We start from the raw sequence: 277,157 nt of genomic DNA, 5'->3' as shown, positions 1-277,157 counted from the left end.
ACCTAAAGTTTCTAACCAAAATAAAAACAAAATTAAAATAAAAATTAATTAAGTAGAATCATTTATGCAAATTACCGCTTGACACAACTGCGCGTTCGCCACGCCAATTATGTGAAACATGAATTGAAATGCGAATAAATAAATATACTTATAAAATTAAATAGTTTTTTCATACAGTATGGCATGCGTGCCACACATGCCACATGTTGTGCGAGTGCTTGACTTGTTATTACTTAAAATGTTGTGAGTGTGCGAAAAGGAATAACTTTTGACATTCACAAATATTTTTCCGAACATTTTTTTTTTTTGCAATTAATTTTTTATTTGTTTTGCCAGCTAATTACAAATTACCAGCATTACTAAGTGTAGATAATATTTTAAATTTAATAAAAAGTAAACAAAATTTACTAAATGGCTATAAATGAGGAAATTGTATGCTTTGAATAGAATAAAATAATGTAGATACTACCATGTATTGTACGTATATTTGTATCTATATGTGTATGCATGAGTGTGCATATGTGTAAATAATAATTTGTAATATTCTACGTCCACTGAGTCATAAGTGAAGTTTCTAAATAGCAAGCTGACTTAGTTAAGTTTTTCAAATTAAGCTCTTATTCCTCTATATGCATTTGTGTTGGTGTATTTTTTAACAATTGTATTCATGTGGGGTATTATACATTGATGCAACCGAAGTTAAAGTTTTTTCTTGTTTTTATTAATTTTTTTAATACATTTTTTTTTTGTTGTAAAATTATTTTTTATTAAAATTATGTACTAAGTAAAAAGAATAATCGGATAAGTTGTTGACTAACACTAGTTAATCGAAAAAAATAAAGAGTATTTTTATTCCAAAATAGAGTAAATTTTTTATTATTTTAATAAAACTTTTTTTATACACTTTTTTTATACTGTTTTCCATACTTTTTTTCATAAAATTATTGTTATTAATTTAGTTTTGTTTAATGTTTTTTTTTATAAAATAACTTATTAGTTATTGTTTTCCTTTCCATAGATATTGATTTGAGAAAATAATGAGAAACATACTGTTCAAAATAGTATTGGCAGTAGTACATCGGGATTTACGAATATGCATTACAATTTCCAGAATTTTAGTTGAATTTCTTTGGTAGAACAGAACAAAAAATATTTTCCTCTACTTGAGATGAATATTCAAAAATTTTAAAAAATTTTCTTGAAAACTTGACAAGAAACCAAATATTTTTGTATATATATATTTTTGTTTTTTGTTGAGACGAAGTTTTTGTGAAGCAAATATGGTGTGGAATGAAAAGTTTTAGAATAAAGAAATTCTTGGTTGTTTAAAAACACTTCAAAAACTCATCTATTTGCTTTTTTAAAAATTCAATATTAACAAGTAGGAAAGTGCTAAATTTAGACGCAACTGAAAATCTGCTAGATTCTTTCATTGACACTATTGTTGTAGGGGCAGACAACATTTTCAAAATCTTTTTAAGATATGCTCGGACCGATATCAATCCACAACAGCTCGAACACAGCTTCGAAGCAGGTTTTTTTGTACTAAATTCCCATATTAGTGACATCACTTTGTTGTGATCGCACAATTCCCAAAATCACATGCAATTTTGTTCGGTTAATGCTTTACTTACCCGAATACTGTAAATTAAGTATTTGTTGTAGCCAAAAACAACAACCAATAAATGAAAACAACAGAAATGACTGTGAAATTAACACATTTACTACATTATAAATGTTATTTACAGTAGTTATTTATTGTTGTTGCTTTTATACACATACACGCCACGCCAATACCTATGCATATTTACATTTTTATTGTCGCTGCCGCATGAAATAAAGTAATTGTTTTCAAATTACCACAACCTTACGACTTCGGCAGGTGAGCTCGAGGCTAGGCTTAAGTAAGTACATACAAATTACAAGTGAAAACAAAACAACAACAGCAACAAAATATATAAAATTTTTTTAAACAAGGAAAAACGGTAATACCCTTCGCAGTTGCATTTCTTCTAGCATAAAAGGGTATAAAACGAACTTCGTTTAGATTTTAATCGGTCAGTTTGTATGGCATGTGTATGTTTTAGTAGTCCAATCTGATAAATTTCTTCAGAGCTTGTAGCGTTGCTTTGGATAATAATACATAACAAATTTCGTTTTCCATACAAGGACATGTATGGTATTTGATCGTACAGTTTGTAAACTATATGCTATAGTGATCCGATCTGAACAATTTTTTCGGAGATTAGACCATTGTCTTGAACAATAGCCCATGCCATGTATTTGATCGTTTTGTATGTATGACAGTTAGGAGCTAGAGTGTTCCCATATTGGCGATTTGGCAAACGAGCAGCTTCTTGAATACAGAAAAGGACGTGTGCAAAATTCCAGATCGATATATGTATACAGAGAGACGGATAGACGGCATGGCAAATCGACTCAGCTCATCATGCTGATCATTTATATACATATGTATATATGCTATAGGGTCTCCGACATTTCTTTCTAGGTGTTACAATTTTAATATACCCTGTTTAGGGTATAAAAAGCAGACATAACAACAACTTTAAAAAGTTACAACTCAAATGAGCATATGTGAAAAGTATCCAAACTGAAAAATTCTGTGGTAATTTTGAAGGCATCTGAGAGCTTTGAATTACTATGACAAAAAATAACATATCAAACCTGATAAGCACACAAATATTGTAAGGAAAAATTAACATTTTGAATGCAGCGACAAAAATATACACACAAATTGTTTGAAGCCGAATTCACATACGCTTAACCTGACAAGAGTTAGCATTGAATTAGGAAGGATTTCCTAACAGGAATGAATATTTAATATTTTGGATTATTTTATGTTACTACAAATAACAACAACACTGTACGCAGTGTTAAATATACATATACATATTCTATTTGTGACAGCAAAAACCGATGTACTTCCATAATATATTGTACTTTTATTTTTTCTAAAATACTTAGTAATATATCTTAAAGAACCTTAAATACAAGTATCAATATTTTAACATCAAAAATCTTAACTTTATCGTCTTTTTTAAAACTATTCCGATGTACTTACTTCATATAATAATTTTTCATTTCGAAGATAATTTAGTAAACAATTTCTCATGGAGAGAGGGGTATTAGATGTGTGGGATTCGTTAGGCATGGAAAGAGGTGAATAGAGTTATGCGGTAACTCATTGCAGCCAGGACATATATTTGGTATATAAGAAATCGATTCTGGAATGAAAGGTGTTTAACCTGCTACAATATCCAGCACGAAGTTGCTATATCCCAGCAGAAATTGCTAGGAGAGGAGGGCATTGTGTTCTTTAATCGGAAGCATGCAGGCCCTGCTATGCAGGTGTTCAACGGAAGACATCAGTAGGCATTCTTTCATCGTACGGAGCTGCCAAGTAGAATTGTGGATAGTAGAAATTTTAATATCGACTGTGATACTAGGATCCAGTCTGTACTCTTTTGTCCAGTACCTCAATATGGTCGCTGTGGATTTAAAGGTAGAGAGTGTTAAGCTCCTTGCAGATTGTATCGTACAATTGTCTGCGGTATGAGGTGATGGAAATTCCCTTTGGGGGCTGAGGGAGTTTCGAGATATAGATATTAAACAGTAGCGAAGAAAGGATGCCAGACTGCGGAACCTCCTGTTTAATTCTTCTTAACTTAAAATTTTAACCTCGAAATAGTACGGAGGATTGTCGACGGCTCAGATAGTTCATGGTTAACCTCTTAGCCCTGGAAGGAGCTAAAATTGTCCCAAGTTTTCTTGAAAAATATATAGTATTATGTTCTTCAATAAAGCAAAGCAAACCAACTCGAATTTAAAATATGTCAATGAAAAATGCTTTAAAATTCCGCACTAGACTCGCACTGAGCCAATTCGGCCATGGCACGTTCTCTTATCGCTTCGGATATTATGAGCTGTATTTTAGCTTTTGTTTTCTTGACTAATTTCGTGTCATCAAGATTTTCAAGACTAAACGCTACATATTCGCCAAATTTTACATGTAATGTTTTAGGCGTTTCTATGCATTCGCCAAATTTGTCTGTCGTTCTTTTAAAAGGCGTTTCATTTTCACTTAAATTTTCTGTTGTTCTCTTGAAGGGCGTTACATATTCGACAAACTTTAAACGCGGTTCTTTGTCATGACTAAATTGTGTCTGTGAACTATTACAATCGTCGGACAGTGGATCTGTAGTTATAGCTGTATCTTGCGTATCTGTTTTGTAATCGCGCAATTTTCGTCGCTTTGGTGGCTTTGATGTCGTTGACGAGGCAGAAGATGTCGATGACGCTACACACGTATCCGCCATATAGAATAGTGCATTATAAAACTCCCACTTTGGCACATACGTTGCTCTGCTACCGGCCGACAATTTCTTTTTATGCACTTGCATGAAATTTATGCGTAGATTTCGAAATTTTTCACGTACGTTGGTGCTCGGCACATTTAGTATTTCGCCGATTTCATCAAATGCTATTGCTTTCATGGTTTTATTTGAATAATCACCATCTTCACGATTCCAAATGCATGGACGACGCTCGACTTCCTGTATGAGTTTCATTGTCAACTGTTGCGTCCACGTGAACTAAAAAAAAAACCATCACTTTATTTGCAAATATTTAAATGGATATAATTGAAAATTACCTTTTCCTCAGAACTATCCATAATTGTAGAATTAATATCAGAGATAATGCACACTGGCACACAGCGATCAATTAAACGTAAACAAAGTTTATTTGACAGCTGTTTTCAAATTAGCATATGATGGTAGTGCTGCCATCATGTTTCATATCAAAAGCTCTCAGCAAAATAGCAGAGCACACAACATAATTAACATTTACTTTCTTTATTTTATTTGCATATATATCTGATATATACATATACATATATATACAAATATATTTTTTTAGACTATATGTATTTATTAATATAAAATTGCATCAACTTTAAACAAAGTGTAACGCAACTCTAAAGAGGAAAAAATATCATGCTTGTGCATGCCTGATAAAAGTTTTTTCCCAGTCATAGTTTTTAAAAATTATCGGTGTGAACATATTCATTAACTTACAACTTTGTATGTATCTATATGTTTTTATGTGTGTATTGCTTTATAGCACATACAGTAGGGCAACTGCCTAGTACCATTAGATAGATCTAAATGCGTCGCATTCAACTAAACACTTTGACGAACTAAAATTTTGTTTATATTGTCACTGTTTCGTTAAATATTGGATTTATTTTATGCATTTTATTGTATTGCTGTTAGTAACTGTTAATTAGTTGTGTCAACTCGTTGATCCGTAGTATGTATGTCGTCACATTTTAGTTTAAGGTCACACTGCGCATTCGCATTGAGGTCAACCGAACGTGGTAAATTTTTTGGATGGGTAAATACGCAAATATGTGTGTATTTTACGTAATAAATTAACAAGTAAGCTGAAGATGTCGTTAAAAATTTTATCGCATGCGACTTTTTTTTTTACTAATTTTGAAAATTTATGTAATTCTTTCTTTGGTATGGTCAGACGAATTTTTTATCGCATTTTTTTGTATTTGATAATTATTATTGAATAAATAAGTCATTTTTAACTATGCTTTGTTACCGGAAAAATTTGCAGATTTGTAACCGGAAATTTTTAGCGCATGCGATTTTCTCTTGTTTATTTAATACTGATTTTGTAAAAAAATATACGTAAATATATAATTTGTTATGGGTCAAATTTTAAATTTTTAAATAATCAAACAAATTTTCATTTTGAAAAAAATACTCATCTTTTTTATTAACAAAATGTTTTTTCATGCTTATCTCGGTTCATTGTACATACATATGTATCTAAATAGTTACGCCCCACTTTTAAGGTTATGTAGATATATTACACTAAAATATAATATTATAACAATTTAATATATATATACAACTTATAAACTTTTTCATTTGCATAATTATTAAATGATATAAGAATTGTTCATTTTGGTTTAAATTAAAAAAATTACAATTGAATCCACTACTTTTAACAAAACTTATTGGTGAAATTAAAGGCGGTTGAAAAAAATAGTTCCTTGTTTGTAGTCGTTATAACATTGAGGTGTACAAAATATATATGTAAATTAAGTACAATAAGAGTTATATAAATCTTTTTTAAAATGTTTTAGAAATTCAAATTTTTAACACAATTTTTTTTATATTTTGACTAACTTTTATTTTCAATATCCACTTAAAAAACACAATAAATTAAGTTCTAGGCTTTTGCTTTTAGAAATTTTAAACAATTATTTGGAAATTTTCTGTTTAAAAATTTAAAAATTACAAAATTGTGTTTGAAATATTTTTTTTTTGTTTAAATATTCTGCATTGAAAATATTACTGCTTTGACTGTCAAATCCAGGTATGTATTTTTTATTAAATTTTTTTTTGTAATTAATTAAGTTCAAAGCACCATTTTCTATATAAATACACATTTCTATATACAAGTATGTATGTACACCTGTAGTATTTAGACACCTCATATGGCTGGCTTTTATGGAGGCACTTGTTAATCGTATAGTCTCATTTAACTAGGTTACTTATATAAATATATGCTTATATAATATTTTACTTCAAATACTATTGCACAACGCGTTTACTCATGCACAAATTACATCACATATTTGTAGAAAGTTTGTACGCAATATTATTGAGAACTTATAGGTTTAATTATTATGATTTTTCACAAGCTTTTAGATTAAAAAAACAACAATGAAGATTTTTAAATTTTAATAGAAAATATTTTGTATGTTTTAAACTTTTTTCTTTCAAATTTCATTTCCATTTTTTTATAGTTATCGCTTTAAAGTAAAGTCTTCAACTCGCGCATAGGCTTACGTTCCACAATTTTTTTTATATTTTATATCAAAATTTCGTATAATTTTTTATGTTGTTCATATGCAGTAGTAATTAATTGGTACCCAACCTTTTTAATGACAATTAATATAAATATTTTTTTGGATGAACCCAGATTTTTTAAATATTTAAAAATTTGTAAGATTTTTGATATTCAATATAATAAAAAATTTCATTGATAATTACATATTGACTTACAAAAATTCATCCTAATAACAGAGCTGTATCACAAATTGAATTTTATCTTTATAATGGGAAAATATGCGAAAACAAAAATTAGGTTAAATTAAGAAAAATATATAAATTTTGGATTTTATGTATCATATATATATTTTTTGGTCATAACCTTACATTCCACAATTTTTTTTTATATTTCATATTACAATTTCGTATTATTTTTTATTTGTTTTATGTAATTGTATAGCTTTCAAAGAAAGTTGTCAACTAATACACAAGCCTACGTTCCACAAATGTTCCACGAAAAAAAAATATATTTCGAAATTTCGTAAAATATTTTTTTTGTTATACACGGTAGTACAGTTTTATTGATTCACATCTTTAAAAAAAGCAAATATATAGTATGTATATATATATTTTTATATAAGCCCAATCTTTCTTAATTACTATTTAAAATTAAGTTATGACTTTTTTTGTTCAACAGTTAAATTTTCTGTATTATTTTTTTTTTTTATAAATTTACATATGTACATACTTATTGTATGTGTTGCTAAGTACATATTTTACAATAATTGCATGTATTTATTTATAATTTACATAACACATATCTGTGTCAACAAGGTAAAACAGAAGAAGTCGGTTTTCATAAATTTTAAAACTAAAGCACTTCTAGAAAAGTTTGTGTGTTAAAATTATATTTTAATATAAATTAATATTTAATTATTAAATAAAAAATTTGTAATAATTCGTTGGGGTCGCCGTTTGATTTTCATATTGTATGTTTCGTTTAAACTTTGTGGACACAGATAGATGCTGTTAATAAATAAAATTGTATATGTTTTTATATACATACATATGTATGTAAAAAGTAACATTATTTATTTATAATTTCTAACTTGTTTTTAACTTATATTATTACAATATATATTTTTTTTAATTCTGTAGATATTTTGTATTTATACATACAAAAATATTTTTTTTTTTGTAGTTAACGTCGTTGTAACTTCTTTTACATATTTTATATTAGGTGGTTGCAATTTCAATTTCAACTCAAAAGAAAAATATTCAACATTTCAAATCAAATAAATTTTACCTATTACTAACAAATTTGTTTAACAATATGCTATAAGCACGCTTGTTAAGTTTTATTTGTCTAAATTTTATTATTATTTCTTTATGGTTTTTATGTTTGTCAACACTCACTTAAGGTACAAGCTCTCTAAAATATATATAAAATTCCTAGATTGCCCTACGCAACTGTATTTATTAGTTATTAGCGAAGATAGCATCCCCAAGTTTCCTTCACAGCTATTTTTATTTACAGTGTACATAATGCTTTAGGCATTATAATTTATATATCTTACACGCCCATTTGCAAGTCTGTACATTAAGTCTCATGCCAGACGGCAAGCTTTGGCATATTCCACAGCATCATGCAGTGTGGGGAAAGTTTCAAATGGTCCCTCACCCAACGCCATGCTATGCACTAATGTATCGTAAACACGATCCGATGGACTTGCAATGAACAGACGCACACCCAGCGATTGGAGTTCCTTCATTATATCGGTTATAGCTTTGCAACCCGCAACATCAACGTGGCCCAACATTGAGAAATCCAATATTAGAAAATTGAATGTATTCAATTGCGACACTTCACCATTTTCGATGTTTTTGCCGTTCTGTTGTATGGCTGTCTTATTGCGTTGCAGCTTCTTCATATCCAAACCGATAATGTCGTAGAGTGAACGTCGGAAATACATGTTCGTTGCAAAATTTAGTGAGCCCACGTAACGGAATATTTTCATTTCGGGCACTTCAACTGCGTTGCGATGGTGATTGAGATCCACATAGACGGCGGAAGCTTCGGGTACGGTGCCCAGTAGACAGGAATATGGTTTCAGACCCTTTATGTAGAGCGCCAATAATGAAATTAAAATTCCGATAAGGAGGCTGTAAATTGAGAAGAGAACGAGAATTAGTATGAACAATTAATTTGCTTGAGCGTCGTTAAAGCTGGAAATATATATATATATTAAAAACAAAAAAAACGTTACCTTGGGTTGCACCGCAACTACAAGTATAATACTCTACAGAAATAAAAAAGTTGTCAGTACTTGATTTGATTGGTCAGTTTGTATGGCAGCTATATGCTATAGTTAACAGATCTGTAAAATTTCTTTGCAGACTCCCGTTGCCTTTTGCATTTTGCCCAATTAAAAATGTTTCCGTACAAAACCTTGTTTTTGATCTCTCTGTTTGTATAACAGCTATAAGCTATAGTAATCCGATATTGAAGATGCCGACAAATGCGCAGCTTTTTGTAGCGAAAAAAACGTGTGCAAAATTTCAGATCGATATCTCATAAACCGCGGGACTATTTCGCTTATATATGACGCTTATTATATAGTCGGACATGGCTAAATCAACTAAGCTCGTCATGCTGATCATTTATATATATTTTTTATAGGGTCTCTGATGTTTCCTTCAAGGTGTTACAAACTTAAATCGTTGACAGATTCATTACTAAACGTTGGACTGTTTAGCTCTACTAAAGATGTTACCTCAGGCAACTATTGCAAGAGCTACATATAAAGGCAACAGACGTGAAAACAGTATTCTAGGTGCACGTATCTTCAGTCGGTGTGCTAAGAAAGCTCCAGAGAGTCAATAGTTTTTTACTCTCTTATATTATACAAAGCTCAAAATAGAAAACACTAGACCTCTGAGAAATAAAGTAAGTAATAGAAAGACCTATTCTTCTACATGGGATCCGTGCCATTAAAAGGAAGGAAGTAAATTTTTTAAGAAATAGAGCCTTCTATATACTAGAACGACATACCACTTTCTATATGGATCGATATCAGGTTATATATTTGTCTTTTGACTCATCCGAATTAGGTCTGGGACTGTCTCCTGAGCTGGACTTTATATACAATAGAAATGTGTAGAAAACTCACCCATAATCAATATCAATCAATACCACCAGTATAAAGGTCGCAAGCCATGTGAGCAGCTCCAACTTGCCTTGTTTCGAATATTTCTTAAGCTCTTTGGCCTGCAAGAACATTGGCTTCAAGGCGACAATAATAACGCCCGCCAGCACGCACTACAACACAAGGAAGAATTCTGTTAATACAATGTACACATCAGATGCGGAAACCAGCCAAGTCTTACCCGTGGCAGTGTGCTGAAAAACGGACCCATCCACAGCAATGTCATTATAATCAATGTGGCCGATACGAGTGATGCTAACTGTGTCACACCGCCGGTTTGCTCTTGTATAACGGAACGCGACAGCGAACATGCCAGTGGATAGCAAGAGAAACAACTGGATATACAATTGGCCATGCCCAACGCGAAGAGCTCCTGATTAGCACGCACCTCGTATGAATGCTTTCGTGCAAATGTCAGACCCATAGACATGACAATTGAAAAGCTGACAATCGCTATAGCAATGGAATCCACCGCCACCACTGGAACTAAATCCATTCGCGGCAGTTCAGGCATTGGTAAACCCTTTGGAATATCACCTACCAATGTCACAGCATAGTTGCCATGCAGATCGAGTAGACGTGAGATCAGGGTACCGCCTATAACGGATATCAACTCGCCGGGGAAAGGCAAGCGACAACGTTTCTTAAGGCAAGGCTTAATCCATTCATTACAGATCGTCATGAAGACCATAATGCAAAGGCAAATGGTAAGCGCAATGATATTCGTTTTTGGTATAGACTTAAAGAGATCAATGACGGTGAAGACGATTTTAAAGGCCCCCTTATAACGTGGCACTTGCACGCCGAGCACATCCTTCAACTGGCTAACGGTGACATGTACGGCGGCGCCAGTAGTAAAGCCATTAACCAGCGGTTCGCTAAGTAGTGCTGATAATGTGCCCAGCCGAAAGAAACCCATCGCGAGCTGTAAGATAGAGAAACAGAAGTAATATGAGCATGGCTATAACAAAAATACAGTATTCAATTTTGTTAAAAAAAAATATAAAAAAATTTAAAATAAAATTATAATAATTTTCGCAATATGTTCCACATTATTATTTCCTTTATGAACTTTTTTTTATAAAATTTTGGATTTTTAGCATAGTTTTGACTTTTAAAAACATATTAATTTGTTATGTACTTTTTGCTGCCACATCAGCATGTGATTCCCTAACACTACGTAAATTATTCTTATATTAATGTTAAAATCGGTTCAAAAGTTATTTTGCATCAATTTCATCATATGATATACGATCCGCATATGTTCCACATCCGGCCCACATATATTCCACGCATTTTTACGTTTACTGTCATTGTACTGTAATATTTTCGCATGCTTATTAAGCGCGCACTACAAATTTTCATGTGGAACGTAAGTTAATTAGTCGTATAATGACCCAAATATTACTTTTTTAAATTAATTTAACCAAATCTAACGGCCACTGCTTTTCAAAAAACTACAACTTTCAACGTTCCACTCAAGTTCTGTTCACTGCAATCCTTACTTACATGTAGCAATCCCGTGCAAAACGCCAACGCTGTTACCACTTCGACGGGCGTTATTATCTCAGCCATCTTTACAGCTTCCGCTGCATCACCCAACGTGCTATTTATCGCTACCGTCGGTACTAAGAGCACATGGTCTTCAGTCGCATACGTTTGTACCACCTTCAATGTCATCATAGATATCACAGCAAAAGTTCCAATCGATATATGCTTCGATGTACCCAATATCATGTAGACTATCACGGGGAAAATAGCGAGCGAGAGCCCACAACCCGGTGTCACACCCGCCAATATGCCGTACGCCATACCATGGGGTATATTCATAATCGCCACCGTTATACCAGCTACAATATCACCCATAGCATCACGGCGCAGCGAATAGCGTGGCAACCATTGTACAATCGGTATTATGCCGACAAATAGCGACAGAAAGGACCAATGCGCCCAAGAGCGACGTACACCCGATGGTATACTTTTGTCGCGCGCACCATAGCCAGTCTGTTTGATAACCACCTCGTGGGATAAGACATCGCGATGCACGTCATATTTCGGTTGTATTTTTGGCTTCTCCGTTAGGTACGCCTGTGTGAGAGGTTTAGTTCTGTGGTGATTGAGAGAAAGGTAGGAGAGAGTAAAAGAATGAATTTGAGCATTAGGGAAATTGAGTAATTGTTTTTAAAGAACTATTATTTGATTTTTAATAAATATATTTTCTTTAGTTAGTTTTACTCACTCATTATCACCATTCTGTTGTGCCATCTTTCTCAATTCGCTTGCAGCCACATCCACATCAGTATACGGATGATTTTGTAACCGTTGTTTATATTGCTTGTGACGTAAGCTTGTGCGTGGTGTGATCGATGTGGATATTGTTGTTGGTGTCGCTCGTAAACGTTTCGGAAGTTTCGGCTTAGTTCCGGTCGGCTTTGAAACTTTTACTACACTCGCTAATTCGAGTGCGTCCACTGATGACAATCGTGTAAACTTGATGCTACCAGCGCTCAATGATAGTGAAGACGAAGTGCCTGCTTCGTTGCCGTTGCCAACATAAACTCGATTCGCTACCCCTACGCTGCCAGCTGCCAATGGAGTAGGTTGTCTTGTTGCGTTGCCGTGTGGTGCGCGTCTGCGTTTGAAATGTTCGAGTGCAAATTTACGAACGCTTTTCAAATTGATTGGTTTCTGGTGTTTGATAAGAAGAAAAGAAAGAAAAAAATATTCAGATTAGAATTTTGTTGTGTTATACACAAATATAAAAAAAAAATATCTGCAGATAGCAAACTAATCCGATGGTTTGTTCTACGCGTATGTGTTTACAGTTACATGAATATTTGTAGTGGTGTACACATAAATATCTACAATTAATTGCTGGTTAGAAGACGTGAATATAAACATTCTGATTAATTGGCAGTTGACAGGATCATAAAATATATGGCCCTTGTTATCTTTATTTGCAGTTCGACATTGGATCAGTGTGACAGAGTACTGATAAAATATATAACACTAGATACAAGTGACTTTATTTATGTACAAGCGTAATTGTTGTAGCAGTACTATGCTATAAAATGTGTTGCATTGAAGTCTTGTCATGAAATTCTTACTCCGCCAAGTTAAGATACCGTGATAGCTACATACATATGTAAAGCGGTAGTAAAAATTATTTGTTGACATAGATAAAAACTGATTGTAAATTAATATAAGTTACGTCTTCAAAAAAATATTAATTTAGCAACTACATAGATATTTATAAAGCCCTTTACATAACACTGCTGTCAAAAACGTGAAAAATTAATACTAAAGACAAATAAAATTACTACAATTACATAACAACACTCTGTGACACGAGTAAAATAAAGTTGCAAATATGTTCCACATACATACGTTCCACATAGTGAAACATAGTTAATTAAAATGCAACTGCTAAAAGCTCGTATTTCCCAAATGGCGTATTTTAAATATGTTCCACATAGGTACCACAACAATTTTATTTTATATATCGGTAAAAATAAAAATTGTTAGTATTTTTAACGCTTATAGCACAATCTAAAATTTATTCTATAAAAAGTGCTATTTTTCAATAACAATTTAGCCGTTTGAACACCAATAACTTGCTGTAACATATAACATTGACATTTTTATCACATCTAATCAATATTTTATATATAGCTTGTGGGAAACTTGGCTTATAAGTTCCACAACCAATGTAGCAATATTTAAACAAGCAAGATTATAATTAATTTTTATTCTTAAAATTTCTAAAAGCAAGGTTTCTTTAAGCAGAAATAAAAAAAAAATTTTCTATACACTTTTGTCACACACGCTCTACTTTTTCGTGCAATAGTTCAAATTTTTTTTAAATTTGCTTTTTAACAGTTAACGACATTTTAGCACTTTGATTCCACTTCATTTATTTCATATAGCAAGCGTCAATTTAATTCTCTCAAGCGTTTATAAGCAAAACTCCATTTTTTGAGTAACACATAACAAATACAAATCAATTTTAAATACAATCCACATACGTTCCACATTTTTTATTATGAAAATATGTTTAACAGAAATTTCTAACTGCAGCAATTCTACTTTTCTACGTGATCACATAGTGCCTTTTTGCTAACTTTTTTCAATACCATTCCCAATTGACAAAACCCTTACACTTTAGTAGTAGGAACAGTAAATCTTGACTTTTTTCTTTCGACTGACTACCTTCAATTTCAAGAAATATTTGCATTTTTATTAAGAATTTTATAAATAAATTTTGAAAAGGATTTTATTCACAATCCGAAAATTATCCAATTAGCATTTAATATTTAATTTCTTTTTACCAATTATTAATACACCGACAGCACAGTTACAAATGTACGCATGTTCACAGAAGCTTACGTTTTGGCGAACTGCGTTTTATAGCTTGTAAACGTGGCCTTTTAAAGCTGTCCAGCTAGAGTCACATATTGGCGGAACACAAAAAATCAATGCAGCAGCTCCTCCTACTTCCAAAGTATTTTTTAAATAATATTTCTTGTTGTTTTTGTTAATTTAAGTAATCAACAAGAATATCTTACAAACTGTCACAGCAAATATTTGTAGGTGTGTATAGCGACCGGGTGTGTGTGTACTCTTAAATCTACATACGAGCACCAGTGTGGACTCGCACTTATCATAAATAATGTTGTCGACGACAAAGCATAGGTCAGTAACATGGATGAGTGATGTAAAAAATCTGCATAACGTTCATGTGCGAACTAAATATGCATCAGTTTTTGATCAGTTGATCAAGTTGAATTTCTGTAATTTGTATCAGCTGATTTGGCGACATCAGCTGTGCAAGGCTTTTATGCTTGATCATAACAAACAACTAGAAAACAGTGCAAAATGAAATAAACTACACAATTAATACTGAAATACGATACTGATCCCGACGATCCCGCAGACACATGCACATCACTGTGCGACACTAAAGTAACAGGCGAACTTAAATGGTAAATAGGTGAGACAACACCACGGTTTTAGACAAGAAATCGGCGTCAACACACATAGCCAATCAGTTGTGGGTGATAAGTGAATACGAATTTTGGGAGGCGCAACTAATACCAGAATTACCCAAGCTGCTTGTGTGACGTATAGCGACAAATTTACACTCACTTGAGTACTTAATATTTATATAGAGTTATTTGTTTGTGCTGATATGTCAAATGTCCAGTTCTGCGATAAATTCTGATTTTGGCGACAAATACTACGTTTTAAAGGCAAAAACAATGAGTGCTAAAATTTCTAGTGTCTTGCTACTTATCATGGAATGTAGCTTTTAATGATGAAATTGCTGAATTGATTCGAAATTTTCTAGCAGTAAGGTATTGGTAGAGTAAATGTTGGAAATTTTCTAGCGAAATGTAGCAATATTCCAGCAGGAAATCATTTAGTTATTTTTTATTGAAATTTCGAACTTTTTAAGTATTTCTTCATACCCAAATTGCAATTTCCAAGTTTTTGTCCATATTCAGCATTCGTTGATATTTATGTAACCTGTTCCTTAGTTGTAATATTAGTAAAATTTTCTATTTAAAAGAAGACTAATTTAATTTTGTCAGCTAATATAATTTTAGATGATGATTAAATTTTTAGTGGTTTTGTCAATATAAGTACATGCATACGCTTAATATGAGCAATGTGCAATTAGTTTTTACAATTATAGTACCTCCATATGCAACTCACAAAAAAAAAATTTTGGTAATTTTGGAAATTTTTTTATCACACAAAAAAAAAATTTTGTAATTTTGGTAATTTTTTTTTTGTTGAAGAGAAATACTAATAAGATATAATAAGTAAATAAATAAATAAAAATAATCTACATTAACATAATTTATTGCACTTAAATAAGAAGCGATTCATTTTGCGGTCCTAGCCGATCTCTAGGAGGACCTTCGAAAAACGGTGCCTGGTGGTGAGAAAGATTTTTCTGCTTAAAATTATCTCAATCGCATACCAAAACAATTTATTACAACAATAGATAAATACAGGTAATAATCGAAGGGCTAATCAAAATGTTGTGTTTTTTTTTTAATAAAATTATGCTTTCCAAATAAAGCAGTTTTTTGTGAAAAAAATTTGCACTTCAGATTGACTTAAAAAATCGAAATCATTTCAAATAACTATTTCTTCGATCACTAACTAACAAATACATCTAAAAAGGTCATATAAAATGTTAAAAAACGACGGGTCCAGTAGAAATTTTCTTCACCGACTCTAAAAACAGCCTTTCGAGAAAAACGCCTTTAAAGTTTTGGGAGCCGATTACACTAAGTTAAAAAATTCTTTATACGCTCATATCTCCGAAACTATATGTCGGATCATCTTAAAATTGTTGGAGAATATTCTGAAATATATGTATATCCGAGGTATAATCGATCTTTTGATATTTGCAAGTGTATATAACCCTTGAAGTCCCAAATGGACTGACAATATCTTACCAGTTGCTTTTTAGTACCTTATCCCCAAGCTCTATTTTAGCTCATATCGGAATCGATTGTTGCTACCCATCGATAGTGCGTTTTTGTCTACTACTATCTACTTTATTAGTTTTATACAACCGTACAAACTGAACGATCGGAGTCAAGTGCTTTCATGGAAAACTTTTTCATTTGACGAGATATCTTCAAGAAATTCGAAAGAAATTCGGTATATAGTGCAATCGCTGAAGATATTGTTTGGATTGGATCACTGTAGCATATAGTATAGTATCAAATGAAGTTCTTGTAAGGAGTCTTTATTATTTGTGAAAGGTAATATAGCTTCGATGCAATTCATGTTTTTTCTTGTTTTTTTTTTTGGTTTAAAAATATAGTTTCATAAAATATTTTAAATTTTTGTGACTTTGTGAATTTTTGGGTTGTGAAATATCTGATAATCTACGTCTGAGTTAGTATAAGTACTTTAATATTTACAAAATACCCTAACTTATCATACAGTGCTTGAAAATATAATTAATTACTTCGTTTGACTCAATTTACTTCACAGTAATTGGCACGAAAAACCATCGAACCTTGAGCTATACAGGAAATTAGTTAAATTTAAATGGAACATTGATTATGCATTTATCCGTCTACATTAATTTTATTATTTTTATTTTATTTTCTATATTAATAATATTTAGTAATGATATTATCAGTAATGAGTAATCAGAGTTATCAGTAGTAAGTATCACCTCTAGCAATCGCAGCACAATCGATCATCTGCGTAAACCTCTAATAAGAATCTATTAAATCTGCCGTCTGGCATTTAGCTAATGAATATGTGTCATTGTCGAACTCAAATAATATTTTTGTGCATAAGTATTTATGTAAATAAATATATTTATGAAATTATGGTACGAATACTTATTTATACTCATAAGCATTGCTATCTACAGATAAGAGTAGAAGTCACGCACATTTGAGACGCTAATTACAAATTTTGGGGTATTTAAGACGAACTTGTTAGGTTTAGCAAACAAAGTTCAAATAATAACACATATTTTTAGTAAGAAAAAGTTTTCGCGGTTGTGAAATACCTATATATGTACAAGTAGAGTAATGTTGAGTAATTTCTAAAAAAGGTAATTCAAGGTACTTTTTGGAAATGTAAATTTGGCAAATTAACGAGGTAAATGGAGGAGTACCCACATATATATGGAACGTATGTGGTTCGTAAAAATATTTCTGCATTGATTTTCATTTTTAATTTCGAAAAAAATGCGTATATATACATATGTACAGCATTCAATTCATGCGTATCCTATAAAATCTAATGCGGAATGCATTCATTCGTTACCTAACAATAACCTCCAATTATCTCGCGTGAAATTTCAGTTTTCTTTTGGCACATCATTTTATTATTCAACAATTGTCATTTATATTTTAGTCGTTGTTTGCTTTTTTTTTTTTGATTCACATATATTTCTGGCAAATAAATAAATGAGTGAAATTAATATATTTTTTCATTTTTTTCTCTTCGCATAAGCCAACTTACAAGTAAACATTGAACTTGACATTGTGACTTGCATTGTTTGTTTGTATTTGAGTGAGTCACAAGTTAATAAGAAGAAATAATTTCCAGCCAAAAATTTAAGTGTTTATGCATACAAAATTAATCTCGCTGTTGACAAGGCCTATTTTTGCGCTCTTAAAAAAACGAATTTACTCACAATGTAACTTGACAAGCCCATAAAACAGTAGGGGCTTGAAAAAAGTTAAATAATTGACAAGCCCATAAAACAGTAGGGGCTTGAAAAAAGTTTAAATAAGGAGCCAATGTGGAACTTGTTTAATTTTATTGTATTCTAAGCGCAAGTGGTCGGGAATGTGTGAACAATTTTGTATTGTAGAACATATTTGGATATGCGGAACACATGGCGATCATTTATATATATATATATATTTATTATTTTATATATATATACAAATACATTTGCATTGAATTCGAAATTATAATTTGGAATGTATTCTCATGTTTGAATTTATGTGTGTGTTAAATTTATTTTAAATTTTTTTGTAAAAATTAAATGTGTGTAAATGAGAACATTAATTGAAGAAAGTTTATATTCGAAATAAATATAACCAAATACAATTCTTTCCATCTGCTACCTTTACCCGTCCTTATACTAAACACTGTTGGAACACCAGCGCGTATAAGTAACATTATTTTCTTTGAAATAAAAAAATTCCTGCCAAGCACGAATTTCTCTAATTTTCTTCAAAAATAAATAAATAAACAAAGGAACCGAATAACTAACAAAAAAACAATACATACAAGTTTTATTTATCTAATCAAAATACATTGTTTGCACAATCTAACAAAGACGACTGTTGCAGACTGTCATAAAGGCCAAAGAGGTCATTAATTTCAACTTAAGAGATAAGCTCAATTCAGTATATAGATTAACAAGATTAGAAATATTAATATTTTGGCAATATAACACCTGCAGATTTGCAGCTAAAAACTTATGATTTTGAAATGCTTCAAAAATTTTATAGAAAGTTATTGAAAAGTTAATCAAAATATATCTGCATTTCGGTATCGGTGCATCATTGCTTCAGGCAATAAATTTTGAAAACAATCGACGTTTTTTTAGGCTGTCACGAGAGTTATGCCCCTTAAGCGTCTGGACTATTTGAGTACATCATAAAAAGGAGAAACCTTAAGCAGTTGAAAGTTAATAAATTATTCTTAGCGCATCCCCTAAGGCAAAAGTGAGAAAACAATTCACGTGACTGCTGCTATAAATTTTTTTATGTCAATGTGTAAACTGCTTAATAAAATATTAAAATGTATGATACTTTGAACATAGGTTCCACACAAGTTTCATGTCGACTACCTGCTTAAATGGAAAATTTTAATATGTACGATGTTTATTTAATATTCAAATTAAGTTCTATATATGTTCCACATTTGAATTTCAGAATGTAGTACATAGTTAAATGAAATTTAAGAAATTATTAAATAAAATTTGGAAATGTAAATACTATATAAAACATGCAACTTGCTCTAATAACCCACAAGACCCAAAATAAACAAATTGCGATGCTTATAATATTCCGCTATAAATTTTATTAAGTACACACTTAAGTACACATATGTATTTGTAGGTATAGTATACACATATGTAGGTAAGTAAATAAAGATTTTAAGTGTCAATGTGATCAATCTGAGTACGAAGTCCAACAAGTAAGTGATCTTTACCAGATTTAGTCAGTACTAGTAATCAAAGTAAATCAAAAACAAAGAAGTTGATAGAAGTAATGAAATAAAAAATGTAATCGCTAGTTGGCGAAAGCAAAAGAATATTGTGGAATACGCTTTAAGATACGGTTATATAAAATTTTGTTTTAAAAAGTTATAAGTAATCTTGGTCTCGAAATGTCAAATAATTTTTACTTCCATATAACGAATTTATTGCCGGAAATCAAAGCTAAAAGCACTTACCAAATAAAATTTGCAACACTTATTATCATGTTATTTTAAAATATTTAAATTTTTAACTTTTTTTTTTTAAATTAATTAATTAATATGTAACGCGCATAATTATAAAACCGGTATTTAAATTTTAGATGTTTTCCGAGTTTTAAATAGTTATACGAAAAAATCTTTAGAGACTACTTTCATAGGGTTCAACTAACATTTAGACTAGTGCCATACAAGTCCTGATAGTTTTAGAGCAAATATTACGTCTGTAAATAAGAGTAGTCTTAAGATTATTCGGTCAATAATATACGTGCTTAGATAAAGAAAAATTAGAAGAGAAAGAACGGTAACTGTAGCTGCACCTATGCTCTAATACACTCTCAAAAACACGTCTTACACCATAAAAGAGTATAAAAAGATCGTTATCTTGATATTAATCGATCAGTTGGTATGACTACTATGTACATACTACACAGGTACAGGGACCGCTTTGGTTAGATTATGAGGACTATTTTTAGCCAAGTCAACAACCTCTGTTTACTTTTACCTAATCTACCAACCCTTGGTTGCGATTGACGTCACTGACTTCTTTGTTTACATTATGAGGTCAATGACCATATTGTTTACATTTTGCCGAGGCCAATAACCCCTTTGTTTACATTTTATGAGGTCAATGACCCTTTTGTTTACATTTAGCTAAGTCCACAACCTTTTTTATATTTAGCCGAGACAACAACCTTTGTTTACATAATGCGGTCAATAGCCCTTTTGTTTATATTTTATGGGGTCAATGAACCCATTGTTTACATTATAAGGTTAATGACCCTATTGTTTACATTTTTCCGAGGCCAATAACCTCTTTGTTTACATTTTATGAGGTTAATGACCCTTTTGTTTACATTTAGCCAAGTCCACAACCTTTGTTTATATTTAGCCGAGACAACAACCTTTGTTTACATAATGCGGTCAATAACCCTTTTGTTTACATTTTATGGGGTCAATGAACCCATTGTTTACATTATAAGGTTAATGACCCTATTGTTTACATTTTTCCGAGGCCAATAACCCCTTTGTTTACATTTTATGAGGTTAATGACCCTTTTGTTTACATTTAGCCAAGTCCAGAACCTTTTTTTATATTTAGCCGAGACAACAACCTTTGTTTACATAATGCGGTCAATAACCCTTTTGTTTATATTTTATGGGGTCAGTGAACCCTTTGTTTACATTATAAGGTTAATGACCCTATTGTTTACATTTTTCCGAGGCCAATAACCCCTTTGTTTACATTTTATGAGGTTAATGACCCTTTTGTTTACATTTAGCCAAGTCCACAACCTTTTTATATTTAGCCGAGACAACAACCTTTGTTTACATAATGCGGTCAATAACCCTTTTGTTTATATTTTATGGGGTCAATGAACCCATTGTTTACATTATAAGGGTAATGACCCTATTGTTTACATTTTTCCGAGGCCAATAACCTCTTTGTTTACATTTTATGAGGTTAATGACCCTTTTGTTTACATTTAGCCAAGTCCACAACCTTTGTTTATATTTAGCCGAGACAACAACCTTTGTTTACATAATGCGGTCAATAGCCCTTTTGTTTACATTTTATGGGGTCAATGAACCCATTGTTTACATTATAAGGTTAATGACCCTATTGTTTACATTTTTCCGAGGCCAATAACCCATTTGTTTACATTTTATGAGGTTAATGACCCTTTTTTTTACATTTAGCCAAGTCCACAACCTTTTTTATATTTAGCCGAGACAACAACCTTTGTTTACATAATGCGGTCAATAACCCTTTTGTTTATATTTTATGGGGTCAATGAACCCTTTGTTTACATTATAAGGTTAATGACCCTATTGTTTACATTTTTCCGAGGCCAATAACCCCTTTGTTTACATTTTATGAGGTTAATGACCCTTTTGTTTACATTTAGCCAAGTCCAGAACCTTTTTTTATATTTAGCCGAGACAACAACCTTTGTTTACATAATGCGGTCAATAACCCTTTTGTTTATATTTTATGGGGTCAATGAACCCTTTGTTTACAGTATAAGGTTAATGACCCTATTGTTTACATTTTTCCGAGGCCAATAACCTCTTTGTTTACATTTTATGAGGTTAATGACCCTTTTGTTTACATTTAGCCAAGTCCACAACCTTTGTTTATATTTAGCCGAGACAACAACCTTTGTTTACATAATGCGGTCAATAACCCTTTTGTTTACATTTTATGGGGTCAATGAACCCATTGTTTACATTATAAGGTTAATGACCCTATTGTTTACATTTTTCCGAGGCCAATAACCCCTTTGTTTACATTTTATGAGGTTAATGACCCTTTTGTTTACATTTAGCCAAGTCCACAACCTTTGTTTATATTTAGCCGAGACAACAACCTTTGTTTACATAATGCGGTCAATAACCCTTTTGTTTACATTTTATGGGGTCAATGAACCCATTGTTTACATTATAAGGTTAATGACCCTATTGTTTACATTTTTCCGAGGCCAATAACCCCTTTGTTTACATTTTATGAGGTTAATGACCCTTTTGTTTACATTTAGCCAAGTCCAGAACCTTTTTTTATATTTAGCCGAGACAACAACCTTTGTTTACATAATGCGGTCAATAACCCTTTTGTTTATATTTTGGGGGGTCAATGAACCCTTTGTTTACATTATAAGGTTAATGACCCTATTGTTTACATTTTTCCGAGGCCAATAACCCCTTTGTTGACATTTTATGAGGTTAATGACCCTTTTGTTTACATTTAGCCAAGTCCAGAACCTTTTTTATATTTAGCCGAGACAACAACCTTTGTTTACATAATGCGGTCAATAACCCTTTTGTTTACATTTTATGGGGTCAATGAACCCATTGTTTACATTATAAGGTTAATGACCCTATTGTTTACATTTTTCCGAGGCCAATAACCCCTTTGTTTACATTTTATGAGGTTAATGACCCTTTTGTTTACATTTAGCCAAGTCCACAACCTTTTTTATATTTAGCCGAGACAACAACCTTTGTTTACATAATGCGGTCAATAACCCTTTTGTTTATATTTTATGGGGTCAATGAACCCTTTGTTTACATTATAAGGTTAATGACCCTATTGTTTACATTTTTCCGAGGCCAATAACCCTTTTGTTTACATTTTATGAGGTTAATGACCCTTTTGTTTACATTTAGCCAAGTCCACAACCTTTTTTATATTTAGCCGAGACAACAACCTTTGTTTACATAATGCGGTCAATAACCCTTTTGTTTATATTTTATGGGGTCAATGAACCCTTTGTTTACATTATAAGGTTAATGACCCTATTGTTTACATTTTTCCGAGGCCAATAACCCCTTTGTTTACATTTTATGAGGTTAATGACCCTTTTGTTTACATTTAGCCAAGTCCAGAACCTTTTTTATATTTAGCCGAGACAACAACCTTTGTTTACAAAATGTGGTAAATAACCCCTTTGTTTACATTTTATGAGGTCAATGACCCTTATGTTGACATTTGAAATAGTTCAATTATCTATACTGTTTTATATACTAGTATGTATGTATTTATAGTTGTAATTGTGTAAGTTTGTAGTTCTTTTATTGTGTTTTTTAAATAGGGCAGCGCTTGAAGTCCAATATTTGATGTATGCACATATATATAAGAAATATCTAGCGTTTGCAAACAGTGATGTTAAAATACATACATATTATATATATATATGTATATTATATTATATGTGTACATGAAACAAATACAAAATATGAAGTTGCGAGTTATTTTGAACCTACAGTGTGGCCTTTACTTAAATAGAATAAAAATGGAAACTTTTGATATCGGAATAATTTATTTCAAATAAAATTCAACATCATCCGCTTAGAGTCCACATACAATGCACATGATTTTAACAAAATAAATGATATGGCTACTTTTGATATCGTAAAAGTTCACTTTCGATCAAATGCAACACCTTACCACTTCCACTTAGAATCCACATACAATCCACACGAATTTAACAAAATAAAATAACATTGGTAAATAATAAACACTATTACTATTAAATTAAGTCTTTTTATTCATATTTTTATATTTACATTAAAACATTTCAGTTTTCACGAAAAATTAAAACAATTATACTAGTTAGTACTGAATTTTGCATTCCTTTAGCCGTTTGTTCTGCGGAAATTGCTGAATTAATACCAAAACACATATTTGCTTATGTAAAATAAAGGAGTTATATGATTTACTAAATACATACATACATATGTATGTAACACCCTAACAAACTGACATGTTAATGGGCAAACAAAAGATGACAGTAAATAAAAAGTGTTGTTGATAAGATTAACTAACAATTTAGAAATAATAAAGCAGAATTTCACGTAATTGTAAATCTTTGATGTGTACGTGCATATAGTACGTAAATATGTACAATTCGTATATGACATGTTTTACAAGCTGTATGTGGTCGGAAGCACTGCTGTGCACACGCGACAGACACTACGCACGGTGGCTAGAGAGCGTTTTAAACATCACTTCACATTTAATAAGTAAAATACGTAGAAACACAAGCTCATATTTTAAGAATATATATATTTAAATATATAGATGTATGTAAAGAATGACAGACGTCTGAAATTGATTGGATTCACATAAGTACCTATGTAATTAATAATCACGTGTAGTGTGAAAATAGGCAATGAAATAAAAGTTAGGCATGCAGCGAGTGTGTGTACCCGTACATTGCATAACTACACATGTATGTATGTACATATGTATAATTACTTTGTAAGCCAATGTGCCACAAATCTTACGAATCGTTAAATCCTACAGCTGTTTTGGCGAGCGTTAACAAGTGGTTTGATATATGTTGGTACTCCTATTAATTTGCCAATTATTGATATGCATGTGCGTCATAGAAGTTATTGAAATTTTAGTTAAGTGCTAAGCTATTCCAACATTATTTGCAACTAATGCCACCGAGTGTGAAATGAAATGTGCTTAGAATTCGAAGAACAAACAATCAGTCTCTCATATGAACCATTACAAAGTAATTGATAACATTTAATTGAAATGTCAACTCAAAAATATTTTTATGAACTTTAAAAAAAAAACTTACGTTCCACATGGTAATTTCTATTTTTATGGCATTTTCCTCACGAAATAACGCATATTAAATTAAATATAATGCTTTTTACATGGATTCCACACAAGTTCCACAATTTTTTGGCGGTTGTTCATATAACAAAAAATACCACATTATACAAGAAATACTCGGCAGCATTTGTATAAAGATTTCTATGCACTAAATTTTACGAAAAACTAATTTAAACGATTAATTAAAAACTATATCGCCAAAAACCTAAACTTCAATCGAAACCAGATTTGGTATTTACAAAACAAAAAAACATACTTGTAGAACGAAGTTTCTTAATACATTATGGAGTGTTTGTTTTTCATAAGTTCCACTTAATATCCACATATGTATGTTCCATAAAACATTCTTAAAATATTAAGGAAATTTGTACCATAATTACTTTATACACATAAAACATAAGTTCCACTTAATATCCACATATGTTCCATAATATTTTTTGTATTGAAATATAAAATTTGTATTGAAATATACAAATATGCTTCTTTACGTACATCCAACATGTTGGTTGTTTTGAAAATCTATGTAAACTGGTATATAGTCACAGCGTCAATGATAATCCAAAGCTAATTTACTGTTTTACTTTTTTGCTTGCTGTCTTTTAACGTCACAATGTTTCCGAAAATGCGAAAATCTAGCGAAAAACTTAATTTAACGACAAGAACTAAAAATATATTTGCACCGTTAACATTCCTTCGCGTGGGAAAACTAAATGCTTATAAAGTTATCTGCCTAAAGCTATGCAGGCTCCAAAAATATCAGCGACTACAAGTAGCGCCAAAGTAAATATGTAGCTTTGTTCATGTAACAAAGTATTTCAGAGTAGACAATATGGATTATAACTATGATTTGTGGTTTCAACGTATGTGGCAGTATCATTAATTTTTTTCTATACCTAATAGCAAAATGTAATAGAATAAAATCTTCTTAGTGGAGCTAAGCACACAATAACGTATTTGGCTACTTGGAGTCTGGGTAAATTTTGCATGAAATGTAGAGTGGAAGCGGCCAGGTCACTGCGAAATAAAGCATAATTACATGTGTGTATTGAAACAGAATTCTTAATTATTTCTTGACATAACGAAAAAGAGCAAGCCTGACAAATATTATATATAAATTTTAGATATGGCGAGAAGTAAGTGAAACGTAGAGCACAACAACAGGTATAAAAAAAGTAATTTTAAAGACAATAAATTGCTAAATTTATCTGGAATTTAATTTAACTGATTGATCTTTTAATGAACAGCAATTGAATCAATTAACATGTAAAGAAAATCGTATGTGCAGTTCAGATATATTTATAGTAATGTATGAATATTTTTTACAAAAAATCTTGGTTCCTACGAAGCGTATCGCCAATGTGACGTCACTAAAAACTGCGTTGGTTGAGACATAATAGATACGCATAACTAAGTATGTCGATTCGAAGAAAATAACTGTTATAAGTCATGTAGACTGGCATAATTTAATACTGATAGAATAGTGAGACGCTATACAACTTTAATGAGAATGGAAATTCGAATAAACTGATATAAAATATATGGACTGACATAGTCAACAAATAATTGGTATAAAATTTAAAAATTTACATAATTTAATATAGTTAAGTGGTTATGCCATACAACTGGTACACAGATATGGAATGGTATAAAAAAGAATATTTGAAAAAACAACTGGTATAAATAATATAGACTGATATAATTGAGTACAGATATATTAACAAATGGCTATACCACATTAAAGAGTGGTTATAAAAACAAACAACTGGTATAAACTTTAATCAACTTATCAACCGTCGTAATTGTATACAGAGGAAATAGCAAGCGGTTATACCACTTCAAGTTTAGGGACCGGTATAAAACATATAGATTGGTATATTTACGTAGATTCGAACAAAAAAACTGGTATAAATCACACTTATTGTCATAATTTAATATAGATAGAAAAGTAAGTGGTCATAACATTTGAACTAGAGTGGCAATAAGAAAAAAAAATGGTATAAAACGCTGGCAAGTAAACGGTAACAAATATAAATAACCTCTTTCAATTAATTCAACCGAATAACCTCTTTGGTTATTTTTGTTTTTTCAAATGCTTAGAACAGAGCTGTAGCGATTCGAAAATAGCTACAAAAATCTCCTTCCGATCACCCTGTTTAGCGAATCGAGCGCTTTATCCTACTCTGCGATTCACAAACAAACTGAAAATGTTGATTTGCTTTCATTTATCATAAGAAAGTTGTACAAATATTTGCCTTATCGCACTCACTATGAAACACAAGCCGCGGTAAACATTTATCATATAACAAATGTGTCATAATTCGTTCCAGCGGAAATTCTAGCATATAAACACCTGCTGTTATAATTAATATACTTACACATAGTATATATACTTTTTCCGGTATGTAAAAATTAAGGACAAAAAGTTTATTTTTAAAAATCTCAAACAGATAAATTACCTTCACATATGTATGTATTTCCTTAAAACAATATAACTATTGTGTAATAAAGTGAATAGATAAGTACATAGAAATTTTCACATGCATCTGTATGTAAGTACATATATGCCATGAAGTAATTATTGCAAATGAGTGCGAACACATTTTTTACACTACCGGATTATTTGGCACTTATGTATTTATGTGTTTGCACATATTTAGATATATGCAACATTGAACCGATTGCAGTTAAATAAAAATTAACAGATTATGTATGTATGTATGTATCTTATCGCCATCAACTTTGGCACATAACGCGCTTGAATAGTTAACAACTTGTTGATCGAGCGTGTGTGTGTGAAGGTGAGTCGTGTCAAATACATCTTTCATTATGTACTTATATACATACATACATGTTTAAACTATCAAACTATGATCTGAGCTGACGAGCTGAGTCGTGTTCGTATATACGCGATATATAGTCCCTCAGTTTTTGGGATATCAATATTGAAATTTTACATACGCTTTTTCCTCCCAAAAAAACTGCTCATTTGTCCGAACGTCCGATATCGTACCACTATCACATATATACAACTACCATGAACAATGAAATTCTTGTAGGGAAAACTAATTTATTCGAGGAGATATCTTCACAACATTTGGCATAGATCAATGTTCAAATCAAGGCTACAATCTTCGAAGAAATTTTTCAGATTGCATATAGCGTCCATACAAACTTACCGATCAAAATCAGGTTCTGGTATGGAATCTTTTGTATTTGTAAAGCGTATTATAGTTTCGAAATTCATAATATATACATTAAACCTATAAGGGGGGTGGAGCCACGCTCAATTTCAAAAAAGTTTCAAACCACCAAAATTATGACACACAACCAAATGTAATCTCGATTTCTCAGAATTTTTCTATATATTTAGCTTTACACCTTTGCTTGACTACTTTTAGAAATATGAAAGTGCTAAATTAATATGACTGAAGCACAATGTTAACAAACTTCACACTTTTCAATAAAATATCTACACAACATGCAAGCATGTGTAAATAACTAAATGGTAACAAGAAAAACGGTTGCCCAAAATTGTTGGGTATTCAGCAATTTAATTGATGTGAATTAAATTCAATGGAAGTGTTAATGTGTGTCGACAATTGCTTATGAAAACACCATTAAAAGCAGCGCTTTTGATTTACCATTATTATTATTATGACTATTAAGCATTCGTTATGGTTATTATTATTATTTATATTGCAATTTTGTGGTTTTTATTGAACGCCACTTAATGCTGGATATAGCCAATGCCTTAATCAAATATGCAAAGCACAACACACTATAGTACCGTAAGCAGATATGTATATGTATGTATATAGAGGAAATAGGCGCCTACGGTAAAAATTTCATTATGAGCATAGATGCAACGAAAAAAATCAGTCAACAGCAATTGTTTATCGTGAAGTCTTTAAAAGGTTATAAAAAATGCATTATCAACAATCTAAATATGGCTACATATTCTAAGCTTCGAAAAAGTTCCCAAACATTTGCGGTATAAACATCCTCTCTAACCAGTCCACAAAACTTGTTTTCCCATATCTTAATTCCATAATTTGACCGTAATAGCCGCAATTAAAACCCAAATTGCTTGTCAATTTAAGTTGATTGATGGTCTCACTGCGCGTTCCAGGTAGATTGAATGCACTGCGAACTATGGTCTATTGTGCTCTCGCGTTCTAGGTAACAACAGCGGTGATGTCAGAACATTTGAGGTAAAGAAAATATAATTAATAGCAAAGTAAACGACTTCAAAAAGTATCAAACTCTCTCATATCTATTCGACTTGGAAAGGCTTTTTATAAAAATGCCAAGCTCTCAAAACCAAACTTGTGGTATTTCATTGTTTATCGAACATACAAAAGTGATTTAAATCCAACATTATGCATCTTTAGCTCTTATGCCCAATTTTACGTAATAATTCAACTTCATAAACCACCAAACCAAAGTAAGCAAAGATTAAGGAGTTACAACCGAAGGTTTGCAGGGCACATCGCACCTAATACCAATATTCAGACATCACAGTGATACTCAGGCGAAACAAATTTCTTAATCAGAGCTTATCATATATCTGAAATCCACTTTCCGTCGTCTAACGCAATTACAATACATATCCCGAAAAGTCAGCTGGATATCTTAACGAAACGAAGTAAACGGAGATAAAATTCTACACCTTAAATCCTCCACAAATACATACTTACTCAAATAAAACCGACCTCATGATTGATTGAACTCGCTAAGATTTTAGGTTTGAAGTCGCAGAGTAAATGAAAAGTCCGTGGTGTCCATTGGATATGTATATACACACATATATATTTATAGTTGAACAGCGAGAAGGCAGCATTTGCGGTAGCAAACACTATTCAATCTATACCAAGCAATTGGCCCCCTCCAGGGATATAACTACCTTGATTAGCCAGTTGAATACGGCAGAAGTGGGCGTAGATTTTTGCGGTGAGAGCATTGGCCACGTGATACTAATAAAATTCTCAACTCAATGTTGGCAGTGTTTACCTACGCGGTAGGGATGTGGGCAAACTGTGAATACTGAGTTGACGGAAGTGTGTGATGGAACAATTTAGCACAAAATATATAAAAGGTAAATGAGGAAAGTTTGCTGAAGTGCGACTAGTAATTGTTATAACATGGACAACACATACCTTTACATTTACAAGGGTAAAAATTTTTCACGCTTGGAATAACGTTCGGATAAATGGAAATCATACAAAAAGTAGAGAATATTAAAAAGAACTGCAGAGTCTTTTATTCAAAATCAGAGGCCAAAGAAATTTAATTTATTTTTATACACAAAAAGTTAATATTTTATTTACTATGGATTTAAATCTCAATAGTTTTATTTTAATAAATACAAAAAAAAAAATAATAATGAGCACCTAACCTTAATTTGATTTACAAAAGTTATTGTAGCTTGACGATTTTTGTGAACGCTTGCAAAAACAAAACAGCTGGAATGTTGCTTAGTGGAAAATTATAACTGACTCATGCTTACCTAATCTAGTGCTAATTACGATAATCTATCCAATTTGTTCTATAACCATTTTTTCCCCTTTTATTCACAAAATTAAACCATGAAATAACTAATCGATTAAAAATCACATATATATATGATATTGGCGAATACTACATTATTTTTTGATTACTAATCACATATTTTTGTGAATTTTGCGCATGTTGGCTGGAAGTAACATTTCTGTGTATCGATATTTATCGAAAAAATATTTCGATATTTGTAATCGATATATTTTGTAACAGCATATCAAGTTTTTATTTATTGTTTACGAATTGGATATATAAAGAAATTTCAAATAATAACTAATTTTGTATATCGATATTTATCGAAAAATATCTGATATTTGCAATTATCGATAAAATCTTGATATTTTAAATTGATAACTTTAGTAACAGCATATAGACTTCAAAATTTTGTATTAACGAATTTGTAACAAAGGTTTGATACAACAAAATATTCCGTATATCAATATTTATCGAAAAAGGTTTGATATTTGTAATCGATAACTTTAGATGGAACAAATGTATTAAATATACATATGTATATTTTTGAACAAAACTCTGACTCGCTACTGTATTCTATTGAAATTTTGTATCCAAATTACCGTTTTATTTTAGCCACTATTTTTCCCGGTAGTAGTTTTGCAGAAGTAAATAAGTAATCTTTGTAAAAAAATACATATTATTTTTAATTTTACAAGATGCAGTATTTTGGTAAAAAAAATAACTATAATTATTACTACTGTTACAAACTATCGATAACACAAATATCGGTATTTTTCAAACCGATAACCTCTATACATAGGTAGTAATATACACTGAACACATATTTCTGCCTACAAAAACATCATTCACTTGCCGTACATAAAATTTCTGACCCTTCATCCAACCAGGAGGTGAGGTACGTTAAGTTGCCACTAAGAATCGACCTTTTTATAACTATTTTATTTTTGAGTATATCATTGATATCAATTAAAAATATTTATGTTAGATAGTCTATCTTTAAAAAACCTCCACATAAAACCGTTATCCACAACATTGTTTCAAATGTCATACAGACGCAAAATGTGCACCCCACTTTATACTGCCTATGGTATAAGCAAGACTGCGCAAGATATAGCGTCAGTTTATGAATATACAGTTTTATTTCTCAAATAATAAAGCTGCTACATAGAATTCGATGACGGCCATTGATTGCGCTTAGCAACTGTTATGACGTCGACTATTTGAGATGTCATTATCAATTAAAACCAAAACTGTGTACCCAAATAGAAAAAATAATAATTATAAATAAAGAAGAGTAGGTTAAATAGTGAAAAAAATTGTAGAAAGAGCTAGCGAAATCTATATACAATCTTTAAATTTGACAACTACTGCTGTCATGCGATAGTAGCATGACAAAAAAGCGCATAAAACAGAAACGAGGTCAACCGACACGCTGTTATGGTATATATGGGCATTCTCAAATTAAAGCCACACTCTGAATATTCAAAAAAAAAGTATATACATATGTAAATAATTATGCACTTAAGAGGGAAAAACGCACTTGAAACGTTATTGAAAATCAAAGCAGGCGTTTACCGATTGTCACATGCGCAATATATAATATGTATTTCGGCGGTCAGCTGAGTGACTGCGGCTTAAGCAACATTAGCAAGTGTCTAGCACCTTGACGGGAGAATTAATGTGTACTTGTCAAACACGTGCTTGACGTAAATGTCAATAAATGTTACAGAATGCAGCCGATAGTGAAAGCTGTGCTCTTATACTATGCAGTAAAGTTATCACTTTTGAACGGCGAATTACAAATAATTAAGAATGAAATAAGAGGAAGGAGAAACGTTAACTTCGGCAAACGTTAACTTAACCAGACATCAAAAAACACAATTGCGCATGGCAAACACCCAAAAGCTGATTTAAAATATTTGTAACCTTTTTATCACACAAAATTATCTCGATTTTTATGTACACACTGACCATGCGTTATAACTCATCACAGAAATTCTATAGAGCTTTAATTTAAGCATGCATATTAGAATTTTAATCAACAGGTAGTCACATAAGTATACAGATATTTATTGTATGTAGATTGCTTTCAGCTGGTATCTTATTTTCTTTTAGAGCAAACTTAATTTGGTTCTTATCTTAAAATGTTTCGCGTTGACTTAAGTTAAGTTAAGTTAAGAACTTAAGTTCTTTGTAATTTTTTCGCTACATCATTTATATTTCGCGTGGTTAGGAAATTCATAGTTCTTAAAAAATCTTGAATACTTTGTACTGTGCTACAGCAAACGAAAATTATTATCAATTAATAGCCCTTGATTACGATAACATTATCGAAAACAGTAATTAAAGTATCACTACGTCGCAGAGGCTACTCGTGATGGCTTTTTCCCTGCTTACATACCGACGAGGGATATGTGGATGGAGAGGAGTCGCTAGAGAAGAGGGTCTGTCTTAACTAGAAATAACAGCAAGCTAGTTCAACATCAGACTTGTTTGAATGCCTGGTCATAGCGGAATTGCTGGCAACTGCAAAGCCGACGAGCTAGCCAAAGGAGACACCCTTGCACCGCTCACATTGGGATGGGACCGATTTAAATCTCCATTGGCATCTAGCGTTCTAGCACTGGATCATTAGACCTCAGCAAGCACTGGTCGAAGACCCGCTCCTGTACGACTGCAAAATCCTTTTGAACTACTTGCCCTTAGCAAAGTTCAACCGTAGACACTGTCCAATAAAAATCTTGATGGAAACAAATTGTCAAAGTTGTATGCATGAGAGCGAGGTGGAAACATCTAAGCACTTTCTTCTCCATTGTCCAGCATTTGCAAGGCAAAGCCGGAAGCATCTCGGCAATCTTACTCTCGGCGAACCAGAAAACATAACAGAAATTGGCATAAGCCGTCTCAACTAATTTGCTGAGGGACTTCACGTATATACATTTATGTTTTTAATTTTACAGCTCTACAATGCCTTCTTCACGGAATCACACAAAATAAACTGTACTTAGGAAGAATGAGAAATTTTTAAAAGCAAGGGGTAAATTCGTCCCAAGCCGAATATCGAATACCCATATATTTGATATTACTAGGAAGGGATTAAATCTGGAGCAAAAGTGTACCGGACCAACTACATGTTTTAAAAAGCGTGTTGAAGCAATTACTTTTCTCGATGGAATGCATTGGATCTCCTCGCAGAATTCTGCTCCACTACACAAGGCAAAAACCACCCAAAAAAAACACACTGGAGCAAAAAAGGGCCTATTTTCAAAAATTAAAAATTTTATTCAAACTATTTATTAGGTATTCCATAGACACATATTTTCGAAAATTTTGTGAATATATCTTTTTTTCTTGTCTCTTCCAGTTTTTAATTCAAAAAATGGAAAATATTTTTCGAATGGATAATCAACTTCAAAGATGTTTATGAAAATACACTTAAAACTTATTTTATGCTCTTTTGTATGGGAGATATATGTTATACAAAGCTGTCCGATTTTCTTTATTATCCCTGTCATTGTTAAGTATATGTATATGAGAGGACTATTCTCCAAAATTACGAGCTCTTAGCTTAATTGAAGGCAGGATATCGAAAAAAAAACTGTAAAAGCGATTCCGACAAATGATCAATAGAATATCAAAATGCAGCTATGTATTAAATTTCATTCGGAGATCTCAAAAACTGATGAAGAAATTTTTAAAATTCCTAAAAGATAAACTTTGACTTAAAAATCGCTGGCTCGAAATTTGGTTTAGACCCATATTCACTAGGCAAAGGTGTTCAGAATGAACCGAATATCTTAGCTTATTCAGTTAGTCGCAGTTGAACTTGCTCTGCTGCGAGTGTTGAAATAAATGAGAATTGAAAAATAGTCGACAACTTACGACTATCCGGATGGTGCAAACCGAATATCATTATTCGAATAATGCCCTCTCCGGTTAATCCGTTTAGTCGATTAGTCGAATACCAAGAGTTCTAGTATATATACTGACTAGGTTCAAATTCATATAATTATTAGATGAAAAACTGAATATACCCTGTGCAAAAAGTGCTACGCCAGTATAAAAAAATATGCTGGCATTGGATAAAAAGTTTTAGTATGCCAGTGTGCATATGTATGTAACGTTCAGTAAGTCGTCTGGTAGCTTTAAAGGCACATACAAACATACAAACTGTACATAGATATATACATGCATATATACAAAGATACGCCAGCAAAAAGACACGCGACTGATCGCATTGTGCGATGAGGAGTGTAGTCGTAGCAAGTTTATCTATTGGTTAAATATGTGCATGTCAGTTAGGGAATTCCCGTTTTTTTTGCACGCGTGATTTATTATTTTTTATACCCTAAACAAGTGTGCAAACAAGATATATTAAGTTTACCACGGAGGTTGTGACACCTTGAAGGAAACGGCGGAGATTCTCGAGAATTCGCTCCTTAGTTTTTGAGATATCGACCTAAAATTTTATACAATATATCATATAGTTGTCATGCAAACTGACCAATCAAAATCAAGATACAGATTTTTTTTATACCATTTCATGCCATAAGAAATGTACCTGTGAAGGGTATTATAACTTCGGTGCCGTCGAAATTAATGTACATAATAATTTTTTTTTTGTATTCGCAATATACATACCTAGATTTAAATTTTTATTTCAAATACTTTTTGTTTTTTGATTTTTTAGCGTTATTAGGCACTATTTTACTTATTTAAAATGTTAATGATATATAGATACATATGTATGTATATGTATGTATGTATTTCATTTCTTCGGTATTATTTGTTGGCACTGTAACTATGCCTACACACTACATACATACAATACATATGTAATGTATTTAAATATACATATATATCCATCTGCATACATATGTATACATATTTACACACATACCTTTGTTAAATGTTGTTATGACATCACATCAATTCTTCTGTTACTTATTTCGTATTTTCGAAATACAATTTTTTTGTTGTTGCTGTTATCAGGCAAGCTGTCAGCTATTAATTACTTTCTTTCGTAAGAATCTAGGAGGTGAATAACACAAGAATACGTTACAAGTGAAATGCTGACTCAAGCACAGGTATTGCTTAAACTAGTGATCACAATATTATGAATATACATATGCATTTTAACTTTCCACACTTTCGCCGTCGCACACACAACACTTTAAGATAGTTCTCTTATTTGCATGAGGTATGTACAATGAATGGTTTTATTTTAGTTTTATTTCACACGCTAACACTGGCGTTTTATAATTGTGTTTCTTTAATTTTTAAATTTTTATTAAATTTTCTTTTTAATTTCTTTTTTGCCACACTATTTATTAGCTTAGAATGAATATTTGTATTTTTCTTTGAACAAAATTAATATATTTGGGAACACCACACAAATCAACGCTTGTGTTATTGCACTTTTTTACATAATTTCGCGCTCGTCGATATTCCTCCAATAATCAAAACAGCAACAACACAGCAGGTAGTAGCGACGGCCGATAAGTGCAAGCAGATAGAGCGGGAATATTTATTGCCAAACGCTTTACTAGGCACCAGAGCTAGCGTTAGCCACTTAAATGCAAATGTTCTTAAGTTCATGTATATATATACATACATACATACATACAAATAAACGCCCAATATGTCAAAATAACTGATGGCAGATTGGACTTCGTTTTCTGTTTGGTCAACAAATGTATTAACACAACAATTTCAATTGAAAATATAGCATAGCAATCATTTAATAATTACGTGTATAACTTTTTTAAAAACGTTGAATCTTGTCATAAAGAAATAAAGTTTTTCACTGCGAAGGTAACGTCGATATATTTACCTAACGTTTCGATTTTTTTCTGGCACAGCGCGACGCAATCAGCTGTTGGGTAAAGCAAATTATTATTTTGTGGAAATTGCGTTAGAAATGTTGGTCACGGCATAATAAATACGATTAAATATATGTAGATATTTATGTACATATATACTCATGCGTTTAGTAACAAATCAACCAATCAACCAACTCACAAAAACTCAGACGACCGACTGCTGCATTTGACGACCCAACCATTGTTTGCTGTTGTCACTTTTGTTCGCTAACATTTGCTTTGCGCCGACTGGTCTGCCGTTGGCTTGTGCTCTGGAAACTTTTGCAACTTTATTTTGTATTGGGCAATATTTATGTATTAATGGGGGTACTTATATAAAAGAATTGTTAAAAATGTTTGCTCGTATTATTTGGTTTACTCTTTTAATGCACAATTGACTCTCTTTATGTTCTAAAGAGCTTAGGCATCAGCTGATGCTGACACATATGTCAGTTTATATACGTAGAAACTATAAGTGAATGAACGGAGTAAAACATTTACTTAAGAGCGTCATATTGACTGATTTAAGTTTTAAATTTGCTATATAATAAACATACACATATTATGTATGGGTCTATGATACAATAACTTTTATTCTCGATAATTAAATTTTAAAATTTTTTTCACAAATTATAATAAAAGCACAAAACAGAGCTAAAAATTTCAATCAATTTTGCTTCTAAGATATATCTTGGAAGTTCATATAAAGGTTAAGGCAGCTTTATACCAACATATCTGCTTTTGTAAACAGCTGTTTGTCTTCTCTTATCATATTTCGTAAACAAAATAACCGACAACAATAACCTCAAAAGCAGAAGGAGAAAACACCATAGTAACCGTGGCGAAATAAATAAATGCAGTAGTTTTATTGAACAAACAATTTTAAAAGACAAACATATAAACTACGTAACATAAACCAGAAAACTCAATGAAATGGACAAACCGCAAATGATCGAGCACATACATCAGAATGTGGACTATACAATTTACGATGTGAAATGGATACCATGCTCTGCAAAATTTGTGGTACTCGGGTCGAAGCCCAATAGCAATGGTATTTTACAAATATATGAGCTAAATGAAGCAAAAGCTGAGAAAATTAAGCAAGTTGTCAAAAAGACGGCTTTCAAATGTGGCACTTTTGGCGCATCCAGTCTGCGTAATCGTCATATGGCAATTGGTGATTTTGAGGGACGTATGCAAGTACTGTGAGTCCATGTAAATATTTTTATTTACAATAATTGTACTGAATTACGCTTTATACTTGCAGAGATTTGGAGCGACCAGATTTGCCGGTGTACAATGTCGAGGCGCACAAGAGTATTATAAATGCGATTGATGCCATTGGCGGCAAGCAGTTGGATTGTGGTGCACCAGAGATTGTCACGGGTAGTCGTGATGGCGCCGTCAAAGTGTGGGATATGCGTCAAGGCTCTGCGCCGGTAGTCGATATTAGCCCGGAGACAATAAAGGGCGATGGCATAAATCGCAATGAACGACGTGACTGTTGGGCTGTCGCTTTTGGCGATAGCTACAATAATGCCGAACGCTGTGTGGCCGCTGGTTACGACAATGGCGATCTTAAGCTATTTGATTTGCGTCAACTGGCCGTGCGCTGGGAAACAACACTTAAAAATGGCATATGTGGCATTGAGTTCGATCGCGCCGATATACCAATGAACAAAATGGGCGTCACTACACTCGAAGGTGGACTGATGATATATGATATGCGTACGCAGCATCCAACGAAAGGATTTAGTTGTGTGGAAGAACGAAATGCCGGACGTAGTGTTGGTTCGAATGGTGTTATAACGGGACCGAAATCAACGGTTTGGGCTATAAGACATTTGCCACAAAACCGAGATGTATTTGTTTCTTGCGGCGGCACAGGCTCTGTACGTTTATGGCAATACGAGTATCCAGAAAAACGACGCAAAACCGATGCGGATGAAAACGAAATTGGCGTAGCTGGCACATTGCATATGTTGCATGCCTCAACTGTATCGTCGCAACCGGTACATTGCTTCGATTGGCATCCCGACAAGTTGGGTTTGGCTGTGTGCGGTTCGTTCGATCAGTGTGTGCGTGTTTTAGTGACCACGAAATTAAATTTACTTTAAATAAATATGAGCTGTTGGTATTTAGAATAGAATTTTTCTTTATTATAAAATATTACAATAGTTTGCGTTTGTGCTATACTTAAAAACAAGATTAAACTAAGATATTATCAGCTTGCATTCATGCGCTCCTTAACCGTCGTCGTCAGCGACTCGAGTTGCGCTTTCAATACCGTTAAAGCTTCCTCATTTTCCGGCCACTTCTCATTAACTTTCGCCGTGGCACGTAGCACTGCCTGTGCTGCAAGACGCGCAGAATTCAGTTGCGATGTAATCATTACGTCAGTTTCTTCTGGCGCATGCTCCTTGGTTGCTTCCAATGACAATTCGCATGCTTGCTGACACACTTGTATCACTTTGAGCGCATACGGTTGCTTCGACGCCCACTCCAGCTCCTTGGTAGTGTACGCATTCACAGCTTTAACCAACTTTTGTGCCCTGTTCAGCGATGTGGGGGCAAGTAGTGCTGCCAAATCCCATACTTTCGGTTCGTTGCCATGCTTAATGCATTGTTGTGCCATTAAAGTGATAGCTTTCTTACGCAAACGCTCCTGCGTTTGACCTTTGGCGTCAGGTTTGCCTTCCACAATGGCACCGATTGTAACGCATAGCACTTCCAAGTCTAGATAGCGATCCTTCAACTCACTGAGACGATTATAGGCATTCAGGGCGTCTTCTAAATTACACGTATCCACGGAGACAATCATAAAGTTTTCCCAAACCTTTAAAAGAAAAATTAATATAGTAAATAGATAGTAGAATAAGCAGCTTCTTGGGGAGAAAGGAACGTGGGCTAAATTTAAGTTCGATATCTCAAAAATACAGACGGACGAGACGAACAGGCAAACATAGCTAAATCGACTCAGCTCATCAAACTAATCATTTATTCTTCTGCATGTTACAAATTTATACCCTGTTCAGGATATATGTAAAAAGGATTAAGCAAACAAAAATAAATATTATTACCTTCCAGTTGTTGTAGTTACATTTCAGCGATTCGCTTAAAACTTTGTGTGCGCGAATTTTTTCGCCCAATTTTACTAGCGCTTTTGCTAGGTTATTCCACGATTCAAAACCCAATGGCTCGATATGTGTATATGTTATATACGCGTGAACGGCGAGCTCCCAACGCTCCAGTTGTATGGCAGCGAAGCCCAAGCGCAGCCATACTTTTTCTTGTAAGGAATTTATCTCTACGGACTTTTCTAAATGTGGTATGGCCTCAGCATATTCTGCTTTACGGAAATAATATGTGCCCCAGTGTGCTTGTGCTCTACCGCTGGTATGTTTGGAGAACTCCCACGCTGTAGCGTAACAGTTGTGATCATCAATGGCATCGCCGAGCAGGCAATGCAACAACACAGTGGGTTTCTTTTCCAACTCTTGTCTTATTATTTCGGCGGCCTTATGTCGCAGTTCCAACTTGGTATAGCATTGTATAACTTCGGCCCATGCTTGTATTTGCAGATAAATATCTAATGCCGTTTTAGTCATACCCAATGACAACAATAACTGGCATAGCTGCATTTGTACTTGCCATTTAGGTTGTAGGAACCCAGCAAATGCGTAGGAGAGTCGCTCTGGTAATGTAAATATGGGTCCGTCAAGTAATTTAACGGCACCTTCACACTGCTTCCAACTACGCTCCACTGTGCGCCGCTGGTTCGACTCTTGCACACAATTAAACAGCAAGGCGGATTGGCGTACTTGGAGTGGTCCATGTTCCTGATATAAAAGCGTTTTTATATATGGCTCTAGTTCTTCGTCGGCAAGTCGATCTTTTGGCTGCGAACGTTTGAGCTGTTTACTATAAAATATATATATGACATAATACCAGAATGGATACAAAAGTATAACAGTAATATTTACACTTTTGCTAACACCAAAGCCTGCAATACGCTGGGCAGTGTCATGACTTCGTTATCTTTCGGTTCAATAAAACGTATACGCTCGAGCCTTGTATCGTCATCTAAAAGCAGTAACTTTGGTATATTCGTTTTGCCGTGGGTGGCCTCCGCCGATGGCCAATCCCTGTTGGTATGTTGCACTTTTAAACAGAGTTGTGGCAACGGTTTCTGCTGAAACTTCGTGCGCACACCAAGTAATCCTATTTAGAAAACAGTTAAATTTACGTGTAACAAAATATATTACTAAGCAAATACCTTCCACATTTAACACTATACCAAAACGTTGGCATAACTGTTCAAGCACATCGTCTGCTTTTTGTGAACGATGAAAAAGTAAATAACAATTTCCCAACTCTAAGTAAAGTAAGGCTTGCAGTTCCTTGTCCTGCAGTTTGTCAACATTTTTCAATAAACTTTCAGCTACTAATTTAAGCTGTTCATATAAATTGCCGGTGAGTTCATCGATTACACTCTGCTGTATGTAAATTAAACGCATATGCCACCATTGCAGATACTAAAAATGTAAACGAAAAAATTTGCTTACTATAATTAAGTAATATTACAATATTAAATAACTACTTACCAATGAATTCGGCCAAAACTGGCGCAATAAATCTAAAATTTCTTTTGCTAACACTAACAACTCGCCCAGTTTGACATTTGGGTTTATTTCTTCGCCATTTTCCATAAGCCGCTTAAAAGAATCGTACTCTTCCAACGACTTTTTTTGTAGAAAATTACTGAACTCTTCCAGTTGTTTGAATGGTCCTGTAAAATTGTTTTGCACGAACACGAGTGTCAGCTCAACGGCTTGGCTAAGTAATGTATTCGCTGCTTCTGAACTTGGCTTCTTTGCTTTATTAACCCTCCAATTATCTAAAATACTTTGTAAACGCGTCGTTGTCCATTTACAAGACCAAAGCTGACGCAAAGCTTCTGTAGGCAAATCTGTTAGCAAGAAATAATGCTATATTAAGTGTCTTACATGTATAGCAATTTGCTGAGAAAAATTACCTTCTAATTTAATAATTTCATTGAAATTGCACAAATGATACTCATTGAATGGTTCGGCACTCATTATTTATTTTAATTTTATCTGTTTTTAAATACGCGCAAATTACAAAGCTTGGAATGTCACACGTGCGTTTTTAAACGTTTGTTTTCGTTTGTTTTTTTTTTTTCTGCCAAATGCATTCAGATCAGCTGATAAGTTGGGGAACGTAATGACAACAGAAATCGAAAACTGTCTATTTTAAGCTTTATTAAATAAATTGATAGCTTCTATTGGTTAAAAAGCTAATTTTTTTTACAAAAACTGAAGGCCAAATTAATGAGATCTTTTATTTTCGTATAACATTTAAAAACTAACAAACTTAAGCCGATAATTGTTAACTTTTACTTATATAATAGATACATATGTACCTATGTATATAACGATGGTTTGAAAAATTACTTAAAAACACGTTGCTAATGACATCAGTAAAATTTTAAATAAATTAATGAAAACTAAAACAATAATGATTTCTAACTTTTTGGCCTATACGGATTTCTAAAAATTACTAAATAAAGTTATGTGTTATTCATGTTAAAACCAAACTAGATATACTACTTTGAAAAATTTACTATTAATATTCTGCTAAAGCAATGTCGGTTTAAATTACTCTCGGAAGCTACTTGTTCCATTATTTAGCTAAATTTAAATAAATTAAATGATTTTTAAAGTTAACATAGTTGACAAACAATTTAAAACGTATTATGTGCAAATTTACGTTTTGTGAATTCTTATCATTGCCCTAAATATTTTTTTCACTATAATACACCAACTGATGTACGACGGACTATTCAAATCGAAATGCACTAATTATTTCCATAATAAGATTACGGTGTCTACTATCTTCTATTCCTAATAACTGCAAATCCAGATATTTCAACTCCAAGAACTGTTCTAATTCAATATTATGCTCAGCAAACAAATCCATATACATTTCCAAATTAACACTTGCTAGTAGGGCACATACACTGAGTGTTTCATTTAGGAAGCTACTGCCGAAATTAGACTCTGAGGCATCAAGATTTATTTGTCCTAAGGCATGTTTTAAAAAGTCCACATCATTTGGCTGCTGTAACTGTATCACTTCACTGTGATAACTCCCGCGACGTGTAATCTGAAATAAAAAGGTAAAACATCCGTGTGATATTTACAAGTATCACCTATTATTATTTGCACCACTCACCTGCGACGTGTTCATCAATGTTGAATTGTTTGCCATTGTATTTACTTGTAATGCTTTGCCGTGAACTTAAAATGTTTAACGAACAAGTTGATATATTAAATGGATTTAAAGTATATAAAATCAGGTAACATGACAACAAAAACAAAAAATAAAGGTTACCACAGTTATTGACTATTTCTTCGCCGGTAAAAGAAAGCTAGTAGTAGTTTGCACAGCAGACTTTCTACTGTATGCATTTTGAAGACTTCTACTTTATAAATAGCAATTTTCATTTTAATTATAATAATTTAATTAGGATAAAGTTCTTTTTAATATAACTATTTTAGTATTTTTTATGTACTATATGGCAGCATACTGCACGCGTTTCCGAATACCATTTTCAAGTTAGAGCCGCTATACCAAAAGCCGTTATATGAATCTATATTTCTATTGTACAATATTATTGTGACACAATAATTTTATTGTACAATAAATTTCAGTACTTATAAATTATGACACCGTTTTCTTACATGTATTGAATTGAAATATGCTTATATATCCGCTTATTAAAATTGCGTCGACTTTTACAAATTTGTAAAATTACATGCCTAAAAAATAATGTACAATAACAAAATGCGTCATAATAAAATTTTTCTTTAACACAGCATATATATAGTATATTCTATTTATCTACCGCGAAAGCCGCAACAACTTCAACTACATAAATATGAAACAGCATAATATGCTACGATGTATACCTAGAGCAACGCTGAGAGCAAGAGAAAGCAGTAAGTACATTATTTTAAATAAATACCATTTAGGAGACAACTGCTCAGATATTTTATAACGAGTCGTGTACACTGCATATAAGAGTGAACGAAAAAGTACGCCAAGTAATGATATAGCGTGAACGAATAGTGCGTAGTTATCAGGTATGGATTTGGAAGCAACGAACGGTGCGTTTCAACGCTGTGGCCGCCATTTATTGAATTCTCTGTGTGAAGTTCAGCCGTGAGTAGACTTGAAAAACTTGTACACATTTTCCAAGTGGGAAAATTGTGGTAAAATCTTCCAAAAATATCATAAAAAGTTGTAAAAAAATAAGTGTTAAGTGCGCGCTTTACGAAATGACAAAAATAATGTAGAAATACGTGCTTTAAACACGTAATTTCGAGGTTAAAAAAATTTTCGATGCGGAACTCGCTATTAAAGCCAGTCGCGCTTTATTCACCATTACAAATAATTTAGTGAAAAACAAATTTAAAATCCAAATAAGAGACGGTGTGTGCTAACCCTAATTAAACAAACTAGTTTTTAAAAGTTTGAAATTTTTAAAGTTAAAAAAGCAAATATAATTTTTTTTTAAGTTTTCTTTGCATATAGAAAGGGAAGTAAGAGAGTAAAGTAACTAATAGGGAAACTGAACGAATAACCGAACCACAACGAGTGAATTGTGTTGTGTTTTTGCTTATTGAAGTGAGTGCGGAAACGGGGGTACTTAGAATTAGGGACAGAGAAAATACAGGCTATAAAATAAATACATATGTATATCAAGAGCTGTAATGTACTCGTTTTAAAAACTACTTTAGTTTTCATTTCTAATTAAAACTTACTCAATATGGTTAAATTAAATTATGCCAATTATCGTCAACTTTTTTGAGGTATCATAAAATCACTCAATTTATAGTTTTTAACATGTTTTATATATTCTGTATGTATATATACATATAGGTATATATTTTGATATATATATATATATATATAATAAAAATACCAAAATTAGAAAACGAGGAAATCTAACATACTACAAACGTTTGCTTGAAACAGAAATCCAATTGGTATTTTCATTTGTGTATAGGCGCACGTCGCAACGGATGTACGTACATCCATGCACACTTAGGTGTGCATCCGCAAATATATGATTTTTCTGTGAGTGTACGAGACAACTGGATGTCTTATATATATGAACATTTTTACAAACGTATATACGCATATAGTATTTGGACTGAGGGATATACAGGGCTCACGTAGAATACTTTGAACATTTAAAATTGCATGTTTGCCTCTGTGTAGCAGTATAGGGTGCTATTATAATGAAGGAAAAAAGTACAAACGTCAGAAAGAGAAAAATCTCAAAATATGTTAATGCTTTTGTTCCATCGTGGTGTTCGGTATTCGGTGAACATTACAATATATTAACGTGAATTGATTGCGAACACCTCGCCACTATTGTATTGACGTTGCACCAACTACAAATTTCTCCCTTTTACATATATTTGCACTGGCGAAATAAGTTGAATATTAAATTTTAGTTTTTAATTTAATTTTAATTATAAATATGAATGCTAATAGTCGTGCATAGGTATCCGTTTGTAAGAAATGGCTTGCTTATATTGAATAATGATAATTTTGTTTATAAAAATAGGAAGTTTAAGTCAGTTTACAAGTGGTGTGCGGAAATTTGAAAATATTAACTGAACTACTGAATTGTGAATTAAATAATGAATTATGTAAAAGTTCATATACATAGAATGTGACTAGATTTTATTTGAAAATATTTTTAAAAGTGAACTGAAATTTGAACGCAGTTTGAAAATGCATATTAAGGTAAGTTAATTAGTAAATATTGTAATATGTACAAAATAAAATGCATACTATTTGCTGTTTATTTCCTTAACTGTAATTAATAAGTATCACAGTTCTTTATGAAAAAATTATTTACAATTATGTTGTTCCAATTTCGAAGATCATGGTATACCACAATTTTACTGCCATACGTACAGAAACAAATTTATGTATTCTGCTGACTGCATTCGTCCATCGGCATATAACGATGCCGATTTGAACTTCAATGCATTTTCTAAATCTATGAGACAATTTGTGTATGATTTTTTTTGCTTCCCCAATTTAAATTGAAAATGAAATTTTATTGCATATATAGCTATCGATATTTTTGTTTTGTAAAAATTGCGCGCTCTCGCCTGAAAACGTTCCAAATTTTGAGTAGTTTTTTTTTATGGGTAGCCATTTTTAATTTGTATTCGTTTCTATACGTTTCTCCCATCTTTCTTAGGTGTTTATAGCTATCTCTCTCTGTTAAGATTTAAAAAAATGGCGTCGGATTTTGTTTCTATCACACAAATTGTCTAAAGCTTTTACTTTTATTATGTTAATAAACTCATCTCGTTTTAACAATGGCGAAGGATGTGATTTATTTTATAAATATATAACTTCGTTCTTATTACACATGTGTAAAAATACCAACTAGATATCTACTTCTAAGGTTTTCGGTGTATACTCTTTTGTAGCTGGTTAAGTTGGCTGTGAACGCAATTGTCAAAAGCAAAAGATGAAGAAAAATTTCAGCAGAGCACTGCAAACGAAATAAGCAAGCTCAAGCTGCCATATTAAGGCAAGATTTTTGGAAAAGTGTGATTTAATATTAATTAAAAGAGTATTAGTTTGCAAGATGTTTTGTCGTTAGTGTAAACATTGCGTGTAATTTTAAAAAATGTGAGTATATTCTTCAGCAACAATAACAATCTTACCTGCATAAAAATGTGCTATTTCCGTGCAGTTAATAAGATTGATAGGTGTACACACATGTATATACACATTAATATGTTACATACTAAAATATAAAACTTTCGTGGTTTACTAAATTTAATTTGATTTGTGGCAGCGCTTTAAAATTGATAATTGATATTGGGGAAAACGTTGTTAGTGCGTATACATTTGCGCGAGTGACCCACTGCTAATATGAATAAAGTGCGAGCGATTGGAGCTAATGTCGATGTGATTTTATTTTACATACGTTTAATATTTTGCAGTTAATTGTTACGTTTATTTAGTTTAGACAAAACTAAATCCCAAGAAATTTCTGGCAAATTTCGTGCATTGAAAGCTAAAAATATTAAATTTTCTATGTTTGGATTAGATATGGCTATACGAAACCCTCCCACTATTTCTGTCCCATCTTGTTATTTCTAGAACGTGTAGATAAATTTAAATTATTTGTGTATTGGTTTATTAACCTATCATCAATATATTAGTAAACAATGCGTTAGTTTAATAATTATGTTACATCATCAATTTTTTTAAGCTAGATTGTCTTTTTTTTTTTTTTAAATAGACAAAGTCTATTTCCTACGACGTAGAATTTCAGTGTTTTCATTCTTAGTTCACCCGCTCGTTTCGTTCGTTCATTTTACTCGTTATTGTACGCCATATTGAAATTTGCGACAGCTATATGTTCGCTCATTTGTGTATGAGCGAATAAACAATATACTACAAATCTTTTAATATGGCTGTGTTTTGACTATATTTGCTTTGCACACATTCGTATGACCAATTTGCCTTTGTTTTGCTTTTCTTCGTCGTTTGAGCGTATTTGTATTGCATACCATATTCGCTTTCGGCCGTGTACCTCTTAAAGTTGGTTGTAGTTATTATTTAGAACTCGTATCTATATTTATCTCGTCTTTTAGCGAAATTTGTGTATTAGTGATCCTTGTCATCCATTTTAATATTTATTATTTTCCTTTATACATATTTTATTTTTCTGCTGTTTTCTTCTTCTGCTTGGTTCTTGATGGAGTATCGAAAGCAAAAGTTGAAAAACGAGTTCTGTATGCCATAGGTAGTATATTCGTAGAAAATATAATAAATAAATATTGCCAAATTTTAGCAATACATATACGCGCCAAAGAAATTTTGAAATAATTGCACATTTTTATTTATTGGGAATGGGTTAAAAAAAATGCAATAAATTGATAAATGTAATATAGTATGTATATGTAAAAATTGTAAAAAAAAAATACATATATTTATTATAAAAGTTTTATGGTATGTCAATTCGTTCTCGTTGTTCCTTAAACATTTTCAGTAAAACATAATGTATATGGGCCTAGTCGGAAAATCATTAATTGTTTTATTCCCTTTAACGAAATTAGCTACAGTGTAAACGTGGCATAACATTTACGTATTTGCAGAAAGGGAATTACATTTTGACTTTGTTTTCAATTAATTTTAACAATTGTTTTAGTTGAATTTTAGGTTATTCCTACATTACACATATTGCATTGTGGATTATTAATTGTCGCGACTGATTTAAACAATTTATTTTTCCATCAGATCATACATGTACATGTACATACAAATGTATATAAAAAGGTGCTACAAGGCTGTCAAGAGGCTAAAGAAATAAAAGACCTACAAGAAAATGTAATTAACATAACAAATAACCAATCATATGTGCATATGTAGGGGTTATAGGTACGTTTTACATACGCCATACCAGCTTTATAGGAGTCGACTTTATGTACATTTAATATTCTAACATAGTTAACATATCATACGTGCTGTGCTGCGAATCATAGATATCTGTCACCCTATTTCCGGTCTAAATCGAGTAGCAACAAATCTAACTACATATGTATGTAATGTATACTTATGCTGCATACTCGCATCTAATTGAATAAACAATTGAGACGTAATTTTTAGTTTGAAATCACATTTTACTTCAAAGCTGACTAGCAAATGCTCTGCAGTTTGTTATTTTTTCATTTACATATGTCTGTCTAAACTTTGAGCACCCTTTTTTACTCGTCAGTCATAAATCATTCAGATCTGCTTCGCATCAATTCAAATTATACACAACCTTTAGATTGGTATAAATAAATACGTGCATATATGGAAATCTGTGTACACATCTAAACTTCACAGTTTTCGATTTTACGGATAGTCAAATTCAAAAACTGAATTAAAATTAGAATAAATTATACACAGTCGTACATTATGGTTATTTGATGATTCTGAGGCAAGGTTATTTATATATAATACATTTTTGTGTTTTCATAGTAGCGTGGTGGTGGGCGCTTAATTACGATATTTGCTAATTTACATTCAGTTTTACTTAGTTATGCGCTATGTCTGGCGGCACACAAATAGCTGCAATACAACGAATGAATTCTAATATCTTTTAAGCACAGATCGTTTGTAAATATTTTGGAGATAACAAACGATTTTCACCATTAAAAAGGCAACACAAATTATTGGGCCTGCAGATAAAACCTAATTATGATTACTCATTTGGTATAAGCATGCTTTCTATAGGTGCTTCCTATGTTTTGCTTCTACATATTTTCGCACTAACAATGTTTAAACTATTTGTGTATATAAATAAACTTATCGCCTTGGTACTCATAAAATAATTGGGAGCACATATTTCAAAGTTAACTAAGAATAGCATGGGAGAAGTACATGGCGTAATACAGGTTACACTAGATCAAGGTTAGTTGCAAACTTTGGTAAAATATATGCAAATAAATATGGGTGTATGTACGTACTTCGTTTAAATAACTTAAATATACCCAGTATATATCAATACTGCTAAATACATATTTTGTTTGCGTTGTCTGAATAGTGCATCCAAAATTTTGAATTATTTTAAATTAGAAGCTGATAGAAGTATCTAATATATTATTTCCCCTTAAAAATAAGCATTTCTCACAAAACCCATTAAATTACACTAAAATTCATTAGAGGCAAGCCATTCGTTCTGTTATAGCTGTGTCTAATTTGATATTTTTAGGCATTGAAATTTGTCGTATCACTTTTGGTGTATTTATTTTTTTATATGCAACGCAAGTTTAAAAATAAACTTTTATTGCTGCACCAATAAAAAAAAAATTACTTTCGCAACAATTGATTACACCAAGATGAAGAGAGGACACTATCAAGCAACGACATAAGAAAATTTTGTTTTTGCAAAAAGCAAAACTCGCTACAAGTATATTGGCGGGGAAACTAACGATCTACCGGCCATCATTGAAGAATATAATGTGTAATTGTAGTATGTGAATAGAATTGCACATAAATGAAAAAATAATCTGTGTGACTGCAAACATTTGACACAAGAAAGAGAAGAATGGGAAATAACAGCGTAAAGAAAAATGTCTGCATTTGATGCACACACATAAATATTCACAAGCATTTCAATGCAGTTCTGCTGGCTTTTAGTCATTGGCAACTATGCGCTAACATACGGCGGAGGTGAATGGTGTTGAGGGAGTGGGCCAAAGAGGTGAACGAACAACATTGCATCGATGGATCGAAATGAGAAGACGGCAGCCTCTATGACGATGTTGTGCTGCAATCGCTTGCACTTTGCTATTCGCAAAGTAAACAAAATAAAAGAATAGCATTGTTGGCAAGTGCGACAAACTGACTGGGCCTGTGGCTGGGCAAACTAGCTAGCAAGTTGTGAAGGCTAGCTCGCTGTTTGTATTGCTTATTTGTTGTTTAGTTGTTGATTGCCTTTAGAAAAAAATATCTTATGTATTATTTTGCACATCTTCTTTTTGATCTTGGTTGCTAATCAATTTTGTAGACTTCGTTTTACATATAACTTGTTTATTTTTCTTCGCTTTTACTCTACGGACGCACTTACATATGTGTATGTACGCTTGAATAGGGCTAAACAGATGATAAAAGGGTTTGAACGTTCGTTCTGACATACAAGATATATTTTTAATATTCAATATTTTGGTATGTAACGTTTCCCTTTTTGTAGCCATAGTTGTCTTGGAATTTTTGTTGATATTGCTGGGGCATGCGCCAACCCTCTACCCATTAGAATATTTTCTTGCGAAGGCTTGTCTTATCGAGCGCATATGAGGTGAAAAGGTGTGTTCTTACGTTTATATACCATACAAAAAAATCAGAAATTAAATAAAGTAAAAAAGAAGGGCTGAATATATTTATTTTATATGGCTTTATAGATATTTTGCAGCATCATACATTATGTTTTTAGTGCGTTTTTATTTGAACTACCTTTTATGTATATTCTTTTATGGTAGATGGTTTTAATTTTTTTTTTTCGAATAATATCTCAACAATGTATCTAAATGTACACCTGTTTTATGAACGCCAGATTTCAAAACTTTAACGCGCTCCCCCCCACAACTCACGGTTTTAAACTCGGTGTTCTTCACAACTACTGCACCGATCGTTTTGAACACTATTTCTATACATAATTTAAGAAGTAACGTTGGAAATTTTATTTTTTTCAAATTTGTTACTATTTTTAATATTACACATATTGGTTAAATATTCTCATTCGTCCATTTTTTTTTTTAATTTTACCAAAATATTAGCTTCTTACAGCTCAATATATGTGCATAGGTGCGTACATTCTTCCCCTCCCAAAAAATTCTTCTATTTGCTTTGCTTGCCAGTGAATGGTGCAATTCGGTTAGTTGTCTATCCGTCTAAAGGTGTTATGTAACAGGCGCACAAGTTGTGATAAATATCTGTTTATAAGTGCATAAAAGGTGCAGCTAAATGAGGTATACAACGCAATAAATCTTAATAAGCGGTCAATAATATCAAGTTTTTTATACGTATTATAATTCTGCATTTTATTCTCCACCAAACATTTATACCTGAAATCTTATCATATATGCTTACTTTATGTTATATTTACTATGTTTGCAATTCCTTTGGTTATATTTTCTCATTTATCTTTATACCAATTGCGGTGCACACTATCTGCCTCATTCTCAACTATACGTTTTCCAGCGCCACATCGCTATCGCAGCCATATCTTAATGGAATCAATAAAATTGTGTGTATTTTGTTTTGCTTGTTACTTCTTTACTTGCAGTGTTTTCACCCAATATTCGTGGCATTTCACTGTTGTTTTTCACGCTTTCTTGACACTTGGCTTTCTGCGTTATTTATTATTATTGTCTACTATGTTTCGGCCAATTTATTTTGTTGCTTTTAGCTACCATTTCGTTTCTACTATATCAAAATCTCATGCATATATACCAACCCTACCTACTTGTATATGTAGTTACATTTGTACATATTTGAGTTGGTACAAATCTTCTTTCTATCTACATTTCTGCCTAGTTTTTTAGTGAAGTTCCTTCGTTTACATATAATATTTTGTGTAGGTTTTTTCAAAAAAAAAAAAAAAATTAAAATAAATATGTAGACAGTTTAGTTTTAGTTTCTAGTGGGTTCCCTTCATTTTCAACGTTGTTTTATCATGCCAATAATGTTGCCCTCTCAACTCCTTATCGTTTCGTTTATTGTGTATACCATATTTTTAACGTTAACGTGCGTGGTGGCGTATCTTTTTAATTAAAAAATATAAATAAAAATATCTCGTATTATTCAAATTTTTTAATTTATTGTAAATGGTAATAGTAGTAATTTGTTCTTCATATTCTTTCTTTACAGTTTATCTGCAACATAATAAACATACAACGAGCAAAACCGAAACTATTCCTAAAACGATATAAGTGAACTAACTTTACTAGTCTAGAAGGCAAATTAAGTGAACTGCATAGTTTGGTACTGAAAATAACGACAGTGGAATCGCCAAAATTAAAACGACGCTTCAACCGCAAACCAAGGAAGCGTAAACGGAATCGAAATTCTTTACGCGAACGCAAACACAACATAAATAACGCAGGTTACGTTCGAAAGGAATTGGCTGTGTGACGTTTTCTATTTAAATACTAAATTCCATGGAAAATTAAAATCACTCGCGACAAATCGAAATTTACTAAAATCTAGTAACAATTGTCGCATTTACTTGGTAGTTACATACCTAAATTGATTATTAAATAATTTGCAGTGTTAGAGCAGAACGCTAGGTGTAAAAGTGCACTGTGTATTTAATTGAGCGCAATCAGCAGTTTAGTGATGTCCCCTGATGTAATGGCTTACAATGTAATGTGCAGAAAAATTAGATATTCCCGCAAATACGAAGTCAAAAACGTTTGTCTAACCACAACAACCGTATCAGCACATCTAGCAGCAGCAGCAGCAGCAAAAAAAGCTATTTCACACACCTTCTATAAAGCTTTTCAACTAATTGCAACAAAAACCAGTCATTACAAGGATTACATCAATAGTAAACACCTAACACTTTGTTGCGCATTAAGCCCCCATGTGGGTGGGGGACCGCCTCCAACAGAAGCGATAGGATTAGCGGCTAACTTAAATAATGATAATAGTTAAGTGAGCGAATTTCGAAAGCGCAGAAGTCTAAATTCGAATACATGCTCCATTAGCATAATCAATTATTTTGAAGAAGGATTTAAGGTGTTTTTAACACAAACAAAGATCGTTTACAATATATATTATTGCCTTGAGTTGCGCATTAAAAATAAACATTACTCCTCTTTTGATAATATTTTTTTTCGAAGTTTCAAATATTTGTTGCAAGTTCTGATGACAGAAGCCCTTTTAAAACCAAAATAATAGTTGTTAAATTGCTTAGCGAATAATGCCATTGCAATCGTCTGGTATAATTGTCGTAGAGAAGCCAACAACAGCAGTGACAACACAATCAGGCAGTGGAGCAACAAGTGGCGGGGTAGCGGCGACAACAAATTTAACGACGCAACAGTCGCAGCCACAATTTTATCAAACAAAACAGACTACTACAACAGCAAAGGCAGCAACAACAACCATTGGAAAATATTTCGAATATTATGGTGCGAATGATGTGCGACAGGCGCAACAACAACAACAGCAGCAGCAACAGAAACAGCTACAACAACTCAATGTTGCAGGCAGCAACAGCAACAGTAGTAGTAGAAGCCAAACACAGTTGCCATTGATGCGACGTGCAGTGCAGCGCAATAGCAGCAACAGCAATCATACTATTAATAAAGGTAACAACAATACTATAACGACAACAGCAACAGCGGGAGGAGCAACGAATACGAAAATCAAACAAATTATTGTAAAGCAGCAGCTACAGCAGCAGCAGCAGCAACAATCGCAATCAATACAGATGAATCAACAACAACACCAACTTGTACAGCATACCACAATCCAGCAGCAGCAGCAGCAACAACAAATCCATCAACAGCAGTCACAACAGCTGACCACACAGCTGCAGTCTAGCCAGCCTAAGCAGCAACAGCAACATGTGCAAAAGCAGCATCAGCTGTCACAACAAATGCATACACAACAGCAAAAATCACAGCAGCAAACGCAACCACAGCAGCAGCAGCAGGTGATACAAGTAAGCGAAGAGTTTATTGAACAAGCGGCTGCTTCGGGCGCCACCAACATGATGATATCCTCAACAACCGGTGAGGTGCTAAACCCACAAATCTTCAAAATCCTTACCACAGACGGCACCACAGGCAACATGATAATTGATGGAAGCAGCGCATCAGCCGTCGGTGGCGGTCAACCGAAAGTATTGCTTAGCAATTTAACCGTGTTGGCCAAGCCGACAACCAACACACCGGGCACAACGGCAACCTCGGCGGTGAGTGTTGGAGCAGCTGGTAGCTTACCCACGCAACAACAACAACAACAGACTATAAGTGTCAGTAGCGGCGGTCAAGCACAACAGGCACAAACCATAAATTATATGAGCAATAAAAACTTATCATATTTGACCACAGCAGCAGCTGCGGCTACACCTATTACCACAGGCGGTGGTAAGACACAAAAATATACCGTTACAGGCACATATAAAACAGGTGTAAAGCAACAGCCGCAACAGTTGACCTCCACAACATATATACAACAGCCACAGCAGTCGACGGGCCAAAACGCTGCACAGGGTGCGCAGCAGACGCAGCAATTGTATCAAAAGCTGTCTGTGCCGCGTCACGTACAGATGGTGACACGTGTTGTGCAACAGCCAACGGCGGCTGGTACGTCGATGACAACAAACACAGGCCAACAACAACAATCACAGCAGCAGATGTTGGTGCAACCTGTTGTGGGTGGACAAAAGTATTTAAGCAGTAGTGCAACAACGAAAAGTGTCAGCGTTGCCGGCAGCGGTGGCAACATGTTGAAGAAGACGAATAGTTTGAAGGTGGCGCATGGTAATAGCAAAATTTTGAACAGTCTGCAAATGCAGCAGACACCGGGTGTCAAGACTACCTATATAACACAGCAGCAGCAGCAGCAGCAACAACAGTACCAATTGCACCAGCCGCAATACCAAAGTGGCGCTAAAGTGAAAACGTCCAAGTTGCTCAAACAATACAACAATGTCATAAACAATAACAGCAGTGCCAGTAGCGGCGTTAATATGTTGCAGCAGCAATCACTGGGCACATACACCATTAGCAACAGCGGTGGCGGCCACAAATTGCAACCGACCACAACAAAAGTGACTAAAATGACCGGCGGCAAATATGCTGCGCACCAAACGCAGCTGCAACATGTCACAACTTTGCCACAAGGCACACATCTGCATCACAAAACCTTGCCACAACAACAGCAGCAGCATCAATTCTCGACCGGTAACAATAATGTGGTTACACTCGCAACGGGCGCCGGAAATAGCGGCACTGGAAATGTTGCTAGCAACACTGGTAATACAATAAAATTTGTAAATTCCACACATGCCACCGTCATACAGCAGCATCAGACGCAAACATTGCCCATGCAGCAGCAACAGCAACAGACTAAAGTGACACTGCGTCAGCATGCGCAACAACAGCAATTGCAATTTGTTGATGCACCAACAACAACAAATATTGTTAAGGACAACAACGCCAGCAGCAATACTATTTACCAGCAGCAACAGCAAGCTGGCAATAATAACAGCAATAACAGTGCACAATCGTTGTTAAACGATGATATAATGTTCGTCAATGGCACACCAATGACAGACGAGGTGTCCGCACGCATACTGCAAAGCATGGCACAAAAATCATTCAGCAATCAGCAACGCTATCAGCAGCAGCAACATCAAACAAAGGTCGTCGCCATGCCACCACCGCCGCAACAGCAGCAGCAACAACAACAACAACAACAACAAATTGTGATACAACATACTTCCCCAACATCAGTGTTGCTTTCGCCCAAAGAATACCCGCTATATAGCGGTAACCAATTGTCCGCGCAACAGCAAAACCAACACGGCAACGCAGCGCAGCAACAACAATTGGCAGCATCACCAAACATTAGCACACAATACACAAATGCAGTGCATCAAACGCCTGTCTCAGCAGCCACCGCTTACTTGCCAGTCTCAAACGCCAATGGTGGTGCCGTTTATGCAACAATCCCCACATCAGTCGCCGCCAATATCGGACGTCAAGCGCATAGCGCACCCAGCAGTCGTACACACTCTTTGGAGCGCAACAAGTCATATGAGGCCAGCACAACAATCACACGCAAATCCGTCACCGATTACTACAAATCAAATAGCAATAGTAGTAGCGGAAGCGGCGCACGTAGTCATCATCACGCTGGCACACATGGTACACATGCGCTATCGGCCAGCACATCGAATATACCGCTTGATACACAGCAACAACAGCAACACTCATCAGCGCAGATAATACATTTGCAAACGTTGAAAACATCGCTAGCGGGCACCAATGCAACACTGGCGAATAGTAGCTACACAATTGCCACAAATAGTGCAGCCTCCGCTGTCAACACCAATGCAATACCTGATGACGAAGATATCATCGGTGAAGAGGTGCGTCCGACACCGGTGAATACGCAAGATTTGCGTTTGCGCATTTTGCACGCCGTGCAGCAGGATCACACCTACGCCAATGCCATGCCCACGCATCTCTCGAGTGCAGAGTCCGCAAAGAGCGGTGTTGGCGCGCAAGCTGTTAGCAGCGGTACACACATGCAAATGGGCAAAGCAGCCGCCACAGCGAATAGTACAATGTTAGCAGGTGCTTCGGTGCAGTCGCATCTGCAATCGGCACTGGCGGCCAATTCGTCTGGCGGGAGTCAGCACTGGTCACTGGGCGGCATTGGTGCTACTGTGGCGGCGGCGGGACAAACAGGCCTGGGCAATATGTTGCCCACGCCGCCATCAAGCGGTCAATCGACATATACTTTGCACGGACAACAAAGTGAGTAGCCAGTGGACTTGACTAAACCTGTTATTATTAGTTGTAAATTATTTTCTTAAAGACTTTTGCTTCAATTTATTTTACATTGACGATTAAAATTGATTACCATATTCTCTTTACCTCGCAGTACCCCGCATGCAACAGGATGACGATGCACATTCGGCTATCAGTAATGGTTCGCGCGTTGCTATCGGTGATATTGATCCTGGTGAAGAGACCGAAACTGCACCCGAAGCCGAAGCTGAAGATGATTCGGTGACGCGTTGTATCTGTGATTTGACGCATGACGATGGCTACATGATATGTTGTGATAAATGCTCGTAAGTACAGTAAAATATTGTGTTATTTATGTAAAACAGTAATTTCAAATTAATTTTTTTTTTTTTAATTTTAAGCAAAATGAAAACCCTAATATTAAATACATTATTTTTCTTTTATACTATTTTTTTTTGTAAATATTAAAATTTGTATAAATTCGTTTACAAATTTTAGAGATATTTTTTGTATTCATGTATTAAAAATTTTTTAAGCTAAAGTTTTTAAGTAAATTTTTTAAATACATATAAATACATATATTTTTCTTTCCAAATAATTTTTTTTTTTTTTTTTATTAATTTTCCAATATTTTTGAAAATTTTATGGTTTTATTGTTTATTTTTATATCTCAAAATTTGCATACCATTTAATAAAATACAGTTTTTTTTTTGTTTTTAAGAATTTTTAAATATTTGATTCTTAATGAATAATTTTTAATATTTTTAATTTTTATAAAATTTAATAAAACTTAGATTCTTTTGTAGGTTAGAATTAAAAAATTTGTGTCATTTTTTTCTTATTTTATAATTTTCAAAATTAAATTTGAATTTTTTCTATTAAATTTATTTTTTAAATATAATGTTAGTTTTTATATATAAATTTATTTTTATTAATGCCTCTTAATTTTTATACCATTTAATAAAATTTTGATTTACAAAATCATTTTCTATTAGTTTATATTATAAAAAAAATACTAAAATAAATATTTGACAATTTCAGCGTTTGGCAGCATGTCGACTGTATGGGCATCGATCGTCAGAATATACCCGATGAATACCAGTGTGAAGTCTGTCAGCCACGACCGGTGGATAAAGCGCGAGCACGAGCGCTGCAACTAATGAAACGCAAAGAGCAAACTCAGCTTTTACTTTCGGCACAGTCAGCACATGCAACCGGTTCTACTGGCGCGTACTTAGGTGCCGCAAGCGGAGCTGGCAATCTGAGTGGCAATTATCAGTTGCCAGATGGACAACAACGGCATCTAGGTGGCAGCAACTCAAATGCATTAATGTTGGGTAGCGGAGCTGATGGCAACATGCATGGTCTCCCAAATAACATAACGCTCGGCACAACCAAGAAGGGTAAGGTTTTGAAGAAAACCGCCAAAGACGCGGCTAGTGGTAAAAAATCCAAGAAAGCCGAAAAACTTGCCGCTTTAGGTGGCAAACCGCCGCGTAAGGACTCAGGCGCCACCAAGAAGACAACGAAACGCAAGTCGAAGAGCGGCGATGGACTGAGCGCCAGTGCAACAGCTGCTGAAAAACATGCAGCCAATTTGCGGCAATGGATTGAGAATTACGAATTGGCCGTAACCAATCACTATTCGCCCGAGTTGCGTGCGCGCCTACATGCCATTACCAAGCAACCGAGTCTGCTACAAAGCATACTAAATACGGAGAATCGCGCACTGAAGGAATGCTGCAACAATGGTTTGGAGAATCGTGCCACTACTGTGCCACATGCGGGCGGTAAAATACTTATTAGCAACATGGATATTGCGCCGAGTTGCCCCATCTTCGAATTGCGCGGCAAATACATGCTTAGTCCGCAGTATAAAACACAAAACGCGTCGGTGAATATGAATTCGCCGCCACCCAGTAATTTTCTAGCAGCTACGCTGAAAGCGCATAAAACACCGGGACCATTCATTTTCTTCTATCAGTTACCGGACGCAGAGGCGCCCATGCAAACTATGAATCAAGATGGCTCCTATCCGCCGCTGCCGCCACAACCGGCTTATCTCAAGGGTCCGGAGATATGCGTCGATACACGTACCTACGGCAATGAAGCGCGCTTCGTGCGTCGCTCCTGTCGACCGAATGCCGAAATACAGCATCTCTTCGAGAAGGGCACCATACACCTATTCATTGTGGCAACAACACGCATACGCGCCAGCACCGAGATCACTATCAAGCATGAGCCACACGACTTACTTGCGATTGAGAACAAAAAGGCGACCGCCAGCAATTGCATAGTGCAGCCAACGAGCACAGCATGTGCCTGCGGTCTACTCAAGGATTGCCTCTTCGGGCCACCGCCAACGCAACAGTCTTTGGGCGCAGGCGGCGCAACGAAAACCAGCAGTCGCAAGTCAACGCTTTCCACCACCTTAAATGGAGGCGTACAGCTCAACAGCAGCGCGGCGGCCATGCAATTAACCATGGGTGGGTTGCCAGCCGGCAGCAATAAGAAGAAAGGCACCGCGCAAAACCTCAATCGCAATCGCTCGACATCGTCCAGTGGTGATAGCAGCATCGGCGCAACCGTAGCGCCTGGCATGAATAGTCCGAGCGTTGCTTTGCCCACAGCGCCGCTGAATATGAACGTTAACCTGACCTGCAATAGCTCGTACAAAAGTAATGGTGGTCTCAACATTTTGTCGACGCATGCGCTAGCCGCGTCTGCCGCGGTGCCCAATAGCAATGGCAACATGAGCGCCACCTCCTCTGTTTCTAGCGTAATGCATGATTCGGGCATTTGTACCTCGTCATCGTCGCCATCCGTTTCGATACCATCACCCACAGCCATACACATGCACTCACCTACGCCACAGGCGCAGTCGCAACCACAACAGCAAGCGCAGCAGACGCAACCAGTACCAACCGTAGCGAGCGTACAACGCGGTAGCAGCGGCGCGCTTTTCGTGCAACACAGTCCACAGCAACAGCAACAACACCAACAGATTTTAGGCGCTTTGCCAACGCCGTTGCTTTTGTCGCCGTCACAGCAATTGGTGCAACTACCAACGCAACCGCAACAACTACAACTACCAGCAATAACTAGCAACGCAAGCGGCGCATCATTGCTGCAAGAGGTGAACAGCACTGAAACAATGACGCCTGCTGCATTGGCCACAGCGAGTGACCCAACGCAGCCGCAAACGAATTTACTCATTCAACAGACGCAAGAGCAACAATTGCACCACAGCGAACTCGCTGGTCCGACCATAAGTGATGCCTCATTGGCTGCGGCGGCAGCGCTGCAATCGCTTAACACTGCTGTAACGCTAACCAGCAGTTGTGCAACGTTAGCGCCAAGCGCTGTAATAAGCAATAATAATAGTGTTGTTGTTGTCACCCCTGAAATTAGAACGCCTGGCGAAGTTGAAGCGAATGAGACCGAAAAGCAGCAGCAACAGACACAATACTTTGTTGCTACGCCCACGCCGCCAGCTCAGCAAGATTTCGTAGATGGTAGCATGCAAGCGACAGCACATCAGCAGCAGCAACAACAACAACAACAACAACCGCCACAAACGTTAACCACAGTGGATCTACCACCACCGACACAGAGCCACGCTTCAATTGGCGCCGCTTCGCCCAACGCTGCCCCGAAATCACCACAGAAGCACAGCAACAATGCAGCGCACGCCGCGTATGTACCACCGAATAGCGCGCGTAGCCACAAAACGCCTGCCGCTAAGTCATCGAGCTCACGTTCTACCAGTTTCTCGGAGGACGATCACCAACAGCAACAACACAACACAAGCAGCGGTAGCGTCAATGATGACACATCGGTGGTGACACCAAATTCAAAAGATAAGCCAAAGCTTTCACGCGAAGATCGTAAAATGGAAGCCATACTGCGCGCGATTGAGAAAATGGAACGCAATCAGCAACGAAAAAATCAAACCAAATCTGGTGGCAGCGCGTCCGCCGGCGCCACCAAAAGACGCAATAGCAACAGTAATTCGCCAACCACGCCCACCAAACGTATTATGGGCGATTTGAGCAGCAGTAGCGGACGCGTATCGGTGGCTAATGCGCGCAAGAAAAAACGCAAAGCGCACAAATCGTACAGTGGTCATAGCGCACAGGCGCGCAAGCGTCGCAAAAGTCGCATGAACAGCAGCAATGAATCCGTAGATGGCGCAGTCAACAGCGCTGGCAACGTCAATGTACATTCGGAGGCAGAATCAACATCGCTGCTATCGCCCGCAGCGCCACTAGCAACTACAGCACCCAATTATCAGCATACGCATGCGGAGCAGAGCGATACTGCCGCGACCACTAATGAAGATCAGGCAGCTGGTCTGCTACTCGCTTTTGCAAATCCCAATCTGAAAATGTCGCCGACGCCACAACAATCACCGCAAACAGTGGCATCACCAACAGCACAACAGCAGCAGTACGCGGCACACTACGCGCTGGATCAATTGAAATCACCTCAACACCGAACGGCAACCAGCGGTGGTAATGGCGCCTCACCGCCCGCCACGCCAGTCAGTTCCGCCTGCCTGCTAATCGAAGCGGCAGTTGGACCGCTGCAAGAGCACATGGACGGCGCTAGCCCAAGTGGTGAGTTCAAATACCCCAATAAAACCAAAACGAAGAAAGTGCTCATGTCCAATTGGCTGCTAAATCAAGTAGATGCCGACACCAGTGGCAGTGACTCACCACCGCCGACTACGCCAACACCACCACCAGCAACGAATAGTAGTGGCGCTGATGCGTTAGTGCCACAACCAACACCCTTGCCCACTGGCGCAATGCTCGGCTTAGACTCATTGGTACAAGCGGCTACAATGTGTGATTATAGGAAACAGCACAACGAGGCGGATGCCAGCTATATGCCCAACGATACACACTGTGGCGCGCCCATGAGCGTCGATGAACCAGAAAATCTTAGCATGGCAGCGCAGAAAGTCGAAGAATTCATACAGCAAACAGAGCGCGGTAACAGCGGCGTCTACAATCCGGCCGCACTCGCTGGTGCTAGCGGTACACCACGCAGTCTACTTCATTTGCCGCTTCAGGTGAGCACTTGCAGCAACAATTCCTCTGTCAAGAAACGTTGGTTACGCCAAGCGATTAGCGAAGAAACCACCACAGATGAATCGATGACGCCAACACCTACAACAGCAGCCATGTCTGCGTGCTTGCAACATGCCTCACCCACAACCGCGGCGGCGGCCGCGCACTTGAACGCTGTGCTGAATGTGCCCAATGGCTTTACGACGCCGCTGAAGAAGCGTCGACTTATTATCAGTGGCGACGTGAAGGAGGAAGAGGATGTGGGCGGCAGCAGTGTAGCTTCACCCGCAGCTGGTGTTAACAACGTCTTCGAGTCGCCAGTAATTGGACTAGTCAAGACAGAAGCAACAGCAGCGGCACCTAGCGCCGAACATGGCATGACAGCCAAAAATATGCTGGCAACGGCGGCAGGTAGGCTTGCCGAGGTGGATGTGATGAATGTGAACGCTGGCGAGATGTCAAGAGCATGTATAAAGAATGAGGCAGAGACGAGTGATGAGGAGGAAGTGGATGAAGAGGAGGATGATGCGGAGGAGGAGCGCGATGATGTGGATGTCGTAGGTGGCGTTGGCCTGCATGAGCTGCAAACAAGTGCAACCACAACAACAATATCACATATGACAGATAAATGTTTTAAGCAGGAAACTACAAAGGAAGAGCACTTGCTGGAAGCGCCGCAACAGCTGAAGACGACAGCGGATGAGCTGAAGCCCGACGCTATGCTTATGGATCAGGATGACGATGTGGATATCTTGCGTTCGCCTAGTCCAGGGCATCAGCAAATGCTCGCCGCCGAAGATAATCTGGTCAAAATTGAACCGGAGGACACAAGTGGCGGCGATGACGTTAAAATCGATGTGGAGCGCGAAGAAAGCATGGCGGGTGATAAGTTCGAGGAGATGGTATTAATGCAAGTGAAGAAAGAAGAAGCTGCAAATGAAATTGCTGAACGCTTAGTTGCGACGGATGCAGCCGACGGCGCTAAACTCAATGTCGCGGAGGTTGAAAAGTCCATAAAATCCGCTCCAACTGAAGAAAATGCTATTGCAGCGGATGAAAAACCCTACAAGCAGTTGTTTGAAGCTGCTGGAAAGGTGGAGCAACCAAAAAAGGAAGAGCAAACACAAACATTTTCAGCAAGTAAACCTAAGTTGGAATCTCCGCAAGCTTCCGTGTCTACATACAACACTGCGGTGACGCCCGTCAAAGCTCAGGAGCGCATATCCAACACACCAACCAAAGCATCCCCATTAAAATTGCTCACACTCGATGGCAGCAGCATAATGTCGTCTGATGAGCCGCTCAAGAAGCGTTTTAAACTAGAGATTTCAACAGTAGAGACTTCAGCTTCAACGACGGAAGTGCAACAAACTTCGTTGCTAAAACCGTTATCTGCGCGCATGGCCGAAATGTCAAAACCAAGTGACAATACTGATATTGTGCCAACAACATCAGCTACAACTGCTGCACCCGCCACATTACCCAAACCCTCAGCGACGCTTAAAGTTGAGACTTGCGCGAACAACACGTCTGCAATCGCGGCCACACAACTAAACTGTATGACCTTTTTAGCTGCAGCCGCAGCAGCCGCTATTGAACGCAAGCCACCACCACCACCGCCGATTCCAACGGCAACTGCAGCCGCACAGGCGCCAATTACTACACAGTCTACAACAATAACCGCCACAGCGGCTGTCAACGCAACGAACTCGGAAGCTGGTACTGTTAATGTCAATAATGTGGCAACGCCATTGCCTAATAGCGGTAGCGTTTCCACAGCGCTCGCGCCACGCAAACAGAATGCCGCTAACAACAACAACAGCAATGAACGCAAAGTACCGCTAACCGATGATGACATACAAGCCTGTCTGCATTCCTTCCACAAGGAGAATATACTTATCTTACAGTCACGCAACAACAAAAAGTCAAAACCAAATGCCACCACAGCAACAGCAATTGGCGGTAGCGCCAACGAGTTGGTGGGTAAAAGTGCCAAGTTAACGGAAAACAAATCCTCATCCACCACAAATTTTTCGTCGCATCACAGTCATCATCATGCGCATAACGACACCGTGAAAAGTGTTGGAAGTAGCAGCAAACACAGTAGCGCTTCCAAGTCGTTAACCAATTCGAGCAGCAGTAGCTCGTCTTCGACTAAAAAATTGCACAAGAAGGAGCGCAAGGGCAAGGAATATAGCAGCAGTAGCAGTCGTTCCTCTTCGGCGCACAGTGGCAAGTTGTCCAGTTCCAGTTCGAAAAAGGCGTCTTCATCATCACACAAAAAGGATTATGTCAGCGGTAAAAGTAGCGGCAGCTCCATATCGTTGCCGAGCGCCAAACAACAAACACATAGTAGTGCATCGAGCTACAACAACTCGAATAATAGCAACAGTGCGTCTGTTGGCGGCGATGGCAAAGATCGCGCCGATGAACGCCGCGAACGCGACAATAATCGTGAGCAGCGCGGCTTCGATAAAGAGCGTCATCATCGTCATCGCACCACATCGGCATCATCGAATGCCAACAATGCAGTGCCTCAAACTCAAACACCCGCAGCTGCCAACTCAACAACACCTACGCCGCCACCGCCGCCTATCAGCAAGAAGCGTCAGCTGAACTTTGAGCAGGAACTCACGAAAGATTTGCCATTGGTGAATGCCGTCACCAGCAACAGCAGTCGGCATCGCAAAGACAGCGGCAGCCGCGACAGTCGCGACGATATGTTGAGCTCATCCTGCTCAAGTAGCAGCAACAGCAGTCTGGCGGCGCGTAAGCGACGCGAGTCTTCCTCCTCTTCGGGTGGCGGTAGTCGGCATCGGCATAACAGTGGTAGCAGTTGTGGCGGTGCGGAGAAAGACACTTTAGCCGCACACAAATCTGCGGTCGCTGAACATAACGGTATATTAGCTGGCGCACACGTGTCGCCGCTTCCGCCACCCACCTATGTGCGTGAACATGTCGCCATACCGCACTTCAATAATGTCGTCGTCAGCGGTCCACCACCACCGCTCATGGCCGCTTACTTCAGTGGCATTGGCGCGGTGCCTGGCAGCAATGTGGATGCCTCCATGGGTACACCCATCGCCACCTATGTGCCAACGCCAGCTATGCCGCCCGCTACAGGCGCAGCGCCGCAACCAACGCACAATCATAGTCTCTTAAAGACACTTCCCATGCAGCCAGTGCTTAGCCATTTGAGTGCAGCAGTGCATATGCAGCCAGCACTGCCAACGTTGTCTTCGTCCAACGGTTGCAATATAGCGGTGTTGCCGCCATCCTCGGCTACAGTGGCGCCACCCGCATTACACTCTCCCGGCGCCTCTGGTGGCTTGCTACCTTGTAACAGCGGCGGCGTCAATTCTGCAACGTCGACCTATAACAGTATTTATGGTAAATTGCGTGATAATCCATCCGCCATAGTGCCACCGACACTGAGCGCTGTAACATCCGCGTTAGCAGGTCCGTCAGTAACACCGAGCGTTGGCGTTGGCAAAACAGCCGTAACCGCGGCAGTAGGTGTTTCAGCGAACATCAGCCTATCTGAGTATTTGGACACCAAAGTGAAGAGCTACAGTACCACGTTGGGCGGCTATGCAACACCAGCACATACCTATGTTGGTGGCAGTGGGGTTGCCAGCGCGTCCAGCAAAGCAACCAACAACAACATATCAAGCAATAGTGTGACTACTGCTGAAAGTATATCTGCTGTGGCTACACCACTAGAGTCTCCAGTTGCTAGCAAATTGCCAACCCCATTAAAATTGCCGCTTACAAGAACCGCTAGTCACGATCCGCGTCTCAATCCGCAGCTAAATGCACCCGAACCGCCGCCGGCGCCGAAACGTAAACTCTCCATCAATGAGTATCGTAAGCGTATGCAATTATCAACGGACAGTACAACGCCGTCAACACCCGAACCACCGGCGGCGAGTAGCACGGCCACGACGCCCACGGCACACATGACGCCCACTTCGTTGAACAACAGCTTCGTGCAAGCTTACAATAGTATTGTGAATGCTTCGCCCGAGGAGATGGCGCGACAGTTGTCAGCATCGCCAACAACACTAACGCTCAACAAGTACACGCTCAATTCGCCGGAGCGCAAGCGTCGGCATAGCGGCTCCGACAAAGAGCAGCCACATCTGCGTCATAGCGCGCCTTATGATGAGGTGTCGGGACTGTTGAACAGTAGCACCGGCAGCAGCAGCAGTTGTGGCAATGCAAGTGACACCTCGTTGACGAATTTGAACCACGAAGACGATGGCAGAAAAGGTAAGTGGAGAATTATTGTAAATAATGAAAAATAGAATAAAAAAACAATAAACAAAATAAAAAAGTAATAGAAAATAAAAAAAAAATTATAGAAAAAAATCTATGAAAAAAAAAATTAAAAATTAAACGTTAAAATATATAAATAAAAAATTAAAAAATATAATAATTTGAATATATAATACAGCTTAAAGTATAATAAATTGATATAATTAACATTAATATTACAAACAAAAAAAAATAGAAAAAAAGTTTAATATAAAAAAAATATTAGAAAAAAATAAAAAGTAATAGAAAATTGAATAAAACATAAAAGAATAAAAATTAGAGAATAAAATAAAATTTAAATAAAATCAACAGCAAAATAAAGTATAAGAACTAATAAACAAGAATAAAAAATTTTATAAAACAAATAAAATTGAATTCAAAAAATAAATAAAGTTCAATTCAAAAAATAAATAAAAGATATTACTAACAAAATAATAGATAAAAAACATAATGAAAAAATATTTATAAATAAAAAATAAAAAGAAATAAAAATAAAAATTAAAAAATTTAAAAGTAATAGAAAATTTAAAAAATAATAAGAAAATTAAAAAGTTTCGAAAAAAGAAAAATTTAAGTATACAAATTATTCATCAACTTTTTGTAATATGGCTACCCAATACGTTGTATATTTACATTATTTATCGTAAAAAAACAGAAAGTTATAGCATACAATTTTTTTCTTTGCTAGGACAATTTAGCGCAGCACCGACATTACTTGAGAAACAGCAAGAGAAGCTTTGTGAACGTTTAAAATTATTGCGCAATATGAAAAAGAGTGTGGCAACGCTAAGCAGCGCCGCAAGTGAGTTTGCTAACCTCAAAAAAGGTGAGTGAACATTTCCAAACCATTCTATTTTCATGCATTGCAAAAATAATATGCATACAATTGATATTACCGACATTATATAACTAGTATAAATAAACCAAAACATAAATCAAAAAGTGCTTTCCGTTCAATTTACACAATTACGGGTTTTTTTACACTATAAAAATTACTCACCTCATTCCAACAACCGTTACAGACTGTGATCTCTATGTGAATCGTACGAACAGCATCTCGTCCACGGACAATTTGGACAATTGTCTAGAGGAAATCTCCTCTTCCTCCTCCTCGTCATCGTCCACATCGCGCGCCTCTTCGCGTGAAGCAAGTCCCGAACGTAGTGGTGTTGTCAGTAGCAGCAGCAGCAGTGCAAGCGTCTGTAAACGTGCCACCAGCACTACTAGCTCTAATCATAAGTGGCTGCATGAGACGGAAACAACAACAACAGCGGCAAAAAATATAAACGCCAATGCAACGCGTGGTGACACACCGACACGCGATGATGTGTTGGTAGCGGCGAGATGTGGCAGTGAGTCGGCGACGTGAGGAAGCCAAGGCGTTACAGGCATAAACGACGACATGTACGATGTTAATGTGGTGAAAAAGTATGTCGCGGCGGCAGCAGCTAGTGTGTTGCAGTAAGGCACAGTACAGCGTAGACGTGTTGGTAAGGTTGCTAATAAGTCAAGCAAGAACGACAACTACAGTTCTTCTGCTAAATTAGAAGTACCGAAGGCGCATGAGCAACCAAATGCAATATTCAATTGATTTCGCTTCAATGCATAACGGTTCTGTTTTTCCTAGCCTTCAACTTTTCTGTGACTATTGTGAATTGTTTTTGTAAAATTCGTTTGCTGTTGCATTTTTCATAAATGCATACACACATGTACATATTATATATATGTATATATGTATGTATATGTATATATTATATACTGGCTTATTGCACAGACAAAATTGAAAGAGTACCAAAACAAAAAAAAAAAAAAAGTAAAACAAGTAAACTTAACGAATCGAAAAGCAATAATAACAAATTCTGTTGATGAAACGTTTTATATAGTATATCTATATGTATCAGCTATGTTGTTGTATAACAGTGCGCAACAAAAAACACATTAATATTAAATCAATCAATTTCCTAATACGCCCCACTACACCCTAGTAGCTACGTATACACACACACCCACATGCTCACACAAACACACACACTGAATCCTCGAATTAGCGTAAGTGTTTAGTTTAACGGTAACTAATATTAATAATGAAATTTAATGCTAATGTAAATAATACCTAATTAATGTTATTAATGTTAGTTAATTACAGCTTGTGTGCGTGTAAATAATTAATATAAATCGATATATTAGTTAATTACAAGAAAGCTTAAAGCATTACTTTTGCAATCAACAATAAATAAAAACAGCCTTTGCAGTGTTCGTAGCAAATAATGCCAAAACAAGTTGAGCCAGCCAGCAGTGACGTGAGAAAATGGTTTATACATTTTGCCGCAAGAGTAAATATAACTGTTATTAATTTTAATTTTTTTTTTGTAGTATTAAATAACTGCGAAATGTCTTATAAATAGTGAATTTCTTAGAAAATATGTTTTACTTTTTAAACATTTCATTGCACTTTCTTATATATTATATATTGTGGTTAGTAGAAAATTTGTAACACAACGTTTGAAAACCGGTTCTATAAAGTCGATGTGCTGCCAGATTTTATATCTGGAACTATTCGTGGCGTGTTTTACTTTGCTACAACAAAAACAATCACGTTAAAAATGATTTTAAACAAAGTTTTGTAGCATCATTTTTGGTTTAGCTTTTTAATTTTTATTTTGCCATGCAAAAGTTAAATTTCTTTGAACATTTTTAAATTAGCATTCTATTCAAATTCGTAGAATTCAGAATAAAATTTTGTTTTTTGAGAGTTAAATTTTTTATATTAAAAAGTTAAAAGATTTTACATCAAAACTTTTCAATTTCTTCCATTTTATTTTAATTATTAAAATTTTAATTTTTCGTGCAAGAATCAAAAAATGTTCGTACGAAAAAAGGGCAAAATTGAAGTATAAAAGTTCGAAAAAGCACAAAAATTTGTTTCTTTAAAGATACAAATTTTTGTTTTTGCAAAAAAATAAAAACTTTTTTTTGTATATTAAACTTTTTCCACTCTGTACCAATAATTAAAATTTTAATTTTTTTTCTGCAAGAAATAAAAATTTTTCCTTTAAAATTTAAAAATTTTATTTTTAAAAAACTAAAATTTTTCTTTCAAAAATTTATTATAAATATTCCAAAAGCTCAAAAAATATGCTACAAAAATTGCTAAGACCAATGCTAAAATAACCGGTTTTCAATTTTCTACCTTTGCTGACACTGTCAGAAAGTTTGTCACTGAAATTCAATATTCTATTCAGCAAGCAATTAAATTTTTAAACCTATAAAAATGTTGCCACATTTAGAAAGGTGTGAGTTGCTGTGTAGAAAGATATTACTAAAAAAAATTCTCTCAAAAAAACAAATACAAAATTTTCTAATAACTTTACCTACAATTGGCATACTACAGACATGTAGATACATACATACAATGTAATACTTTCCTAACAAAAAAAGCAAAAACTCTTACAACACACCGTTACATCCGTGTTATAATTTACTCTTTGCAAACACTTTTCTGTTTTACTTTCTCTTTTAACATTCGTTTCTTAATTCTCTGTTGATAAGCCATTATTTAAATATAACATATATAATACCGAATCAAACTTGCTAATTTTTTAAAATTAATTTTCTGCTGTTTTTGTATTATATAGCAATTAAAAATAAACAATAAAAGCTAATGTCAATAGCAACAAGTCAATGTAATTAATAATTTTTTAATATAAATACAAATAATTATTTGTTTTTAGTTACTGACTGCAGTGCGTAGGTGTGAAAATAATTAAATATCTTCTATTTTTATATGGTGTGGTGTGTATGCACTGGCGGGTGGGGTATAGGAAATAAAAACTTAATGTGGTTACAGAATTTTAAATCAAAAGTGAAAAATTAATAGAACTAATGAAAAAAATCAAAGAATTAATTTAAAAAAAAATATATATATATATATTTTTCATAAATAAAAATTAAACTTTTCAAAAAAAAAATTATAAATTTCTTAAAAAAATATATAATTTTTCGAAAAAAAAAAATATAATTTAAAAAAATATATAATTTAAAAATAATAATTTTTCCAAAAAAAAGTAATAAAAAATTCCAAAAATTTATAATTTTGTGTAGTTATTTAAAATATCGCCGGAAAGAAAAAATGTGTACTCAACTCGTTTAATCTCTGTTTGACCTTTTGCGCTTTCCTACGGATTTGTCCAACTTGAAAAATGTGCCAAGCCGCTTAGTGAGCTTGTAGCCAGCACTATCTAATATTACCTGATTTTATTATTACCTTTTAGTTATAATAACATAACAGCGCGACGCTAAGCTGTCTTTAGAAATTAGTTTTGTTTCCTTTGCTACTTATTTACTTTAAATTTTATTCTATTGTATTAGACGCTAATTACACTTTAATGTAGCGTAAAGTGCTGAATGCCAGCGCTGGCTTGTGGAAAATGGTGAAATATTTTTTTTTTTTAATGTATTTTTTCACTAGCGGTTATTTTTCAGCAGCAAATTGCATATAAAAAACTAAATCATTTATTGAATTAATGTTTTTAAGCGAACTTATTTTTAACCCAGTTTCTACATTTTTTTTTTTTTACTTTTCAAATATTTTTCTGTACATCTAACATTGCTACATACTCACATATTTTATTAACTCCCTCTACTTTTAACTTATTTGCGTTATTATTTGCGGTTTGTGTGCAAATTAAGTGCGTTACAACAAACAAAAAAGATAGCAGAAAGCAAAAATGAAAATCAACAACATTTAACTACTTATAAAACTATTGCTAATCGTAAATATTTAACGTTTCTTTAAACGAAACTCAAACGAAATTATTTCAAAAATAATACAACTAGCCTAGTTAAGTTACTAAGTGAGCGCAGCAGCAAAATTGAAATTTAAAGATGAAGTTATGAAGAAAACTACAGAAAAAGAAATAAAATAAAAAACAATAAAAGTTGTAAAATTTCTAAAAAAATCAGTACAAAATAATAATAATTTAATAAAAAGTAAATGTGTAAAAACGAAATTTAAATTAAAAAACTGTTATATATGCCTATCTTTTTCATTTTCAAAAGCGTATTGAAATTAAAATTAAATTTAAAAGTTTAACAAAATGTAGTTTTAAAACAATTAGTTTATAAATATTGTTATACACAATCAAACTAAACAAACACAAAAAAAAATATACATATACATATATAAAACAAAAAACAACTAAATATTGAAATTATAAAATTACTTCGCTATATTTAAAAAAATGTACATTAAAATAAAAACTTAACATAATTATAATTAAATTTAGTACTTTAATAACACTACATGTAGATAATATATAATTACTAATTAAATATAGTTAAAAAAATCAAATATGTAAATATGTCAAGAAAGCAGTTAGTAATGAGCGCGTGCATGTTGTGGCAGCGTCGTAGTTGTAGCGTTAACGAGTAAGCGTGTAGCGGTGTTGGTGTCCCCAAGGCGCACGTGCAGGCGTTTTTTTGTTGTATTGGCACGAAAAATATTTTTTCTATAAAACCTACATATTTTTAAATTTTGTTGCACGCGTTTTCTATGCAGGCATAGAAATCGTTAATTGGTGTAAGCGAAACAAAAAAAAAAATGAATATGCAAAAATTAAAAAAAAAATGAAATTAGCAAAAATATAAAAATATAACAAAATATGCAAAAATATGAAAAATAAAAATGAAAAAATAAAATTTGTTTTGAATAGTATGAAAGTTACAAAAGTGTTAAGAGAAAAAACATGCAATGATATAAAAAATATTATTAAACTGTGCAAAAATAAAAAACTTAAACAAAAATAAACAACACAATATTTTTTTTATTGTAATGAAAATTACAAAAATTTATTCAAAAATAATAATATAAATTACGAAAAAAATTCTTTAAAATAATGAAAATTACAATTTTTTTTTTAAATATTTATTAAAAATAATTTTTATGCAGTAAAGATAATTACAAAGATTTCTTTAAAAAATAATAACGAAAATTACAATTTTTTTTAATGTCAATTAGTCATGAGAATTACAATTATTAAGAAATAACTGTAATAAATACAATTTTTTTTTTAATAATAATGAAAATTACAAATTTTTTTTTTAAAAATGTCAAAAGTTAAAAATTAAAAAATTAATAGTAATAAATATTTAAAAAATTTAATACAGTTCAGAATAATTACAGTAACTATGAAAAACAACAAAAAATGCAGAAATGAAAGAATAAATTTATAACTTTTACACAAAACTCTTTCTCGCCACTGTTAGTTGCTGCTGCTACTGTGGCTGTTTGAAAATGAAATAAATATTCTGTGCCTCGCAGCATTTGACACCTGCACAGCCGCCCGAACACGCCTAGATTTTGTAAATATGTAGTCTATACGATTTTTATTGTTAGTACAGTAAGTTTCAAAGCAAAATAATGCATACAAAACTATATATATAGTACATATATAAATATAGCTATGAAGAAACCCAATGAAATTTAAAAAAAATTAAAAAAAAAGATGCATAAACACCCACACACACACACTTGTAATTAAAGCTATAATTAATGAATGAGCGCGATGCACACGCATTCATATTGTATATATTCAATATACATACAAATACATACATACACTTGTTGCTGCTATGTTTCTTGTTGGAAGCTGTTCGCTGAGACGCAAGTGCTGGTGTGTGGTGTGCGTTTTGTTATAAAATATTGTACTTTTAACACTTGTAAATATGCCTATAAATATATTTTATTATTATATACATACATAGTAAATGGAAATGAAGAGGGAAAAACAAAAACAAAACTTTGAAATAAGCAACGCGTTGTGCAACTGCGCTCAGCTAAATTTTAATTTAAATTAAATACTTATATATAATATATATATATATATATATATATATATATATATTTGCAACAACTATGTATAGTAACCTGTAAAAAAACACGTAGATAAGTATACTTAAAATTATTTTTCATCATTAATACATTTTATTTGATTTTTATTACATTTACTTTAATTGTTTACTTTTAATTTATCGCTAATGAGAGAATTTAATTGGCCTGTGACCCTAAAATATAAAAACACGCAAACACATACACTTACACAACCGTACACACACACAACCCAAACCAATGTGAAAATAAAAAATTTTTATACTTGAAAAAAAAACTGATAATTTGTGTTTTTGCATTTTTTGAAATAAGTTGTTTCTAAATATTTCTACATATTTTTAGTTTATTCGTCCTGCATGGGCGTATGCGGAATCTTACTTTTTTTGTATTTTTTTTTTTTATTTGTTTTTAAAACATTAGGTTGCATACTTTTTTGTGACATTTTTGAGTACTTTGGTAAATTTTTGTATAAATATTCTTATAACGGAACTATGCTATATGTATGTATATATTGGCAATAATAATGGAAAAAAATTAAGTTTTTAGAGTATTCAGGCTGCACCGTTAATTTAGTCGATTGCTTATACTAATACGAATATGTATGTAAATTGCTAATTTACTCAATTAAGCGGCTGTCTGGAACGAATTTTTACATAATCTGTCATTTACAAAACTTCAAGAGACATCTGAATGCCAAAAAATAATACTTCTTGAACTCATAAGAAATCAACTAATAAAATTTTATAATAAACTTAACAGAGTATATTACGTTTGCAACGAAGTTTGAAACACCCAAAAGGAGACGTCAGAGACCCTAAAGAGTATATATATAAATGATCAGCGTGACAAGCTGAGTGGATTTAGCTATGTCCGTCTGTCCGTCCGTCTGTAAAGATGCGAATTAATCCCTCAGTTTTTGAGATATCGATCTGAAATTTTACACACGTGCTTTAAAAGCATATAACTGCCATACAAACTGAACGATCGGTATTAAGTTTTAGTATAGAAAACTTTTATTCGACGACTTATCTTCACGAAATTTGGCATGCATCACTATACGAAGCAACGGTATAATCTTCGAATAAATTCTTCAAATCGGACCATTATAGTACATATATAGCTGCCATACAAACTGACCGAACTTATATGGAACATTTTTTATTTGTGAAGATTATTATAGCTTCGGTGCAGTTAACGTTTTTTCTTGTTTTTCTTTTTCAATTACAATATATTGTACTTATCATTAAAAGTTTTATGGAATTTACCATATTATCTTAGTTAACATTGCCTTGAAGATAAATTATTTATATACATAAAATATATTGCTTCGAAAAAAATTTTGGTGCGTCAAATATTGAACACCTACATACATAATATCTAAGATTTCAAAATTAAAAAAGAAATTGATTTTATGTTTTTTTTAAATAAATATTAAAAAACAATTATTTTAAACAATTTTTTTAAAACTTTAAAAAATTAATAAATAAATTTTAAAACTAAAACAATATATATTTTTTGCAAATATATAATTTTTAAAACCAAATATTAACAAAAATATTTTTAAGAAAAAAATTAACAAAAAAGACCAAGTCAAATTCAAAAAAATCTGTTTTTTACTTCTAAATTATTAATTAATAAAAATTATATATTGAAGGTCTATTTTTGAAGCTTAAAAACAATTACAATGAAAAATTAATTGATAAGATTAAAAAACTTACTATCGTTTCATTTCTTATTGTATGTAATACAATATGTTGAGAAAATAAACAACAAATTAATTAATATTTTATTAAATTCATATTATTTATTATTTACCATATCTTTTATTATTTATTATTATTCTAATATTTTTCATTACCATAGAAATTAAAATTTTTTTTAATTCTTAATATTTTTTAAATTTAGTTTAATTTCTGTAAAACTTTTAAATTTTCTGTAAACTTATTTTTTTATAAAAAAAAATTTATTTTTTTTAACTATTTTTAAAATATTTTTTAAATTTTTTTGTTGTAGTATTATTTTTCATTTATTTGTTTTTCAATTTTGTTTAATTTCTGTAAAACCTAAATTTTTTTATATTAAAAAGTTTCATTTTTCTTTTATTTTTAAATATTTTTTGTTTTAGTATTATTTTTAAAACGTCCATTTATAATTTCCTCCACTCTTATCTAAATGTATTACCATGTTGTATAATTATATGTTTTTAAATCCCTTGAAATTCATAAAAAAATACAATTCCAGCCAAAAATATGTACATTTTAGAGGTTACAATAAAACTTAAAATATTTTTAAATAATTCCTTTTCATTCAAAACACCAAAATTAAATTTTTTAGGTAATTAAATATTTTATTTTTTCCACTTTCGACATTGTATGCGTAAATTGTTGTAAAAATAATCAAATTTTTATTGAAAAATACAAATTTAACAAACAAATATCTTGAAACAAAATTATGAAAACCAAATTATTAAAAAACGATGAAAAAGACACAAGAAATTAACAAAAACGTGAAAATAACTTAGTCAGTCCTTGCAACAAAATCAAACCAAGTTTTAATGTTTAAAAGAAATGAATTACGAAATCGAAATAAACGAAAACATAAAAATAATTTTATTATGCAGAAAAAATTGTGTGTAAGTTAAAATTTTATTAAAAATAAGAACAACAACCAAAACCATTGGCAGCAAAAACCAATCGCAAAAAGTCAACAATTTTCATAAAAACATTTAGCATACAAAAAACAAATTATATTAAAATAATAAAAAATATTTGCCACAGCAAAAGTTTTTTAAAGTTCATTTAATTATAAATCTAAAAACTAAGCTGATTACATAAGTTCACTTGAAAAGCAGAATTGATTACCTTGATAAGTGCAGACATAACCTAAAAATTGTAGTCCTAGCCGTCGTATGTAGCTGACATTAACACACACACACACACACAAACACATGCAATCGATTGCTGTCTGTTGATTTATAATCTAAGTTGTATAATACATTATAGTACATACATATTTAAATCATTGAAAAGTATTGTAAGTTATTATAAGCATAATTCTTACTAATGAGAAAAAAATCGAAGAAAAATCCTAAAAAAAAATACTAAAATAAATGAAAAAGAACATTTTAAACAGAAATATTTGTATTTGTTATTTGTTATTTTTTTTCAAACTGGAGATGGCGAGTTTGTCATTTGTCAGAATCAAAAAAATCGAAATTATTATGAAAAAACTTATTCCTTTGATCAATACCTGACACATATATCAAAAAAGGTTGTGTTCCAACTGTTCGGAGAAATTTTCCTGACCGACTCTGAAAACAGCGTTGCAAAAAAGCAATAAAAAATTCTTAGCAATACGCTTATATCTCCGAAACTATTTGCCGGATCAACTTAAAATATTTAGAGAATATTCTCAAATATATACGTATTTACAATCGATATACAATAGTACATGTAAATAAAAAATCGATTTTTTGAGGTTCACAATTTGATATAACCCCTTGAAAGATTTACTTCATCTCTGCGAAGAATACATCTACCCTAAAATTGCTTATGGCGAATTTTTCGCCCTTGTAAAGCTTTTAGTGACAATACCATTATATTTTGAACTAATTCTAAATTTCTCAACAACCAGAACGAAATAGGGAGTAGACACATGAACGAACGTGAATTTAGTCGTTCTTGCTGCTTTTGGGGTTTTTATGTTCTTTTTTCGCCATTTTTGAGTTATGTATCTTTCTTCGAAAATTGCAATATTGCCTTGGATAATAATCTATGACTAACTTCGTTAAGATATCTGGTCATATGAAAAAGATTTCCATACAAGGATTTGATCGATCAGTTCGTAAGGTAGCAAGATTCTATTTTAGCCCGATATCGGCGGTGACCACAAATAAGCAGCTTTTTGTAGGAGAAAAAACGTGTACAAAATTTCAGGTCTATATTTCAAAAACTGAGGGAGTAGTTGACGTAAATACAGACAGACAAAAAGACTCAGCTCATAACGCTGATAATTTATATATGTATATATATGTACTTCAGAAGTGTCTCCGACGTTTTCTTCTGGGTGTTAACAACTTCGTGGCAAGCTTAAGATAACCTGTTCAGGGTATTACAATTACTATTTTCATAAATAACGTTAATTTTTGTCCCACTTTTGGTCAGCAAATATCAACACTGTTCCAAACGAAAAGCTTTTTTTGCACCGCAAGCACTTTTTAACACTTCAAAAGCTTCACAAATTTTTCGCATTCGGCATAAACGCACTCACACATACACACAAGCACAGGCAATCGACGGAAGACGCCACTGAACGCGCCACACGAATGAAAGCCGGAACTAATAATGGAGCGACGAGCCTGCCGAAATTAACATCCACCACCAACAATAACAACACATATAATAAGCGCACGTTTGCTACAAATACCGCCAAGTCAAATAACACGTACATTTGCAATGGGCGCGAATGGCACTACTCGCATACAGCTTACACCTAAACGTATAATAACAGCGCACAATAACATTAAAATACAACAACAAGAAAGTGTAGCAAGAACATACTGCATGAGAGCAGTTAGTTGCAGGGAGTACTTGACTTGATTCCTCGCCATCGCCATCGCCATCGCCGACTCGTCAATCGCAATGTGGCAGTCGTGTGAAGTGAACGCGTAAAACGCAACGCTTGTGAAAATGTTAACTTTGCGTTGCAATAGTATACTTTAAAAGTTGTGTGTTTTTCTGCTTTTTTGTGACATTAACAATGTGTTGCGACCAATTACGGTGTCTTATTGAAGTGAAGTGGCGCAAAAGTCGAGCGTAAACGAAGTGAAAATGATTAAGCAATATTGATTAAGAAAATGCAAAATTATGTAAATCAATTTGGTCAAAGCGCAAAGCAAATTAGGAAAAAGAAGTAATCACATACATATGTAAATGTGTGTGTGTGTGTGTGTATGTGTGCCAGTTACTTATGCGCTTAAAGTACATTTTACGGTGAAATGAGTTGAGTTTAGCAAAAAGTTCGTTGTGAAAAATTCGCCACAAACACGCAGCGTGTGCTAGTATGTAAGTAAGTGTAAAATAAAATAAAGCAAAACAAAAATTGAAAATTTTTTAAGTGCTTGCAATACGATATTGTGTAAAATGTGGAAACAAGGGCAGTAGTGGCTATCGAGAAAAGTTTTTTTCCCTCATTTTACTTCCCATTTTCAACTCGCTGCAGTAAAACGCACCCACCACCACCTTTGGGGCAAGCAGCGCTTTCGCTTCGTTTCGTCTCGCCTCGCCAATACGTACTTGTCACACGAAACGCAAACACACCCACACCACACGACGGCTTGAAATTGGTTTTTTTTTCCCGCACCCTCTTATTCTGCTGCCGCTGCTGCTTCTTCTACTTCTCCGCTTGTCCTTTGCGAACTGCTGCCAAGCGTGGACGATGTTACGTTGGTTATTCAATTATGTGAAGAGTGCAATAATATATGGAAAGTAAATTATTTATTATAGAAAAAAAATATATTAAATAAATTATTGCAAGCAATTCGTTTAAATAAATAATACTCGTATATAACATAAGGCTGCAATAGTGACGCGCTGTGCAAAAATATAACCGCAAAATGCATGCAATATAACTACAGTTATTGGCAAAATGTGCCGAAAATTACTATGTACCGTTTGATTGATGTGCTGCATTGCTGAGCATGAATTCGCATGATTGATGATAAGCGAAGAATTGATTTACTTACATTGTGATGTGTAAGTGCTGGCAGAAATATTAGAAATAGTACAAATAAAAGTAATTTTGGTATGAAACAAATGCTTTAATATTTCGCATGCATATGTGTGTATATATAGTACAATATAACCTATTTCATGTTTACTTGCACATATAGATTTTGTATTCAGTCGTGCGTAATTGAAAAAAAATCAGGATATACAGTCGCTATGTACATTTGTATGTAATTGAATTTCTTGCGGCCTATATACATTAGGATGCCCGTTATTTCCCAAATTAATGCTGTAAACACAGTAGCACCTTTTTCCAGAGTTCTGCTGGAAATGAAGTCGCAATGGCCGAGTTTTGAATATTTTGCTTCGAAAATTGCACAAAATCTTTATCAAATATGTATCTTCGGAATACTAAAAAGTTTGAATAAAATATTTCATTTTTTATATGAAAAAAAAAATTATTAAAAATAGGGCGTTTTTTGCTCGACGAAACCCATGTAACCCCTTAAGCAATTAAAACTACTACTATATTCTTATACAAAACTTAACGCGCAACAAAAATGGTCCTAGTTATTTTTTCATAGAAACATTGCTTCAAAAGTTATACGCAGTTAAAGTTATATATCAAACATACAGAGCCTTCATACAAATGCCTTATAAATTCTGTGTTGCTCATACGCCATGGTGCACTGCATGCATACATTAATGCTGGCAAATGTGTTTTATACGTAATGACAATAAAAGCTATTTTTATTGCCAATTTACTGTTAGTAACTTTAATAAAGTACTGTTTGCACGTGCGATCCGCCGAAAAGTTGACTCAATTGCGGCTTTCAACATTTTTTTGCAATCAATTTTGGAATAAAAAATGCTGTATTTGCAATAAATTTTGGAATAAAAAATGCTGTATAAAGTGAGATTTAGTTACAGCAGGTTATGATGCATGAAATTAATAAAATGAAGTTAAATTTAGTTAACAAAAATTCATTTCGTACTAGGTGTGTTACTTTTTGAACATGCCTATTAATTTTCATTGAAAAGTAATTTTTTATTCATCAAAAATTTTCGTCTCCACAGAAGTAATTCGCCACAGATCTAATATACTTATGCCACTGCTTTTTCTCAAATCCTCAAATCCACTATAAACTTTTTGTAACACTTTTCGATTGAAAACAATGTAAAAGCAAAATATCTAGCGTATATCCGTCGTTTGTGCGCTTCAATCAGAACGGATGGGTTACGGTTTTGATGTTACGTATAACTATATTCCTAGGAGAGATGTTTTCGAAGAAATCAGTATTAATATTAACATTATTCCACAGAGATGTTCATGCAATGGTTCTTTTGATTGGATAAATACTTCGGTAAAAACTTTTCTGACAGACGTATCTTGTCTCAAACATTTGGAAAAAATTTATGTCACATATCAACTGACATGTTTACGTTATTGGCAAAATCTTTAATAAAGTTTTGACGAGTCTTCAACAACATCTCCTTCAATTTTTGGAAATTTGTTTCACTCATTATTATGATCAGTTAAAATTGAGTCTGCGATATTTTCTAGATTTTCTGGACTTGTTTGAAGAAACATCGCGAAAAAGTAAAAGTTACTTACTTTTTTTCGAAATTAATGCAGAAAAGTAAACGTAGTGTGTGCACAATTTGTGAAAGATTTTTTTTCAAGATTTTCATCAGCTATTTGAATTTACGTAATTTACTTGACTTTATGAACAAACCTCGTAAAAAAATTAAAAATAACTTTCGAAAGTTAGTTTGCTTTTCGAAATTAATTTTTAAAAGTAAATGTAATGCGAAGACAATTTTTGGAAGTAGCGTTTTAATGCTGTAATACTTTAACCAATATATTTATTTATATAAATAAGATTTCAATATATTTTCATCTACATATATAATTCGGCTATAAATATTTACCGGATATTTTGATTGAAAATATGATGAAAAGTCATTCTATTGTGACGAGTATACACATGGGCGGCTTAATAAGTTTTAAGTTGCTCAGAAAATGCTAATAAATCCATCTGATCTGATGATGATCTAATGGTTGAAATGGTTCTTGAAAAGAAGCAAATAACACTTTTTACATTATTACAGTTAAATCTATGGTTCTATTGTATGGCGAAAATAATACCGTTTGATGATAATGTTCGCCATTATAATTTCTTATATAAGGTAGAGCAAGTGTTGGCTGTTTACGAGCCGGCATTGGCTTGGAAATATCTTCCAACCCATACCAGATGTTTGGAGCATATTTTTTCAACTTGTTCGGAAGCAACCTACATTGTTTTATTCGTTATTCACATTACCAATATTAAAACACTTCCTAATTTACTAGACATTGAAAAAACTGAAGAAATTTATGAATTTCGAAAAATATGATTTAAAAAACTTTTCCACTACGCCATTAGTGGCATATACAAGTGCTTGAACTTGAACAGAGAAAACTTAACTTCGGCTGCACCGAAGCTGTAATACAGGTCATTTCACAGGTGTACTCTTGCTATAACTAAAGTTGAAGACGCAACCGGCCAACGTTTTGAATTGACGGAAAATCATAAACTAGTTCTTTCTAGGCGCGTTGTTTTTATACCTAAACCACCTTCAAGTCGAGTTAAGGATACTTAATAAGAAAATACGATATGTTTTGGAGATATTTATCTTGATTTTGATTGCGCAGTTTGTATGACAGCTACTTGCTATAGTTGTCCGATCTGAACAATTTGTTCGGAGATTGCAGCGCTGTTTGGGAGAATAATCCATGTCGAATTTCGCGAAGAAGCTCGTCACACTGATCATTTATAAATATATTTTATAGGAGCGTCGACGTTTCCTTTTGAGTGTTACAAACTTCGTTGCAAACGCAATACTCTCTATGACAACAAATCTTGAATAAACAATAGTTACTTTGACAACATTTTTTTAGTGATCGGACAATGTTGTGAAAGCGCTTTCAGACGTTTAGGATTTAAATTGATTTTTAGAAAGTGCTTTCCTTGTCAACTCTGATCACACCATAACTTTATATATATACTATATATATATATATTAATTGTCTTGTAGTCGACACACATACATCAATATTTACATGCATGTGCGTAAGCTACATAAATATGACTACATTGTCAAGAATTTACTTATTGTTAGACGGACAAGCAATAAATTGAAAATGAATCCAAACTCACACTCATCCACCCACAATGACTTACAAACATACGTACATAGTTGTAGATGAACAAAAATGCACACAATAGTACGCATACCGACACGAGCGCAGATGAACAAAATAAAAGGAAGGACATCCCTACATTTATGTATATGTAACTATGTGCATTTCTACAGCTATGGATATGCTCACACCAAACCGAGAGTTATCCAACGTTGCCGAACATCCGGACAAGCAAACCATGCCCCCATCCACCCGGCAAAGAAACACGCTTACTTAGCGCACCAGCACATTGCCGCCACTTGCTGAATCGAAATGTTCGCATTCTAGTACGAGTACGTCCAACAATGTGCCACTCATACAGCGGCGACAACACAAAGTAGCTCATGCCATCTGCATCTGCGATATGGGCAAATCTAAACATTGGATATTTTATTGCTTTGTTGCAATCTCGCATCAGCCCACTGAATCGCTCATGCGCCATCCACCCACCGTCAGTGAACTACAACCGACGTACCTTCTTTACATTTTCCATTTTCAGCGGTTCCTTAAGACTTTACCTTAGTCGAAATTGTTGCTTTCTTCGGGTTTCGCTATCAGCTTTGGCAGCCGTTGCTGCATAGACTTTGCTTAAGCTCATTTACTCTGAAAATCCCTTAGTTGTGGTTAACATAAAAAAGTATGGAGATGCTTAGGCGGATTTTAGGTTGTCTCCGAACGTTGAATGGATTTGATGCAGTAACGATTTCTAGCCTGAAATGTGCTTGATGGCGTGAAAATGTCTATTGGAAAGCGATAAAGAAAAATGTTCAAATGTTTTTTGTTTGAGACGTGGTCGGGTTTTGAACCGAAGGTCTTTTGAGTGATGGCCACAGATGCAACTAGCTCATTTGCGGAAGTCAGGTAGTCTTATGGAATACAGTGATTTAATAAAATAATCTTCAATAACAAGTACGAGTTAATGAAATGGATTTCTCAAGAAGATTTGAGGTTTACAAAGATTCGAAAGAACCCGATCTTTTTTAACGAAGCCATCTTCCTTGGTAGTTACAGGCAAGTACTGCGTACCAGTATATTTCTGATACGAAAAACTTCGTTCGTACTTTTGAAGGTGTTATAGAACCCCTCTTTTGTTCGATAATATCGTTGTCTGACGATCTTTATCCTGAAAATGGCAACGAGTTTTGTTGAAAGTTTGGGATTCCCATCGAATCACGGTTACGGAATAGTTGAAAATGTTACAGAAGTGTTTTGGAAAGTTTACTTCATAACGAACATAAGTATTTGAGTGGCACCAAGCTTTCAATGAAGGTCGTGCAGTCATCGAAAACTTGACTACTCATGTGAGTCATCCACCCACCTCTGTTAATGACGATAATTTCGGAAAAGTTAAAGAGACAGTGTTTAAAAATCATCGTGTTGGCAGCAGAGAGATAGTAGAGGATCTCAATATCTTTTATGGATATACTTAACAAATTTTGGTTAATGTTTTGGGTATAAAGTGCGTCAATGCTGGACTCGTACCAATAAATTTGAATCATTTGCAAAACGACGATGAGTAGAGGGCGCTAAATAGATGCTTGACAACGTAGCTGAGGAGCTTACATTCATCAAACGCATCAATTATAATGACACTACTCAACAAAACTGAAGGAACAATTTGCGACTGATGTGCTAAGAGGTCTGTGGGGGTATTTGAGGTGTCCTGATTACGAATTTGATTTCAAAAATTCTCCATCATGTACAGCTAATTTTATCATTTTAGTAAATGGTGATGGTTCGACCTTTAATAGCATATTTTTACTATCATTTTCGGTTTTATCAACTCAAAATTAGCAAGTAACAGTCTCTAACATCACAGTCGCAAAATGACTGTAAACAAGTGTGCTTTAGCAGAGGTCTCTATTTCGCTATTCTACAATTTTCTCGCATGCATCATAAACCACTTAATGCCTAGTTAAATATCGCTTATTTCGTTGCATTGTCACAAATACTGCGGCACGAAATTCTAAGCCTAAGCACTTGAACAAACGAATTTTGTTTGGCATTTTGTGGCACTCTTTTAATTAGTGCTTTTGAAAAATTCGATAACCACACAAGCGCATCTACTAACGTAAATGTATGTATGTAGGTGTGCATGTGTATGTGTGTCGTATGTCCAAGCTGAACATTAATAGCCAATCGAGGCATTTACGGGCGAGTACAGTATGAGCCAGCATTTGGTGTTAAGTACTTTGACATTTGGCCGAAACTGAGCATACAATTTTCCAAGGACGTCCGTTTAGTGTTTGGTTGAGCCTTGTGGACCATTTTCATCCCGCACACATACACATGCATATACACAAATAAAAACGTTTTTAAAAACTCAGCTTATATTAGTAGCTGTAAAATTTTTATGGGTAATTTTGATTTGTTGGCAGCGCGTTGGTGGCGGGTGAAGCGTGATTTTATACTGACACAGTTATTTGTTGAAAACATGCTGTGCTTGAAATAAATACATACATATTTACATGCGTATATTTGTGCACTTCTAATCGATTCTGTGCCATATGACGAGCTTGAGCACTTTTTTCTGCGATTTTGGCATACTTTTCAAGTGTGAAAATTGCTGCATAATTGGAAGCGTATTATCCGCATATTATACGTGTGTGTTTATATATACATATCTATATACATACATGTGCACAGCTACCCATAAGCGCCACGTGATTATTGGATGATGACACCGCTTAGCTTCGTCACTTGCGGACAAAAACATCACCTATACCAGTACGAGATGTTCCCAGAATTAGTTGGCGCAGTATGCGTTGTGTAAAGTAATTATTATGCGAGCATAACGGAAATAATTCTCGGAGCTTTACTAACCGACAATTAAGTAGAGATTTTAAAATGCATCCCATTAATCCGGTGAGAGTTCCGCATACAATAAATAAAGCCGTTGGCTTGCTGCTGTTATTTGTTGTAGTAATATACATATATATGAATATATATTATATTTATCGCATATTAGGGTGTTCGTTATCTTCGAAAGTGATTTTTTTTGCAAACGTCCCCGAAGTTTCAGGTTTTGCGCTAAAAATAAGGATCCAACGCAAACAAGCTCTTTATTTTCATTTTTATTTCTCTTCCCATATATATGACATGGAATTTTTTGATATATTTTGAAAATAACGCACACCTTAAGATATACGCCATATATGTGTACCACATATACCATAAGCAATAATATAAATAGTAAGCGCTTGCATCTTATTGCACCTAAGAAGACAAGAAAAATATATTTTTAAACAATTGCAATCTAAATAAGCAGAAAATTTATGAGCTCAGCAGCAGAAGTAGTGCTGCAGGTGGCGCTGAGGTTATACGGTATTGCGCGTTCGCTTGAAAGCCTGGCATCTGGCAATGGATAGTAAATAAATTGGCAAGGTAAATATGTGTGCGATAAAATTGGCATTGAAAATCATGAATGGAGTTAGCTATAATACACTTTTCAGCTGAACAACGTGTAACAATACAAAATGACCCAGAACTACTCCAATTTCGTGAAACCGTCTGAAAAATGCATGTGCTGGAAGTTTGCAAAGTAGGCCTTTATAGCCTCCTTATTTCACTGAAATTTCTGACAGGCGAGTGGCTTTTTCAAGTTCAAAAACAAAAAGAGGTCACACGGGGTCAATACGGTGGTTGGAGTAGTAGTTCATACCCTAATTCGTTAAATTTGCCTGTGGTGACGTCAGAGCTGTGAGTCGGTTTGTTGTAATGGTGCAAAAACACTTTTTCTTCGCCAAATAGAGCAGTTATGTCTGCATTTCGATCACAAATCGGACCAATACTTCGACATATCAGAGTCCCTTGACCATGTTGGCCTTCACGATGGTCATCCCTTTTTCGGCTAATAAAATAGTCTTCACCTTCTTTAGGATAGGTTCATCGGGGGAAGTCAGCTGTTTCGACTTTTCTTTGGTCTCTGGTGTGTACCAGTGGATCCATGGTTCACTGCTGTGAGGTGGTTTCATGGTGGCGCTTGTAGTCCGGAGTGAGGGCACGCGACATCCTACCGATCTTCAATCGACAGACCGTCAATATCGTTTTCGAAGCGCTTTGGCTTGTTTTATCAAAAAACGTCTTGTGACCACGTTGAAAGTCGTAAACCAATTTTTCACGGTTGTCAGTGAAGTAGAAAAGTCATCTCCTCTTTTACTAACCAAGGAGGAGGCATCCCCTCTTTAACCAATCGATATTGCACTTTTTCAATTTTTCGAAAATACAGAGACCAGACCACTTCGATATGCGGTCGAAGCCAAATTACGTGTCCGATTCAGCTGAAAATTTGAAAGTAATCGTCTTTGAGAAATTATATACTAAATTTCTCCTAAGCAAATGTGGCGTCATTGGACCGCCCTCGTATATTTAAGGAAATAGTCAATCCTGGGTTGTGCTAGTTGCTCATAAAACCCATTACCTCTTAGTTAAAGCTTAAGAACTCCATTAAAGATAACTACAATATATAAATATGAAAGGAAGCTCAGAGCAGCTTTAGCAATGACGTAAGTACTTTAGGAGCGTCACAATTGACTAAATTCTAATTATTTATTAAAACTTGAGCTTAAATCCTTAAAATCCTTTGTCGCCAAAGTTCAACTTGAACTAAAACCTACACTATAGCCTCTTTATATCTGCTGTAGGCGAAAAAACAATGAAATTTGCATACAATCATACTTAACAATAAAGATTTGCATACCGAAACGACTTTGCTGCACAGAAATTGAATTTTAAAAAGTGTCATTCAATGCAAACGAGTCAGTAATAACATCATATATGTCCAACCACAAGCAAAGCATAGACCTCAACTCTGCTGTCGGTGGTGCTAAGTGTGTATTTGAGGATTAATACAGGAAGTCCTCGTTTTTGCGTTAAACCAAATCTGAGCGGTTCGAGACTACGTGTTTCGCATATGCATTCGGAAAATCACAGATAATCCCGGGTGTGCAGGTCTCTCGCTTTTACAACAATCCATCTTGTTTTTTTTTTTTTTTGGTTTTTGGTAGGATGTCGTTACACGATGATAAATGTTAACCGTTTTATGTATGCCACACATATGTACATACATCGTCGGTAGATATTTCGATAAAAAAAAATGAAAACAAAAACAAAAGTAAAACATTGGCATCGTTTGTTTGTTTGTTTGCTTCACACTTTGCCTTGACAGCAGCAGAAAACAAAACAATTCATCAATAAATAAAAGCAACCGCCGGTGACAATGTTCATGATACAATGGCTCGAAGTGCTTGCAACAAAGAGAAAATTAAAGGTATGCACATAAATAAAAGTAAAGCAAGAAAAGCAGAAGCCACACATACACAGTGCACAGAAAAGTTGCCGTTAGCGTTGTTGTAACGGTATAACTGGACGATGTTGGCTAGTTGGACCATACCTGTTATGTCCACCTTATCCACATCTATTGTTACACTTTTCACTTTTTGTTTACGGTTCCGAGTGAGCAGTTTGATGGTATCGATTCGTAAATATTGTTTTGCCATAAACGAATGTAGTTCAATGATAAAACTTATACTCATACATCCATCTAACTGCGATTCTCAGCATCCTTTTCAAATATATTTTCAATTACGTATCCAAATTAGAGCATAGTTCCACCAAACGCAGCATATCCACTCGTTTTTATATATGTAAGTGTATGTCTGATCCTGTCAAACATTTGTATTAAGCTCATATTCTTAGATGAATTATATCTCAAATCTCACATTTCTATCGAAATAGTACTTGAATTCGAACAAAGTCGCTAAACGATCCTCTACTAGTACCACCCTCCCAAAGCAAGTTTATCAGTCTAATTGTTCAATGTGCTCTGGTCAATATTTTACGCTCACAACATTTAAGTTGTAGTTAATCCACTATTTTTACATTAAATTGAAGGTTAGGGTATGTATTGGTTGATCTGGCCGCTTCTGAGCGTTTGCTTCATTCAGACGATCTATTTGTTGATAGTACAGATCCGAGTAAAAATTTTAACAGTATGTGAGCAGTTCATAGTAGAAGATGCTCTGCCAATCCCAACAAACATATAGTACTACACTTGCTGACCGTCAGCCCTGTCTTGGTCACCGTTTGCGGCGGCTCGCCCCGATTCGATCGCGACCACTTTCGCTTGACGTTGTCGTAAATGACCCTTTTTTCAATACCAGTACCCATCCGCTTGAGAAATCAATCGATTTTGTTTCAGATGGAAATTCGGTCTATGAGGTTTCTGCGTTAAACTTCTGTGACGCTCATACACAGAGCTTCTTTTTATATCCAGCATTATTTAATTGGTACCAAACCGTTTTTTCTGTCACGCCTAGCTTCTGTGCAATCGAAACAGGGAATATACGACGATCGGGCTCCACGATTTCTATTATTTTTTATCTATATTTTCGACATTTGATCTTCGAGAACGTGGCGCGGCTTTGACATCAAAATTACCGAAATGGAATCGACGTAACTAAAATTGCTCATGTTTGACTTATACAGTATCAGGATCATAAGCACTAGTCACATTTTCAGTCGATTGGCTTGCGTTTTTGACTTCATCGAAGAAAAACTGTGTAACACATATTTTCTCTGGAGATGTGAATGTAGATAACGGAAGCATTTTTTAAAATTTCTTAATGGTGTTCTGAGGTATTTACATATATATTTTTCATTTTATACATATCATATTACAAATAGTTGTAGTATAATAACTGCAATATCTTCTTATCTCATACGCTCTTCCAGTTAACTTTTTTAAATTAAATGTCAACTCAGGTTCATGAGCTTGCAGTGAAAAGTCAAAATGAAATCAACAAAAAGGATAAAATGACGCCTCAGTTAACCGCAATTTGCCGACACTAATGAGATTATATAATAGAATCGATTAAATATTTAAGTGAAACAAGTAAATAACTACATACTACCTCATACATACATATACACCTATACACCCAAACACATCTCTATATTATCTACACGTTAAGCGCATTACTTTAAATAAACCACTATCACGAGGCAGTCAGTGACACGCATGCACACAGCCTGTCACAAACTGCAACGCGACAAATATCACTACACTATAAATCCTCAAGGCAAATGCGCAGCTATATGGAATGAAAACTACACGATGTAAATGGGCGCTGCCGGAAAAATTTAAGGACGCGACAGCCCTTTCGAATTTCTTTACTAGCTGAAGAGCAACAAATTGAAGCAAGTTTACTAAGAGCTTGTGAAAATAGTTTAGGGGCACACCTGGTGTGAAATTTAAAATAAAAATCATTTACTTTTAATATTTTGATAGGTTATATCTTTAAAAATAAGATGCTAACATTTTAAGTCGATATCTCATGTAATTTTTGAGTTACAGTCTTCTAAAGTAAATAACCTCTACAAGGGAATAAGCTATGGATATATGAATTGGAGCAATGAATTTTATAAGCATATATATGTATATGTACATACGTATGTATGTCCGATGTAAACTCGAGACCTTCTAATATGCGCTTATAAATTTATAGGCAATTATTGAATGAAATCCAATCTCTCCACGGGAGGTATGAAATCATCTATGTGCTGTGCGCAAATTTCTCTGTAGGGATGTTAGTATATGACATCATATATGGCTATTGATGCAATAGACACTTTCTAAAAGAACTGCATACCAACATGTACAAATATGAAGCATACTTTTGCGAGCTGTCAACAGCAAGTGTTTTTCCGCATATTATTATCGCTTTGTTTATTTTTTTTCTTCTCTGCTTAATAATGTGCATAATAGACATAAGCAATTTATAAAGACCAACTGATTCAGCAACGCCCGTATTCACCTCCCGGCGACTTGTTCTCATACGCTTATATGCACAGCTTGCTTACTGAGTTAACTATTATCACGTTTAGTTGTGATGAAGTGGTTATTATGTTCGAGGATGCTTCCGCGGCAGCTATTAATGATGAAATCAGTAACAATACACTGTATATATGAATTTACATTTTTACATATAAAAAAAATTTAATCGTTCTAGTAACTTTTTATACCCTAAACAGGGTATTTTTAGTTTTTGGTCCCTCAGTTTTGGAGATAGCAATTTGACAATTAGCACATGTCCTTTTCTCCACAAGAAGCTCCTTATTTTTCGGAACCATCGATTTTGGACCACCATAGGATATAACTGCCATACAAACTGATTGATCAAACAGAAGTCCATGTATGGAAAACTTGTTTAATAGAGAAGGAATTGTTCAAATCGGACCACTATAACATATAGCTGTCGCAGAAACTGACCGAACCGGAAACTGCTTATTTTTATTTAATGCTTAAAGAACACCACTACAGTCAAGCCAATTTGATTTACTTGAACAGAGTTCTGTGTGAGTTGACTATTCTGTTCTTAGTAAACTTGTAGACTTCTTGCAATAAATTAATTTAAATGCCAAAAAAGTTGAGCTTATTGAAAATCGAATATACTCCAAACAATAAGAAACATAAAACATAAAAATACATCCTACCGTTCTTTGTATAATGCTGCCAACCTAAACGGTGAACAAAGAACTAGCGGAAACCATTGTGAAGCACGCTTTTCACTATACTTTCGTTTTTATTGTTACAATTTTTATTGAAATAAGCGAGCCTGTTGCTAAAATACATATACAATCAAGAGTAATTTTATTGGTACACACAATTATTACCATAAAAACTGCACATAGAAGCCTAAATATAATATATATGATTCACATTAACAACTTTTTAACTTAAATATCTATTAAAAATTTAAAATTTTGAACATCAGTATAAATACAAACAATTTGCCTAAAATATTATGTATATATTAATTTTACCGAAGACCTCCGTTGTCCAATCTAACCGCCGGTGATACCTTGCATATAGATTTCCTGCACCGTTGGTATGGCGTGCTGAAAGTGCCTGCGTTTCGGTATTGGTTGTATATGAGGTAAACGCGTACCATTAACTGCATTCAAACTTGGTAGGAAATTGTCAAAGTCATCATCGCTGCTTGTAGATAAATTTTCTGAAACTGGTGCAGCCCGATTGTTTGCAATAGGCGCTGGTAAATTTACAACTACATGTTTTCCTCCTTTATTATTTTCTACACTCCTTACTTCATTTGTCGCAGTCGTTGAAGCATTGGCTATTGGCCTTATATCTTGTGACAATTGCTGTGAATTATCGGTAATGCCTGATACAACTTCGTGGGCACCGGGCGATGGCACATTTCCTAAACTAACATTAGTTATGGAATTTACACTGCTATCATCACTAACCATTAGCGAATGTGTTGATGAATCGTTGCTTGTGTTCCCAGCATTTCCGTTGTTAGCATAATTTTCTTTTTCAATACTATCACTTAATTCCTGTGAACGTCCACCCAAATTGTATGGTGCACTTTGCTTAACAAAATCGCGAAGATGTTTTGTACGTGGTGTTTTATATACAATGCGGTCAAAGTCGTCCACTGACGACGAAGAGGACACAGTTAGTGAGTGACTTTGCTTTTTCTCTATAGCGCTCTTTAATTTCATATTATACAAATGTGTAAGTACTTTTGCACATTCTCCGCACACACGATATTCTGGACGAAAGTCCTTTCTACGTTTGCGCACAAATTCCACATGCTTTGGATTGGTGATAAGAACGCCGTCGCCTTTAAGTAAGTGCCCATCAGATGATATGGCACACTTCACACCTCGTACTCTAACCATTACTTTAGCAAATAAAACATGCAATATTTTTATTTAAAATCAAATTGGATAAAAATAGTGGATTGCATTTGTTGCGGAATTGCGCCAATAGATTTGAATGTAAACAGCTGCTAAAAAAGTGTTGACAAAATATCGATAGATAGTGCAGTTTTATCGATAGCATACTACACATTATTTTTTATATTTCATGTATGTGACGAAATTTTTATTGCTTATTTATGAAGGAGATGTTAAAACTGAAATGCTAAATATTCTCAAATTTGTTATTTTTATGCCATTCCAAATATTATTGAGTTAATATCAAAAATATATTGCATCCACAATTTAAACAGTGTTGTGTATTCGAACATATATTAATAACCGTGTTGCCACTTTGTGCCCAATATGTCTACTGTAACGAGTGTCAGAAAATATGATTAAATATGTTATTTACCCTCTTATGTGTATTTTCAGGACAAAATTCTGTATGAGAGTTTTGAAAAATACTATCTATAAAATACAGGTAAAAAAACCAAACTGGTTTCTAATGAATACTGAAGTAGATAATAAATATGTATGTGGAGATCTGTAGAATTTTCCGAACACAAACTGAAAATAAAGAATACACACAAGTGATAACGGAGATCCGCACTTTAATTATACCTAAAACAAAAACGAATACTAAAAATGTAACAACAACCGAAATATCGTAAAAGTCTTCCAAGAAACTAACAAAAACAAAGTTCTGTTCAGAAGTCCACAAGACCAGCGATGGAAAAAATTGTGGAAATTTACAGCAGTTACAATAACAAACGGCGACCTTTTCACGCTAGGATTCAGAAAGAGTTTACAACGCTAGTGACGAGTACGAGAAAAAACTTAAAATGCAGCAACAACAAAAATTATATACATAAAAACAACTGTAGCAAAACAACCACTACACACAATGAAATTTCTGCAAAACAACAAAAGCAACAATCAAATCAACGACTAGGACCAATTCGGCGAGAGCAACAGTACTATGCACGACATGCGAGCACGACAGCGGCAACAACACAAAGCCAACAACACGAACAACAACAACAACCACAGCTAACGCCCACTGTCAACTATTTTCGCTTCTCCGCTTTGTATGCACTTGTAGCGACTTCCGCTACAGCAGCCGCGTGCAACATGCGTGAAACATACGCGTGCGTGACTGCGTACGATGAAGATACCGATGTCGTAGCTGATATTAATGACTATATGCCACACAACCATAATACACGACAGCGTTGTGTGCACGACGCAAGCATTTTGCATTTGAGACGTAGCCATAAAAGCCTTACACACTTCAGCAAATACTTGCGCACCACATGCCTCCGGAGTCGTAGCGGTGTTCGACATGATGCCGCCTCAGGTGATGTCAGCGGTTGTGCTCTCTACAGTGCGTTTGGTACTGCTGCCGGAAGCGGAACCACGTATGCTGGTAGTGGCCTCGATACACGTAGCATTTTCTATTTAACGCTCGTATTTTTCATCTATTGTACCGTAATGATGCGCGCCTCCGTAGCGGCGACAGCCATTGCCAATGCGACAATGCATAGCAATAATAGTAATCGCGTTGCCAATGATGCGCTCTCAGTGGCGGCAGTCACATTGTCGTCATTTTCTGTTGATCCTATTGCGAGCAATGTGACGAGAACTAGTGCAATAGTGATTGACAACAGTGCCCAAGACACTGTCGCTGTTAACTTGACAACTGCTATAGTGAATGCTTCATTGTTGGCAGCAGCTGATGCGCCAGCCGATTTTATGGTGTACGCGAACGACACCAGCCTAGCGAAAGTGCAGCGCGTTGCAAAGCGCGATACCGCTCATGTGCCTGATGATGAGGATGATTCCGCCTATCATGATGACGAATTTGATGAATACGAGGCTTTAATTAACAATAGATCTGGTAAGTACTAAGAGAAAGAGAAAGAAATTACTCCTATACTCCTTAATCACTGAAAATAAGTTGTCCGGAGTACTGTTGACCGCCATTTGTTTACAAATCTTTACTGTCCACAGCTTTGGTTGTCAGAGATCTACTTTGATAAAATTGCTTAAGAATTAGTATAGTCCGGTGGAAGATGAAATATTAGAGTCTTATCTATATGTTAATTTCACTTTAAAGTCTATTATTTTCTGGACATAAATGGACTGAAAAATTTAGAGCTCTGCTTTAATTAGGTCAATGTTTTCACACGACCTTTTTTAGATAGATTTGTCAGGTAATGATTAAAGGAATATAATTTTTGTTAATAATTCGGTGTAAATTTTTAACAAAAAACCATTTTTCTTTGGGAAGCCGACATTTTGTATTCATCTATTGTTATAGTACTTTTTTTTGGTTTTTAATCGGAAGTCCTCCCGAAGATCGGCTATGGGAACAAGGAAATTAAAGTTTTTTCGAAATGAATCAACGATTATTATAGTAGATTATATTCTGCAAATCCTCATTATTTTTGTTTATTAATTATATATAATGCCTCATCAAAAAAAAATCAAAACGCTTTTTTTCTGACTTGCTAGTGGATAATACCCTTTAAGCAGAGTAAATATACAAATAAGCAAGAAGGCTCTAACCGGTTTTACCTCCTTGAATTAGTACTAATCTCAGTAATGCTTTCTGATACCAATTTTATGGTTGACCCGTAAATTAAGCCATCTCTGTGGATGGGTGTTCACTGTAGCCGGTGGCGGATTAGATTTTCTATTCTGATTCCAACATAGTTTTAGTGTTACTACGTAAGTTCTGCTGAATATGAATTAAAATTTCCGTTTTTTTGTTTATTTTGGGTGGATTCGCCACTGGCTGTAGCCCTACTACTCGTAATATCAAAATATATGTATGTATTTATTAACATTTGATTATTTATCAATTCCAGCTAAGGGCAAATATATCGGTGCACCCTGCTTCAGTAACATGACATGCGAAACTTCATTGATTCATGTCGCCTGTGATAAGGAGACAAAGATTTGCGGCTGTGAAAAAAATTACCCAGTGCAGCTTGGACTGACAAAAGGTTGCGATAAACGTAAGTGAACTCATAGCACCTAATTTATGATGTTTTCTAACTTTTTCGAAACGTTTGCAGCGAAAAAACTGGGCGAGCAGTGTTTCTACGATGAAACCTGTATGTTTAGCGATGAAAATTCCCTTTGTATTCAAGTGCGACACAATGCCATGTGTCAATGTGCGAATGGGTTTCATTCGGTTAGTCACACGAAGCCAACGCGACGTGTTTTTTGCACGAAAGGTGAGATTGTATACGAAAAATATAATTTAAATTTTTATATACTATTATAAAAAAAAGAACGAAATTGTGTAATTTTTTGTAAGTATCCTTTATTGCGAGAGGTGTTTTCTACTATCTCAATTGGTATCTAATCAAAGTCTGAAGAACCCCGCGATTTATAAAAGCCGAACTTGAGCTTTTTCGTTTCAAAATATTATTGTTTCATTTATAACAAGTACTTTAATGACAAAAACTTGCCTAAATATTCATTATAATTACTCTGAATAAAGAATTTATGAACCTCTGGAACGCTATTATCTACTACGTTAAAACGAAATGAGTCTCTACCGATTCTTTGGAAAATAAAAACGCCAGTTTGTACTTTTGAATAAAATATTGATATATCGGTTAATTATTATTATTTTCTTCCATTATCTCCGTTAAATATAGACTTAAAGGAATTAAATTCTGATCTGCCTACTCTACTGGGTGTCGCTACGGGCATAGCAGTGCTTACCGGTCTTATCTGTATGGTACTACATCTATTTACCAAAACAAAGTATCCACGTCCCCGAAACTTTGGCGATGCGAATCTACCGCCACCGATAATGTATTCAAGCGATACAGGTAAGTGCGAAATCAACACACTTTAAAAAATAAGTATATATATTTTAACTAAATATTAAACGAAATTTATGCCCCTTTCTTAATAAATCATTTAAATATTATATTAACGATTTTCCCTTCCTTCAAAAATCTTCCTCGATTTCCTTCGTCTTTCTAATTTTCATTGCGTATTGCGCCTTACTAGTTTATACAATAAATTTATGTCTATCATTGAATCTGATATGCCTACACCGATTCCAGGTATACCGTTGACAGTACAATCGGGTCGACCATCATCACGTTCCAGTTTACGTTCGAGTGGCTCAATCGGTTCCTATGGCAATCGACGCGCCTCATCCGGTGGCGCTACAGCTGGTGTGCATGGTATGGGTGGTGGTGGCGGTGGCGGCAGTAGCGGTACGAAAGGCATACTCGTCTCTACATCACGTACAGGTGCGGCTAGATCGGCCGCCATATTGCTTATATCGTGTCATTTGACGGAGCTCGCCAAAGAGGCGGCCTTACGCACCACAACGTCGCGTCAAACTTCGGGCGCCGGCTGCAGTGCGAATTCGCGTGACAATCTGGATGAGAATGGGTCAGGTGGTGTCACAACTGCCGGCACAGTCGGTGGCAGTGGTAGTCGTAGCTGCGACAGTACATTGTCAATGACGCGTCATCTGCAGAAGCAGTTGAACCATCAGCGTCATTTATTAAGTCTTGAGCTGTCGCCGGCAAAAACGAAAAATAACGATAGAATTAGAACATTGTTGGGCATTAATGGAATTGATAATTATAGAACCGATGACGATGATGAGTTAAATAGTTTAGATCATAATCACCTGCAAATTGGTGCATTGCCGACACCGGCCAGTGAAACGCCTAGATTTGCGGTAAACATACGCTAACTCTCTCTCTCAAAACATTCACTGTCACTCTCTCTCTATCTGCCTCTATCTATATCTCTCACTCTCTCTCTGTCTATTGGTCATACAATATCTATTGAAATCTTACTCTCTCTCTCTCTCCAAAATGAAATACAGACATATACATACCTACACATACAGGCACACATCGAATACACCCGAACACAATCGGCACACAATTGATGTCACGTATGAGAGTCTATTACGAATTAATGGTCATTACTGATGAATATATTGCATTTTACGCACTGTACTATAACTCTTACATGTGTCTTTACATTTTAACGCACAAATTGCGCACCCAATTTCAAACGTGATTTTAAGCGGTTCCTAACGTACCCAAATCCCATAGAATCCCAGCTTTTTCGATGACGTAGTACCTTTAGTTGCTATACCTATGTCTTTTTATATCCCGTAGATCACAGTAGAGGGAATGGCATAGTTATTTACCGAGCAAAACTTTAGCTGGAACCTTTAATAGATTCAGTAAAATTTGAAGACAGGAAGAGCGAATACATATGGGGTAGACAGCAGCCCCTAGCCTAATACAAATTCATTTTCGCTCCGTCGCATAGACTCGCCGGATGTTCGTACGTCACCATCATCTGTGCCGAAATCCACTTCCGAAGGATAAACATTTTTTTGGTTTTAAGTAATTTCTGAGTTCTGTTCAAACTTTAAAAAAAAAAAATTCAATAATAGGCTGATTGCATAAGGCAACCCCTATAAAATTCAAAATCTCCTGGGGTCATCAAACCATTTTTAAATGTATTGGCTAGAACCAGATGTATTTACGACCAGATTTTCTTTGTCCAGAACGCGTGAATCTAATTAGGAATATTTAAAAAAATACAAGTACACAATTATTTCAAAAGGAATTTTGTTTACACTACTTAAGGCTATTAATGCTCAATTTCATTAATAGGGACACGATGGGTTAAAATTTATATAAACAAAGGAGCTATAACTTCTTTTTAGATCCTCTGGCTCCTTGAGAAACATTGGGCGACAACGAAATGTGTCCATTGATTACGATTTTTTGATAGGACTTTCAAGTTTTTTTCAAGTGTGAGTTTCCCTTTAGTTTGAGCTTAGGCCTCCTGTGCTTCCTGCTTTCGTTTGGGATCCATTCTAGCGCTTTTACAGTACTCAATCGGTGGCTTCCGCAGGGTGCCAGTATAGAGATATGGTTTATCTAGATGTACAACCTTGGTTAGTCATAGTATCCACATGTACTTCTTTCCCAACGTTGTATTCAAAAAACTCCTCAGTCTTTCGGGCTCTTTATATGTCAGAACTTTTAGGGATATTTGGGTGCTTAAAAAAACATACAAGTATTTAATGTTTTTTTCGTCTCTTACCCTCTTAAATGTTCATATTTGATTTAAAAAAAATTCTTTCTAACTTATGGGCCTGAATTTAAACATGTATTTTTTTCCAAATCGGCGGTAGCACACCTGCAAGGTGACTGAAAGTTCATCAATACTATTTAGGTGTGCATAACTCTCTTTTCTCCGAGTTTTGAGCAAGTTGGCGATTTTGTAGCTAGACGTTAGCCAAGACTTAAAGTTAATATTATAGAACCTATTTGGCTTGCTTCTCGGGTCTGAAGATTGGATCTATTGTAAAATCATCTAAAAATTAGATAAGGATAACTGCTCGTGTCACTCTCGTTCTCTGAATGTTTTTAAGATACAAAAGATTTTAACGGGGACAGACTTTAATTTTTTTCGCTAAACTCATTTTCTTTGAGCAACCATAATACCATATTTCGCACAATGTGTTCAGCATTTCCTAGTTTAAAAACAAATCCCTTCAAAAATAAATTCTAATTTCCCTGACATTAAAAATTATAACAATTTGCCTAAAACTCTACACTAATGTGCACAAAAATAGCACACATTTTAAAATTCAAATACGAAATTGAAAAAAAATTGCATAATTTTTGTAAAAATATTGTAAATAAAATTGTATAAAAATTGTATAAAAATTTCGATAAAATTATACAGCTCTGATCCCATGTAAAATTGGAAAACCTCTAAATTAGTTGAATGATTTTTACGAAACTGTTGTAGAAGTAGAAATTTTTAACAAAATTTGAAAAAATTTACACAAATACATTTTTAGGAGAGAACTATCATACACTTCTCGAGAAACAACAACAACAAAATTGTTACCGCATAATGCATCACACAGCAAAAGCGTTTTGAAAACACCATACAAATTACAACAACAGCAGGTTGCGCGCCGAACAATTAAAAAAGTTTAAAAATTATAATAATTAATTATATTATAATATTAATTGTTAGTATGCATTTATTGTTAATTACTGGTATATGATAATTTATTGGTGTTACATGTGTTGTGTTGTAATTTTTGATTTATTTATTTTTATATGATATTTAAATTTATAAAAAAGAATAGTGAAAATGCATTTCATAAAATTTGAAAAACACAAACATACCATATCAAAAAAGAAATATCACTTTTCCAAACTAACTCAATATACAGGGTTGTATAGCAAATGCATAATTATTAAAAAAAATGTATCGAAAAAAATTTAAATACTTTTTCTTTATTTTTTTGTCGTTTCTAGTTCTTTAGTGCATATGTCTTTTAGTGTATGTGTGTATGTATGTGTATGTATGTACTTAATTTCGACTGCCAAATTGTGTGTAAAAAAAGCCTTTCGTTACTTGAAAGTACTCGTTACTCGTAAGTTCATCGCTTCAGGTTTTATACTTTGTCATATTCCATTTCTGATGTAAAAAAATTTAAATAATGTTAACAATAACATGGCCGTACGTTATGCATATTTTTTCTACATAGAAACTCAAATGTAAAGCAAAGTACAACCAACGTTGCAAAAATATGTCGCGCAAGTGTTAAAACAGAAAAGCAATATGGCGGTGACTATGTTCCTAGCAAGCAAAGTATTTGAAAAAAAATTACGTTTCTTTAATTATTTTATTTATATTTCTTCACTGCAACAATGAATGAATGAAAGCATACTATTTTCTTATATATTTACACCTTTCTTTAAATTTGCATATTTTTGTTTTAATGGCAGTTAATTGATTAATTCTGTGAAAACTGAAAAATTGCGAGAAATTCTAAGATTCTAACAAAAATAAGCGCTAGTTTATATGCAAGTTGACTAAAATCAAAGCACTTGCTAAAATTGGTACAATTCTCTATCTAAAAAGGGCATTTGCAAGAAATATAAGTTTTTTAAACCACAAAAACACTTTTTTTCACAAATTAGCACAAACAACTTTTGAATTTGCCGCTAAGTAGAAAAAAATAATTTTGTATTTTTATATTGTCAAGTGTGTCAGAGAGTACCATTTCGAAAATGTATTAAAAATTTAATTTTTTGAGAAACATTCGCCTAAAAGTAGACTATATTTTATAAAATTAATAACTTTACTATCAATGTGTAGCAAAACAAATTTCATATTTTTAAATTTCACAGGCAGATAGAAGGGGGAAAATTTTCAAAAAAGTTCTAAACTGAATATTTTGTCGTAAAATGTGCCTAAAAGTAGACTAAGATTTCATAAAAAATTGTCTTACACTATACAGATAAAATGCTTCACCTTAAAATGTTTACTTTCCCACATTTTAATGAATTTAGTATTACTCTTAGTAAGAAAAAATAAATTTTTCAATAAAAGGTAACCTCACTTTTTCTGATAAAGTTGCTAAAATATACTATTATTAACATATATTGCAGCATAATAGTGAGAAAGACGGTTATTATAAACCGGTTATTGAAAACCGTTTACACCTTTTATATATGTCAAATATATATAGAAACTATAGATAAAAAATTATATAATTTCGTAATAATTTCAGCCAAAATTATTGCAATAGTGTACAATATATGAGAAAAGTTTTCGAAACTTTTTTTGCATTAATAAATTTTGTTTTTGAGGTTTACCTTCTGACGGCTCTTAATTTATTATATATTTAAAGTCTACTTTCAGGCGATGTGTTACATTTTTCTCTCTGACACAATTTATTGTATTTGCAATTTTTGCTTATATTGCCTATAAATTATCAAGCGTGTAATTTGTTTTTGCTTTTATCGATTTTACGCATTTTTTATATGAAAAAAGAATTTAATTACTACTTATTTTTGTAAATTTATGTGTTCTCTTCAACCTGAAACTAAATAAACTATCGCTGTGCTCTGTCGCTAATGCTCGAAAGCGCTTACAATCAATAGAAATTTATTTGAAAGAAAAGTTTAAGCATTAAAAAAATAATAAAATAAAACTTTAAATAAAATTTAATTTAAGATTTAACTTTATAAAAAATAGTCGATTACAACTTATTTTTTATTAAGATTTTTTTCTATACAAATAAACTACTTACATAGCTTCGGAAAATTTAATTAAAATAATATTTTATTAAAAAAAAATTATATTCAACTTATTAAAAGGAAATTTTTATTAAATAAAATTTTTTTTATATAATATATATAAATTTTTTTAAATCAAAATTTTATTTTATACAAATTTATTCTAATAAAAATAGTATGCGAAAAATATAAACAATTAAATGTTCATATAAATTTCTATCTTTTGCGCTCTGCTCTATGTAACTTGTGTAAAAATAAATTAAGCTTTCTATCCATATGAACGAACTGTACAAATTTCTTCTATCCCTATACCCTTGTAAAGTATTCGTACCAACTATTCGGCTTACTTCGTACCTATACCACTTTTAGCGATTCTTAAGTGTAAAATGGGCTAATGAGCAAATTATGCACGCTACGCTTGTACGCCTAAAATTATGCCTAAATTTGTATGAAAACTCTCCACCCTCTTTCTAAATATAGCTGCAGCGTCCCGAAAATAAAGCAAGCTTACAAGCCTGATATTATTTTTTTTTAAAAGCACTAGTTTTGCATCATTAGAACGCAGAGAAAGAGTATTAGAATAATAAATAAATTTTTTAGTTTCTGGTTTTTTGATTGGCCAACAAATTCTTACAATGTTAGATCCAACTAATGATACGAAACTGATGCTAACGATCAATATAATTATATATTATAACCTATATGAATGAATATTATATCATTTAATAAATTTAATCACAATTAAATAATCTCACTGTAAATATTTTTCTCTTTAACATATACACAATACACTCTTACATACACACTCTCGCTCACACGCTGAAATACAGGTTCTCGAAGACCAAGTCTAGCGTCGGTTCATAGTACTAGCTCGTCTGTGCGTAGTTATAGTATGATGCGTTTCGAGAAGGAGGTCCAACAGAAAGAGATACGTCAGGAGATGAAATTACGTTTGGCACGTCTGCAACAACAGCAACATCTAAATCAAAATAAGCCGCAAATTGTAATTGGCGATACGCTACAACATCACATGAGCGCTGCATCGGCGCTAAGTCGCTTGAGCGGTATGCCAACACCGAGTCCATTAACTCCAAATTCAACAGATGAACTATTACCGTCGGTGGATGAGTTGCAAGAAGTGAGTGTTGGGGTTAAGTATGATTTGTTTTTTTTTTCAAGCTCAGTTGGAAGAGATCTGAACTAGTCAGGGCTTTGTAAGATTCGGATGCAAGTGGTTTAGTTTCAAAGATTACTTTTATTAAGACCAGCTACAAAGAATCGGAAGATCTGAACTAGCCAGGGCTTTTATGAGAAAGCAATTATAAAAACTTATGTTCCACTTTCAACTTATTTCAACAATTTTTTTTAATTTCTTCCATAGTATCCACCGAAAAGTGACGATCTAGCAACAACAATACACAAAATGGCTGCTGATAGCGTGGCCGCTTCTACGCTTACCGCGATAAAGCAAGCAGCAATCGGTACAAGCATCGCCTTAACAACAACCATGGGTGCAACAACAATGGCTACGAGCTCGGCTGCCATTGGTGGTGGCAGTTTGGTGACACCGGGTACACCATCCGATGTGGTTGGAGCTGCTGCCTATATTGGACCCTGTAGTTCATCGACTGAAGCACTCTAAAAGAGTGACACTTAAGCGTTACAAAAAGGCGTTACACACACAAATAATCAATTAGAAAAATAAAGAAGAATCTTAGACAGACAGTAGAAATTAACGAATTTGCCAGCAATGAACAGTTAGAGGCTTCAAATCGTAAAAAAATCTACATCTATTTAAGTATAAAATAACCATATAGCAATTAAAACAGTTTTGTACGACGTGTGTACGGCGCATGCGCAAAACTTGAACGGTCAGTTGCGCAAACTTTATATTACTGATGAGTTATAATATCTAAATTTAAAGAAAATGCTAAATAAAATTAGCTATATGAAGTGCGTTTTGCTTAAACACTTAGACAAAATTAATAAGCTAATTTTTTATGCAGCCGTTGTTGTAGGTTAGGCTAGTTTAGCGTTAATTGTAATTTAAATGCGACTTAATTGTAACGGTTCTAAGTATGTATAACATACCAATAGGCATTATAGCGTTCCCCATATTGAATTTATACTAACACATCCGCAAATGTAAATATGTAATGGTTTTAATTTAAGCTAACTGTACTTTAAAGTTGTTGTTATCACTGTAAGAGACCGAACTAAAAAGGCGTAAACGCCTAATAATTTTTATTGTGTAAATTTTGATTTGATGAAAACATTACAACGCTTTAACCATGGTTGTCCTTGATCTGCCTCCATTACCCACAAAAGTGGTTTCACTTGAACTCTCAGTTTTCGTATGAAAGCGTAGATACGATGAAAATATTTTTAATACATTTAAACTAAGCAATAGACAGAACAGGAATTGGACCAGCATATATTTATAACATACTTTTTTGATTTTAAGATAATTTCATTCTTTTTTGTTACTTTAGGTTTATGTATTGGTTTCCTTACTTTTAGTTATGTTTTACGTTATATATTCTTTTAGTTAGCCGTAATCATTTACAAAATTGAATGTATGTACGTTGTTAATAGGCGATTCATTTCGAAACATTTTGGATTCTTTTGATCCCATAGCCGATCTCCAGAAGGTCCTCTATAAAAAGGTGTTTGGCGGTGAGGAAGATTTTTCTACTTAGAATTATCTCAAACTCAAATAAAAACTTTAATATTATTATAGATAAAGACGCTTAATGATCGTAGAATTAGTCAAAATTTTATGTTTGGAAATTATTATCAAAAATTTCATACCTTCAATCTTTTCTTGAAAATTATATTGTATATAATATCTAAGAAGGCCGTGTGTTCCTTTCGGAGAAATTTTCCTCGCCGACTCTGAAAAACGCGTTTAAAGTTTTAGGTGTCGAAACTATTTGGTGGATCAATTTCAAATTCTTCGGGAACCTTTTCTAATATATGTATTTACGACATATTTGAAAAAATTTAATTTTTGTGAAATTGATTAATGCATATAACCCCCAAAACTATGTTCTAGTGTGAGAAAGTCGTTTGTGATAGAGCGTAATTGAAATAAGTATAAAATATTTCTCAGTGTAACATAATTTTTTTATTTTGTTAGTTTAAGTCCGAAAGTGTAAGGATTAATTATCATCTGTTAGGAAAATATATATAAATAAATTATACTCCATGGTTCATTAATAATATAATTTAATTAAATTAATTATTGTTTTTTTTTGTTTAAGCTAAAATAATTTAATTAAAAAGTATTCTGGTGCCAGTTTCCATAAATTTAAATAAAATTGACTACTATTAAAAAAATTTGATTTTTCTAATAATATGAGAATTTAGGAAGCATCATACAAAGAAAGATCGAAAGCAGGATATGCAGTGTTATTGAATTTAATTATATGTATACTTATATAAAAATTTCAATATATATATATAACATAAATATAATGTAGATAAATAAAATGAAATTAGCAAAAATTTAAAAAGACTTTAGTAAATTCAAAATTTTAATTTTTTAGTACCCAAGTACCCAAAATAGCTAAGATCAATAAAATAAGCGGAAAATTACATAAATTAGTGATGACAAATTTACGTATAGAAACAGTTATATAGTTATATTTTGATTATGAAGCGTAATATGTTAAAAATGAAATGCGAAACAAAAACAAAATATATTATGAAAAACCAATAATAAAATTACAATAAAAACAGTATAATTAATTAGATAAAAATGTGTTAAATAGATTTTTGATGTACAAGTATAAAAAGTGTATGCAAATTTACATAAAATAATTAATATACTTATGTGTACGTGAAGTTTCTAACACATATGTATGTATGTTTGTAGCGTAAAAATTTATGGTAGGCATATTTGATAAGGATTTTTTATATACACACACACAAACTTTGTGGTCCTTATAACTATAGATGTATGTATGTGTATGTATACAAATGAAGAAGAAATCGGCAAGTGTCACATATATTTAATATGATTTATAATGCAAATAAAAGAAATGCAACTAATAATATTTGTTATAAGTAGGCAAAAGTTAAAAACGAATATAACTAACTGTACAAGCGTTAAATGTATTTTGACATAAAAAATATTTATTTGTTGTTGTTAAGTTGACATATAGCAAATGAGTTGATTTTGTTACAAGCATTAATTCATTCAACGCTAGGAATTGTTGTGCAATAAGAAATAAAAAAAAACTAAAGCGTGTTGAAAAAGTATTAGTTTATAGAAATTACTATTTGAATTACACACAAATATTAGTTTTTTAATTGTAAACACGCAACAAAAACATCACCTGTGTATAAATTGATGTTTAGTATTAGCGAAACAGTATTATTTACAAGAAGAAACATTTTATGAATACAACTTTACTAAAGAAGAACACTTTTCTTATTTATATTTATGTATAAAAATACATTCAAACACAAATATATACAAAAATGACACAAAAACAATAGCAAACTTATAGAAAAATTGCAATTTGTTGACTTATTTGCAATTGCATTCTAAAATACTACAGGGTCTACCAATGAAAACGACGTGATGTTGAAATGAAACACTTAAATTTGGTTAAAATAGGTTCTTTATTTCTTTTTTGTTATGCAGATAATTTTATGCCATGCTCCGTTTGCATATCTGCGCCCATTTACGTAAATTTTCGATGACCCAGCATGCAGCATTTCGTATGAAATTTCGGCTTGATTTAACATAGCCCAAGAGAGAATAATCCTGAGGCGTTAAATGGCATAATCTTGTCGGTCATTTCTAAAATTAACGTGCAGCCAAACTTTGCACGCAGTGTCTGCATGTTAAGACGTGAAACTTGAGGCGGCGCACCGTCTTGTTGCTAATAAAAATCGTCCGCGTCGGTTTCATCAAATTCCGGGAAAGAAGTCGGTCAACATCGTGTAATAACGTTCAATAACGACAATTTCCAAACGTTGTACCCAAGTTAAGCGTGACATGATGAAATGGCAAACCTTACTGAACAAGCTGATAAAATTATACACAAATCCGTAAACAAACATGGCAGCCACGAGCTGTCAAAATCACGTCATCCTTATTGGTAGATGCTGTATTTTAGTGAGTTTAACTACTTATTGAACACACTGTACAACATTAATGCATGGTAAAAGCTAACTGGGTCTTTGAAAACATATTATAGTATATATGGGGTCAAAAGTCGATGTTTTACTTGAAAGGTTTCAGAAATTTATGTGGATTTTTAGTTTAGTGATGTCAAAGTTCAATTTTTTCTAGGAACAAGCGGCATTCGTTATTTGTTGAATTTTGCAAATACAGACTACTAACAGCTTATAAATGTTATATGATATAGCCTGCAAATATTTTCTTGCTTCCGTTAATACTCACTGTATACATAATACTTGTATGCGTCATTTTAGCAACTTCTGAAAAAACTATTTGAAATTGAAGCCCATTAAACCGGCCCTTATTTACTAAAATATATGAGAAAATATTTCTTTTCTGAATTTTTGCTTGAGGGGTACGCCTAGTGTTACCTAAAAACAAAAATGTATCGACTAGAAGATATTATCCGTACAACGATGAGCGCTAAATAAAATCAAAACTTGAACATATGGCAGCGTTTTATAAAAGAAAGTTAAATTTTAATAATGATCGGATCATTTGTCTTTAAGTATTGATTGCGGCAAATTCGAAAAATGCTGTTTCGAGAAAATCGCGTTTAAAGATAAACTCATTGCCTATTGACTATTGACGGCTAGACTTTAAACGGCTGTAATTCAAAAATTATTAAAAATTTTAGTATGTATTTTTGAATATGTAAGAAAAAAAGATTGTTTCAAATTTTCACACTGGTGTGTGAATTTTCAAATGTAAACTTTTGAAACCGTTTCAAACAAACATTCTGTTTTGGTATCTTTATAGCATAATTCAATATTAGACCCCTGTTACTTATTCGTAATTCCTGGATTTTGTTGTACAGTGTCATATTTTCATATCTATAATTTTGTAGACCTGTTGGCTTTATTCCTAAAGCAATACTAACTACTCTTCTCTACAGAAATACGAAATTAGCGCATATCTCTACTATAATCATTTTAGTAAACTTTTCACCACCTGAAACAACCCCTATTCGCCATTTGGATAAATTGTTTTCTTATAAACTAACACTTAGTAGCTACTCTATAATATATATAGAATGTAATGTGTTACATATCAAATTCATTTTTGAACTCGTTGTCCATTTCAATTTACGCTTCACTGAAACGCTTAAAATAAATAATAGATTCAACTATCTATCCATTTGTTCCGTCCTTTGGTTAAAACATACTTTCAACCGTCCTCATCCAAACATATACGGCGCTTTAACATAACATAACATTGCATAACAACTTTGGTCTAATATAACATGATGTAGCGTAGCATAACATAACATGACTTACATAACATTACATAACACAGCATAGCATACCATAACATGACATCGCATAACAAAACATAACATGACATGACATAGCATAACATACTAACTTACAGACTCAGTGTGCTTATATATATAATCTAATTTAGGTCGAGAAAACATTATTATTATCCCAAAGATAACTGTTAGTCAAAATTGTCCCTAGGTCCTGATGCCAGCAAATCGCATTGGAACAAATTTAGTGTAGAGTTGAAGTACGGTCATATGTGTCAAGAAAAGCATCAAAAATCGAAAAGTCCGTACTAGATTTTTAGTCATGATCAAGTTAACATATTGACGAGTCTTTCAAAACAGATTAAATGTTGATAAACTGAAAGAGTGAACCCAAGTGTTCTATTAAACCAGTTATACAGCTAATAGTTAGGTGGCATCTTTGTTTCAATGTCATGTTAGTTCATCATATTTTAAATTATGAGCTCAAAGCTGGTTCAAGTTCAATCAAAGGGTATTCTAGGGACCCGAAGCGATATGCTAAAGGAGTATTCATGTCAAATTTCAAGTAAATCGATTTTGATTTTTTAATTTGATTTTTGAAAAATCTTTATCTTAATCTAAGAAAGTTGTTTTGAATATCGTAACTATCGAAAGATGAAAAAAGGGTTTGAAATGCGCCTAAAGATAGGCAATCTTTTTGAAACTCATCTAAAGAATCATATTTTTCATTTCTCGAACCAAATTTTAGCAATACTGAAAAATAATATTCAAACCTAATCTGGTTTTAGGTATTTGAAATAAATAGGTTTTTTAAAATTTCTGGACTACCCTTTGGTTAAAGTTTAAACGAACTTTTTCAATATTATTAGTCAATTTCATTCATCGTCTTACTTTATAACGCACATAAATCAAAGTAATATTTAACAAAATAATACGCAACATTTTCATACATATAGACGAAGTTATCTCTGTAAAAGACAGTATTATTAGCTACATTTGTCATTATTATATAATATGTCTTGCTGTCTTCGATTCCACAAACCTTTACGATTGGCGAAACGAACAAAAACTGGCATAAAAAACAAAAATAAATATACAGTGGATCACAGCTTATTTGATACAGCAGTCGATATAAATTTCGAATCCCAATATTTTTTAAACTGAAAGGAATATTGAAAAAATTTAAACGCTATATTTTAGAGTAAAGAATTTCATATATATAATGTACTTCATTTATTTAAAAAATATTTTATTTTCAACTATATGTACATAAAATTAAAATTACTGCTAAATTTCAGGTCACAGCTTATTTGATACAGATATTTTTCCATCACGAGGCGCCAGCTTGTCGCACCGCATAACTGTATTTTATTTTGCCATGCATATTGGCGTCGTTTATGATTAGTTTTAAATATTTTTTAGTGTGTTATAATAAACCATGGAGACAGCAAGTGCGTTTATATAAAAATGGGTCGTCGTACAACAATTGAGCAGCGTGAACTGGTCATAAACAAATTTAAAAACGGTAAATCGGTTCGACAAATTGGTGAAATTGTGAACCTTAGTGCCTCCACTGTACAGCACATCATTGAGCGATATTTACATGAAAATCGAGTGGAAAGTAAAGGCAGAAGTGCGCCAAACAAAATTTTTAGTGCTTCCGAAGAGCGCTATATTGTTCGAAAAATCAAGGTAAACCCCAAACTATCAGCTCCAAAATTGGTTGTGGATGTTCATCAGGAATTAGGAAAATCATGTAGTGCTGAAACTATCCGCCGCGTACTCCGCGAACATGATTTTAATGGTCGAGTTGCTCGTAAGAAACCATTTATTAGTAAAAAAAACCAAATATGTCGACTAAAGTTCGCTCAGGAACATGTTTGTAAGACCCATGATTTTTGGAACACGGTTATATTTTCAGACGAGTCGAAATTCAATATTTTTGGGTCCGACGGCATGTCTTACGTTTGGCGAAAAAAGAATAGAGAGCTAAATAAGGAGAACCTAAGAGCTACAGTGAAACATGGCGGTGGAAGTGTGATGGTTTGGGGTTGTATGTCCTCAGCCGGTGTAGGAAATTTGGAGTTTATTGAAGGGACAATGGACAAAAATATGTACCTTAATATCCTGAGAAGTAATTTGCTGCAAAGTGCCGAGAATCTTGGTATAAAAGAAAAATTCCGCTTTTATCAAGATAACGACCCAAAACACAAAGCAGCAGTCGTTCAATCCTGGCTCATATGGAACTGTCCCCATTTGATGACACCCCCGGCACAGTCACCTGATATGAATGTTATTGAAAATTTGTGGGCTTTATTAGACAAAAACATTCGAAGCCACAAAATTTCGAACAAAGAGGAATTGAAAAGGGCGCTACTAGAGGAATGGCAGAAAATTACCCTAGAAACCACACAAAAGTTGGTCCATTCAATGCCAACCAGGATCCAGGCTCTTGTTAAGGCGAAAGGCTTTCACACAAAATATTAAGAATTTAAGATTGAAAGTGATTTGTTTTTGTTATTTTAGAAAGAATTGAACTGTATCAAATAAGCTGTGACCTGAAATTTAGCAGTAATTTTAATTTTATATACATATATTTGAAAATAAAATATTTTTTAAATAAATGAAGGACATTATATATATGAAATTCTTTACTCTAAAATATAGCGTTTAAATTTTTTCAAAATTCCTTTCAGTTTAGAAAATATTGGGATTCGAAATTTATATCGACTGCTGTATCAAATAAGCTGGGACTCACTGTATATAATACTAGCGAGTAGTTATGCCTGTATAACTTTTGTGAGGTGGACGAATCGAAGACGTTTTATATATTTAGAACATATCCGTATATATTTTGTAGACTGTATGATTTACTTAGTTGTTAAGCAATTATGCTGCTGCTATATAGAACCCAATATTGAGACCTACTTGAACTATACCCATCCTCTATGTATACCTAGTGTTCGTATTATATACAAATCTATTACAAAGTTATACACCAAGTACACACATAACTAACTACCTAACTACGAAATTTAGATGTATACTATACTACTATTAGAATTTGGTATTGTAGTTGAAAGCTACACTCTATAGCCATGCCTAAACCTGCGTTGTGTTAACCCTTGTGAACTACAAATAAATAATTAATATGAAACCATAAAAAAATATGCATACTTACAATAAAAACATTAAAAAATATTTAACAATGTGAAACAAAGAAATAACTGTAATAGTTAAAGTAAATTAAAGCAAAAGTTTGCAGCAAAGAAATAGAAGCTAACTACTTAAAAATAATAGTTTAATTTTAGATAACTAAATGAACTGGTTAATTATGTATGGTACTTACAAACTTGCATATATACTTATTTATTATATAATAGGAATTTAATACAAACAAAATAGAAATAGTATGAAAAGAAATTTGTAGAAATTTTGCAGACCCCAAACCAAACAGAAATATAAATCAAACTTAATACTTATTGCTAAGAAAAATCTACTACTACAAATATGATGAAATTGGTTTTCGAAAAGATTACATTAACATTAACTAAGTAAATAAAACAGTTAAAACAACTATAGAACTAGAAAAACTTAAATTTAGTGCGACCTATTATACATAACATATTTAGCTCTTAACTTGCTGAAGACATATTTTTTGTATTCATATTTCGCATATTGCAACGAAATTTTTATGCTAAATAGTTTCATAATATTTAATGTTATGTTCGCAATGAGTTGCTAAACAAAATATGGTTTTGACATAAACATTTTAAGTTCTTCTCTTCTTTTAGGCCAAAATTGTGTGCACAGGCCCTATGTTTCCCTTAGGCACTATAGGGAAATACATACGACTATACGTATACCTATACGAGTGTGGGTAACATGTTCCCATCTTTCTCGGAATTCGTGGATTTCATCCCAAAAGCATTAAGCCAAAAAGCTTGGCAGCCAAAAATATATAAAGATAATTTTTGATACACTCTCTGATTCTGATGTGCACCATAGTCCAGTGAGGGCGTTTTGGAACGAACGAAACAAATCGTAGTTAGAAGGGGAAACGTCTGGGCTATAAGCTAATACAGCTGAGGCAAAGGAAATTGTTTTTAACCGGTCTAGCAAGAAAAGGTCGGTCGCCATGATTGAAAACTATCTTTGCCTAACTATTATTGCCGGTAGTGTTCCCCATTAATGGTTTCACCTGGTTTTAGAAGCTAATAATACAGCCCGCCCTTTGGGTCGCTCCAAATATAAAGCATTACCTTGGTGTCATGGGTATTTCGCTTTGCCGTTGATTTGGCATGATCGAGTGTCAAAACGGCAATTACTATAAGAGATTATATAGTGTCACCCTGTCAACAATTTCAAAAAATATTTTCTAAAAACATACGAATTTCGAATACTAACCAACATCCAAAAAGTATGCAGCCATTTTGGAACTTAGCGTGCTAAAACAGTGTGCTTAAGATTTTCTGAAGTGATATAGTGCTAAAATTGTATATTTTTTGCATTAAATCACCAAAGTTAAACATTTGAAATTTAATTTTATTTAATTTATTTTTTCAATGCCATTTATTCAAAAATATACATAAAACTACAAAATAGTTGAAAGATATGTTCAAGCAACGCCTAAAACTATGCAATAAAAGCTGTAAAATAATAAACAACCACGTAATAAACCACAAACAATTGAAATTTGAAATTTATTATCCTTTCGCCAAAATTTTCGAACAAGTTATGTAGTTTTTGTTGTTAAAAATTTATGAATAGGTATGTAAAATAGATCATAATAAAATACGAATTGAAGCAGCAGACAACAAGAAGTATAAGAAAATGTTATTTAGAAAAATAAAGCAACGCCAAAAAATATATATGACATATCGCCTTTTAATTTTTCAAACAGCAGCAAAGCTGTCGCTCAGTCCACCTCTTCTATAGTTGGACCACCAGCTGCGCCGGAAGAGCCACCAGCACCCGGACCGCCTGCATTTGGCGGTGGTGGTGGCACGCCACCTTGATACAAGCGCGTTATAATCGGGCTACAAATTTTCTCCAATTCTTTTTGTCTATACTCGAACTCATCCTTCTCCGCCTGTTGATTACTATCCAACCAGCTGATCGTCTCATCACACTTCTGCAATATTAACTGACGATCGTTGTCCGAAATTTTAGCGCGTATATTCTCATCATCCATTGTAGACTTCATCTGGAAGCAGTAGGACTCGAGCGCGTTTTTGGCATTAATTCGTTCACGCTGCTTCTCATCTTCGTTGCGATACTGCTCGGCCTCGTTTACCATGCGCTCGATATCGTCTTTGCTCAGACGACCCTTGTCGTTAGTTATAGTGATTCTATTTTCTTTACCTGTAGATTTTTCTACCGCGGTCACATTTAAAATGCCATTCGCATCAATGTCGAAAGTCACTTCGATCTGCGGTATACCACGTGGTGCCGGCGGTATGCCGCTCAGCTCGAATTTACCAAGTATATTATTGTCTTTAGTCATAGCACGTTCACCCTCGAATACCTGTATCAACACGCCCGGCTGGTTATCTGAGTAGGTAGTGAAGACCTGGGTTTGCTTCGTTGGTATAGTGGTATTACGTTTGATCAGCACCGTCATAACGCCGCCTGCAGTCTCGATACCCAGCGATAGCGGTGTTACATCGAGCAGTAAAAGATCTTGCACAGCTTCGGACTTGTCGCCACAGAGTATGGCGGCCTGTACTGCAGCACCATAAGCAACGGCCTCATCCGGATTAATAGATTTGTTAAGCTCCTTGCCATTGAAGAAGTCCTGCAGTAACTTTTGTACCTTGGGTATACGCGTCGAACCGCCAACCAAAACAATATCGTGTATCTGCCCTTTATCCATTTTAGCGTCACGCAAAGCTTTCGCCACCGGCTCCATAGTACCCCTGAAGAGGTCACCGTTCAATTCCTCGAAACGTGCGCGTGTAATTGATGTGTAGAAGTCTATACCCTCATATAAAGAGTCAATCTCAATGCTAGCTTGCGAAGAGGCTGAGAGCGTGCGCTTGGCGCGTTCACATGCGGTGCGCAAACGTCTTAAAGCGCGTTTATTCTGCGCCAAGTCCTTCTTGTACTTTCGTTGAAACTCTTGTACAAAATGATTCACCATGCGATTGTCAAAATCCTCGCCGCCTAAATGTGTGTCGCCTGCAGTGGATTTTACCTCAAAGATGCCATCCTCAATTGTGAGTATGGACACATCAAAAGTGCCGCCGCCCAAATCAAAAATGAGCACATTACGTTCACTTGTGCCCTTCTTGTCCAGTCCATAAGCGATGGCTGCAGCTGTTGGTTCATTAATAATGCGCAGCACATTCAAACCGGCAATAGCGCCAGCATCTTTGGTGGCTTGACGTTGTGAATCATTAAAATAGGCTGGCACAGTGACCACAGCATCAGTTACAGGCTTGCCGAGATACGCTTCGGCGGTTTCCTTCATTTTCGTTAATACCATGGAAGAGACTTCTTCCGGAAAGAAACTTTTCTTTTCTCCCTTATATTCGATGCGCATTTTTGGCTTGCCATTGTCATTGAAGACCTCGAACGGCCAATGCTTCATGTCACTCTGCACAGTCATATCATCGAACTTACGGCCTATCAGACGTTTAGCATCTACATTTTGGAATATAAGAGAGGAGAAGTTGTGGTATCTTGGGGATGAAGGGTTAAGTGCAAATATATAGTAATTGAATATCAGTCTTTAGTTAAATGAAGATTTAATGATAGTGGAGGTGCAGGTGGAAATAGAAACGACAGACCTGATACATTTTATGGCAGTCTGAATATTTTATTACATACATACATTTAACTTTAGTACAAAGAAAGTATTATATAGAATTTAATATTATGGCAGACAACAAAAATTATTTAAAATTATAATATATTAGTCACATGACCAGGCAGAATATATATAGTTACTCAAACTTGGAAGTGCAAGAACTCTCTGTATTACAGGACTGAAATGAGAGCACAAAAAATGGTTTTAGATTAGAACCAACACGGACTCAAGAATTAAAAGTATAAGGAATGCATAGAGAAGAATATTAGCAATATAAAGATTAAAATACATTGTACTAAAAAGAATAGAATGTGAAAAAATTTATTAAGTTTATTTAATTTTGAACAGAAATATTGAGTAAGAAATAGAGAAATATAAAAGCACCAGTGCCATTTCACACAACTTTTGAGAAAGTGAGGATATTAGGGTTTAACGAAACTCACATATACTAGTGTCCCCCATATCTTAAGTCAGCTTAAAACGATTGTAAGAAACTCCTTCTTATTACAAATGCATTCTTTAACCAAGGTGCAATCACCACTAAATGGTAGTCAACGAACTCGACTAAGGCAGCCGGTATAGTCTTACAAACATCATTCATACCTAAAATATGTAATTTATGGGATGTGCGTTTGTTTGTTCCAAAAAGTCAATCTAAATTAAAAATGCTTAACAGGGTTGCCACGATAACATTCTAGCATGAATCGTTTACTTAATACAAAACCGTTCCCCTAAGGAACAAATTGAGGCAGTTAGTGGGATTTTATACAGGTCATTGCATGCTAAGGTGCCATCTGCACTGCTGGATTACTGTTCCAAGGATCTGAGTCATTTCCGCGACCAAGGGTCAGAAACACCAAAGCCACTTGATTGTTCTGCAAAAAAGAAGAAAAAGTCAGGCTATCGGGCAAAAGAATCCGGTAAGAGAACACGTCATAACCATTGAGACAGGAGCTTTATTATCTTTTATTGAACTGGGTTAAATGAAGACCACCTTACTCAACTTTCAATCTATCTATCTAAGGTTTGAAATTGAATGCAGATTCCAACAAAATCATGTTTCTGCTCTATCGTACTTTGGATATATTTCGGTTACGAAAAAATCTTTCAGAATCCGATATCCATACTAAGCACGTCATAGGAACTTAATATTTTCCTCCTCATTCAGAAATTTAGTTCTTTAGTTTTAGTTATCGAAGTCACATAGCCATTTATGAATATATAGGAAAATTGCAATTATACCAGGCTTTAAGATCTACATTGAGGTGAAAAATTATATCAATATATATAATATACAAATTCAATATTTGGACATGCGAAACAGTGCGAAGAGGCGAAAAGTTCGTTGAGGCAACTGCAACGACTCATACGTGACGACAGAATGTAACGAGTAAATAGAAATCGAACACACATCTATGTATGAAATGTAGTTTTTTGAAAGATCGAGGCCAGAGTAAATGTGCAAAATTCCCATTGTAGGGCAACTACTGGCTATACAGACGAAATATGTAAACTAAACTGCACAAAGTAGCATGTGGCACAGTCATAAACATAGGACACGTTGTTTGAAACACAACAATTTCTGAATCAATGAAATTTAAAATGCAACTAAAATTAGCAACACAACACATGTAAAATAAAAATGGACGTGGCAACAAAGTTAATTTTAATTGAATGAGCTAGTGAGAAAACAAACAAACTGAAAGACATTGGCCGCCGCAACTGTAAACTTTGGCACGATATGAACGGGACGAATTGGCTGATGGATTTGCCAAAAAATTAAGCGACAATACGTCAAATATATTTAAGACCCGAAAAATGATAAATAGAAGGCGACAAGTGCACAATGTGGAGTGGCTAAATATGTACATACCGATATAATCATATTGTAACCACGAGACAATGCCGCTGAAATGCAAACAAACTTATACAGAGCGTTCAAAAAACAATAGCAAAGAAGCCTATATAGCCAGAAACTGGTGTCAGATTTAAAATGCCGATTGTTCCCAAAAATAATATAGTTACCAAATATAATCAATGCCATAACATCTTTTTTAGAATTGAAATAAAGGAATGGCTTTCGCTAATTTAAGGTTTTTTGAGAAAAGTGTTACGGTTCAAAATACAGATGTGAGAGAATCTTAACTAAAGTCCCGGTGGAGAAGATCGCCCTAAGTCTAGACTCATCGAACGTTGGAAAATTGTGCTAATTTTTAAAAGAGACTGCATTGCGACTACCTTTTAATTGGGCGAGTGTAAATTTTCATGTGGCGTGCATGATTTATAACGACTTAAATGCAATGATAGTGGGCGGAGGATGCACTACGATATAGTTATTAGTGTTTAATGGATTGTTGTTGTGTTGCGCTGTTATAACTTCTTTCTTTGTTTCAAACTCACCAAAGATAGTATTGTTCGGGTTCATGGCAACTTGATTTTTGGCCGCATCGCCAATTAGTCGCTCCGTATCGGTGAAGGCCACATAGGATGGAGTCACCCGATTGCCCTGGTCATTGGCGATAATGTCCACTTTGCCATGTTGAAATACACCGACGCATGAATATGTCGTGCCAAGATCAATGCCGACAGCAGGCGCTTTAGCCATATTGCAAAAACTCTGCTCTTGTTGCTGCGCTATAGTTTTTTTCCGTTGTTATTATGGTACTAGTTGTGTTAGCTGCTTTAATTATAGCGTGTGCGCGTTCGATTGACAATATACATATGGGTGTGTGGCGACAATTTTGTTGGCGTCGGCGGGAGCATTGACGAGTGCACAGCCAAACAAAATGTGCATGTGAATGTACCAAATTTAGTTGCACCAAATTATGCATCAAGAATGCGCGAATTGCATAAGTATTAATAGGATTTTGCATTTTCACGAAAATTCCACACAAACTTACCGCTTTTAGGAAGGCAGCTACAAATTGGTTGTCAATTATATTTAGCTAAACCTAAATCTAGACGCGCTTTTAGAATGCGTAACGGTATAGGTATAGTGATATGATAAGGAATAGCAGGACGAAGGTTAGCACTCGCAGAAATTCTAGGGTTTTCTCTCTTTGCAGCTCCACTGCGGCGGCGTTCGCATATGCGCTACAACGGCACGAACGCGTAGAAAATTACCAAAAATTTTAATTTGCAAAAATTTGTCACAAGGTTAATTAACGAAATTCAATGTGTTTTGCATACACTCAACACTTTCTTTATTAATAATACGCTCTTGAAGTTCAATTTTTGTATTTCTGTTTGCGTTTTTTTTAATTGTTTTGGTATTTAAAATTTCTGAAATGCTATCTATTTCGGTTTGTCGTCTGACTTTTTTACACGAATCAAATGTTTACGTAAAAAAGTGTTGTGAACTCGTGCATTGCTCGAAAGTGAATGAGCTGAAATGATCACATTTTGTATTTTCAAAATATTTTCGATATGTTTAGCAAACGCTGTTAAACGATTCTATGCTGTATTCGGCGAATTTTCTCGATCAGTTTGTTAGAAATGAGTAGCATTTTTCAAACTCTCTGAATCTCTTTTATTATGCTCTTTTTTTCATAGCTTCTCCGCATTTCTCTACTAAAGGGTGAGGGTAATTGAGCAATCAGTAGTAGAGTGCCACCACAACCACCCAGAGGCCTCCCGTATAATTAACCTTTTGCTGAAAATTAAAGCGAAAATTGTGTATACCGTTAAAGAGTTCAACTTTTACCAAGTGCGAAATTTTGTAAAACACTAATATATATATTTTATTGTAAAAGTTAATTATTAATTTTTATTGATGCGTTTAGTAATGCAAATGTTGTATTATTCCATAATTTCATCATTATCTATTCTTTTCATTTCTTTAACTGTAAAAGTTTTGTATTTTGTTTTCACCAAGTGAATACTTTTTCGACCGTTTACTATATATTATTTTTGTTCATTTAATATTAAAATATTAATTTGCTTATATTTTTACCAAATTATACTTCTAAAACGTATCTTGTGTTATTAACTGAAAATTTTATTTTTCAGACTGTTTGCATACTCCTGTTTACATTTAATGCGAAAATTTATTAATAAATTCTTATTAAAATATTTTTTATTTTCTTAAATGTTTCATTGTTTATTTGTGTAGGTATTTTCATTGTTAATTTAGAATTCAATTCCACTACGGGTAGTGTTTGTTGCTGTTTGCAAATATTTATTAGGATGCCTCTATGAAATATCGTATTATGATAATTACTATGTATATAGGTATGTATGTATTTGTGTATTTATGTGTTGCTGATTTCTGTATGTACCGTATGATAGCATTTGCAAATATTTATTTAGTATGTTAATAATTAACTTTGAATAAGTATATTAACACCTGTTTAATAAAAATATGCATATGTATTAATTTTTGAGAAAAATATAGAACATATGAGAAAAATATAAATATATATATTTTTTCAGTGTTGAAGTAAAATACAACTGCATATGAAATAAGTGGTAGTTAAACATACAAATTAAAAAAAAAAAATTAATATTTTAAATTATAGCAAAAGAGAAAAAATATGAAAAAAAACTTAACCGCCATAGACCATAAAATTATCTCTCAAAATCGTTCACGCTAACAAATCTATACAATACAAACTTTGTTTGTGATTTTATTAAAATATGTAAATAAATTATTTTGAAATTTGCACTTTTATAATTTAAATAATTGGGAAATATTTGCATACAAATTGTACAAAAAAATAAGCTGACGAAGCTCCATCGTTTTAAGCATTTTGTTGGTAAACTAGCAATATTATTTTCGTTAACTTGGTATTTATATAACACTTACCGCACTTTGCTTAAAATCACTGCAATAATATTTAAAAGAAGCGGAAGTTCATATCACAACAGACTTTCTGTAACTCACAAGCACATATTACACACAACTGCTTGCAGCATTGCATTAACAAAATTTCCACAAGTTATTGCACTTTACACCTCGTTTTCTTATTCAACGACCGCCATGTTGACATGCATTTATTTGGGCTTTGTTATAAATAACGTTCAATATAAGAGCAAATCTTAATAATGTATCAATAAACTAACTAATTAGCAAAACAAAAGTACTGTTATTAATTAAAAATTAACATTGTAAACTATTTTAATAACGACTTCGAAGAGCAGCACTTGATCGAATCACACGCAACGACAACTATGCAAAAGTTCCGGCGGATCATCGGCAAACACGTCGTGCACACTGTATTCGTTAGCGAAGTGTTTCAAAATTTGCTACTTATGTGAAGTGTGCACTGAACATATCTTTTTCAAAGCAGCAGTCTGCACGGAAGTGGTTATTTTGAAAATTAAATGTGTGTAAATAAAAATGGTGAATTTCAAATTTTCAACTGTTTCTAACTTATTTGTTTTCGTGATTATGTGTATGGCTACTTGGTACTATATTTTTTATTTACTATAAAGCTATACGAAAAACCCAAACTTAATTATTTACTCCTTCAAACTAAGTAACTTTTAATTTATAAATTACATGTATTTATTTGCCATGTTTTTATTTAAATTTTCTGTATGATCTACGAGTTCCACTGGAATATGCCGTTGTTATGTATGAAAAAGTATGCATAAGACTATGTCAGTTAAATATGTTTATGGGAGCTTCATTTCATTAATTTAATTTCTGGTTAAGTTTGTTGTAAAACGCTCAAACCAAAACTTAAGTGCTGTGGATTGAACTAAGTTTCATATCTTACTCAACTTAGCAATGTTTTTTCATACAAAATTGTTTCTTCATTAACTCTTTACCGGGTAGCAGTATGAAAACTTAGGCTGTATGAAATTTAGCGCCACCTGTTGGCGTGTTTACCAAAAACTAGTTCCGTCACTGTTGCTATTGACAGTAGAAAAATTTGGAGTCTGATTGTAGCAACGATAATAGCAACAATTTCAACAGTCGCGTTTAGTGAGTAGCCGAATTTTGATTTGAGGAATATAAGTTTTGGTTTGAACATATCCTTAGCGTTGACTAAACACTTATTTAATGGCTTAATATATATGTTTTATATATAATTCAGCGTGCAATTTTGAAAGTCTCTAAACTTTGCTCAGCTTGTATTATAAAATTAACACCCATTGTGGCGATTATATCAAATATCATTTAGCAAATTGTGTCAAGTCCCATTTTTATTGATCTAAAGATTTTCATGTTCTCTCTTATGTACTCACAATTTGTTTATGTAAACTTTTTTGTTTCGAAAGTGATGTGTTTTCTTCTTAATTATTATTTGTATTTTATATTTTTTCCTTTATGTTACGCAATTATCGTTTAGTTTTTAGTTTATTAAATTGTTTATGAAAAATAAGTCAGTCAGTTAGGCATATGTGGATTCGAAAATTCATTTGAGTATATACTATTTTTAATAAATGTATACGTGTTGATGTATATATATATGCAAATATGAGTGTCTGTAAGTCGTTAGGGTATCCTACATTTTATTTTTTGGTATTATAGTTTCGTAATTTTTTTTATTTAAAATGTTTGCTTTTCATTATATACTATTTTCAGAATTTGGTATTAATGCTAATTTGGAGTTATTAAATTTCATTTATTTTCCCATAGAAAACTTACTTTAACAAACTTTTTTTAAGTTTCCACTAATTTACTACCAATGTTTAGTTTTTTTTACTCAAAGGTATGTATATTTTATTTTCTTCGCTGACAATACAATAATTATTACAATTTTTCAATTGTCATGCTACGCTTTTAACTTTATTTAATTTAATTTTCATTTTCACTTTTGTCATTTAATATTAAAAAATCTTAATAATGTCTACTTTATAAGTCGCATATTATTTTATTTTAGTTTATTTATTTTTTTATTTTTGTGTATGTAAATTCTTAACGCTTAAATAATAATATGAGAAATTGTAAGTCTCTCTCGATCATGTCTGCAGTCATATTGACTAACGCCAACTTTAGTTTGCGCTCTCTGCTCCACCATTGAATACAACAACTACTATGTGCGTATTTGCGTTCGTTTCAGCTACGTAATCAGTCAACAAGTGAAACGAATATGGTCACATTTCAAACGAATTCCTCCTGCTCCAGCCATGGATGATTTAGACATTCGGCCGCTGAGGCGCGTATAACGGGATTGTATTCGAGCATCGGTAGTAAAAAATCTGAGAATTTCTTCGCCTCTATAGGATCCCAGTCATATTTTTCAATAAGCACATTTAATAGACTCCACGGTTTCAATTTCGTAATGTTACGCAAACTGCCTACAAATTGCACAAAAATAATTTAAATGAAAATCAATAATCGTTTTAATTATTGTAATTTTTAATTTACCATAACTGGTGAAGAATTTTAATCCATGTCTGCCTCGAAATATCACGGAAGGCGGTATTGCGCCTAATAATTCAATTATGTGCGCCAAATGATCTTCATCACGTGAGTAAGTCTCGCCCATATGCGGATCAAAGAGATAATCACCGGTCGCCAGTTCGAAGGCAAGACAAGCTGTACTCCAAATATCAGCGGAGAACGTGTATGGTGCGCCAAGCAATACCTCTATGGAGCGATACTGTCGCGTTTGTATATCGTCAGTGAAATGATGATACTGCGTATAAGTAATTAAATAAAATACAAGTGATAATTTATTCTTAATATCAACAAAAACAAGAAAAAACGGCAACATCGAAGCTATAAAAACTCTTCCAGGTGATATTATCACAGCATAAAAGGGTATAAACAAATGTTTGCTTTGATTTTGATCGGTTAGTTTATATGACAGCTATAAGCTTTGGTGGTTCGATCTGAACAATTTCTTCGGAAATTGCAGTCTTTTTTGGGACAATAATTTGTGCCAATTTTATAAAAGATATCTTGTCAAATAAAGTATTTTTATATATACTATAGTGATCCGATATCGGCCACTCCGACAAATGAGAAACTTTTTGGGTGAGCCATATCTCAAAACTTCAGGGACGAATTAGATAAACCAATGTTCCAATGGGCTGCGCAATTCACAAGCCGTCACTACACATATGAAACATAAGTATATGTACATATATATATTTTAAGTTTTAAAATTTATTCAAACTTACGTCATAGCAGGCATTTCCCAAATCAGCAATTTTAACGCGTACATTGGTGTTGTTGATCAACGCTTGTATGGCATTTGTATAGGACTGGGTCTAGGAAGTAAGAAGTAAAAGTTAGTTAAATAGGTTCTAATGTCTTTAGATTTATAGCAAACGCATAATAAAGAATTGAGTAAAAGTATGTTCAGAAATAATAGCGGACAGTGCAGAAAAAAATAAATTAAATTATATTCAATGCTATGAAAATGTAAGAAATATATGCGCAAATACATATAAAACTTCTCGTAACTATTTTATAATATTTAAAAAATATGTGTCGTAGTTTAGTGACACATGATCATCGTTATAACTGTCAACTATTTTCTTAAATATATATAAATCCATAAGAGTATTCTCTCTGTCAACTGTACAAAATCTTATAGCATGTCAAATTCAAAAAATTAGGCGACATTATTTAGATAACGAGCTTGCGCCAGCGTTTACAAGGATTTTTATGACAAGAGTAAATTTGGTTTGGAAATGACATGAGGAGCAGTGCCAGGCAAGTTCTGAAACTAAAAATACAAATAATACGTATGCATACTCATAACTTAAGTATACATAAGCAATTGCAAACTAGTAAATCTTAAAACTACTTCAAATAAAGTTAATTAACATAATATTAAAAAAAAAAATTTTAATGTTCTCAAAACGCAAAATTTCAAAAAGTTGTTGAGAATTATTGAAAGTATATGAACATAATGTTTACTTTATGTATAAATACGATAGTAATTGGCTAGTGTAAATTACTGTTTAAAATATAATAGCATGTTTCCACAAAGAATAGTATTTTTCTATGTTTTACGAGCATTAAAAAAACGTATTTGCGTCAAACATTTGTAGATAACAAGTTTTACAAGCGTGTACTTAAAATTTTAAAGTTGTCGTAGTGAATAGATTTTTTGTTTAGAACAAAAACGTTAAATTCATTAAACCTGGTGTAACCTTTTCTCAAAAACGTTTTTAAGAGATGATTTTTAATAATGTGAAAAATATTTTACAAAAGTAAGAGAAATAGATTTTTTTATGCAATGTATTAAATATAAAAGCAACTCTACTCGCAATACTACTAATAGAATTGTTATCATTTAACTTTTAAACATTTCTTGATTTCTTTGCTTGATTACTTTTTAAAAATTAAAATTTGGTATACTGAACAGTGTGAAACGTCGGAGATCCTATTAAGTATATACAAGTATGTATACTCGTATAAACGATCAGTGTGACGAATTTGTCTATCTTTTCGTCTGTCTATCAGTATATATACGAACTAGTTCCTCAGTTTTTGATATCGATCTGAGATTTTGCTCATTGGTCGGAACGGCTGATATCGGACCACTATAACACATAGTTGCCATACAAATTGAACGATCGGAATAAAGTTGTTGTATGGAAAACTTTTGTATTTGACGTGATATCTTCAAGAAATTTGGTATGGCTTATTGTCTAAAGCTATAATGCAATATTCGAAGAATTTGTTAATATCGAGTCACTATAGCTGGCATACAAACTGACCGATCAAAGTTCTTGTAGGGAATTTTTGTATATGTGAAGGGTATTATAACTTCAGTGCAGTCGAAATTAACATTTTTCTTGTTTTTATTTAAAGATAGAAAGAGAAATTATTATAGAAATACAAATAAAATACTTTTGGTTGAGGAATGGTAAGAATTTTAAATATTTTTACAGTAAACATTTCGTTTAAAATATTTTCTAACTAATTACTATGCAATAGTAATAAATTTTAAGGTCTTAGCAATGCAATGCAGCAAGTGCACTTTATTACTTTTTTATCGAAAGCGTTCTACTTCGCTTTAACTATTTTTTTTTAATAAGGCAACCTAAGAACACTTTAATACTTGTAAATAATAAAAAAAAAATAAACGAACCAATTAGTAAACATGTCAATATCAAATTGATTATTTAAACAAAAAATGTTGGTCCCTAGTATCCTTTTTTAATAAATTATTTACTATTTTTCACCAGATTATTGTTTTTATGCGGCATTTTTCGGATAATTTAATTTTTATATGATTATCTCTTATTTTGGCTTAAAGAAAAAATGCAAATTCGATATAAAAAGCCAAATCTGCAGAAGCTACTATATATTGCTTGAATTTAAGCCTAATTGCTATTAAAGCAATTCGCACTATTTGTGCACGCAACATTAGGAATTGCTGTTCTTATAGCAGCTGAAGACTTTTATCGATATACATAAGTAAACAATCACTAGTTTTTTAAATATCAATAGAGTGAAGAAAAAAATTGAATTTTTTATCAAAACAAGTATTATTCCTAACTAATAAAGAAATGTATAAGTATTTTTTACGAAACCAATTAATTATAATAGAAGCAATATAAATACAAATTGCGCAAATGTCACTAAGTATAAAATCACTGATATACTTGTAATAAGGAACTAAATAAACATGGTGGCATACAAAGAAATTTGAACAATGCATTTCCGTTAAGCTAATAGAAAACTGACTCTATAAAAGGACTACAAAGTGAAAGGTTAAGGTACGTTGTAGCACAAACAAATACAATTACTTAGAAATGACGTATGTATTTAGATACTTTAGCAAACTATGTACTTAAGTGCTTTATACAGATAGAGAACAATTTGCTTTTTTTTTGTTTTTGATCAGCACAAAACTATAAATGCACAGCATAAGTACAATTTATTTAAAGTATGTATGTAAACACAATAATACACACATAGGTGTACAATTTGAGAGCAGAGTTACCTTTTCGGTAGCGGCATTTTTGCTATTTTTAACATCTTCGTTGTTATTTTGTGATGTTGCTTGCTGTTGTTGTATTAATGGTGATTGTGCTAGTGTTGGTAAAGCTAGTGAAGGTGCTTGTGATGTGAGTGATGGTAGTATCTGTTGTTGTTGCTGTTGTAGTTGTTGTTGATTGTGTGGTGCTTGTGCTTGGGTGTTTAGAGTAATTTGAGACGACGCATTATTAACATCGAGATTTTCACTTTTTGTACTTAATAAACTTAATATTTCGATGCCATTGATTGCTTCGGTGGTTGTTGTTGTTGTTGTAGTAGTTGTTGTTGTTGTTATGCTTGTCATGTCACCAATATTGCCGTCACCATCGATCGACTGTAAAAATATATATGAAAAACGAAAAGAAAAAACGGAACAAACGAATTGGACACAAACGATTGCAGGTGATTGCAGTTGTGAGAGTGCTGGTGATGATGGATGGTGGCGAATGATATTGGGCGCATATTATTATTAGATGAGTGGAAAATAACTACTTAGCATATGTATGTATTTAAATCATTTATTGTATGGGGGCGTTATTGAAAGCTAGTGCGTAATTATGCATGATAGGGTGTGTTCCGTTTCCGGTTGAAGCTAAAATGTAATGACACTATTATGCGTAGGGAAATGTAATTGATTTTGATAGCTGCTGTTAGCTGGTGCAATTATGAGTAACAAAATTATAAAAAAAAATCATAGAAATTTAAAAAAAAGTTGCTGGGAATGTGTGGGTATGGTTCATTGTTGTTGCACGATTGTGTTTGTTACTTTGTAAGCGTTATTAAACATACAGTTTAACAAACGTGTTATCTATTGCTCATTGTAAATAAGTGTATATTTATTTTTTTCAATTCGTGTAACTTAAACCCATACTTAATTACTTTAGATTGTAAACAACTTGCACAACTTACCTTGGCAGTGATTTTCTTCTCGGCTCTATACCGATTATTTATATTGCCCGTTGTTGCATAAGGTGTACCACCGCCTATTGAAGGGCTCTCTGTACCAGCGCGTCCGCCACCTACACCATCATTTTCGCCTATCAAAGTAGCTGAATATTTAGACGCCAACGATGATGCAGTCGTATTTGTGTTAAATGTTGCATTGCTATCATCCTTGCTGAGCGCCGTTATCGCAGCAGCTGTCATTGCTGAAGTCGCAACGGTAGTTGTTGGCAGCGGCGTGGATGACGCGGAGGAATTATTGCCCGTACCCGTGCTGTTAGTTGTTGAGACATTCATATCGGTCATTGACCATTTATTGCGACTCTTCGCTTGCTTCTCAATGGAACTAACTGTAAAGTGTTTAAAGAATATGATTTAATAAAAATAAAAACAAGATAAAACGTGAACTTTAGTTACACCGAAGCTATAATACCCTTCACAAAAAAAGTTTCCATACAAGTACTTGATTTTGGTCGGTCAGTTTGTATAGCATGTTATAATAGTCCGGTCTGAACAATAACTGGAGATTGTAGCACTATCTTGGACAATAATCTATGCCAAATTTTGTAAAGATATCTTGTCAAATAAAAAAGTTTTCTTTACAGAAACTTGATTTTGATTAGTCAGTTTGCTTAGCTGCTATATGCTATAGTGATCCTATCTGAACAATTTGTTCGAGTGTGGTACCATTGATTCGGACAAAAATTTAGATATCTTATTAAATAAAAAAGTTTTTCACACAGAAACTTGATTTTGAATGATTTCGACAAATGAGCAGCTTCTTGGGGATAAAGGACATTGTGCAAAATTTCAAATCGATATCTCAAAAACTGAGGCTTCCTCTATGTAAAGAAGACAGACAGACGAACAAGGCTAAAGCGACTCAGCTCGTCACGCCGATTATTTTTATATACATATCTTATAAAGTCTGTTCAGGGTATAATATTACAAAAGCGACACTTACTGTATGAATCCGGAAAGTCCGCACCCTTCACACGTAAACTAGCGATTTCATCGTCAATTTGCTGATTCACCACCGACTCATTATCGATCACCAATAATATGTTCTCAGGCTTAATATCCGTATGTATAATACTACATTTTGTGTGCAAGTAATCCAAACCCTCCAATACTTGTTTAATAATGTTACGCACTTGACTTATGGCCAAACCCTGATAGTTGTTCTTTACAATCAACTTATATAAACTGCAACCGAGCGCTTCGAACACCAAACAATAATGCTTGCCATTAACGCCACGTATCGTAAAATGATTTAGCAGTCGTACGATACGTTCACGTCGCATATCTAACGGATCTGCATCACGTACAGCTTCGAGTAGACGTATCTCATCGGCAGCCGTTTCGATATAGTGCGGTGCACTCTTTACCACCTTCAATGCGACGTATTTCTCGTCCCTGCAGTTGATAAAAAATATATAGTGAAAAGTGTGAAGCAAAAGCTTAAAATTACTTCGGCGCTTACTTCAAATCTCTGCATAGCCAAACCGTGGAGAAATGACCCCAACCAAGTTTGCGTACAACACGAAAACGATTGTCAAATATATCGCCAATAATAACTGGATGATAACCGCCACGACAATACTGTAATGGATCCTCTTGTTCCTCTTCCGAACCGTACAAACTGCTATCCGGCGAATCGGGAAAGACATCATCAGTGGTGCTCATGGTGCCACGAGGTTCGGAACTATGTATGTTTAAAAGTTGAAAAAAAGATTTATAAAATTGATGAATTAAATTGTTGTAATTGGAATTTAAATATTTTAAGAGAGAGCTATTCTTAAAGCTATGGCGTAGTGCTTGGGTATAAAGTAGGTGTTTTGAACCAATTCTGTAAAAAAAAAAAAAACAATAATTTGTAAATTGCCCTCACGCCAAGTTTCGTGAGTTAAAAATGTAATCAAAGCAAAACCTTTTCCAATTGAGGACATTCGTTTTAAGGAAAAATATTCGGGGTTAGTCTGCTTTGAGTACTACAACACGAAAAAAGGACAATTTTATAAGTTAAAAGAGAATCTAAGCGGAATCGATTCCGACTGACGATAATCGCTTTCAGAAGAAATTTTTTTATAATAGACGAAGTCCAGGTTCTGCGTTATGACAGTGCTCGGCTTTTCACAATTCAGATTGTATATAGTCTTAAATTTAATATAGAAATAAGGGATTTCTTTTTATGTCTAGCAAAATAGGAATTTAGATCAACATCGATCGATATATAGTAGGGTGGAGCGAAAAAAAATTTGTAGATTATAAAAAAGAAAATGTTTGGATTTTGGAATTTTTCTTTCGCTCCACCCTAATATATAGTATGTAGAAGCTTTTTCATGTTAGAAAAAAGCTCGAAGCTTTGACATTGTTCGGAACCTATTGCAGAACCATTTTTCTAAATTTTGTATTGCCGTAAAATCAGCATTTGAACCCGAAAACATTCGAAGGACAGACGTTTGAGTTATTTATGGTATTAACATATATGGTTTTGAACCCCAATTGACGAAGAAACTCGTAAGCAAACTACCGCTATCTTGCGACGAAGATATCTTAAAATATTCAATGCCTAATAATATGGACTAAACACTATTTGCAAATATATACATAGGTAATAACTTAAAAGCAATCTCACAAAATCGAACACACACACACACATCAGAGCAACAATTTCCGCTTCCGTTTCTGCATCCATCTCTATTTCGTAAGCAGCGCCACCGATGGTCAGTGGCTCCATGCGCACGGGCAAAAAGTTCTCATCCTCATTCGCCAACATATAACTGGCACGTGCTGGTGATGTATTTGGCGGCGTTAAGAGCTCTAGCTGTTGCTGATGTAATAATTGTTGTTGCTTCAGCTCCTGCTTTGCTTCCGCCTTCTTCTGCTTGTGTGCCTTTGTCGAACGTATCGCAATCAAAATGGGACCCGCCGAAACGCATTTTCGTTTCTTGGTTATGCGTTTGCGGCGACGCTTTTCCTCAATCTCAAGCATACGCTGATTGGCAGCCTCAAGCGCAGCACGCAACTCTGACGGCGATACAAAATTGAAATCGCAAACTAATTCACGTGTCACAGCGGGTGTTATGCATGTCGTCGGCGTTGTGGGCGTGTCGATTGAGAATGAAGCTCTACTCACTGTAGCATCTGCTGCTAGTACTTCAATGCGATTTTCCGCCATTACAAGCGGTACATTCGGCGTAATTGCTACTGTCGTACCCACAATTGTTGTTGTGGCCGTTGGAGTTGCTGGCGCTTTGGTCGATTTTATCCAATGCATGAGAAAAAGGAAGAGCAATAATAAACAAAATTTGATGGCGAACATGAATACTTGATCGTTGACGAGCAATGTAGTCCAGTGAGCTAAGCGCGTGCCATAATCGATACCATAGTCCAGTGTGATTTGGTAGATGTCTTGACAATGCTGCAGCGCTAGGAGCAGCGTAGGCCACATGTGGTGTAGGAGAAGTGTATAATAGTGTGTGTAGAGTGCATATAGTCGCTTCCAGCGCGGTGCATCTGCTAGTCCACATGTTTCCTGCTCTGGTGAGCGTAGCGCATAGTCGTAAAACTCGACACGTTCGCATGTATCCTGTGTGGTAACAGCGGTGCTGTGTAGAGCATTAAGCAGTTGTTGAAGGTTGAGCGCGACTTTCTGTAGCGTCGTTTGTATGTGATGCATGTTGTCTTTGTTATATTTGTTTTTAGTTTTAAGTACCGTAAGTTAAACTACTTTCAACATTTTTTGCATTTAGTTTTTACACCTAAAATGTTGTGCAAAATATTACTTTTAATTCGTAATTCCTGCGTTTTTTAAGGGAGCACAGTGTCTTCACTATTTGCTATAAAATCCTGCTATTTGCTATCTATCTGACCGAGACAACATTGAAATTTTTAAAAAGGTCAGTCTCAAGTCACATCAATGAAATGTGTGAATGGTTAGAAGTATGAAATATCGTACGTGGACTCGGCTATCGCGGAAACTAGGATCAAATACGCCATATAACAATTCCCAAAAAAAAGTAAAGAGTCAAAGTTATTGTAATCTCTTTAATATCAATCTTAGATCAATCCCTGAAATACAAAAGGACACGAAGCTTGTTGTGCTCCTGAAGTTTGAAGCTATTAGCAGTGTGCATATTTGTCTATATTACTATTTTAACATGTTCGTCTGTCCATTCCAGTCCATTTGGTACTGGCTATTCATAAACAATATCTGTTTTGTGAGGATTTTGTTGCGAGAACTTAATTATAAGAATTTTCTCGAGCTTTCGGAAGAAAGAGACCGTTCTAATATCACGTGTTACATGCACATACTCCATTTGTTTACATTTTCCACAGCTTATGTTATTAAAATCAACAGTACTTTCCAATAAAAAATATGGCAAACCATTTTTATTAAAATATGCCGTTATAGTGCACTGTGAATTGAAAATTGAATAAAATAACTAATACAAGTAATATCGATTTAATTAAGATCGTTCAAACGTAAGCACTTCTATGAGGCAGGAGCCTAACTACCTTATAAAGTTGCGGCTCATTTTGTTACCCTGAACAGGGTATATTAAGTTGGCTACAAAGTTTATAAGATCCAGCAAAAAAGTATAAAGTATATACAAATATACATATTTAAATGATCAGAGTGACGAGTTGAGTCGATTTAGTCATTTCCGTCTGTATATACGCTTACTAGGTCTTCAGATATTTAGATATCGATATGAAAATTTGCAGACGTGCTTTTTTCTTCGCAAAACTGCTCATTTGTCAAAACCGCCGATATCGGACCACTGTAGCATATAGCTGCCATAGAAACTGATCGATCCATATCAAGTTCTTGTATGGAAAACTTTTTTATTTGAAATGATATCCTCACGAAATTTGGTATGAATTATTACTCGAAACAATGATATAATCTCCAAACAAATTGTTTAAATCGAATCACTATAGCTTGATATGACTGACCGATCAAAATCAATATGGATATTTTTATACCCTTTATGTCATAAAAAAATGCACCTATCAATAGTGTTGTAGCTTCGGTGATGCAGAAGCTAACGTTTTTTCTTGTTTTTTTCTTTTCTTCAATGTCTACAGATTTTTGGTCTTAACCCAAATATGGAATTAATTCAGAGCAGCGCACTCATTTTGACATTTCTTTAAGACAGCAGCTTTACTACCGTAAGAAATTGCGGCACATTTTGTTAGTTTTCATTTATCTTCAAAATCGCTGTATTATAAAGCCCACTTTCTCTAAAAAACTAACAAAATTTGTATCTAAGAAATATTTTTAAGCTATTTTATTTACTTAGGTCAATATATTGTGACTGTCGAAAAAAATTGTTTTAATTTTAAAATCTAAAAATACAGAGTCCAAAACAGTAGCACCATTAGTTCCTAGCGGATGTAACTCTATACAGTATCTCTATAACCAAAATTACAGATTTAGATGAATTCTTATACATTGATTGATACAAATATTTTTTTCTTGTCGTTGCGAAAATAATATTATTGGTTCCAATACCAAAATATTTGCACTTAAAACATAATCGCTATTAATGTATAACCTCTCTACACATAAAATTCTGTTGGAAAAAATTTTAACCACAAAATAGCTATAAGCATGACACTATGCGCCACATTTCTTTGCCGGTTTTAAGTTAAAAAATTTCCTTGAACATTACATCGATTTGCTTGTATGTGTTAATTAATGTTTATGCGTACACCTCGCGTGCTGCTGTTATTTTTTAGCGCTGCTCGCTACACCATATACATATGTATATATAATGTTTACAGCTATTTTACAATTTCAATTTTCTTTTCCGTATATTTGCGCTTTCACACCTAGCGTATATACTTATATACATATATGTATGTATGTATATTACACGTAAGTATTGACATTGACGCTTACGCGACGCGTGCAACGACGCAGTTTATTATTGTTTACGAATGAACTTGCTTATTTTTGTTGCAACAATTCGCATCAAAAACGGCTGCGCTGAAGTTATTATTATTTTAATTGGTTTTGCTCGTTATTATTGCAGTTGTTGTTGGTATACATTCGCATTAGTCATAAATAATTGCACAATTTTTTATGGCCATAACTCATGGCACACAGACATATGTAGCTATAGTTTAACGGTTAATTTAAATTGGTAATATTAATAATACGAGATTATTTAATTTATTTTTTTATTAAAATAGCAACATATTTTCTTGATTGTCGTAGTTTGTTTTGGCGAGTTGACGCATTTTCGCAATTAATTTGTATTTAATGTTCGTTATTGCTTGAATTAAATTTTTAATATACTTGTTTAAAAAATTTCGATTTTTTCACCATTGTAAATGCTTTATTTTTTTCGCGTTTCGAAAGTGTCCAAAAAGTCCTGCTTACATAACGTGCGCATTCGAGCGATTTGGCCAACGTTATGTGTACGCGCGCACGACCAAGCACCGAGAATTATGAGAAGTGTTAGCTGTTTTTAATAAAAATACTAATATAAAACTCGCTCGCCGCGCTTTGTTATTGTTTTTCGTCTTTTTTAAATGCTAGCGCTTTGATTTTCACTTTGTCATTGGCTATGTGTAGTGTTTGTTGTTATTTTTTCACGCTAAATTTTACTTTTTATTCTTATTTCACACGTCATTTTGAACAGTTTTTCGTGATTTTTGCTAAAAATGCCGTCAGTTCTAGCCGCACAACGGCAACTGTTTTGCCGTCAGCATTGTCAGCGCGTGAGAGCAGCCACAACACGGCATAAGCGCATGTACATACATATGTATGCCTATATAATATATACAACGTACATATATGCATGTGTGTGCATGCATTTCTATATAATTTGTATAAAAATGAAATCAAGTAGAACAACAAAAACGTATTTGTTGCATACACTTCACAGCGCTTTGTGTAAAAATAGTTGCCCACTGCTGTGACAAAGGCATCGCTGGCATCGTTGGCAAAGAGGCGGCAGGAGCATTCTACATATGCACACGTACACACATATGTGAAAGCAAAAACAGCTGCGCTGCACAAGCACCTCACACCCAACCAAAACCACAGTACAGCACCCCCCGAATGCGCGAAGTACCCGTTGGCAATACTCGCGTCGGTAGTGTGGCTCAATAGTTGCCCGCGTGCGCTCCGCTTGCAACGTCGTCATCGTTGTCATAGTCACAACTAACTCTGTTGCCACTCACAGCGCATATATCTAATTATATAAATATGTATGTGTGCCGTCATTGTTGGCGTCATCAAACGCCAAACACAGAGGCGGTCCCAATGACAACATAATTCCACAACTTAGTTGACATAGACGATTTTATAGAGAAGAGGGCAAATGCCTTGGCCCACACTAAAACGAATGCCGTTAGCACCCTCTGGCGTTTTGACGGTGTTTAATAGTTTATTTTATATACAAGAGTGTGTATGTTTTTATCATATATTATACATATCTACATATATACGTATATACAGACATATGTGCTTATGCTTGTATATGTATACATATATAATTCCTTTTGACTATTATTTGGAGAGAATTCCCTTGGCTATGCGCCAAACTTGAAAATTCGTTACATTTAGCGCTTATTCATATGTCACTTATGCATACACACATCCATTTCTCCATATATATATCTCCAAGTGTTTATATAATTTGTATTAAAAATATTCAGTTAGCCAACGTCTCCTCTATATATTCCTCGTCACTTAACTGCATAGTCCACTCAGTATTTTTGAAGTGCTAAAAATTTTGTAACACAGTGTTGCCTTTGTCAGTGACGTTCAAATTGTTTTTTTTTTTTTGTTTGTTTTGGATTTGTAATGTAAATTCATTTATTTACATTGCTGTGTTTGGCGTATATATATTTTTTGGCAGCATTTCAATTAACACTCACGCCACACACCCCCACCACATTGTAGAATAGTTCGCTGTCACTTTTTTAGATTACTATTCTCTCACTTTTGTTACTGCAACGTTTGATTACCTGTCACTTTTAGTGAACCTGTCAGTCAAGCGTGTTCAGATTCGAATGCAAAATCAGATGTGTGGCTTAAAGTCGCAGTATATACTAAGAAAAAGAGCGTAAGTGTGAGTGGAAATATATAGGTATACATATATACAATATATTTCTATATATATTCTATATAATTGTCAGTTAATGATCTGTTTTGTCGAGTTTTTCCTGTAATGTGGCGCGTGCCATGATTATACCATATACACAGTTTGATTGATGTTTTGGTTATGAAGCGTGTCAAGGTTAGACTCGTACCAAAAGTCTTGAATCTTTTGCTAAACGTTCAATAAATGTCACAAAAGAGAAGATTGGCAACGCTGCTGAGAATTTCTACATTCATCAAACGTATCATTACTGGTTACGAGACGTGGGTTTATGAATATATCGGCGCAAAAACAGTGGTTTTTTTCAGTCCGGGTCAAATTTGATCAGCTGATTTAATAAATGAGCGTCCAAAAAATGTCATATGTAATGCTGGTACACATATTTAACCACTGTACAAAGATGGCCGGCGTATTCTGTGAAAACACAATATTTCATTCGTTACAAAGTGCAATTCTCAACCAGTTTTAAATTCCCTGTGTATTTTGAAAAAATCTGTTAAAAATATGTTTAATGCTGTATGTGTTAACCCAAAAGCATATCCTAAGCCCCATTATCAATTAGATTATGGTTTTGATATAATTTCTCTACATGACAATTGGGCAGCTAATGTGGAAAAAAACAGTTATCTTATGAAATTCACTGCGTTGCTGGATAAAGCTTTATTGGTTATCTCTTGGGAGCCCAATGGCCCTATTGATAGCCTAAAGGCGGCCTGGTACCAATCAAGGTCAAGTGGGGATCCTGCCCCTTTAAGAGGCCAAGTTTATTCGAGCTCTTCTTCTAGTTTCTTAATCGTAGTTTCATGCACTACTGACTGGATTATGTAAGCGTCCGTCTTTTAAGATGCCGGCCCTCAAATCCGGAACGTCAGGGTCCTTTTTGAAGACCGTCAGGTTTATATAAATGGAATGGATTTATGTATAATAACTGTCACACTTTTGGTCATCGTATTGCTGTATTAGTCTTTGATAGATTTTAGAACTATTTTACTTTTTAATATTTATAATTTGGCTTGGGGTTTGAGCTTTTAAATCCCACAATCACATATGACACATCAATTTTAGGGCAACATTTTATACAATATCATATTTTATTACCACCACGCACACATAACCGCTGTATACCCGCTTCCCACACTCCACGCAGGCACAAAATCACATGCATGCAACACATACGAGTAAATTAAGTTTTATGAAAGCATTATGGCATACTCACAGGCTTATGATGCCACGCAACGCCGGCATATCCCGGCGACGATTCAAAGGCGGCGACATGGACAACGACAAAAACTCCTGCTGTCGGTCCTCATCGATGCTGGTGTTGAAGATGCGCGTCGTCGGCAAGTAGCCAATTTGCTGCAGAAAATCATCACGATACGAGAGTTTCGTCGACGATTGCGACGACGTGAGCGGATAGTGGGTGGAATGCGACATAATGCCCACACCACTACCCCCACCACCGCTAATGTGCCGATCAATGGACGATTGTTTCTGCATGGCGGACGTTGGGTGGTGGAAGTGTGTATGGAAGTGATGATGCGTTAAATAATTACTGTGACCACCAATGCCGCCACCACTGCCAACAGCGACGCCGCTGCTGCTGCTACTGTTAAGTGGCGCAATGATTTTGTCATCGAAACTGCGCCGAAAGCTAAAACCTTTAATTGTGCTGTAATTACGATGCGTTAGCGGTGTTGTTCCCAAATCGATGGAAGCAGGCCCAAGCAATTTCATGCTGCTCAAATAGTTCGTGGCATTATTGCTGCCACCGCTCATGCCGCTGCTAAGTGGAGTGCTGGCGCTGAGCGCCGGTGAAATGTTACTCAAATGACTATTGCTGCCGGTGAGTAGTGTAAAACCTGGTCCGCTACCACCAACACCACCACCACCGCCGCCAAAACCTACTCCGCCACCAACACTATTACCATAGGTAGAAAGATTACCGCTGATAGGTAAGCGTTGTAACGGACTCAAAGATGATTTCGGTTTGTTGATAATATTGCAATTGCTGTTGTTGCCGCTGGTACCGCCACCACCAAAAATCGACGTTGTAGTTGTGTGACTGGACACTGATATGCCCGCCAGACCATTGCTGAGCGCACAGTAATTGCCGGCAATGATAGGACTACAGCGACCAGCTGCTACCACGCTGCTACTGCTTATCGCTGCGCCGACACTTGCGCTAATCGCAATATTATTTGAGATCGTCGACGTTGGCAAGCTGCATATTATGGTGGGTGGTGGTGAAAGTTGCGAGACCAGAGATGGCGTCGACGACGAAATGCCGCTGTCGCCGCTGCTGCAGAGCGTGCTGCCGATGCCAATGCTGCCCAAGCCGACATTGGTGGCGCTGCTGACGTTAACGCCAACGCCGACGCCGACCGCAACACCGGCGATGCCAGCGCTATGGCAGTGTTGCGGTGACGATGTTGAGGTCGTTGTCTCAATTGTAATGGTATTTGATGTTGACAAAACTACGGGTGGTGCCAGTGTAACGGCACTTTGTTTGTTGTTTTTGTTTTCAACCTTTGTTTTTTTTTTAGCGAATGGATGCTTAGCTTACATATGCTTGTATCTTTTTGTGTTCTATTTATTATTTTTTTTTTTATTATTTTTTCTTTGTCGTTTTTGTTTTTTTTTTTTGCTTTACTTATAACTTTTAAGTGTTGGTTGTTTTTGCAATTTGTGTCTTTGTTGCTTTGATCAGTTGTTGGGCTGCGCTTGTTGTACTCGTACTGCTTCCTGGCCTTTCAAGTCTTCAATTTCCGCAATTTGTCTACTTCCTTTTCGGCTTCTGCTTCAGCTTGTTCTTCTTCTTCTGCTGTTGCTTATTTAGCTCACATTAAAATGGTGCCAGTGTTGCCAGCGTTCGATATCCTCCTGCATATGTATGTATGCGCGTGTGTGTCGGCTCGTGCTTGTTTGCTTTGTTGTTGTTGTCTCTTGTCTGTTGCACTGACATGCGGTCTTTTTTGTTGTTTCACTTCGTTTGCTTGCCACCGCATCGGTCAACGCGTTGCCTGCTAACAGCAGCGGGCAACACCACTGCAACTGCAACAACAACAACCACAATAATAATAGCTGCAGCAGCCGAAATGTTGAACCGTTACACATGCCATTGAACTATGCAGCCCTGCCGGCTAACTCTTTAAAAATTATAATTCAATTCCACAGCCAATTCCAGATTACTCATACGCACTGTTGAACCCACAAACGCTGCATGCAACTTTATTTAATATTCTTGTGCGCTTTGCCCGGTTTCGTACGTTGCCCTATCACAAATAACGACTGGCTGGTTTGCTGTGCTATTTTGTATATATTTTCGTATATATGTCTGTGTTGTGTGTGTGTGTGTGCACGCTTGTGCCTGAATGCTTGCTAAGTGCCTTGGTGCCTTTGTTCACACGGCAATTGCACTGGCATTTATTTATGTATGTATGTGTTGTTGTAAGTATGTGTGTGTACTTTCCTTTGCTTATTCACTCGCAACTATAGGTAACTGCGCTGAAACGCCACAAAGTATGCTTTGATAACTTTTTTTCACGTATAAAAATTAGTAAATTCCCTATTAAAATTATTATTATTTTTCATTTTAAAGCTTTTAGCGCTTGTATGCATATACATACATACAAGTATGCATATTTTTTGATGGAAAAATTTATTTTTATGCGTATGTACGTTAGCACATTGCTTTTAACTGCTTATTTATATGTATGCGTACGTGCTGTGCCACGGTATGTGTATACTTTTGGCTACTTCACATGAAATTTTTCACATTTCACAGCTTTAGCTTCAACTGCATACATTTTTAATGCAACATACACGGCATTAACATTCATTTCACTTTCACGCAATTTCCCTTAGCTTATCAGTTAGTAGTGGATTTTTTTTTTTTTACTATTTTAAGGTAGAAAATTTTGCAGTTGGTTAATGATATTTCTTTCAAATAACTTTTTTTCCTTTGGTTAAAAATTTCGCTTGACTGACTTATCGTCGTACATTGTCTACGTCGTCAACTTGCTTTCTGCACTCTGTCTACTCTTATTCAACTCAATTCAGCCCCAGCTCGTTTCATAGTTATCAACACTGCTTCCAAATGTCACTTCCCTTTTGCTACCAACGAAGTTTCCACTCTGTTCTTCATTCCTCCACACGCACAAGCACACGTACATGTACTAACAGCCTTTTGAAATGAGTTCCGCTAGGTTCTCGCCATTGCGCATGATCAATAAATAATGAAAACAAACACCATTTCGCTTGATTTGTTGTTGTGCTTTTTCTCTGTTGTCACTGCACCTTTTGGTCGTGTTATTGTTATTGTTATTGCTGCTAGTTTCATATCTGACACCGCACTTTGTAGCCAAACATCTTTGCGCGCTCCCGCTCCAAATCAGCTGCCAAATGTACTGCGCCAGAAACTGTCACGGTTGTACGTCGCTCTTTGAACTCCTCACGCTCTGCAAACGTCAATCAACTGGCGCTCAAAACATGCCCTTACCCACGTTGTGGTGGCTACGTGCCGTTCTACTTCCATTTTTCTTTGGCGAGCAGCTGTAAAGCTATGTTGTCAGCGGTCAAACACCTAACACCATTTCTTTTAGAAAATTTTCGTTGTTTTGATTGTTGGCATCAAATGTAGAAAGTTACAGCAACAACTGAAGTTGTATAAAATGGTTTGCTATAGTGCATAGATCCCTAACTAGATCGGAAGTAACTTAAAACATTAACGAAGCCCCATTGATAAGTTAGCACACGCCCAAATCGGTAAATCCCATGTCGGTTGGGTGTAGTTAACTGGAACGGACCTGGCAAGATAAGAGTTTAATGCCTAGATAAGTGGATCCGTGGTACATATTCTTTAAAAATTGTGATCACCAAACTGATCAGACTCTGAACGAGAGTAGCAGATCCTTCAGATACGCTACAAAACAAATTAAAGGAATATCTGGTTAAATCATCAAACTTCTTTGCAAAGTCATATATCGCATCAGAATGCATCAGCTTTTAACACAGATTCCTTTTTAAACGTTTTTAAAGTTAAGGCTTAATTTATTTAGTAAAAGAATATATTTTCCTTCACTTCTCAATCGATTGAAGTACTTCATGAGAAGTAACATTTCATTTAATTTATTTGTTGACGAAGTTATTGTATAAATTTTGAATAAAAATGTTAATCAATTTTAAATATGAATTGTATGTATTTAATTTATTTTTATTATAATTAATTCTTAAAATACAGCACCACCCTAATTATAAGGCACAGAAATTTTATAATTTTTTACAATGCAACCCTGCGTTCATGCAATTATCAACGAATACATGAGCAAAGAATAATTATAAATAGGAAGTGATATACGAAAAGATTGGTATTGCAGGAAATTTTACAAATTTCCAATTAAAAAATGTTTATTATCAAAATTAATTAAGTAGAAAGTATTTAAAACATTAGTACAAATAATAATAAAGTGAACATTTTATTTAAAATACATTCCAAGACTACAAAAGACGACCGCAGCAAGTGCAGTATAGTGAAGTGTAGGTGCGGCGGTCGCGCTTATTGAATTGTTGCAAAAGCAAATTGGAAAAGCAGAGCAGACCGCCACAATGGCACGCCCAATTTATCCAAATCAACAAAAAATAGCTGAGAAGCTAGTGATACTCAACGATCGTGGACTGGGCATATTAACGCGTATTTATAATATCAAAAAAGCATGCGGCGATACTAAATCCAAGCCAGGTTTCCTATCTGATAAATCTCTTGAGTCATCTATCAAATTCATTGTAAAGCGTTTTCCCAATATCGATGTAAAGGGTCTCAATGCAATAGTGAATATAAAAGCGGAGATTATTAAATCGCTTTCCTTGTATTATCACACTTTTGTTGATTTGTTAGATTTTAAAGATAATGTTTGCGAATTGCTTACCACAATGGATGCTTGCCAGATACATTTGGATATTACGCAGAATTTTGAGTTGACAAAACATTATCTGGATTTAGTAGTTACATATGTCTCATTAATGATTCTGTTGTCACGTGTTGATGATCGCAAAGCTGTTTTGGGTCTCTATAATGCAGCCTACGAATTGCAAAATAATCAAGCAGATTCGGGTTTTCCGCGTCTGGGACAAATGATACTTGATTATGAAGTGCCGCTGAAACGTTTATCAGAGGAGTTCATACCGCATCAGCGTTTGCTAACTAATGCACTGCGTTCACTTATCGCAATTTATCCGTTAAGAAATTTGCCAGCTGATAAATGGCGTGAAATGCAAAAACTCAGTTTGGTAGGTAATCCAGCAATATTACTGAAAGCTGTGCGCACCGACACAATGTCCTGTGAATATGTTTCACTTGAAGCAATGGATCGTTGGATAATTTTTGGCCTGCTGTTAAATCATCAGATGCTCGGACAGTATCAGGAAGTAAATAAAATTTGGATATCTGCATTAGAGTCGAGTTGGGTAATAGCATTGTTTCGTGATGAAGTACTGCAAATACATCAATATATACAGAGCACCTTTGACGGCATCAAAGGTTATAGTAAACGCATTGGTGAGGTAAAGGAAGCATATGCTGTGGCAACACAGAAGGCAGCACTGATGCATCGTGAACGGCGTAAGTTTTTGCGCACCGCCTTGAAAGAACTTGCGCTTATAATGACTGATCAGCCGGGCTTGTTGGGACCAAAGGCAATTTTCATATTTATTGGTTTATGCTTGGCGCGCGATGAAATACTATGGCTATTGCGGCATAACGATAATCCACCAGTGACGAAGAATAAAGGTACTACTTTTGTTTAATATTACACAAATATTTTGTTTTTACTCATTTTTTGAAAAACGTTTATACGCAGGTAAATCCAATGAGGACCTTGTTGATCGTCAATTGCCAGAATTACTCTTTCATATGGAGGAACTACGCGCGCTTGTGCGCAAATACAGTCAAGTGATGCAACGCTATTATGTGCAATATCTGTCTGGGTTCGACTCGATCGATCTCAACATACGTATGCAGAGTTTGCAAGTTTGTCCGGAAGACGAAAGTGTCATATTGTCTTCGCTATATAACACCGCTTCAAGTTTGACTGTGAAACAAGTGGAGGATAATGAATTATTTGATTTTCGTGCTTTTCGGCTGGATTGGTTCCGCTTGCAAACTTACATGAGCGTTAGTAAGGCCGCGTTGCGCATAATGGAAAATGTCGAATTGGCACGCTTGCTAGACTCCATGGTTTTCCATACGCGCGTTGTGGACAACTTAGACGAGATACTCGTTGAGACCTCTGATTTGAGTATTTTCTGTTTCTACAACAAAATGTTTGACGACCAATTCCATATGTGTTTGGAATTTCCAGCACAAAATCGTTATATTATTGCATTTCCCTTGATTTGCAGTCACTTTCAGAATTGTACGCATGAAATGTGTCCCGAGGAACGTCATCACATACGCGAGCGTTCGCTTAGTGTGGTTAACATCTTTTTGGAAGAAATGGCCAAAGAAGCCAAAAATATTATAACAACCATATGTGATGAGCAATGCACAATGGCCGATGCGCTATTGCCGAAACACTGTGCCAAAATATTGTCAGTGCAATCAGCGCGCAAAAAGAAGGATAAAGCAAAAAAGCAATTTGACGATATACGTAAACCGGGTGATGAATCGTATCGCAAAACGCGTGAAGACTTGACCACAATGGATAAATTGCATATGGCGCTGACCGAGCTCTGCTTTGCCATAAATTACTGCCCGACCGTCAATGTGTGGGAGTTCGCATTTGCACCGCGCGAATATCTATGCCAAAATTTGGAGCATCGTTTTTCGAGAGATCTCGTCGGCATGGTCATGTTCAATCAGGAGACCATGGAAATTGCAAAACCATCCGAACTCTTAGCCACCGTGCGTGCATACATGAATGTGCTGCAGACCGTTGAAAATTATGTGCATATCGACATAACGCGTGTATTCAACAACTGTCTATTGCAGCAAACGCAGAATTTAGATTCTCATGGCGAGAAGACCATTGCGGCATTATATAATACATGGTATACTTTTAATAAATTGATGTTCACAAGTCAAAACAGTTAATTATATATATTTCACTCTACAGGTACAGCGAGGTTTTAGTGCGTCGTGTCTCATCCGGCAATATAGTGTTCTCCATGAATCAGAAAGCATTTGTGCCCATATCACCCGAAGGTTGGGTGCCTTTTAACCCACAAGAATTTTCCGACCTCAATGAATTGCGTTCATTGGCCGAACTTGTCGGCCCTTATGGCATAAAATCGCTAAATGAAACACTCATGTGGCACATTTCCAATCAAGTGCAAGAGCTCAAACAACATGTTGCCTCCAACAAGGACGTGCTCATACTGCTACGCACAAGTTTCGATAAACCCGAGGTAATGAAAGAACAATTCAAACGTTTACACGATGTCGACAGTGTGCTACAACGCATGACGCTCATTGGTGTTATACTTTGTTTCCGCAATTTGGTGCATGAGGCGCTTGTGGATGTGCTTGAGAAGCGTATACCATTCTTACTTAGTTCAGTGCGTGATTTCCAAGAGCATTTGCCTGGTGGCGATCAAATACGGGTCGCTTCCGAAATGGCTTCCGCCGCTGGTTTACCATGTAAAGTCGATCCGACGCTAACCAGCACACTCAAATCGAAAAAACCCGATTTCGACGAAGGCGAACATTTGGTGTCATGTTTGCTCATGGTTTTCGTAGCAGTCTCTATACCGAAATTGGCACGCAACGAAACATCATTTTATCGCGCTTCCATCGATGGTCACTCGAATAATACACACTGTATGGCAGTGGCGATCAATAATATATTCGGCGCACTATTCACCATTTGTGGTGAAAACGATATAGAGGATCGCATGAAAGAGTTCTTGGCGCTGGCAAGCTCTTCGCTATTGCGTTTGGGTCAGGAATCGGACAAGGAGGCTACACGTAATCGCGAATCGGTTTATTTGCTCTTGGATGAGATTGTTAAGCAATCGCCTTTCTTAACGATGGATTTGCTGGAATCTTGTTTCCCATATGTGCTCATACGCAATGCATATCATGCGGTCTACAAGCAGGAACAAATGTTGGGACTTTAAGCGTCGCAAATGTGTAACGAACGAATGTAAGTTAGTTTAAAGAATTGGCGTTAATGTTGGATTAGTAGTTTAAGCAGTTTATAATTGCACAATACTTGCAAGTGACTTGAAAAGTATTTACTCTTTGTCTTTTGCTGTCCACTCTACATTCTATTTCTGCATTTATATGTAATTATAGAATACAATATACAACAATTATATATAAAAAAAACATATGTTTAGCAGTAAAGGCATTATTTCCGCTATTTATAACTATCTATATATATATATAAACATACTAAAATAAAGTATTAAAACTTTCGTAGAAACGTTTTTTTTTATTTCTTTTTTGAAACTCGCGAATTTTTGTCTTGTGAGGATTTTAACATTTATTTAACATCATTAACTTCGCTACACCAAAGCTTTAATACCCTTCACAATTAAAAAAAAATTCCATACAAAAATTTGATTCTGATCAGTCAGTTTGTATAAGAGCTACATTTGGCCGGTATATACAGAGAGACAGACGAACATAGCTAAATCGACTCAGCTCTTGAAGTTGATCATTTATATATTTTTTATAGTGTCTCTGACGTTTCCTTTTTGGTGTTACTTAAAATACCCAGTGTATAAAAATTATCGTTATTGTTGTTGTGCAGCATAACAGGAGTAATTTTACCATTATTTTTAAAATTTTTTATTGCCAGTTTTTAATTAACAAAAAATAACAACCACGTGTCAAATAAAATACTTGCAACTTAAAACTAAAAAAATTAAATTATTTATGGCTTATTAATTTGGTGTGAACGTACATATGTATGTATATAAGTGAAATACAAATTTAAACGTAAAAAATAAAACAGGTTTGCTAAATGCGCACACAAGTGACATAATATGTTAAAAAAATATTTTCAATATTATAATCAACCCGAAAATGACTAATATGTTAAAAAAAATTTCAAAATTATAACAAATTCGAAAAAGTCTCACACTATGTAAATATGTATTTTTGACTGTCAACCAATTGCCGCTTCACGTTTTGCTAAAATATGATTGGTACACAATACCCAATGCTGAGGAGGTGAAAAGTGTAAAATAACTCCACCAGCTGGCAAAGCCTAGAAAACCTTTGTATACGTCGGCATTGAAAACCTGTTAAATATATATATCGCATGAGATAATAGTACATAAAAATATATCGCATGACATTTTTGCTTACATTTTTTAAACTGATCCACTGCGCATGTATAGCATTTGCAGATTCTAAAATATTGAAATCCTCGCCATGAATATGTTCACCGCTATCAGACGCCGGCATGCTGCTCAATATTGTTGTGGCAACTGGCGGCAAAGGTGTCGTATTTGCAAACTCCACTTCACTTTCGACCAATGGCGCCTCGCTTAACGGACACATATCTGTGCAAATGCTGCTGCTGTTGCTACTTTTTAATATGCCAGCCCAGGTGAATTCACCTAAACTTTTGTACATCAATGTGAGATATAAGCATAGCAAGAGCGGTGCAGCGAATTGCAATGTGACCACGCAGAGGTAGTAAAATATGGAGGAAATCTATGTTAAAAAAAATAATTAATTAATAACAGTAATTATGTTTAGCTATGCGTGTTTATGCCTTCTTCTGATATTCCACATTTGTAATGCGACCGGCTTCCTTGCGTAAATCCACAATTTTGTCATGCGCCAAATTCAAATAGGATTGCAAATATATCGGTATTAAGGCGAAACGCAGTAAAACTACTAAAACGACAATAATCAGGCGCATTGTTTCAAAAGCCTCCACTGAAAGTCTAAAAATATAATTGAAAATTACAACTTAATATATAATTCTTCTGATTTTTTAAACATACAAAGGTCCCTGCATGCCCTCGAATACACGCTCAGTCAGATAATCTCTGCTTATTGGTCTGATCCAGAGAATTATCAGCAGGAAAGGCAAGATAAAACTAATGTTGAGTAGTAATTGCAAAGTTTTGCGCCCGCTGCAGTATATCAAAGAGTCCCAATGCATTTTTGCCATGCGTAAGCCTGGGAAGGTGAAAATTGCACCTAAAAGGCCACAACAAACTGCCATGCAGAGCTTCACAATCAGCTTTGATGCGGGACCACTAAAAATTTAACATACTAATAATAAAATATGTTATACCATATACAAAGTTAAAATAAATCACTCACGATGACGGCAACCCTTGCGCCGTAAGGAACTGTGAAGCGCTCGCGTTAAAGCTACTATATGCATGCTCCAACCCCGTCTCAAGGTGCCGTTCATCAATGATAAGCACAATCATAGCAATAAGTAGATAAACTAGGCAGGCGACTATGACCATGGAACGTTCACCGATCGATTCTTCATTTTGAAAATACAACCATGTAAGTGACGAGAGTAGTTTGCTAAGCAACATAAAAGTTTTATTATTATTGTAAAAATATTAAAAGCAAAGCATACTAACAGCGAAAAGAAGACAACCAACAGGCACCAAATCATGCTTAGGTTGAACTCATTTTTCAGTGGAAAATAGTAGTGATAGATCTGAAAAAAATAAGCAATATAAGTAATTTAGCATGCAGAAAAAAAATATTTTTCCAATACCTCTGATAAAATATACACAACTGCTGCATAAGCGCTGAAATCGACCAACCACTGGTATTCGGTGTAATATCTGAGATGCACAACATCACGTGCCACCACTGGTGTCGTCTCCAGTTGCACTTCTAAGTTACGTGGTATATGAAATTGTCCTGTGCCATTTCGTGTCTCATATCCCTTATTTCCTTTGCCGCCACCTTTCGTGTGCTTCTCTTTTGGCACACCAGCTAGCGTACGCAGCTCATCGTCCGAAGGATGTAAATATCTATAAAGGCCTGTAGCGCATAATAACCACTTGGCGAAGGAAAAATGTGGACTTATCTTTTGTATAACACTCAACGTTAAAAGTGTAAGCACTAATTGTGCACCGAGCACTGCCTGGAAAAATATAATTAGAGTGAAGAGTATAGAGCAGGTCGTTGTTACTTAAATGCAGCCCAATAAAGTATGCTAGCAATGCTAGAGTGCTATCAATCTATTTTTGGCATCATTTTCATAAATCTTTCTTGCATATTGCGCAAAAATGTGCGTTCCACTTAGGTAGGTGACAATTTGAAATCTATAATATATACTACAACTATGGAATAAATCTTCCATATATTTTTATCACTTATGTACACACCATTTTCTACTCTTGTTTCTTGTAGCTTTATGTTAAAGGTTACATTCACTAATTAATACATAATTAAAGTGTTAATTAGAAACGGAAACTGTGCTACTTAACAAGTAAAATGATTAAAATATATTGAAGTAACTATTTCTTCGGCCGGGCAAAATGACACAAAAATAAAACAATGACAGCTTATTCAGAATGAGCGATACCGTGATTTTTGGCAACAAGCTTGACATATTTTAGTTAGGGAAAATATATGATGTATTAATATATTGTAATTTTTTTTTGTTTTTTGTTTTGTAAATTTTGTTTAATTGTTATTTTTTGTGAATTTTGAATAAAGAAATATTTGGAAATTTAATATTTGCTTTTAAATCCATTGTGATTGTCATTAGCTGGTAACGAAAGAACTGACATTTCTTATCAGCAATGCAGTAAATCAATACAGCTGTTTCCTAGCTTATAAGAAATCGCAATTGCAATTAAATTGGAATTTCTGATAATAAATAAAGTAAATGGAAGTAAATCCAATAGCAGTGCTGCTCGTCTATATGGACAGCAAAGGAGACCGTCTCTTATTTCGTTATCCTTATGAAAATGTGTACAAAGGTAAATAAATAGCAAGCATTTGTCAACTAATTCACACCCTCAAATAATTTTTTTTATATAGATAAGACACCGATGCATAGTATGCCCTTGGCGGCATCTGCGCCGGTACTGAACAATCTACCCCTGGTTGATGTAGCGATGAGCAGTTCAACGACATCGCTGGTGTCACAAGTTTCTTCCGATACCAGTAGAAAACGCAATCCATACGCCATTAGCAGCAGCGATGAACTATTGCAAACGGCGCCACCGCCAAATATTGCACCCGCTAATGTGTTTGGTGTTTGCAATAGTTTGTGTAATACAGTGCCCAAAGGTCAATTGGAAGGTTTCACTGATGAAGTGCTCTCAACGCTATTTGCAGTAAAACAACAATTGTGCAATCAAAAACTAGAATTAAAAGTAAATGATGTGCGTTTTGTGTCGCATCCAACATTAATACCGCGCAATGAACACCGCAACAACGCGGCCAATACAAGTAATGCTTCAAATGCCTCCAACACATCTTTACCACTTGCGGCGACAACAACGGTTACAAACGCTGCTATCGGTACTGCAACCATTGCAACACCTTTGCCGCAGCCGAAATCGCAACCACAACAAATGCTTATAAATGTTGTGTTCGCTTTGCATGCGCAGGCCAGTTATTCCATAGTGAAATGCTATTACGAACTAAGCAAGCGTCTCGGTTTAGCGTTACGTTTCGAAGAACAACGTGCCAGCTACTGTACCGAAGAGACAATGCTTATGGCACGCACACATGATGAACTCTCTTCACAACAGCAACCATTGGAGCGTACATTTGATGCCATCACGGAGCGTTGTACTCTAGCGCAAGCGCTCAAATCAATCTATCATGATCTATGCACTACCGGCTTACTGAATACAACGTTAAATCAATACTTAACGGTAAGTTTTTGTTTACCGCAAAAAGCGCATCAGTTACACAAAAAAGGTAGTATGGTCGATCCTGAGGTTATAGATCGTTGTTTGCGTTCCTTAAAACCCTATCACGGCATGTTGCTTGTTGACTATGCGGAACTGCTGGACTGTGTACCACCACGTGCTGCGCGTATGCTACTACAACTAGTGGAGATCTACACACCGCTAATGAGTTTACAAATGCTTGCATCAGAAGCGGACATGAGCATTGAACATGTTTACAAAATGGTCTCACATCTGGTTTATTGGGGTAAAGCCACTATAATCTATCCGCTTTGTGAAACGAATGTTTATGTTATTGCGCCTGATGCGCCACTACATACAAAATCACATTTAGTTGAGAAATTCTCAGCGCGTTTTGCTGGCATGTCACTTTTCGATGCCATTGCACACTTTTCACTGCCCACATCCATTGGTCATCTCACCACACCACTGCAGCAATCGGCGCGTCAGGGTATGCTCGCACAAATGGTTGTCTGGATGTTGCAACATCACTTACTAATGCAATTGCACACATATGTACAATTTATGCCGAGTGATTTAGACGATTTCTATGGCGGCGTGAGTACTATGAATGTGGCGGGCAGCGATTGTTCAGCATGTAGTGATGGCGCAAATGAACACAAGTCATCGCTAATGGACTTACAAGAAGGTACAAATACAAATAGTTCAATTGGTGTGGGCGTTACAGGTGAACTGTTGATATCACCATTGAGTCGTAGCATGAATGTGAGCGATGACGAACTGTAAGTGTTGCGTCAATAAAATGTTTATATGATTTAAAAAATTTTAATACTTAACACAGCAATGCCGGCTCCTTGCTGTCCTGCGCCAGTCAACCACTGCCAGTGCCGCATACTAGCCATCGCTCGATTACTGAAGATCGCTATTCGGGCGGCTGTTCAACAGCATCAGATAATATTGTCGCACAACCATCCTCTAGTCACAAGTCAAATTATAGGTAAGTGGCGCGTTATTATTTTACACTCAAGAGAGTATATACAGTTTGCCACGAAGTTTGTTACACCCAGAAGAAAACGTCGGAGACCCTATAAAATATATTTAGAAATGATCAGCATGATGAGTTGAGTCGATTTAGCCATGTCCGTCGGTCTGTACAGACGCGAACTAGTGCTTCAGTTTTTGAGATATCGATCTGAAATTTTTCCACACGTCCCTTCGATATCGCACCATATAGCATATAGCTGCCATACAAACTAGTCGATCAAAATCCACTTCTTGTACAGAAAACAATTTTTTTTTTTAATTAAGCTGTATTTTTTCACATAACATATTTATTTACATATACACACAGCATGACTGCCTCCATAAGCACAGAGAATTGTGACAGTATCGCCTCCATCGAAGATGAGGAAAGAATTAAAGAGCTACTATCGGTGTTCAATGACGCCGATCGTGCAGCCATAAGACGTATACCCGCATCAACGAACATCGATGATCTCTCGTTGCTGGTGAAACTCTATCAGGCGGGTTATTTTAAGAGCGAACATCACCTCGAAGAGATTATGTACTTCCAAAGCCTACGTCCGGCTGAACTTTTACAGCTATTGGATAAATTTCGTGATGTGCTAATCATATATGAGACTGAGGACCCTGCCATTGCATCGATGTACAATAATAAGTGAAGCAAGCACCACAAGGCGCGCTAGTGAACGGACATGCCGTGTGTGCTAAAAGTGCCTTAATTGTGTGCAAAAGTGCGAAGCATTCCAGAACGCAAAAACGCTATTTTTTGTTTAGATTTAAGCTTTAATGTTTGTCATATTTTTTCTTCGCTAGAAATGTGTATAAAGTGAAATACTACAATCATTTATTTTTTTGTATCTTTATTTTTTTTTGCTTATTAAAACTAGCGGTTTCTTTCATTTGTATTTTTTTTTTAAGTTGTATAATTGTTTTCTACTACAATACAAGTGTTAAATTTTAATTAATTTTTATTTCTGTTTTGTTTTCACTTACAAGGAAGGGACGACACAACGTTTACAGTGGAGTATATATATTGCTACGTACGTTTGGTTTTTTCTTTAACTTTCATTTGTTTAAATTATGTTTACATACATTTAGAGTTTTAAGTTTAAGTGTTGCTTAAAATTTCTAACTTACATACACATATAATATATATATATATATATATATATATATATATAATTATTATCAGCAAAACAAACAATCAGATATAAGAATTAACGATTGCAATTGTTATTGTTGTATTTGTTTTAGTTGATTGTGGTAGAAATTGTAGCGGTTTGCGTTAAAAAAAAAATATTTTACGTTTACTATTGTTGCACATTTAAATACGTACATAATATATATATATAGTGTGTGTGTGTGTGTGTGTACTAAAAATTGCCATTCTCGTATAACTATTAACTAAAGTTAACAAAGAGATATATTTTTAAATAAATAATTGCTATTTTCTAAGATTTTTATTTTATTTTATGCTGTCAAGTGTTTGCGTTACTACTTTTTTAAATATTATTTTGCATGAAAAGTTTTACGGTACGTGTTTCTTTCTCTTGCATGTTTAGTTTTGAAAAATACGTTTTTTTTAAACTGCGCATCATATATCTGCATGTGTTTGTTTGTTGGTTCGCCCTTCTTGTTTACAAATTGTTCTTATGCCATTTGCGTTTTTTTCTGCTTAAATTTAACCCATTTGCTGCAACGTCTTTACTTTTCTAAACAGTCAATTTTTTGTTGCTGTTGTTGTTATTTTGAAAAATTTTTTGCCACCAATACAAAAAAGTATCAACTTTAAAACTACGCGACATTTCCAATTCCCCACAATTAGTTAATCGCCGTATTCGCCGTGCGTTCAATAAAAACGAATCACGTTGCATTGTTGTTGTCGCCGTTACTCTCGTGGAAATTCGTGCCATTTACGATGAAGGATGTGCCGAGTCCATAGAGATGGCCACAATATTTCGCATTGTCGATATTGTCCTCGAAGAACATCTGAAAGTGGGAAAAAATAAAAGAAAAAACATGAAGAGCGTTATTTGAGCAGAAGAGAGGGAAGGTAAAATGATTATTTGTATACTAAATTATATAAAATATCTAAGAAATAAATTTTAATATAAAATATATAGCTCTGTGGTAATGAATTTTGCTATAATCGTGAAGAAAATATTATAATCATTATAGTAAGTTGTTATTAACTAACAACTGGAATAATAAGAGAAAAGGGCATATGCAAAATATTACTCAATGCAATACAAACATAGTAAAAAATTAAATTTTACAAAAATTACATTTTTAAATGGTTTCAGACATAAGAATTAAAAAACAAAATTAGTAATTAAAAACTCAAATAACCAAAAAAAAATATTTATAGTTATTTCTTTTTGTATACAAAACAAAAATACGCTTAAAATATTAAGCACACTCGAAAAAAATAAAATTAAAAAAAAATATATAAATTAAGTGCATAGTATTTTTATATTTTTAACATTTTTTTTGTTTTTTTTTTTTAATAAAAAAACTTTGAAATTTGATTATAAAAGTTTTGAATAAATTTCCACAACTAAGCTTAACACTCTCAGGTACAATCTCATAAAATAAACGACATGTATACGAAACATTCCTTTGGAAAAATTAAAAAAAAAAACATATTAAAATAATACAAAAACCAAAATGCAAATTTAACTTAAAAACAAAAAAATTATACATTTAAAAAAAAACAATACAAATTAAGAAAAAAAAACATATACAAATTACGAAAAAAAAATACAAATTAAGAAAAAAAACAAATATAAATTAAGAATAAAACAACTACATATTAAGAAAAAAATACAAATTAAAAAAAAAAGTTAAAAAACAATAAAAAAAAAATTTTTTTAAAATAAAAATTTTAAGAGAAAAAACGTTAAACAAAAAAAAAACATACAAATGGGAAAAAGAAACCACTACTTAAAACAAAAATACAAAATTAAAAAAAAAACCATTAATAAGAACTATATAAAAAAATACAAATTCGAAATAAAACAAAAAATGTAATAAAATAGAAAATAAAAGAAAGAAAATTAAAATAAAAGCAACAAAAAAAAAACACATTAAAAACCACAAATTTAAAGAACAAAATAGTTAATAGTTTACGCAAGAAATCTGGACATACACACTTTTTATGTCAAACATTTATTTAGTTAATAAATTCATTGTTTTTAATATTTTTCTAAAATAATTAAAGCTATATATGCATTTATTTACTAAGTGCAAATGCTTATAAATATATTTGAGTGAATTTTTTCGAGAAACTATTTTTCTAAGTAAATTTAACGTAAATGTAATAATTATTTAGTGAATGGTAAATTATTCCAAATCTAAATGGGTTCAAATAGCTTTTTAGATGTTTTAGATATTATTCGAAAGGTTAGAATGAAAATTTTAGAAGATCATGTTTTCGGTTAAGTTTTAGTAAAGACAAATTTTTAAAAACTCACGGTTTTGATTTTTTTTATTTAGAAAGAGTTTTAGCACTTATTCAATGCCTGCCTACTTTTCTAATTTTAACCGAGCTAATCAAAATAATTTTTTTTTTTAATTCTTGTGAGTAAAATCAAAAATAAAATATGAAAAAATTAAAAAAAAAAAATTAACAAAAAAAAAATTAAAAAAAAAAATGAACAAAAAAAAATTAAAAAAAAAAAATATTAAAAAAATACATTTTATGTAGAAATTTCGCTCTTGCTCCAAAAATAAACTTATTTTTATTTTAACTTATCCTCACTGCAGCCATAAAACTGCCTATATGTTAATAGTTTTGTTCTCATATTCGAAATATTTCCAGAGTGCCTGCTACTCAACATTTTTTGAGCTATGATGACATTTTATATTGTATTTGTTTTGTTTTATATTTTCAGTAACTTTTGCATATTAAATTACTTATTTCGTTAAATTTATTATTTTCGACAAATTTTTCTCCATTTTTTGTTTTTATTTGGAGCTAATACCCTAATAAAATTAAAAAATATTTTTTTTTTTAATTTTCATGAAAGTACTTTACAAAATATTTTAAATTAATACTTAAATACTAATTTTGCATATTAAATTTTCATTTCTTCAGCTCAATCCAAATGTAAACGCTTCATTGAGTCAAGCTTTGTATGTATGTTTGGTTTTCTAGTTTAAAAAATTCAAAAGCAATGCAACAAGTACTAATTAAATACAAAAAAAAATTAACTAGCGTTCAAAATTAATGTTTTTTTAATTTGTACTTAAATTTATAAAAAATTATTTTAAAAAATTATAAAAACTTAAGCTGCGCTTAAATCACAGCGCAGAGCACACAAAAATGCGAAATTGCTGCGGTCTGTTTTTGTTCGATTAAATTTCTAAATAAAATTGTTTCTTGTTTTTCAGTAGCGTCTACTCTACTCTAGGCATCCTGCAACACAAAAATCTCTGCAACGCTTCATTGTAAACCTATTAGCAACATGACTTCGACATATATATATATATATATATATGCTATATATGTTGGACATATAGTAACTCAATACACAAATAAAATTGCTTACTTTACAGTTTCCACGCTTTTCTTTTGGTTTTGCTCCAAGAAATGAAAACTCAAATTGATAGTTTGCTTTTATTTCGCATTTTTTAATAACAACAATAACAAAAGATTTTTTCCAATTAAATATTAATTTTTTTTGCATATTTTAAAATCAAAAATTCAATTCAACGAGTGTATATAATAAAAATTATAATTAAATTACAGTAAGTTACTATTAGTTGGCAAAAAAAAAGATTAAAAAAAAACAAATTTGTACAAAACGTAAGTAAAAAAATTTTTTTATAATTTTTATATAATAATTCAATTTGGCTAAAAACAATACTGTTCCATCAGGAAAATGCTAATTCATAAATTCCAAATAAATATGAAACGTTCGAGTGCAAAGATTTGCATTCTTAAATCCAAAAAAAATATTTAAGTGGCCAAAAAGTTCATGATGTTATGGCTGTTAATTATGGAATTAAAAAAAATATATAAATAATAATTTAAGAAAAAAAATACATTATAGCTTTTGACAATGCTAAGGTTTAATTTTTATAAAAAAATCTAAAACAAACAAATTTATCTTTTCTTTTTATGTGTGTTAATTATGGAATTTTGAAAAAATATATATACACTACATTATAGCTTTTGACAAAACTATGGGTTAATTTCTATAAAAAAAAATATAAAAAAACAATTTCTAAAAAAAGTTTACTTCTTTATATGGCTTTAAGTTATTGAATTTGTAGAAAAAAATAATATATGAAAAAAAAATTTTAACGCGTTAATTTGTGTAAAAAAAAAAGTTTTTAAACAATTTTTTTTCTTTAAACCAAAAGTGTTGGTAGAAAGAGAATATTGTGTGAGAAATGGATAAAAGAAACGAGATAATGAAGAATTATAAAAATTAATAAGTTTAAAAAACGGTGATAAAGATTTATAAGATAATTTTTTTCTTTGTTTTTGTAAAATAAAAATAAATAACAGCAATGAATTCGAGTTATATTCAAATGTGCTACTGAATTATTACTTGATTATTTTATGAACAACATTTAATTAAAAATTTAATCAATTAATTTTTTAATATATATTTTTTTTTTCATAAAATAATTTGAAATTTCTTCCAAAGTTAGTGATGATTAATTCGTTGGTTGATTTTTTATAAAAAAAAAATTAGCAAAAATATTAATTTAAAACGTTAAAATAGTAGCCGCAGACAATAATTGCAGTTTTTCAGTTTTAATTTGAATTTTGCTTGTTTAAAAGCTAAGGTAACAACATTTTTTTTTATATTATTTATTTAATAACGATAAATTTTAAGCAAAAAAAAATATTATATTCGCTGTGTAATTTACAATTTCTCCAAAAAAAAAAATGTCTTCTTTAATATATATGTATAAGTAAAAAAAATAAAATTGTTTTCATTTCAAATTATATAAGAAAAAAGCGAACTAATGCGCAGACGCGACAGCATTTAATATGAAATTCCATAATTTCAAGCAATAAATTCAAAGCGTTTCTGCTGAACGCAAGCTAAATACGAAGAAATTTCACAATCAGTGTAAATAAATTAAAAGCAAAGCAATTATTATGCTTTTTATTGTATATATACTACAACCTATGACTAATAATATATTTTATAAATTCGCTAATGCATTTTTTGGAACGCCTAAAATGGAAAATAATGCAAGGTTATTAATTTGATATTATAAGAAACGCAATGCGCGGAAAAACAAATTAAATGAAATGCAATAATGAATGCGTGAGTAATTAATTTTTTTTTGGAAATAATTTCAAACAATAATACCGTTAAAGTGGTTGCAAGATTTGCAGAGTGAAAGTTTTGTTTGTAGAGAGAACAAATAACAATAATGCTGGAGCCAAAGAAAGAAAGAAAAAAAAAGACAATTTTTCGCAAACTAAATTGGCGATGAACTTAAAATTTTACAGCGAATTTGTGTAATAGTTATTGTGGATTAAATCCAATATATAGCCAATTATAATGAAGCCTCTATGTGACTCAAAAAATATGGGCAATGAACACATGAGGGAATAAATAATTTATATGCGCGAGTGTGTGTATTAAAATGTTAATGATTTGTAGGCATTTGCAGTCTTTTCTGGTGCACCGACTGCATTTCAAAGCAGTTAGTCGAAATTTGTGTAACGCGCTTGTGCGCGGCACGAATTATTTTTAATTCAATAAAAAAAAAGGGGTGGGAAAAATTAAATTAGAAAGAAAAGAACAAGAACATGACTCAAGTGAAATGTGGTAAACATTAACGCACATGTTAATCGAAAAATGCATTATTTGCGCGATATTTGAAAGTTGAATTGAATTTTCTCATGTTCACTGACTTTTTCTTTAAGGAATTATATAATTGTCTATATACGTAGTTAGACGCAGCTAACTTGTTCAAAAACGCCTCTCGTGCTCATATCAGTTAATCGTATTATTATTAATATTATTAATTTATATGTGTTTCGTTACGTTTTATGCTAACGTTTCATTATGCTTTCGCTTTTTGTTTTTGTTTTAGTTTTAAGTTTTGTTTTGTTTTGTTTTCTTCTTCTAAGTTTTCATTTCAAATATAACGTTGTTATTGTTGTTGTTAAACTCGACGGCTTGGTCGAGAAATGTCGACGTCGGTTCAATAATAAAATTCTTATTGTCATTATGTACCTCACGCATTTTGAAGAATGCCATTCCGGTTAGTAGCGCATCAGAACCGGCCTGATGTTGTGGTCCGACACGTCGCAATTCCAACTGATCGGCCACCTCTTGTAGGCCACCTTTCAAATTCTTACACGATTTCATCAGATATTTAATATCATATATGTTGGGGAAATAGATGCGTAACAATTCGAAAAATTCACTCTCATCAGCGGGTAGATGTTGATCGGTTAACAGCTTGAGTAGATAACCAAAATCGTAGCCAGAATGAAAGCACAGCCATTTGATGTTATCCACAAGCACAATACCGGAGGACATAAGTAATTCGGCAAAATCGAGTGGATCAATGCCATCCTCTTCATGCTTTTTGAATTGTATGCCGGAGTTTTGTAGCAGATCTATTGAATCCTGCGCATACATATCCTCACTACGATATATAAAATATTGATTAATATACCATATGCTATATAATTGCATAATGCGCTTTTACCTTAAATTAAATTTAAAATTAAACTGCCACGTTGAGTAACCGGGCGGGGTTTTGCCCTCGTCATCCATGAATGTCAGTCCAAGTTGTATGATGCGCAGCAAATCGACGTTACAACGCAACAGTTGATAGTGATAATCGGCTGTGGAACGAAATTCGCCAACGGGACGCGCTACAACGCCGGGAAATTCGGTATCCATTGCCACGTAATGATATTTTTGCACAACTTTACGTATTGTGCGAAATTCCTCCTCAAGATTATGCTTCCAAACGTCCCGTATGCCGCACTCTTCATTGCTTGGTATATTCACGCTATGGCTAACGGCGCCTGAGCCGTGTCCGGTTCCGCTTATGGCAGAAGGCATTGCCTGAAAGTAATAATTCGGGCGCTATATATTAGCACAAATAATAGGGTGTGGTTAAAATCATATTTCAAATAAACGAAACCAAATTAAAAAATAATAATTATTAATAAAAAAATAAAATAAATAATTATAAAAATATAAAAAATAAAATAAATAATTATAAATATAAAAAATAAAATAAATAATTATAAATATAATAAAACCAGTATACATAATAATATGTAAACAATTAAATATACTTGTTAGCATGTATGTATATATTGAACATATAATTATGGTATAAGCGCAGACAGCGTGTTTATATGCACATATGTGTTACTTAGATATTATATTACATGAATACAGTATGAAAAACCATTTATTTAGGCAAACCGCAGCCACTTAAAAAAATTAAAAATTTAAATAATTTCAATTAAAAACTTTCATAAAAGAAAGCAAACTTTCATAAAAAGGTTAACAAAAACTAACCATAAACGATAAAGTACACATATTTAAACAAAAAGGGAAATTATTTACAACTGAAGGCAAATTGTGGTATATTAAACTTTGGCAACAATGTCTATGGTAAAAGCATCATTTATATGTATAGAAACTATTTTGATTTCCGAATTATATTGTCAATTTTACTTTGGTGTATTAACGTTTTAGGGTAGTAAACTTTTTCAATTAACAAAAGTAACATTTATAGGCAAGTTTAAAACAGCTAGCCAACGAACAAATTTGTTTTAAGCAAGCGTGCGAATATGTGTGTGTATGTGAATACGACTTGGAAGAGTCCACTTTATTTTAGGGACAAAAGCTTGTTGCGCTACTTACATCAGCTGTTGTAGGCTTTGCTGTTGCTGCTGTTTCAGCCACGTTGCTTTAAACCGACTGTATATTACAAAAATCTGCTACGCGTTTGCTTCTTTTTTTCGTTTATTTTTCTGTTCTGCTTATGGTAACCAATTACTTCTTTTATCCTCACTAAAATTTACCAAGTAAAAGTAACGTATGCACGCCTGACTTTTACGAAAAATAAATTAAAATCGATAATTTTTCTAACGTATTGGAGTCGCGTTTTAAGATAGTGGTGATAGTGATTGTGGGCGGTTTGGCTCCAATCACCGGCAAGCGCTGTTTACTCTATTTTACCGTTTTAATTTTGAAGCGACATTCACTTGCACAATTTGTGTGCCCTTATATTTTAGGCTACTTGATTGGATTTTGCTTGATTATTAATTTTTCTTTTAAACTTGGCTTTTGCTTGATTGAAGCGTTAGCTGGGCGTATACCTGCAAGAGATTTAATACACACACTTATATATAGTATATGTACATATATAATATAGTTAATAATCGGTATAAACATCTAGGTAGTGATTTTTATACTTGGAAGTAGCATTGAAATTTTTGGATAATCGATATGTGCATTTGTATGAGAAGTAAACATCTTGAAGCAACCACAAATTGTGTAAAGTTAAAAATACTTGTGTGCGAGTTACTGTACAGTTCAATGCTGCAACCAAGACACGGTGCAAGCCAATGAAGTAAGCTGTTTATAGTTTTTTCGGTACTTCCATCGAATAATGCATTAGTATTAATGTGAAATTATATTGACTAATTTTGTTCGTAATGGCTTGCCAATGCCTCCACCGCTTTTTTGTTTATATAATGCTCTCATCTATATGCATATTAAGTATAGCAAAATTTTCAATAATTCTTTGCAAGTTTGTGCATATACTTACCCATTTCATATTTCCTTAATTTATTTGAGAGAATTTATCAAAACTTCAATTGTTTGTTTTTTTCTGCCCTCAATGGTGCTTCCGCGAATGGCGGTGCCCGATGCTTCCTCTTATGCCACTTTCTTTTTCTCTTTTATAGGCAACCTATGTATTTTTTACTATTGCTTTTCAGTAAATTTTTAAGCCAAGTTTTGCACTAGTTAAAAAGGCAATTATTTAACAATTTCTTAACCGTTCTTGAGTAAAAATAAACGAAAAATCAAAAGAAAATATGTGCGCTATAGTAAGTTCGCGTTTTTTCTCGGCTGACAGCAAATAAAATTCACAGTTCATGCCCGTTTAGCATAACCTCTCTTGAAACTTATATGTTTATCTCGCTCTCTCCTATGAACATACAGGAGTGAGCGATGTAAATGCAATGGGAATTGCCGCATTGACTGTGTTACAGAAGAGTGTCACTGTCACTATTGACGTTTATGCTTCTTCTTTTTTGTGTGCTGTTAGATTTGGTAAAATTTAATCCAGGATGAAGTACATAAAATTTAATATAATTATTGTTCTAATATACAAGAAAAAATATGTGAAAGATAAATTTAAATAAAAATATCGGTAATTGAAATAATTTTTGAAGTTTTGGTTTGTATGTAACGAGATTTCTGGTAAAGCAATTAGAAGGAAACATTTGTACAGTTCGACATAAAATTATATTGGCATTGCGTGCAGCAGCTGTTGAAAGCATGGTATAAGGGTTAAAAGTTTGCCTGACAGCTGTTGGAATTCGTCGGATAGTTGAATATTTGCGTGTAATTTATTTACCGCTAGTTGTGGTTATAATTTTTTTTAAGTATACAAGTGTAATACACATATATATATAACAGAAATGATGGTTTATAGTGAATATAGAATTTTTTAATGGCTAATATATGCGACAAATTTGACATAGTAAACATATATGTATGTATGTATTTATGCATGTGTACGTAGAGCATTTAATCCAAAAGGTAAGTGGTTTGCAATTTTAAGCATAAAGAAGCACATACAGCATATAAACTTTCTTGCAAATAAGAATAATTAACATAAAATTGGTACAGCAAGGTAAAGAACACAATAATCATAAAAATATACACATATTGCTGCTGGGTGACAATTGTAAAAAATCAATCTGAAACTCCAGCAAAGAACATATATACAAGTATATGTATGTATGAACGTATCTATCCGAAGTACGCATTGTTTCCGTTTCCGAGCGCGTACTATTATCTTTAATGTAGTAGCTTATGTGCAAAGCTAACAGAAACTAAATTAAATGAATATTTAATATACATATTAAACTATTTTTAGTAAAAATGTGTTTCTGTGTGTTATCACAGAAAACTATTGTATACAACTAATGACCTTCCTATATATTTTACCAGTCTATAACTGATAATATTTACATTACTGTGCAAAATAATTGCAACAAACGTTTCTTAAATAAAAAGCATAACAAATTCCAGAGTTAGTACACACAAAATATAATATATATACATAATTCTTATACTAAATTATAGTGCATAGAAGTGACAATAAGTAACATTCGAATTCCTTAAAGTCTATAAATTATCTGCTTTTAGTAGAAACCTGTAAAAAAGTTTGTATTATGATAAAAGTACTACTTGACTTACGCGCTTGGAAAATAATATTTTTCACAACATTGTTGATAGTTTAGTTAATATATTGTATTGGCAGGTGAAGGTTTTCGTGATTATCTCATAATATCGCCTTAATTTGTTGTACTTTAGGTGGATTTCGTTAATATTTGAGTAATTTTGTATACGATTCTAAATACCGCATTCTTTAGCTGGTTTTTCGTGCATTCCACGTACATAAATGCTTGTCTGTGTATGTATAAGTGTTTAACTATGTAATATATGTAAATTAAATCACGTATTGATTTGAAATTCAACAGCAAATTTGATGTGACCACTCGACATGTTTTTTAATGCTTCCATTTTAATTATATTTGCTTTCAACAAAAAACCAGTTTATGAATACACCGCTCTTACAGCGACACATTTGCGCAAGAAAGCACGCAATAAACAAAGTAATTTCTCGTACTTGTTGGTGTTTACATCATTTCGGTTTTCGTTGTCAATATTGGCAGCTTCCATCAACAACAATTGCAAAAACTATTGTATAAGGTTATTGACTTTATTTCGTAGTTAAATGAGACACATAGAAATTAGAAATGCAATTATTTATATATAGAGTGGTGCTGAATTGATTTTTGAGTGCTAGTTAATTCCAAGCATGTGCGCGATGGTGAACAAAATATCCATATGTGGCCAACAAAAAACTGTAAGGTCTGTAAAAAACTCATTAAAGTTCAATTAAGTGTGTGACATTTGGTTTCTATGATAACTTTTAACAATATCCCACAATTGTCTAAATTTCTGCAAGAACAATTTGAAAATATAGTGATACCGATATGAAGTGAGCGTTAAGATACAAATGTGTTGGTAGGGAAAATTTGTTGTGAACGAGCCTTAATTTTTTTTCTATTTGGTTGCCAATACATCTGTCAAACATATTCAATAACTTTACAGTCTTTGAACATCATATTTTTTAATTGTGTTGAAAACGTCAAGTGAAAATATCATTTAGTGATATTTGTTTTATTTATATAGTAGCTTCAAAGCACTTAGACTGGGACTGGGACTGGGCCAGTTTCGGCTCAATAATCCGGCCTGTGTGTTTTGGCGTTTTCAAGGTAGTTGATGTAAATGCAATCTTGAGAATCTCAGAAAACGGTCGCCACCACCTTTCCGGCAGAATAGCTTTCTTCGGAGCAGGTTCGTAGACTATGGTCGACCCTCAATAGCCATTACAATATCGCAGAACGTTTTTCTGACGTGAAGAAGTTCTTCATAAAAAATGTAGCATACTTCAAATGTAGACTCAGTATCCAAACGTACAGTTATCTCAGTTTGAGTGTAAACTTTGGAGAAACCCGCTTCTTAGTGTTAGCGCCATGTTATTGTATTTGTTTGTTTTTATCGTGGCTGAGTAATATCAACTGAGAACTTTGATAAGCTCTAATTTTTTTTCAACATACAGTTTATATCTTACAAAAAATTCTTAACCAGCGATGAGTTTTGTATGAGCTTCTTTGTCATTTACGATAATTTATAATATTTTGCGGTACGTGAATGCTTCGTACATATAGAGATTACACATTTGCCAATTGGTTGAATTTTTCTGCGGAATTCAAAGTTCATTGTTGAGTGCATAGAACTTCATAAAAACGCATATTATCGGGGCTGCTTAGCACGTTTTATATTTGCCGATAAATCGTTTTATGCCTGAGGCTGTTCCCAATTAGATAGCGAAAGCAGATATACAGTTATATTTGTTACCTTTATAATGTCAACGGTTTTCACTCCTCGCTTCCTCAAGGTATTCAAAGCCATTCTCAAACCGAAATGGTCGGTATGGAACCTAAACTCGCTCCGCGTCCAACGGAAGGCTGATGTTTCCTTTTGCCTTAAAAAATATTCTGATATATATTATCAACCAAACTCCAGATGACTGAGCTTGGCTTTTGTTTTTTGGGTAAAATGACGTTGGATGGTTCAACTTCTTTCGTATGGCTTTCCGTTTGGTGAACTCAAACATGAATGGAACCATTTATACTTTTTTTTGAAGTATTGGATTCTGCTCTCGACGAAGTAGGCACTCGTAAGCAGTTACCACTGAAGATACTTTATAGATATCAAAAAAACCTGTTGTTGTTCTAGGAATGCTGCTGAGTTGAGAGTTCTTGGCCAGATAAAAATCCGGGTCCCTTCCGGTTACGTAGACCCGACTGTCGTGGGAACGGCTTTTTTGGACAGATCGTTCATGAATATTTGTGAATGTGAAAGCTTTGTGCAGTGTAATTACCGTGCAAGCTCATAATAAATCAAAGACAGTATATAGACCCGATTCTCAGAAACATTATTCTGTTCGCAGATTGCTGTGAAGTTGACGTAAATGTAGATCAAGAAAGTAAGCAGAGATTCTTAGATAGTTCAGCCAAAGGCTGTCGAAATAAACTTAAAGTTCGCCCAATCAGAACACCTATTTTTTCAAATCTTCCTATCATAATAGACTTTTATGCGTCAATAATATATTTTCGAACTGAAAGCGTCTTTTACTTTGTATAATAATAATTGTATTATTATTTTTCATATAATAAATAAATAAATATATTTTGAGTGCGACTATATTATAACTTCTAGATTGTTAGCTCCATCTTGTGATCGAAAAAAAATTATTTCTTATCTAGTTTCATTTTTAGATTGAAACAACAATTTCCCTTGATTATTTTGTTTTCTAATTTTATTTTTTCAAGCGAAAAAAGCCCCGTTGTATTCAAGCGTCTGACTTGGTTTCAAAAGCATTTTATACACTTTTGTCCTTGAATTACTTTGCATTTCTCTTTAACAACAAATAAACAAATGATGTAATATCTCGAGTATTTGCTTATTTTGTTTTTGCTTAATTGAATAAGGTACTTATTATGGAGTACTATGTCATTGAAATGCATAGTATTTAGACTTAATTATGTAATAGGGAAGTGTTAAAAGTGTCGCAATGTTCTGAGTATTATTATTTTAAATTTTGCATTCTTATTATATAAGTAAATAGAACACTTCAAAGGTTACCTTATCCGTAATTGAAGTGGGGGGATACTCTTCTGAATGGATCTAAAACAGTTGAAAGTTTTGTCTAAAAATGATTCTATGACTTTCAACCTGATCTTACGCCGGTTTTTGATAAGCCACGCCCAGATACTACGAAAGCGACTATCACGGACGATAACGAGACAAAATCCATGAACTCTTATTGGCTGATCGTCGGTTAAAAGTTTCCCGAAACAGCTGAGAAAGTAGACATCTCAAAAGTCGGCGTGGGTTACAGCCTGAATGAAATATTGGTGATGAAAAAGCCGTGTTTGCTCACCCCGGACAACGTGGGCAACTTTCAGACCAATTCAAAGCAGTTTCAGATGCTGTTTAAAAAATTCTTTTACATACAATATTTTGAATCGTGTGTCGTAACCGCAAATGAAATATGGATTCATTGTTTTATAAGGAACAATCGATACGGTGGTCTTCCTTCGACTAAACTGCTCCGAAGCGGACAAAGCATGTCATATAAGCCGGAAAGGTGATAACTACCGGTGTAGGTAATCGCGGGTACGGAGGCCTACTTTATAAGCCAATTCTATAGAGCTCAAGTGAGGTTAGGTTAGGTCGTAGGGCCGATTTTCAAACCAAAATTAATGCAGGATCCCACTTGAACGGCCCTGAGGTCGATTTTAAGCCCAAGTTGGATCCTGCGTTACCCTTGATGCGATTTTACCCTAGTTTTTTCAAAATTTTCGTTTTTCTTATGCATCCAAGTACTTATCGAACCGCTCTCTTATCTTTATCACTTCTCTTGATCGATGGAAGTTGCAAAAAATATCTTTTACATCTTTTACACAGCTAGACAACTCAGGGGTTCGAACTTTGTTGATAATATTCTTAAAGAATTCGACTGCAAGAGAAACATTTAAATACTCCTTTTTCAATTTTATAACGCGATTTTCTGCAATTTTATGAATTCAATTACAATATCTCGTTTCGTACAAACTTTTTAATAAATCAATATGTTCATTGCTTAAATATTTAATTTATATACAATGTGTGCAAAATATGACCGCACTTATTATATGAAAATTTGCACTCGTTACGGAGTATATTGACTATTTCAATTGGTTAATCAATTCCAATTCCGCTTTCAATTAGTACTCAACACTTTTGATTTTTGCAATGAGTGTTTAGTAAACAAATAAAATTATTTAAAAAAAAATAGAAAATAGCAGAAAAATGAGAGGGCTACCATAAATGAGTAATTGTTTCTTCGGCCCATATATTTACGCTCATAAACCATAAACGTTTTGTTTAACGTATCACAAATGAAAACCAAATTCTTCTAGTTTCTTATGGCGGTTTCATCCTCAAAACGCGCTGATGCGTGGTACGGAGAGCACGCTCCTAAGCGCCGCAATGCAGGTCAAACCGGAGCGTGCGCTCTACATTTTTACTTCTTTCGACGTCAGCGTTCGTTCAGAACACTTAAAAATTTAGTAGACAGAACGTGACTGTTGCACAGTGAGCTAAAATAGTGTTTAGGGAAATAAATTTCAACTAAGTAAGCGATTCATATTTAGTGTTAATTTTTTTTATATAGAGTCACTCTTTATCAATTTTCTGAGCGTATTTTTTAGATGGAATAACTTTTTATAAAAATTCATGAGTCTTCCTTAGTTACCACCGTGAAGACTACAAAATTCTATTATTTGTTAAATACTGTTTTCGTTAAGTTTCCTTGGTTTAGAACGCAGTGTGTCACAATTTACTCACATTTAAGACCCTATACCACCGCAATTCTACTTAAAAAGTTCTAAAGAGGTTGTTGTCGTTGTTGTTGCGCCAAAAACATAAATGAAGTAATTTGGAGGATTACTGACATGTTGACAATCCTTAGATGCATAAAAATCCAGGTCCGTTCCGGCTACGTAGACCGAACGGTCGTTTAAATGGAGTCTAAAGGCTTTAAGAGAGAGTTTTAATTCATGTCTGCGTTTGTCAATTGCCATCACCAAGAAACGCGTAAAAAATGGATTATGGAATGTTCTTCATTTTCTGTGACTTTCAGGTCTAAAAATTTTTTCTCTTCAGTAAAAAATCGAATACTATAAATTGCTATAAAAATATGAACCTGTGTACGTTATTGTAGCTTCGGTGCAGTCGAGGTTAACGTCTTTTCTTATTTTTTCTTGCAATAATTCTCAAACGCGCCCACTGTGCATTCATTAGCTCATACACTCTCACTGATAGTAGTGGTCGTTTGTTTGTTGACGTTGCCGCCAGAGCTGGTTGCCGGCATAGTCTGTATGCTAGTCAGAGTTCATCATCAGTTTGCATGTTTAAGACCGATCAGTTGTGAGTTACATTTAAACATAAACGCATCTTCTGAATTTCGATTTCGCGACGGAGGCTATAATTTTAACTACTAGCAACGATTTGGTTGGTGTTCATTACTATACTTATTTATGCGCAAAAAATATTATTTATTGAAAACTAGATAATTGATAAAATTTTAATTAACTTTAGTAACTTTTTACGTTTTGTAAACGCGTCTGCGTGACGAAAACAATTTGAAGAAAGCTGTGCAAACTAACTGTGTGTGTTGGTTGGCTTGTTGACAATGAGAATGGAAAAGTAAATAAAAATATCAAAACTAACAAAAGCTAACAAAAGCTAACATGCCTTCACCTAAAAACTATAAAAGTTAACACAAATAGTACACATTAATTAAAAAACAAAAAAACAAAAACTGGTATCCACGAGAGCATTTTATAAATAAAATTTTAGAAATAAACAAATATTAATTTTTCTCATAGGAAACAAGAAAACCATTTTATAAACAAGTTTTTTTTACAGTTGTTGTTGTTGCGCTATAATGTTATTGTATGCATGTGCCACCAGCAGAGGTGCCAGTTTTTTAGCATCTTGTAGAAGTAAACATGCGTAAACTTCCTTTGAAAACGAGCTAACTGAATTTATTGAATCGCAAATTATATGTGTGAATGTGTGCAAAACTAATTCGTTGTAGAATTAAATACACTAGAGCTGACAATCGGCAAAATTGATTGGCGTGAATTGGTGACTTTTTATATTATATTATATGTACATAGTATATATACATACATATATAAAAGTGTAATAAAAATAATGAATGAATATAGTATTTTGCATTTACTCGAGGGAAATAGAAAAAAAAAATTTATTGAAACAAAAAAAAGAACAATAAAAAAAATAACAAAAATTAAAAAAAAAAATAGAAAAAAATTCAAAATAAGGAAATGATGAAATGATTAGATATAAAAATTAAATAAATAAATCAATATTTAAAAAAGTAAAAGCAAAATTAACAACTTAAAGAAAATATTAAATAAATAAAAATATTTAAATAAAAAAAAAATATATATTTAAATAAAAAAAAAAAAATAAATATCTATTTAAATAAAAAAAAAAAAAAATATATATATATATATTTAAGTAAAAAAACAATAATAAATATTATATATATATATTTAAGTAAATAAAAAAATATTATATTAAAAAAAAAAACAAGAAAAAACGTTGCACTCAAGTTATACTACCCTTCACAAATAAAAAAATTGATTTTTATCGGTCAATTTGTATGTTGGCTATATGCTATAGTGTTTCTATCTGAACAATTTGCTCGGATATAGCAGCGTTGCTTTGGACAGTAGATCATGCGAAATGCCGTGATATTTTGCCAAATAAACAAGTTTCCATATAAATACTTGATTTTGATCTATAAAAAGTTTGTATGAAAGCTAAATACTATAGTGGTGCGATATCGGCAGTTCCGACAAATGAACAGCTTCTTCTCGTGAAAATTTCAAACGATAAGGACTTTGTATAGCAGTACAATTGTGATACGCTCGAGTTAGCCATAAGACCAAGACCCAATTTGATGCCTTTTTATACATAGTAATGCTAATGTTGAATTTCATTTTCTTTATCTTTCACTTTCTTTTGGGAGACGAGCTCCAAAAAGTTTCATTTCAATGCCGATAAAACGCAAGGGAAATTAAAAACCGTATATCTACACAACAACCGATGCCAGATATGTATCGTATCTGAATGCTGGCTAGACAGTATTGGCACAATTAATTAATTTCCAAAATTAATTAAAATAAGTGCGAAATCTGTTTGCGCTATCAATGGTAACTGGGGTAAACATGTGATATCGCAATGCGATTAGAAATTGTTTATTATTATGAAAGCTTAAATATGATGCGAAAATATTTCTAACGCTTTTACAGATTAAACGGCTTAAGTTAGTTGTAGGTGTTTGGAAACCTCAATTCATTACAATTTTTTCCTTGAAAACCGTTATCAAAAGGGGTGACATTAACTTGATACTTAGATCGTCAGATTTGACTCCCTAAGAAATCTATTTCTCTTGATTTTTTAAAAGCCAGGTATGTCAGCAGTTCTCAAACCATTCGAAAAAAGATTCCCTAATCCACACATCAAGTCAAAGAAATATATTTACTATTCGCCGGTATTTTTAAGTTCCATTTTTATCTGCTGCGACTTTTCTTCTCTATCCTTTCCTACTTGTATTGCTTATACCATATCTTTCAAGTATTTATCCATCGAAAACCTAGTAATATAGTGTTAATGAAGTTATGTAGACTGGGTATTTAAAGTTCCGTTTTTAATACTTAGTATGTAGAATGAAATATTGAAAGCAAAAGAACTGTTGCCTTTTGCTGAACACAAAAAAGCTCAACAATTCAAATTTCCAAACAAATCATTTATAAAATTGCTTAAGCCAAATATGAACCAAGCAGTCAGATCAACTTGTTACAAGCTACTTTGCAGCTAGTATGAGTCACAAGCCAAACTAGTCAGCCACCTGTCATTTTTCCATGCAAGCAACCGACAGTTGTACGCGTTGACGTGCTACGAGCTGTCAATTGTTAGATTTCGGTTGAGCAATATTTCAGCTTCGTATTAGTTCCAAAGCCAGATAACCGTCTAATTTTATTTATATACTCAGTAACAATTACAATTTAGATTTTCCTTCGCTGCTTCATACTATTGTTTGAAAAATAATAATTAACGCACATAACTTTGCTTTTTTTCTGAACAAACTTTCCCAAAAATTGGTATAAATCTGTTAGTTCTGACATTAAATTAGTCTTATCGCAAGCTACACATACTTTAAGACACTGCTACTAAAATGCTAAATACAGAAATATGCGAAAATGTTTCATTAGCTCAGCACTTAAAAAGCATTAGGTCATATTTCTGATTAATACGGTAAAACTATAAAAATAAAGCAAACATTCGCTGTTTTCTTTTTTGTTTATTATTGACTTTTTCAATCTCAGTTGTGGTCAACACATTATCGGAATTATGAAGAGTGTATTAATTGCTAAAATAAAACGCCATATTGGTTAATCTGCTGACTAATATAAAGGGTGTTTTTTTTAGACATGTAGTTTTCAAGAAGAAATAAAACGCATTTCATTTAATGTATGGCCAAGAATTAGCTTTATTATAAAGATTAAGGTTTGCCATTATGTTTTAAAAATGATTTCAGAAAAATAACTGCCGCGGCTGGCTCGAGTATATTCCAGGGGAGACGACAATTTTCGACCACTTTTTGTGGCAATCGGGGCCGTATGTCAGCGATAATGCACCGATTATTTTCTTCCACGGCGTCAATCGTCTCGGGGTTATTTTCGCTTAAACTGGACTATTTTTAGTGGGCTTGTCTACACAGTTAGTGTTAAAGCGCACGATCTTTCAGGCCTACGACGCGAGCTAATGATCTCACCAAAAGTTGCCTGCAATAAATTGATTGTTTCGTAGGCTATATTGCATGTAGTGCTATCTTGTTGGAAATATAGGTCGTCTACATCAACATCTTGTTTATTTTATTAATGTACCCATTCAACCAAAAGTGAGCTTCATCGCTGAACAACATTTTCATGTGAAAATCGGGATCGGTGGGCATCTCGTTTTAGGCCCCTTCATTGAATGTGCGACGCGCTGAAAGGTCGTTCAGCTTGAAATCTTGCCCGAGTTAGATTTTGTAAGCACGCAAAGCAAGACCCTTCTACTAAATCTTCCAAAACGTGGATGGGCAAAGCTTCAATTGTAGCGTGCGATAACGGATGGACCCATTTGGGTCTTCTTCCATACTCTGCCTCACAGCCGTAATAGCGTGACGCGAAACCAACCAATCTGTCTCAATTTTAGAAAAAGAATCAAAACGGCCAGAAATAGAAAGAAACAGTTTAAACAAAGCTTTCAACTTTACAGTTAGATGGCTTTGTAACCATGAGCCATGCTACCCAAAACATATAATCACATAAGATGGGGCGATGCTTGGAGTATTTGAGGGAAAAATTTTGAAAAAGATCCCTATAGTATTATAGCCGAATACATTTTATCAGGGCATTGACTTGTTTGTGTCACAGGAGAATATGACGAGCTCATCAGTCATGACAAGTCCAAGTAACATATGGACAACATTATCCATATACATTAACTGATATATAACTACATCTTTAACTTTGGACTAGAATTATAACAATTCAAATTGTACACTTTGCGAACTAAATTGCCATTCAATTATGCCACAATAGAGATACTCATCTATTATTACATAATACAATAATTATAGTTTTCAAAAGATTCATTCTGACTAAAGAGAAAATAATTGCCGCTATGTGTAATAACTAAATGAAATCATCGAGCATGCGAACGTGAACTTTAACGGAACACAGCTAGACAGTTGCTTGGCCGAGTCTTTAAGCGGTTTTGGGGGTTACAAGGTTTTAAATATTTTAAAACTGTCAGATTAAGTGAAGAACATTTTTTAGAAGTTTTTTGATATAAGGCTTTGTAATTTATCGCACAACTTTTTTATAATTATTATACTTACGGAATTCGAACCTACGCACCACTGCGCGGTAGCCATGTGCTTACACCATTTTGCTACGACGAGAAAGCAGTCACAATTCCAATTATTGTCACAGTCGAAAAAAAACGATTATATACTTTTGAACTGTATACAATTCATATATTAGGCTTACAATGTTTAAACATATAAATAATGTAAGGTTATGTTATGTGTAAATTTTTTAAATTGTCATATAAAAACTGAATTTAAACTTTCATTGCAATCAAAAATGATTAAAGAATAATTTTTATTCCAGTTTTATTGAGTCATGAAAGCAGTCGACGTCGCTCACCGGCTACTGCCTGGTATTAAATGGTTACACGGTTATTCGGCGCCAGATGCTATAGCCGATCTGATTGCGGGCATTACAGTAGGCTTAACAGTATTGCCACAGGGTCTTGCTTATGCGACATTGGCGGGACTGGAACCACAAGTGAGTACTTTAAAGTTTCTAACCTCATATTCTTTTCTTTTTTTTTCTATATACTGGCGTTCTAGTAATAATGTCCTTCTTAACTCCAGTATGGTCTCTACTCCGCATTCGTTGGTGGCATCGTGTATGCCTTATTGGGCAGCTGTCGTCAAGTTACCATCGGTCCAACAGCGCTATTGGCGCTCATGACTAGCCGTCACACAGGTTTCGGCTTGAACTCTGGTCCAACCTACGCGATATTATTATGTTTGATCTCCGGACTTGTGGAGTTTCTGATGGCTGTGCTGCGCTTAGGTGAGTCTGGTTTAAATATAAAATTGTTGTATTAAAATATTCATTTGTGAAAATCGTAGGTGCGCTTGTGGACCTAATTTCACTGCCAGTAACTGTGGGTTTCACCTCAGCGACGGCGGTCATCATCGGCACTTCGCAGTTGAAAGTAAATACTTCTTGTTTTTAGCGTTGTGGTGTGTTTTTTAAGTAAATATTTCGTGTATAGGGTCTGCTTGGTATCCGTGGCGGCGGCGGCGGTTCCGGTTTTATGAAAACTATGGAATCGGTTTTTACGAATTTAGACAAAATACGTTATGGTGATTTTACTTTGGGAATTGTTACTATCACCATTTTGCTTTTGCTGCGGGTAAGTGTTTACAATTTGCCAAATTAAGTATTTTGATTACATAATTATTATCTCTAAAACTATATAACGTATACACTTGAGGTAAATAACTTACTTGTGTATGAAGTGCATTAGTAAGGCTTGAAGATAAGGATTAAAAAAGGTGTGATAATATTAAAAAAAAATTTTTCGACTGACTTTTTTAGAGCACTCGGTATTTCCCAAGCCTTTCTGGCAAAATCTGTTAGTATTGCTGTTAATATATAGGATTTAGACGATTAAAGTTAGGTTTAGGATACGAGCTCTTTCAACGGAGTTTGGCTAAAGAGATAGAATTTAGAATCAATTTTATTAGTGCTAAAAGCTTTCCCGACATTAACTTTTCCTGTCATTCCTTTTTATAGAAACTAAAGGATGTCAAAATACCCGGTCGTCGCATCTTGAGCGGCACACTTTGGGTCATTGCAACCGGCCGCAATGCGCTCGTTGTGCTCATCGCCAGTATCTTAGCTTACAATACATGTGATACACAGGAGTCGTGTCCGTTCGCGTTGACGGGTAAAGTGAAAAGCGGTTTTCCAGATATCGAATTTCCAAAATTCCATACAACAATACAGGCACCGAATGGCACTGCAATTGAACAGAACTATAAGGATATGGTAAGTCTAGCAGCCATTATACAAAGTTCCTCCAGAACAGTTTTATTTCGCTTTCAGTTGAAGGAGCTTGGTCCCTCCATGATTATACTGCCAGTAATTGCCGTGCTGGGCAACGTCGCCATCTCGAAGGCATTCAGCAGTGCAGGTATAAGTCCAACACGCGAATTGGTGGCGCTCTCACTCAGCAATGTGATCGGTTCGTTCTTCTCTTCAATGCCCGTGACTGGTTCCTTTTCGCGCAGCGCTGTGAACCATGCGAGTGGTGTGCGTACACCCATTGGCGGTTTTTATACTAGCGCTTTGGTATTGCTGGCGCTCGGTTTGCTCGCGCCCTATTTTCAGTACATACCAAAGGCGGCGCTGAGCGCAGTCATCATATCGGCGGTAATATTTATGATTGAATTTGAGGTAGGTGGAGCAGCTGTGATAATAAAATTGGAAGTGAAAGTAAGATTTTATAAATGCCTTTATTTGTTTTAAGGTCGTCAAACCACTTTGGCGCTGCAGTCGTCGCGAATTACTGCCTGGCGCTATAACATTCGTTGTCAGTCTCGCTATCGGCGTAGAGCTCGGTTTGCTGTTGGGCGTGGGTGTAGATGTGGCGTACCTGGTGTACCGTGCCGCACGTCCGGCGCTCAGCGTCTCCAAATTGAGGGTACATTTAATTGATCCTGCACTTTTTATATGCTGAACAGGGTATACGAGTATACGATGTTTGTTTGAGTTGAGTTGATTTAGCCAAGTCTGTTTGTTTGTATATATGCAAACTAGTCTTTTAGTTTTCGAGATATCGATATGAATTTTTATACACGGTCTTCTCTCTCCAAGAAACTACGTATTTGTCGGAATCGCCGATATCGGATCACTATAACTTATAGCTGCCATACAAACTGAACGATCTAACTCAAGTCTTTGTATGGAAAACTTTTTTATTCGACAAGATATCTTTACGAAATTTGGCATGGATTTTTGTCAAAGTCATTCCTAAAATCTCCGAATTTATTATTCAGATCGGAATACTATAGTACATATCTGACTTTCAAACTAACCGATCAAAATCAAGATAAAGACCTTTTTATATCTTTTTATGATATAAAAGTGCACCTGTGAAGGCTATTATAGCTTCGGTTCAGCCGAAGTAAACGTTTTTTCTTGTTTTTAGAGAAAACGGTAATTTGTATATTTTTTATTCATGTCATTTAGACCACCAATGGCACAGAGTACATACTTATGCGCCCTATACACAGTTCACTCTACTTCCCGGCAATTGAATGGGTGCGCACTGGCATATCGAAGGCTGTAGTCATGCACGGTACTGCGCCTGTGGTCCTGGATTGCTCCAATATGCATGGTATATAATAAAATTAAAACAGAAATATTGTTTATTATATTTTTTTTTTCTTTTTTTTTCATTTCCACTGCAGAACTCGATTTTACAGCAGCACGTGGCATGGGCGCTTTGAATAAAGAGTTAGCTAGCAAATTTGTGCCATTCTTTTTGTTAAAGGCGTCTAAAGAGATCTGTATTATACTAAAAGAATCGACAAATTGCGATTTTTCAACTATAGAAACTACAGATGATTTGGAATATATACTAGAAAATAGTAAGTAAAAAATATTTTTCAATTATAATTGTGTGAACTAACAGTAAATTGCTTATATTTACATAACGTTAATAAAACCTAACTGTTAACGCAAATTAATCATGTACCTGTGTCTGTGTTTATTTCTTAATCTACCCTCAGCGGCATCGATCGACGATCATCGCTTGCAAGTTACCATTCCGCTAATTTCAGCACAAACTAAAGTAAATTGTGGTGATTCCACGGCGATTGATGGCGGTGGCGCTGGCGGACATGTGTAGATTTATAAACAACATGTAGATTTTTTAAAAATTTAGATTTTTTAATGCAATGAAGCTGAATTTATCTAATATTTTGAGAAATATTTCTGATTGGTTTCTTTGCAATGTTTGGCTAATGCTGTTCTAAGTATTTTTACATTCATGTACATTTGTGTTTTGTACAAAAATGTAGTTGTTCTTAGCAATATTAATATAACTGTATCTTTTTAAGAAGCTAAATTTTCTGAAGTTGAAAAAAGTTTGTAAAGTCTACTTATCACTTTATACGGTTAATAGTGGAAATTACGTGGCGGCTCAATTGAAAATGGATTTGTAGAAATTTAGAAGAGCAAGTATTGCTTACAATATTTATTTGAAAATCAATTTCAATGAAAATTTATAATTTAAGTATTTATGTATATAAATTTATTTTATTTTTTGTTACAATTTTTTTTCAATTTTACAATTTTATGCGAATCCATTTTCTATTGTATTGACAAAATATCGTAATTTTATATTTACCGTTGAAAAACTTTGTACACGTTTTCATATGGTTTTTGTTCTGTTTTTTACACATTTCATCTTTATAGTTAGGTTAAGTTTTAAGCACAAATTGGTTAATGTAATAAATAAATATTTATCATTTTAAAGCAAGTTAAGTCTTGTTTTTTACTGAAAAATATGGCTTTATACTATTTTCAATTTTTCTTCCTAAAAGCCCTATTAAAAAATAATTACTAAATAATATTATCTGACAGTGCTTTATTATTATTATATTTGTTTCAGTTTTTGTAAAAACATTTCTTCAAGTTTTTATGGCATATGCAGACACATTTTAATGTAATTTTGTTTGTAAAATTTCAAAAAAGATTTGGATAATGTTTTCATTTTTGTTTACCTAGCAGAGAAAATATTTTGACAATTTTTAAAATCTTAAGACATTTTGCCATCCTTACATTGTGGAAAGCAAAAAAAAAATATATATGTATATTTTCTAAGACTTTTTAATTATTTTAACCACTTTTCTTTAAAATTTTTAATTTTTTTGTTTTATAATATAAATGTTAAATATTGTTTAGGTCTGAAGATAAACGGTCTTTCTCTGACTTACAACAAGCATTTGCGTCGGCGGGAAATTTATTATGAAATGCAAAGACGTTAGAATCCAGTATGAGACCTGAAAATACGACCAGAAAATAGTCAAGTTTAAACCGTTACACTAAAAATTAATTTAGCGATCAGCTGTTAGGCTTATTCTGAGCACCGTTATATAAACAAATGTCATTAATGGCCAGGCTAACTAATTATGTGTGTGGTGAAGGTGAAAATTGATAACAAATTTTATTAATTAATTATAATGTATGAATGATTTTATTGAGCGTGCTTAATCTTAAAAGAAAATATTTTTAGAATAATTAATTAAAAAGTTACATTAATAAATATTAATTAATTGTAATGTATTTTTTTATATATATAAATATTTTTTACTAATAAAATTTACTAATAAAAATTATTTTACCAATAAAATTTTAGTAAAAATAGTTAAAGTTTTGATGCTCTTTGGTAACTAAAATCTGAAATGAAAAAAATTCTACAAAAATTGGCTCATATAATGCCTTCAACACAATTTTTCTAACCAAATTTCAAATCTTAAAATTTTAATTTACTCTCTTAATAACCAAACGAAATAAAATCTTTTGTGTAAAAAAGAAATAAAATTTATAAAAATTAAAGGCTTAGCGATAAAATTTTTTTCATTCCTTTGCGAATAACTTTTTAAAAAAATATTCTTAATTTTCGTTCAATAATTTTAAATATAACAGCTAAGTTTTTTTGAAAAATTCTACTACGGAAATTTTGTATATATATTTTTTGACAGATATTCATTTACGAATAGCTTTATAAAAATATGAAAATATTTCCTTAATTTTCCTTTAATAATTTCAATCATATTTGTAAAATTTTTATAATTTTTATTTAAAAATTTTAAATTAAACTTGATTCAATGCCACATGGCAGCATCATGCAATTGTCAATATACACGGGCAATAAAACTGCCGCGCACATTTTGAGCGCCACTGTTGCAGCCACACAGCAAACGACAACAAGGTTTGTTTTCAGAGCCGCCTACTATCGTTTATGTTCGCCTGGTACTCGGCGTTGTCTGTTAAAATCAGATTTTTAGGAAGTACCCAGTACCAAGTATGCATGCTAGGCATGCGACGCATATTGGAGTTGATTTCTTCATGGAAATTGAATGGAATTGATGCGAACTTGAATAAAATTAATAAAAAAAACATTTTTCAAAAGTAAAAAGGAAAAAAAATTAAAAATGTAAAAAAAAATTTCAAATTAAAAAACAAAATCAATTATTAAATTTTAAAAAATCGCGACATTTTTCCTGAAATATTATTAATAACTTATTTTAAATAATTTATTTTTTTTTGGGAAAATATTTGCGAAAATATGAGTGAGTATATTTTCAATTATTTTTTTTTGTAACAAAAAAGAGCGTTTATTTGTTTATATGTTTTTCAAACGTGAATCATGCTTATTTGTTTCACTAAAATATTACTTTTTTATAGACTATGCCTACACACGTTTTCTATGATGAACTCTAAACGGTTTTGAAGATAATAAAGAGACTCTCATTTATATGGAAACTTCGAAAATATTTTATTAGAATATTTTTAAAGATTTTAATGACTGCAAGACTGCAAAATATTTTTTAAATAAACTGAATGATAAAAAAATATTTTAAATATATGTTTTTAAATAAAACACACACATATGTATTTAGTTTTTTCTTCGTTTGTTCAATTTCACAATTTTAATTCATTTTTAAAATGCCTATAATAAAATACAATTAAATGAATTTTTACATGCAGATGAAACAATAATTTTTTATAAATTTTATTTTTTTAAGAATTGCTAAAGTAAGTATTATAATTAAATCATTATCATTTATGTAATATATAATTTTATAAGAAAATATAAGCAAAGAAGATAAATTATAAAACAATAAGGCATATAGAGTTGCAAGGCAGGCTAAAATAATGTTTTTTACTTAAAGAAATACAAAAATAATTTTTTTTTGTTTAATTTGCATAAACATTAAATAAAATACAATACAAAAGAAGGTGAAAATACAATTTTCTTTTAAACTGAAAATCGAAAAGCATAAACACAAATAAATATAGGACATTTAAAATGTAAACATATTATTCTATAAGTAGATTTGTATATACTTGTATGCAGGCAGCTACGGCAAATTATAAAATTAAAACAAATTTACTTAAAATTATTATTTAAATATATATAAAAAAAGGCTGGCTGCGCCAAATCTTTAGCTCCATTTTAAAGAAATGCAGTACACTAAATAAAAAATATAAAAATAAAATAAAAATAAAATTAAAAAAATATTTATAAAATAATTATAATTTTAATAAAATCATTTAAGGCAAATTAAAGCGCGTAAATATAATAATAACTAATTTTTAAAATGTTCACTTAAGCTTGTTAATATTGTGTGTTGTAAAAAGAAGCTACAGATCTGAGCTCTCATTCTGCGTTGGCAGGCCCATAGCGCCGAAGTCCGCGCAACTGAGCGCATACTCCTCATAAGCATTTCCGCTGCCGCGCGCTGTTGCAGCACCAGCAATAGCAGCGTCACTGTTAGTGTGCGCCAATAGCTCTGCTTGTATGCGCTTGAGCACTTCGACCACTTCGGCAGAGACGCCGCTTTGTAATGCCTTCTGCATGGCCTCGTTGGCGTCGACGAGTGCTTCAGGGTAATCGCCGCTTTCCATGCGTGATTTGGAGCGCGCGTAGTAGCCTTCATAGCTGGCAGGTTTCTGAGCGATAGCCTGTGTGGCTAAATCGATGGATTCGTCAAGTTCCTGCAGAGAGAAATGTTACGGTTATTTATCGTTAAGTTGAATGAAATTAATAAGTTTGTACTCACATTTAACTTTCGCTTGCAGCGCGACAGATTCAGCAACAAGTTGGTGCGCAATTGTGCAAATATTGCGCTTCGCTCTAGCAAATTCTCCAGACATGAGATCTTACGCAACGCGTACTGATAACGATGCGCCGCATCGTGAAAGCGATTCTTACGATACAAAACATTGCCATCTTCGAGTAATTTATTCAGCAGCACTATCAAAATCTCTGGTTTGCCCATAGCCATACTCCAGGTAGTGGGGCCTAACTTAGCGCCGCGACGTAAAAATACTTGTACAACCTGTATATTGCGGCAAGCAATTGCGCGGTCGAGTGGACGCATGCCATTCACATCGATATGCTCGATATTTGCGCCCTGTTCAAGCAGATAGAGCACCAAAGCGGCAGAGCCTTGATATGCCGCCAAATCGAGCGGTGTGCGCCCTTTGTTGTCGGCGTGATTGCGATTGCAGCCGCGTTCGATTAGACATTTAGCGGCCGGTTGGCGTCCACGTAAACTTGCCCACGAGAGCGCAGTAAAGCCTTCCTCATCTTGTGCTTCCAGCGCGGCGCCACGTTCAATCAGTAACTCCAACAGCTCAATATGACCTTCCTCCGCGGCTATCATAAGCGGTGTCTTGCGCGCTATGGTTACTGGCTCATCTATATCAGCGCCATTTTGTATCAACTTCTCCACCACTGCCCAATGCCCTTCCTTTACCGCTAACCAGAGCGCGGTAAAATCCTGTTTGTTACGCGCATCAATACGCGCGCCCTTCGGCAGTAAGATGGCGACTGTATCGCTGCAACCATTACGTGCCGCTGCGGTTAGCGGTAATTCACCACATGCCTCATCCATGAGATTCACATCTATGCCGTCGATTTCCAGCAAATCCTCAACGATTGTGACGTGATCTTGTGCTGCCGCAGCGATAAGTGATTGCTGTAGCGCCACTGCCAAACTGACATCCTGTGAGTTGGGACGCGGCGTCCAGTCACAGGCTAGCAAATATTTCACCACATTAAGGCGACCAGTGCGCGCGGCATGTACTAACGCGCAGCGCTGTGTTGTATCTGTTTGCCCTAAACTGCTGCCGGCGGCCACCAACAAGCGTACTACATCAGCGTGACCACGTATTGCGGCCAATATGAGTGGTGTGCAGCCTTGACTGTTAGTTAGACTCACGTCAGCGCCGAATTCCAGCAGTAAGTTCACCATGGGCATTATGCCCTCATGCGCTGCAATGCAGAGTATTGTTGCGCCGCCCATAAATTCTGTATGGTAGTGTGGTGAAGCGCCGGCTAGTAAAATCAAGCGCGACACCTTTAAGTTCGGACTGTAGACGTTGCGCAAAGAACCGAGCGCGGCCGATATGTTATCGGTGACGGTGGCGACCCAGAATGATTGCATATCGCGCGGCAGTTGTGGACCCAGACAGTTGCGGTAAATGTGCGCCTTTAGCATGTGGTGACCTAGCTCCATGGTTTGCTCGGGATCAAGTGGCGCTTGCATACGTGATAGCCGAAATGCAATAGCTGCATGTCCGAGCCGAAAATCGCAAAGAAATTTCAAGGATTCACCTTCGTCACGTCGGATTAACCATTCGCGGAAGTACGAGTGGAAAAACATGTACGTGTTGTCAATGCGACGTATGAGAAAGCCATCGAGCAATTTGAAGCGTTGCAAGAACTCATCCCAGCTAAGCACCTCGTCGGTCTTCATTGCACAAATGGTGTAGTAAATTTCATTCAAGGTAAGTGGATACAAAGCAGCCAAGCACACATTCAGTATGGGCGCGGCTTTCTCGAAACTGCTGTTGGTAGGGAAACGCAAATTGAAGTGTAGCAAAAATATTTGCGCTAAACTTACAGGCAGCACTTTGTAACTGGTCGACTTGATCACCAACTGACCGCGCTCAATGAGATCGAGTATCAGCTTGGCGTATAACATCGAACCCTTTGTCAGCGTTTGCAAGTGTCCGATAAACTTTAGCTGTCCACTGTTGTGATCCTTCACTGCGGCAATATTATTCTGTATTTCCACGCTGTGATTCACACGGAATGTTATATAGTCGAGCATATCCTTCTGTAGCAGATCGTTTGAGGCCCAACTATCGAGCGTCATTTTCGTATACGACAGGCCCTTAACAAACTCCAGCATTTGCGTGCGCACGGTAGCGACTACTTTCAGCCACGAGGGAAAGTGTTGCGTCATCTTGGCAAGAAAAGTGGCGATCGTGTGTCCGTGATCGGGACGATGATACTCCGCCTCGCACAAAGCATCAACGAGTATGACGCAAGTCTTGGTCGGTATCTTACCGGCACGTTTTAGCACAATCAGCGGCTCTAGAATAGCCATGCGCATAACGCGCTCTGCATCGGCAATACATTCCTTAACGCTCAATATATCCTGTAAATGTGGCTCGCTCAGCAGATACTCACGATATGCCTCGAGTTGTGGCGCCTGACATAGCTGCGCGGCCAGTGAGTGCACAAAGTCGGGCACCAGACAAGTGAGGTTCGAATCGGCCTGACAGAAGTGGTAGCCGACAATGTGTGAGGCTAACGCGCGTAAGCGATCGTGACCGAGATTGATGGGGCAGTAAATGCCATCCGGATCGCTGGTGCTATTGCTGTTCTTACGTCGGCCGAAACACGAATACTCAACTAACTGCAAGATGAGCGCCGTCTTGCCTGTACCAGGATTACCGTTGATCAGCACACCCGGTGTTTCGGTACCGGTAAGTATATTGGAGAGCTCACGCAACAGCCACTGACGTCCGATAAATGGTGGATCTGGTTCGGGTAGTGGTACTTCAAAAAAGAGCGGTTTCAAAGCCAGCTGTACTGGTTGCACGGTGGCCGGTTTGTAGACGGCATTGCGCTTGCTGGCGCCGCCAGCCAATTGGCCAGCGCGTGCTGAACGTCGCACGCCTGTTTTGCGCGCCTTCACTGGAAATACATCACTGTTATCGGTGGACAACGACAGCGCGTTCAGCTTGCCAGCCAAACTGAGCGTATCATCCTTGGTGATCACGGAGAGTTGTGAGCCAAAAGCGTTGGCACATCCAGCCGATAGCGTCTGTTCGGGACTGACATTCTGCGATGAGCTGCTGCTGGTTGTCGTGTTCGTATTGCCATGCTGATCGCTGTCCAGCAGCAGACCGAGACGGGCACGCAATTGATCTTTCTGCTTCTCGGCGGCGGTTAGCGCATGATCATCGTTGCCTGTGTGCGGAAGAAAAGAAGTAAAGCAAAAAGACTTGTTAAATAACAGCGGAATAACAATCGCTGACATAACGAAACATGCAAAAACTAGTGGAAGTATATGAAAACGTGTAAGAACTATATGAAACATGCTTATGAAATGGACATGCACATTTGAACTTTGCTAGAATAGCTCTGCTCGTGGCGCAACATGCAAATATATGCAATGCAAACAAAAACAAAACAAACAACAATAATGTTATATGCGTTGAAATTGCTCGTGCCTGCAAATTGATTAAGTCCCGCGTCCGACGAAGTTGAATTGACGCTCCATAACGATTTGATTTTACCAAAGACCAACGATGAAAGATGTCCCGCATAGACCGAGGTACCGGCGAGGCTTAAGCGATTTAGTCGATTCTCACTGCCGGCCGCTGTTGGCCTTGTAGAAGCAGCGCTCACATTGTTACTGACCTTTTGACGGCGGCGTCGCGTAACTGCCGAATCGGAGCAGGTCGATGTATTTAGTGCATTATTGTCTTTGCCTGTAAAATGTTTGTAATGAGGATGACTGATGTGAGAATGTTATATGTAGTGCATTTTTGCTAAATTATGTGTGTGTGTTGTTAGTGAAAATCAGAAACGGAAATGATATATATGTATACAAATGCTAAAACTAATTTTGTGCTAACTGAATGTTAGTCAAGTTAGATACTGTACGTAAAGTCAAAGTCGTTCTGTAGTACTTCCCAAACGTCTACAGTTTCAAGGGAACTGGATATATCGACCAGATCAATCTCAACTGATCATCTTCAGACAATGTTCTTGCAGCAAATTAGGCTCAACGGATGCAAATGGTCTCGTCGGTGGCACCTGGTCAACGGCCATGAAAGTATTTTTTTACAGATGAAAAAAATTCATTGTTGGAGAAGTGAAACAATAAAGTTTACGCTAAAAATTGCAAAGACGCAAAATATGTTATTCCAAGGGTTCAATATGGTCATCATCCACCTGCTGTAATGGTTTGGTGTTTTTACTTCTTTGAAAATGTGGTTAAAGCTGAAGTAAAAGTGTACCAGCAGGATGTTTTAGAAGGCGTGGGTCTTCCAGCGAGATTCTACTCCAGTACACAAGGCAAAAACGACACAGCAGTGGCTTAAAAGCTATATTCCTGGATAAGCCGTCTGGAAGTCCAGATTTGAATCCATTGGACTACAATTTCTGGTAATAGTTGGAAAACATGGCATGTCGAATACCCCGCAGAAATTTGGAGAGTCTCAAAAAATCTGGTATTGATCAGTAGCTGAATCGTTTTAGGGCATGGGTGAAAGTAAATGGTGACCATATCGCATAAAATTTTATACATCACTCATTAAAATATGCATTATTAAATAAAATAAACTTTATTAACAATATATTATAAGTTCATTTTTATATCGGCCTGAACTTGTAATAGAACTTATGGCGGAACTAATTATGTATATATACTTGTAATTAGTAAACTTGTTGAGAATCATAGCTGAATATTAGCTGAATCATAAACTTTTTCCGTATCTTTTTCGAAGTGACACAAGGACGTAGAATATTTGATCACGAAGAGAGGCTTCTAGGTCATATTTGTACAACTACATTAAAACTGATAAAAAAAAATATATTTGTAATAAAAAATAATAATAAAATATATTTTTAATTCACTTCTGTACTTTCAAAAATTTACGTTCATCAGCGAAGTCATAAATTTTTCTGCTAAATGCCAGCATTTACAATCTATTTTCTCTGTTCATCCCGTTCCTATAGTTAGATGGTCAGTACGTCGATGACACTACTAAATTTATTTTGTTATCCATTAGCCATTGACCTCGACCTCGGCTGCACGTGCAGTCAACAAGCGCTTCATATGACCACACTAACTCCTTCCCTCGCTCACTCTCTTTTCGCTCGTCACTAGCAGCGTTCATATTCCTCAAGTACGAGTGCCGGCAAGTAGTCGAGAAAACAGTACTTTCACAGCTACAAATCAAAGGAGCGACCGACAAAGCCAATGACAGTTGGACGGCCACTTCAACATTTGACTAACGAACGGCCTTTCGCCACTCACAAAGTTTAAGTATTGCTTAGGAGCAACTTAAGAGTTAGAAAACCGGTAAAAAAAAAAAAACCAAATTGCCATTTATATGTTCACCTCCAACACCTCAAATATTGCTAGTCAACACCAAAACCAATAGTCTAAATGAAAATCCATCAAATTTGGCGAATATGCAAAAGTGTTTGGCTGTGGTTACGAGGTGTGGTTATTAAGTATCGAGCCTAAGCGAATTTTTATCGTTGTCTATAACGTCAAAGCTGTCCAACAATCTAGTGAATAGCGCTCCAAAAATTAGCCGAAACTCTGAAGGCACTGAATGTCATCTCAGCCGAAGCTAATAGCAGGTGTATGAAAAATTGGTTTAAGTGTTGGCATGCTTGTATTAGCTTAAAACCCTACTTTAAAGGCGATAATAAAGATTTGTAATAAAATACGTGAAAATTTAGTTCTTTTTGTCAGTCCGAATTAAACTTGATCAGATGGTATATTATAGCATCAGCTACGTTACTTTATAACCACACCACGTAAATACAATATTGTGCATTATGCTTGGCTAAGTCCCGATGTACTAGTGTGATTCAAGAGCTAAGTGTAGTTAGCGCTGTTTTTAGTGACTTACCATCGACGAGTATCGTTGCGGCGGCATCTGTGGGCACACCACCATTCGAGGCGGTGCGCCGGTGTCCGGTCAGGGCGCTGCGCAAATTCTTGTGATTAAAGAAACGTCGCCGTGTCGGTGGTGTGGCAAATGAAGATGCATTGATTGCATCGCCGGTATTATAATGTAACTGTTGTTGGTGTTGCTGTGGAGACTGTTGCATGCTGCCGCAGCCGCTGCTGTTGTTGTTGTTATTGTAATGGTTATTGCTAATATTATTGTGACCGTTGTTATTGTTGCTGCTGCTCGCTGTGCTGCTGACCGTATTGCAATTGCTGCCGCTGCCACCACTGCTGATGCTGCTAATGGTATTGCCATTATTATTGTTGTTGTTATTGCTAGCGTGGTGTATATCCGCTGTAACGGTATATGTTGTTTGCGATGCAGCCACCGCTTTCGGCAATTTACTAATACTTGCATAGCGATGATATTCCGGAGATATGGACTCCTGCCGGTTATGCTGCAAAGAAAGAAGAAGGGAAGAGAGAGAGATGTAGATGAAAAGCACAAAATTTTGCACAAAACGCTAAGCGAACTGTTTTTCATGTATGCTAGTGCGGAAAATGGCGGGGGGTACGCTGGAAATATTATGTTTTCTAGAGAAGGAATCTAATAATCAAATTTGCTTGCAGCCTATTGAGCATTGCAAGCAAATAACAACAAAACAAAAAACAGCAACAAATATACACAGGTCAGTTTACCGCGTAGCGTTTGCGGCGTTGCCACTTATCGGTGATGAAAGTTTAAGTACACATGAGTGCGAGTATTCTACACAAAGCGAAGATGAATGGCGCGACGGAAAATCATTTCGTGGATATGTGTTTATGTTGAAACATGCGGTTTCAACTTTGCACCACAGTGGTGATGGTACATTTTTTTTAACGAGAGATTTGAAAGTGAAGAAATTAAAATTTTATAAATGACAGAGAAGGTAAGAAGAGGTGTTCTGTGAGCTGCTCTACGAGGGTGAGCCAATCAGTATATACTTACCTAACAAAAGAAAAACTAAAACTTTTGAAAATTGGTGATTTATTTTGCATCATAGTCAGCTTTTAGCTCGATAGACTTGATCCATAGGTGCTTCCACATCTAAAATACGTCTGAATAAAATACGTTTTCTAAATTTCTGAAAAGTTGATAGTAGACATAGAACAGTTTTCGCCTTCATATTTCACAAAACGAAAAATTTTCAAAAATCCACAGACTTGCCCGAACAAAACAACAAATTCGATTCGAAAATTTTTGTAGTATATATCCACGCTTTACTTTGCTTTACTTCTATTTTTTCTATTTCACCTGGATTGTCTTATAGTATGAAATTCTAGGTGTTTTTGCCTTGATCTGGCAAAGGCGGAACATTCGAGCAGGAAGTGATGAGATAATTCGATCTTCCAATGATGCAACTGGCATCCGGTAAAATGTTCAATTTTGCCGCAGCAATCCCGATCGGACAGTGTTCAGTTAGAACTCCTACAACCATTGAAATGTAGGTTTAGCTGAGAGCGAAGAGTTCACTAGACCTCTTACGATTTTCTCCGGCCAGAGACTCTAATTCTCAACACAATTGGTTCTACGTTAGCGAAATCATTTTTACCAACCAAGAGCTCTAATATAGATTGCCGAACTCATTACGCAAATAATAAAAATTGAAATAGTCGGTGGTCTTGATGATTTCCGAGCGCCAACCTTCAAAAATAAATAATCTCTAAAATTTTAACAGCAAGAAGGAAACTTGTAGACCCAAGTACTATATACTGTCGCAGAACGTACTAGGTTAACGTCGCCACAAGGGAAATGGACTTTTGTTCGACCAAGGACAGTAAAGTAGGTAGCATAACTCAAAACTCTTTTGGTGCAACAACCAAAACCCTGCTGTATTTCATAAGCGATTGCCTACTATTGTTACGAGCAGTATTGTTGCGGCATCAACTACCGGTTAGTTTGGAATTTAAATCGAAAAAAGTTTTATTTCGGTCAAAAGTTCTGAAAAGCTCTCTTTGGCGTAGTTTGCAGATTGTTCATGAAGTACTTCGGATTTAAAGGCCATCTGTGTCTGTACCTACTGTTAAACCATACTAGCGCCACCACTGGAAAATCTAAATGTATGCTTATATCAATATAAATATTGGCGTACATTCTTCTCGTTATCGACACCAGTTCCGAAAGAATCTTACAATGTGGTAACAAATTCGCAAGTCGCGGCCGAGACTAATCAAATTAGCAAAAAATTTAAGAATATATGTACATAAGTATGACTTGAGAGCAAGTGAGTATTTTAATAAAAATTGCGGATACTTTGTGTTTGTAACTAACGAAAAGTACAGTAATCCGCCGTCTAAATACTTATGATAGATAAAGGTTCCCTGTGGCTCTGGCACATGGCAAGTTCAAAAACATTTGTGGCTTTAACAACGGTATATAACAAGCAAATGGCTATAGAGATAAAACACACGGCGGAAGAGTTGAGTTGAGAGTTGAGCAACAGGCGTCACGTATTGATTAGTCACATCCTCCAGACGGTAGAAATAAAACAAACAGAAGAAAACGAAAGAAAGGAAGATAAAAAGAAAGAATATATGATATAAAAAGAAACAATGGTAGAATAAAACAACAACCATAGGAGAGCTAAACCTTAGAATCAAGCACAGCCAAAGCTACGTCTTCCGTTGAGCTCAGCAAAGCATAGCGCGTAGGTTTTACATAGCAAAACCTCGTTCTCCGCGCTTATCTGCTCTGTGCTCTGCTTGGTGGTCTTAGTGGCGCGACGCTTGCTTTATTGTTTACCGAACATTGTTTCTGTTGCTAATCATTTTACTTGAATCATCCTTAGACGTTCAGTCAGTGGGCTGGCGAATGTCTCGCATGCGCATCTATCCAGAAGAGCACGTCGCCGGCCAAGGCATGTCACGAAGACTGAGGAGGATGTGAGTAGTTTCTCTAGATTGAACAGCACACATATACACGTTTATGTGGCTTCGCATGCCTCTACTCTTGTCATGGTTCTCAACTGGGCGTTTAGCGCATGCGTGTCGCGTTTATGCTACGCTTTGATACTCTACTAAGTGGTGTGCGTTTACTTGTTTCAGGGGGAAAAAAAGTAAGAAATACTCATACAACAACAAACATTTTGCGTTGGCTGTCACGCTATTTTTGTATGTTATATGTATCCAGCATAATTGTTATTTTTGTTATTAGCCCAAAATCAATTTCATTCATGAAACTGCATATCGGCTGTCTACAAAAAAGTACAACAAAAACTACTTGCTGCAAGTGGGCTGGTAACAACAGTTGGTTTGCACGACTGATTGGTTTTGGCACAAACAAATGATCAATAGCACGCACAGTGAGCAAGGTCTGCGTAAAAAATATGCAAAAAAATAAAGTACTGAATATTAAAAAAAATTCCTAATATGTAAATGATTGGAACGTGATTTTAAAAGTTTTTTTTTTATAGAAAGTGGTGTTTAGAATTATAAGCGAGCGGCCTTCGGTTCATGAATTTTCATGAAGAGCTTCTTGAGTTTAAGAGTATAAACTCTCGAGCTCTTGTTACGTTTACGTTTTTAAGTTTGGCAACAAAAAGAAGTCGTAGATGGCGAAACCTGTATAATACAGTGGATAGGAAAACAAATCGTTGGCTAATTCGACTATTTTGACCATGGCGAGGGCGGAGGTGCAAGCCGATGAGTTGCCGTGGTAGAAGAGTATTGTTTTCACAGTCATGTACTACATGAAAGTATATTTCATTTGTGATAGCAGCGCCATCAGGCGGTGAGGATAAGAATGGATGTAGAGAGAAAACCAGAGCTCGGGAATGATTGTAAAGCATTTTTGGAGAAAAAAATCTACAAAAAATGTAGCCGAGCATCGGTCCCTCCTAAAAACTTGGGGCCCGGGAGAATATGTCCACAAACTCATTTCATTTATCTTTCACTGAGGATTTCATGAGAACGCCGTTAGGTTGTGTCCCCGATCTGCCCGCATGTCATCTCCACTTTGGATAAGTACTGCTCGGGCCGCCCTCGTATTACGTACGTTTATATTAAACTGGCTAAGAATTACAGCTCAACAACGACGAAATTAGTATTTACACCGCCAAGTGAGCACTTGGACAGACAGCGTCAGCATTGTGGACAAGCTGTAATTAGCAGATGCTGCCAGTAGTTTCAATTTCTGTTATCATTTCAATTTCCTCAACAATTGCTTGGTGCTATTTGGCAATAGCAATTACAACAACTACTATAACAACGAAAGGTGTTTTCAAACAACATCCGCTCGCATTACACTTGCTCCCAGCAGTCTATTGCCACTTGACAGCCGCTACTGCCGACAGTGGCAACACTGCGCCTCTTTTGCATAAACTCTGGTTTACCTTTTTTACTTTTTTGTAGAAAGTCCGCTATCGTATATAGTAGCATATATGGTATATGTGTGTACTAATTAATTTAAGTATTAACTACGCTGTGGCAGCCACAACAACTTAATCAACATATGTTGTGGGCATTTAAAATGCCACCTCGGGCGACATGCAGCTAGCTGTAATGGCCTGCAACACAATTATATGCTTTAATAGCAGCTGTGCTGGCAACACGACAGGCTAACTCACATGTTGCTAAGACTGCTGTTATTGCATTGTTGTTGTTGTGGCAGTAGTAGCTGACACCTAGCAGCTACATTCATGTCAATACATACCATATACACATACCTACATGTACTATATATATACGGGTATGTATGTGCGCATGCGCGCTGCGATGGCTCTAGGTTAGAGTAAAAGTAGCGAAGATGTTGCACCAACAGCCCCTCATATTTAATAACTGGTTTTCTTTTACCGTTCGAGCGTTTTTTGCTATGGCACTGACATACCTACATATGTTGGCGGTGTTGGGGCTCTCGCACTCAAATGTGTTTGGCAACTTTTTGTTGCCGAGTGATAGAAATTGTTGCTGTGAGCACTAATTATGACTAAAAATGGTTGCGTGAGTGGACATTTGGAAAAATTTTAAAAACAAAATTGTGCACATTCATCTGATCCTGATCCCTTCATAAGACAGTTATAAAAATACTAGTAAGTTCAACTCATTAGAGTTGAAGTTTGCTGGAAATCTTGTATGATTTTTCAGGAATTATTCAATGGTAAAAACATATAAATCAATTTTCGAGTTGATTCGATTCATTGCATATTATTTTTTTCTATGATACTATTCAATTAGATTTCAGTTAGTCTTTTTCTAATTTTTTATTGACCGCTAAATGGACTAAACCAATGTCAGGGTCAAAGTCAAAGTTCATTGCCGCAATTTCTCATTTTAAGCAATCAAAGATATGAATTGAGAAAAACTGGCGATTTTTTATAAAGCTATACACATACAGATGTCTACTTAGTTAGTGTTGCCACAATGTCCGTCTACAGATCGCATCAGCAATAATTACCACAACTCAATTAACTTGTTGATCATCTAGCAGCTCGAGCCGTCTTAGAGCAGCCTGCCTGCTACACACATGCATGCGAGTACAAAAGAAAAATATACTGTATATAATATGACCATATAAGAATATAACTGTGTGCATATCTCCTTATGTACACATGCTGAAGCGATCGCATTCAATCAATTCAACATAATCGAGCGATCAATCCAAGCGGTAGACATGTTCATATGTATTTGTACCTATCCGGCCGCTGCTGCAATGAATCGCTGTATTGTAAATATATTTTCTTCAACATCAAATTGTCTGCCATGTGAAACTACAATTTTTCATTGTTGTTGTGTTTTTGTTTTGCTATTAGAATTTTTATCAAGCATTAATAATAATCAAAATGATTGCATATATCCGTTGTGTGGTGTCTTGGCTGCTCTTAAGCAGAGCTTTTAAGTTGCTTGAAACCTTAGCTGTATGCAGTGGTAGTTGTGTGAGTTTAAAGAGTTTGTGGTAAAAACTTTCAATGTTGAAAGAGACTTAATTTTTTTTTTAAATTTTTATGAAAATGTTATAATTTTCTTCTTTCACCTTCATTTCCGAACCAAGTACTCAATTTTTTAAAAAATCAATCTGAAATTTAGCACACGTCCTTTTCTTCTCAGCAAGCTGCTCATTTGGCGGTACCGCCGATATCGGACCACTATGGCATATAGCTGCCATACAAACTGACCAATCGAAATCAACTCCTTGTATGGAAAACTTTTTTATTTGACAAGATATCGTCACGAAATTTGACACAGATTATTTTTCAAGGTAGCGCTATAACTTCCTAATAAATTGTCCAGATCGAACCACTATTGCATATAGCTGCTGTACAAACTGACTGATCAAAATCAAGTTCCTGTAAGAAGGTATGTTTTGTAATTGTGAAGGGTATTATAGCTTTGGTTTGTTTTTCATTCCACTCAGAACAAACACTAAGTTTCCGTCGAGTAAGAGCAGGACAGCATGTTAGTGCAACGATTTTTAATCTGCTCTGCTATTTAATTTTTTAATGCTCTTTTATTGGTATTTAGACGGCAAGATCTTGTATATATTCGTTTAAGGTCACAACAAAATACTTCTAGAGCTCCTTAAAAGTCTTAGTCTTCACAATTTCTTAGAAAACGTCTATTGTTTTATTTGTAACTAGTCCCTAACCTTTAAGTTCATGGCCAAAGGTTTATGGAAAATTATTTCTACGCTCATTAGGCTTAGTGAAACCTTGGAATAGGATGATAAATGAACAATAATGTTAAGAGACATTATAGCATTTATTTTTATGTTAATAAGTGACATCTCTTTACATGATAAAGACCAAACCATTAATCGATTGAAAAGCGCTCAACAATCTGTGACATTTTCTAAAGTAGTGACTTTGTGTCATAATTCTCCTTATACCGTTTTTTCTAAACTCAACATAAACAATGAAAAACCTCAGTTTCAGGCATTCTTATAGAGAAAAGTAGTTGAAAATTTTTTGATTGTCGTCATTGCGAGTACCGCATTTGACCTACTTTTATATAAACTTATATGCATATATGTTAATGTTGTTGTTGTTGTAGCGCAAAACAGGCACCTAATGATCCTGAGCTCACCCTTGTCGACCGTCTAAATATTCTAATCCTTTCCAGTTGTAAAGTATAGATTCAACTGTCGTCGTTACGTATTAATGTTACTCATACGCACTGGTAAACGCCAAACTTCTACTCTTAAACGCTTAAGAGGATCGTATAGAATTGTTTATAATGCATAAATCACATTTATTTTGTACAATAATGTGTACTTTACAAAACTGACACCGCTTTTGAGATCAATTACTTATATAATTAGAAATATTTTAAAGCTTTGGTATATACTATTCCAGCAAAAAGAAAAAAATCTCGAACAACGAAAAACATTTTAGTCAGGTGCTGTAGCTACAGATTTCCTAATGACAACAACAATGACTTCAAGGCCAATCGCTTACACCAATCCAATTAACTTAAAACAAATTCAACATGATTTATGCAAAGGTCAACTGTTAACCCTAATTGACAATTAATTGACAGCACAGCATAACATCGGCATGCAATGCGAAACCGTCAACAAATAAATATGTATGCATATAAATTTATATGCACACAATTGTATGCAATTATAGAATAATTTGGTATTTTTGCCGGCGATTGCAGCACTAAAAATATGCTATCTGTTGCGAATAATTGCTTTATAAACGAAAATCAAAGTAAAAAAAAATATAAAATAAACGTGATTTTGCATAAATTAAATGTGACATGGATTAACAGTGAAAACCGACGCCCGTATGTACATATGTGGGATTTATATATGGCAACATAGTAAACACATATTGACTTGCATGTATGCAAGTGGTGCAAAATCATTAGATTGCAATGCGTCCAAAATGCGACTACATTATAATAAATCGCCGTAAATCATTGCTGCTGCTGCTAGAATACTAGTTATTTGTTGCATGTATTAACCGTTGTTGGCATTAACTTAGCTGTTTTGAAGTGTCTGACGTGATAATGGATACTTGCAAGAGTTATATACCCTCCTGCCGTTGCCTGCAACATGTTGTTGCTGCTATCACATTGTAAGTTGTGTTGTTCATGTTCAAAAAAAAAGATTTATGCGCACGGAATATTAAAAAAAAAGTAAAAAAAAAAAAAAAAATTAAAAAAATTAATATAAAAAATTAAGACAAAAAAAAGTAATGAAAAATTAAATAAAAATGTAATGAAAAAACAAAAAAATTATAAAAATAAAATAATTAAAAATTAAGAATAATGAATAAATTATTTAAGCAAACATTACATTGAATGAAAATAGCGTAGTCGATATGTTTTGGAATTTTTAAAATGATTTATTTAGTTTATAGGAAGAAAAATTTTGATTTGATTTTTGGATGAGCTACAAAAAAGGAAATCAAAACGTAGAGATCAGACTCTTTATTTAATATGCGCTGCCGAGAAATTTAAAGATAGTTATTTTTTTATAAGATATAGAAAATAGTATTTTTTACTACTATGTTGGCATTTAAATTCATAAAAGTCTATACCTTCTGTCTCAGTACGCTAGATGGCGCTCAAGTAAAATTGTTGTTGGGGAGTATACTCTATTACGAACACAAGTATTTGAGTGGCACAAAGCGTGAGGTGAAGGTCGTACAGTCTTCGAAAACTTGCGTGAATTTCAACGACCTCTATTAATGACGATAACATCGAAAGAGTTAAAGAAACGGTGCTTGAAAATTCTTGTGTTGTCATTAGAGAGATAGCAGAAGATCTCAATTGAACGATTCAACATATTTTGGTTAATGTTTTAGGTATGAAGCGTGTCAATGCTAGACTCGCACCAAAATTCCTGAATCTTTTACAAAAACGACGTCGAGTAAAGATTGCAAAAGAGATGCTTGACAACGTAGCTGACCTTACATCAATAAAATGTATTATTACTGGCGATGAGACTATCTAGCGAATGACGAGTCATAACCGAAAAAAACAAAATTCGCTGAAGGCACGAAAAATCCAGTAAGGTTGACTCAAAAGCAAAATGTTTTGAAAACGATAGTAAAGTTTTGTATTAAAATACATGAAAATTATATATTTTTTGTTAGTCCGGATTAAATTTGGTATATATTTTAGATATCCTCAACTTCTCTTTTGGAGAAAGTCTTCAAAAGAAATTTGTTTAATCTTAAATCCGTTAGATATTAGTTAAATGCTATTTTGGTTCTATTTGATACATTCCTATAAAGTAATATACGATTATAGAAATTATTCGAAATAAAAAATTCTAAAACTGCATTAAACAATTTTAGAATTAATTTTTCAAAAATCAAGAGCCGAAAATTTTATGTTTGATCTACCAGTGCTCAGCAGAACTTTTGGAATATATATGTTGAGCAACAGGCGCAAGTGTAACAAATGAAATAACAAAGATTTATATACGGCCAAAAACTAACAGCTTTTCAGTAAAACAAAAAAAAACATTGCTTTTACCAACTTACAAGTGCTAAAACTGTTGCTGTTTGCTAAGCGTGATGCGTTTGGTTTCACATAACACGTTAATTAAGCACATGAGTTAGCTATTTCGTGTGCTGGGTAAAAAATCATAATTTAATAAATTATTATTAATGCAGATTTATACATACATATATACATATATATATATACTCCAAACAACAAAAAAAAAAAAAACACAACTGGCTGCTTTACAAATAGAAATACTCGTATGCGCAGTCGTAACATGAGCGAGGCAAAGTGAACGCTTGCAAAGAACAAACAGGCTTTTTAATATAGATACATATATACATACATATGTATGAGTAGAGTTGGCGAAAAAAAGCGATAATAAAACATCGAATCTCACAGCCGTTTACTGCTGCTGCTACCGTAAGCATTTTACTGCACCTACAGCGAACAACTGGCCCGACCAACCTGCCGTCAGCTATTACATGGCTGCTGCGGCTGAGCAAAGTCAAACCCCAATTCCTGCATGGACTAAAAATTGCGTTGAAAATATCGAATTAATGAATGGATTGAGTGTCGGGCGTGCAAAACATTAAGATGCAGTTTTGTGGTTTTATTTTTTGCTTGTTTAGCGCAAAACTTGATCTGTTTCGACGCTTTTTTGCTCGCTTTGCTTGTTGCTGCTGCTTTAAATGAGGCGAACTCATTTTGGTAGGTGTTGCCGGTACATATTCGACACGCTGCCGTTCACGAATTTAATGGTCATGTGTTTATAATTTAATAGCGACGTGTTGCTGTTGCATTTGCGCACAGAGCCGTACATATGGTATATGTATACACACATACAGTTATAAGCGCATATGCCTTCATTTAAAGTTACTTGTATTTTGTGGTGAATTATAACCAAATCATTGTCGCAAATATCGAAATAATGTCGCTGTTCGTTATTTGAGTGGCAAAGTTTGTTGCGGTGGCACCTTGGCTGTGACTGTGCGACTGGCAGTGGCATTGTTGGTGGCCATACCGAAGCATCACGTTTGCACTACATCGTAAATATTATTTACATTACATTTGGAAAGTTCTCAGTTTACAGTTACTTTCGGCTTATCCTACTAATGATTTATTTTTAATCTACTTCGGCAAAATTTAATGCTCTGCAGCAGCTGCGAGTGATGGTTTCGATTTCGTACACACTTGCTTACGCGTTTTTATTAGCGCATACAGTGGCTTGCTCGATAAATGTTAGGCTTAAGGTTCGTTCAGTAAGAGTTTGTAGACCAAATCATAATTTTAGACACACACATATAGTACAATCGGTTTAATGTTATATTTTTTACTAAGAGGTTATAACCAGTTGCGTATTCTAAAAATCGACATTTTGTCCTACATACATATATGTTATATCAAATGTATGTACATATATTTAAGAATATTATGCGAAAATTTTAAGTCAATCCGACAAATAATTTCGGAGATATGAGCGTACTTGTAAAATATGTAATTTCGTATTTATAATTCGCTCTCAAATCTTTTGACGCGTTTTTTTCGAAAAGCTGTTATCAGAGTCGGTAAGGAAAATTTCTCCAAAACGGCTGAACAGATTGAGTAAACATTTTCTCAAGACCTTCTTAGATTTGTCAGGTAATGATCGAAGGAATAAGATTTCTGGTAATAACTTCTGTTTTTAAGCCATTCTGAAGTGTAGATCTTTTTTACATAAAACGATTATTTTGTCAAAAATCTAAATTTTTACTAGTCTTCGCACCATTACCTGTATTTATTTATAGTAATTATACTTTTTTTTGTTTGTTTGAACTATCTCAAGTTTTAAACAGAAAAAGCTTCTTCACCGCAGACACCTTTTTACGGAGTTCTTCTTGAGATCGACTGCGAGATTAAGGAAATCCAAAATTTTTCAAAATTAGTCAACGTTATTAAATTATATTGAATTTATTCTCTTTAGAATAAAAAAAATCACAAAGGCAGGTTTTTCGGTTTTAAGAAACTCAAACGCACTGGACATAAATGAGTAAAAAGTTCAGAGCTTAACAAAACAACAAAACAGTGCTATTAAATAAGTCTGATAGTTGATAGTAAACTCGGAGTTTAATTAAATAAAGAGGCCTTATATAAGTTCGATTTTACCGATAGTAAACACAAGGCTTAATAAATTAAAAATGTCTTACATAAATCTGTAGATGAGATCGAAGTAAAATTAATAAAACAAATAATATTGAGTTTATCTGTAGTAAACTTAGAGTTTAATTTAATATTATTTTAAGTAAAATATAAAATTAACATACTTTTTGAATTCTGATTTTTTTACATTTTTGCACAGTGAAGCCAAATTTTGCTAAAGCGCGGGGTTCTTAGTACCATGATAGTATTCACATTTAACAATTATTTAATAACTTCTTAAACCTCTGTAAAAAATGTATGCTTACTTTTCGGCATGCAGCTAGTTTATAGTTATAATTGATATTTTACTCTTAGTTTTTGTTTTTTCTTTATCAAATTATATACATATATTTGGCTTACTGTGGCAACCTTTGCTGAGTTAATTGCATTTTATAGCTCTATACCTTTCATTCTGCACAGTTACACCGCCAATTGCAGCTTAGCTTACAGCTCACCTTGCTGTGTTTGCTGAGATTTATGTGACATTAAATTGCCATAGAAAAAGCAAAAACAACAAAAACAACAATTAATGCTGCATGTGGCCAACAAAAAGTTTAGTTTTTTTATGTGGTTGTTGGCGTTAAAGCCGTTCTAGCCATGTGGACGCTGTACGGAATCGATAGCAATATGAGTGTACACTCTTGAATACATGTAGATATGTAATTTAATTATCAAACATGTAACCATGTATATTTATATATATATATATATATATATATCTATATATATATCTGCGCAGGTTTTTCCGATATAGATTTCATGCATTGCAGCCATTCAACTTTTGCATTCAGCTGCTGCCAACTTCACTTGTTTCATGTAGAATCGCTGCTGCAGTGACTTGCAGCACATTAACACCACTCCTGTGGCAAGTCCGAGCCATAACTTTGCTGCCAACACATGCACCTACATATATAAATGTTCGGTTGTGGCGCACATTTGCTGGTTTTACGGTGACTTTTTAATTTGGGCTGCGCGACTGTTGCTTGGTGTCAGCGTGTCTGCGGTGTCGTGTCACATTTGCCGGCACAAACGGCACAGTGCCGCAGTGCAGCAGCAATGAAAGCCATTTACCGACAGCAGCACATTTATTTGCAATCACAAAAGGCGAGTGCTGGCAGTCGTCGTGGTAGTAAGCGATCTGGGCGAGTAACAAAACTGCACGCTTTTCGTTCATTATTCGGCTATTTAAACAACAACTTACAACGGCAAGCGCGCGTTGTCACATATGGCACGTATTGGTTTTCCTGCGGGCGCTTTCCATGCCTTGGCAACGCTTAAGTTTTACTATTTTTATTTTTATTTTAACTCTCCGATTTTCTATTTCATTTACTGCGGTAAATTTAATTGCTTCTGTTATTGTGCATTTTTCTATGCCTCCCAATAACCGGTCCGCCTATTGTATTTATAGTAATTGTAAGTATACTTTTTTGCATTTTAATTTCGATTTATAATATTTTTTCTACAATATTTTTTCGCTTAGTTTACCTCACCTGCGCGTCCATTACAACGCGCTGCTTGGTTGCGCTGTGACGAGCGCCATTATTGGTCGCCTGTTTCGCCCGTTGCTGTGTGCTGCATTCTGTTGCTCTTGCGCTAGCGCGTGTTCGCTTCTAATATACCGTCAAAGTCATTCTCGAATATGCCATAAATCTTCGTAGTGAACGTCATTTAATGGTTCGTTGGCGCGTTTGCGAGCGGCCGCTTTGCGCTCCAACTCACAGCGAGTAGCGCGGTATTGTGGTACTGGTATTGCATACCAGTTGACTGGCTAATAGAATATACATATACTTGTATGTATATATATATTACTGAATGTCCACACTAGTGCCTTGCCGTTGCACTGTCTCATTGCGGTCTGCCTCAGTGTCTGCTGTCTCCTTCCACTGTCGCCATAAACTGTCTCATAATATTTCCCATGCTAAACTTTTGCATTTGTTTCTTGTTGTTTTTGTATTAATTTAATATTATTTCAATTATTCACTTTTTATTCGACAAAATGCGCAATTAATATGGTCATGTATTAATGACTCGCACCAACTTCCATACACGTTTGCACCTGCAATATGCTTGTGAAAAATGGTAGCAGGGTTGCCAACTAAACGGTGAGGTTGTTTGTAATAAAAAATTATTATATGAAAACTTGTTTGTATAACAGTGGAACAATATTTTATGCATTGAGCAGTTAATCTCTCAATACTAAACGCGTTGCTCATACGACATGGTGTCCTTTGGAAATATCAAAGCAAACGACTTAAACATTCTAATTTTCATAAACCATATTAAGTAAAACGTGAGTAATTCATTGAAGAAATTTAAAAAATTCCATAAAATTAAACAATAATAATAATAATATCAAATTGACTAACTTTCTACTCCTAATTCAAAGACTCTTATATTTAACCCTCTGGCTCCTTTCTAAATAATAGTATTTGTTATTTTTTACGCCGAAATATGATTTTGTTATACTGGACAGTTTCGTTTCTTAAATTTTATTTCATTAAATAGAAAATGGCAAATAAGATATGTGGTTTTCGAGCAGAAATACTACGCATATAATTTAATGTTATGGCCAAGAACTTAGCTTTCTTATTAAGATAATGGTTTGTCATTACATTTTAAAAACTTTTTCGGGCAAGTAATGGCCGCGACTGGCTCCCGCGACTGGATTCCAGCCGATAGATACAATTTTTTACCACTTTTTGCAGCAATTTGGGTCGTATGTCAGCAATAATTCGCAGTATATACTCTTGCAAGGCGGTTATCGTCTCAAGCAATCGACAAGCAACTGCACATAACCCCAAAAAAAAATAGTCCAGAGGTGTTAAATCGGACATTTTTGGGGGTCACGCCACAGACCCACTACGGGAGATAATGCGCTCATCAAAAGTTTCCTGCAATAAAATGATTGTTTCGTTAGCTATATGGCATGTAGCGACGTCTTGTCGGAACCAAAGATCGTCCACAACAACATCCTCCAATGCAGGCACGAAAAAGTCATTAATCACATCCTATAGCGTTCCCCGTTAACTGTAATTGGCTCAGTAACCTATTTTGAAGGTGTTAATAAAGATTTAGGTAAAAAAGCTTCAGTGCGGGTCAAATTTGATCAGCGGATATACTTATATAGGCAGTCTTGAACCTAACTATTGGAACGCCCTGCCCTTAAGTAGCCCTACATTACCAACATATTTGCACAAGCCAAACAAACAATGTATGAATGAATGCCAAAGGAAAGCAACACTGAGCAGATTTATGGAAAAGTATTCAACGGTACACAGTTGTAAACATAGTAAATATGTTGTAAGTCAAACAAGTGTCGAAATGCGGCTTAAGTATTTTTATTTATTTAAGAGTATAGTGTGTTGATGTGTATTTATATTTATTTTCCACCTGGCCGTGAAAGTGAAAGGCTTAAGAAAGCCTAATGGCTTAAGCCCGACCGGACGAGCTGGCTGAATGATGAGCTGGCGCATTGGTTAACAAGCGCTGCATACTGCAGTTGCTGGTTGTCGCAATGCTATTATATTTAACCGACACTTTGTGTGGCTGTCTGTCTATCTGTATCGCAGTCAGCAACTCAGTGAATTGTTGGTTTGTATTTGTATTTTTCTTTACCAATTTTTGTTTTGTTTTTGTCAAATTTTTTTCTTATTTTTTGCTTTTTCTTTTTCTATTTTTTGTTACCAAGTTTTTTTTCTGCTGTCTCGTTAACACTTTAACACGCCTTTCGCTTGGCCGCTCAGCAACAGCGCCGCGCTATTTATGTACACTACTAACGCGATCCCTTGAAAGTGTCACTTGAAAGCGTAACGCTAATGAATTTGAAGCATTCACCAGCAATTCAACGGTAAATATATTTTCACTGCGTTTTTAGTCACTTTACTTATGGCTACACCCCTCTGAGGCATGCATGCAATGCGACTGCCGCAGGTAAGCGCTGCAGTGCGCCTGCTCATCAATCACTGTTGCTGACTAAAAGCAAAAAAAAAACAACAACAGCCAATTTAAGATAATGACTAAAAAACTAAAAGCAGTAAAGTTTAATCTACGCGTCGCCCAGAAAATTGGGTTAATTTGAAGCTTCACTGACGCCGCGACCAGTGCGCACCGCTCGCTTCGTCCTCTGACTTACACATGCGCGGAAGCATGCGCGCTTCGTTGTGGCTATTACACTCGGTCACTACTGTCAGCGTCGCGCTTTCAATTTACACCTAAAGAAAATATTTAAATGAAAAAATATTGCAAAAAAAAAAAAACGAAAAGTAAATAAAAAATGCGTGCCACAGCTTCGGTTTAATCGCTTGACAAATCAGAAATCTCGATTTTCGTTGCGCTTAAGCTGCTTGCTGTTTATCGTTGTTGCTGTCGTCGTAGTCGTTTTTGTTTTTGTTGCTGCTTGTAATCGCTTATGCCGCCCCAATCCGTTGCAGCTGCTGCCAGTCAGTTCATCCCATTTATCCTATGCTCTTGCTGCCACCGCGCTCACCTCTGCTGTCGCTCACTTGTGGTTTGTTTAATTATTTTTCTTTTTCTTTGTCGCTTATTTTAATTTTTTTTTCTTCAGCTGACAGCTGCACCGCATAGCGGCTGTCGCACAACTCGTCAGGCGCTCGTAAATTATGTGGCGCTCTGATGCACGAGTCGGTCTTTTTTCCGCACTGTGTACATTGTAAGCTGTGGGAAAGTTTTTTGCTCCACTCTAAATTACTGACTGAAGCCATTTTTGTTATTGTTATTGCTTTTTTTTTTGTTTACTCGCCTGTTTTGATTGACAATTGCTGCTTGTTAGTGCTTTGGACGCGTTTTTTACGTGCCATTTTTTGTTGCATGCATTTTGTATTGTAACCAACAATTTTTGGATAAGCCCTTTTGTTGTAAAACTAATTAAATACTTTTTAAACGTAAAAAGCGCTCTACAATTTAATATTTTTAAATTTAGCTGCTTTTTAAAATATTTAAAAATATAATAAAATATTTAAATTTTTTATTTTAAAAATTATAAATTTGTTTACGTTTTTTTACATTTTTGGTTAAATCCCACCATAAGGAATGTTTTACATATATTAAAAATATTTTAAAATTCGTAAAAAAAATAATAAAACTTTATATTTTATTTCATTTTTTAAAATTATTTTTATATTTTCATTCATATTGGTTAAAACCGGCAAAAAAAATGTTTAACATGCATAAAACTGCATAATCTGAAAGCGCCACAAATTTCTCACCTTTCAATTTGCCAAAAATTCAATTGACCTCTCACTAGTTGTCTACCCCATATTGTTGTTGTTGCTTTAATATTATTTTAATTTTCTCTGCGATTTGTATTTTGTAAGCAATTTGGCGTTTTAGATAAACTTTCACCACAATTACTGGCGAATTTGAAAATAAATATAATTTTGCGCGTTCATCTTTACAGTGTGACAAAAAAGTAGTGTACCCAAATTTTATTAGACTGTGAGAATTTATTAGACTGTGCATGTACACGTATTTAAATGTGTTCATTTCATTATTTTCTAGCAGTGTTGAGAAACTCTTAGAAATTTAGATTTAATATTATTTTTCAAAATGTTGAAAATTCTAAATATATTTTAGTAGAGTTGCCAACTGTATATATTTTCTATACCAATAATTATTAAAATAAATCAATAATTGAAGTATGATTATCCACCTAAAGATATTTCAGAAAACATAAAGTTAAAAATAATTTTGGGAGGCTTGCCACGTTTTGAAAATGATTAATAATAAAAGCTTTCATACAAGGACGTGATTTTGATTGATCAGTTTGTATGTCAGCTATATGCTATAGTGGTTCGATATCGATGGTTCCGATAAATGAGCAGCTATTTTAGGAGAAAAGGATGCGTGCAAAATTTCAGATCGATATCTCCAAAACTAGTTCGCGTATATACAGAGAGATGAATATTTATATTTTATAGGGTCTACGAGGCTTCCCGAGGCTTCCTTCTGGGTGTTACAATTTGGTTGCAAACTTACTATACCCTGTTCAGAGTATAAAAATACAATAGATGGTAAAACAGTAAATAGCCACACAGTGCTCGAAATTTTGGCCTCTAGAGAGAATATTCCCTTTAAATTTTGTGGGGAGCGTTAAAGCCACTTAAAATGTATGGTGTTAGTTACTTTACGTGGCTATCTGTTTGACCTGCTACCGACAATAATAAAAACAAAAATCAACATTAATTTTTTATTACAAAAGCCACGGTAGGCTCACGTTGCCCCAAATACTCGTGTACCAGTTTTGTTTCCGTTTAAAGCGTTTTGTAACAACCGGTGACGGCACAAATGTGAGCACAACATACAACGGTTGAGCCGCTTTTAAGACACAATGCATACACATATGCACACATAAATTCTGTTTGCCACACCATAAGTCAAAAGACGACACACATTGCGTAGCTCAGAACAAAAATAAAAGATGAAATATAAAATATGAAAAAAAGTATAAAGTAGAAGTCAATATGAAACTGGTTCACAGTTTGCTGTTACTCTACATATTGTATATTACTTGTGAACCGCTTTCATGCACCATTTCCATTTACATATGAAATACAACAAAGACTCTTCTTTTTTCCAAACATTTATTTCAATTTCAACCAGCCAGCCAAGTCGTGCCACATTTTGTTCTCGTATTTTTGCCACAGCGGTGTGCAGTGTGTAGCGTGTCAACAATTGGCTCACTTCCTTTGTTGGCACAAAGGCCGCACGGCTGCGCAATGCCGCCACGAGTGTCTCGACTGGTTTGCGGTTGTGCTCCTTCAGTTAACCACGATAACCGGGCTACTACGCGCTTCAGTCATGGCCTTTTGTTTGCGACACGTTTTCTATGGTTGCTTAAACCTACTCGTTGTTGTTGTATTTGTTATCGTTCTTAGTATTCTTATATTTGTTGCAGTCTGCATTTATCTGCTTGGTTCGCAACTGTTGTTGACACATGTGTGCTATACGAGTTCATATTTACATGTTGGTGGAGCCGGTGAAGTCGCAAATGAAGATGTCAATCAGCTGATTGCCAGTGAATTAGCCGATTTGCATGAATGCATTTTATGAAGATAATTGTGCGCAAATAAATTGTGTTACAAAAAGAAAGTAAAGTTATTGGCTCCAAGTATTTTCGCTATAATTAATTTAAAGATATGAATATCTGACAGTTCTCTAGATAATACTAACTTTCGCAGAAATAAGTCATTGCTTTCTTTGGTTGCTATCTATAAAAATGAAAGGCAAATGATATCATAATGAGATAATCAAGTGAGAACTAACAGTACAGTGATGTATATATTATATATAGGTTAGCGCAGCGAAAATAGGTCCTAGAATTGACATCAGCAAATAAAAATAAAAAGGCGTATCAACACCACCTGAACTTCCAAGTCGTTGGTGTAGAACTCGAAAACGTGAAATCCTTTTATTACTTGTGCTGTCTTAGATCTACCAATGATTGATCGAATGAAAACATCACCAACCGTGTAAAGAATGTCCAACTATTTTTCAGTATTTCAATAAAAAAAAATATTCGTACCAAAATAAAAATATTCAACTCCAATGTTCAGTTACTACTATATGGCTGAAAACACGGAATCCCGTAGCCTCTGACATCCAAAAGCTGCAAGTTTTTACAAAACCTTCGCAATATTTGTCGCATTTTCTGGCTTGTCAGCGTCTATAACACTTCTAGTCACGCATAAACTAAACACCGCCGACATTCTCAAAAGAAAACGGGACTGGCTCGGGCTTTATCTGAGACATAATCCAGATACACCCGTAAAGCTGTCAACTAGAATCCACAAGGCAGGCGACACAAAGGATAACCTTCTCTAACCCATAGTTGTGTGATATCGACGAAATTTCAGATCGATATCACAAACTCTGTTCTAGGTCTAGTTCGCGTGTTTAAAGACAAACAGAACGGCTAAATCGGTCCAGGTCGTCACGCTACTTTCTAAGGTCTCCGACGTTTTCTCCTAGGAGTTACAAACTTTTAATATAATATGGTTTGACTGAGCTTGGGAGTTTTGAAACACTAACGCCTGTTATGCAAGTTAGTTTCTATTCAAGGGGAAACTTTTGATATCTCCTGAACACATGGGCTTTAACTTTGATCACTATTTATACACACTTCACTCGAAAAACGTTGTGTCATTTCCCAAAATATAATCAAAGCGGATTGTCGAATTGTTGAAGTGCTCTGAAGATTTTGATATTATTTTGAAAAACAATTAGGAACATATTATTGCGTAACATTTCAGTCATTCAATTATAGTGCTTCACTTTTAATTCCATTATAAAATTAAGTGAACGTTTTGCTCCGATTTTCGATAGCTGTCACTCTCTGTCAAAATATTTACGTAGTAAAAGCTTGGCGGCTTAATTCACAGTACATACGAGCTCAAACATTTCAACACCTTGTAAATTTATGCAATTTTGTGTGTGTTTTCGACGATAAACATATTGACAGCTGTCAATCAAAAGTGAAGTGATGAAAAAATGCACTATTTTTGTAATCGCACCAACGGTGAAATAATGAATTTGTGGCAAAAAAAAACAACGTGTTTTATAAACATAATTACATTGCGCCGTCTAAGTAACGGCAATAAATGAAAACTACGCCAAAAACATAAATTAACAACTATGAATGCAGGTAGGATAAAGCCGGGCTCACTAAACCACAAATCACAAACGACAAATACATATACATATATATATAACTGTATTTGTTAATTAATACAACAGCAATAACAACACAAAATAGCGCCAATAGCCGCTAATTAGTGTCAATTTGAAAATTTAACAAGTAACATTTGTAACCCGCTGGGACTTGAGCGAGCGAAATACAAAATGACAGCGAAAACAATAAAAACAAGAAAAAACGTTTACTTCGGTTGCACCGAAGCTAGAATACCCTTCACAAATAAAGATGTTTCCATACAAGAACTTTATTTTGATCGGTCATCAGTTTGTATGGCAGCTAGTATTGCTATATTGGTCTGATAAATTTCGTCGGAGATTGCACCATTGTCTTAGACAATAACCCGTGCCAATCTTATTGAGATATCTTGTCAAATAAAAAAGGTTTTCACACGAGAACTTGATTTTGATTGATCTCCGACGTTTCTTTCTATTTATTACAACCTTGGTGGCAAACTCAATATATCCTGTTCAGGGTATAACAACTTGGGAACACGTACAAATGTTATTTGTAAAAACACAATTCGTCAGTTGTCATAACAAATACATTGGTGATTACAACAACAATAATAATAATACACATGGCATTTTTCATGCTCAGAGGTATCCATTAATACAGTTAGGCTTAATTGAGCATTCAATAAAAAAGACTAATTGTACTAATTATCACAAAACGCTTAATAAATAGTCGGCTGATTTTTGTGAAACCTGCTGTGATTCCAAATCGTTTCGAAACTTCGATTGATTGATTTCGAAAGTGATCAAGCTGACGGGCATGAAAGTTACATTTATTAATTCATTGTTGCGGCTTAGTAATATGTATGTAAGCCGGAGACTTTGAGTGATGCTGCTAGCGGCTCTAAATATCAAAGTTTGGTTCGCGTCTTTTCTCCTTTCCTCTACATTTTAGTGGTGAACGATATATAGAAGGAACTAGAAGACGAGACTGCCAGGTGGTTGTCTACACGATCGATAAATAGCTCTTCTAGTAAAATGAAAATACCAAGGGTATCTAACTGTGGTAACCAAATGGGCAGATAGAAATGGATGAGCCATAAATTCAAATAAATCTGACACTTTTGGCGAGCATAACCAAATGGCTGGGCTTAACAAAACACTTCCTTGATCCATGAGGATCTCAGGATTCCCTTTTTGGAAGCTTATGGGCAACATAAAGGACAAACATTTACAGATGTCCAAGTGAAATCCATTGATTAAGATCAAATCTACGACCTAACCTAACCCAACCTTTCGAAGAAAATCCATATTTGGTTTTCTTTTGCTAAACTTTATGCTATTATTACTCGAAGCTTTAAGCTTTCATTCAGCTTTTAGTGTGCCCCTAAGCATCCACCTGATCGAGCACAAAATAAAACTCATTTCGCACAATCACCGTTTAAACCCATCCATTCACCATGCGCGCCATTAACTCGTTTATTTAACAACCAACACAGACTATAAATAGCAATATGTCACCCAATGCTAGTCTAGCTAATCCAGTTCTACACCGGCATACAATGTATCGGTATTTCTCATCAATATTCATTAAACGGAAAAGTCTGTTTGCTTTAGCCTTGTCAATCTTAATGGTAGATTAACTTTCTTACGACGCAGACAATGTTGACGATTGCAATGTTTATTGCATTATATGCTGATAATGATGTGCGACGACGACGCAGGCGCAGACATAGACATGATCGACGCAGGAGTGCATACACGAATGTCATTAGAAGCATAGGTAAATAGCAATAAAAAAGGCATGCGCAAAACAAAGCGCGTGCAGCAATGACAGACAGTAACAAAAACAGCAATGCTATGTTGACAGTCTATGACTATCAAGACCATAAAAATGCGCAAACTATGCAACAACAATAAAAACGTGCAAGTTGTAGTGGGAATTATGGTAAAAGCGCGCACTTATATGTATATATGTATGTGTATAAGTATCTATGTATATAAGTATGACTATGTATATGACGCGTTTTGTGGCAGCTAAAGCGCGCTTGTGGAGTTTATGGCTGTGAACTAATGAAAATATGGCGACAATTAAAAATCAATTTACGTGCAATGCGCAAGTGCGCACGCGCAGGCTCAAACGACAAATAATAACTGCGCGCTTGTAACACAAGAGTGACAAGTAGCAAGTGGCAGCATGGAGTGGACATGATTGGCGCGGTTGCCAGTGAGACACATGTAATACGCGCTATGTAAGTTGTGTGCTGTTGGCCAATTCAATCAACGCTGGCGACCACCCGAGACTACATTTGCAGTCGACATAGCTGGGCGTAATGGCTGTCCAAGGCTCACTTATTATTTTTGTATTTGAAGCGCTTAGCCGTTTTCACTGCTAGTTGGTTGGTGTCTTCGCTGGTTGGCCGCGGATGTGCGCAGATTGACATGTGCCCCCAATACCGTTTTTGCTGCAGTTCATACGCGTTGCATACATACAAACATACATACGAGTGCATAAATCCTTGTGGCCTCTTCATCCGTTTCTGCTTACTATAACCGCCACTCCGCTGTCTGTCGACCGCTTCATTCGCTGCATGCGCTGACGCGATTAAAGTCTAAATCGCACTGGAAAAATGATATGCGCTGACGTCTAAAGTGAAATCCCATGTCACGTGTCAAATGGCGCAAGAAGCAACAAAAAAAATTTTAAAGCGTGCAGGCGCATGCGCTGAACGACTGACAGCTGACTGCTGAGGCGACGTGCATGCACTCTGCAAGCGGCTAAACAATCAATACGAGTAGTTTATTTTATTTGTTGCGATTTATTTAACAAACTGTGCGAATAAGTAAAATACAGTTAAAGGAAGATGAAGAGGAAGAAAATAAGCGTAAATATAAAAAGTTCTACGCAAGTGGCAGCAATAAATCGCCACACGTAGCTAGCGCAGTTGTAGCGTAAGCCGAAATTTAAAAAATACTATAAATTTAACAAGTAAGGCAGTGCTAGGCTCGAACGGCACTTCACAATTAAATCGAGTTAAAATTTTGCTACAGACATATATTGTCCGTTGTAGTTTACGAGTATTTTTCGCTAATGGCATATCAGCACTGAAAAACTAAATTTTATGCATTTTTGAAAATTACCGTTACATGAAATGTGAACTTAGAGGTGTTCAGTTAGGTAATATGCCGAATTTATATAAGTTGGTGTAATGTATGGACGCTCATACCATTGGCAGTGCTACTCTTTGATCATCATACTACAGCAATCCCATCTTTAGATGTTTTATGAGCTTAAAATATGTAAATTTACTATTCAAGAGCACTACACTAATTGACTCTTTCGATTTCACAGTTGTGCTCTACTATTAAATTAATAAGCCAGGTATTGCGCTTGGGTATAAAAATTTACAAATTTGAATTGTAAAAGCACTTAAGTATTTTTGTAAGCATGTTCTTCAACCGAGAACCACTTCTGACCTAATTTCCTGAGTTGTGAAACTAAAGAACAGCTAAAAGAGAGCAAAAAACAACACAAACTATCAACTCGCGCTCAAGTTACACCCAGCATAGTAGCTTTAACGTTGTGCGAAATAAAAAAAGGAAAAACTTTACGAAGTCTGATCAGCCGCGCCTCGGCTTACTTTTGGCTATTTTATTGCGCCTTATACTTTTTGGCATTTAGTTGTGTCTGTCAGTGTCGTCGACGCTCGCATCCGAACCTTAACATTAAATAATAAATAAACTAAATGGTAGTTACGATTAAAAACTGCGCATCGTTGATATTTGAATACGCTTCTGTTTTGTTGTTGTAAATGTCATTTGATATTCATGCTTTGGTGACTTAAATTTTATGTAAGCCGCTTGTAAGCGCCTTAAATGTCGTGATGTTGGCTTAGAGGAAAAGTGTTTTTGTTCTTTGACGGCGTGTTCGGGTGAGTAAATTGGCGTATGGTTGCCACTTCGTAATTATTGTTGGCTGAAGTTGAAGTAATTGTAGAAACACTACAATACTATAAATTTAAGACTCCAGCTAACTGATACTTTATCTGTAAAATGGTCACCTAAGTTCGAAAAGAATTTCTAAAGCTTTCAGATTATTGGCTGTTAGACCACTTCAGCTGGCTGCTTTTTTATATAATATATACCGAAAGCCACAAATCAAATCTTGAAAAACTCGTTTTAAGTTCGAGCCACAATGCAGAACGATAAACCAGTTTTGGTTAAAGAGTTATATCCACATGTGAATTCCGAAAATTCGAATTTTTAGTTAATATGTCGACTGTACAATATATATTATATATATATATTTCCAACATTTCTCCGAAAAATTTAAATAGATTCAGCAAATAAATTTAAAGTTATCAGTACATTTGTACGAATTTTTTAACCAAGTGTAATCGTGTTCTAAAACGTTTTACTTGAAACACTGTTTTCATAGACAGTAAGGAACGTTTCCCGAAACACTCCGCCTGAACGCTCGACTTCAAATTTTCATAAGACCTATTAGATTTGTCAAGCAATAATCGAAAGTATAAGATTTTTGAAAATTTTTTCGAATTTTTAAGCCACCCAGTCAACATTTTTTCAAAAAACCTAATTTTTTTGTGAATCTGCCATTTCATCCAAAAGAAAAATTTTGATAAGTCCTTTGACCATTACGTGTATTGATCTATTGTAATAATAATTTTTTTTGGTTATTGGATTGGAGATAATTTTTAGCAGAAAATTGTTCCTTGATGCCAGCCAACTTTTTTATTATTTCTATATATTTTTTTAAAATAATATGCCTCTTCAAATAAATATTTACTAAAAAGCGCGTTTTTTTACATGCAAGAGGATATAACCGCTTAAGACTCACACAGAACTATTCATTGGTAGAACATGGCAACCTTAACTCAAACATTTGCTCTTTAGGTTATGTCATTCACAATTCACTGATCAGGTGTATAAAATATTTGAGTCTCGGAGTCTCAGGTTACGCCTTTGGCATTAAAATATCAATTTGACATTTAACAAAAAAAAATATATATGTTATATACATATATGTATGAATATAAATGTATGTGAAAACTAATATTTGAAGTATTAAATGATAAACCACAGAAAAATACGAGGAGCAAACGTTGGTTTGACATGAGCAAGACAAGCTTATGATGAACTTTATTGAAGAGTTTTTATACATATAAAAAGGATGAGGGATCTAGAATGCGCCAAGAAACCATTCAAGTGTACGAAAGGTAGAGTTAAAGTTATGTAAGAAGTAAGTGAAAATCAAGCAAAAATACGGTAACACGAAGAAAGTTGAGTTACGAGAAATAACAAATATTTATTGGGAATAGACTGACAATAATCGTAAACGAGGGGGAAACAGCAGAAAACACACAAATCCAGTGCCAATCAAGTGGCAGTGAAAAGTGAAAAATACAAGTAAACACATACATACTAATGTTTTTATATAAGCTCACCAAGTGAAGTGCGCGCCGATCGACAATTGTAGGGAAGATCAAAGATCGATTGTGCGATCGAACTGCCGATCAAGCTATTGTATGAGTAATCGAAGAGTTTGCAATGCAAGACGCTTGCGATGGCAAACCATACAAAGAAAAACAACAAAAAATACACATGTGATTGACTGACTGACTGGCTGAATAGTCGGCAATCACGTGCAAAGAAATGCAAATAACAATGGATTGAGTTGCCCGCAGGCATTAGACAGGGAGCGCGCGCATACTCCAACTAGCCGCAAGACTCACATTGCAATGCGCTCGATTCACACTCAGCATCGCAGTCAATAAAACAGTCACTTGGCAGACGGAACAATCGAGCCAAGCGGCTGACTGACCGACCAGTCGATGGTTACTAACCCATACTTCAATTATTTTGTCGGTACTCGATCACAAACCAAATGAGGTAAACACTTAACACCAGCGCGGTATCAACATTTGAAGCGTACACTCCAAAAGCTATGACGGATGAAGAGGTTAGAAGCTGGTCTTGGTTAGTGTTGAGTAGTACAAGTACATAAATACTTGTAGTTTTGTTTTCTCAATGATGATATAAATTCATATGTGCATACTATATGTTTGTCTGATTGTATGATTATGGCACTTACCTGCATGTAACGCGCCAGCGCGGCGGCATTTGTGCGTTGCTGTTGCTGCTGTTGTAGTTGCAGCAACTGTTGTTGTTTCTGTTGATGCTGCTGTTGCACTTGTGATCTCAGCTGTGGCTGCGGTGAGCCCAATGGGCTAACAATTGTCGATGTCGAACCACCGATGCCCGTGTCATAGCCTTGAGCATTGCTGTTGCAGTCAACATCTGTGCGGAATAATAAAAATAATTGTGGTTAATTAAAAAGAACACAATAAAAATTATATCATCAAAATTAGATAAAAGCAATAAATCTGTGAGAATAATGCACAGCAATTTGTTGAGGTTTGTATTTTAGAAGGATTCAAAAGGTATTGAATGACCAGAATTAAAAGGCTCGTAAGAACACTAAGCAGTTAGTGCATGTTCCGACTAACATTGAAAATAAATTTATTGTATTTCTATACAGAAAAAAGCTCTCAGAAAAAAACTTTTAGCCATTCGAGGGAGGCTTTAAACTTGTCTAACCAATTGACGCAGAATAACAAAGCTCACACCGCAAGCTGATTTAGAAGCACAACCCATCGTTCTACTGAGAGCTTTGAAGATAATTCTTTCATAGCAAAGATAAACCTCCGTTTCTATTTTAGAAATCTGAAAGCTTCCAAAAAGCTTTCAATAAAAACAAAAAAACAACAAAAAACAACAAAGTTCGCACTGCAACCTGTTATAAAAGCTCAAGGCATCTTCCTACTAAAAGCTTTAAAGACCAGCTGGTGCTAATCTTATTGCTGGCTACTGTTTAATAGACATTACTGGTATGCGGTTGACCGTGATCGACGGTGAAACCTTATAAACAAACCAAAAAGTTTTTTCCAGTAACGGTTGCAGCTTGACAGTCATTATAAAGTATTGCATATAGTTTAAAGTATATAAATATGCCGTAAAACCTAAAAATATGCATAATTTATTCTTAAGAGAGCTATAAAAACCCTTATATTAATCCGATCACAATTTTCTGACTTTTTCAAATTTGTATTGTTTCGTTGCCAACCGAATTGAATGATAAGTAATCAGTTGCTGCCATCAACTGAATGGAGGTCCTGAATATGATTTATTGCGACGAGTTCGAACCATAAAGTATTAATGTTTGAGTAAGTTTGAGACGATATACAAAGTGATGGTTAACGGTATGGTAGGACTCTTTGTACACAGAGTTTTCCATACATAGACATACTGGTGACGCGACGTGGGTTTATGAATATGGCGTCGTAAAAGTCCAACAATTTAGTCAATGGCGCTCCAAAAATGAGCTTTACTTAGCTAAAGACAATAAAGGCCGTCCCACCTGAGGCTTATAACAAGTGTATTGAAAATTGGATAAAACGTTGACATACTTGTATTGGCTCAGATGCTTATTTTGAAGAGAATAATTAAGATTTGTATTAAAATATGCGCAACTGTACTTCTTCTAGTCCGGGTCAATTCTGATCAGATGTTATTTTATAAAAGTTTAGTTGCCACAGATGTTTTCAAATCCATTCGTGGTTTTTTCACTTTCTTTTTTGAACATAATTCCATTTACTTAATCCTCCATCAATATTCGCAGCGAAGCCTCGAACCGCGACTTGACTTCTAGTTAAGAATAAAAAATGTAACCGCAGACATTGTTTGGCAAATGTTAAACAAATAACTGGCAACAAGAATGGCAATAAAAATTTGCTGTGAGAAAACAAAAATGGAAAAAAAATAGACGCAACAATGCCAACTGATAAATTGCGGCGTGTTTATGCAAATTTACGACATGCAAATACAATAAAAAATATCTACCTAACATCAGTTAATGGCTGACTCCCTCTTGGAAGAAATAAAGCGCAAAAAAATTAAATAAAATAGCGAAAAAACAACAAATTTTGCATACTCCAAGAATGATTGTTGTTGCTGTTAGTGGGGCTGCTGCAACTGTGAAACGATCGTAAAGTGAAGGAGATCGATTTCAAATTGCCGCAACACAGCACGCAGCTGCAACAATTTGCACTACAGGCGGCGGGTGAGCACCAGCACACAAACACACAAATACATAGACAATAGACAAGATGGCAAATGAAGTGGAAATAAAAGAAAAAGCACTAAAGTAAATGCCCAACAGCGAGTAACAAACCAAACGATCAATTGTGCAAACGATCTGCAATTCAAACGATCGGCAGTCAGTTACATGTAAACATATATATATATATATACATACAAACAAACACACTTTGCGCACTTTTTTGCGACGATTTTTGTTTATTTTAGCCGCGCTCCACTATAGCTGTAATGTAGAATTTGCAACTGCAGAAGCTGTCTATAGTCAAAGTTGGCGTGGATGAATGACTAAGTGACGGAGTGACTTGAGTGTGATCGCCTCGAGTTTAAAGCGCTGCTCTTAACCTCTTTTTAAACAGCTTGTTGGCCACTTATACACACAGCATTTAAGTAGTGGCATTACCCCACTTCGACTTCCCGCCATATAAATGTTTACAGGCGTGCATACAAATAATTTTACAATTCTACAATTTGCAAGCTTAAGATTTCCTCAGAGCAATCGAACAACTACAAACTAATATAAAAATGATAAAAAAAAATGTTAACTGCGGCTGCACCAAAGCTATAATACCCTTCACAGTTGCATTTTTCACAGCGTAGAAGGGTATAAAAAGATCTTTATCTCGATTTTGATTAGGCACTTTTGATCGCAGATATAAATATACAGTTGTCCGATCTCAACAATTTGTTCGGAGAGTGTAGCGCTGCGTTGGATAATAATCGTGAAGATATTTTTACAAATAAAGACATAACATGACTAAATCGACTCAATTCGTCAAACTGATCATTTATATATATACTTTATAGGGTCTTCATAGTTTCCGTCTGCGTGTTAAAAACTTGGTGGCAAACTTAATATACCCTGTTCAGGGTATAAATGTAAATATAGCAGCCGGCAATTTATATTTTTTACCTAGTGCACTCAGCTCCTAACAAGCTTTGCAAAACCGCAGCAAAAATCGATCTTTAATGACACTAAACGTTCACGAATTCTACTCTACTAATCACTGACTATTGTAATGAACCATTGCGCTGATTGGTAGGTAAACTGTTTGTTGTTCTTATTGTTGATTTGTAGTAATTTTTTGTGCTTAATACGCGTAATACGCCTTAAGAGCAAGCTACGAGCTTTGTTTGTTAAAACAGTGGCATTAAAAGTCTCCGCAGGGTAGCTTAATATGCAACACTGCTGCTGTCAAATTCGTTTTGACAGTAATCTACTGTCACTTAAGACGTAAGCTGCATGAATTAAAGTGCTTAGCAACATTGGCAGCATTGAAAACTGGTAGCTCCAAAATTTTTTATATAAGTTTAAGATAGCAAACTTTTCGTTTGTAAAAATCAAAACTGAACATGAAGGAAGAGTCGATGGTATACCAATACTTTTCTTTTTGGAATACTAAACTTAATTTCGGATAATTTCTTGTGTCAATCAATAAAAATTAACGTAGAAAGTGTTTAAAAAATCGTTTTACTTTTAATTGGCATATTGACCCATAGTAAGACAACAGGAGATCCGAGGAATTCAATTTATGATGTCGCGTTACTCATACTTCTTCATAGGTTATAGTTTGACAAGCAAATTATTTGTGAACTTATTTTTATGTGATTGTGAAACTGCATAAAATCACCGATCATTCTCAAGACCTTAGATACCAAAACTATGCTCAAACTAGTGAACTTTTCCTCTCGAAAGTGCATCCGAAGTGGAATATGGTTTAAATGTTAGAGACGGTGTTTAGGTTGTGTGTCTAATAACCGCATAGTTTGGAGAACTCTAAAAAATTATATACATTTTATGCCATAAAAAATTTCGTACTAATCGAACAAACATCGTATGTTTATTGAATTGCATAATCCAGCGCAATAATTATTACGCTTGTTATTAGTTTATTAGAATACAAATTACTATAAACTTCAGCTTATTGCACAACAGATTTGATTTTGTGGGTGCGGGCAAAGCTATGATATTTTGAATGGCTTTTCTAATGAGATTTTTTTAGTTGGAATGTCGTGATTAATTAAAGAAACAAGTGTATAAAATGGGTTGAATAGTTTAATTGAAAAAAAATTTTACAAAAGACCAATTAGATTAGATTGAGATACACGATTAGATGTTCTGAATTCCGAGTTGATTTATGAATTGACAGAAGAGATTGAAAGAGAAGAGATAAATACATGCGCTATAAACGGAAAAGAGCACCTTCCAATGGTTTGAAGAGGAGAGAATTCAGCATAGATTTTTATCAGTAAAACTTTCATCAAGCGATTGCATTCGCCTAACCTTTAATCAAATTTGAGCCATACTGATCCATTTAAATATTTTCTGTTTAGATTGGTATAACCCTTTTTATATTCGTATAAAGTTCGATCAATCAATCGATATGTAAATTAGTATGTGTCTGGTAGCTGTTTACTTACGACACGAAAAGCAATTATAGAGATTTTAAAATTTTAATTCTTAATCCGCATCCTGAGTTTGTTTCAATTTGGATAACATTGAAACAAAAGAAAGTTGTAGATATAAGTACATAAAAATTAAAGACTCAATGAAAATATCAGTTCTATTATTAGGGTAAAAATAGCATATCTGTAGGCATCATCTCATCCAATATCGAAACACAAGCTAGCCCTAGGTATCGCTATTTCTATAGGGCGCCCAAAACCGTTCTAAGATCTTGGACTTTCTCTATGAATCAAGACATACTGAAGGACTTGAGAACTATTCGTGTAGTATACTCCTGAATGAACTTTATATTTATCACCAAATTACACGAACATCTATACTAACATAGCAAACTTCAGCGAATGCTTAGTCAAAGCTTCAAAGATTTTTATAGCCGCGAAAAAGAAAGGTGTTGTTGACATTTAATTGCTGTTGTAACTCATTTAAGATTTGTCGGTGGTGGCAAATGATTTCCGTCAACAATAAAATCGTATACACCTACTTTTACATAAAGTGGTTGTAAATCTAAAGTTAAATTAATCTTTATGGCATAGAAAACAACAAAAACCAAATTAGAAGAGTAATGAAATATAGACAACAATTAAGGCGAAACAAAATTAGATTGGTTTGCGGAAAACGATTATAAAGATTTATCGAAGCGCGATTGGAGGAGAGGGGAAATATAATAAAAAAGAGGAAAGGAGTAATAAGGAATAGATTTCGGATCGAATAGAATAGTTTTCTGGTTAATTTTTTCATACATTTTTATATTTTACAGCTAATGGTTCTTTGGTGAACTGTCCAGTCCAATTACGTATAAAACAGAGAATAAGATCTAAACTTTTAAAACTTCGATACGAGTTCATAGTTTTTATGACCTACTCTCACATTTTGTTATTCCATGTTATTTATAACTACTACAAACTATCTATCACTATTCCATTTTCTTTTTTTTTCAAATAAAAGCTTAATAAAAATTATTGATTAAGTATTTTACTCACCCTTCAATGAACTATTACTATTCATACACATCGGACACTGATCGTTACGAAACATACACGAATAGCAACGCTCATGACCACAGGTATCGATCAATTTCCGGCGTTTGCCCTTGTCGAAAGATATGCGACAACTAGGGCATATCGTGCCGCTGCTGTCGTGCTCCAATAAGCGACGAATGGATTGGAGATCTGAAAGTAGACGAAGAAAGCAGGCAATTAAAAAATATTTTTTTAATAAACGATCTTAAATTTATTTGATTTAATATTTGTAGTTTCTTTTTAATTCTAATGAGAAGAGCAAAGTATGTATGAAAAAGAGAAGAAATGTGAAGCAAAGTGTAGAAAAAGAGTAAATAATATGCCGTTTAAGAGGCACACCTAGTATGAGATTAAAAAATATATTTTTTTCCAATATTTCGATAAGTTATATATATAAAATATCAGACTAAAATTTTAGATCGATATCTCAAATAGTTTTAGAGTTACAGCCTTCTAAAATGTCACTAACTCAGTTCAATCAGTTTAATTAGTTTATCTTTAAATCCACTTTGCTTTCGTGATTACTTGGACCTTTTGTATGTTTTATGTAAGCCAAAAACGACCAAAAATTAGTGTAAAATTCAACTTGTTTTTTAAAAACGCCGCAATTTTATCAAATATTATTTTTTTTGCGTTCGAGATCGGATGCGATGATTTCAATAAATTGGTAAAATCAAATTTAATTTGGGTAATATTAAACACAAAGTTTTTGATTTCTTTCTCAATTGATCTACAAATCTTAACTGCTTTATATGTATAAGTGGAGTTCACTTGGTTTTGACTTTTTGCACACTCGAAAAATATTTGGAGAATATTTTGTCTCTATAAATGTTTCAGGCTGTACCTAGCACTTCATGTTCCAGAAAAATTTAAATTCAAAAACTTATTATTATTATTATTAACCGAATTTTAAACTATAAATATATGGTTTTTCTAGACTAGCTAAATACATTGAATTTTAACGGAGAAATGTCAGTTAGATTCAACGCAATTGGGTTACCATGTATAATTGAAAATAATACGTTGATTTACTTTACGATTCCTTCTATATGCAATACTTTTGGGTCTATTCGAGATCGTGTTGAGGGGCATACTGAATAAGCTGCGAATTTTAAATCATATTTAAACAAAATTTTTCTTCCTCTTATTAATATTTGCACCACTGTGCCACTTCCTTAGCAAATTGTGTGACTTTTCACGAGCGGAAATGGAGTTATTCAAATAGTACTACTTTTTTCTGCCCAAAAGTCACGCATTTAAATGCAAATTCAAACTTCCTAAGAAGTTGAAAAAGTCACAAATACCCACAAATACTGAAGCTATGAGCAAAATAAAAAAAAACTTTCGCCGCGTAGGTTTGGCAGCAGTAAAAGAGCAAATTAGTATAGACAAAATAAAATAAAAAAATTAAAACAAAAATATTGGTAAATATGTGAATTTTAAGTGGGTTGCCTAATACCCCGATGCAGTCGAGTACTGAGCAAGATATGCAATTCACCGTTCATTAACAAAAACGAGCAAAAGAATATAAAAATTAAATACCGGCAACTTTTGCAGCCAGACTTTTTGACTTCGCGCAATTTTTTGTGCAATTTTGATGTTTATTGCTGTTGTTATGCTGTTTTGTGGGTATTTTGATTTGTTTTGGGTTTTTTTTTTTGTCCACATAGACAACCGGTTGGCGAAGCGCATGTTCTGCGGCCCACACAATTCTTCCAAGGAATAACAAGAAGCAGTACAAAATATTTATATAAGCGTTATGGTATATATGTGCATATGTGTGTATGTATGTTTGTATGTATATGAAACCAACTATCGAAGGAGTCGAGTATACCCACAACCTGGTAACCCCAAACAGTTTTTGCTTAGATTTTGCAAATTTGAATGCGCGTAGCGAAGGAAATATAATTTGGAAGTGCATATACGCATATATATAAGTATATACATGTATGGTTACAAAACTTATTGCATTTGTGGTCTTAAATATATACATAAATATTTTTATTTTTTAAATTCTTCTCAAGTGGCTTTGCATGAATGAAACCCACACTCGCACGACTTCCAGCAAACGCAGGCAACAAAGTTCATTCAGAAACTCGCTTTGCGAAAACCACTATGGTTGCTGCGTTACAGCGCATGCGTGCCATATGCCATGTGCAGCGTTGCAACCGGACGCGGACCAAAATGCAGCGCAGCTAGCAAACAACCCACTCGAAAATATGGTATATTTTGTAAAAAAAACGTAGTTTTTAATTTTTTTTCTTTTTTTTGCGTTTGTTGTAATTTTTGAAGCGCGTTAAAATATCAGCGCGTGTGCGCAACGTTTGCATCCGCTGGTTGGTGCACCGTCGCAGACACGCCACCACAGGGCAGAACATTGCCAAGTCGATTTGCTGATTGCCTTGTTTTTTAAGAGCCTTCAAAGACTGCGAGGCAATTGCTATTTCATTGTATGTACTTCGCGTGCTCTTGTTGCTATTGTTGTTGGTGGCACAAGTGCAATTGCGTGGGTAGATAACAGCTTGGCAAATAGCAGGCAGCTGTGTCTAAGGCTTTGTCTGTGACTGCGTCTGCGTCTGCGAGTGTCGCTTATGGTCTGTAAATGTCATTTATGCGGGCTTTATTGCGAATGCGCTGAAATAAGCTGGAAGGTTAAGGTTTCCCACCCACTGTTAGTGCCGGGTATTTATGCAAATGGCGGTGTGTTATGCAACGTTTAGGGAGCGATTTTGGCTTTTTGAAAGAATTGCGCATAAAAACTTCAACATATGTCAGTTTTGATTCAAAGTTTTATTTGACAATACAATTCTAAGATTTAAGATTTTTTGTGAATGAAACCACAACTACTCAAAATTCTCATATTTCGCATGTTGAATGTAAAATATAATAGTTCTTTTAACAGCTAGCTACACCACTCACTTTTTAAGCCCTCCTTCCGGTCTAAAAAAACAAAAACAGAATCCAGTTATTATTAAATAATGTAACACACGAAGCTTCATCGATTCAACGTATTATTTAAGCGATGCAGAACTTCAAAAAAAAATTGGATTCTTTACTCAGCTTTACTAAGATTTAAGAGCATTCAAAACCTGCTCATAGCTTTTTACAATCATTTGTCCTCAGCAGATATACATTTCTAACTAAATCATTATTTCAAATACCAAAACGCCCTGTCGGCATCAAAAGTTGCTATATAACTGAGTAGCTTTCTTAATTGTTTGAACTTTTTATGAAGACATAGACTTTCAGCAAGATGAGTCAATATACCTGACAACATGAAAGAGGCGCCCGCCAATAACTGAGCCTTTTTAGCATAAAATTATACCTATTGGACTTTTTCACTGTTATAATAGAAAGACTTTGTAAAGGAAAAGTATTTTGAAAAAAAAAACTCAAGTAAATCTAATAGATGGGATATTTTCTAGTGAAAGCTTTATATAGAGAGCTTTCGTGAGACAAAAATCTTTGGTGAAAATGAAAGCTTCAGTTAATAAGTTCGCTTTGGAAATCAGTTTTTGATGGTAAATAGACGTACTGATGTTTTAAGCTTTTCGATAGGACTTAACCGAAAAACGCTTTGTAGAGAAAGCACAAGGACGTTGAATGCATGGATTTTTAACTAATTGAGCTTATCTCTTTGATCTCAATGTATAGATCGCTCATTTGTATTCGAGTATTGTTGAGTGATAATAAATTCCTAGACACAAATTTCATGGCCTTCCTCACAATCTTTCTCTCTTCTAGACTCTTTTAATGCCATAAAAAATACTTTCCCACCAAGAAACAATGGAAAATTCAAATTCAAATAATTTGCACGAAATGCGGAAGTGAATTTTGTGCGAACGGTCATCCGAACGGCGCTTGGCTGCACCAAGATGCGTGCCACACTGCGGTCACAGCGTTGGCGTCAGTGTAGAATGTCTAAAAACCGCAACGGACGAGCGAAGTTGATGAGATTTCTTTGTGCGAAGAATAATAAGCCGATATACATATGTCTGCGCGTATAATTTTTATTCTTACACAACACATATGTTGCTGAAACGCCGGCCACCAAGCGCTCAAAGCTCCCGCCTGCATGCCATGGGCAATTTAAAGCCTGTTGACCGTTGCGAAAATAATGTACAAAATGCAAAACAGAAATTTCTCAATTTCCCGTTAATGATTACTTTCACTGTGTTTGTTGCTGTTGTTGCATGTAGCTCAACTGCTCAATTCAATTATGACAAAATGCCAGGCATGCAACAAAAGCCACATTGTGTTGGCGTACAAGCGTGCTGCAATGAGTTCTTAAGCCGCTTAGCGTAATTATCAGCTAAATTTGCACAGAACAAATGCTGGAAGAAAACAACAATAACAAATGTGTGTGCGTGTGTTGCAAGTCCTGCGCTTTAATGATTTCTGTTTGCGAGAAACCGCAATGAAAATTAACAACGACAAACGTCAACCGCTGTGCCGACGGCGCACGCCCACACGCCGCTCCGTGCGGCAGCAACAAAACGTGCCAGGCGACCGCTGTCACATACACACATGCGCGCACAAGATACTGGTGTTGCGGTTGCATGCAACGTGGGTCGTTGGACGACGCGTAGGCTCAGAGCGCGCCGCCAATGCACGCTTATGCAAACGAAGGCGTAGAAAGAATAGAAAAAAGCAACAAACACAGTGAGTGCGCGCCATGCTACTTGTACAACAACAGCAGACAAACGAAGCGGAAAATTCAATTCAATCAAAAACAAAGGCAAACTGCAATGTAAAAGCAAAAAGCAAAAAACAGAAAACAAAACAACAACAAAGTGAGTGTGAGTGTGCGGCCAGTGCAAAAATAAAATTGTTGCACGTAGTAAATAAATCTGCGAATCAAATTGGTGACGCGCTTGAGTGGCTGAATTAGATTTGCAATTGCGGCAGTGGCATAAAAATGCATATTGCATGCATAATTGTAACACCATGGGTAGACAGCGCGGCAGACTGCAGCGCGTTACGTCTGCGTTTGTGGAATTGGGCGGACAGGATTAACGCGCGCGGGCCGTTCGACTGCAGACCGACCAGCAGGCGTATAGCGGTTGTTGTTGTTCGAGTTGTATACGTAGACACACACAGTAGTTCAAGCGCATAACTTCGCACTACAATTGACAACCGAGTACAAGCGTTTAAGCATCACAGCACATTGTGGCACAGTGGGTGGTGCCTGGACGGTGGGAACTTGAAATTTATAGTGTTCCAGTTTACGAATTTCGAGCTCAATACGTATGGTTGGTGGATTTCTAGAAACACCTGGATTACGCAAGAGTCCATCGAAGCATTAACAGTTGAGTGTGGACTCATTAAATTGCTTAAATAATTTTCTTAAAATGCCAAGGTTTCTGCTCGTGTGAAATCGATCTACTTGTAGTAAGTCCATCTAAACTGGATTATATACCTAATTAGATGTTTGACTAAGCCTTTTCTTGAATAAGAAAGTTCTATTTTGTCTTCTCCCACACTAAATTGTTGCTGAACTTCTATGCAAAGGTGTTTCATTCTAAAAATACTAATAAAAAAAGTAGTGTAGCTGGTTGACACATACGAATTTTGGGTTTTCAAAAGCCAATGATTATCTGTATACTTTGACAAAGAAAAATCTAGTGTGATTTTGCAGTCTGAACAAAAGGTAGACGTGAAATGATACAAAAGCCAAAAATGTGGTGATCCTTTGCATGAAACATATCGTTTTTATAAAAAGTGATTTTTAAATTTGTAGAGGATCTTAGCGATCTTTGCCAGAGTATTCGTACCCAAGGCAATTTCAAGTAGAAGTATCTAACCTTAAGAAGCATTTATGCCATTTTGACTCTAAGAGACCCCTGTAGAATTACATTTTCTGGTAAGCTATATAAAAACCCGCTTTACCGCAGCCTCTCACATCCCTTTCTACACAAAATACACTGGAAAGATTTAAAAATGAGTTGAGTAGACTGTCTTGTTTTTATTGTTAATAGTTAAAATGCAGGATTAATTCATGTTTTTCTTAATTGTAGAATTCAAATTATCTCGGTACTAGATCCACTTAATCTAACAAGCTAAATTCAGTCCCACTTTGTTTATGGGAACTTAATAAGGCTCGCTGTCACATCTTTTTTGGGAAAAGAGGAAGATGACTTAATGAAGAACTTTTTGTGGTTGGAAAAACTTATCAATGTGTTTCATGTGTTAAATATGAAATATGGTTGTATGAACATTAAGTCCATAGAGTATAATGCGCCGGTTAACGATACAAAATTTCAATGATCATATTGTTATTTAAAAGTTTTTCCCCACAAATAACTCGCTCTCGAAACACTGTTTACACTGCACTACAACAGCGACAGTTGCTTTGCGATTTTTCGCATTGATTTATTAGGTGTTTTGGAAGAATTGAGGACACATGTGTACGCGTATGTGTCACTTGTGTATTATTAGTGCGCTGTAGTTTATTGTTACGAGTGTGTTACGTGCAACTTTGCGCTATGAAATTATCTAGTTGGTGTATTTTTCTTTGCTCTATTGCTTGCCACACATTTTCAACTTCATTATGTAAGTAAGTCATTTCCGCAATTTTTCAATAGACTTAATGCCACAATGAATTTCGATGCGCTTCGACATTAGAATGTGAGAAATTTTTTACAATATTCCGGGCATATTCGCATTGTATGCAAGTGGTGCAGGCGAGTTGCCAGACGGAGATTGTAGTTAGCGGAAAAAACAAGTGTTGGATATGTTAATTAGCTGTTGCGTGTAAAACATGAAAATTACAACAACTAAAAGTGATAAACTCAGTCATAACTTAAATTGCATGCGAATGTTTCTTAGAAAAATATGCATATTTGCTACATTAGCTTCCCAAGACGCCCATCTTCTTAGTTCTGTTGGAGCAAAATCGTTTCACAAGTACGTCTTTTTGCTATAAAACGCCATTTTGAATAAGAAATGAAATAATCATTTTAGAATAGATCATTGAATCAGCAAATAAAGCTTTGGAATAAGGTGGCAGATCAGCACTTATCGAGAAATAAGTGCATGCTATCCCTAAGCTTCCGAATACGGAATATCTATAAGTTTCGTCAAAATATATCCATACTTTGCCGAAGTCCCCAACTTCGGTATACTTATCAAGTTTCTATCCTTTGGTTTACATATATCATATATTATATATACCGTATACCTATATATTTCGGAAAAATATATTACCATATTACTCCCAAACCCCCAAAAACTGAAAATTTATAAATTTATCTCCTTTTGGTTTGCTTAGTTCATACCTAAACTTTTTTAAAGGCATTATTTGAGTTTGTACTCCCTCGCTCAATTGTATCCCATGAGATAAATTAACAAAAAAAATTCTAAAAATTGTATACCTTATAAAATTCCTCGTTGAGGGGTCAGTGCAATATTTTTGTTTTAAATTTCTCGTGAGAAAACATTTTCTTTCTATTCTTTATATTAGCATAAATGACTCATCAACTACTGATAGTTTGGAATATTTAAAGTACTATTAGAAGAGTACTATTAGAGAGATTCTAGACAGACATGTTTTCTTGAGAAATTCAGATTAGTACGAAACATATAACCATCTATTGAATTGATAAGCTTATTGACGTAACGAGAGCTGGTTCAGAGAGTATTTGATAGAAGCAGCTGTTATGCTACCGTCACATCTCTCAATATCTATGGTATATGAAGCAGTTACTACTTCTCAGTTTGACAGCTCATGTGAAGCTCGCACTTTCTTATACTAAAAAATATAATAAAAAGTAGAGAGGCTGTTGGTTACTCAAAACTACAAGATCTGAGGCTTATAATAAATAATATAGGCTACTATTGAGACTAGTCATGTCCTTAACAATCTTCAACTTATAAACCATCCAATTCCTTTGAACATGCCACTTTTATATATTTGCTATAATTACACTTAAATTGCTACAAGTATAATTTGCATTATCTTCAATTTAACCAATTTTTTCACTATTTCTTTATTAATTTTTCCTTTGCATTTACATTTGAATATACTGCTAATTTTCATGCAACACCGCACCAGATAAGTGTGCATAATCAAGAAGCACTCGTATTCAAAAGAAAAATTATAGCAACTGCTACTCAGAAAGCCAATTTTCCGTAGGCGATTGACCTGTATACTGCTTGTTCTACACATTACAGCTCTTTTTGCTGGAATTTCGCGCAGCTGACAATAAATTTGCATACAAAAGACATCAACGAAGACATGTGTGGTTTGTCTGGAGACAGGTCAGCAGAGAAAAAATTATTGTTGGTACAAAGGGATGGAGTATTTTTGAAAAACGGAATAGTTACAAATATTTAAAGTTGGAGAGACTCAAAAAGTACGGAAAAAATACGAATAAAATTTTTTTTCTGACACGAATTACTATAACTGAAACCCTTCTGATGGTGCCAGTACCCTCTTCTTATGCAAATATTTACAATAAAATAAATGTTTGCTATCGTCAGTTTTATATCTTAAAGTCGCTTGTCACTATTTTTTGCCATCTTGTAATCACCCCTAACACGCAATACTTAAACAATACGTCTTGCAAAAGCTACATACAACAGACAGGTTACGGACAACCTTAAAGCATGTAAGCAAGGAGCAAAAGTCCTTGAACCGAAACTGCCGCCATAAATAAAGTTTACACAAGCTGGCGACAAGCTTCACATTTGAATTTATTGGGAAGCAACATTCGTCTGTAATTAAATTTGCATTGGCATACTTTTTGCTAAAGCAAAAGCAACACTATGCGCCGACGCATCAACGACAATGACATCTGTCAATGTTGACAGTTGCACGACATGCAAGTGAGTTGTCGGCGTTTTTTTAATTTTCTCATCCATTTTTGCATTATATGCAAAAACCGTAATAATTTGCGTGTGAAAAATAAACGTTTTAAACAAATTATATATAAATATTTATTTGCGCTAATGCAGCCGATGCGTGGAGATGTGACAGCTGATCAAAGCAAGTTTCCGTTTCATTTGAATATGCAAAATATTTATCGAAACCGGTTAGTGTGGGTATGCATATAAATGGTTGGTTAATTAGCAGGAAAAGGTTGGGTTAACACGATTTAGTGACAGAAATTTATTTGAAGTAATACGATACATTTAAAAAATAACGCTCTAATACTAAAATTTCGTATTAGGATCTTTCTCACCATTTACCACATCTATTACTAAAGAGAGCAAAGTTTATAACAGGTATGTCTTTAACGATATGACAGAGAATATGAGAAAGATTGAATACATTTAATCGCTTCTGTCCGTTCCTACAATTTTAAGGTAATAAAATACTGCAGAATCTTCTGTCGAACTTACAGTCGAAATTCATGATGCAAGCATCTAAGACCGATTGAGGAGCTGTTGCATAAAAAATGGCTATCTCATCACTTAGCAAAGAAGACGAGACCGATATTCTAGACATATGAAATGTCGAAATAAAATATATAATCCAGAAAATAGGGATGAATCCAGATAAATCAAACGAAATCGATATTCTAGACAGATGAAAGCCTCAACAATATAGACAATTCAAATACAAAGGGATAGATCCGGATAACTGATTTCCACTGCCGTGAGAAATTGACGGCATCTTAAGCTGCTGTAAATAATACCATTTGTTCAACGAAACTATAGGATAACTAAAATGATCTCAAACTCTGATATCAAAGGTGCGCACCTATATTTTTCACAGCTTCCAACAAATTATACACTACACAAAAAGGAAATACAGGGATAATTTTTGTTAAGTGGGACTCTCAGACAAGTCGCGATTATTTTGATCACACGAGCTCATAAGGATCTAAAAGGCACAGCAATATTCGATACGAGGTCCAATTACTACCGAGACGAATGTCTCTGACTTAAAATCGTGGATACCACAAATATCGCACCAAACCATACAGTAATATAACGCTGGGATGAAATAAAGAATACGTACATAGTAAACAAATAAGAGACAGTTATATAGACATATAACTATTTGCGCAACAAACCCGATAGAAAAGAGGAAAATGTAGCGTACATTGCAAAAAAAGCAAGGTCTAAGCCCTGACCTCACGCAACACAAAACAACTCAACCCACGCATGAAAATCCCCAAGCCCAATGGCATTCTTTCACTTTTTATCAACAATCAACCCAAAATTACGACTACACACCTTAAAATAAAATAGAAACAATTCAACTCAAACAAAAGTGCCCGATATAACTCAGCGACGAGAAAAACGTGAGCGCACTACAAAAGTTGACCTAAACTCTTTGTCATTAGTCTTGGCTTGGCTACCTTTTATGAGCGTTGAGCGTTGTTATTATGTTGCATGCAGCAAGTACACTTAACGCCCACAACACAACTCGGCTTGTGTCACCTGTGCCCTGGGCACGTAGCTCGCGGCATTTCTAAAATGTACTCAAGTATACAAAAGAGAAATAGCAAACTGCTAAGTAAAACGAAAAACAACCTTAGCTTTTATAGTGCATAAAATGCAAAGAAACAAACACGCTAAAAATAGTTTAATGCAAATAAAGGACAGCGGTGAAAAAAATAATAATGAAATGTATAATAAAAACCAGAAGTGTTGTTTAGCAATTCAATTATAGCTGTAAGCAAGCTGCGCGCAGTAAGTCGACAGTGGAGCGCGCGGCGCGTAAGGCATTGAGTTTGCTATACGCCCGCGCTACTGAAACGCCAAACGCCAGCAGCATTTCTTGTCAATTGCGCGCAATTTTTATGTCATTCTTCAACCAACACTGTTACGCGCCTTACTTTATCTACAAACGTCGCGCGCGCCCGCTTTATATTTATATGTGTGTATATAAAAACGCCTGCGCGCACTCTGACCAAAGTCAAGCAAGCGCGTAATGAGTAATACGCTGATGGTCATCATGCGCCGCCACGATGCTTGCTTTTATTGGCGGCCCAATGTGTTTGGCTTAAATTGTTGTTGTCACCACAGCCGCTTACGGTTATATCGCTTTACTGATTAACCTATTGCTGTCGGCGTTAACGCGCTACACATTTCACTGCGTTGCTGTTGTCATGTTTTCTATTTTTACTTCCATTTTTCGGTTTGATGATTTAATTTATTTGTTTACGCGGAATTTATGAGTTCATGCGGTAAGGTGTTGATTGCTGCCAGAATTGGCGTGTGCGCTTGTATGCTCACTCTTTTTATGGTGATGACTTAAGTGTCGAAAAATGTAGCGATTTCTCCAGTTTTGAACGCGTTCACACGCGAATCGCGTCAAAGTTAGATATTTGCATTTAAGGCGCTTGAAAATGTTTTTTTTTAATTTGTGAAATATTTACAAATTTTTTAATTTTTGTTTCCTTGTTGCTAGTTGTTCATTTCGCTTTGTTCACTTTGTTTGCTGTTGCTTTGTTCGATCGTTATCGCTAGGCCATCAACGCTGGCGCTCCGTAGTACAAGTAGTTACGCCGACGCGTCAGCACGTTTCGCAGAAATTTCGTACATATATGCAGGTAAAAATCATGATTGCATACATACATACATATCTATATGTTATGTAAACTAAAATTATATATATATATATATATATGTATGGTATTTACTCACTGTATGGCAAGCCGTTGGTGGGCGTGTTCGCGGAATGTCGACGCGCATCGTTACACAGACGACGATAAGCGCGAAGACACTTCGCCATAGAATGCAACAATGCCTTTTGAGATATGCATATGCATCGTGAGAAAGTCTAAAATAAATATTTAGAGTTACTTCTTTATAGTTATTCCAGAAAGTTTAACTTAAGGTATTTCACAGAATTTTCGTTAAACGCTTTTCTAACTAAAAATACAAATTGCTTTACAATATTCTGAAATACACATACATATGTATATAATCACATGAACAACTATCTGAGTTCTTCATTTCTTTAAAGCAGGCCCTTCGACAAGTTCTTGTCCTAAATCATTTATCAACTGTTCTCCTCTCTAGGCTGAGAAGTCTGGGAGATGATTTTAAATTCTTCGCCCCAATAATTTTCATATGCTCAGGTAAATCATATATTTTTAAATAAGTTGGAATAAGTAAATAAAAATAATCGATATATTATCGATATTTCTTAATTATAATATATCGAAATATCGATCATATTAAAATGTATTTAATTTAATATAAATATCGACCTATTTACACATAACTTTTTTTTACAAACATCGATTTCGAAGATTTTTTAGCCCTCTAGAAGAAATATCAATAAAGATATAGACATGTAGTTACAGTGTTTGCTGCAAAAAACATTAATATTCAGCATATAATATTAATTTTCAGTAACGTTTTATGAAAAGATATATAGGTAAACATATATCGAAAATCGCTGACAAATATCCACATATATCTTCAAAATTTGCTCAAATAATCGATATAAAGTATCGATCATGAGAAATATTTAATGTTCCGAAATAAATACCAATTTTATAAACGGGTATACATATATATCGAATATCGATACCAAATATCGATATTATCTACATACTTTACTTTAAAGCATCGATGTTTTGATATATAGTAACGATTATGTAATACTTTTTATGCTCTGAAAAGAATGTTAAAAAATTGATATCGATATATCCGTCAACTACTACTACTATTTTCGTCAACTGCTACCAATATTTCCAAAAAAATTTCATTTTCGACACCTAAAATTTTGTAATTTTATACACTCCTAACAGCTAATGCTACAAGTATTTACATATATAAATTAAGATTTCACGATTGCGCGCCAATAATCAATGTGACAGCTGTCATTGCTTGCGCAATCAGTTGTAATAGTGCCAAATCAATGACATTTCACTATAAAAGATAAAAAAGTTACTAAATCTTAATAGTTACTAACAGCTTAAAAGCCCAGCTGGGCAGCAAGTCCCTTTCATTTTAGTATTTTTTGCTTTATTCTTATTCTGCTACCATCATTCACGGGTTAAATAGCCAAGCGCTTAAATATTTGCAACGACGACGAGCCGTTGCGGTAGTTAATTTTAGCGCAAGCACGAAATGAGTACATCAAAATGTAAAGATCTCACGATTTTTCTACTTCTTGTTGTGGCGAGCTAAAAATGCTAAAACTTGACTGTGAGTGTATGAAGGTACTTAATAAAAATGTAACAGTATTTTTTTATAGACGTACATATGTATGATTCTACTATTTTTATACTTCTAGACGTTTTTCTCTACTGTGTGGATTGGTAAGTAGCATTTAGGTACAGCTCAGTACTTTTGCAAGAGCTTTCTTCGCTAACTGTCTAAATTGCTGCGCGACTAACCGCCAACTGCCCAAGTGACTACCTTCCGGGCAACCTGTCCGGATTTTGCTGTTCTGCATTTAGCACTTTTTATGGCCAAGTCTGGCATTGTTTGCCTTATCCGCAACATGTAAAATTTACGAGTTCATTTGCTCGTGTCGAATACCATTTTGCATTGCTATTGTTGTTTGAACATTTTGGTTGTTCTCGAGTACAGCTGTCTAGTCTATATTGGCCGTGAAGGCTTTGGGCTTATTCATTTTCTATTTTCTGCGTCGCAGAAGCTTATCCAACGTTGAATATGTAGACAAGGAGAAGCCGCTGAAAAAGACGCGCAATGAGCTTTTATACTGGCAGGTCGAAGCTAGGAGGGAAGATTGGACGGAGAGTCTTATGTCAGGGACACTCTGTCAAGCTTAGCTTAAGTCTACCGGATTACTTTAGTGTATTTCAAGCAGAAGTGGCTGCTATTAAAGTAGCAGTAGACTCACTGCTCCGAAGAGCAGCTTCATTCCGGGAGGTGAGCGTTCACTCCGCTAGCAGAGCGACCAGCCTCTACTTGCCTTTAGCAAAATTCATTATGCCGCAATCGTAGTAGTTCTTACTGGACATTGTCCAATCGAAAGGAGTTCTAGGTATTACAATGGCGCGGCGTTTGAAGCTGTCCAAGTAAGATCCCTGTTAGGATCGACCATTCAACCTAACCTAACCTTATCCAATTTAACTTAACCTAACCTAACATACTTAGAGCTTTGAAGAGACGGAGGCGACCTGTATTGGAAAATATAATACAGTAGTCACGAGTTCTATTCCCATCTCAGAATAATTTTATGTGATAAGACTATAGAAGAAAAATTTTCTAGTAGCAATCTGATCTTGATGCCTCAGAACTCTCTTGAACAATCAGTTAGCTTCTCGTTATAGGGTAAACTTTGTTATTCTACAGCACTTTATTTAAATAGCTGATAAGATCCAAATCGCAATATGTATGTACATATATCGAACCGAAAAAAATGTGTATATAATATTGAAGTGAGACCTGATAGTAACATTTTCATATAGAAAGAATTTAATGTTCAATCAAAATAAATTTGTTAAAATTAGTCTAAAATAATGAATATGTCTAAAAAGTATTCAAGTATATCGCTTTAGATCACCTTTGATCAGCCAGTTATGTGATTTGTAAGCAAATTGATCTATAAACTCTATAAAAAAAAACAACGCGCACGAATGAAAGGCAATTAAAGCCCACAATGGACAGTAATTATCGCATAACAAATTACTAAATGGCCGGTGACACATGGATGCGTACAAAGAAACAAACCACCGAAGTTTACAGCTGCTTCATATTACAAAGGTGCGTCTATATGTATGTGTGTGTCTAATTTGATTGAAAACGCCTTCACTTTCGTTTGACACTGACCCAAATTCAAAAATTTCCACGCCATACAACTATTTCTAACATTTCTAATGTTACAATGCCGCACAAGAACAACAACAAAATAGGATGAGTCATCTTTACACACCACGAAGGTTGAACTGATTTGCATAAACACACACAAAAACCGATGCGTGTGTGTAAATGTGTGACAAAATATCAACACAAAATACAAAAATTTGAACATTTAATGAGTAAAATGGAAGATTTTAACATTTTATTTATATTTATGTGTATTTTTATGTATTATATTTAACTAACAGTAAGCCGTAAAATCACATAAAACAAATTATTAAAACAGATTTAAGAGTTGTGCACAGTTAAGTTTAGGTTTATATATATTTACATTACTATATTTTATTTTGCACCATACGAAATGTGTGTCAACAGCACACGAAACGTTCGGACGCTCACGCATACAATCACTCAACCAGCGTTGTTTTTGCACCGGAAATAGTCAGCATACAAATACCAAAACAATACCACACAAAATTTCGAATAAAATCACGAATATTTAGTGCTAAATAAAATACCCTCTAGGAACAATTTGAAGTTTGGGAAACATTTTAAAAAGATTTGAAGCATAATAGGCTTGTTACAAGCCGCAAAACCACTTTATTGATGTTAAATTTAGGATGGCTTTATTGAAACCAGAAATGTAAATTTAACTGATTTTTAAAATATTGCCATCCATTTTAAAACTAAGACTTACTGCAATTTGTAATTAAAGTATTTATATGTAATTGGCGGTATCCTAGAAGCCTATTTTAGAACATTGAAGTCAAAAAATACGTTGACCAGTGTTGTCACATTCTGAAAAAAATTGAGTTGACAAGGTCAATATTTGGGAAAATTGGATGTCGAAAATGTTTTAGAACAGAGTTGCTACTTTCGAAATATTAAATTAGGTTTGCTAGCTATTAAAGTCTGTTAAATAGGCTTGCTTTAAGCCTCAAAACCATTTACATGTAGGGTTTTATGCTACCAATTATCTTTATTTTATTCATTTTTGTTACAAAACTTGCTTATAATTAAAAGTGTTAAAATTTTGGCTGACTTTATTGAAACAAGAGAAGCAGAGAATATAAGTTCTATTAAATATGTTGCCACCTAATTTAAAAGTAAAACTTATTACAACATGTGACTAAAGTATATATACCATATGAAATTAGAGATATCATGGAAACCTATTTCACAACGCTGAAAAATAAAATACAATAACCAGAGTTACCACATTTTCATACAACAAAAATTTAGTCCCAAAACAAGGTGAAAATGTGAGACAATTTTATGCCGAAAAAGTTTTAGAACAGAGCTGCCGCCTTAAAAATAATAAATAAACTCTGTATTTATTTTTCTCGAATCATTTCAGTATTATGACAATGTATGTAGTACATATATATATGTGTTAGGAGATTTTATGCCAAAAAAGATTTGGAAACTTAGGGTGTCATTCAAGAAAGTCTCACAAAGTGAAAATTTTCTATAATATATTATTTTAGAATAAAATTCAAAAGTCAAAAACAATGCCAAAATAATCTTAGCTTACCGAGAATGTATATATGGACATAATTATGTTGTAATAACACTATAAAAAACACTTTGCAAGCTTCGAATTTCCTGCAGGGTATGATCTACAAATTTCTCTATAATATATCTGCATAACATACTCTGAATATTAGTGAGCATAAGTGGACCACAAAGCCCACCATCGCATGCAGTTGCTACACACACTTACTCCCAGCTGTGATGATGTCGATCGCGCGACCGTTCAGCTCAGCGCTAATAAATCAAATTCACTTCCGTTGCAAAAGCGAAAAATTCACTATGAATTAGTGAATGAATGAATGCATGTGAGATGAATGGCCAAATGACTGCGAGTAAACGAATTGAATGGGCATTGTGAAGTGCGTGGAATGTTTGAGTGGCAAATGTTGCATACAGATTTGCAGAAGAATGTATGTGTGTGCAACAAATCATGCAAATTATTAACAACAATTTACGCTAATGAATGAGTGTGGGCAGTGGGTAAGGAAAGAAAAAATAAAAAAAATAATAAACAAAAACAAATTGAATACCATATCTGACTTTCTGAACGGTGAAGAGGCAGAATTTGCATACAAAATAGGTAACTATTACGAAAAACCGGCGGTAATTAAAATGTGAGCATGTATGTGTGCTTACAAGCGCTTGTGTTTGTTTTTAGTTGTGATGCGAGAACTTTTGGTTGCCAGGGCAACACCAATAATAAGAAAACATAACTGAATACAATAATGTTTTGAATAAGACCGAACACACGCTCAGCACAGCGTTCGTACGCCCATTTTCGCTAAAGCCTAGTAAAGCTGTCAAAAGCTGTAATGCGCACGCCCAACTAAGTCTATGGATGTATGTAAGCGTGTTTATTGTCATGCATCTGTCAAATTGTGGCAACTTCCGTTCTTTGGTAAAAAAAAAAATTAATAGAAAAAAAAAAATAACTTCAGTAAGTGATTAAAATAAAATATCGAAAAATAAATTTAAACAAAAAAATTTAATTTAAAAATATCGATTTTTTTGCATATATGGTGAGGAAAATTTTTCCGACACACTCCGTTTCAGATATACGTATTTCTCAAGTAATGATGGCGGGAATACAATTTTTGATACTAATTTCTATTTTTTAAGTCACTCTACAGTGAAAAGTTTTTCACCAAAAACTTATTTTCTCGGCGAAGCCACCATTTTGTCAAAAATCGCAATTTTTACTTGTCCTTCGATCGTAACTTGTATTCATCTAATGTAATAATTTTTTTTTTGTTTTTGGTTTTTGAATTTGAGAGAATTTTACGTAAATGAAACAGATCTACATATATTTATAGCTAGATGAGAACTGAGACTACAAAAACTTTTTCAGAACATTATGAGGAGGTTTCTAAAATAACAAGAAGCACAGAATTAGAACTACTGCTATATCGTCCACGGGCTCCGGTTTTCTCTATACGGCACTGCATACGGATCCTAAATCTGACTAAAATATAATTGAACATAATTATAAAAGTTTATATGTAAGTAGTTACGCGAATAGATTAATATCGAAAGGTATAAAGAAACCCTGTCAATTCTTACACCACCTATGCTACAGCTCAACATTTACTTTTTTAATTAATGATACTTTATTATACATATCATATGTAATAAATGAAAAAACACTCAAAACATGATATGCCTTAAATGTCTAAAACATTTTAATTAAACCTTAACCTGACGCTTCGCAAATCACTCAACGAGTTTTATATTACAAGTGACATAAATTTGGGGTTAATACGCAAAAAAGAGTCAGACATTTCGGCGCAAGAAGTTGTCAAGCCAAAGACTTGTCGCACAACATTTGTGTTGAATAGTTGGGTGTTATGACCGAAAAAGGTGGTAACAACAAAGGTAACCAGTTGAACAGTTGGTCGCCTCATTTTGGTGGGTTGTATTTTTTTTTTATTTACATTGCGGCTGGTTGGTAGTTTGACAGCGCACAAATGACAGTTTACGAGAGTGCGCGTGTGTTTGGCACGTTGACAGCTGGCGGATGCAAGCGGGGAGCGCATAAGTAACTGGTAATACTATATACTACAGTTAGTGTGGGTATTTCATTCAGTTAATGATTCACTCATTCATTTAAGTTAGTATTTCAATTTTGTGTGTAGTTTATAAGCTGGTTTTGATTGACTTGGTGTGACTAACAGCGTTTAACTGACAGTTAGTCGCAGCAATACTTTTGGTAGTTAGTATTTTTTAGTAATTTTTTCTTGACTCTATTGGATATATTTTTGGTTAATTATGTGCACACTTTTTCCGCTTCTCGTTTTACCACCAATCACTTTCGTAAATTCACATGTCACATTGATATTTTGACACTTGTAGGTAGTCACTAAATTGTGCGTTTAATTAGATAGGAAATTTTATTCGTTATGACTTAATTTTGTGAAGAGATCACTTCTTAAATGGCAATAACAAAATTCTACATATTAGACTTGTAAATTTATATTAAAATACGTTGTATTTAAAATTATGTGCGTAAACAGTTTTGAATGTAATAATCCGCTGACTGGGATACAGTAGTTGTCAAAAGCTGCCGAGAACAATTTATGTTGAAACTTGAAGATGATACTGATTTTACAATACTGAAAAAAAATGTACAGAAAGTAAGGTTAGAACTACAAAAATTAAGATTTATTTTATTATTTTTTTCAAAACTAGAACCTTAAGAAAAATATGTGTCCAGAATATTGCTCATCTAAAGTTATAACTTTTCCCATCTTCCCGGTGATTTGTGGACTCCATCCCAAAAGAACTGAGTCGGGTTGCTAAAGATGAATCAAATCAATTTTATACCCTGTTCTGATGTGAACCGTATTCCAGTGAAAGCGTTCTGCCTCGGCCAGAACAGTATTTCAGTACATGTATATTTATCATAAAATGCTTTACTATTTTTTTGTTAAGAGATCAAAAAGTTTATCTCATAAATTGCCTAACTGTCAACGCTGTAATGTTCATGATGTGTAAAAAAAATAATTTAGATTTATTGCCATGTTAATATGCAAAACAAACTAAGAAAAAGAACATGTAAAAAGTAATGAAATAAGCAGAAACGACCATCAAAGGTTCACCGTCATAGCTTTAAATAAACTTGCACAACAACAATGACGCATAAAACTTTAATTTGAGTGCTGTCAAAAAAGAGCAGCCATCCACAAGAATTGGCATGTGTATGCGTCTGTCAGTCATATTTTATTGACATTTTCGTAACGCTTATGCCATTTATGCGTGTACGACGAAAAAGAAAAGAGCAAAAAATTAAAGAAACGCACAACTCGTGCTCTTCTAATAGGTTTAACGACTGTAACAGAGGCCTGACAGGGTCAGCTAAGAATGACGAAAAGCAAATCAGCAAAAAAGATGGAAGAACCTTGAGAAATAAGAAAAAGATATACTTTTTGTATTATTTATTATTATTATAATTTTTTTTCTATTTTATGAACGCAAAGCCAGCGCTCGTAAGCTGCAGAAAGAAAAGAACACCAAAGCAGCTTTAATTGTTACAATACATACGTAGCATAAGCAACAAAAATAAAAATGCGTATAAAATTATTCGCAAAAAATTCACTATAAATTATTATACGGATTATAGGCAATTTTTCTTTATTCTTTTTTTTCAAATTAAAAAAACATGTAAAAATATTGCCGCAAACATTGAGGTTAAAACTCTTGAACTCATGAACATTAATAATTTTTGCTCAACAAAAAGCAAAGCAAATACGGTTTTTTCGTATTTTTTTTCTTTTATTTTTGCTCTGATGGCTCAACAATTCGTGATACTAAAATAATCAAACAATGTTTTCATTAAGCATTTTCAGCATTAATATTTAGTAGGCACGCTGACGCCTGGTTTTTGTTTTTATTTTTTATTTTTTGCCTCTTTAATATTCATAACTGTTTGACACAGATTTTTGTGCGTGGGAAAATGGCGGCAGATGGCCGGTTTGCTTTATAAACTTGTATAGCGGTGAATTAAAACAACAAAATAGTTTAGTTTGAGCCTACAAGATTTTGCAGGGCGTGTGTGGGAATTAATGGCGAAAATATTTGAATTTAGTTCAGAGCGTGGTGAGAACAGTAAATTGGATAATGTAAACAAATAATAAATATATTAAAAATAAAAATAAAAAATTTTATAAAAAAAATAATTAAATAAACATTCAAATATTAAAAAAAAAATTTAAAAGCATGGTACCAAGAAGCAACAATATAGCTTTGTCTAACGGTGGAATTAAACATACAGTATAACAAAAAAAATTTATTTTTCTTTTAAATAGCATGTTCAGTGCTCTGTGCAACAGGATAGTTCAAGACGCGCACACCATACAATAATAGTAATGGTACAGTGTTCTAGCTCCTCCCCTCTAACCAAGCAACATGGTATTGAGGATTATTTGGATTCAATCCAAATATATTAATTAGTTGAAACAAATAATAATAATAATAATTAAAAACGATCATTAAATTGTTCTATCAAGCGTAAACTACGTTTAAGTTCTAGGCATTTATCGAATTTATCAGCTGACTCCAGTCATCATAAAAACAAAACAAAACTCTAAGTACGTGTTTAAAAACTGTTAAGAACATTGAGCTCAAAATATTTCCTTGTAATCACGCTAATTTACAAATCAATTAATATAAATTTTCTTTTTTAATTAAGTAATAAAAAGTCAGAAATGAAGTGTGTTGCCCTATCGTCGCATACCGGAAAATAACAAATAACATAAAGAGCTTACAGCAATAAAAAAATATGAATTTTATATGTTTGCTGATAACAAAATCGAACTGCAACATTAAAATTACTTAATACCAACATTTGCAAGTAACAGTATACATACTTGTATGTATGTAAAAATATTTATATAAATAAATACAGACACAACAAACATTTATGCTGGCATGCCGCGTGGCGCGACTCGAGCGATTGATCGTTTAATGGGTCAATTGGGTAGAGATTAGAAATGAAAATGCATTAAAAAGGATTTACGTATGAATATGTATGTAAGTAGGTATGTATGAGGAAGTAAAAAGTGAATGTATGTTGAATTTCTAAATAAGTCTGAAATTTGTTTAATTCAAAAATGAAAAAAGGAATGTTTAAATAAAAAAAAAATAGAAATTAGGAGACTATTCTTTTCAATCTAGTCTAGAAATTTGAAAAAATAGCTGCATAATTTTTGAAAATTATTATTTTTTTAAATTTTATTTATGTGTCTTGAAATATACCGAAAAAATGTATGGCAAAGAATACAAATTTCAATTTTCAAAAAACACTCGATTCGGGCCACTAGACTAGATTACCCCTTTCAGAAAAAATAAGATTTTTCGAAGCATCAAAAATACGGAAACTTAGAATGATTTTATTTATAAACTTATATCAACTAAATTTAACTACAAGTAATGCAAAAATTTTAAAAACAACGCCTTTAATGTTTTTTTTTAACACATCGCTCTCTTTTATACCTCTTTGAAACGCCCCTCCATTATGTCTCAATACAAAACCGCCTCTGTACGTGCGTTCATTTTGATAAAGCGTGAAATTTTTAAACACCAAAATGTGAAATGACAAATGTCAGTTGTTGTAATAAATTGTCTTAACGAGTTTTTCTTTCTTTTCGTAATAACACGCGCCCTTTCACAACCGAGTGACCCATTTCAATTGACAATTACAAGTGGGTATGTTTCATTTGTTTTGAAAGTGTACAATAATTGAAGTGATTAATTGTTTTTTTGTTTTAATAATTATACAAATACAATTAGAGCAGGTGAAGGTCGACATTAGACTCTGTAGCATAAATAAAGCAGGAAAAAAATTAGTTCAAATATTCTGTTTAAAAACGGGCGCAGCATAAAGAATATGTACACATATTTTGTTTTTACGCAAATTTTGGTAATTTAAAATATTAAGAAATGTTTACTTTTTATTTTACATATGACAAATTTTCTACTTTTTTATTTTAATTCTTTTTATATAATTTATTTTTTATTTACATCATTATTTTTTATTATCAGAAATATTTTAATATTATACAATAAATGTATGTACTCGTATGTGTGTAGTCTATTATATGTGGAAAAACCTTTTTGGGACTTAGTCACCGATTCTTAGATTCGATTTCAAACCGTGTTATTCATTGTCGCGTACATTTTCCTCTAATATTTCACTATGCTGAGCCAACAAATCGCTCAGGTACAAACTCGCAAAATATCATATTGACATATGACATTGATAGAATTTTTTTAACATAACGGTACTGTTAGAACCACAACTCCGCCTTTTAAAAATAATGGTTCACATGGAAAAAAATATTTGTTTTGTAATTTTCCTAAATATATGGACACACATATCTACAAAAATATTTATAAAATCATGTGTTTAAAATAACTCAAAAAACATGTTAAAGCATTGTTTTACAACAATTAATTAAGCAAAATTAATGAATATGCATAACAGCAAAAGCCAGAACTAACTAAATACATACTTACGTACATCAACAACAAACTTAAATTAATAAAGGAATGCCGCGAGCTCGAACAGCAAATCAATTAAATGATATTTAATGTAAAGCGTAATTGAAAACAATAAACTTGGTGAACAAACGAACATGCGTACATATGTATATACTCGTACATAAATAAATGAACATTTATTAATAATGGCTGTGATGTAATGCCCATATAGGTATATAAAAGAATGGTAAAAAAGTGGCGCTCAAAGCAATGACTCAAGCGCATGCGCAGACACTAATCAACATGTTTATAGATATATTTGGGGAAAAATTACAAAACGCATGTGCTGTTGTTGTTAAATAAAAAAGGGTTTATTGTGAACTTAGATAGGTACATATACATATATACCATATAAGTGTGTATGTATATAGTAAGCGCACTATTGTCACACGTCAATTAAAATTGGAATTTGCATAGAAAATAATGCTTAAAAACGTTTAACAACAAATATGCGTTTACAAGTAAATATGCTTATGTACATATATGAATACACATGTAAACTAATAAAAAATTAATAAACAGAGAGAAAAAATGCATAAACTACAAGACAAGCGCCGCTTTACGCCGGGAAACCATGAAAAACGTGCTTAGCATATTTTTAATTTTTTCCGCTTGATTTTTTTACTTTTCCATATCAATTATTTGCTATGCGTTTTAGTTATTTTTATCCAAGTGGAATTTTTTTTTTTCTTTTACTTATGTGTTTTTTTTTGTATTTATTTTTGCTCTCCGTGCCATGCTTTAACCTTGACTCATTTGAATTGGTAAGCAAGTGGTCACACTTCCAACTCAACTATAAATGTTTGCCACAAAACTATAAAAAAATAATAACAACCAAAAATAAAAAACAAAGAAAAAAAAATTAATTAAAAAGTATATAAAAAAAATTCATTGCTTATTTAAAAATGTAAATTTTGCCCACTATGGCAATGAGAAATGTTTTAAGCGCTAATTAATACCTAATTGGCTGACAACAAAGGCCCCCCTAAGGCTAAAATGCCACTGAATTTCAGTAGGAGAAATATTCAAAAATCTGTCGGCTAACGTTGTTGCATAATCGCTTGTTTGTGGACATATTTAAAAATTATTTTATATATGTATTATTTTTAGGCATTTAAATTTATAATTTACGAACAAAATTTAATTAATAGCTCTTGATTTTGAAAACGCGGCTGAAAATGTGTTGTGGAATCGCTAGTTTTATTGTGTTGTTAACACTTCATTAATAAATTGTTTTAAATATTTCTGCTGCCAATATTAACAATAACATGCACTGATAGCAATGGATTTTGATATCAAAGCATAAAAATTGAAATAAAAAATTAAAAACGGAGAAATATCTTATTAAAAAAAAACAGGAAAAAACGTTAACTTCAGCTGCATCGAAGCTATAATACCCTACCCCCTTATAGCTAAACGAGTAAAACAAAAATCGTTTTCTTTATTCCGATCGTTTTGCTAGTTTTCGAGAGCAATAATGAACTCAGGTCTACCTGTAACCAAGACTGTTCAAAACCATATGAAATCTTAGATTAGTTCAGTTTTGTCTAAGAAAATCTGCTAAGGAGTTTCGAGAGATCAGTATTTTCTTAAATATAATAATCCGAAAATCAGTATACTAGGTTATAACTGATTTCTGCCCGTTATAAAATCGAACCCAAATAACATATACATACATATATAACTTCGCATTGAAAGTGATCTTCAAATCTAATCCTTGTGATCACTAATCCTTGAGTATTTTTGCTTATAAACAAATTTTACCACGCAGTATGATTGGGCAAAATTTCAAAATATTGTCTAACACGATCTACGATATGAGCTTATATGCCTATACCACTAACGTTAACGGACAGCAAGTCTGACGCACGTTCTGTGATCTTGAACAACAACAAAGATCATAACTAATCGCTACGCTCAAACGTGGTAGCGCCATGGGGTGCATTAATCTGTTGGCTATTGTTCATGAAGAGCGTTGATTTTTTCTCGAAGTTATCTTTTCATACACTATACATATGTTATTATTGTTTATGTACGCATGGATTTTTTTTATGCGCTAATGCGCGTTGCATTTAAACGATTATCGAGGTAGTCGTGGCCGTTGAAAAGCGTCGAATTTAGTCTTCACACCGCTGAGTAGAAATGTTGTTTTAATTTATGAATTGATTTTTTTATACCTAGTTTGATATATACAATGTGTGGGCAGCATTTTCAATCCAAGTGGTTAATAAGGCATTTTCTATCAATATTATATTTTTGTTTACTTTACTTTATTATCTGACGATTGTAGGTATTAAGAATGAGTTGATTCATCAGCTGGTATTAGAGTTTTCGAAGGCCAGAAGATAGAGGAACGCTCGTATTCAGTTAAAATTTTACTTGTGTTTAAGGCACAATAAAGATTTATTCTTACACCAAGAGCATTTGTTTAGGTCATTTATAAGGAAGGTGATAGCGTATTGCTAGCTGTAGTTTAGCAGCGCCTATTCACAATAGTGGAGTTTATTGTACTTTATAATATTTTTTATTCAGAACGGATAGTATTTTAAGCACACTCAATTTGTACCGTTGAGGTGTGAAAGATTAAGAACTCAAGTATGATACGAACTGTATAACAATAGTTCACAATAGAGCACGTACTGTACCTAGTAAGAACTTAAAATGAACTGCACATTTTCAGCGCTCCTTTCTCGGAAAAAATTTTATGCAATCTTCCAACGTCTCATTCACAATATTGCTGATTCTTGGTCTTCATTATATTTTAATGCCTTTTTTCTCATATTGGTGATAAAAATAAATAAAATCATGAGCAATATTATTACTTTTTATATTTATTTAACGTTACACAGACTTTAATTTTTCGCTTTAATTTATAATAAACTCGTTCACGCTTTGTCTACTTTAAAAATTTTTTTGCGAGCTGACAAATTTGGCATTAAGTTTTATATGTATTTGATGCCTTTTTCAAGCAAAGAATTGGAAAAAAATATTCTTGCTTTTGATTGATGATCGAATATATATATGTATATATACAATATATATATATATATATATTTATAAATGTTCGAAGGTATCTCCACAGCACACTGGCGGAAATAGGTAATTAATCAAGGTTTTGCAAGTTTTTTTTCTAAATTATTGCTTTTTGACGGTCAGCAACGTCACAGCAAGCACTAATTAAACGAGCTATTTAAAGCGTTAATCAGATTTACAGAAATATTTTGGCGGATTTTTAAAAGCGCCTAACTCGATTTTGTATTTGCGGGCGCAACATAAATAAATTGTCTCAATTTATAATTTTTTTAGAAGCTTGGACTATATGAGCTCTATTATTAGCTTTAAAATAGTATAATAAATATTTTAATCATCTGCGACCTTGAAAAACCTGCAAGTTTGGTGTAGATTGGCAAAAACTGCTAAATATAGTTAAGCGTTTTTAAAAACATTTATTTCACATTTTTGTATTTTTATTTTTTTACCCTAACGCCATTGACATCTAAGTTACCAATTAGTAAATATACGTGAAAATGTTTGCTTGGTAAAAAATATACATATACCCTCCAGCTCTAAAAAGCAATGTTGTCAATCTACTACAAAATAATCAATGATACATTAATGAAGTCTTTTTAATATTTCTGAGCTTAAGTTTTCTGCTTTGTAGTTTATGTTAATAATGATTGATTAAGTGATGCTTAGTATTGATTTATGGAGGATTAAAAATATGTCTTTTTTGTTTTGGGTGGACATTTATTCCAAAAACTTTGAATTTATTTAAAATATGTGTATATAGTACTGAGCTAAAACTGTATACTAACTGTGTAATATATAATACCTCTTAGACTTCTTCGATTCACAATTTCTCTGCTCGCTATATCTCTGTTTACTTGTCAAAAAACTCATATATAAAAGCAAAAACTGTATTATATACAAGAAATCACTTATTAAAGTCATATAACCGCTTGCATTTTATTTTAATTGGATTAATGCTAGTTGTTTCTTCGATTCGCAACTCGTCAAGTTTTTTCTTGTGTCTAGGAAATGATATCATTGAAAATTATTGGCAGATTCACTCAGGCAGCAGGTAGAAAAGTAAGCTTGGAATCAAGCTATCGAAAAAACCTTTGCACATTTTCTACAGATTTACTGGGTTAATAAAAAACGAGTTTTTTAAAGTCAGTTTATGTTTCTAGGAAGTAACCATTTATAAACTGTTGATAATTCCAAAAGAACTTAAGCTTTAGAAGATTTCAAAACGGATAAAAATTAATATTGAGACATTCTCAGCTGACCTACTTCTAGCTTAGAGTAAGCATAATCAGACATTTTGAGTTAATCTCTCACACAACTCACCCGCCAACTACCACTTTAAACGCCCATTCATCAATTCACCAATAAACAATCACCTACAAATCGCTTGTCATCACCAATAAATAAAAACAGTCTTTAACTACCGTTAAAGCGAATAAAAAATAACAATAAAATAACATTTTAATCATAAACATCATCTTATCCAAATGGATAGTGGTCATCATTAGAAATTGACAGCAAACGGAGAAAGTTGGGCGCATCAATTGACTAGATTTCGAGGCACTACTTCGTCGTGCACATAAATCAAATATTTGTCTTTTCATAATTGTATGTTTTATAAATATATGTATAAGTATATAGTAAACAGACAACAACAAATCACAGTTAACTTCCCACAAGCCAGCGAAACGTTTGACCAACTGCGCAGCTTCAACAGTAAGATCGAACCAGCATCAAAGCCAGAGTCAGCAACAGCAGCAAAAAGACAGTCATAAATCAACGTAATGACCACACCTTATGATGGATCATATAAAAATATTTTATGGCCACTCAAAGAGATATCGCATTCGGAGAGTTTAAATGTTATTACACAAACTGACAGAAAGCGAAAAACAAGTAGCTAAGCAAAGTTCGCAAAGAGAAGGGGACACGCAAATTAGTCATTACGCTTTTAACCTTTCTTCTTCCTTTCTCTATTTCTTTATAAGGATTATTAAATCAAAATGTATGCATCATTAGTATTTTATGAGGGTGTTGGCAATTTCGCGAGATTATAAAACTTGATTGCAACCTTAAAATTGAATGTGCTGTTGAGTGATGTTCTTTATTTTGCAAGTTGGAAAAAAATTTTAAAAATTAAAAAAAAAAATTTAATAAGTGTTAAAAAATAATTTCGCTATTTGGCGTCGTACTTAAATGGAATATTATGCACAATAAAAAAAAAATATTTAATATAATACGCATTTGTTCCAAAATTAAATTTCGAAATTTTTGAAATAGCATTTATAATATTCGTGAATTATCGATTATTTTTATCGGAATTATCGTTATCAAAATATCGATAACTGTAATCGGTAATTTTAAAAAAACGTGGACAAAAGTTTGAAAGTAAATATTCATCGCTCTTTCAAAAAATAAACGTGAATTATCGATTAACAGAAGAAATACTATTTTTTTTAAATTATCGTTACCAAAATATAGATAACTGTAAAGTTAACATTATATATTAATAGAAGAAATGCTATCGTCATATTTTTACTAAAATTATCGTTCTTAAAATATCGATAACTGTGATTGGTAACAAAAACTTAAAAATTAACTTTCTTCGCTCTTTTAAAAAATGATGTTATTCCATATAATCGAAAAATAATCAAAGCATCGACAGAATTACAGAAAACTAACGGATACGATTTGTATATGTATTGTATACCATATAATCGAATTGTTTAAACTTTTATATGCGTTTACTGTTAATTTTTAAACTCTTGGGCTTAGACATTTTTGAGGTCATCCAATCAACTGTTTCGCTCCCCTTCGAAAATCGTATTTTCTTCAATTTTCTTAATAGCAGAATCAAATATTCAATATTTATCATTACAAAATTTTAAGAAAGCTATCGTCAATAATACAAAAAATGTAAGGCTAAAAATCCTTATTAAATAGATTACACTCGAACAAAATTTATAAACAACCATTTAAATTATTAATTGAATAATCGAGACAAGCTGATTTTGGCAGGATGTTTTGAATTTTAAAAGTTGTTTGTTCATTAATAACACTATTATATTGCATACATGCCAACCAATTATATATACATATCTAAAAACAAATAATAACGCAAATTTCGAGTAGGAAGCAAATTGGTGCATTAAGAGATGTGAAAAAATAAAAAGTATGAAATGATAAGTCGATTACTCATGCTGCGAGTGCGCAGTAACAATCTCACAAGAAATAACAAAAAAAAAATATGAACATCACCAAACAAAAGCCAAAAGTACAACGTGTTAGCCAGGTTGGTCAGCAGAAGCCAAGCTTGGCGATACATAAATAAGATTGTATATTAAATAGAAAAAAAAACTTGGAAATGGACTTTGGAGACCATTCATGCGTACACTTTTAATTCTTTTACACTTTTTGAGGTTAAGTCAGACAAATTAAGCAAGCGTGCAGACAACCCACGTTGGGGAAGCGCATAATTCGCAAACATTCAAAATGAAAGTAATTAATTAGTTTTGCGAAATACAAACAAACAAACCGCGACAAGCGGTAATTTACTTATTCTCTTATACTCTGCAAATAAATACTTTTTTCTGCCCCTGCCGTACGCTCACTTGCGAAAGTTGTGTGCGAAACCGCGAAGTAAACGGAAATCTTACGTAGAATTTCATATATTTATTATGTCTTTTGCAAATTTCCTTTTCCATTTTCGCGCTTTGCCTCGCTTATGATTTATTTGTTTAACTTCTGCTCTTTCCTTTTTCTGTCTGGTATGCTGGACCGGTATTCTTGTGCGAAAATTAAGCAGTTGAAACAAAACGGTAATATTTGTTTGACTTTTATGGGTCAATAGGGTGTTAGACGCCTACTGCGCTTTAAATGCGTGAAATTTAGAGTTTTAAGTGGCAGGTGCAATAAATCAGTGGTAATAGGAGATTTGCTATAATAACATGAAATTCGCCGAATAACGATCGACATAAAAATTGTTTAGATAAGCTTTTATCGTATATATAAATATTTAAGACGATCATTATTATTTTCCTTTTTTCTAGCAAAAGCAGAAAAAAAGTAAATTTAATAAATATGACGGAGAGAAATTTTACAGTTATATTCGAGTTTTGTAAAATATGGTGGCTTTTTAGTTGTCACCAGTTTTTTGTGATTTGTTTTATATGCATAATCAACATGGAGCAACATGGATAAGCCTACAAGCTCTAAGCTCTTATCTCCGTATAATTAACAATATTAATGATCACATTTTACTTAATTTTGGATTACGGATCTTCAAATTTCGTTAAAAATATACAACAGGTAAAAGATCTTTTTTTTTATTGTTTAATTAAAATTAAGCTTTTTGTAATATTTAATTTTCAGCTTTAAACTTTTTGTAGCTTCGTTGTAGCTTTTTAGAATAATTGTACATTTAAATTAGTTAATAATCTATTTCATTGCAGTAGGGAATTTAAAGCTTTCAGAGCTCTTTTCCAATCTAGGGAGCTTTTTCTAAAAACTACAGTATACTTCAATGCAGCAGTGTACTTAAATCTATTTAATTGTAGTAGTGAATTTAAAGCTTTCAGAGCTCTCTTTCAACTTAAGGAGCTTTTTCTAAAATATCTTCAAACTATCCTACAGCTTTGAAAGCTCTGAAACCAGTCTTATGTATTTTAAAAATTCACCATGCTTTTATTGGTATTTATATCTAATTTTCCCATCTTAAAAATATTGTCTCTTATTTATTCACTTTGATAACATACTATTCTAAAATTAAACAGCACTTGATCAGAGGAGTCTGCTTAACTGGCTTAAAATGAACTTACTCCGAAAGCTCATTAGACCTCGAAGCTTTTAATATACATAAAATCGTTGTAATGAGAGTAAAGCCGTGTTCGTAACAAATTCAGAGTTGTTTTCAAAAGCGCGTTTCTGCCTTTTATACCGCTAGTAATCTAAAATGTTTGGAATTCCGCTAATTTCTAAAGAAATAATCAGAAACGATTAAAAAGACATATTTTTGTCTAAAAGATAACTGTAAAACCGAAGATATGTGTTACATTACCTACAGATAGTTCAAAGCCTCCAATAAATTAGTTTCCGCTTAGTAACTGTATATTTCCATTATCTGCTCCACACACTTCCTATCTGCATTTGTGCCACAAAAAACACTGTGTCAAATGATGAAACTAATTTTCATTCGAACAAGTGGAAATTACATGTGCCGCGAAGGTTAAAATTTTCAAAGTACAAAATGGATATACCTACATACAAACAATTTACAAATAAAAATAGGCTTTTTGCCTAATGAAGGCCATGAACACAAATATCTATTTGTAAACTTAAATCGGTGGCAACGAAGCGCAACGGAAGGTGCAACCCGAATGAGTCAAGAATTGAAAGCAAATTCATATTATGCATTTACATATTTGCATACTCGTATATATGTTTGCATATATATTTCGTTTATAAATCACATTGTTTAGTAATAAAACACATAGTTCGTGTGTTTAAGGTCTGCTAACATAGGACTAACAAGCGCACAAGCAGCAACAATTAAACCACAAACAATTCAAAAAACCAACCCACTATCTCGTATGTACGAGTGTATGTATATTTAATATATGGTATATAACTATATATGTACCTTTCAACGCGTTTTCGAATTTCATTCAATCTACAAAGTGCTAACTGACAATTTACACACAATTGCGGCTCATTAGCAAATCTATACAAGTTTAGGTAGGGAAATTTAAGGTATAATAAAAACTTGTATGCGAATTTGCATACATACATACATATATGTATACATACTCGTATGTATACCATAGATATATATATCGCAAAAATTTACTAACAAATTTTACCAATAGTTCAAAGTTCTTAGTGTTTGCTTTATTTTTTTAATCAAATATTTGCTAAGCTTTGTTTTAAGTGTTAAGTTTTCGAACCATTTCATATTTTCAACTCAAAAAATCTTTTAAAGAACTTAGTGCGAGTTTTGGCATAAATAAAAATTAATATTTGCTTCGGCTATTGACACAAGTACTTCGCGAATCACAAAAATGCTCCAGTAAATGGAGGAGTAAATATTATAAACATTAGGGTAGTATGAGTTAACAGAAAACGCTTTCCTCCCAAATTATATTTCCCAAAATAATTAAAACTTAAAAACATTCCAAAAATTCTATTCTCATTAAAAGAAATTGTACAAAAGTCCATTGAATTGCCTCGAGCAAGTTTTACCTACGTCAGGAGTACTCAACTGACAGATTAGTTAGTTCGCTTTGGCTCACAACGAATTGTTATAGCTTAGTTTGTCTTCTTCATATATGCACTACCGTCTTATAATAGTTGGACTTTGCGCGCATTTTTGTAAAAAGGACCGCATTTTATCATCTTAACTTTGGAATTCTATTTGCTTATAATTTTCTTCTACGAGTTTTTGCTTTTGATAGTGTTTCCCTACTTGCTAAGTTCGAGCACTGTAGCACTGTTCTTTGGTCAAAAAAACTACATGTGAAAGCATTTGTTCGATTCAAAAGGTGCTGATTTTTGTGCAACCCTCATAATTATGTAGAGATTTTTATTTAAACCCCTTCGTTAATTGTTTAGAGCTTTAAACAGTCATTTGTAAATTTAGGAAAACTTGCTAAAAACTAAAAAACCATTATGCCATATTTAACTTAAGTATTAGCTTACTTTATTTAAAGTTGAAATTGACGTCAGGCGGCATTTTTGTTGTTCGAAAAATATTTGCGTTTCGTGGTTTCAATTCGCGATGTGTTATTTACACTTACTTTTTACAAAGAGAATTTTAGCGTAGCATAAATTTTGTATATCGAATTCCAAATGTTTTTGTTCTGTGTAAACTTGCAGTATTGATTTATTTTTCTAAGCGAGTTAAATGTTTAAAAATGTAGACTTGTTCTTTGTAGAAAACAATTTACAATTATTTTTGCTTTGTTTTAACCCATATTTTCCATACTTCATTTATTTTTTTTTTATAATTTGTTTATATGGTTTTCTCAGAGCTTTGTATATTTGCGTTTCAAATTGCCGTGCGCCACAGCTAATTTGCAATTTTGTCGGTTCTTCACGTTTCTTGCTAGTTGTCGTCTCCTCCACATGTAGACCTATATATGTATGTATACATATACATATATATATCTATGTCGATGTAGCACTTTTTGCACTATATCGCTTTACAAATATTTACTATCGCAGTGTTTGTTCAGCCGAGCGACCATGCGCGTTTTTTTGTTGCACCTACCTATGTTGTAGAACATGTCTGTTTGTTGCGAAGGTGCGACGCGCATTTAATTTATTTTCAAACATTATTTATTTTCATTTATTTTCTGTTTTTTATTTTACTCTTTTGTGCAATTTGCGTTTTTCAGCTACAATTTTTGCACGTTGCTTCATTTTCGCATTTGTCAACTGCAGCACATTTTTCAGTTGATTGTATTACAACGAGACATTCCAATTCTTCTAGTTCAGTTTAACACTTTTGTAAGCCAACTAATTGCTTTGGAAATTCGCAACCATATTTTTAACATTTAATTATGAAGTCATCACCGACAGAACACAAAAATCATATATTATTCAATAACATGTTAATTTAATAACACTTGTTTTCGTTTTTAGGCTTGTGTTCAGTAAAGTAAAAGAAATACTTTATCTAAAAAGGTGAGAGCTAAGGAGGTAAAATACCAGCTGCAGAGACCCGGAAGTCAAAGGAATATAGAAATAAAAAAAATAAAAAATTGAGCGAAAAGTTCATTAAAGAAATAGTGAGGAGAGAATCTAATATTAAGCTTCACCATTCTGCATTGAAAGCACACTACTTACAGCTATACTTTCATCCTCTCCTACCAAGTTTCAATTAAAATTTCGACATAATCTTAATAACAAATCTTTTCATAAAGCTTCTTACAGCGAATTTAATTTGGTTTTATTCTTTTTTTCGTATCTTTTCATTTTGCTCTCCCATTTATTGAGCTAACGGTTTTGTATAAACAACTTTTTTTAATCTTCAAGAGAAAATCTAGTGGCAACTTAATGTTTTCCTCGAAGTGGAAAGTCTATAGATAAAATCTATTAAAAAGCTACCTATTGTAGATTTATTGTCATTCCAGAAACGAGTGGGCATATACATATGTGTGTATGACTTGAGGTTGGTTGCAAATGCTTAAAATACAGTTTAAAATCATAAAACTTTAAGCTCAAGAAAGTGAAATAAAATTAGTGAGGGTTAAGCTTTAATTTCCATTTCATTGCACAATAATTCTGAAATTTAAATTTTCATTGGCTATATATGTACATATGTATATATACAATATTTCACAAGTATACCTTTTCTGAAACTGTTGCATAAAAAAGGAAAGAATCTATGGTGATTGATATCCAAATGTATGACAAAAAGCTTCTGAAGATATGACCATAGTCTAAAATAGAGCTACATATGGGACATTGTATACTTAAGACTAATGGAATAAATTGCTCAATGAGCTAGTCTTCAGGTGGGATGCTTCAAAAAGTGTCTTTCAAAATTTTTCTTTAAGCACCGAATACCAAAAAATCAAACGAAATATTCTAGTAAATCGTTCCACCTATGTCTAGCTCAAGTCTTTTTAGTCCAACAATATTTTCGAAAAAAGATGATGCGTTATGGATATATAAGAGTGGAACTGAAAATCCAGCCTCAACATGATCACTAGTCTAAACCACTCGACTTTTTAAGAAATTTAATTTAAGGATTCAGGGAGATTTGACGTCAATGAAGTCCTTACGTCAACTTAATGATATTTGGGATAATGCAGGATTTCCCATAAACCTTTCTGAGAGACTATAAGCTTATACGGATCACTTTTGTGGGAACGTTGCTTAATATACTAACCAAATCGATCAATAGATCTCAATATCTAGAAATTAATAGAGTATTCTTAGATCAGCTAACAAAATACAAGCAAAAAAGATCTACAACTAAGATTTACGCTGACATCACTGTATAAAGTCTACATAAATTCATTAGTAGCTACAAATGTTGCGACACAAGCAGTCGCCTGGAAAATGCAACAAGGTAGGGCACCTTACTACATGGATATTATAGCGCGCCTGAAGGTTGGGTTAGACATACATATGTTTGTTGATCTTGATGTACCAACTGAAAAAGAGCAACAATAACAATATCATTTACTACACAAGGCAATAGTAACAAATAACAAAGCAATAATAAAAAAACATACCGACAACGACAAGTTTGCTGGCTAACAGTATAAAAATCAACATAAAGACAGTTAATAAATAAAAAAAAGGAAACCAAAAAAAAAAAAAAAACAATCGGAATAAAACAAAAAAATCGAAAAAACAATAACAATAGTAATAAGAACTGCTGTGACCTTTTTTGTAACATGGAGCAATGACAGCAGCACTGATAGCAACACTGGCTGGCTGGAGCCGAGGGAAGTTAACGGCAGCGTAAATGGCACTTTGTAAGAGATGTACCTATGTATGTGTGGATGTGTGAGTGATCGCGCCGATCGTATGAAAATGTATATATATACATTGTATACTTATTTATATATACATATGTGTGCGAGCATAAATGGTGTAATGTTAAAAAACACTTACCAGACACCTTGTATGGGCCGCGATAAAGATTTTGAGAGTGTGTAAAGGTAACAAACATAAGAAAAATAACAAGAAGAACTGGGATAAGTTAGCTGCGGTGGCACTAAAAGCCAAGTGTGAACATGCCCTTACACAGCAACATAGATTTTAACTTGTTAAATAGATTTTTTCGGCGTTTCGCTCTCACACACTTCGTAATACCTCATAGAACGTACATTTTCTTCGGTTATTTATTATTATCATATAATTTTGTAACTGTTGACTTCATTGTTCTGGCAACACTTCTAGCCTTCGTTAGCTGGCTGGTGCGTCTGCGTAACGAAGGAAAATGTTGTTACAACAACAACGGCGCACACGAAAGAAATCAAAATGCTACAAAAGTGTGATGATAAAAATGAAAACGAGTAGCAACAACAAGCAAACAGGTAACAACAATAACAAAAAACATAAAGTTCAAAAGCAGATAAACACACATGGAAAATAATAATAACAATAACCACAAAAAAACTCGTGAAAGAACACTTCACAACTCATAAACGCCGATAAGTGGAAAAACTATAAAAAATTTTGTCGAAGAAATTGAGAAAAAAGGCGGTGAAATGCACAACAAAGCGAGTGCATTGCTTCGCGTAGAGTCAAAGAACTGAAAAGAAAAGGCGAGGGCAGAATGCAGCTGATGGCAGAAAGCGGCAGTGAGTCTCTCGTTATAAAATTTGGTATTAAAGAGCGACTTTGTTGTTTATGGAAAACAGTAAAGGTAATGCGGGTGATACTATCATATATGTATATTTTCATAGATGTGTTTGGATTTAAGATACAAGTTAGAAAGCAGCATGCATTAAGGCACATCTTTATTTTGGAACCCAATAAACCATTGGATAAATAACTCTCGTAATTTTTAACAAGTTAAAATTAGAAAATTGTCTATAACCAGTAACTATAAAGCACAAAAGTTTAGAGGAGAACGACAACAATTTGATCCTAAGAGAGCTGGATCCACGAAAAACTGTTAACACAGCTCAAAACTGCAGCTAAATGACTCGACACACTTCTATGTACACAAAAAATATTGGTTAGCGATCAGAGATTCCAAACTGAAACATACACTGTATCCCAAAAAAAAACTGCGAAAGCAAAACTACTAATAGACAGGTTTACAAAAGGACAAAAGGGTCGTTTAAATTGTTCTCACACTAAATGCACTTAAACTACAGTTTACAGAGCAGATCATCAACAAGAGCTAATATCAAAAATCAGTTATTCAAAACTCTCTGAAATGTTGTCTTCATAACCGTAACTTTTTAATAGCTTTACTTGCATAACATTTTTTGATAATAAAAGTACCGTTTACCGATATTATTTTCCATACTTGTGGCTCTAATTAGTTTGTTAGCTTAAACGCCTATCTTAACTCTCACTCTCTCTTTTACTCTAACACTCTACTCGCCAATTTCTTTCCCTCTACCTCTTCCGTTGCCTACCATTTCCCCTCACCTTTGTTTATTTTATGCGTTCCCCTAAATCATAGATCCATTTCGTCAGATATGTAGACAATCATCATACTACGAGTCATTCATGATTCTTATAGCATTTTTATGATTCTTTATTTTGATAAAGTGACTTTCTAATGCTTTGTAGCATAATCAGTGAGATATACGTACAAGAAATTCCAGAATATGTGTGTTGTAAGTATTTTGGCATGTGTTGCTTGTTTCTTGCTGTAATTTTGATGTCAATGCTTCTCGTTTACGAGCCGACCGGAAACGGCCTTAAATGTTTATTTACACGCTTCACAAATAATTGGGATATCGTTTTTATTACTGACATTAGATGGTAAAATCATATTTTTCATTTATATATATTATATTTGATATATATATATTTGATATCTATACCAAAAGAAGTACAACTCTGAGATTTTAAGGCTTGAAATCTTTATTTTTATAAAGCTTAAAAATGTGTTTTTGTACCATTTGGAGTATTTTTAGCACAGAAGCTTTTAAAAAGCTCATCTTCAAAATGTTTGGACTACTTGGAAATGTTTTCATATTGGAGAACTCTAGATTACTGAAGAAGTGCATTACTAAGATTTGGGCAAATGGAGGAGAACTGGAGTATATATCAATAGCTTACTTCACAAAGCTCCACAGCTTTGATAAAATACAATTTTTCAATTTTTAAAGCGATATCTTGATGTTTCGAAAAAGAGATTTCGATATTCGTAACAGATGAAAATCAAAGTTTGAAATGCTTCGAACTCTTTTTTAAGAAACTTTTTAAGACTATGTGTTGTAAAAGAAATCCCTGAAACTCATAAAAAAAATTAGAGCGAGAGTTTGAAGCTTTGAATAAAAAATGAAGATTTCACTAATAAAAACTGGAAATAGTAGACCACAAAAATTTCGAATGTTGTGCAAAAACTATAAAGCTAAATCCTAAAGAAGAATCGATCTTTATAACGTATAATGACTAATTTTTTTTTTTGACCACTTTAAACATGTTCTAGGCTAGCTTCGAGGCTAGCTTGTTATACCTATATCGGTTGTTTATCCGATAACGGTTCCAATAAATAATATTTACTGTCGTTTTGAGTAGAAAATGTAAGAATTACAAAGGAGTCTTGTGAGTAACCAATAAAGGCCAGATTAGTTCCACTTAGACCTAAAGGTTTCAAAACCTGGAAGATAACCAAAAAATAAAGTTACGGTTAATGGTTTAACTAAATACCGTATGCATTGGAAGAACTATAAAAAATCTTTTTTGAGTACCAAATATTAAAATTGTAAAAGCTACTTAGATTAGTAACACTTAACCTTAAAAGTTTCCAAAACTTGGAAGGCAAGCCGCCTGCGCTATTTGCAGACAACTAATTGCTATGGCTTTCTTTCAATACGAGAACATTGCGTGGGCGTCACGTGAAAACACATACTTATACATACATAAACTATATAGCATACATTGCTGCTTTAAAAAAAATTAAAATCAGAGAAAAGAAAAACAAAGTGGTGCTATCAGCATCATAAATGCCGCAAACTAAGTGGCGCCAAGGCGTGTGCAAGCGCTTAAATAGCAAAAAATATACATGCAGACTTATGGAGAAGAGTGTTCAAATATATGTATGCATATGTGTGTGTGTCTTTCTATGACAATCAACTTAAATCGTCAATGACACCGATCAACATGTCTTCTTGCCAACTTCTCGGGCACCAAATTACACAATGTCATTCTCTTGCACAAACTTTCCCAGCAAAGCCAAAGGCAACAAAATGAGATATCGGGATTGTGAAGTGCCGTAAAGCGGACTAGCTATGTATAATATATGTGAGGTTGTACGTATGTGTGTGCGTATAGTTTGCTGTTGAACTCACAGATTGCCATTCGCACGCTCCAACTTTGCCTGTTGCTACATCTATGCTTAATCTATGTACACATAGTATGTTCAATAAATATATAAAAACGCATATATACATATGCACATACACATATGCATACATATATACATGTGTATGTGTGTTGTCTATATACAAATATGTTTTCTTGTATAAAAGTGTTTTCACACCAACAAATTGTAAGAATGTTTCGCATAACAACCAGCAATTATGCCATAAATGGCGCTATGAACGCCGCAACAACAAAAAAAATAGAAAAATAATAATGAGAAAAAAGTATAGAAAATAATAACAATAATAAGCAACAGCGGCGGCAAGTGGTGAAGTAGAAAAAATACTAAAAAAAACTTAGAAATTAAAAAAAAAGTAGATGCACTATAATTGCCAGTGCTAGCACAGCGATTTCCATACAAATGAACTTGAGAGCGGCGCCTCGGTGAGCAGCTGAAAAACCTAGCTGCGTTGAGCTGAACTGAACTCCAACTTCACGTCGCAAGTTAACTGAACCGACTGTGAAATTACTCGATACACAGTGCAAATACGCTTACATACATATTTATATACCTACAAGAGCATGCATCTTTAAATTGGCTATACATTTATCTGTTTATTTTCATTTTATGCATCGACAACAAAATTGCATGGTGTTACAAATTAGCCGCATAGCATACGAATCAATCTATGGAATCATTCACAATTGGCTGCAACCGAAACTGACGCTTAGTTGCACATATAAAATATTTTGTATGTGACTACAGCGTTGTACAAATTAATAAGAACTGTGGTTTCAGGTAAAGGAAAATGTAAATGCAGAATTTAATAATCGGCAGCAACTCCGAGAAAATGGAATCTGCAAGAGTTGCCGCTATATCGATAACAAAATATCGAAATGTCAAAATACATAGATGTATACAAATAACGAAAAAATATAGAAACATAAAAAATTATTAATCGAAATATACGATAACAAATTAATCGAAATATATATAGTATTTATCGATATGTCAAAAACAAATTATCTATATGTTGAAAAAGGTTTATAAAAATTTAGAAATAACAAAATAAAGTTATCAAAATATCAAAATCGACTAATCGAAATATCCAAATCGATTTATCGAAATATTTTAATCGATCTGTCGAAATATCGATATTGATGTATCGAGGAATCACACCAAGTTTTTACAAGAACGAAATCATTTTTTACGAAAATCGCATAATAATGTTTTACGATATCAGATGTACATACATATGACATCGGTTTTTTTTACACTTGCCGCTACATGGGGTCTATTTATTTCTAAAGTTGCCCAGAATATATTCACTAAGTCAATAAGTGCCTTCGTTTTATTTGTGACTCTATAAAAAGTATGGAATGTCGATTCTTATATAGTAAATATATCGATATTTTTTTATAGGAAATAATACATTCTGCATAATATATCGTTAGTTTAAATGATACCGATGTTTTTTAAACTTGCACAACATTAATTCTCTTTAGTTTCTGAGCAGTAGATTGGCAACAATATCTATTAATATACCCGCCACTGTATTTGCTACAAAGTTTTATTCATAATTGAAGTCACTTGCTTGTGAATGACTTGGCCAGTCGCAGATATGAGCAATCAGCAATCAGCAACAATTGGTGTCTGAATTCCTCAACAATTACTACAATAGCTTAGGCAGACACACACTGTACCCACATAAATACGGTGATAATAAGTGTATGATATGACGAAAGATTCGCACTTTTGATACGCACGCACATAACGCTGAGATAAAAAAATATTTTTGCGCCGCTCGCAACGAATCGCGACCAAATTGTGTGTGAATGTTTCTGCATTGATTGCTTTCATGTATGGTACATTTGTTATTGTTTTTATGTGTATCAAATTTTTATTTATTTTTTTCTTATGCGTGTGCAGTTATTGTTTACTCAATGAATTGCTATTGAAAGGCGTGATTTTGCCACAAATTCTTTGGCAAGTGCAAATTCCATGAGTTTAATTAAAAATTATATGAATATGTAGTGATGTGTGTGGATATGTATGACATATGAGTTAATGATTTAATTATAGCCAGAGGTGGTTGTTTGGTAGTTCAATGTCTTAATTATAATTCGATAAACAGGTAAGCATGATTTAAATGCGAACAGAAGTGAAGTTTGGTCGTTTTCGTTTGGCCAAATTTTGGAGAGTGGCGAATCGAACATAAAATTGGTATAATAAAATCAAGATGTAAGAGCAAGCGATCATACCTTCCACTGTTGGGTGCAAAAAGATAGTCAGAACTCAGTACTCAAATTTATATTTATTTTGGAAAAGGCAAATTGTTGTATAATTTCGAAAATTGTTTAAAATAATCGGAAATCTCTATTTAGTTTTTGTAAAGCTGGATAAACGAATAATCCATATAATGAAGCGTTTTCTTTGAGAAATAATTACGCTTCTCAATCGTCTGTTTTAAATGAATTGTAGTTATATACATTAGTAATTTTATTTATGGCAAAACTAAAGGAAAGGGATACATTTATGAGGTCGTCTAAACGGCAAAGTCCAAGAGTACAACTTTGGGGGAGGGGCAGAGAGAGTTACCTGCTTTGCTGGGCAAACCACCAAAAATGCAATTTTTGAGTTTATGAAGCATATTTATGTTACTTTTTGGTTTTTTTTTTTTCAAAAATGTGGTTGTGGCAAATTCAACAGCTCGGTGAGATTTTTCATTCCAAACATATTTTTGTATGTCTTTATGTAAGTATGTATGTAAGTAAATTCATACAACATAATTTACGTAGCATTGTACTACGCCTTGAGCACGATTCAACAACATGCCAAAATATAAATTATTACCATGCTTCATACTCATACATATGTGAGTAGATATGTACATATACCATCGCATACATATGTACATTTACATATATACATTTGTACACATATTGCCATTTACTTTGACCGGCTGTAACATAAAACGCTGTTGCTACAAAATTGGCAGCTCAAACGCTCGTCTTCAACGTTTGCCATCGCCAATAAAGGTGAATAAAAATACAAAAACAACCGTTTTACTTGCAAGAAAAAACAATAAAAAAGTAGTTGCTGGCAACTACTTAAGATTAATGTGAAATCGGCAGAATGCAGCAAAATTCAAAACTGCTCGTTGCCGGTGCAAGCAGACTATATACATATGTGTATGTAAGTATGAATGTTTGTGCATATGAATGTATATAGTTATGCAGATATTCAAGGTAAATAAAGAAAAAGTTTCGAAACCAAATTTAATTACCAACCGAAATGTAGAATTTTAAGAGGTGCGAATAAAACAATAAAAAAACAGAGAATAAACAAGGCATATGCGAAATTCTAAGACCTTCTATCTACAAGAATTTTATGTACATACTCGTATAGGCGTGTGTTTGTGTAATGGTCCAAGCTTATAAATTTTCATATGCACGCTACCGTCGTTGTTGTATCATAAAAACTTTATTACGTACGTTCTTCAGGTGAATACCCCTTTCTCTATACGTACGACTTTCATACGTTTATGAACACATACCAAAAAACTAGTTGCAGTTTTCGCACACCCTGTTTCCATTATGGTCTGTTCACACTTTACGTAAATTATTCCCAGATATCATTTCCGGATTGTTTTTATATTTTTAGTTTCATTCTTTAACTTTACAATTTCTTCTTTACATCAATATCTCCAATGCTTTTTCTGCTGCTGAAAATCCAATTAATTTTTCATTGTTGCCATTATCCTCGATTAGCGCTAATTTTTTAAATATTTTTTTTATTTCTACTCTCTCGCTGTTCTTATGCAGCCTTTCTTTGAAATGGTGTTAATATAACTGTACATATGTAAGTATATATGAACATGTGTAAGTAAATTTTTGTGCATCAGAATATTGTAGGTAAATAGGTCAAATACCGAAAAACTTTGAATATTTTTCAATGAGAATGCAATGTGACTGCAAATTATATAGCAGTTAGTGAAAATCCGGCAGTGTCTTTACATTAAATGCTTCACATAATAGAATAATAAATTTTTAAGAAAAAAAACCTAATTAAAAAACAAAAGTTTAACCTGAAATGTGTTTTTTTACAATTTTGCAAGTTATTTACAAAATTCGCTGCAAAAAATAATTTCACTAATCAAAAAGTATATTTTTTTTAATATTGCGTTTTTTAAATTCACTATAATTTATATAAATTTTTTTAAATAGTTTTTTTGACTAAGAACAAATGCTTCAAAAGTTGACTATTTTTAACAAAACAAAAACCTAAATAAAATAATTTCCCCAACTACTTTTAAAAAATCAAAAATCCAAAAAACTTATATCTGAACACCAAATTTTAAAATTAAAAAAATTCATAAATGATTTGAACAAAAAATCAATAATTTAAAAAACTTCGAAGCAAATACATTATTACAAATTTTAAGTTAAGTTTTCAAACCAAAAAATTAATAATTAATTTTATTTCCTGTTAACAGAAGATTTTTTCAAATTTTGCAAGACATTTTAAGAATTCACTGCAAAAATTTTTTTTTAATAAAATATCAATATATTTGCACTTTTAAATATTTTTTTAACAATTTTTTGTCATCTAAAAGAATATTTATTATACATTTTAAATTTCCTGTGAACTACAATATTTTAATATGAGACTGTAAATTCAAATTTAATTTATTATTTAAAAATGATCTAATCAAATCTATTTTTTTTTCTGTTTTGCAATAAATTTTCATTATAATATTTGCAAATTTCTGTAAACTTATTCGAGAATAATAAACGATCTATATTTATATATAAATTTCGTAATTCGACAGCAGAAATACAGGGTGTCTATTTCTTAATTTATTTTCATTTTTTAGAAATAGTATTCGATTTGGCGATACAGATATATTATTTTGCGAATTATATTTGGAAAACTTAATTTTTTTTTATAACTTAAAATTATTTTTTTTTTAATTGAATTGTATGCAAAATGAAAGACTAAAACTTTTTAAAATATTCGGCAATAAACTGCAGTTAATACAAGTAATCGATTTCCCACTATCCACGAAAAACTTGCTCTTTCATACAAGATGTAGATAGAAATTTATAAATCAACCCATGAGCATTCAAATGCCCCAAAAACAGCTGCTGTAAAGTGCAACTTTTTCGGAATCGAACAGGCAACCTCATTAATCAATACTCAAAGGGATCCTGCTGTTTCCAGACAAAAAAATTAATAAAAGTTTCCACGAGCAACGCGCGAGGAACACAAAGAAAAAGACAGTACTGCAAAAAAAATGAATTCGCTCACAATATGTGATAAAGGGTATACATAAAAACATATATAGATTTATTGAAACATAAATCAGCTAATATAGCAGACACAATGAAAATCATATTCAACAAAATTGCTTTTTTTTTCAATATTTTTTTTTTGAGAAATTTAATTTTGGAACTCATCCGCACAGCCAGACTGTTTGGTACGACGAATTGCACGCCTCGATGATAAAAGGTTTAAGCAGCGAAGCCAAGCTTAATACCAAGAATAAACCAACTTCAATGCATAACACATACGAACATAAATACACCTACATATATATATATATGTATGTACGTATGTAAGTGTCTGTAGATATGTATTTGAGGATATCTGAACAGTTGAATGCAAACCGCCATTCGATTACCTGCTTGCTGACGTTCATCGTCGTTGTGTTGCTACTTTTTTGATTTTTGTTTTCATTGGTTATTTGCTGAATTTTGTTTTTGGAGTATTTAAGTTGTGATTTTCAATATAAAATTTCAATCCGCTCTTAGTATGTTTACGAAAGGCTATTTTTAGCCACTTAATGTGCTGGCAGACGAGCTGTACGGAATATTGCATTTTATATAGTGTTCATCATGGAAATGCGCATAAAATACAAAACTTTTTAAGGAAATAAATACAAAATTGTATATGCACTGCCTTTAATTATGAACAAATCTGAATAATTAATGTTTATTATTTTGATTCCTCAATAAAAATCGTTTATATCACATTTAGCGCTTCTAATATATATTCAGCGCTAATTATATTCAAACTAATGCTACTAAAAATGCCGATTGTGTTAGATATACAGCTTTAACTGCTATTCAGCTGATATATTTCATAAAAGTAAATAATAACGTTTCGTAGAATTTTCAAATATTGTTACTACAGAATTCGCCATTCGATTTTAGACAGTTTTGTTAATATTTCAAACTTGTAGCTTAATTCATCTGCAGTTTAAATTGTGCTGTATAGCTGAATAAGCGGAATTCGTGCAGTTTTGGAAATTTTAAAACATGTTTAAAAATTTATAGTCGTTCTTTCATTAATATTCGAAGTTTAGCAATGGTTTAGAAAGTAGTTAAAAAGAGTGTCAGTTAAGCTATGAAACATAGACTAAAAAAAAATTATTATAGAAAAGTTTGCTTCAGCTTGTCATAAAAACCCGACATAAGCAGCAGTTCAGTGTGTACCATAATTTTCAATCGTACTTGGCATATTTCCTTACTTATTCAACGCATTATTAGTTATTCAGCTGAATTCGGCAAAGTCAAAAAATTATCACTGTTATCTCTACAATTTACTTTTTATTGAAGTATTTATATATGGGGTAATTGAGCAATTCAGCACTCTTGTTTTTTATTCAGCTGGTCTAACAAGGCCCAAAAATTTACATTTATTTATTTAGCGCATTTTCAAATATTCAGCTCAATTCAGCAAAATCAAAACGTGTCAATTTGACATTATGAACTCCTCATTTTAATTTTTTTAAGTGGTTATAATTATAGCACGCTTCAAACGGCTTTCAACCATATGAGAAAGGCAAAAGTATGGCTTAATGGCAAAAGTTCAATTATCACACTCTTAATGAGAAAATTACCCTACACAATTGCATTGCTGTCATATCACGCAGCCTTTTTGCACATTTCTCCCGATCAATAAGGCAAAACCAAACGCCTACTGTATACTCGTATATGTGCGAGTATCAATTTTTATTTCAGACGTGAGCGCAATAGGAGAACAAAGTAATATCTATGATAAAATTATATACATATATGTTCCCCCGTGTACATTGATGTGAAAAACAGTTTGTCAACATGTTGCTGACAACAAGCTTCTTGACGCCACTGTTGCGCGTCGCCATGTTGCATGTAGTAACATGAAAATTGACACAGCAAGCTGAAAACAGCAAGTTGTCTTGTCAGCAGTCAGTCGAACACTATTCGTTGGCTTGAGTATTGGCAATTTATTTAAATGTCAGTGCGATTATGTTGCCGCTGCAAAGTTTTTTAAGATGTGGCAGCAGTGAAAAAAAAACGAGTTAATGTGCAACATTGCAACTCCCACCTTACGGCGCGCAATCGCATTGCACAGACAGCTGCATGCAACAAATTGCAAAGAGCAATGAGAAAGCGCGGAATGACTGCTTATTAGCCTGTCGTTGTTGCCGCCGATGTTGTTGTTGCTATTGTTGTTTCTGTTCATTCATCTGAATGCGCGTTGTGTATTGCAAAAGTGTAATTAAGCTTAAAACGCATCCATAAAACACTCAACTCATATCTGCATTCAACTGCAATGCGCAATCGCAATCACATTCACACACGCACATGTGATTGTAAAGCACGCAGCTGTTAGCCGGCAGTTAGTTGATGGTGCAACGGCAATCGTGCATCCCACATTGTGCGTCTGTGCGTAATTTGCAAACAGGTCGACTCCCCATCTCCCACCCCTCTTTTGAGTGTTTGTTGATTTGTGGCGTGCCGTGTTGTACGTTGCGTAGACGTAGTACCCAATATGTTATGCTAATTTGCAATTAGTCAATATTTAGTATTTCGCGGTTGCATCATCTCCGTTCCTTTTTCATGCATGCTTACATAGCGTAGTGTTATGTTTGCGCATGCGTTCATATTATTTTTAACAAATATCAATGATGCGAGAAATTTGCGAGGCGTCAACTTAGCAAAGCCATAAATGAACGATATTTTAAGCGCTTAATAGCATGGCAAGTAAAATTAGTCATTAGAACTTTAAATACAAGTGAAAAGCACTTAGGAATGCAATTCTAAGTTATTCAGCGGTATATTCAGCACAAATAATACAGTTCATTGAAAAACAAAGCGTTTATTCTACATTAATTCAGGTCAAAACACACCTCAAAATGATATTCAAAGCAATTCAGCTACAAATTCAGCACAAAACAGAGTTATTTTCCCAAGTTTATCTCATGTTACGGCTAATAGTTGCTATTCAGCGTATTTAAAAACAATCCAGCTTTTTAAATAGCAAAGAAACAAATAACTTAACTTATATTTTCCATATTCATAGCTTATCTTTCAATACACATCACATAATTTTCGCCTTGCTTAAACTGCATTTTGTTGTTAAACAGTAAAATATGCCGAAAATGCTGTTCCTTCTTCCATCTTCAATAGAGCACCAAACAAAAACTTTTTTTAAAAAAATTTAAGAAAAAATTTTACAAACAAGCCTTACTATATCAGCTGTTCAAATATATAACAGTAAAGCGGTTATTTGTTGAAGTTGGTTGCGAAAAAAAGTCATTAAGATCAGCTGTTTTCATCAAACGAAATTACCTAGTGAACAACCCAATAAATTATTTTTTAGTTGAGTTTACCACCCAAACGGGTATTCAGCTGAACTTCTATATATTAAATATAATATATAGGATTTCTTTGCCATCAACTTTAAAGTACTTTCAATGTTTTTCACTCTTTAGACCCCATTCAGCGCAAGTTACCTCAATTCAGCCAAGTATTTTCACTACCAAACTGGCAATATACACATATTATTTTATTTCACTTCTGTAATAATATAATAATACCTCGTACATACACATTACTTCTCCTGACATATTGCAAATCTTTCAACGACAGGCCATCTTTCGCCCCACTTATTTGAATTTCAGCAACTTTTTCTCAAAATAAATTTTATCCACTCGATTTGGCACATCAGAAGCTTCTTTAATGAAATCGAACAAAGAAGATGCGATAATACGCAATAACAAAAAGTAGGAAACAAGTAACGCCAATTGCAACAACAACGCCAATACTTGTATGTCGTGTGCAACAAGTATACTACACTATTTTGATTGTAGTTTCTTTTTATTTTATCAGCGCCTGCTCTTCTTTTTGTTGGTAAATTCTTCGTCTTGTGCAGACAATGATCTGCGCTTGTAGTTTGTCTGCTCCGCCAGCCAATACATTTTTATCTCAAATTTATTTCGTTGTTGCTGTTGTTGGTTGCAAGAGAGAAAAAAGAGGATATTTGCATTTTATAGCCTTGGGATGACAACGTGAGTTTGGCGAATATTTTATTCCTGCTTTATTTTATTTTTATTTACTATCTCTACTCCTGCTTTTCAGCGCGTCTAATTTTGGTATAATTTTCGTTTGCATTTTCGGCAGTTGAAGTGGTCTCAATATAATGGAAGCTGAAGCATTATTTGACTGGATTTCGTGGAAATATGTTGAAGCGCTTGCTGCTTATATATAGAGCGTTGCGAAATTTATTAGCGCTGCTCTGAATTGTGTTGAGCTCAGTTAAACTGTGCTGAATTTATTACTGAAGCATAAGTGCATACATATGTATGCATATTATATTTATGCATGTATGTATTGTATATGATCATAAACATGTGTTGTGAATTTAGTATCAGAAAAACATTGTGTGATCATTTTAGCTTTAAGGTAGCAGTATATATAATAAAATTCGGCGCTGAATTGAAATTAGAGTTTGCAAAACTATATATAAATAGGTTCGATTAAACATAACATTGTAAAGAACGCGCTGAATTTAAATAAAGTTCGCTGAATTGCAAAGAAATGGCTGAATAGCAATAATTTGAATGAACAACAATATTTAAAATACTGCTTTATTGTTTTCCAAAGCGCTGAATTGCTCACAGATTAAAGACGAATTTGAAACCGGTGCAATATGTAAGCATCAAAACAGTTTAGTTATATTATGAAACGTTTACATAATTTATATGCATCTATTGTATTATACACAACTCAGCTATATTTTGATGCGCTGAATATGTGGTTTCAAGCAAATATTAAAATATATATATGTATGTAGTCATACAGCTCTAAAATATGCTACTACTTTTATATTTGGCAGCATATTTTATGCTCAGCACAATCGAATACACTGCATTTAATATCCGTTTAATTGTGTGTCATCAGCATAAATAAAATTTATAACTAAAACAATACTTTAAGATTATGTGCAATTCAGCTTGTTTCGCATGCGCTGAATTCATATTATATGCACTGAATTAAACCTAAACCCAAATATTTACTTAAAAGTGTTCTTTGCTAATAATAAAGCTCGAATAATATAACATTTCTACTTTTTAGGACAATTCAGCATCATTTACTTGCGCTGAATTCGCACTTCTCACAAGCGCTGAATTGAGTTCTCGCAGAACTGGTAGATCTAACGTTTAAACTCTAAATTAACTTCTCAAACCTTTAACACAAGTTAATTATGTCAACAAAAGTGACAGAAAGGTACAACAACTTTGTATGCAGTTTAGTTCATGTATCCACGCGGTTACTATGAAATATACATATGTTTATGTGTATGTATGTACATGTAGTTGAATGTATGTAGAATGACGCGAAAAGAGTCGATAAAATTAACAACGCTAATTTGGTATGTGAAAAATGTCTTTCGGGCGCGTCGACGTTGCTGCGTCATTGCCCTTAAAAATCGCACGTCCAACACTAGCCAGCAGCTTGTGTATGCTGTGCAACATTGGAGCGCACGATTAAGAAAAAAAACTTGCATTTAAATTAACTTGGCTATAAAAACGCACGAATTGTCTGGCTAGAACTGTGGAGGACTCTTTAGATGCTCAACAGGAAGGTATAAGAATTGCATATGTATGTGTGTGTTGTTGCATGTGGGCTAGCCAACGCAATCCAAAGCCCTTAGTCACTCCCATTTTCGTCGCACATTCGCGCAGAGACTCAAAGTTTACGTAGCGAAATCTTTCGTGGAAATAGATGGTTGGCAAGAGTGCCGCCGCTGCAGTGAATTACCACTCAAATGACCCGAAGAATTGCATGAAATATGCAACAGCGACAAAAATTTCAGAAGAAAAAAATTTTAAAAATAAACAACAATATAAACAGCATATAAGCGCTGGGTACAAGCAATATATGTACTAATGTGTATGACTGCTTAGCTTTGTATGCGTGTATGTTTGTATGTATGTGTGTGCGAATTTTACCTAAGAAACTGCAGCTATTATACCCACTTCCAGAACGGCGACCAGTCGTTTTGTTGCAGCTCCAGGTATTTTGAAAATTTATTTTATCCTTCGTTGTTGACATATTCCTTGCCTGTCCTGCCTGGCCCTTCCATATACATATGTATTTGTGCGCGTTTACTTATGCTGCTGGCACATCAAAAGTAATGATGATGAAGAGAGATTGCTTTTATACATATGCATGTATTTGTTAAATTTGTTGCAGCTTTTTGGACGTGAATTTTTTTTTTCTGCACTCACTTCTTGCTTGTTCGGCAAAACACTTTTAAACACTTTTCTTGCCCACTTGATTGCTGCTTTTGCGCATCAAAATGCCAGCGACAATTTCATTCTTTTGCCTTTTTCTTTCTGCTGCTTGCGTATGTTGTTGTTGCTGACAGGCGGCCGAGAGCAACACAATAAATATTTTACACTTTTTCGCGTTATTTACGATTTTTTCTTGATTAAAAGGTTGAATTTTACTCGTTATGCCTTTGTTTGAGTGGAAGTTAATGCGAAAATGCAGCTGCCGTGTTAATTTTGTTGTTGAACTTTTTTGATTTTTTTTGTTGTATTTTTTTTTTAAATTGTGCCGTGCAATTTGTTGCTTTTTTCGGTTTGTAATTTTCTGCACAAATTTTAATAATTTTGCAATTTTTAACATCTAGTTGTTGTAATACTTTTTTTTACAATATTTTATTTTAGTGCATAATATTTATATATTTATAATCACTGAATTTCTGTCATTAGTCTCACTACAAAATTTGTAAGGAATAAATTCATATAAATAATTATAAAATAATATTAATATTAATTACTAATTTTGTGTATAAGTACTGATATTTTTGTCAGCTTTAAAAAATTTTAAAAAATATACATATCTATCGTTCAGTTAAAACAAAAAATTGAAAAATTATAAAAATTTATTAAAAAAAATATAAAATCAAAAAAAATTTAATATAATAAAAAAAAAATTTTTAAATTAAAAAAAAAATTAAAACCGAAAATATTAAAAAGTCTTCCTTTTGTATAATTTTTTTTTGTTGAAAATTTTTATAGTGCAATAAAAATCGATTTTTTTTAATTTTCATTCTTTGTTCGATATTACTATAATTTGTATTATCAATATTGTGTTTATGCATAGTTTATTTGCTATACTTATGTTAAAAATTTGCTTGAATGAAAGTATATAAGTTTGTTTTTATTTTTCTTTTTTTTAATAAATACGAAATTTGCTTTATTTTGGAAATTAAAAAAAGGTGTATCAACAATTTTAACTTTTTAGTTTTCGTAAAAATTTTTTTTCTAAATCAATATATAATTTTTTTGAAATAAAATAAAAATTTTTGCATACTATATGTATATCAAGAATTTTTTATTGTTACTTTTCGTAATTTTTTTTAATTTTTTCTCATCATCACGAAATTTGGTTGAAAATAAATCTATTAATATTTAAAAACAAAAATATATGTATATTTTTTAATTTTTTAAGTTAAGAAACAAAAAAAAAATATTAATTTTTAATTATTTTTTTATTTTTTTATATTTTTTTATATTATAATTTTATTTTAAGGTAATTTTAATATTTTGTATTATTATTGTATGTTTTAATTTTTTTATTTAATTACATAAATGTTAATAATTTAATTTTAATAATATGGTAGATACTAAGTCAAAATAAGGAGAAAAAAATAAATATTTTAAATTATATAAAAAATACAGTGTCTTTAGGACATAAGAAGGTAAGTTTACACAAAATTTCTTTAAGGAAAAAAATGTTTGTACAAGATAAAAATAAAAAACCCAAAAACTGGGTTATTTGAATTTTTCACATAAAATTTTGAGGTTATTTGAAAAAAGTCTGTCTACAAAAGTTTTTCATTGCCTACAACATTGACATATAACTATTTTCTGTTGGATTAATAGTTTAGCTGGAAACCGAAATTAACCGTTTATAACTCTTAAAAATTCAACCACGTACCGACCTTTACCTTTACCCGACCACAGATCGCCCGTAAATACCTTAATGTTTGTTATTTTATCTTTCGTTCTGAACTAGTCTAATAATTAAATTGTAAAAAGAAAATTTAGAATTGAGAAAATATTTTGTTGTTATTATTGTAGTTTTGAAACCATATATTCTATTTAATATTTACAAAGACATATATTTTGTAACTTATTTCCATAAAAAAAACAAATATTTCTGCTAAAAATCTTTTGTTATTTTATCAATTATTCGCAATTATTGTAATTCATTTATAGCAATTTATATAACTGCCTTAACACAATTTTGCATTGCTTTTGTTGTTGGCTAAATAAAACAAAAGTAGCAAAGCAGCTGCAACTCCTTACACAGCCGATCATAGCTTAAGCGCTTTTTAAGTGATCATGAACTTCACTTTTTGCGCTCCCTCCTACCTTTTTGCACAAACAAGCGAATTGCCACTGCAAGTACTTACAACAATCGCATTTATTTTTAGCACTAATTACTTTCAACGTGCGAAAAACGAACACAAACAATGGAAGAGGGATGGTGACTAACAACACGACGGTATTGGCGGCCGTTGCTGACCAGAAACGCAGTAGCGCTTGCAATAGGAAGGAGGATCAGTTAAGGTGGCAGAAGCTTTTGACTCACGTTGGATATTTGTATGTAAGTATGTATATACTTGTATTCTTGTCTCTGCCTGTCTGTCTGTTAGCAACGGAAACGAACTTGGTCATTACCGGCGCATACTGACTAACAAAAGATCAAATAGCTGACTAACTGCCCGGCTAGCTGACAAACTACTTATACGCGAAGTCGATGTGTGTATGCCTGATCGCTGGGAACTCACAAAAAAGCGCCTCGTTGTTACCCACGAAAAATACCTTTAATGATCGTGCATTGCTAAGCCAAGAGTAGCTGGCATGGCAAACATATAGGACGGGAAAAAATGCAACAGACTCCGATTGCCACTGTCTCTGGGGACAACAAAAAGTGGTAGCCGACCGCCACCGCCATCACCGTAGCCGCCACAGGCAAACAAGACAACTTAACTACGTAATGCGCAAGCGATCGTCATTCTGCCGCTACCCGCAGCGCAGCATCTTTCTTTCTTTTGCTTAACTGCCGCTGAGGCTTCTACGCCACCGCTGGTCGGTGATCGCTAATCAGTGATCTTGTAATGATCGTGTCGCTTTGTTTGACGCTGCTAACGCTCCAAAAGATTTTACTTAACTCATTTTCTTTGCTTTAACCTCTCTTATTTGCGTGTTTGTTTTGATACGATTTACGCCAGCGCTCAGAAACGCCGCCAAGTCAATACGTACTTACATACAATACCAACAAATAAACTCTCGATCTTTTTCCTGCGCCGTCATTAAAACCGAACTGAAGTGAATTTATTGTACCATTTTACTTTGAAGCAAGGTTTGTCGTACAAATAATATATAAAGGCAAAGCAACTTAAGAAATATAATATATTGACTGTATTGCAGCGATCAGCAGCAATCATTATGCTCAGTGGCGATCATTACTGCTACCCGCGCAGCGCTTTGTTTGGTCTGTAGAAGAGAGTATATAATATATAAATACAAACAAAAGGCACTTCCGAGAATCATTACAAAGCTACAGCAAAGTGTCTGCAACAAATTGAAGTGACTGAAGTATCAGAAATAGGAACGATCACTGATCGCACAATTCCCTTTTTATCAGTTTTCCTGCCAATTCAGCTTGAAATTAGTCTGCTGCTCGCATGTACGCTTAGGTACACACATAAATACCTACAGTAATGCTAATAACCTCCCCACCACTGTAGACGATCGCATTGCTTCTACTTAGTGTCCGATTAGTGAGCCAGTGCGGCAAGTGCGTGCATTCTTCGGAAATAAACCTCAGCAGAAAGATTGTCATATATATATGTACATATTCCTAACATAAATAAACTGCGAAATTTTAAGCTCGAATTACATGTACTTGTAACTCAGTGTGTATCGTGTCTCACGTCGATAAATGTCGATTAATCGCAAAAATATGTCCGCAGCGGCAATTAGCGTTTTCTTAATTATTTATACGGCAATTTAAAACTCATTACACATAGAGTTCAAAGGTGTTGAAGCGCCACACGATTCGCCACTTAAGCATTCATCAGATCACTTCCGACTACAGCGAGTTGATTCGTGATGTTCATTTATAATTATTTTTTATTTTTATTTTTAAAAAATTGCAAATTACTGCCAAATCACATTCGAAAGCGGCACGAAGCATAGTAAGCGTAAAAGTGATAACGCAAACAGATAGCGCAAATAAAATGCCGCTAACGAGATAACTACTTGAGTGCTAACGCAAATAAGAGATATATATGTATACCTAGACGGCGCCGTTTTCAGCATATCCAAATAAATAACAAATATTCTATTTTTGAACAGTAGACTGACATATGCATATACGTATACATATATACATAAGTTAACCAAATTGTATAAATAAATTATTTTGAAAGGTAATGGAAATATACTTTAAAATATAAATTAAAAAGTGTAAGTGATCATTGATCAATGGAGTGAGTCTGATAAGCATAGACGCCAGGCATAATTGCATTTTTTTTCTAAAAAAAGAAAATACAGAATATTTATATTTTAAATACTCTAGACATTAATTTTCTCATTATACACGAAAGAACAGGTACTTAAGCAATGGTATTGTATACAAACTGCGACAGTTTAGAAGATTAGTGAAGATCAGCCAAGGCTTAACACATAAGCTGGCGTCTAGGCTTGAGCAAAGTATTTATTATGATTAAATTTAAGGACACGCTAGTTCTTAACTGGCTACGCCTAACTAAACACAACACTCAAAGAGCCTGATAAGCGATCTTAAGAGAATCCTTAACTGTGGTGCACCTGTTAAAGAACTATTTAAGCTACAGTGCTTAGAATGTCTATTGTTTCAATTCGAATAGTGCATATTTTTATAGAGGCTAGTATTGCAGATTACTAAACCTTCAGGTTAATGGAACTAAGTGCTTGATCATAGGTTTAGTCTTTATTTTAAGTAGCTGATATTTTTATGATCTCTTAAGGCCGGAAATCTTGTACTATTTATTTAATTTGATCAAATAAATTTAACATAATATGACTTCTTGAACCGAAGTCCTTATGAAGCGTCATCGTAAGGTATCATATAATAAATTTGCTAATTTGTCCGCTGAAATGTATTACTCTCGCTTTATTTATGAATAATTTTTAAGCGTCTGATCTAGAGAGATCTTTACAACAACTTACTGAATTATTCTCGAATGATTTTTTGTAGAAATAAATTTAAGTTTACTGAAATTTCATTTATATCTAATGGTTTTGAGTTATAATAAAATATAGTTGTATAGTTATTAAATTTTTTATCTAATCGGTAGCATTAACGAAGCTAGATATGTCACTAGGTCTGCCTTAAAGTCTCCACTACTTAAGATTTCAGGCTTCCAATCGTCGATTCGCAAATGATGAATGACTCGTTTGTTTCGTGAACAGTTCTATCCGTATTGGTATCGAAGAGTCTGGCACTCGCAAACGAGCAATAATATTTACTTGAAAAAAAATTTACGCAAATGAAACATTAAGAAATAGTACTTTGGATACTAAATACAAATATTTATAGCACAAAATTAAAACAATAACGCATATCGATTAATTCTCAATTCTAGCATTATTCTTATATTTTTCTTGGAATAACTATTATTCATGAAAATATATAATATACACTTTGTCAACGCTTTCGACAACTCACATCATCAGGAATCGCATACATTTTTTTCCTATTTTCACATTAACAAATAATTTTTATGCCCATGAAATAATACGCGATCACTGATCTCTTACAATATCAGCTGTTTATTGCTCTAAAAACACCAAAATAAATACAGACATTTTATGAATATAAGAGAAACCTATATATGCATGGTTTTTGAAAGACGATATTAAGGCTTGTCATAATTTCTTTCATTAAACGAAGCTGTTTTTTTTTTTTTGGAGATCAGTGATCATGTGTTAGAAATAGTACAGTATAATGCACTTCACTGCATGTTTTTTACAAGTTTAAAAATCAAATAACATTTACGAGTATAATAAATGTATTTACTCGTATATACTTGTATGTATATATGTTTAGATAACCGATCTTTGCTTTTAATTAATTTAAATTAACAAAACTTCATAGATAACACACTAGTATGTGCAGTAAAAGGGTTCTTAAGTCACTTTCGAGTATATGAATGTGTTAATTCTCACTTAATGCACTTTAGGGATCACTTAAAATCGGTTTACGGATTTTTTATTTTAAACAAATATGAAGGTTATACACCTCCCATATATTTATAAAAACACTATAACCACGTGATTACCTCTTAATATTATATGTTTAATATACTTCCACAATTAATTTTTTTTTTTTTACAGAGAAAATTAGGTATTTAATTTCGTCAACTCCTCCATTTCACTATTAAAATTTATTTCGCAAAAAAAATAAACCCATTTGCACGCTACAACAAACACACGCGCGCACAAACGAACACTACTACTACTGCTGCTGGGCAACACGTTGCGATCATTATCGATCGATCGCACTACCGGCGGTCACCGTTATAAATGCATACAGTCTATGTACGAGTACAATAAAACAAATCTACCGACTTTCCGTTTCCTCAAGTTGTTTGAGCTTTAACGGTCGTTTCGTTACTGACATCAGCCAGCCAGCTAACGACCAACAAGTGTATTTTTCGACAATTGAATAGACGTAGAATTGAAAATAAATTAACTGCGAGGAGAGCGTGAGAGACTTTAAGCCGCTGTGGCGAGTTGGAGCGCATGTGAGCGTGAAGAGCGGTTGTAGTGAGTGTAGAAGTCTACAAAATAATGAAATGCGCAAGCATTTTATGAGAAGTTGTGTTGAGCAGGGTGTCTGAGCGCATAGTGAGAGCGATTGCATGCGAATGACGGTTATCTCTCAATCTGGGGTATACTGCTTACCCGCAGCGCCTGGTCGCACGCATATTTTGGTTATGGCTTTTTGTTTTTGTCTTGTGGTTGATAAGCCGGGTATGCGCTGGCGTTTGCGCACTCAACAAAACAATAACAATACAAATGTAATATGCAACTCTGGGAAAAAGCAACAACAACTCGTTATCAGTAGTGTGCGTCTCTTTCATCACGCTGCTTATTATCTTTCTTTTTATTTCCACACATTTCGAGCAACGTCTTTTTTTTTGTTCTCCTTTCTTTCGAAAATTATTGTTACACGCGGGTTTTATTGGCTTTCTTGCTGTTTGATGGGCGTTGAAAAACGTTGGGAGACCCGCTGAGCGGTAAAGCATGGAAGTATATACAAATTTAAACATATATAATATATATACATATATATATATTTATATATAAGTGTCTGTTTCCTTCGATTTTCAATTAGGACTCAGTCGGTTTGACATTTCCCTGCTTATCAGCTGAGTTGTGCCATCAACAATTTACTGTTGTTGTTGTTGATGACGCAAGTATTTGTTTATACATTGCATACTCCTTTGGACATTACCACCTTTTACAGGTATTTTAAGCTACCCATTAGTGTTTAGATGTGAACTATTTCACATACCAGCTCACCTGTCAGCAATATGATTTGTTTTGCCGGCAATTGATGGATTACTTTGCGACATATTCATCGTTTGATAAGCCAATACGTGCTATATGTAGCTAGTGGGATCAGTCAAATGACAAATAACCGGGATAGGTTAGTACCCTCCGCTTATCTGTGAAATAACTGACATGCTGAAGTGTTGTACGGTAGTGTACTAACTGTAGTGGCAGGCTAATGACATTCCTCACCTATGTATATAATTTTTATTAATTTATATACAATATTGACTTATATTTGCACATAATATAATTTTTTATAAGTAAGCTTAGTGCTTTTAAGCTTATTATAATACTTTCACTTATGAATTTTGTACCAAATCTGGCTACCATTATGTGGCTTAAATTTAATCAAGTACAAGACAAAAAACGTTGAATTATAAAATATTTTTTGCTCATAAAAATAATTTTTTTTCTATATATTTAACTGTCAAGAATCTGTCAAATTAATTTAAGTGGTTAAAAGTGGTTTTGTATTCTCATTTCTATGAAAGAACCTCGATGAAACTCTACGTGTGGCACATATTTTGTAATATTATATTCATTTTAATTTTTTAATAGATGGTAACCCTGTTCCAAGTTCCAACATAAATCGTTGGCACACAAGCAAGCTTTGTCTAGTTTTACTGTCTTTGATATATGGCAACCCTATTCCAATTCATATAAAATAAAAATTATTTTTGTTCGATTACCAAAATATATATTATAATTATAATTGCTTTGTCCAAAAATGACCTTTGTAGTCCCCCAGGAATTATATATATATATGCATATCTGTATCTAGGGAATCGATTTATGCTGAACTTAAAGGATGCCCGATTATCAAATGGAAACCTAGGCTAAAATTTTAAATTTTGCTTTTACAGGTGCTTTTTGCTTATTTTAGTTATGAAGCCGGCTCAAAAACAATTTTTACACCCATATCAATCATAGATTATAATAAAGTTGTTGAGTTCGATTGTTAGAAGTTATATTTTGCGAGACTCTCGAAACTTGAATAAGAAAAGAAACTTTTTAGCAATATGGACATAATACCAAAAAACTAGCTACCTTATAAAACCTTCAGAAAAAGCTCTAAGAAGAAAACTACACATAGTCTACTGCTTGTTATCTCAGAAATATCATCATAAGATCTTCTCTGGATTTTAAAAACTTGTGTTTAATATTTTTTAGAAATTACAGAACCATACAATACCAGAGCACGCCGCTGGTGAAAACAACTCAACCTAAAACTTGTGCCATGAACTTCTATAGAATATGCGATAATGTAGACTACCCACCCTCAGAAAATCAAAGCAAAACTTTTTGTTTTTTTATAAACATACATCGATTTTAAATTATTTTACAAATGCGTGTATATGTTTGATGAGGTTAGTTAACAACCGTAACTGCTTTTATATACACAAAAATATGTTTTTTTTTCACTGAAATCCCTAACAGCTGTAACATATCGGCTCAAATGTTTTTATAGGTAATCTTGAGTCACATTTCACTTCACGGTTCTCAAGTGCAGCACCATGAAAATATGTCGCAATTTGCCACACTCTCTTACACTTCATTAGTTATCTTTCGCTCTTTTCTAAGCGATAACTTTTCACTCTTTTGTTTTTGAACTCTTTATCGCTGGAGCATTTTACAAGTTCATTGTCTTTAGTGGCTCACGTGTGTACCTGCAGAACCGCAACACACTTGGCAAGACGAAGCGGTGCCGGAAAATTATACAGCAAAGGAAAGGTAAACGAAACAAGGCAAATGCTTTTTTTTGTGTGAAAATCAAGTTCGATTGTGTCTACTTGGGTTTGCTCGTACAAATTTAATGAGAACTAAATCACAAGGGATGAACTAACACTTGAAAATTATATTTGACCTTTTTCATTATGATAAAGTGCTAACTTTAGATATGAAAACTTAAAGACGTACTATAAGTTAAGTATTTATACTTCTTATCTCTATATTTATTGAATTTTAAAAATAAAGAACCCCAAAGGCTCTTCAGACAATAATTATCTTGGAGTTAAAAGAATGTCAGTCTTAGATATAAAAAAAAACAGTTAAATTTGTGGTCTTATTGTATTTAGGAAGCTTTTTGACTCTCAAAAATGTTAAACTCAGGTAACAGCCATTATATACTAAAGAAGATCTTTGACTGAGAAACTAGGATAAGAATATTAAACTGAGGCTTAAAAAAAGTAAAATTCGCGGCCTTATTTCACCAAAGAAGCTCTTATACTTTCTTAAGGAACCAAAATCCTCCAAGTGCCCAAAAGTTATTTTTAATATATCCAATATTTTTTTTTTCGACAGTGACCTCATTGACAAATGTTATAAAAATGTGAGTTTTGACGGCTCTCTCTCTCGAATCAAGGAGTTTCGTATTATGTCATCCTTGACTTTACAGCCCTTGGCCAGATAAATATTACCAACTTACGAACAACTGATTGTGTTGTTGTAGTCACATGTGTTGCAGGCGTGAGAGTACTCAGTTAATTTTAGGTTGAAGCCCCCATGAAACGAAGTCTAAGGCGCAGTAAAAATATGTTTTCCCAAACTCATATGGAGATCATCGTTTTAGAGGTAATTATCAGCGATTTAGCGTAAAAGAACTATTGCAAGAAAGTGTGCTCAGAAAGTCGACTGTTGTTCTAGTTGTTGTAGTTTTATGAAGAAGAGAAATTCGATTGACAAAAGTACTTTTAAGCCAGTAAGTTTTACCTTTAAGTAAACCGACCTTTGAATTTTTATATATTTAAGAACTATAAATGTTTTGTAAACTTTTTTTCACTGGAAATACGCACACAACTACATAAAAATATAGAAACTCTTGCTTAACTTGCCGCAGCTATTAACTGTGTTCTCAACTCGCGGTATTCGTTTCTTTTTTAGTTCGTGCAAAGTCTCATATTTCGTTAGTATTCTTGCAAGCTCACATCTTCACACACATATAAACCTACCTACATACATAATACCTGCTGCATCATTATCGCACCACCACTTGTGGCAACACAATTAAACTGTTTACACATAAACACACCAATATTCAACCAGCAGACCAACCAACCGGTCATCAGCCGGCCGATTGCAAGCCTCCCGTTTGGTCAAGTAAACAAACAAACCAACTACCGGAGCGTATACAAGTTCTACAACACGCTGAAGACACGCTTCAATGCAAACGCTTGCAAGTCTTCTAGCGTTTCTTAGCATTGTCTCACTTCTTTATTATACCCTGAACAGGGTATATAAGCGTCCAAAATATTCAGATCAAACCACTATAGACTATACCTGCCATACAAACTGACCGCTCTAAATCAAGTATTTGTATGGAAAACTTTTTTAATTTGAGAAATTATCTTCATGAATTTTAGAGTAGATTATTTTCTAAGGTAGCGTTACAATCTCCGAACAAATTGCTATTACGATAAAAATCTGTTTATACCCTTTTTTGCTATAAGAAATATACATGTGAAGGGTATTATAGCTTCTGTGCAGCCGAAGCTAACATTTTTTCTTATTGTTGTTGTTTTTGGCTGTTAGCACTGTCTGGTGTCTGCTGCAGCGGTTATGAAGGTGATCATGATGCATGCGAAAGGGCGATCTTTCGAAATAGGCGCACACACACATACATGTATATAAGAAAGAAGTCGTGGAGCTTGACGGTTATAAAGTGAGCTCAGTCTAATATTATGATGGCACTTTGAAGTTGTGCAGAAATATATATAATTATAGGTAAGTAAGCTCATATTAAGCGCAATTTCATTGCAACGCCAGTAACAGGTTTGCTTGTGGTGCATTTGCTCTTGTTCAAATG

The 277,157-nt window shown here is 34.1% G+C and overlaps 16 protein-coding genes across 37 annotated transcripts; 6 read left to right on the top strand and 10 right to left on the bottom strand.

Annotated features, from left to right (window-relative positions):
* Positions 1-3,512: 3,512 nt before the first annotated feature.
* Positions 3,513-4,783, bottom strand: LOC106616355 (uncharacterized). The gene is made up of 2 exons (XM_014232976.3): positions 4,673-4,783; positions 3,513-4,613 (listed from the first exon to the last, which is right to left on the bottom strand). Exons 1-2 carry the CDS (start codon positions 4,691-4,693, stop codon positions 3,870-3,872), a joined length of 765 nt encoding a protein of 254 aa, XP_014088451.1. The 5' UTR covers positions 4,694-4,783; the 3' UTR covers positions 3,513-3,869.
* Positions 4,784-5,775: 992 nt separating this feature from the next.
* Prestin (solute carrier family 26 member prestin) lies at positions 5,776-25,889 on the bottom strand. Of its 2 annotated transcripts, none has more exons than XM_070111089.1 (6): positions 25,683-25,889; positions 12,318-12,766; positions 11,588-12,185; positions 10,260-11,003; positions 10,043-10,191; positions 5,776-9,035 (listed from the first exon to the last, which is right to left on the bottom strand). In XM_070111089.1, the coding sequence occupies exons 1-6, from the start codon at positions 25,689-25,691 to the stop codon at positions 8,480-8,482; spliced, it is 2,505 nt and encodes an 834-aa protein (XP_069967190.1). In that variant the 5' UTR covers positions 25,692-25,889; the 3' UTR covers positions 5,776-8,479. The 2 variants fall into 2 exon arrangements, with proteins under 2 accessions (XP_069967190.1, XP_069967189.1); XM_070111088.1 differs by lacking the exon at positions 25,683-25,889 and adding an exon at positions 15,547-15,605.
* Positions 25,890-37,356: 11,467 nt separating this feature from the next.
* Positions 37,357-38,735, top strand: Wdr92 (WD repeat domain 92). Its single transcript, XM_014232988.3, has 2 exons — positions 37,357-37,791; positions 37,854-38,735. The coding sequence occupies exons 1-2, from the start codon at positions 37,517-37,519 to the stop codon at positions 38,701-38,703; spliced, it is 1,125 nt and encodes a 374-aa protein (XP_014088463.2). The 5' UTR covers positions 37,357-37,516; the 3' UTR covers positions 38,704-38,735.
* Positions 38,724-41,888, bottom strand: LOC106616366 (tetratricopeptide repeat protein 27). Its single transcript, XM_014232987.3, has 6 exons — positions 41,622-41,888; positions 41,191-41,555; positions 40,863-41,121; positions 40,570-40,807; positions 39,667-40,507; positions 38,724-39,422 (listed from the first exon to the last, which is right to left on the bottom strand). Exons 1-6 carry the CDS (start codon positions 41,683-41,685, stop codon positions 38,811-38,813), a joined length of 2,379 nt encoding a protein of 792 aa, XP_014088462.2. The 5' UTR covers positions 41,686-41,888; the 3' UTR covers positions 38,724-38,810.
* Positions 41,889-41,929: 41 nt separating this feature from the next.
* LOC138855704 (uncharacterized) lies at positions 41,930-43,055 on the bottom strand. Its single transcript, XM_070111090.1, has 2 exons — positions 42,842-43,055; positions 41,930-42,772 (listed from the first exon to the last, which is right to left on the bottom strand). The coding sequence occupies exons 1-2, from the start codon at positions 42,875-42,877 to the stop codon at positions 42,446-42,448; spliced, it is 363 nt and encodes a 120-aa protein (XP_069967191.1). The 5' UTR covers positions 42,878-43,055; the 3' UTR covers positions 41,930-42,445.
* A 742-nt stretch (positions 43,056-43,797) lies between these two features.
* Positions 43,798-73,253, top strand: upSET (SET domain-containing protein upSET). 2 transcript variants are annotated; one of them, XM_036358343.2, is made up of 7 exons: positions 43,798-44,101; positions 45,246-45,427; positions 52,070-56,697; positions 56,825-57,017; positions 57,733-66,038; positions 66,772-66,909; positions 67,106-73,253. In XM_036358343.2, the coding sequence occupies exons 3-7, from the start codon at positions 53,124-53,126 to the stop codon at positions 67,450-67,452; spliced, it is 12,558 nt and encodes a 4,185-aa protein (XP_036214236.2). In that variant the 5' UTR covers positions 43,798-44,101; positions 45,246-45,427; positions 52,070-53,123; the 3' UTR covers positions 67,453-73,253. The 2 variants fall into 2 exon arrangements, with proteins under 2 accessions (XP_036214236.2, XP_014088461.2); XM_014232986.3 differs by lacking the exons at positions 43,798-44,101; positions 45,246-45,427 and adding an exon at positions 46,097-46,333.
* A 4,309-nt stretch (positions 73,254-77,562) lies between these two features.
* LOC106616344 (uncharacterized) lies at positions 77,563-108,058 on the top strand. Of its 3 annotated transcripts, none has more exons than XM_036358402.2 (8): positions 77,567-78,032; positions 92,077-93,541; positions 94,515-94,664; positions 94,725-94,886; positions 95,316-95,492; positions 95,748-95,924; positions 101,594-101,901; positions 102,145-108,058. In XM_036358402.2, exons 2-8 carry the CDS (start codon positions 92,374-92,376, stop codon positions 102,403-102,405), a joined length of 2,403 nt encoding a protein of 800 aa, XP_036214295.2. In that variant the 5' UTR covers positions 77,567-78,032; positions 92,077-92,373; the 3' UTR covers positions 102,406-108,058. The 3 variants fall into 3 exon arrangements, with proteins under 3 accessions (XP_069968096.1, XP_036214295.2, XP_036214293.2); XM_036358400.2 differs by having other exon boundaries at positions 95,733-95,924; XM_070111995.1 differs by lacking the exon at positions 102,145-108,058 and having other exon boundaries at positions 77,563-78,032; positions 95,733-96,364; positions 101,594-101,710.
* On the bottom strand, positions 90,493-91,730 carry LOC106616359 (uncharacterized). The gene has a single exon (XM_014232980.3). The coding sequence runs from the start codon at positions 91,621-91,623 to the stop codon at positions 90,763-90,765; it is 861 nt and encodes a 286-aa protein (XP_014088455.2). The 5' UTR covers positions 91,624-91,730; the 3' UTR covers positions 90,493-90,762.
* A 3,820-nt stretch (positions 108,059-111,878) lies between the features above and the next one.
* Hsc70-1 (Heat shock protein 70 cognate 1) lies at positions 111,879-117,460 on the bottom strand. Of its 2 annotated transcripts, none has more exons than XM_014232993.3 (3): positions 116,918-117,460; positions 116,418-116,697; positions 111,879-113,851 (listed from the first exon to the last, which is right to left on the bottom strand). In XM_014232993.3, the coding sequence occupies exons 2-3, from the start codon at positions 116,620-116,622 to the stop codon at positions 112,125-112,127; spliced, it is 1,932 nt and encodes a 643-aa protein (XP_014088468.1). In that variant the 5' UTR covers positions 116,623-116,697; positions 116,918-117,460; the 3' UTR covers positions 111,879-112,124. The 2 variants fall into 2 exon arrangements, with proteins under 2 accessions (XP_014088468.1, XP_014088467.1); XM_014232992.3 differs by having other exon boundaries at positions 116,418-116,694; positions 116,918-117,452.
* Positions 117,461-120,655: 3,195 nt separating this feature from the next.
* Positions 120,656-136,580, bottom strand: Srpk79D (Serine-arginine protein kinase at 79D). Of its 6 annotated transcripts, none has more exons than XM_036358392.2 (9): positions 132,476-132,569; positions 128,508-129,617; positions 127,337-127,558; positions 126,818-127,269; positions 125,821-126,203; positions 124,877-125,245; positions 122,094-122,183; positions 121,336-121,606; positions 120,656-121,265 (listed from the first exon to the last, which is right to left on the bottom strand). In XM_036358392.2, the coding sequence occupies exons 2-9, from the start codon at positions 129,533-129,535 to the stop codon at positions 121,069-121,071; spliced, it is 3,012 nt and encodes a 1,003-aa protein (XP_036214285.2). In that variant the 5' UTR covers positions 129,536-129,617; positions 132,476-132,569; the 3' UTR covers positions 120,656-121,068. The 6 variants fall into 6 exon arrangements, with proteins under 6 accessions (XP_036214285.2, XP_014088500.2, XP_014088501.2 ...); XM_014233025.3 differs by having other exon boundaries at positions 131,535-132,564; XM_014233026.3 differs by having other exon boundaries at positions 128,514-129,617; positions 131,535-132,564.
* A 2,733-nt stretch (positions 136,581-139,313) lies between these two features.
* Positions 139,314-143,395, top strand: Hem (Nck associated protein 1 Hem). The gene is made up of 3 exons (XM_014233030.3): positions 139,314-140,760; positions 140,831-142,019; positions 142,085-143,395. Exons 1-3 carry the CDS (start codon positions 139,581-139,583, stop codon positions 143,085-143,087), a joined length of 3,372 nt encoding a protein of 1,123 aa, XP_014088505.1. The 5' UTR covers positions 139,314-139,580; the 3' UTR covers positions 143,088-143,395.
* A 510-nt stretch (positions 143,396-143,905) lies between these two features.
* On the bottom strand, positions 143,906-146,460 carry emei (transmembrane protein 161-like emei). The gene is made up of 8 exons (XM_014232973.3): positions 146,292-146,460; positions 145,673-146,047; positions 145,533-145,612; positions 145,258-145,473; positions 144,933-145,190; positions 144,698-144,872; positions 144,286-144,636; positions 143,906-144,218 (listed from the first exon to the last, which is right to left on the bottom strand). The coding sequence occupies exons 1-8, from the start codon at positions 146,292-146,294 to the stop codon at positions 144,099-144,101; spliced, it is 1,578 nt and encodes a 525-aa protein (XP_014088448.2). The 5' UTR covers positions 146,295-146,460; the 3' UTR covers positions 143,906-144,098.
* Positions 146,461-146,694: 234 nt separating this feature from the next.
* Nprl3 (GATOR complex protein Nprl3) lies at positions 146,695-149,788 on the top strand. The gene is made up of 4 exons (XM_014232970.3): positions 146,695-146,891; positions 146,953-148,576; positions 148,636-148,791; positions 149,146-149,788. The coding sequence occupies exons 1-4, from the start codon at positions 146,798-146,800 to the stop codon at positions 149,474-149,476; spliced, it is 2,205 nt and encodes a 734-aa protein (XP_014088445.2). The 5' UTR covers positions 146,695-146,797; the 3' UTR covers positions 149,477-149,788.
* On the bottom strand, positions 149,768-158,978 carry Pop2 (CCR4-NOT transcription complex subunit Pop2). 5 transcript variants are annotated; one of them, XM_014233021.3, is made up of 5 exons: positions 158,598-158,976; positions 157,688-158,168; positions 156,510-156,895; positions 156,029-156,446; positions 149,768-150,806 (listed from the first exon to the last, which is right to left on the bottom strand). In XM_014233021.3, exons 3-5 carry the CDS (start codon positions 156,869-156,871, stop codon positions 150,681-150,683), a joined length of 906 nt encoding a protein of 301 aa, XP_014088496.1. In that variant the 5' UTR covers positions 156,872-156,895; positions 157,688-158,168; positions 158,598-158,976; the 3' UTR covers positions 149,768-150,680. The 5 variants fall into 5 exon arrangements, with proteins under 5 accessions (XP_014088496.1, XP_014088498.1, XP_036214418.1 ...); XM_014233023.3 differs by having other exon boundaries at positions 157,688-158,145; XM_036358525.2 differs by having other exon boundaries at positions 156,510-156,874; positions 157,688-158,145; positions 158,598-158,975.
* Positions 158,979-159,457: 479 nt separating this feature from the next.
* On the top strand, positions 159,458-176,445 carry LOC106616348 (sodium-independent sulfate anion transporter). 5 transcript variants are annotated; one of them, XM_014232968.3, is made up of 11 exons: positions 159,458-159,598; positions 170,440-170,616; positions 170,706-170,910; positions 170,970-171,055; positions 171,116-171,256; positions 171,640-171,894; positions 171,952-172,302; positions 172,376-172,549; positions 173,098-173,245; positions 173,319-173,498; positions 173,640-175,250. In XM_014232968.3, exons 2-11 carry the CDS (start codon positions 170,452-170,454, stop codon positions 173,756-173,758), a joined length of 1,824 nt encoding a protein of 607 aa, XP_014088443.1. In that variant the 5' UTR covers positions 159,458-159,598; positions 170,440-170,451; the 3' UTR covers positions 173,759-175,250. The 5 variants fall into 5 exon arrangements, with proteins under 5 accessions (XP_014088443.1, XP_036214336.1, XP_014088444.1 ...); XM_036358443.2 differs by lacking the exons at positions 159,458-159,598; positions 173,640-175,250 and adding exons at positions 165,542-165,694; positions 176,323-176,445; XM_014232969.3 differs by lacking the exon at positions 159,458-159,598 and adding an exon at positions 165,542-165,694 and having other exon boundaries at positions 174,817-175,250.
* An 87-nt stretch (positions 176,446-176,532) lies between these two features.
* Positions 176,533-272,414, bottom strand: LOC106616376 (protein TANC2). Of its 4 annotated transcripts, none has more exons than XM_014233015.3 (7): positions 272,077-272,414; positions 265,682-266,454; positions 215,526-215,714; positions 210,016-210,221; positions 183,592-184,090; positions 177,702-180,907; positions 176,533-177,636 (listed from the first exon to the last, which is right to left on the bottom strand). In XM_014233015.3, exons 2-7 carry the CDS (start codon positions 265,782-265,784, stop codon positions 177,283-177,285), a joined length of 4,557 nt encoding a protein of 1,518 aa, XP_014088490.2. In that variant the 5' UTR covers positions 265,785-266,454; positions 272,077-272,414; the 3' UTR covers positions 176,533-177,282. The 4 variants fall into 4 exon arrangements, with proteins under 4 accessions (XP_014088490.2, XP_069967308.1, XP_069967309.1 ...); XM_070111207.1 differs by having other exon boundaries at positions 265,709-266,454; XM_070111208.1 differs by lacking the exon at positions 265,682-266,454.
* Positions 272,415-277,157: the final 4,743 nt, after the last annotated feature.

This window comes from Bactrocera oleae, chromosome 6, assembly GCF_042242935.1.
Source record: "Bactrocera oleae isolate idBacOlea1 chromosome 6, idBacOlea1, whole genome shotgun sequence".
NCBI classification, from domain to species: domain Eukaryota; kingdom Metazoa; phylum Arthropoda; class Insecta; order Diptera; family Tephritidae; genus Bactrocera; species Bactrocera oleae.
This window is presented reverse-complemented; position numbering and strand designations above follow the sequence as displayed.

Bases quoted from the DNA above. Each gene is read 5' to 3' on its own strand.
- Nprl3 (XM_014232970.3), top strand. From the start codon at position 146,798: ATGGAAGTAAATCCAATAGCAGTGCTGCTCGTCTATATGGACAGCAAA. The intron at 146,892-146,952 runs GTAAATAAATAG...TTTTTTATATAG, and splicing joins TTATGAAAATGTGTACAAAG to ATAAGACACCGATGCATAGT. The intron at 148,792-149,145 runs GTAAGTGGCGCG...ATATACACACAG, and splicing joins AGTCACAAGTCAAATTATAG to CATGACTGCCTCCATAAGCA.
- Srpk79D (XM_036358392.2), bottom strand. From the start codon at position 129,535: ATGCATCACATACAAACGACGCTACAGAAAGTCGCGCTCAACCTTCAA. The intron at 125,246-125,820 runs GTAAGTTGTGCA...ATATTTTTACAG, and splicing joins AGAAGAAAATCACTGCCAAG to TCGATCGATGGTGACGGCAA. The intron at 121,607-122,093 runs GTAAGTTTGAAT...ACTTATACGCAG, and splicing joins TGGGAAATGCCTGCTATGAC to TATCATCATTTCACTGACGA.
- upSET (XM_036358343.2), top strand. From the start codon at position 53,124: ATGCCATTGCAATCGTCTGGTATAATTGTCGTAGAGAAGCCAACAACA. The intron at 56,698-56,824 runs GTGAGTAGCCAG...TTTACCTCGCAG, and splicing joins TACTTTGCACGGACAACAAA to TACCCCGCATGCAACAGGAT. The intron at 66,039-66,771 runs GTAAGTGGAGAA...TTTCTTTGCTAG, and splicing joins CGAAGACGATGGCAGAAAAG to GACAATTTAGCGCAGCACCG.
- emei (XM_014232973.3), bottom strand. The intron at 144,873-144,932 runs GTATGTTTAAAA...TTATATTTTTAG, and splicing joins GAGGGCATGCAGGGACCTTT to ACTTTCAGTGGAGGCTTTTG. The intron at 144,637-144,697 runs GCATAAACACGC...TTTTTAACATAG, and splicing joins ATGTGGAATATCAGAAGAAG to ATTTCCTCCATATTTTACTA.
- Wdr92 (XM_014232988.3), top strand. From the start codon at position 37,517: ATGGACAAACCGCAAATGATCGAGCACATACATCAGAATGTGGACTAT. The intron at 37,792-37,853 runs GTGAGTCCATGT...TTATACTTGCAG, and splicing joins GAGGGACGTATGCAAGTACT to AGATTTGGAGCGACCAGATT.
- LOC106616376 (XM_014233015.3), bottom strand. From the start codon at position 265,784: ATGTCAACAACGAAGGATAAAATAAATTTTCAAAATACCTGGAGCTGC. The intron at 210,222-215,525 runs GTGAGTAAAATA...TATTCCGCACAG, and splicing joins TAGTAATAGTTCATTGAAGG to ATGTTGACTGCAACAGCAAT. The intron at 180,908-183,591 runs GTAAGTCACTAA...TTCCGCACACAG, and splicing joins CGCAACGATACTCGTCGATG to GCAACGATGATCATGCGCTA.
- LOC106616348 (XM_014232968.3), top strand. From the start codon at position 170,452: ATGAAAGCAGTCGACGTCGCTCACCGGCTACTGCCTGGTATTAAATGG. The intron at 170,911-170,969 runs GTGAGTCTGGTT...TGAAAATCGTAG, and splicing joins GATGGCTGTGCTGCGCTTAG to GTGCGCTTGTGGACCTAATT. The intron at 173,246-173,318 runs GTATATAATAAA...TTTCCACTGCAG, and splicing joins GGATTGCTCCAATATGCATG to AACTCGATTTTACAGCAGCA.
- Hsc70-1 (XM_014232993.3), bottom strand. From the start codon at position 116,622: ATGGCTAAAGCGCCTGCTGTCGGCATTGATCTTGGCACGACATATTCA. The intron at 113,852-116,417 runs GTGAGTTTGAAA...TCCAAAATGTAG, and splicing joins CCCGAACAATACTATCTTTG to ATGCTAAACGTCTGATAGGC.
- LOC106616355 (XM_014232976.3), bottom strand. From the start codon at position 4,693: ATGGATAGTTCTGAGGAAAAG. The intron at 4,614-4,672 runs GTAATTTTCAAT...TTTTTTTTTTAG, and splicing joins TGGATAGTTCTGAGGAAAAG to TTCACGTGGACGCAACAGTT.
- LOC106616366 (XM_014232987.3), bottom strand. From the start codon at position 41,685: ATGAGTGCCGAACCATTCAATGAGTATCATTTGTGCAATTTCAATGAA. The intron at 41,122-41,190 runs GTAAGTAGTTAT...TTACATTTTTAG, and splicing joins AGTTTTGGCCGAATTCATTG to TATCTGCAATGGTGGCATAT. The intron at 39,423-39,666 runs GTAATAATATTT...TTTCTTTTAAAG, and splicing joins GTAACTACAACAACTGGAAG to GTTTGGGAAAACTTTATGAT.
- LOC106616344 (XM_036358400.2), top strand. From the start codon at position 92,374: ATGGAAAAAATTGTGGAAATTTACAGCAGTTACAATAACAAACGGCGA. The intron at 95,493-95,732 runs GTAAGTGCGAAA...CACCGATTCCAG, and splicing joins AATGTATTCAAGCGATACAG to GTATACCGTTGACAGTACAA. The intron at 101,902-102,144 runs GTGAGTGTTGGG...TTTCTTCCATAG, and splicing joins CGGTGGATGAGTTGCAAGAA to TATCCACCGAAAAGTGACGA.
- Pop2 (XM_014233019.3), bottom strand. The intron at 156,447-156,509 runs GTAAAAGCGCAT...TATATATCGTAG, and splicing joins AATTTTAAATTTAATTTAAG to TGAGGATATGTATGCGCAGG. The intron at 150,807-156,028 runs GTACATAATGAC...TCCCACTTTCAG, and splicing joins CATTCTTCAAAATGCGTGAG to ATGTTCTTCGAGGACAATAT.
- Prestin (XM_070111088.1), bottom strand. From the start codon at position 15,585: ATGCTGAATATGGACAAAAACTTGGAAATTGCAATTTGG. The intron at 10,192-10,259 runs GTAAGACTTGGC...CTTGTGTTGTAG, and splicing joins TTTTCAGCACACTGCCACGG to TGCGTGCTGGCGGGCGTTAT. The intron at 9,036-10,042 runs GTGAGTTTTCTA...CTCAATTTACAG, and splicing joins TTGATTGATATTGATTATGG to CCTCCTTATCGGAATTTTAA.
- LOC138855704 (XM_070111090.1), bottom strand. From the start codon at position 42,877: ATGGCAAACAATTCAACATTGATGAACACGTCGCAG. The intron at 42,773-42,841 runs GTGAGTGGTGCA...TTTTTATTTCAG, and splicing joins CATTGATGAACACGTCGCAG to ATTACACGTCGCGGGAGTTA.
- Hem (XM_014233030.3), top strand. From the start codon at position 139,581: ATGGCACGCCCAATTTATCCAAATCAACAAAAAATAGCTGAGAAGCTA. The intron at 140,761-140,830 runs GTACTACTTTTG...GTTTATACGCAG, and splicing joins ACCAGTGACGAAGAATAAAG to GTAAATCCAATGAGGACCTT. The intron at 142,020-142,084 runs GTATACTTTTAA...TTCACTCTACAG, and splicing joins GCGGCATTATATAATACATG to GTACAGCGAGGTTTTAGTGC.
- LOC106616359 (XM_014232980.3), bottom strand. From the start codon at position 91,623: ATGGTTAGAGTACGAGGTGTGAAGTGTGCCATATCATCTGATGGGCAC.